Source organism: Aotus nancymaae, unplaced genomic scaffold (genome assembly GCF_030222135.1).
Source record: "Aotus nancymaae isolate 86718 unplaced genomic scaffold, 86718_ANA_hifiasm-v0.15.2.pri h1tg000064l_0, whole genome shotgun sequence".
NCBI lineage: Eukaryota > Metazoa > Chordata > Mammalia > Primates > Aotidae > Aotus > Aotus nancymaae.
The window spans coordinates 889,317-1,177,674 of record NW_026988478.1 but is presented as its reverse complement, the minus strand read 5'-3'; the positions used below and the strand labels follow the sequence as shown (position 1 = coordinate 1,177,674).

At 43.5% G+C, this 288,358-nt stretch overlaps 2 protein-coding genes, 1 long non-coding RNA gene, 1 other non-coding gene and 1 pseudogene across 12 annotated transcripts in view; 4 read left to right on the top strand and 1 right to left on the bottom strand.

Moving 5' to 3' along the window:
• BCL2A1 (BCL2 related protein A1) overlaps positions 1–2,329 on the top strand; it is a 10,344-nt gene extending 8,015 nt beyond the window's left edge. Inside the window, exon 2 of one of the 2 annotated variants that reach the window (XM_012466919.2) lies at positions 2,041–2,329. In XM_012466919.2, coding sequence (XP_012322342.1) covers positions 2,041–2,148 — 108 coding nt within the window. In that variant the 3' untranslated portion in view covers positions 2,149–2,329. Of the gene's footprint in view, positions 1–1,658 lie in introns of both variants that reach the window. The other variant, XM_064366122.1, reaches the window with a different exon arrangement.
• Positions 1–6,360, bottom strand: part of LOC135270559 (uncharacterized) — a 10,196-nt gene extending 3,836 nt beyond the window's left edge. Inside the window, exons 1-3 of one of the 2 annotated variants that reach the window (XR_010338708.1) lie at positions 5,376–6,360; positions 2,669–2,721; positions 1–688 (exon numbers count right to left, since the gene is read on the bottom strand). The exon at positions 1–688 is cut by the window's left edge and continues 3,836 nt beyond it. This is a non-coding gene — a long non-coding RNA (uncharacterized LOC135270559). Of the gene's footprint in view, positions 689–2,668; positions 2,722–3,650; positions 4,366–5,375 lie in introns of those variants that run through there. The other variant, XR_010338709.1, reaches the window with a different exon arrangement.
• Positions 6,361–14,884: 8,524 nt separating this feature from the next.
• MTHFS (methenyltetrahydrofolate synthetase) lies at positions 14,885–55,874 on the top strand. 7 transcript variants are annotated; one of them, XM_012466914.2, is made up of 4 exons: positions 15,253–15,456; positions 16,389–16,517; positions 24,455–24,716; positions 55,460–55,874. In XM_012466914.2, the coding sequence occupies exons 2-4, from the start codon at positions 16,509–16,511 to the stop codon at positions 55,690–55,692; spliced, it is 504 nt and encodes a 167-aa protein (XP_012322337.1). In that variant the 5' UTR covers positions 15,253–15,456; positions 16,389–16,508; the 3' UTR covers positions 55,693–55,874. The 7 variants fall into 7 exon arrangements, with proteins under 7 accessions (XP_012322336.1, XP_012322337.1, XP_012322338.1 ...); XM_012466913.2 differs by lacking the exons at positions 15,253–15,456; positions 16,389–16,517 and adding an exon at positions 14,885–15,001; XM_012466915.2 differs by lacking the exon at positions 16,389–16,517.
• A 13,331-nt stretch (positions 55,875–69,205) lies between these two features.
• On the top strand, positions 69,206–221,503 carry LOC135270548 (large ribosomal subunit protein uL30-like 1; annotated as a pseudogene).
• Positions 79,943–80,046, top strand: LOC135270576 (U6 spliceosomal RNA). The gene has a single exon (XR_010338732.1). It is a non-coding gene; the product is annotated as a U6 spliceosomal RNA (small nuclear RNA).
• Positions 221,504–288,358: the final 66,855 nt, after the last annotated feature.

Genomic DNA, 288,358 nt, shown 5'->3' with positions numbered 1-288,358 from the left:
TCTTTAGTGGTCTTTCCCTTTTAAACTATTAAAGGCCTGAGGATTTTCTCTTACCTTTGAATGAATTCTTTCATGGTATATGTAAATGTTTTCCTAGTCCACTGTTCTTTTTAATTTTAATTTTTCATAGTTTAAAAAAATTTTAATCTTCATCTGGCTGAAGTCATCAATGTTCTTCTTTGTTCACTGTCCTTTCTTGAGACATGGTGTGTATAAGATGACACGTTAACTGTTCAATGACCATAGACAGTGATTGTTGTCGTAAAAATAAAAATCACTTCAGAGGGCCTCATTATACTCACGCAACATGGGCTTTGGAGTGTAATGAAGTGGATACCTTCTGAGAGTGTATGGGAAATCTATGAGCATGTGCTGGCAGGAGGGAAAGAGGAAGAAGACAGGGGGAAGTTTCCTTCTTGGTCAGGGCATGACAGCATGTCTCAGAGCACAACGCACATTTAACATGTAGGCAGAAAATGGCGTTCTTAGGCAATCTGTCAGATGGAAAGTCCCGCTGGCTGGTGGTATACATCTGCTCTGCCAGTGATGCTCACAAATGATTCCAAGGCACCGCAGAGCTCTCGAGTCTCTCCCAACTATGGAGGAGCTGTGCTTGGTGTATGTTTCAGTATTAATCACACTAGGCTCTGAGCTACCCGCAGGCACTCGTAACCCCAGGTTCTGGAACCTGAAAGATGCAGAGGTAAATGTTTGCTAGATGACCATTTGAAAAAAATTTTTTTAACAATTTTCTAATTCCTTTGGCACTTGTCTGGAAATGCATGGAGTGCAAAGAAGTAGGGTGTTTGCATTCTCATCCCGGCCCAGGCACAAGGAGGTGGCTAATCTTAGATAACTTATGTTTTTTTCTGGGCCTCAATTTCCTCATTTGTTAAAATAAGGGAGGGCTTCAGGCTAGATGATCTCAGAGGTGCTTTTCAGTGAGGATTCTATGAATACAGATTGTAAATTAACTAAATAAAATGTCCAGTTAATTGGATTATCCTATATTTTTAAAACTATGTCTGATCACAGAGAGAGTCGATTTTAAAAGAAACTGTAGCAGGAGCGGTCCAGAGAAACAGAGTTCTCAAACACTGAATGGGGGAGGGAGGGGTTTATTACGGCTGGGAGCCAGGCAATGAGTTGTCTAACAAAGGAAGGTTCTGCCTTTATATAGGCTTACACTTTAGATATTACACGTGGAAGAATCTTAGGTTTACAGTCTTAGAAATCATGAGTGGAAGGGTTTTGGGTTTACAGCTTTAGAAATCACATGTGAAAAGGCTCTGGTCTCCGGATGGCGGAGTGGGGTGGGGGTTTGAACTTGTTTTAAGTAAAAACAGTGTCTTCCGTAGAGTTTCCCCAATACCAAGCGTTTTATTGACAGGAAGGTCATTCAGGAGGTGCCAGTTGGCCTGCTTTTTCTTCTATTGAAATGCATTGTGGAAGTCGAGGGGGAGGTGATCCCAGATGCCTGGGTCTCCTTCCTCAAAACCATCAACCTTTTCAGAGGCACTGATTTAATCTGGATTTACTGTGAGTTCTCCTGATTTTCGATACAATGCAGTTTACAATATAAAATAATTTATATTACAAATGTAAGTGCATTTAAATCAACGCTGGACAACTGAACAAGGAGGCTTTCTATCCTCTAGAGCTGCGCTTGGTGTCCACTATGGTAGTTAAATGTGGCGAGGCTGAATTGAGATGCGCTGTAAGTACTGAATACTCATTGGATTTCAGAAGGTTATGAAAAAAGAATATCTCATTAATGATTTTATACTGATTGCATATTAAAATAACACTAAATGTATCTTAAAAGTTTTACCTATTTTTCTACTTTTTAAAACATGGCTACGAAAAATTTAAAATTACAGTTGTAGATCACACTGTTTCTGTTACACAGTGTTGCTTAAGAGGGTTAGAGGGGGTAGAAGATTAACTATTTGCATTATTTAAATGAAAACATTTTTGCTTTTTATTCCAACATACTTAATCTCCAATGATTTTTAAAACGTTAAATTTTTTCTCTCCTAGGAAAATGGCTTTGTAAAGAAGTTTGAACCTAAATCTGGCTGGATGACTTTTCTAGAAGTTACAGGAAAGATCTGCGAAATGCTATCTCTCTTGAAGCAATACTATTGACCAGAAAGGACACTCCATATTGTGAAACCAGCCTCATTTTCCTGACTCTTATGAAAACTACTGTCAACACATACTTCTACTTTTAAAGTAGAAGTTTAACAGCTTTGATGATATAACTTGACTTTCCCAAGTTACAGAAATTTTGTCCCTATGTAACGAATAAATTGTATCTTTCTCTATATGCCATTTTGACTTAATTTCTTGGGTCTGCTTGGACATTCAGCCAAAGGGTAAAGCTCAACACAGGAGACAGGCAATGAATTACGGGATGACAAGCAGGAAGGAGTGTCTTTTCTGCCCCATGGCCGACTCCTTAAGGTGTGCTCATTACCCAGAAGTCCTTCTCTGTGTCCCTAGACTAGGCTGCGCGGGAAGCAGACACAGGCTAGAGGCAGACTCAGGTCGCTTCCCTCTTCCCTCCTTCCTTCCTTCTTCCTCATGCTTTCTGCAGGTCCCGGAGCCCCTGGCTGCTTACAGTTTCCACTGACGCCTCCTCCCCAGCCTTCTCTCTCTGGCTTACCATTTGGGGTTCGTGGATACGGCAACCTGATATGCAGGATCCTCTGGGATATTCTGAACAAAGAAAATGAGGTAAATGATTCAATGTGGAGCTACTGTTAAAAAATACGAACAGATTAGAAAATTATGTAGTTTGTTAGACCTTGTTTTCTAGTTTTTAGGTCAGCAAATCTGATTGCAATAGAAGAACTCTACACCTTGTTCTAGATCTTTCTGTCCTTCCCTTCCTCTTACAAAACAATCCCCCTGGGGCTTGTGTAACCCTTTCCTGGAAGCTGTTGATAGATCCCATAAAGAAGCCAGAGCTTGGGCCATGTACATTCTTGCTGGGCACTTCAGTTAATTAATAATTTACCTAGGAGGTATGATTTTTTTTTTTTTGAGATGGAGTTTTGCTCTTGTTGCCTAGGCTGGAGTGCAGTGGCACGATCTCGGCTCACTGCAGCCTCCATCTACCTGGTTCAAGCGATTCTCCTGCCTCAGCCTCCCAAGTAACTAGGATAACAGGCACCCGCCACCACGCCCAACTAATTTTTTGTATTTTTAGTAGAGACTAGGTTTCACTATGTTGGCCAGTCTGGTGTCGAACTCCTGACCTCAGGTGATCTACCCGTCTCAGCCTCCCAAAGTGCTGGGATTACAGGTGTGAGCCACGGCGCCTGGCCAGGAGGTATAATTCTTAACAGTTGGTATTAGGACACAGGGGCTATCTATCAGTGGAGAAGCATTTTTGGCAGAGGCAGCTCTGATTTGCTCAGGGAGTCACATCTGAGAGGCAACTATCTATGCCGTCTGAGACTCATGTCTACTGGGAGCAGGGTAAGACATCACAGTTTCCTTTTTTCTTCTCTTCCTCCAAGTGCCTCACCCACCCCCCAACTGCTTTTAATTTTAATTCATTTTGTGTGTTAATCAGAGCTGAGTGATGGGAATGAACAGTCACTGATGGTTATAACAGGAAGTATGTACATGGGCACTATTACCTGGAATTCACATGAGAAACCACGAAATCTGGTTTTTGAACTGCAGTTACTTCTTTAGTGATGTAACATTGGGAAATCAGTAACTATTTCTGATTTGGTCTGTGACCTGGTTTTTTAAACTGCACCTTGCTGTTTGTTTTATTAATTTACTTTAAAAAAAAGGTTTTTATGGCCTGCGATGATGGCTCATGCCTGTAATCGCAGCACTTTGGGAAACTGAGATGGATGGATCACCTGAGGTCAGGAGTTCCAGACCAGCCTGGCCAACATAGTGAAACCTCACCTCTACTAAAAATACAAAAGCTAGCCGGGCGTGGTGGTGTGCGTCTATAGTCCAGCTACTTGGGAGGCAGAGGCAGGAGAATCACTTGAACTCAGGAGGTGGAGGTTACAGTGAGCTGAGATCGCACCATCGCATTCCAGTCAGGTGGCAAAAGTAAAACTCCATCTCAAAAAGAAAAAAAAAAGAAAAGTTTTTATAAACCTCAACTCTTTACTTCAGTCAGCACACAAAAATTAAATGGAAACAGACCACAGGCCTAAATTTATGTGAAAACTATATAACGTCTAGAAGAAAATATAAGAGAAAATCTTTACAACCTTGGTGTAAGCAGATTTCTTAGGCAGAACAGAAAAACCTCAAGCAGAAAAGAAAATATTGATAATCTAAACATGAAAAACAATTTTAATTTTTACTTTTAAGAAGACACTTTTCTTTTTTTTGAGACAGAGTCTCACTCTTGTCACCCAGGCTGGAGTGCAGTGGTGTGATCTTGGCTCACTGCAACCTCCGCCTCCCGGGTTCAAGCGATTCTCCTGCCTCAGCCTTCTGAGTAGCTGGAATTACAGGCATGTGCCATCATATCAGCTAATTTTTGTATTTTTAGTAGAGATGGGGTTTTACCATGTTGGTCAGGTTGGTCTCGAACTCCTGACCTCATGATCCGCCTGCCTCGGCCTCCCAAAGTGTTGGGATTACAGGCGTGAGCCACCGAGCCCGGCCAAAAAAGACACTTTTAAGAACTTAAACAGAAGGTATTTGAATTATACCTCAATAAAGCTATTTTTAAAACGCTCTCAAAAAGGCAACTCACACAGTGGGAGACAACATATACCACAGTAATATCTGATAAAGGACTTGTATCCAGAATAGATATGATACTCTTGTAACTCAACAACAAGATCGTCATCAACCTGACATTAAGCATGAGTGAAAGATCTGGACACTTCACAAAAGCAGATAGGCCAATGGACATGGGAAAGATGTTCAACATCATTAGTCATCACAGAAATGCAAATTAAAACCACAGCAAGAGACCACGACACGCCCTCCAGAAGAGCTGAAATGAGAATGGTGGAAAATGCGGAGCAACTGGAACTCTTAAACAACACTGACGATAATGTAAAATTGTAGGACTACTTTGGAAAACAGCTTGGAAATTTCTTATAAAGTTAAACATATGTTTATGCGGGACCCAGAATTCCTCTCCCAGATATTTACTCCAAAGAAATAAAAGCACATGCCCCTATTATTCGTAGTCGCCCAAACTGGAACCAAAATGTTCACCAACAGGGGAGTGAATCGACATATTTTGGAATATCCATAAGACAGAATGTCACTCAGCAATAAAAAGGAATGAACTACTGGTACATGCAACAGAATAGACAAATCTCAAAACCATGTTGAGTGAAAAAAGCCAGTCACAAGAGTACATAGTGTCTTACCTCCTTTGTACGAATCTCAAGAAAGAACAACATATAGTGTCAGAAAACAGGTCAGTTGTTGCCTGGGGCTGGGGTGTATTGACTGAGAAAGAACTTCCTGGCGTGATACAAATATTCTTCATCTTGATTGTGGTGGCAGTTACATGGGTGTGTAAATTTGTCAATACTCATAGAGATGTACACTTAAAACTGGCGCATTTTACTTTCGATAAATAATGTCTCAATCAAGTTGACTTAGAAGAAAGCGTTATTGTGAAAAATGATTAACATGCATCAGAAGCAATGTAAACAATAAGAAAAAATACAAAATGAGAGAAATAAAAATCACTCCAGCTGGGTGTGGTGGCTCACGCCTGTAACCCCAGCACTTCAGGAGGCTGAGTTGCATGGATCACAAGGTCAGAAGTTCGAGACCGGCCTGGCCAACGTAGTGAAACCCTATCTCTACTAAAAATACAAAAATTAGCCAGGCATGATGGTGCACACCTGTAATCTCAGCTACTCAAGAGGCTGAGGCAGGAGAATTGCTTGAACCTGGGAGGTGGAGGTTGCAGTGAGCCGAGATCCTGCTATTGCACTCCAGCCTGGGCAACAACATCTCAAATAAAAAATCACTCCAAATACGAATTTAAAGTAGAAGGTTATTAATGCCATGAATAAGGTCCTGAAGCACCATTATTTTGTTTTCCTTGTCATTTAAGAGGACTCTGTCATCGTAAATTAGAGCCTCACTGACACTCTGCCAGGCCCCCCACGTGGTTTGGTCTCTACCGTGATTGTCCCACTTCATTTCAGTTGTGTCCTCCTCGGGGATCTGTCTCTCCTGCAGCTTTGCTGAGCTGTTTTCAGGACCTTCTGCCACAGATGTTTGCCCCTGCTGTTCCCCCTGCCTCCACTGCTGGTTAATGCTTACTTGCTTTTCAGGTTTCAGCTCAAAGTTCACTTCTTCAGGGATACCTTCCCTGACTAGGTTAAATTCTGCAATTATAGTCTTGTAAAACACCACTGTCTCAATTACGGGGTTACATTTGTACGATTTTTATTTTTTTGGAGAACTACTCTCGTTCTGTTGCCCAGGCTGGAATGCAGTGGTGCGATCTCGGCTCACTGCAACCTCTGCCTCCAGGGTTCAAGTGATTTTCCGGCCTCAGTCTCCCAAGTAGCTGGGACTAATGCTTGTGCCAGCATGCCCTGCTAATTTTTTGTATTTTTAGTGGAGACAGGGTTTCACTGTGTTAGCCAGGATGGTCTCAATCTCCTGATCTCGTAATCCGACCGCCTTGGCCTCCCAAAGTGCTGGGATTACAGGTGTGAGCACCGCGCCCAGCCTTTATATGATTTTTAAATCAATATATCTGTTTCCCCAACAGATACTAAGTTCTGTGTGGGCAGGAACCATGGCTGCTTTTGTTTACCATTTTATTTCAGAGCCCAGTTCAGAGCCTGGTAAGAGCCCAAAAAATATTTGTTTAAAAAGAAATGGGGGCCAGGCACGGTGACTCATACCTGTAATCCCAGCTCTTTGGGAGGCCGAGGCAGGAGGATCACTTGAAGTCAGGAGTTCAAGACCAGCCTGGCCAACATGGTGAAACCCCATCTCTACTAAAAATACAAAATTGAGCTGGGCGTGGTGGTGTGAGCCTGCAATCCCAGTTACTCAGGAGGCTGAGGCAGGAGAATTGCCTGAACCCAGAAGATGGAGGCTGCAGTGAACCAACACTGTGCCACTGCACTCCAGCCTGGGCAACAGAGCAAGTCTCTGTCTCAACAACAACAACAAAACCACAGCAACAAACGGGAATGAACATTAATTGGTTTTGGTTATGTCATTTGGTAGCAAATGAGGCTGGGGTGAGGCTGAACATCATATTCTCAGTAACAACATGTGCTGTGGTTTGACTGCTCCAAAACTCATGTCAAAACTTCATCCCCAATGCAACGGTGTTGAGAGGTTTGGCCTTTAAGAGCTAATTGGATCATGAGGGCTCTGAATTAATCCATTTATGGATTAATAAATTAATGGGCTAATGGATTAATGGGTTATCATGGGAGGGGAACTGGTGGCTTTATAAGGAGAGGAAGAGAGACCTGAGCTAAGATGCTCAGCCCCCTTGCCACGTGATGCCCTGCACTGCCTTAGGATTCCACAGTCTGCACCAGCAAGAAGGCCCTCACCAGACGCACCTCCTCAACCCTGGACTTCCTGACTTCCATAGCTGTACAAAAGGAAATTTCTTTCCTCTACAAATAAACCATTTTAGGTATTCTGTTATAAACAACAGAAAATGGACTAACACAGTATGGGAGAGCGTAATGGCTGTTTAATGGTTGTTTTCCATGTGCGAAGAACTTTAGATACATAATTTTTAATCTTCATGATGACCCTCTGAACCAGATATTTTCCCTATTTTACTGTTGAAGAAACAGTCTTAAAACCAGTAAGAAACGTGTCCAGTGTCACGGAGTAGGGGACATCTGACCTCCCACTAGTCCTCACTGGCCCTCAGTCACAGGGCGTCCGCCTCTTACACAACTTCCTCCTGATCTCATGGGGCCACTCAGACCCTCTGCTTCCTTCCCTGTCCTTTTCACAAGCTGAAACTCTGCATGAAGGCCAACTGGGTGAAACTGGTTTCCCCACTGATGCTGAGGACCTTTGGTGGCCGGGTGGCCATCCCAATATACTACCTCATCTTCCCCTTTTACCCTTTTATATGTGTTCTCCCAGTCGTACTGTCCTCGACTTAAACTGGTTGCTATTATTTTGGATCTGGACACCTTTTGCATAGTGTGCAAAGTTGCTGACAGGGAAATATTGCTTTGTAACATCCCACGGGACATGAAAACACAAGAAATCCTTTATTTATAATTGGGAGCTCTGTGTGATTATTTCCACTTGAAGATGCTGTTAGGATCCCATCATCAGGACAGGGCAACACTAAATGGTTTTTCTGCAGTTTGGGTTTTTGTGGATTCATCTGCCTTATGACTGGAGGCAGCATTTTCAAGACAGCTGACTGAGCCCACGGCTATGATTTTTTGCCTTAAAAGCTAAGCCTAACCAGCTCACATGATATCCAAACCTGTGACCAATGTTTCCTTGCCCCGTTTTAAAGTAGGAGGTAGATGACTATGGTATTTGTGCAACAGAAGAATGTCAATGTAGAGTTTAGTATTATAAACACTTGCAACACAATTATTTTGACATAATCTAATTTCCATCGACCTTGCTTCCTATTTCAGAGAATTTCTACATCCTCTCTCCGCCATCTCTACCTCCCCTCTGCACCTACACTGGGTTATTTTCCCTGCCTGCTGTTACGGTGAATCAGTTATCCTAAGGCCGGCCCCTACACTTGTGTGTTAGACCTTGTTTCTTATTTCCTCTGCAGGAGGAAGCTATTCTGCATCGTACAGTTTACCCTCTCTAATGGACCAGTCCTATTAGCACATGAACCTGCCACAGTTTCTCCCATGGTAGGAACAAACAAGCAAAAAACAAGACACACGGCCTCGCAGTGACTACCGTATTTTTTCTGCTTCCCGTCATAGAAAGCGTCCTCAAAAGAGCTGTCTGTAATACATGCTGTCTCCAATTCCTCTCCTCTCAATGCCTCTTGAACATGTATCAATCAGACTCTTATCCCCACGACTAAGCTCAGGGATGAATTCTCAGTCCTCAACTTCCTTGATGTGACATTTGACACAGTGAATGACTTTCTACAGATTTTAATTTGACTTCTGGGACACTACTCTGTCTTGGCGCTCCTCACATGTCACTGATTACTCTGTCTCCCTTGATGAATCTTCCTCATCTCCTCAAGCTAAGCTCTCTAACTCTAAATATTGGAGTGCCTTGGCTAGTTTTTGGCTTTCTTCTCTTCCTTACCTGCCTTCACGTGCTAGCTGTCTTTTTCAGTAATATGGCTTTAAGGGTCAACCACGTGCTGATGACTCCCAATATCGTAACTCCAGCGGAGACCTCTCCCTTGAAATCCAGACTCAAATATCCAACTGCTGACCTGATGTCTCTCTATTCGGATGTTTAACAAGCACTTCAGACTTACTGTCTAAATCTGAACCTCAGAAGCTCTAACCCCTGAACCCTTCATTATCTGAGTTAATGGCATTTCCTTCTTTTTACCCATGTAGGGTAGAAATCCTTTGGACTCATTGACTCTTTTCTTTCACATACACATTCAATCCACCAGGTAAAAAACTGTGTGGTTCTTTCATCAATGTATTATATAGGGTCTAGATATATTATCTAGGGTCAGGCGTGGTGGCCCATGCCTGTAATCCCAGCACTTTTGGAGGCTGAGGCAGGCGGATCACGAGGTCAGGAAATTGACACCATGGCCAATATGGTGAAACCCCGTCTCTACTAAAAATAGAAAAATTAGCTGGGCACGGTGGTGTACGCCTATAGTCCTAGCTACTCAGGAGTCTGAGGCAGGAGAATCTCTCAAACCTGGGAGGCAGAGGTTGCAGTGAGCCGAGATCCCGCCACTACACTCCAGCCTGGCAACAGAGCGAGACTCCATCTTAAAAAAAAAACAAAAAGCAAAACATCTAGTATTACATGACTAAACTACTGTTAGCCTGACTCTAGCCACTCAAAGTCCCTTGTATAGATTTTGCAGTGACCTCCTAGCTGGTCGTCTGGTTTATTTCCTTGCTCCTCTACAATTTGTCCCCAACCTGCAGTCAGAAGGATCCTTTAAAATGTACGATCACAAGTGTGTTTCCTCTCCATTCACAACTCAATGGTTTCTGCTGTACACAGAAAAATAGTCCAAGTTCTTAAACTAAGCTCCAAGGCCTTTCACAATTTACCTCCTTGTGAACATCTTGACTTCATCTTTCCCTTGCTCAAGAAGCTTCCCTGCAGTGTCAACCACACTCTCTCTTCCCCATATATGATGTTACTGAGTCTTTCTTAAGGATCTTGATCTCTGCCTTGGTAATATGGCAATGAAGCTTAAACAAAATTGGGTGAAATGTCCACAGAGCTCTCTGAGGATTCAGAACCGTAATGAACTTCACACCTAGTGTTGTGTGTACGAGTGCTGGTGCTTTGAAAGTACAATCCTTGGCCAGGCGCGGTTGCTCATGCCTGTAATCCCAGAACTTTGGGAGGCCGAGGTAGGTGGATCATGAGGTCAGAAGTTCAAGACCAGCCTGACCAAGATGGTGAAACCCCATCTCTTCTAAAAATACAAAAATTAGCTGGGCACAGTGGCAGGCGCCTGTAATCCCAGCTACTCGGGAGGCTGAGGCAGGAGAATCGCTTGAACCTAGGCAGCAGAAGTTGCAGTGGGCCGAGGTCACACCATTGTACTCCAGCCTGGGCGACAGAGTGAGACTCCGTCTCAAAAAAGAAAGTTCAATCCTTGATGGAAATGCAGAGTATGAATACTACATTGTTGTTACTCTCAAGGATTTACCTACCTGGACAAGGCTGTTTTATTTTTAAAGGGTTCTGCCCTGGGTGCAGAGTCATTCAGAGTACATATGGATACATGGAAAATCAATGCCTTTGAAATTCTGCAGGGGCACTTGACCCACAGCATTCTTCCTCCATGTGCTGGGGTCGCCGTCATCGGCGAGTCCTCAGGCTGCTCTGCCTGCTGCTTCACTGTGTCCTTTCAGTTTCACTCTTGTTGATAGCCAATCAGCTCCTCAACCAGTAACTTGGTTCCCGGCAGTCATCCTCAAACCTTCCTCCATTCCTTTCATTCAACTAAAAATGAACAAATCCTGCCAATCTTACTTCTTCATTATCTCTTAATCTACCCACTTTTCTCATTCTTAACTTTTATGCCAGCCCAACCACTGATAGAACTTTTTTTTTTTTTTTGAGATGGAGTTTCGCTCTTGTTGCCCAGGCTGGAGTGCAATGGTGTGATCTTGGTTCACTGCAACCTCCAACTCCTGGATTCAAGTGATTCTCCTGCCTCAGCCTCCCAAGTAGCTGGGATTACAGGCATGTGCCACCACGCCCCGCTAATTTTGTATTTTTAGTAGAGGCAGGGTTTCTCCATGTTGGTCAGGCTGGTCTCAAACTCCCAACCTCAGGTGATCCACCCACCTCGGCCTTCCAAAGTGCTGGGATTAGAGGCGTGAGCCACCGCGGCGGGTCAAAACCTTTTTACTGATGTATCTGTATCTACTCCTGGCTCCATTTGCTACATTCGATACAGCAAGCATATTAATCTTAAAATGGAAATCTGATGTCAGATACTGCTTAAAATCATTCAATTGTTCTCCACTATTTTTAGGGACTCACATTCTTCTATAAAATACCTTCCGACTTGAGCATGAGCTGGACTTAGTGACTCACTTCTACAGAATATAGAAAGGGTAAACAAAGGAATTCTACAATGGAGAAACCTGGAAACACTACTTTGGCCAGGTGATCAAGGTTAAGGTGGTAAGTTGTGTTGACAGCACCTTGTTATCATGTGATGAAAAGGCATTTAATCTTTGAGGTATTGTTTCCCCAAAACCCATAATCTCAGGAAAACATCAAACATAAATTTGGGGACATTCTACAAAATACCCAACCAGTATTTCTCAAAACTGTCAGGTCATCAAAACAAAATGAGGAAATTTTCACATTGAAGAGGAGCCTATAGACTGCGTGCAGTGGCTCACACCTGTAATCCCAGCACTTTAGGAGGTCGAGGCAGATGGATCACCTGAGGTCAGGAGTTCGAGATCAGCCCGGCCAACATGGTGAAACCCCATTTCTACTAACAATACAAAAATTAGCTGGGCATGGTGGCACATGCCTGTAATCCCAGCTATTTGGGAGGATGAGGCAGGACAATTGCTTGAACCTGGGAGGCAGAGGTTGCAGTGAGCTTAGATTGCACCACTGCACTCTAGACTGGGTGACAGAGTGAGACTCCAACTCAAAAAAAAGAAAAAAACAAGAAGAGAAGCCTATAGAGACACAATGTGGTATCCTGGATTGATCCTAGAACAGAAAATAGACATCACTGGAAAAAACAGTGAAAAAACTTTGGAGCCTAGTTAATAGTAATCTATCAGTGTTTCTTAGTTCTGTCAAATGTGCCATGGCAATGTAAGATTGGGGGAACTGGATAAAGGATAGGTAGGAACTGTTTGTATTGTCTTTGTAACTTTTATGTGAATTTCAAATTATTCCAAATGTTCATTAAAAAAAAAAAGACACTGGCCAGGCGCAGTGGCCTGTAATCCCAGCACTTTGGGAGGCTGAGGCAGGCAGATCACCTGAAGCCAGGAGTTTGAGACCAGCCTGGCCAACATGGTAAAACCCCATCACTACTAAAAATATAAAAAATTAGTTGGGCATGGTGTCAGGTGCCTGTAATCCCAGCTACTTAGGAGCCTGAGGCAGGAGAATTGCCTGAACCTGTGAGGCAAAGGTTGCAGTGGGCTGAGATCACATTACTGCACTCACTCCAGGCTGGGCGACAAAGGGAGACTGCATCTCAAAAAAAAAAAATTAATCTTCATCTGGTGGAATTCATCAATATTTTCTTTGTTCACCGTCTTTTCTTTAGACGTTGATGTGTATAGAATGACATGTTAACTGCTCAATGATAATAGACAATGATTACTGTCATAATAATAAAAATCATTTCAGAGGGCCTCATTTTACTTGCAAAACATGGGCTTTCGGAAGGAGCACAATGAAGTGGATACCTCCCTAGAGTGTAATCTATGAGTATGTACTGGCAGGAGAAAAAGGAAGAAGAGAGGGACAGTTTCCTTCCTCTGTCAAGGCATGACAGCTGTCTCAGAGCACAACCCACACTTAACGTGGACGCAGAAAATGGCTTTCTTAGGCTATCTTTCAAAGGAAATGCCCCAGCTGGTGGTATTCATCTGCTCTGCCAGTGAAGCTCATAAAATGATTCCAAGGCACTACATTGCTCTCAAGTCTCTGCCAACTACCACAGAGTTATATTTGGTTTATGTTTCAGTATTAGTCACACTAGGCTCTGAGCTACTCACAGGCATTGTAACCCCAGGTTCTGCAACCTGTAACATGCAGATGCAAATACTTGCTTGATGAACATTTGGAAAAAATATGTTTTAACAGTTTTCGAATATTTTGGCACTTGTTTTGAAATGTATGGAGTGGAAAGAAGTAGGGTGTTTGCATTCTAATCCAGGTCCAAGCACCAAGGGGTTGACTAATCTTAGAGAACTGATTTTTTGTGTGCCTCAGTTTCCTCATTGTTAAAATAAAAGAGGGCATTAGGCTAAATGATCTCAGAGGTACTTTTCAGTGAGAATTCTATGATTATAGATTGTAAATTGAATAAAATGTCCAGTTAACTGGGTTATCCTGCATTTTTAAAACTGATTATAAAGAGAATAGATTATAAAAGAAACAATCAACCTTTTTATAGCTTCAAAGGTATTGCTTTAATTTGGATTTACTGTTCTCATGATTTTCAATACAATGCACTTTACAGTATAATAGAATTCACATTACAAACATAAGTACATTGAAATCAATGTTGGACGATTAAGAACGAGAAGAAAAAACAGGCTTTCTATCCTCTAGAGCTGTGCTTCCTGTCCACTATGGTAGTGAAATGTGGCCAGTCTGAATTAAGATGAGCTATAAATACTAAATACTAATTGGATTTTGAAGGTTATGGAAAAAAATCTTAGTGATTTGATATTGATTTACATATTGAAATAATTATTTTTAAATCTTAAAAATTAATTTTTCCTGCTTTTTTTTAAAATGTGGCTACCAAAAATTACAATTACAGATGTAGGTCATACTGTGTTTCTTACACAATGCTGCTATGCATCATCTATACATTCCTCACATAAGGAGACACTTCCATCAACCACTGTGGTCTCTTAAGATAACGGAGCTGAAAAATTCCTAATACCCACTGATGTGGTAGCCAACCAACACATGGCCTTTTCTGCGTCTAGATACACACGCATCGTGATGCTACAACTGCCTACAGTGTTCAGTAGAAAACACGCTGTGTCAGGTGTGTAGCACACGTGTGTAACTTTGTGTAACTGCTCTGATGTTTGCACAGGAAGGAAATCGTGATAGTTTCGCTGCCTGTACTGCCTTCCCCTGCCTTGTCCTTCTTTTCTGGCCCCTGCGGCCCCAGTACTGTACAGTACAAGGGATTCCAGGCACCGGGGATACTGCCAGATGCTTTTACCATCCCCGCAGTCCCGCTGAGGGCCCGGGCCCAGGGAGGTCAGGCGGCAGGGCAGCCACGGCGTCCCACCACGAATCCCGCTAGCCGGGGAGGGCGGGCCGGACCACCGGGGCCGTACGAGGAATGGGTCCCAAGGGCCGGGGGCGAGGGAAGCGCGCGGCCCGCACTTGGCCCGCGACCCGGAAGCGGGCTAGGGGGCGCTTCCCAGAGACCAGAACCTCCCCTAGGCCGCGTATCCACCTGGGAGCGGCCAGGGGCGGGGACCGAACCCGAGGGCGCCGAGGGCGGGATCGGACTCGGCTTGGGCGCGAGATGGCAGCGGCAGCGGTGAGCGGCGCCAAGCGGAGCCTGCGGAACGAGCTGAAGCAGCGTCTGCGGGCGATGAGCGCCGAGGAGCGGCTACGCCAGTCCCGCGTACTTACCCAGAAGGTGCGAGACCGCCTGTAGCGGAAGCCGAGGCAGTCAGACCTACTGAAGGCCTAGCGGCCGGCGCTTGCGGACCCATGCAGGTTCCGCGCAGGCGCTGGGCTAGGCGCCCCGGCGCGCGCACGTCCCCCTCCAGGCGCGCGCACGTCCCCCTCCAGGCGCGCACGTCCCCCTCCTGGCGCGCGCACGTCCCACCCCGGCGCCCGCGCGTGCCCTCGTTCTGGTCCAGATGCTCTCGGGAACTATGGCGGGTAGAGGGGCCGGAGATGAGATTTGCGGGGCTGAAGAGGGAGAGGGCGGCGGTGGTTGACAGATTTCTCTCTGGGAGGACAGTTCGTTTGCATGAGTGGCATCTGTGTTGCTTGAAAACTCCTCAGTAGGGATGACGGTACTGTGGTGAGAGCAGGGTGAGAACAGAGATTTGTGGTAGAGGAGATGGGTGAACACCTGAGCGCCAGGTGAGTCCTAAGGATAAAGCGCTACGAGTAAGACTCCGCTTATGTCAGTAAATGACCAGAGAAAGATGCAGGTGCTTCAAACGGGGAGCACCAAAACAGGTGTGGAGATGCCAAAGGGCGGAACTCAGATGTGGACTGCACTCCACTAAGTATATGGAGGGCTAAGGCTGTGTCTCCCGAGCTCCAGGGCCTCAGCATTAAATACTGTTTTTTGAGTGAAAGAAAGGAAGACGTGGCTATCATACCCAGGCTTCCCAAGAACGTAGGAAGCAGAAGAGAGAAGTTTGAGGAATAAGTGAGGGTCCCTGTTTGTTGGTTAGCAGACCTCGGTTTTATGACTTTCACCGACTCCACTGCTATGTATTTTCAGTCTGTCTATGTAATGGCAGGTTGTTTTTTTTTTTTGGTCAATAAAATGGCAGTCATATGCTGTCGTGAAGGCGTGTTCTAAAGAGTTTTTGGGGACTCATTTTTGTTAGACATGAGGGGAAGAAAAATTTAATGTCCCCTGAATAAGTACATATTTGTAATTCTTTTGTAAGTCAGACTGATGATCTGTCTTCCCAACATCATGTCTCAGAGATACTAGCGGATATTTGTAGACTTGATGTTACTTGGAATTAGTTTTACCATCAGGCTTTCTTAATTATCCTTAGCTGTTCTATTATCCATTATTTACTTAAATTCAAGGTACCCATGGGTTAAAGCAGTAAAGCAAATATGCTCGTTTCACCCGTCTCTTCATGTATGTAGGTGTGCACGAGGGAATCTATACGGATGTTAATTTGTTCTTTCAAACAGAATTATTTTAGCTATTATGAGGAAGCACTGCTGGGTGTTTTAGTAGATTTAAAGGATATAGACTCTTGTCCTTACTATGTAGTTGTTTAAAATTTAGCTGATTCATTCACATATGTTGAACACCTGTGTAGTGCACACTTGGCCATGCACTGCGTTGTGGAGATGAAAAAGATAGGATTGTTGCTCTAAAGGAGCAGAGAGCCTAGAAGAGGAAACAGACATGAATAAAGAATTGCACTGAAGCCAGATATATGATAAAGGTAAACACCAATGTTGTAATATTGTGGAAACATAGCCTTGGGGAGGGGGAATTGGAAAGCTTTCTTTTTTTTTTTTTTTGAGATGGAGTCTTGCTCTTGTTGCCCAGGCTGGAGTGCAGTGGCATGATCTTGGCTTACTGCAGCCTCCTCCCCCCTCGGATTCAAGGGATTCTCCTGCCTCAGCCTCCCGAGTAGCTGGGATTACAGATGCACCCCCACCCCCCCCACCATGCCCAGCTAATTTTTTTTTTGTCTCTTTAGTAGAGATGGAGTTTGGCTATGTTGGCCAGTCTGGTCTCGAACTCCTGACCTAGTGATCTGCCTGCCTTGGCCTCCCAAAGTGCTGGGATTACAGGCATGAGCCACTGCACCCGGCCTGGAAAGCTTTCTTTTTTTTTTTTTTTTTTTTTTTTTGGTTTTATTTATTTTTTTTATTTATTTATTTTTTTTTAGAAAGAATAGGAAGGAGGAAAAAGGAAGAGAAAGAGAGAGAGAGAATGGGGAGGAGGGAGAAGGAAAAGAAAGAGGGAGAGAGAATGGGAGTATTGCTTTCTTGCCCAGGCTAGAATGCAATTTAGTAATGGGTATTGAAAAGCTCTTTTATACTGATAATTATACTTAATGATGTAGTCAGGAAGGAATAAGGGAAGAAGATAACAAACAAACAGCCAACCAATATTTAATTTAAACCTATTAAATGCTATGCGATTACTGAGAAGTGATTTACTTCCAATTATATAGTCACCTTTGGAATAGGTGTGAGGTGGTAATGTATGTTTTGTGTATTTGAAGTGGAGAGTTCTATAAATGTTTATTAAGTTTACTTGCTCCGGGTCTGAGTTCAAGTTCTGAATATCCTTGTTAATTTTCTATCTCGTTGATCTATAGAATCGTTAGCTCTTCTTGTTACATTGATCCTTTTGCCATTATGTAATGTCCTTCTTTGCCTCTTTTGTTCTTTGTTGCTTTAAAGTCTACTTTATCAGAGGCGAGAATTGCATCTCCTGCTTTTTGTTTATTAGTTTATTTTTACTCTCTGTTTGATTGGTAAATCTTCCTCCTTCTCTCTGAGTCTTTGTGTATTGTTGCATGTAAGATGGGCCCGGATGCAGCATACCGATGGGTTTTGGCTTTTTATCCAATTAAAATATATGTAGGTTTAATACCGGCGTTTGATGCTAGCTGGCTGTTTTGCCCATTAGTTGATGTAAATTTTTTATTGTGTTAAAGTTCTTTGCTTTTTGATATATTTTTGGAAAGGCTGATATTGGTTGTTCCTTTATATGTATAGTGCTTCTTTCAGAAGCTCTTGTAAAGCAGGTCTGGTGGTGGTGAACTCTCTAAGTACTTGTTTGTTCGCAAAAGATTTAATTTTTCCTTCGCTCATAAAGTTTAGTTTGGCTGGATAGGAAATTCTGGGTTGAAAGTTCTTTTCTTTAAGGATGTTAAATATTGGTCCCCACTCTTTTCTGGCTTGTAGGGTTTCTGCTGAGAGATCTGCTGTAAGTCTGATAGGTTTCCCTTTATGGGTAACCTGACTTTTCTCTCTGGCTGCCCTTAGTATTTTCTCCTTCATTTCAACCCTAATAAATCTGGCGATTATGTGCCTTGGGGTTGGTCTTCTTGAAGAATATCTTTGTGGTGTTCTCTGTATTACCTGGAGTTGAATATTACCCTGCCTTGCCAGGTTGGGAAAATTTTCCTGAATGATATCCTGAAGAGTATTTTCCAACTTGGATTCATTCTCTTCATCACATTCAGGTACACCTATCAAACGTAAATTAGGTCTTTTCACATAGTCCCATATTTCCTGGAGACTTTGCTCATTCCTTTTCATCCTTTTTTCTGCATTCTTGTCTTCTCGTTTCATTTCACTGAGCTGATCCTCGACTTCTGATATCCTTCCTTCTGCTTGATCAATTCGACTGTTTAAACTTGTGCATGCTTCGCGAAGTTCTCGTGTTGTGTTTTTCAGCTCCATCAATTCACTTATATTCTTCTCTAAATTGTCCATTCTCGTTAACAGTTCGTCAAACCTTTTTTCAAGGTTCTTAGTTTCTTTGCATTGGGTTAGAACAAGTTCTTTTAATTCACAGAAGTTTCTTATCACCCACGTTTTGAAACCTGCTTCTGTTATTGGAACACACGTGTAATCTATTAAGCCTTGTTCCGTTACTGATGAGGAATTGCAATCCCCTGTAGAGGGAGAGGCATTCTGATTTTGAGTATTCTCTACCTTTTTACGCTGGTTTCTTCCCTTCATTATATATTTGTCCGTCTATCGTCTTTATAATTACCGGCTTTCTAACTGGGTCTCTGACGTCCAACTTGTTGATTCCCTGCGCCGAGATCTGAGCAATCCACTGAGCCGGCCAAAACAGTGGTGTTAAGATTGATGGTGCTTTTCTGCCCGGGAATCTCCGGACTCTGCACCAAGAACTGGTGTGCTAAGGCACCAGCAAAACCACCACGCCGGCCACAAGAGTCGCCCTGGCGACCCGTGGGGCTCCTCCACTGGGAATCTCCTGGTCCGTGAGCAACAAATATTTGTCTGAAAGTGTGGCGTCCTCTCGTTCTTTGCGCTTTCACTGGGAGGTACGTGGCCGAGCTGCTAATCATCAGCCATCTTCGCCTGGAAAGCTTTCTATAGGAAAATGTTTGAGATGAATTTTGGAGAACAAGAGATGAATTTTGTCAGGTGAAGGGAAAGATGGGATAGGGGAATGTGAGTAGGGATACTTAGGCAAGAGATGACAGAATAGAGTTTAGCCTGGACTTTGGAACTACACAGATCTGGGCTTAATCTGACACCATTGTTTTTTAACTGTATGGTCTTGGACAAATTTCTCAGAACCTTTGGTTCCTTGTCTATAAAATGGATAGTATCACTCTTGTAGGTGTATTGTGAGAGTTAAAGAGGTGTGTAAAGGGATGTACTCAGTGCTTTACTTATTTTTTGATGTGTCCTTTAGGAAGAGTGTACTGGCGGCATTTGGATAATGGGTTGAGGAAAGAAGAAAGGAAAAAAAATACGGAGACCAGTAAGGGGCTATTGTGCCAGTTCAAGTGAAAGATGAAAAAGATGCAAACGAGAGCATGGGCAGTGAAGAAGGCGGGCGGGAGGCGGGGGGAAGGAGGCAAATGGGAGACTGTTCAATGAGGAACAGCAGGACTTGGCAACTGATTGGAAGAGGTTAGAGAATACTGGAAGGGGAGGGGAGTGACCTATGATTCCAAAATTTAGAGCTTCGATATAATGGTGTTTAACCTTGGGCATAAGGAATGTAGGAATTGGAACAAATTTTGGAGGGGCATGGGGTAAATAAAGGTGAATTCAATTTCTAATCTTCTGTGGTGTCTTTGTCCATAGAAGATTAGAATTCATAAACTATAGATGGGAATAGTAGCTACATAGATACAGAATTACTGACAGCAATAGAATGACAACTGAGACATGGCATTAGAGGAGGAGAGAGAAAAATTAAAAAGCAGACCCATGACCCTCAGTAATAAATACATTATTGTTTTACAGCTCTTACCACATACAAGGAACTTTAATATTCTTTTTTTTTTTTCCTGAGATGGAGAAAGGCTGTCACCCAGGCTGGAGTGCAGTGATGCAGTCTCGGCTCACTGCAACCTTTGCCTCCCAGGTTCAAGTGATTCTCCTGCCTCAGCCTCCCAAGTGGCTGGGACTACAGGCACATACCATCACATCCTGCTAATCTTTGTATTCTTTGTAGAGTTGCGGTTTCACCATGTTGGCTAGGCTGGTCTTGAACCCTTGACCTCATGGTCTGCCTGCCTTGGCCTCCCAAAGTGCAGGAATTACAGATATGAGCTACTGCGTCCAACTTGAACTTTAATATTTTCTATTCTATTTCATTTAAAAATTCTGATTGTAGCCCATTGTTGATTTCATGACTAACCAATGGATCATTGCTGGAAACATCAGTGTACTGTGTAGTGTTTTGCCATAGTGAATGCTCAATAAAAGTGTTAAATTATGTTTTTCATTTAGAAAAGCGTATTTATTCTTACTGGCACTGCACCTTTTTATAATTTAGAAATTTGTCAAGAGAAGTAATTTATATGGTAAAGAAATTCAGCTTTATGTCGTATCTTGAGTCCCTAACTAAGATGAGGAAGTTGGTGCCCTTTTACTCACTGTATTTTCTACTCCCTGTGTCGGTTTCTGACATCTGTATTGTTATGTTGTCAAGTTCTGTAATATTTCAACTTTGTTCTGTAACTATGAGTCTACTGAGGAGTATTTGTGACCGATTTCCAAACTTGAGATTTCAGGAAATAGTATTTACAGTAAACAGTATTTACAAAAATATGTAAAGCACTGAATTATTCCTTGTATTTTTGTTCTATAGATGGTATTGATCACAGAACCAAGTTGTATGATTAAACATGTAAGAAAAGACCTCTAACTTTATGTCACTAGATATGTGTAGCTCGTAAGGTAACGTTCCAAGTGTCAGCACCAAAGCTTTCTCTTTTCCCCATAATTGCTCAAAACCATGCTCTATTTTGCTTTGTTCTCATTTGGAGCATGTGTCTAATTTAGTTGTGTATTTCTCCAGGAGCTTCTGATTGCCTTTATTTTTCCTTTTTTTTTTTGACAAATCGAGAATATGGGTTTATCTTATCAATAGATTCTTTTTCATTGTCTGTTAAAGTAAATCCACTCTCTTTTTGAAAACACTCCAGCCTCTTGCTTTTTGTGGTCTGGTTGCCCCTGGCCCATTGCACAGCCATTGCCCTGGGGTTCCTCGTTACTCCACTTCTGAGTTAGGGCTGCTTTTGAGTCCAGCATCCTTGTCTTTCTTGGATTCTTTTCCCTTCATCTTGTTAGAGTATATCTTCAGATAATTTTTTTTGAGGACGTATCTATGAGGGTGGTAAACTTTTAAATATACATTAGGAAATGGTTTACCCTTATACTTGATTGATAGTTTGAATTTCAAATTTAAAATTATTTTCCTTGTTCTGCTCAGCCCCCATGGCCCCTTGGCCCCCATTCAGTATGAAGACTAGTATTTATCTTCTTCTTCTTCTTTTTTTTTTTTTTTTTTTTTTTATGAGATGGAGTTTCGCTCTTGTTGCCCAGGTTGGAGTGCAGTGGCGTAATCTCAGCTCGTCTGCCTCCTGGGTTCAAGTGGTTCTGCTTCAGCCTCTCAAGTAGCTGGGACTATAGGCATGTGCCACCGTACCTGGCTAATTTTGTATTTTTACTAGAGATGGGGTTTCACCATGTTGGTCAGGCTGGTCTCAAACTCCTGACCTCAGGTGATCTACCCGCCTTGGCCTTCCAAAGTGCTGGGATTACAGGCGTGAGCCAAGTGTATCTCTTTTGATTATTTCTTTTCCTTTGGGTCTTTCTGGAACTCTTGTTAATCACATAATAAAAATCATAGATTGATCTTCTGAACTTTTTTTCATTTTTTCTATTTTTGCCTTTTCCTCTACTCCAGGGCTTTCTCCTAAGTTGTTTTAATTTTGCTAATCACAATTTTAGTTCCCAGTGATTATTTCATAAATCTCTGATTGCTTCCTCTCTGGAGCAGTCTGTTGTTTTAGAAATGCCTGTAATCCCAGCACTTTGGGAGGCCGAGGAGGGTGGATCACCTGAGGTCAGGAGTTTGAAACCAGCCTGACCAACATGGAGAAACCCTGTCTTTACTAAAAATACAAAATTAGCCAGGTGTTGTGGTGCATGCCTGTAATCCCAGCTATTCAGGAGGCTGAGGCAGGAGAATCGCTTGAACCCGGGAGGCAGAGGTTGCAGTGAGCTGAGATCATCCTGGGCAACAAGAGCAAAACTCCATATAAAAAAAAAAAAAAAATTAAAGAAATGCAATTATCTTCTTGAGTTTGTCTGAGAAAACGAATTAGAATTTCAAAAAATTATCTGTCATCTCTGTCCATTTTTTCTTCCCTTCTTGTTTTTTTTTTTTCCCATCTGTCTATTTTGTATTTTTGCTTTTCAGAACGTGTGATGATCTTTTATTGTCGGTACATATTTGTGACTGAAGGTGTCATAGCTAATGGGGATTTCCTCTGCCTTTATGGTTTGCTTTGGGATTCCAAGGGAGGAATAGATTCTGCCTGACCTGTATCCTTCTTGCTGAGTGTTGTGATCTACTGCTGTTTTGTCAGTAAAATACTGTCCCATCCACTCTTTGTCTTACAGAAAGTAGTCAGGTCTCTGTTCTCTTATTCTCAGTACTGTAATGGTTTTTCTTTTTTGTGTTTCTTTACCATCATATAAATGGAATTTGAGGGAGGAAGATAAGTGTGTGCACAGTCTCACACTAAGTGTTAACTGATGTTTATTACTGCTTATTCAACTCTTGATCTTCTATATTCTGCTGTCAAGAGAGTAAAAAGGATACCTAAATTTCTCATATAGTACTTGGATGCCAATAACCCCAGGCCTGCCCAAGTCTGGGTTTCACATTTCCTTTCTTTGCCTGTTTCAGGCCTCAAAACAATTTTGTAACTTTTCAGAGTGTGAGAGTTAACTTTCTTCCTTGGACTAGTTTGATGTGCTCTATCTACTTAATTTCTGTGTTTCCTTTTTTATTAGTGATAACTTGACTTTCTGTTCCTGTATCTTTCTGCCATTCATATTTATAAGCTACTTTTATGGCTTACAAATATGTAATAATAACAAAATTTCTAAGAAGTCTTATAAAGAATAAAAGTATTTTTTTCTTTTCAGTTTGGAGAACAGGGAAGAGCAGAAAAGGAAAGGAAAAAAAGAGAGCTGGCCAGGCACAGTGGCTCACACCTGTAATCCCAGTACTTTGGGAGGCCCAGGTGGGTGGATCACTTGAGCTCGGGAGTTCGAGACCAGCCTGAGTTACATGGTGAAACACTGTCTCCACAAAAAATACAAAAAATCAACCAGACATGGTGGCATGTGCCTGTGGTCCCAGCTACTCCAGAGGCTGAGATGGGAGGATCACCTGAGCCCAAGAGACAGAAGTTGCAGATTGCGCCACTGCACTCCAGCTTGGGCAAAAGAGGGATACCCTGTCTTTAAAAAGAAAAAAGAAAAAAAAAATGAAAAAAAGAGAAAAAGAGAGCTAAGGGCTAACTTCTGAGTCTGGATAAGTTCCTGAGAATGTTGACATTTCTATGATGAGCAAAGCTCAGTTCCCTTCTCCTGCCTGATAAATGATTCAGCTGAATATGGTTTCTTTCATCAGGATCTGCCCCCACCTCATAATTGTGAATATTTTAATATTCAGTTGAACAGATGAATTTTAGGAAATGGGTTGGGGTTGGTAGAGCTAAGAGAGAATTGTAAGACATGTTCTCTGCCTCAGAGAGCTCAGTGCATAGACCGGTTAGGGATACCACATTTAGGGCACATGAAACAATTCGTGATCCATTCATGACTACATCATTATTAAGTTACATATTAACTCTAAATGTAGTAAGCGTTCTGCAGAAGTTAGGAAAAGTTAGGACCAGCATTGGGCTTTAAATGGGTTGAATTTGGGAGGAGAGAGAAGCCTGACAATCCAAGGAGTAGAGGAGCTTGTGGGAGCCAAGTTTCAGAGATAAAGCAGACTCCAGGGGAAGCGTGTGAAATGACCAAAGACTACTCAAGTGGGTAGGTGGGAATCAAGCCTGGAATTCTCTAGAAAGACAGCTTGTCTCCATAGTGACCTTTTAATGAGTTTTCACACCTACCAGAGTGGGCGTGCCAGGAAGGGATAAAGGAGCAGGTAAGTGCTGGGTCCCAAACTAAAAGTCAGGCTTCAGGATGCAACACTGACCCGCTGTATCACTCTGCCCTTTCTTTTTCTTTATAATATTTAAAGAAATTGGAGAAGGCTGAGAGAGAAAGGAGAAACGTTAAGGGGAGTTGCTAAATTTAGTCTTGGAAAATATAATTGCCATAATTTCCCATTTAGGTGATTGCCCACAGTCAGTATCAAAAGTCCAAAAGAATTTCCATCTTTCTGAGCATGCAAGATGAAATTGAGACGGAAGAGATCATCAAGGACATTTTCCGGCAAGGCAAAATCTGCTTCATCCCTCGGTACCAGTTCCAGAGCAATCACATGGATATGGTGAGAATAGAATCACCAGAGGAAATTTCTTCACTTCCCAAAACGTCCTGGAATATTCCTCAACCTGGTGAGGGCGACATTCGGGAGGAGGCCTTGTCCACAGGTGAGTATTATGGTGTTAGGATATTGTTAGATTCTGACCGGTCGTTAGAGCTGAGATCCACCTGTCATGTGTGGGTCAGAAGTCACTTTTCCTGTAGGGATTAATTTGTATTTTGCCTGTGTTCCAAGACACCTGTATTACCTGGTTTAGGATGTGATGCCTTTTGAAAACTGTGAAGTGTAAATGAATAATATAGTTGACTTCTCACATATTGTTGCTCTAACCTTGTGGGTTGGATTATATATTTTCCCTTAATAATTATTTCCTGCGGTTTCAGTTATGGTTGGCTTGCTAATGAGCATATTATTATTAATGCTAATGAGCACTTATATCTCCAGCTTAGACCTAAAAACTACTTTCTGGACATCTCTATTGGATGTCACATGCACATCCCAAACATGAGATGTTCCAAACTGAGTCCTTGTCCCCTCAACCTCGACTACCTAACGTGTGTTTATCTCAGTAGATGGCACCACCAACCACCCAGCTGACCCTGCTAGAAATGTCCAGGTCGCCGGGCACGGTGGCTTATGCCTGTAATCCCAGCACTTTGGGAGGCCAAGGCGGGTGGATCATGAGGTCAAGAGATCGAGACCATCCTGGTCAACACGGTGAAACCCCATCTCTACTAAAAATACAAAAAATTAGCTGGGCATGGTGGCGCGTGCCTGTAATCCCAGCTACTCAGGGGGCTGAGGCAGGAGAATTGCCTGAAACCAGGAGGCGGAGGTTGCGGTGAGCCGAGATCGCGCCATTGCACTCCAGCCTGGGTAACAAGAGTGAAACTCCATCTCAAAAAAAAAAAAAAGAAATGTCCAGGTCATCCCTGACCCCCTCTTTCTCTTATGCCTCACATCGGGTCTATTGCTAAGTCCTGATGATTTTACTTGCTGCATATTTCTTGAATCTGTCCATTTCTCTCCAACTCACTGCTACTGCTGCGGTGTAAGCTGACATCTTCTCCTGCCTGTGTTCCCGGAAAGGCCTCATCTCTGTTCTTTCTCTCCATGTCTTGCATCCTCTCTTCCCTCTCTATTGGTTATTTAAAAGTAATTGAAACAAGATTTTGAAAACACAAACTTGCTGCTTCTTTCCCGTCCTTAAAGTCTTTCTGTGACTTACTATTGCCCTTAGGTTGAAGTAAACACTCCTTAATGAGGTTCTTCCTGATCGTGGCCCCGCTTTTCTTTCTATTTTCACAACTTTTTACTCCTTACTTCATAGTCTGAGTTCCAACCACTCTGAGTATCTCTGTTTCTCAACCCCACTTTGCCTTCTCTACTGCTGGGTCTTAATACATGCTGTTCTCTGGCCAACAGCTGCTTGGGAAGTTTTATCATTATGAAACAGGCAAAGAGCTGAAAGCAAAACAAGCTAAGGGCATTTTTTTTTTTAATATAATGCCTGAAACCCATCTTAGAGATGTATATTTTTTACTAAGACTTAAATGGCTACAAAGAAGCCCCAGCACAACTTTATGCAGTCTTTGCTCAGTTTCTGCCCCTTCCAACATAACACCATGGCCTATAAAGTCAGTATGACGGAGCGGGAGGGGAGAGGGTCAAGGACTCATGACAGTAGGGATTATGTACATTGCTAGTTTCACTTTCCCTGTATCATCCAATCTTGGGCTTTGCTAGATGTTTAGGCACCAAAAATACGTTCAGATCTACCTCCGTCATGTTCTGCATCAGTAGGCCAGATGAATGCCAGCATTTTAAAACTCTTCATATTTTCAAGGGGAAAGACTGCAAGCATTTTAAGGCAATGAAATGATAAGGGATACAGAGTGTTGGAGAGCAGTCTAGGCTTACAGATAAGGAAAGACAGGAGATTATAGCCACTGACTTTGTTCAAACTCAATGCAGCTACTCGCAGGCTTAAGGGTGGAACCCAGGATACTGTCCCAATCCCAGCTGACCCTGTTAACAGCTCCTCCAATGCTTGCATCATCTCTAATGTGCCTGCTGATTGAAATTTTACTTGGTTTTCTCCAGTAACCAATTCCTCTAGAGGCAGCTCATTCCTTTTAGAACAGCTCTGCTTCTTCTAGAACATCTTCCTTGGGTTGAGCTAAAGTGTATCACTTTGAACTTCCCTGCATTTTTTTCTAGCTCTATTCAAGTACAGCAGTGAAAAGACGAAGGAAGAAGCATGATTTTTCCTTTTAACTTATTTGCACTTCCTGGTTAGGATAACCTCAATCCAAATAACTCAGTCAATCATTTATGTATGGGTTGATTTTTTTTTTTTTTTTTTTTTTTGAGACGGAGTCTCCCTCTGTCGCCAGGCTGTAGTGTAATGGCGTGATCTCAGCTCACTATAACCTCTGCCTCCTGGGTTCAAGCTATTCTCCTGCCTCAGCCTCCCGAGTAGCTGGGATTATAGGCTTGTACCATGACCCCTGGCTAATTTTGTATTTTTACTAGAGACAGAGTTTCACCATGCTGGTGAGGCTGGTCTTGAACTCCTCAGATGATCTGCCCACCTTGGCCTCCCAAAGTGCTGGGATTACAGGCGTGGGCCACTGCACCCAGCCTATGGTTTTTAGCATGTCATTTGGCACATACGAGCTATCGAATAAATGGTAATTTATTAATTTTAAGCAAGTAAGTCAGAATTATTTATAAGATAAACTCATTACTAGCCAAGTGGTTAACATTTTGATAATTTTCAGCAGGTATTTTCCACATCTGCTTTGTGTCACACACTATTTTAGGCACGGAAAGATAAGGTCCTGATTTGAAGGGACTCACACTGTAGCTGGTGAGACAGAAAATGAATGTAAACAGAATATTCTAACCTGTAGTATATGTCAACTGTAAGTGTCAAATGAAAAGATACTGAACATTAAAAACATAGAAATTTAGAATATGGTCCTGAATAGAAAAAGGTCCTCCAAAAAAAAACCCCACAACTGGTCGTTCGTTTGTTTTCTCCTCCATAGTATTTATCCCTGCTGTAGCTTTGGTAACAGTGGCTTTCTTCCCCTCATGTGTTTTTCTTTTTAGATATTTGCACTCTGGGTTGGAAAGGGATAGGGGATTATACCAGTAGTTTCTCAAAACTGCAGTCTGGGGTCAAAGCTCACTGCTGTTGTTTATGGAAATGTTTGAGTAGGCAGTCTCGGCTGTTTGTTGTCTCCTAATATCACACTCTGTGCTGCAGATTTCTACTTGTATCAGCAACTTAAAATGTGGCAACTTCAGTGCTTAAGCATAAATCTGGCTTCACTGTGTTTGTGACAAGCTGATCAGAGACAGACTGTCCTTGGTGTAGCCTTTGTTGTCTGTTTATCTTTCTTGTTTGCTCACATTATCAGAGCTTAGAAGAGTGAGCCTTTGTGTCTTCAGTTGCAATTATAAGTTCCTAAGCAAAGATTTCCCATGGGCTATTCTTGTATTATATAAATAGCAAAAGAAATAGATTGCTAAATGAAACAGAGGGTCTGATTCTTTCCCAAGTTTATATTTAAGATAAGGGCTGCTTGGGCAATTAGATTAGCCAGGAATTTTTCCAGTGCAAGTGTATAGTCTGATTCAACCTGACTTAAGCAAAAATGAGATTTTATTCGCCCAGAGACTGAAAGGTTCACAGAAGGGCTGGCTAGATCAGTGGCATTAGGAGCCAGTCTATCTCTGCCTTTTGGCTTTGCTTCCATCTATGTTAGTTTCATTTTCTGGTGCCACGTGGTGGCCCATGGCAGCTCTAGTTCCATGGCATCCTTACTGTCAGCAATAAATAACAACTTTGTTTTTATTGTTCTGCTCCTAACTCTCCTTGACCCAAGCGAGCATCTTGAAATTAATCACTATGGCCAGAGATATGGGATAGGCTGACTGGCTTAGGCCTGGGTCTTATGTGCCCCTCCCTGACCCATTCTCTGTGATCAGGAAGAAAAGAAGTGCCAATTGACTTAGACCAGGTCATATACCCATCTCAGCAGCCCTACTTAAATCACTGAGCTGAGAGTAGGGTGAGTGTTGTGTTTCCAGAACAAGAGCAGTGGATACTGGCGAGTCAAAAACCAAACTCACCTATGCTGTCAATCATTTCTGAAATTCTGCAGAACATAATAAGCTTTTGCAGTCATAGCTTTGCCAGTGCTAATTTTTTTTTTTTGAGATGAAGTCTCGCTCTGTTGCCCTGGCTGGAGTGCATGGCGTGATCTCAGCTCACTGCAATCTCTGCCTCCGGGGTTCAAGCAAGTCTCCTGCCTCAGCTATTAGCTGGGACTGCTGGTGCATACTGCCATGCCTGGCTAATTTTCTGTATTTTAGTAGAGATGGGGTTTCACCATGTTGCCCAGGCTAGTCTCAAACTCCTGAGCCCAGGCAATCTGCCTGCCTCGGCCTCCCAAAGTACTGGGATTACAGGCGTGAGTCACTGTGCCCAGATGCTGATTTTTAATTTATGATCTTCCTGTAGTCTTTGTGGGAATCAATATCTATGTTTGGGTACCTGAGCCATAACTTAATGATCATAATGAAGACTTTCTTGTCCTCAAATAAAACATTTTAAAGTAATTGAGTGGGACGTCATCAAGGACAGAGTCTTTGAACAGCCCTTCTAGGTTGTTCACCATCAGTACTTTTGGGAGGGTTATGATTGGTTCACCGTGAGTAACTCACGTTGACTTCATTTCTTTGTTCGTTAGGGGTGCATGGCACCTGCAAGAATGTAATAAAAGATGGCGGGTATGGATTTCATCAAGGCATTTAATAGAGTCATGATATCCGCAGGAGGCTGGAGAAATTTGAATTGGGTCATAATACTTTGTTCAGAAAAGATGTGTAGAGCACCTGCTCTGTGGGAGGTGATGGGGGCATAGCAGGGAACAGCATGGAACTGGTCCCCGCTGTTGTGGAGTTGACTAGTCCGTTGACCTCACAGAACAGGTCTGTGCTGGCATGTAACAGGGCCCTCTCCTTTGTGCCGTCCTGTTCAACTTTTTGTTGAACTTCTAGCTTTTCTCTACTTCTGTTGAACACTTAGATATCTCACTGTTCCTTATTTTCGGCATGTCTAAATTCATTCTTATTATTCTTTTTGTGTTTTTCATGTTTCTTTTAGAAGCTCCTTTGTAGACGTGCAATTATCCTTGCCTCCTTCCCACCATCCAGTTATTACCAGATTTTTCTTTGTCATGTTTTTATCACCTGTCTTTCTCTAATTCCAGTTTTGGGGGAATTCTTTGTCTACAGTTTTCATTCTTCATATCTGTTCAATTGGCTTCCTGGCCATATTAATTTTCTCAAAGTACCTTTTTGTACAGGTCTTCTACCCTATTCAAGCCTTTCTGTATGCTGGATAGCTCTGTATAGCTGAGCAAACGATGGTTCCTGCTGGTTGTTGCCAGAAGAAGGGACATTGGATGAAATCCAAACGTTCAGGCCACTTTCTGGGCCTTACCTGCCTTTCTTTTTTCGTTTTTTTATTTTTTTTTGAGACGGAGTCTCACTCTGTCACCAGACTGGAGTGTGGTGGTGCGATCTCGGCTCACTGCAACCTCTGGCTCCTGGGTTCAAGTGATTCTCCTGCCTCAACCTCCAGAGTAGCTGGGACTACAGGCATGCGCCATCATGCCCGGATAATTTTTGTATTTTTAGTAGAGACGGGGTGTCACCATGTTGACCAGGATGCTCTTGATCTCTAGACCTCATGATCCACCCACCTCGACCTCCCAAAGTGCTGGGGTTACAGGCGTGAGTCACTGCGCCCGGCTTCTTACCTGCCTTTCTACCTTTAATACTTGTAAGCCTCCTTGGTACAGTTTTTATTTCAGCCAGAGTGTTCTGCTGGAAGACAGTATTTCCTAGTAATAGAGAATATGGATTTGAGAATCAGACCAGCCTGGATTTGAATTCTAGTTTTGCTCCTTTCTAATTGTGTTACCTTGGGAAGATCACTTAACTTCTTAGAGTTTCAGTCTTCTTATCTGTAAGTGGATTCAGACCTACCTTATGTATCTGTTATAGAGCTTAAGTGAGATAATATGTGAATACTGTTTGACACATAGTAGGTGCTCAGTGAAAATGCCCTTGTTGCTGCTGTGGCTGCCGTTGTTTTTGCTGCTGATGAGTGGTCAAGCATAGCATAATGTTAGACCATTTTGCAGGCTAGAATGTATTGTGTTTCTTCAAGATAGTCTCTTCTAGTCTGGTGCTTAAGATCACTAGCTTTGGAGTCAGACTGATCTGAGTTTGAATCTGGCCTTTACCACTTGGGCAGAATTAGTTAACATCTCAAAGTACAAATTTCCCCATGTGAAAATTGGAGATAATTACAGTGCTGACTGTGTTGTTGAGAGGATAAAGTAAGATGATGTATGTAAAGTGTCTAGTACAGTTTGCCAAGTAGTCACGGATCAATACATGGCAGTTATTAACAATAAGCAGAATTTTTTTCCCCCAAACCTTCCTTGGCTACCTGCGATGTACTAGTCCCTTTCTTCTCTAATTCTTACGTACTTGGCACTTTACATATATTACCATATATGTTTTGTTAATTCTTTTTGGAAGTATATTCCTTTTCTTTTATTTCTTTTTTTCTTTTTGAGACGAAGTCTCACTCTGTTGTGCAGGCTGGGGTGCAGTGGCACGATCTCGGCTCACTGCAACCTCCGCCTTCTGGGTTTAAGCGATTCTCTTGCCTCAGTCTCCTGAGTAGCTGGGATTACAGGCACACGCCACCATGCCCAGCTAAATTTTGTATTTTTAGTAGAGATGGGGTTTCACCATGTTGGTCAGGCTGGTCTTGAACTCCTGACCTCATGATCCGCTTGTCTCGGCCTCCCAAAGTGCTGGGATTACAGGCACGAGCCACTGCGTCCTTCAGTATATCCCTTTTCTTTGCTGATAGACTTAGACTCTTTAGGAGCAGAGGCCTTCTTCTAAATCATTTGTATCCCTGGTACCTAGTCATGTGGTTTATGTTGTAGACTTTTAGTAAAAGTTTCCTGAGGTGAAGCTAACAGTTTCGAATTCAAACAATGCCTGTATAAATGAGTAGATGATCAACACTTCATAGCTATGAGAGAAAAGCTGGATATAAAAAACTATATGCATATTCCCAGGGACACTTTAAGAAGTATACCAGGGTTAGTTGTTTTATAACGCACTGAAACTTGTTTTTAGAGACAAGGTCTCACTCTGTCGCCCAGACTGGAGTGCAGGGGTGTCATCCTAGCTCACTGTAACCTTGAACTCCTGGCTCAAGTGGTTCTCCAACCTCAGCCTCTTGAGTAGCCAGGACTACACATGCACACCACCATGCCTGACTAATTTTTAAGTTTTCGGTAGAGACAGGTCTACTCTGTTGCCCAGGCTAATTTTGAACTCCTGCCCTCAAGCAGTCCTCCTGCCTTGGCCTCCCAGAGTGCTGGGATTATAGGTGTGAGCCACTGCACCCAAGCAACATTTTTTATATTTGTGAGTAAAGAGTTAGCATCAGTCCCAGACTAAGCTGGGCCCGCCTGGGGGAGTAAACTTGAAACTTATCTTCTCTCAGCACTAGTTTTGGGGAAGCCATAGAGTTGTGATAACGTGGGATGTACCTGTACCTGCCTGTTACTGTGTGCTACTACACCTGAATTGGGAGCTGTGAGTTGGCATGGAAGCCTTGGGTCTGCAGAGCTAGATCTGTATAAAAGATGGGCAGGAAATGGAGGTTGCAGCTTCTCTGTGACCTCTGTGCACCTTCGTTCTTGCTGCACCCTGTGTGAGTGAGGAGGCAAAAGAAGTGGTGTAGCGAGGCAGGTGCTGGGCCCTGGGTGAGATAAAGATGCTGAACCTGCCGTATCTCCTCTTCTGTGTCCTTCTGTAAGGCTAAGTACATGGAGTAATACTTACATTGTTTCCTGAGCCCGAGTGCCAGGTCAAACCTATAACAGCTGCTGGGTCAATACATATTCTCAATCCAGTTTCTGGGTTTGTTTTTTATTTTTTGTTGGGGGTGGGCAGTGCAGCTTAAATAACATTTATTTTCTGGCAGTCTGGGTAATTTTAGTAATATTCTGTAGAGACTCTAACACCACTGGTCCCACCAGTGACTGTCAACATGTCTATGAGAATGTTTAACTTTTATTAAGACAAGAAATAAGAGCTTATAAGATCTTATATGATATGATATATATATTTTATTATTATTATTATACTTGAAGTTCTGGGGTACATGTGCAGATCATGCAGGATTGTTACATAGGTATACACATGCCTTGGTGGTTTGCTACATCCATCCCCTACCATCTACATTAGGTATTTCTCCTAATATTATCCCTCCCCAATCTCCCCACCCCCTGCTATTCCTCTCCTAGCCCCTCAACCCCCAACAGGCCCCGGTGTGTGATGTTCCCCTCCCTGTGTCCATGTGTTCTCATTGTTCAATACCCACTTATGAGTGAGACCATGTGGTGTTTGGTTTTCTGTTCTTGTGTCAGTTTGCTGAGAATGATGGTTTCCAGCTTCATCCATGTCCCTGCAAAGGACATGAACTCATCGATTTTTATGGCTGGATAGTATTCTGTGGTGTATATGTGCCACATTTTCTTTATCCAGGCTATCATTGATGGGCATTTGGGTTGGTTCCAAGGCTTTGCTATTGTGAACAGTACCTCAGTGAACATACATGTGCATGTGTCTTTATAATAGGACGATTTATAATCCTTTGGGTATATACCCAATAATGAGATTGCTGGGTCAAATGGTATTTCTATTTCTAGATCCTTGAGGAATCGTCACACTGTCTTCCACAATGGTGGAACTAATTTACACTCCCACCAACAGTGTAAGAGTGTTCCTATTTCTCCACATCATCTCCAGCATCTGTTGTCTCCAGATTTTTTAATGATCGCCATTCTAACTGGCATGAGATGGTATCTCAATGTAGTTTTGATTTGCATTTCTCTAATGACCAGTGATGGTGAGCTTTTTTTCATGTTTGTTGGCTGCATAAATGTCTTCTTTTGAAAAGTATCTGTTCATATCATTAGCCCACATTTTGATGGGGTTGTTTGTTTTTTTCTTGTAAATTTGTTTAAGTTCTTTGTAGATTCTGGATTTTAGTCCTTCATCAGATGGGTAGATTGCCAAAATTTTATCCCATTCTGCTGGTTGCCATTTCACTCTAATGATTGTTTCTTTTGCTGTGCAGAAGCTCCTAAAGTTTAATTAGGTCCCATTTGTCTATTTTGGCTCTTGTTGCTATTGCTTTTGGTGTTTCAGTCATGAAGTCCTTGCCTATGCCTATGTCCTCTATGGTACTGCCTAGGTTTCCTTCTAGGGTTTTTATGGTGTTAGGTCTTATGTTTAAATCTTTAATCTATCTAGAGTTAATTTTTGTATAATGTGGAAGGAAGGGGTCCAGTTTCAGCTTTCTTCACATGGCTAGCCAGTTTTCCCAACACCATTTATTAAACAGGGAATCCTTTCCCCATTGCTTGTTTTTGTCAGTTTGTCAAAGATCAGATGGTTGAAGATGTGTGGCATTGCCTCCGAGACCTCTGTTCTGTTCCATTGGTCTATATCTCTGTTTTGGTACCAGCACCATGTGTTTTGTATACTGTAGCCTTGAAGTATAGTTTGAAGTTAGGTAGCATGATGCCTCCAGCTTTGTTCTTTTTGCTTAGGATTGTCTTGGCCATGCAGGCTCTCTTTTGGTTCTATGTGAAGTTTAAGGTGGTTTTTTCCAGTTCTGTGAAGAAGGTCACTGGTAGCTTGATGGGGATAGCATTGAATTTATAAATTACTTTGGGCAGTATGACCATTTTCATGATATTGATTCTTGCTAACCATGAGCATGGAATGTTTCTCCATCTGTTTGTGTCCTCTCTGATTTCCTTGTGCAGTGGTTTATAGTTCTCCTTGAAGAGGTCCTTCACATCCCTTGTTAGTTGTATTCCTAGGTATTTTATTCTTTTTGTAGCAGTTGTGAATAGGAGTTCGCTCATGATTTGGCTGTTTATTTGTTATTGGTGTATAGGAATGCTTGCGATTTTTGCACATTGATTTTGTATCCTGAGACTTTGCTGAAATTGCTTATCATCTTATGAAGATTTTGGGCTGAGATGATGGGGTCTTCTAAATATACAATCATGTCATCTGCAAATAGAGACGGTTTGACTTCCTCTTTTCCTAATTGAATATGCTTTATTTCTTTTTCTTACCTGATTGCTCTGGCCAGAACTTCCAATACTATATTGAATAGGAGTGGTGAGAGAGGGCATCCTTGTCTAGTGCCAGATTTCAAAGGGAATGCTTCCAGTTTTTGCCCATTCAGTATGATACTGACTGTGGGTTTGTCGTAAATAGCTTTTATTATTTTGAGATATGTTCTGTCAATACCTAGTTTATTGAGAGTTTTTAGCATAAGGGGCTGTTGAATTTTTTTGAAGGCCTTCTTTGCATCTATTGAGATAATCATGTGTTTTTTGTCTTTGGTTCTGTTTATGTGATGGATTACGTTTATAGATTTGCATATGTTGAGCCAGCCTTGCATCCCTGGGATGAAGCCGACTGGATTGTGATGGATAAGCTTTTTGATGTGCTGTTGGATTCAGTTTGCCAGTATTTTATTGAAGATTTTCGCATCAGTGTTCATCATGGATATTGGCCTGAAATTTTCTTTTTTAGTTGTGTCTCTGCCACATTTTGGTATCAGGATGATGTTGATCTCATAAAATGAGTTAGGGAGGATTCCCTCTTTTTGTATTGTTTGGAATAGTTTCAGAAGGAATGGTACCAGCTCCTCTCTGTATGTTTGGTAGAATTCAGCTGTGAACCCGTCTGGTCCTGGACTTTTTTTTTGATTGGTAGGTTATTAATTGCTGCCTCAATTTCAGATCTTGTTAATGGTCTATTTAGGGATTGAACTTCTTCCTGGTTTAGTCTTGGGAGAGTGTAAGTGTCCAGGGATTTATCCATTTCTTCTAGATTTACTGATTTATGTGCATAGAGGTGTTTGTAGTAATCTCCGATGGTAGTTTGTATTTCTGTGGAATTATTGGTATTATCCCCTTTATCATTTTTTATTGCATCTATTTGATTCTTCTCCTTTTCTTTTTTATTATTCTGTCTAGTGGTCTATCTATTCTGTTGATCTTTTCAAAAAACCAGCTCCTGGATTCATTGATTTATTGAAGGTTTTTTTTGTGTCTCTATCTCCTTCAGTTCTGCTCTGATCTTAGTTATTTCTTGTCTTCTGCTAGCTTTTGCATTTGTTTGCTCTTGTTCCTCTAGTTCTTTTAATTTTAACATTAGGATGTTGATTTTAGATCTTTCCTCACTTCTCAAGTGGGCATTTAGTGCTATAACTTTCCCTGTAGACACGCTTTAAATGTGTCCCAGAGATTCTGGTATGTTGTGTCTTTGTTCTCATTGGTTTCGAAGAACATCTTTATTTCTGCCTTCATTTCATTATTTATCCAGTAGTCATTCAGGAGCAGATTGTTCAGTTTCCATGTAGCTGTGTGGTTTTGAGTGAGTTTCTTAATCCTGAGTTCTAATTTGATTGCCCTGTGGTCTGAGAGACTATTACCCACGTTTTGCATTTGCTCAGGAGTGATTTACTTCCAATTACGTGGTCAATTTTAGAGTAAGTGTGATGTGGTGCTGAGAAGAATATATATTCTGTGGATTTGGGGTGGAGAGTTCTGTAGATGTCTATTAGGTCTGCTTGGTCCAGATCTGAGTTCAAGTCATAGATATCCTTGTTAATTTTCTGTCTCATTGATGTGTCTAATGACAATGGAGTGTTAAAGTCTCCCACTATTACTGTGTGGGAGTCTAAGTCTCTCTGTAGGTCATGAAGAACTTGCTTTATGTATCTGGGTGCTCCTGTATTGGGTGCATATATATTTAGGATCATTAGCTCTTCTTGTTGCATTGATCCTTTTATCATTATGTAATGCCCTTCTTTGTCTCTTTTGATCTTTGTTGGTTTAAAGTTTGTTTTATCAGAGACTAGGATTGCAACCTCAGCTTTTCTTTACTCTCCATTTGCTTGGTAAATCTTCCCCCATCCCTTTATTTTAAGCTTATGTGTGTCTTTGCACGTGAGATGGGTCTCCTGAATACAGCACACCAGTGGGTCTTGACTTTTTATCCAATTTGCCATTCTTTTGATTGGGACATTTAGGCCATTTACATTTAAGGTTAATATTGTTATGTGTGAGTTTGATCCTGCCATTGTGATACTAGCAGGTGGTTTTGCCTCTTAGTTGAAGCAGTTTCTTCATTGTGTTGATGGTCTTTACCATTTGGTATGTTTTTGCAGTGGCTGATAATGGTTGTTCCTTTCCCTGTTTAGTGCTTCCTTCTGGAGCTTATATAAGGCAGACCTGGTGGTGACAAAATCTCTCAGCATTTGCTTGTCTGTAAAGGATTTTATTTTTCCTTCACTTATGAAGATTAGTTTGGCTGGATATGAAATTCTAGGTTGAAAGTTCTTTGCTTTAAGGATGTTGAATATTGGCCCCCACTCTCTTCTGGCTTATAGGGTTTCTGCCGAGAGATCTGCTGTGAGTTTGATGGGCTTCCATTTGTGGATAACCTGACCTTTCTCTCTGGCTGCCCTTAGCATTTTTTTCTTCATTTCAACCCTGGGGAATCTGATGGTTATGTGCCTTGGGGTTGCTCTTCCTGAGGAATATCTTTGTGGTGTTCTCTGTATTTCCTGAAATTGCATGTTGGCCTGCCTTGCTAGGTTGGGAATGTTCTACTGGATAATATCCTGAAGAGTGTTTTCCAACTTGGTTTCATTCTCCCCGTCACATTCAGGTACACTGATCAAATGTAGATTTGGTCTTTTCACATAATCCCATATTTCTTGGAGGCTTTGTTCATTTCTTTTCACTCTTTTTTTCTCTATTCTTGCCTTCTCATTTTATTTCATTGAGTTGATCTTCAATCTCTGATATCCTTTCTTCTGCTTGACGAATTCAGCTGTTGAAACTTGTGTATGCTTCGCGAAGTTCTTGTGCTGTGTTTCTCAGCTCCATAAAGTCATTTATGTTCTTCTCTAAGCTGGTTATTCTAGTTAGCATTTTGTCTAACCTTTTTTTTTAAGGTTTTTAGTTTCTTTTCATTAGGTTAGAACATACTTCTTTAGCTCAGAGAAGTTTGTTATTACCCACCTTCTGAAGCCTGTTTATGTCAGTTCATCAAACTCATTCTTCATTCAGTTTTGTTCCCTTGCTGGTGAGGGGTTGTGATCCCTTGGAGGAGAAGAGATGTTCTGGTTTTTGGTGTTTTCAGCCTTTTTGTGTTGGTTTCTCTCATCTGCATGGATTTATCTACCTCTGGTCTTTGAAGTTGGTGACTTTTGGATGGGGTCTCTGAGTGGACGTCGTTTTTGTTGATGCTGAAGTTACTTCTTTTTGTTTTTAAGTTTTCCTTCTAACAGTTAGGCCCCTTTGCTACAGGACTGCTTGCCTGGGAATCACCTGTGGGGGCTGCATAACAGAAAGGATTGCTCCCTATTCCTTTTTTTTTAACTTCGTCCCAAAAGGGTACCCACCAGATGTCAGCCAGAGCTCTCCTGTATGAAGTGTGTCTTAGGATAAATGGGGGTCAGGGAGCCACTTGAGGAGGCAGTCTGTCCCTTATCAGAGGTCAAGTGCTGTGCTGGGAGCTCCGTTGCTCCCTTCAGAGCTGCTGGGCAGGGACATTTAAGTCTGCTGAAGTGGAACTCACAACTGCCCTTTTTCCCAGGTGCTCTGTCCTGGGAAGGAGGGGCTTTATTTACAAGTTTCTGATGGGCTGCTGCCTTTTTTCAGTGATGCCCTTCCCAGCAAGGAGGGAATCTAGTCACAGTCTGCCTGTAAAGGCCTTGCTGAGCTGCTGTGGGCTCCGCTCATCTGCTGTGTAAACTTCCTCGCAGTTTTGCTTACACAGGCACGGTTAGAACGGCCTCAGTAATGGCGACTGCCTCGGTAATGGCAGACGTCTTTCCCCCCACCAAGCTGGACTGTTGCAGGTCAGGCTCAAACTGCTGTGCTGGCAGCGAAAATCTCGAGCCAGTGGGTTTCAGCTTGCTGGTCTTTGTGGGGGTGGGACCCGCTGAGCCAGATCACTGCTCCCTGCCTTCAGCCCACCTTTTTTCAGGGAAATGGAAAATCTGTCTTGCAGGTGTTCCAGTTGTGAGGTAAAATGGTGGCCCAGTTTTGTGCTGGAAACCCGCACGGCACTGGAGGGAATCTCCTGATCTGTGTGGACTGTAAAGCGCACTATATGATCTGGAGTGCCGGAGTGTCCAGCGAAGTCCCCGATGGCCTCCCTTGGGTAGGTTAGGGAGTCTTTCGGTCCCTTGCACTTCCTAGGTGAGGCAACACCCCACCCTGCCTCGGTTTGCCCTCCTTGGGCTACACTCACTGTCCAGCGAGTCCCACTGAGATGAACCTGGTACCTCAGTTGGAAATGTGGAGATCACTCGCCTTTGCGTTGCTCTCACTGGGAACTGTGCTCCAGAGCTGATCCTATTTGGCCGTCTTATTTTGATATGAGTTACAGCTTACCTTCTCACTGAAAGTGTCTAAACCTTTAACATATGTTTCTTTAGCTTAACAAAAATCCTTCTCACTAATTGTACTTGAACTTTTGAAATAAGTTATTAGGACTAAAAGTAAATGAAAACAGTTGTAATTTTGGAATGTGCTTTTCACCTTGCACATGCCATTGTAGGCGTTTTGGGTGATGTCCCTCTCTGGACAATTGAGAACATTGCCTCCTGAGTTCGGCACTGTGGAGAGAGAGTGAACCCTTACTGACCTTGGTTGTCTTTGCTTTCAGATGGGATAACTGCAATCCAGGGAGGTTAAGTGACTTCCCCAAGGGCACACAGTTAATGATAATGGGAGGTCACCCAGTTCTGGTTTCCACTCCAGTGCCCTTTGAAGTGCCATTTTTCTTCACACTTCATTCATTCAGATTGCTGTACTACCTAGATTTTCTTCTCTCTCCTGACAGCATACTGCATTAAAACCATTATTCATGAAACAGGTACCCTTGGTAATTGTATGCATGGGAACATTATCCCGTTTTCCCAAGGAAGAACTTGCACTGAGTCACATGTATCTAAAAGTACACTGGTCTCGAAGTTAAGCTTTTTCTTCAGTAATTTTGTGTTCAATTAAATACACAAGAAGAACCAGCTACAGCTTTGATTTATAACAGGGCCTTTCATTTGAATGATAAGTACACCCATGATAGGCTTCCTTGGACCTGTTCCAGAATTGTCTATTTTATCTTTTACAGCAGCTTTAGAATATATCCTCATTTCAGAGAATGGTAATTTACTTCTTGTTAACTCCCAGCCCATTAAGATTAAAAGATACTTCCTTAGGGGTTATGGCCTTTATTCTTGCCAAGGTGGGTTAGCCTGCTAAGTGTTCTACTCAAGCATATTTTTCCCAGCCTATTCCCCAGACGTGACCAGTGTTAACATACTTATGTATCCTAGACATATATATTTGTATCCTTTTAAAAACCATATACAGATAGGATTGGACTTTACGTTTTGTTCTGCATCCTGCTTTTTCACTTGTTAATAAACCATAGGATTCTTTTCATAGCAACACATAGACTTAGCGCAGTGTTTTAAATGGTTACGTAGCATTGATGTGCTCTAAGTTATTTAACCGATCTTCTGTTGATAGCTATTTAGGTTGCTTCTGTTTTTTAGATACTACAAATAGGAATAATGATAATAAAGACCATCCTGATAGAGATGTTTTTACATAGTTATGCAAGTAAGTCCATGGATCAACTTCTATCCATGAAATGGCTGTGAATTCTAATTTTTTGTAGATGTTTCTGTATTGCTTACCAAAAAAGGTTATGCTACCCCCACGTACTCATCACCAGCATGTGAGAGTATGTTGACCTTTCCCTGAGTGAATGGCTGACATAACAAATGAACATGCAGTAATGACTACCAGTTGTGTGGCAGCCCCCATGTGATGCCCTGGAAACAAAAAGATAAGTAAGGGGCAGTGGTGTCTGGCCATAGGAGCTCACACTTTGTTGGGGAAGACAGGTGTGTGGAGGAGAATGGATAAGCAGTGGTTAGGCTGAGGTTTTGGTCTCAGGTGGAGTTGAGTTTGCTGACTCTGCTGCATACTAGCTGAGTGAACATGAGTAAACCCCTTCACCAAAGCCTCTGATCATTTGAAAATGAGGATAATAATATCTGCTTCACTGGATTGTTTTGAAGATAGGATATTTACATAAAGCTTTTAGTACAATGCCACTGCATATAAGTGCTTAATGATGATGATGATGACGATGATGATGACGATGACTCTTCCTGGTGCTAAGGATCCCATTGGGATGTGCCCAGAGTGCTCTGGGGACCCAGGATGGAGAGTTTTCTTTGCCTGAAGTGCGTGAGAAGGCTTTAGAAGGGCAGTTGTATCTGAGTCAAGTCTTTAGTATTGAATGGTAGTTTGCCATAAGGTTTTATCAGAAGGAAATATACTCCTTTTAATAAGTCTCTCAAAAAAGTACACTGTAAAGGAAACATCATTAATGTATTGAAAAAATTATTCTCAGAAGAAATTCATTTTGGGCATCTTATAACCCTGCTGTGTGAATTTTCAACCTTAGAAGTAACTTAATTTTGTTCTTATCAGTGTTTCTGGTTTTGTTTTGAATAACTAATCAAAAGGATAATTCTTAAATTTTAATTTCTCCTTGCTTCTTTTCAAAGTTATAATGGTTAAAATACACTCATTATGAAAATTTCAAAATATATACTAAGCTTTTAAAAATGTTTTTTAACCCTTCTAATTCATCTTTAGTAAAGTGCTGTTCTTTGCCCCATTTCTTGCTAGGAATTTATCTCTCTTTTGGTATTCATTTATTTTCTTCCAGGCTGGTAACAATTCTTTATATATTAAAATATTAACCATTAGTCTGCCATGTATACTGCAAATAATTTGTATCCATTTTTACCTTTTCTTATTTTTTTGTATTTTTGGGGGGAGCATGCAGATGTCTTAAAACATTATTAGTAAAGTCTTTTAGGATTTTTGCCTTTGGCTTTATTTTTAGGAGGTTTTACTTCACTTCAGTCTGTATAAATCTTCATTTCATCTTAGTATTTTGTGTTGTTAAATATTAAAGTCTTAATCCTTTTTGAATTTATATTTGAATCTCTATATATACAGGGAGAAAATATAAATTTTATAAATAAATGCTAGCCAGGTGTCTAAACACATTTAGTGAATAATCCACCCTTTCCTTGCTGGCTGGGGATGCACCGTTTTCGTGAACAAAATGCTTATATATGTTTGGGTCTGTATCTGGATGTTTTTGGCTTTTCCATGTATCTGTTTGCCTATTTTGGCACCAGTGTCATAGGCTTTTGATTAGTGTAGCTGTATATTGGCTGTTCAATGGATTTTAATACCTGGTAGCATGAGTTCTGCCCATTATTCTAATTTGAAAAATTCAGGTAACTATTCTAAATTTATTTTTTACGATTAACTTTAAAAGAGTTTTGTTAGTTTCACCTCCAAAATCCCCTTGAGAGCTTGATTGGAATTGTGTTAAATTTGTAGGTTAATTTGGGGGAAATGGATATCTGTACAATATTCAGTTCTTCAGGAATATGGTGTGCCGCCCCAGTTATTCCAGGACTTTGCTGTGTTCCTTTGTAAGTGCTTTTGCTTCTAGTCATGTTGTTACCGCACAGCTCCTGTTCAGGTGTATTGTTAAGTCTATTCCAGATCAGTTTATATTTGTTATTCTTGCTAATAGAAATTTGTCCATTGTGTTGTTAAGCTGGTTATTTTTGTCATATGGGAAAGCGTAGGAGCACAGGTCCAAATTTACAAATGGATACAGAAATTTCTGAAGGAATTTTGAAGTTATTCAAAATTTTCTTAAGTTTGATAAAATAAAGTATTAGAAGATTTAATTTCAAAAGAAACTTGCATCCTTGATAACATGTTTTCAAAACAAAGTATTCAAGAGTAGGTTTTTAAAGGCTATTTCTTAGATGGATTGAGAATGGATTCTCAATTTCCAGCAGATGTCAGTGTTTTACGAATTTATTGTTAGTCCACAGAGATGAATTTGTCTGCAGCCTCCCAATTTGTATATCCTTTAGTCATTTAATTGGCACATTGGGGATTATCTGAATTGGAAAGGATTTGAAGATCATCTAAGCCAATTTTTCATTTTGTATATAAGAGAACAGGCCTAGGTGAGAAACGATTTGTCTGAAGTCACACAGTCAAAAAGAGGAGGGCTAAAACCCAGGTGTTCTTGTTTCCAAAAGACTTTTCCTCTCGAAAAGACATCCTTCCATGGCTGATACAATAGACCACCTCCCTAGTGAGGTTTTCCTGTGCTTAACTCCCTTCTCAAAGAAATACAACTTTCTTACTTTGTACCCGTTACCTTGGAACTTATGTCACTCTACCCCTCATTACAATTATTTATTAATCTCTTTATAGACAACTGATGAGGTGAATTTTTAGCTGACCAGGTTGTCAGTCCTAGAGGGCACGGACAGTATTTTATCTCTATGTTCTCTGTAGTTCCTTGGACAGGGCCTTCCATAAAGTGAGTTATTAGTAATGACTGTTTATTGATTTGATTCCATTAAGTTTTGATTGAGGTACCAATCTTTAGAAACGTTTTTCTGCTTTTTTCCTGTCAAGTTGTTTTAGAAGGTTTTAGGGAGGATTATGGTTTTTCTGTTTGTTTTTGAGATGGAGTCTTGTTCTGTCACCCAGGCTGGAGTGCAGTGGTGTGATCTTGGCTCACTGCAACCTTTGCCTCCCAGGTTCAAGCAATTGTCCTGCCTCAGCCTCCTGAGAGTAGCTGGGATTACAGGTGGGTGCCATCACGCCAGGCTGATTTTTGTATTTCACCATGTTGATCAGTCTGGTCTTGATCTCCTGACCGTGTGATCTACCTGCCTTGGCCTCCCAAAGTGCTGGGATTATGCGTGGCTAGATTATGGGTTTTAAGAGCAAGTTTCTCCTCCACCAGAAGTTTCTCCTCCACCAGAAAAAGACGACAAGGCTAGTTGCAGTGAAAGAGGCACTTGGAACTCACTGGAAAGGACTTTATACAAAATCCAGGTACTGTTATTCCAAAGTAATAGATTACTTTGTCATAGACTTGCTGTAATAGAATTTGTTCTAGATGGCACAAGGCTCTTATTAGCTGGGCTATGAGTCCTCTTAGGTGTGCAAGAAGAGAGCAAGCAGGAGAAATACAATGCACCATGTAATTTTATTTTAGTTAAATGTACTGAACCAGAGAGGTTGCAGGACTTTCAAGTGGTCATTTAACAGCTCAGTAAAAAAATGGTGAAAGGCAGGCAGAAGTTTCCTTTTTACTAAACTCTTAAGGCTCAGAAATCATGCGGTGCAATAATTAATTAAGAATAGTGACTTTGAGAGCTCATCTTTTTTTTTTTTGAGATGGAGTCTCACTCTGTCACCCAGGCTGGAGTACAGTGGCACAGTCTCAGCTCACTGCAACCTCCGCCTCCTTGGTTCAAGCAATTCTCCTGCCTCGGCCTCCTGAGTAGCTGGGATTACAGGCGTATGCCACCACGCCTAGCCAATTTTTGTATTTTTAGTAGAGACGGGGTTTCACCATGTTGGTCAGGCTGGTCTAAAACTCCTGACCTCGTGATCTGCCTACCTTGGCCCCCCAAAGTGCTGGGATTACAGGCGTGAGCCACCTCACTTGACCAAGAGCTCATCTTCTAAAAAGTGAGAAAAATAGAAATAGCTCCAAAACACCCTTATATTTCTGTATCTGAAGAAATTGTTCTTCACTGCTTTCAAGAGTAAGCCAGACTTTTCTTTCCTGAGTACACCCTCACATGAACGTGAGCATAGATAGGATGGACTGCCCTCTAGACTCTTCCCTCAATGCCTTTCTTTTTCTTCCTTTTTTTTTCTTTTTGTGGTAAACATGTAACAAAATTTACTATCTTAACCGTTTTAAAGGTACAGTTCAGGAGTGTTAAGTATATTCACATTGCTGTTCAACAGATCTCCAGAATTTTTCATATTGCATATCTGAAATTCTATACCCAGTAAACAATTCCTCTTTCCCCCGTTTCTTCAGCCTCTGGTAACCACCATTCTACTTTCTGATTCTGTGAGTTTGATTACTTTCAAGACCTCATTTAATTAGGGTCGTATAGTGCTTGTCTTTTTGTGATTGGCTTAATTTATTTCTTGATTGAATTATACAGATAAAGAATTGTACTTAAATTCTCAGAGTCACTAAGCTTTGATTCTAAAGCTTTGATTTCATCGTTAGAGAAATACAAGTCAAAACCACAGTCAGCTTTCACCTCACACCAGTCAGAATGGCTATTGTTAAAAAGCCAAAAAATAACAGATGCTGGTGAGGTTGTGGAGAAAAGGGAATGCTTATGCACTGCTGGTGGGAATGTAAATTAGTTCGGCCATTGTGGGAAGCAATGTGGCAATTCCACAAAGAACTACAAACAGAATTACCATTCATCCTGGCAATCCCAGTATTGAGTCTATACCCAAAGGAATATAGATCATTCAACCATAAAGACACATACACACATGTTCATTGCAGCACTATTCGTAATAGCAAAGACATGGAATCAGCCGAAATGCCCATCAATAGAGGACTGAGTAAAGAAAATGGGTACATATATCCCATAGACTATTATGCATGTCCTTTGCAGCCACATGGATGGAGCTGGAGGCTATTATCTTAAGCAAACTAACACAAGAACAGAAAACCAAATACCGCGTGTTCTCACTTATAAGTGGGAGCTAAACGATGAGATCACATGAAACAAAGAGGAACAACAGACACTGAGGCCTCCTTGAGGATGAGGGCGGTGGGAGAAGGGAGAGGACCAGAAAAAGTACCTACTGGGTAATGAAATAATCTGTACACCAAAGCCCCGTGACGTGAGTTTACTTGTGTAACAAAACTGCATATGTACCCCTGAACCTAAAATGAAAGTTAATAAAAAAGATACTGAAAACTTCATCCATTTTACAGATGAGTAAAGTCAGACAACAAGAGGTTGCCTACACTTAGTGAAAAATCCTAGGAAGTTCTGTCGTTTCTTATCCATTTCATTTTTAGGTCCATCTGATTACTAACAACTCAGATGCCAAATAAACATAATATTTAGAAATGCCACTTAGATTAAGCTACTGCTGATGTGGATCCTATTTTCTGCAGACCATTTTTACATATCTGTAGTAAAGAGAGTTTAAATTATATTTTTTTCCAGTAAGATTTATTTTTGTCAATGTCTGCTAAGATAGGATAAGCTGATGTATAGAGTTTTTGTTGAAAACCTTATAGCAGAAGCTTTCAAGTTGGGATTGGCAGGGCATTTTTTCTGCAGAGGGCCAGATAATAAATATCTGGGGCTTTGTGGTCCATACAGTGTCTGTTGCAGTGATTGAGCTCTGCTGCTTTAGTGTGAAAACAGAGCATGGCTGTGTCCCATTGAAACTTTATTTACAAAGTCAGGCAGTGGACCAGATTTGACTTGTAAGCTATAGTTTGCAACCCCCGGTAGTAAAGTATTGGATCACCATTCCCAGTTTTCAGTCCGTATCAACCTAGCTTGCCTTCTTTCATATACAATTGTAGTTGTTTATGATGATGGTGAAGGTCACTAAGAACATAAGGTAAATCAAATTATCTGTTGACATAATTTTAGAGTTATTTTCTAGACAGCAAAGAAGGCTTAAGATATAAAAAACACTTAAGAAAATAGCATGTTTGAAGTACATCTTCAAAAAGAAGGCTGAACATTTTTCTGAGTATGGACAATTTTTTTCTAAAGGAAAATAGCTTTGTTCTTATTATAAAGATAAGACATAAAGAAGAAATTAAAAATAAGCCTAAATCTCCAAGCCAGGAGTAACCACTGATAATAACTATATTTCAATCTTTTGCTGGGTGATTTCGGTTGGCCTCCTCTAGATCCACTGTCTATCTTTTCTACTTGCTCAGTGGAGGGAAAACCATCCTCTGTGCACTACATCAGCAGGCACCAATGAAGACCAGAGGGTGCAGGAGAGTGAGGTGGGGTGTTACACCCCCCGCCGCCCCGGTGCACATCCACACTCCAGTCAGGCAGCCTTCTCATCACAGCTCTGCAGGTTCTCATAACCATGCCCTCCCCAGCCCTGCGCCTTGTGCCTTCAGGCCAAGTTGATGGTACCGTCAGCTACCCCAGGGACTGTACCATCCATCTGTCTTGCTTTCTCTAAGCATCTCTATCTCTTTATCAATCTTTTCTCATTTCCCTAGCTTGAGTGCGCCATCTGTCCCTCACCGTCATCCTGACCTGACCAGTAAAGATGCTGCATCCAGTTTGACTGATTCCACCACCAAGGCAGATAAGCAGAGCTTTCCCTGTCTGCTTTAACTTCCTAGGCAAGGAATGTTTCCACACTTCACTAGAGCTACACAACCATTCACATTCCCGTGCGTGTATTTCCTAGCTGTATGACTTTGGGCAAATTGCATTATCTTGGTTTTCCCATTTGACAAAAGGGGATAACAATATAGACCTCATAGAATTGTTGGGAAGATAAAATGAAGTCATGTTTGCAAAGAGCTTAGCACGATGTCTAGCATGCGGCTGAAGTGCTGATAGGGATTGTGAAAGAGTAACTTCATTTTTCTTGGTTTGCAAACAGATACGCCTCAAAGGATCCTTTTAAAGAGAAAGGCTGTTTCTAACAGAGGAATGCTTTCCTATCACCCTGTATCAGAGACTGTGTGTTTCAGTGAGCCGTCATGGCTCCTGCTCCGCCTAAGGCTTGAGCAGTTTCTTATGGACGGCTCTCACCTGCACGTTTCTAGTCGACAGGAGGTGGCAGTAGAGAGCTAGGCCCACCCTTGCCCATGGTTTGGGCAGATAGGAAATCTACATGGTAGCTCTTGGAGTGTTAGTATTATGACTCAAGAAATAACTTTCATAGTCAACAGAAATAGGATAGGCATTATTCGTATCCCCAAGCATAATGTTGCTAGCACTTATTGAACACTTACTAGAGTTGTATCTCCTGTAAAATAGCATTATTTTTATCTGAAAGAGAAGAAATTGGGTTTCAAAGAGAGTTTCAGTAACTACTGATGTTTCTTAGTGGCAGCAGTTATGGAATTTAAACCCAGGCAGTCTCTGTAGAAGCCCACATAGATACCTGCTGTGCAGGACTGTCTAATACAGAGACTGCCTAGGTTTGTCCTTGATGTGCTAGAAGGATGATATTTTAAAAAATTTCGTTCCATATGCACATGATAAAAATTTAAATCGTACAGAAGAGTAGCGTGAAAGTGTAAAATATCCTTCTTATCCAAATATCCTGTTCTTTAATACCTTGTTCCAGAGGCAGCTGGTCTTCTTTCTTATCCACCCTGAGGTAGCCTTGTAGGGGTAAACCTGTCTTATGGGTAGAAGGATTGGTTTTTATAACCCATTTGAGCTTGACTTCTGGCCTGTTGTCCGTGATATTTTTCTAGACTCTTTGGATTAGGTAGGAGGAGAGTGCTGTTGGTGAGATCTTCAGCAGCCAAGTCACTAAATGTTATTCACATTTCTTATTTGCTTTCAACTTTACTTAGAAGAGTCTAAATTCCTGTCACCTCTTACTTCCTTCATTTAAACACATAGTCAGAGTTCATAAAGTTGAGTGAAAGCCTTGAACCCATAATACACTTAAGTTTTAAATATGAGACACACACAGATTGTCTTATATTTTGAATACCTCATTAACTGATTAGTAGAATGACCTGTGTCACCCAGGGATACTAGGAGAAGGGCTGCCTTACATGGTGTTGGTACTTATTTCCAGTGCTTTTATGATAAATACGGTCCCTATATTCTGGTGCAAATGTTAGTATCTGTTTTAAAAGAAAGAATTTTATAGTAACAGTGCAGATGTAGTCAGTTATGATAATCATGTCTTTAATGATGGTTCTTACTACAGTGTGTTTGATTCAGTGTGAATATTCCCAGATGGGCAAAATATGTTGTGACTATTCATAGCAGAAAGAGTGAAGGTGTGTTTACAATGTAATTTCTAAAAATTAGCAGTCTATATTGGGTGGCTCAGTTAACTCCTCCTTAAGTATGTTATAGATTTGCAGGGAAGCGTATTTTTTAAAAACTCAGTTTATATATATAATCAGAAGTTGAATACATTTTATTATTGCAGTCATGTAAGTGGTTTTGTTTATTGCCTTGTGTGTGCTGTATTGTTTGATGTGGAGAGTGATTCAAGGAGGCTGTGCTTCAATCTGTTCTTTCTAAGGCTATCGTAATGAGTTCGAAGCATATGGTATTGATTTTTGACAGTTCTGCCTCAAGAGCTATCATGAATTATTGGTTTTGTATTTTATTTTAGGATTTCAACCCTTCATGTTATAGAAGCGTGTTTGATGGAAGTGCCTGTGTCTCTCTGTAATCAGCCACGTGGCCTAAGGAGTAGGCGTGCAGCAGTTGATTAAGTTGACATTTGGTATTAATAGCTTAGAGACGCTTTACATCATAGTGTGTTTATCCATTCTAGATTTTAGGTGAAGGCAATTTTGACTGATGTTTCATAGCTAATAAGTGTTAGTGTTGGATTCAGAACCAGGCAGCCTGGCTAGAATCCTGCACACGTAACCCCTCTCCTCTGCTGCTTCCAAGATGCTTGGCCTTGTTGTGTTTCCTCCATCCCTTTGCTGAATCTCATTTGCATCTTTTGACAGTAGGAGCCCTGTATGTTGTGGAGTCATTGTCCATCTGGAACAGCAAGCCCTCAGCTTCATCTCTTATGAGCTGAGTCTCTTATAAGTTGAATGACTTTAGGGAGTAATTTGAGCTTTCTGAGCATCAGTTTATTCTTCTATGAAATAGGGATAATAGTTCCCACCCTCCTGCCTCCCTAGGTAGATGCATTGACCAGCTGGTTTTATTCATCCTTCTCTTTCCAGGACATGGCATCTTGCCTGACACATTGTAGGCACTTTACAAATGTTAGTTTCTCTGCTCTTCTTCTCTTCTAGAAGCAGGACTTTGGTTGAGAGTTAGGTGTCTCATGGGACACCTAAGTTCTGTTCCCAGAAGGAAGAGAGAAGGATTCCTACTACTTAATGGACAACACGTATTCCTGCAGTATAGAATAAGAGCTGGTCACACCAAACTGCATGGACTGGGAGGACTTGATGGAAGTTTAAGATTTGTGATATTATGATGATTGTTATGATTAGATAAGTTAACCAAAAGAGTAGAAGGCCCTTACAGGAATGAAGAACAGCATAGCGGGAGCAAAGGTGTGCAGGTAGGAAGGAGCCCACATACCTCGTGGACTCCAACACTTATTTTTCAGCCTTCTCCTCAGTATTACAATAAAGACGGTCCACTGACTGAACTGATTATATTCTGAAAAGCTCAGGACATCCTAGGAGGTGTCAGGGGCCCAGGGCTGCCTCGATGCCAGATTTAATAAGAATGTTTTGTGAAGGTGAACTGAATTCTCAGGGCCTAATACTTCAGTCTCAGGAAGTGGAGGCATTTATAGAATCTTATTTCATTTTCTTTCGAGGCCTACCATCTAGGCTTTTTCCCCAGTCAACGAAGATTCTGCAGCTCAGCGTCTGTCCCCATCTCCCCACTTACATTATCCTCGTCCCAGTGACTCCCTAGTTGCTAAATCTGATAGATATTTCTGTGTCCTTACCTCACATGCCCATTCTGCCACATTCGACACCGCATCTGCTTCTCTCTCCTTGAAGCTCTCTTTCCTTGTGTTCTCTGACAGGGGTTATCACACTGCAGCCCCACGGGCCAATTCTGGCCCTCCACCTGTTTTTGTAAATAAAAGTATATCAGAACACAGACACAGTCATTCATTTATGTTTTGTCTTTGGCTGCTTTCATACTACACAGCAGAGTTATGTTGTTCTAACAGAGACCCCAAGGGCTGCAAAGCCTAAATTATTTACTCTCTGGTCCTTTGTAGGAAAAATTTGCTAATCTGCATTCTATAACTTCACTCTCCCCTGGTTTTCTCCCCCGCTATTTGGCTCTGCTGAACCCTGTTGCTGAGGGAACATGTAAGAGCCAGTTCTAAGGTAAGGTTGTGAAAGCTCTGGTCAAAAAAACACTTGAAGTATTGGAGAAACGATACCCCTTTCTCTGCTACCTGATTGAAGAAATAGTGCCTGAGTTTTCTTTAAAAAGAAAAAGTTGAAAGTTACCCTAATAAATAGAACTGTTGTGAACAGATGCGCTGCATTATCTAATACAGTTTTCATGACCAGCTCCAGTTTACAGATGAGAAAGCAAATGGAAGCGCAGAGATTGCAGTAGCTCGCCCATGATCACACAATGGAGAAATGGCCCGATCACCACCCCAGACTGCCTCCAGGGGGCACTGCTGTTTCAGAGCCAAAACCAAATGAAAAGACAGAAGGTGTTTTTGAGCATATAAATGCAGTGCGTGGGGCTGGGTGAGTTTTCCAGAGGTTAGCTTTGCAGTTTTGGAATGCAAGATCACATTAGAAAGCTAGCGAAGCCTGGAGAAAAACACCCAACAAACCGTGACTCTGCAGAACAACCTTCTGACATCCAGAGAGCTCTTTCTGAACACCATGTTGCAATCCTGATGCAGCCAGGGCTCTTTGGCTCCGCTGGTCACATTCTGGGCTAGTGGGCGCCTGTGAAGCAGGTGCATACAGAATTAAACAGAATCAGAGCAGGTTGGCTCTAGCACGTTGCGCTGTCAGTGGACACTATTAATGAGCCCTTGGTGGTTTGAAAATAGAGTCATGCCAGAGGCATATGAGGAACTGTGCATGGACTCAGGCTTTTCTTCTGTCTCCCCTACTGAATTCTGACCTTGTGGTGTGTGAAGGTGGTTCTGGCGTCTACCTCTATTAGTGGGACCAGCGTGTGCGAGGGAAGCTTGTTGGACCTGTGCGTGATTTTCAAGCCCCACTGAGCCATCACCTTTGAGGGAGAAAAGCGTCCAGCATAGTGTTCCCAAAGTGTGAGGAGCCCCGGGGGTGTGTGTGGGGTGGGTGATGCCTGTGGGTTTGGCGGTAAGGCACAGGAAGAGCTTCAAGGGTGACAATAAATAAAGTCAAGCAAAGAGTACACGATGTGTAAGTTTTAAACACTTGGATTCACCAAGTAGCAGAAGTGGGAGCAGACCAGGAAGAGTATTTTAAGGACCTGAGGCCAGGAACAAGCTGCGATCCCCGTGGTTGAAGGGAGCAGCAGGAACAATGCTGTGGGCAGGGCTCCAACAGCAATACCCCATGTACCACGTAAGGACCTCCACGTGGGAAGGGCCATTTCGGAGACTTGGTTACCTGGGAATCCAAAAACATTCTCCTCTTGCTTCACAAGTGTAGAACTCATTTTGAATAAGCATTCATACAAAGTTGTGTTTTATTATTTTATTTTATTTTTTGCCTCTTTGAGCCAAACTTATGTACTTTGGAATTATTAAAATAGGGGATGTCATTTTGGGATTGATCCATTCTGTAGGCAAAATACTCATTTTTCAGGGTTTCTTTGGCTTAAAATTCTATTAAAAGCCAAGCATGAAAGATGACTTGGACAAAGTTATGGCTCCCAAAGAAATTTTCTGTCTGGTGGGGCAGACAGAGCCATGTACCATCAATTGTGGCACAAGGTAGACTTCAGTGAGAGCTGTGATCAAAGTACAGGGAGTAACAAGGAAAGAGGGAGAAAGATTAACTCTCGCTCAGGGGATTTGAGAATGTTGTTTTCTTATCTCTGTTTCATTTCTTCGTTCTTTTCCTGCAGCTGCCTAAATGTGGCTGTTCCAAAATTCTGCCTTTACTTTCTTGTGTATTGACTCTGGTGGAAATCCTAACAATTCTCCTGGCTTCTCTTTTGGTCTCTGCCTTTTTATTTTTTACTGTGGTAAATACATATAACGTGAGATCTACTGTCTTAAAAATTGTAAGTGTCTGGGAAAGTATGGTTAACTGTAAGCATAGTTGTGCAGCAGATCTCTGGAACTTTTTCATCTTGTACAAATGAAACCGTACCCATTGAACGGTGACTCCCTGTCTCCCCCTTTCTCCTGCCCCTGGCAACCATCATTCTGCTTTCTGTTTCTAAGAGTTGGACTACTCTAGATACCTCACGTAAGTGGCATCATATACCGTTTGTCTTTTTGTGAGGACTTATTTCACTTGGCATAATGTCCTCATGTTAGTGGCATCACACAGTGTTTGTCTCTTTGTCACTGACTTATTTCACTTGGTGTAATATCCTCAAGCCTCATCCAGTTGTTGCATATTGCAGAATTTTCTTCTTTGATATGGCTGAATAATATTCCATTGAATGTATGTACCACGTTTTGTTTGTTCATTCATTCATCGATGCATACCTAGGTTGTTTCCATATCTTGGCTGTTGTGAATAATGCTGCAATGAATCCGGGAGTGCAAATATCTCTTCAGGACCCCGACTTCAATCCTTTTGGATAAATACCCAGAAGTGGGATTGCTGGGCCATGTGGTAGTTCTATGTTTAATTTTTTGAGGAACCTGTATACTCTTTTCTGTGATGGCTGAACTATTTTACATCCCTACCAGTAGCGTACAAGAGTTCTAGTTTCTCCACATCCTTGCCAACATTTGTGGTTTTCTATGTTTTGGAAATTGGACATCCTTGCGCGTGTGCAGTAATATTTCACTGAAGTTTTGATCTGTGTTTCCCTGATGATTAGTGATGCTGAGTATATTTTCATATGCCTGTTGGCCATTTGTATGTCTTCTTTAGAGAAATGTCTGTTTAAGTCTTTTGCCCAGTTTTTAATTGGGTTATTTGGATTTTTGCTGTTATGTTCTAGGGAGTCTTTGAGACTTTGACCTCAAATCTCCGTGCCCCTACCTAGTGAACTCTACCCTCATGTCTTCTGCTACTCCTCAGTTTGATCCTTCTGTCCCAGCAAGTAGACTTCTCCCCACTCCCCTACTCCCTCGCTCAGCTCTTGCCACCCTTCTTTTGGTTTCTGAAAGATATTTAGACCCAACTCTGACACATCTTAAAAATCCAGGTCAAGTTGAGTTTTCTGTGAATTCTTTCCTGACCACCCAGCGTTTACTCTCCCTCTGCTGAGGTCTCTAGTATTTGTCTCTGTTGCTTTTGGGGCATTTGGCAGAGACTGCTGCCATGCATTGAAATGGATATTCCATGTGGGTATATTTTGTATTAACTGAACTACCACCTCGTGAAGGGAAGAGATTGTGTGTCCTCCAGAGGACCTTACAGAGCCCCTTGCCATACTGTAAAGAGGCAGGAATCCTTAGAAAGGTGTGTGCATGTGTGTTCTAGGTATAGAAGACAGAACTGAACTTCAAGCCTGATGGTGCTCTGGCAACAGAAAGAGGACACGAGGGAGTAAAGTCCAAATGGACAGGCCACTGTCAATCCCAAGAGGGACAAATGGACTGGACAGGGACAGGGAAGAAAGACAAAGGTCAGTGACCAAGACCTTTTTAGCAAGTTGGGATTGGAATAGACAAGCAGGTTTACAGGGGAAGGTCATTACTATAATCTGAGGCATGCTATTCTGGATTTTGGCAGGAAGGGGTGACCAGGTGTATGCTGGGAGCCAGAGAGAAGCTGAGTCCACCTCACAGTTCTGCAGGTAGTCAGAACATCTGCTGATAGCAGAGGCCAGCTGAGCTGGCAGTCTGATCTTCTCTACCCTGAACACCATGTTCCAGAGAATTCATGGCTTCCAGCCCTGGTGTATCTTGCCAGTAATGCTATGTGTATGATGAGTCCACGACTAAGCTGTAGGTCACCCAGAAGCCCCCAGGACAGCTGTCAGGAGGCCAGGGCTCAGTACAAGGCCACAGGGCAGACCACTGGGTTGGACGTGTGATGTGGCTCTTGTGCTGACACTGGTACCCCATGCTCCTTGCCAGAGGCTGGAGGACCATTCCCTCGTGGAGGTCCTTCACCTAGCGACCTTTATTGCTGTCTTCCTGGGAGTCCCCACACACCCTTACTGTAGTTGGGTTTCTGTAGCCTCCAGGACCCTGCCTCCCACCTTGAGCGCCAGCATTCTGTCCTTAGAATGTCATAGCCAGTTCTGGTCTTTGTGTTACTTGAGAGGGTTCTAGCCAGAGGACTGGATGTGGGTCCCCATCTTGTACCTTTGGAATGTCCCTGAGTAGGTCAAAGCCTGCTCTCACAGTCTTGGGAAGCCCGGCAGCCTGGCCTTGCCTCTCCAATGGGAGGGGAAAGGAGGAGGGAGTAGGCTGTCTGAACTGCTTAGTACACCTAACAGCAGTCTCTTTCTGCTCACTGACCCTGAGAACAGCTCTGTCCTTTATGGCTCCTCCTTGATCTTCTCCCGCCCTCCAACTGTCATTATCCTGGGGCATTGATTTCCAAACCTGACAGGTGTGGGGAATCACCAGGATGCTAGAAAAAAGGTCCTATCTCTGGAGATTCTCTTTATGTAACTAATTATGAATGGGGTCTGGGAATCTGGCACTTTTGTACAGATGTATGTGAAAAATCTGTTGAAAGGATGAATAAGAGACTTACTGAGTTGCTGAGTAAGTTTTATTTCCTTTTTTGCTTTTTGGATATGAATGGTCATACATTGTTTTTAGAAATCAGAGGAAGAATAGATGTCATTGGAAAACAAAGAACACATCCTGAAATGATCTTTCAGAAACGTTAATCCTCTAAATTTGTTCCTCTTTTCTGCAGGGGGACTGGATCTCATCTTCATGCCAGGCCTTGGGTTTGACAAACATGGCAACCGACTGGGGAGGGGCAAGGGCTACTATGATGCCTACCTGAAGCGCTGTTTGCAGCATCAGGAAGTGAAGCCCTACACCCTGGCGCTGGCTTTCAAAGAACAGATTTGCCTCCAGGTCCCAGTGAATGAAAATGACATGAAGGTAGATGAAGTCCTTTATGAAGACTCCTCAACATCTTAAATCTGGATAATTACAACGAAATAATTAGTGTTTTATACGAGAGTAAAGCAAATTATGTCTATTTTTCCCTTGTCAAAAATTAAAATTGTAATTATAAAATACCTTATATAAAACTGTCTTTAAAAACAAATAGAAGTGTAAATAGTAGAATATTAATTAAAATGGAGGCTGTCATCCTGTGATTTTCAACTTAATTTCCTTGTGTTAAATGTGACAAGTTGATCTGTCTGCTTTGCAATTTAAGTTAAATATTTATGAGGAACTATGCGCCGACTGAGTGCAAGAGGAAGGTAAACTCGCTGGGAGTGGACACTATTTCATTATGTCCTGTCGTGACCTGGTCAGTCTCTGGCAGGCACATGGAGACTTGGGGACTATTAATTGATTTGTTGGTATTTGCTTTGGATACAGAATTTCCTAAGAATATCATCTGACTTCATCATGACTTCCTTTACTCACTCTTGAATTTTATGTTGGACACTTTGTAGGTTTTGGTGGTGAGTGGAGGGAAACCTTTTATGATGTAAATACTTCCACTCCACTGATGGGCTACTATCACTGCATGTGTCAGCCCCTGATGAATTTAAGATCTGCTATCTTATTAGTTAGAAATTATTTCTGTTTACTCATGCTTTCTGCTTTGAAAATGAAATTTGCTGTGGGTTGAAAGTTGGCAGATGGCAGCACAGCTAGGGAGCAATCATTTTGTTGTGGGGAGGATTTGGTCATCCCCAGAAACCCAGGAGTCTTAATAGTCATGGCTCTCTTACACCCCGTGTCCATCCTGTCACCAGGTCTTGATTTTGCCTCTGAAATGCCTCTTAAATCTATATTATCCTTTAGACTGTCCTGTCGCTCCTTTTATCCAGCCTTTTAGCATGTCTGAGCTGGACTAGGCAGGAGTGTCACACCTGCTTCCTTTGCCTTCCATCTTGCCTCTTCCAGTTTGTTTCTCAAGCTGCAGTCAAACTGATCTTAGAACACATGAATCTAATCGTGCAGCACCCCCGACTAAGATCTTTCAGTGGCTGTTCAGAGCCTCCTGGGTAACAAACAGCTGGCTTCTGTTGTATACGAAGCCCCTTAAGAGAGGTCTCCTCACCTACTTTTTCTAGCCTCTTCTCTCCCCACTCTCATATTCTCCTGTAATGCGGACTGAGCACTGCAGGCCTCTTCTGCCCTTTGCACGTTGTAAGCATGCATTTCTTTCAGTCTGAAATGCTCTTTCTTCTTTTGTTCATCTGGAAGACTGTTTACCCTTGAAGGCTCAGCACTAGCATCACCTCGTCTGTGAAGTCCTCTGCTAGGATGAGTGTCTTTCCCAGGTAGGGTGAGTGTTCCTTCTCTTGTCTGAATGGCCCTGGCCATTGATCTGCTTATCATGTTGTCTTATGTATCAAATTAATTTGTTGTCATATCTGTCCCCTTCACCATACTGTGAGCTCCAAAGAAGAGAAGTGATCTTTATGCTTCTTAAACGTGGTAGACAGCTAGACATATAGTATGTGTGTGTAATAATTTTTTAATGAATTAATTGACTACATTGGAAGTGTGTCATTCAAAACACTTATCCATTATTCTTTGGATAATAGCATAGATTTGATATTTTATGTGCAAAAGTAAAAGCATTTGAAAAATATCAGTTAGGCTAAATGTGAATTTGTACAGTAAAATATGTGCAATGAGAAATGGGAAGGAAACCTAATTCCTAAAAGCTATGAAGTCACATTATTGCACTGGTTAGATATAGTGTTAAGTATTGTTTCGACTATAAGGCTAAAGTGAATGTTGATGTAGCTGACATGACTTGGTCTGAAATGGTTGAGCAGTAAAATTCCTGACCTGCCACAGGTCTAGAAAGTTTAGCACTGTTGAACTCAGTCTGTGTTATCCTCTTATCAAACGAGAGCATTTAAAAACCACCCTACCAGCTCCTCAAGTTCAGAAAGAATGAAGAATTAATTGGCCAGAAAATGCAGGTGCTGAGATTCAGGAAAGTCAGAGGGCCACAGTCTTTGGCTTGAAAAGGCAAGCACTCGCTAGTGGTCAGTAATGCGCCGTAGCCTTTGTGCAGAGGGTACCGGATGGGAGAAGATGCCCCTGTGATGTGGGTGATGACAACACTGTAACTCTGATTAGGGCATAAACAGAGGCAGAGGACGGCCTTGGACTCAGGAGGAAAGCACTTCAGCACAGGCCAACATGAAGCGAGAATGATGAGCGTCTCACATGAGGGGACAATCTGGGTAGAAAAGAAATAGCAACTAGATCTGTACAAAAACAATTTCAAGTATTGGGAAATTGGAAATATATCAGGGCCTCAACATGGGTCAGTGTTTGCTGTATGTACTATGGAACTCTGCTTAATTTAATTAGAAAGTAAACTCTATAAAAGTTCTAGTCATGAGCATTACACATTTAACCACAAAGTCTTACTGACTAGGAGAGTGGTAAATGTGTCTAGGTGTGAGTGTCTTGCTGCAGAAGCTCAGTTCCTGGTCCTGGGTTTTTTTTTTTTTTTTTTTTTTTCCTGCAGAGATCATTGAAATTCAGTTGATCACACTGCTCTTTAATCATGTGTTTACATGCTTAATTTCTTCACTATCTTACGATCTCCTCAAATGCGAATTCTCTGCCAAGTTCATGGTTTATTCCAGTATCTACCACAGACACACAAAGAGCCAGTAAATTCTTGATGAAGGAATGAACCAGTTGGAATATCGCCCTGCCTGTGCTGAGCACTTGCTCGTTTTTATGTTGGCTGCTGTTTGCTGCTAGGATTCTGTCCCCTCAGCGTTGTCTCAGGCTTGGATTATTCCAGAACAAGGTTCCTGTTACTGCATTGCGTTGTGTTGGGCTGTCCATATGTGTGTGTCGTGTTGTCTGTGCTGCTTTTCCTTCTTGGTGCTCTCTTTTTTGCTTTTCTTAGTTGTCTTCTTCCCTGTTCCTGGGAGGTCATAGACCTCTTGCCCTTCAATGGTAGTTTCCAATCCCGATAAGCACCCACCCCAAATATGTTTATTTATATGCTTAAAGTAATAATACATTTTTCTGAGTAATAACATACATTATGAAATATACACACAAGAAAGATGAGGTAATGTTGAAATAGAATATATGGTATATAATTTATAATATACTTATTTATATATCTTATACATATATAATGTATACTTATTTGTATATATTTATACATATATAAATATAAATATTCTATATATAAGTATTCTATATATAAATAGAATATATGATATATAATTTCTAATATACTTATTTCTACCAATGTAAATATATATAAATTTATATATAAAGTATATATATAAAATATACTTATTTATACATGTATATTTATATAGAAATTTATATACTTATATGTATATATAGAAATTTATACATTAAATATAAATAAAAAATAAATTTATATAAATATATATAAATATATAAAATATAAATAAATTTATATTTATATAAAATTTATATATATACATATAAATATATAAATTTCATATAAATATACATGTATAAATAAGTATACATTTACATATGTATAAATATATGTATGTATTTTATACATATATAAATAAGTATAAATACTCATTTTTAAATAGAGCAGTATGATTACCAGAGCAGCATGAGATTATGTTGAAGTAGAATATATTATATAATTTATAATATACTTTTTAAAAAGCAGTATTTTTAGATGAATTTTTTTGACATTTACTATTTTTGAAAATCTTATTTTAACACCTTTTGAATGATTCAGAATTCTGGTTCTAATTTCACTTTATTTCAGTATTTGGTTTTAAGGGCTGTTAGAGCTGAAAAAGATACCTTCTGGAGAAGCAGATTCAGATGGAAGGAAAACTATACCTACTAAAATTTTCAGTTCTGTTTACCAATTTTGCAAAGATAATTTTTAATTTAAATCCAGCTAGTAAATACCCATTTTCCTGATGTGAATCTGCCATTTTTGCGTGTCAGCCAGAGGTGCTGCACATTTCACTTTGTTATCAAGTGGGGCAGGAGTTTGAGGTCACAGTGAGCTGTGATTGCAGCACTGATCTCCAGCCGGGGCGACAGAGCGAGACCCCGTCTCTAACAACAGCAGCAGCACATAAAAAACAAATAGGTTCAAAGCTTATTGAAGTTCTTTCAGATTTTAAATCTAGTTGGGAAAATTCTGCTTACAAGTGTTTTGGTTGTGTAGATGTGAAAGTGTAGGTGTCACACTATTAATAGTTTTTGGCAACGTAGTCATATAATGATGAAAGTATTTCCAAATAACCATTTTTATATGCACGCACCATACAAGTCTCTGAAAGTAGTTCCTTTCTGTCTCAGTGATGAAATATAACTTTCACTCTGAAAAGTCAAATGAGATGTATTTATTTCTTTGGAGTTTACCAGCAGCCATTTACAACCTCAGAAAGGTCAGAAAATTTGGAATACTTGCCCTTTGTGCAAAAAATACACGTAAAACTCATCTTTAAGTTTACAGCTCTTATTTATTTATTCATTTTTAGACAAGAGTCTTGCTGTGTCTCCCAGGCTGGAGAGCAATGGTGCAATCTTGGCTCACTGCAACCTCTGCCTCTTGGGTTCAAGCGATTCTCCTGCCTCAGCCCCCCAAGTAGCTGGGACTACAGGCCCCTGCCACCATGCCTGGCTAATTTTTGTACTTTTAGTAAAGACGTGTTTCACTGTGTTGGCCAGGCTGGTCTTGAACTCCTGACCTTGTGATCTGCCCGCATCAGGCTTCCAAAGTGCTGGGATTATAGGCATGAGCTACAGCGCCCGGCCAGTTTACAGCTCTTTTAAAAGTATTTTACCTTGAGATGATCAGAGAAATTTAAGTGAATCGAAGTATTGTTCATGGGTACTTCCTATTGCATCCCAAAGAGTTATAACTATTCTACTATAAAGGTCTTAATTTTATAAAATTTGTATCAGTGATATCTCTAGCACATGGGATGTTTTGCCTGTAAATTATTTAGTAATGCTATTGCTGAATTCTTAATGTGGAATCCACCATCATTTGTATATATATATACACACACAGCGTCTCTGTCTGTTGCCCAGGCTGGAGTGCAGTGGTGCCATCTTGACTCCCTGCAACCTCTGCCTCCAGGGTTCAAGCGATTCTCCTGCCTCAGCCACCTGAGTGGCTGGGATTACAGGAGTGTGCTACCACACCCAGCTAATTTTTGTATTTTTAGTGAAGATGGGGTTTTGCCATATTTCTCAGGCTGGTCTTGAGCTCCTGGCCTCAAGTGATCCGCCCACCTCGGCCTTCCAGAGCGCTGGGATTCCAAGGGTGAGCCAATGTGCCTGGCCCCATCTCACCTTTAAAAAAACATTTCAGTCAAAGTAGCCATTCCATCAGGGATTAAACTTAGTCTACTCGTAAAACAAACTTGTTTTTTTTAAGGTGGATTAATTTTGAGAAATATCCTCACTACTTCATCTCTACTTTATTTTTTATTTTTTTTGAGACGGAGTTTCACTGTTGTTACCCAGGCTGGAGTGCAATGGCACGATCTCGGCTCATCGCAAACTCCACCTCCTGGGTGCAGGCAATTCTCCTGCCTCAGCCTCCTGAGTAGCTGGGATTACAGGCACGCGCCACCATGCCTAGATAGTTTTTTGTATTTTTAGTAGAGACGGGGTTTCACAATGTTGACCAGGATGGTCTCGATCTCTTGACCTCGTGATCCACCCGCTTCGGCCTCCCAAAGTGCTGGGATCACAGGCGTGAGCCACCGTCATCTCTACTTTAATGTCTTCCTTCCTGCAGTGATACTATAAGAGAAGACATGTCAGAAACATCTCTCCTTCTGCTCAACCTCATGCCCTGAAAAACTTGTTCCTGTACTTACCTCTTCAGATTGTCAGCAGTGTTTTCTACTTCTCATCCAGCGTATTTCCTGACAAATGATGCGTCAGGGCTTTTTTCTCCCTAAATTTTTTTTTACCAGTATTTCATCTGTATTTCATGGCATGAAGCACAAGTATTTTTTCAATGGTATGTTACTTTTTGTCTTTTGCTATGAAGTGAGGAAACTTTTGAAAGGTTTATAAACATTTATATTTAGTGAGCATTGCTTAGCAGTTATTGGAGTTAGTATCTCATGGTGTTAAGTGTGGCTGAGCACACTGTGGAGGCTCGTCTCAGCTTCCGGCTCTGCAGCTTCTGCTAATTGTGATGGCTTCACACTTTTTATCGTGTGTATCTGAAGAGTGAGGTCCATTGTTAACTATGGTGAACACAGATACCTACTTAAAAAAGTCTTTGTGCTAATAATTCAAATTTTTTGCTTGACTTCTTGGCAAAACTTAATGTTTTTTCCTGGCTGTTGAATAGCTTGCACCAGGAACAGAAGTATCAGCTGGTGTTGTCATTTTCCTTGCATTACAGGCTGAATATCTCCTGTCCGGAATCGTGGGACCAAAAATGTTTTGAATTTTGGAATATTTGCATTATATACTTACTGGGTAAGCATCCCTAACTGAAAATCTGAAATCTGAATTGCTCCCATGGACATTTCCTTTGGGCCTTTTGTTGGCACTCAAAAAGTTTCAGATTCTGGAGCATTTCAGATTTTGGCTTTTTGATTTGGGATGTTCAACCTGTATCAGAATTATCCTTGGTCTGCTGTTTCTTTGCAAAAATCTTTTAAAGCTACTTGTACAGTGGCTTGATTTGGTAAAAACTACATAATAGGGAAGCCCTTGTGTCTGGGCACATCCTAGCAACTTCAATACATCTCAACATGCTGAAGTCAACTAAACACCCCTTCCACATTATCCAACTCCTGCACCCCCCCACCTCCCACCACAGCTTGTAAACTGTACCTGACATAGGACCTTCTGACATGCAGATGGAGGCAGGGGCTGATGTCAATCTAAATTTTTACTTTTAGGAAAATGCAATTTCTTGTCTTTTGAAGATGAAAAGTAAATACCCGTAGAGGTTCTAATGTCTTCTTCCCAAACCCCAATGGGTTAGGTTCACTGGTCACTCCACTTAGCGGCTCTGCTTGAGCTACCGGGTCACGGACTGCATCAGTCCCTCCTCTGCTGTGTGTGCTGACTGTGTGTATGTGTGTAGTCTCTTGTTGGGTCTGGCCTCCTCACGATTTCTTCATCTTTCTGGTCCCCCGCAAGCCTCCCTGTCTTCTGTCTGAGTGCTCTGGTTGGGGCTGTTATTTTGCCCACAGTGTTTGGGTGGAATACCTTCTTTAAATTATTCTTTTAAGAACAGAGTGCCTTCAGAGTCCTGTCACCTATGAAACAACAGATCCCTTTCTTTTGGGTCTTTTCCTTTCAGACTTCCCCTGGCTGCCAGGATCCGTGTGTGAGTAAATCAAAGGATTTCCAAGACTAGATGAAAAATTAGAAATACTTTTTATGTCGCCTGCTGTCCAGTCCACTCTCCCCTTTCCATTTTCTCCCCCTTCCCACCGCCAGTTGCAGTGGTTTTTCATTTTAATATTGAGGCTTATTATGACAACAGACCGCATCATTGCCAATGAAAAATACATCTGAAGGAAAATCTATTGTATTTTATTGCTTTGATTATTGTGTGTTTGTGAATGTCTTATTTATCCTTTTTGTCTTAAAACAGTATGTTTAAAAAGTACACTTTCGATGCAAATTGTTGTTTCAATGGTGAGTCAGACCCCAGGGTTGACTACTATAAATGGCAAGCATTTGGTTTATCACTGAGAAATAATCTCTACAGGACTGAAAGGCAAAAAGTGTTTTCTATTTCCTCCCAAGCTTAGAGATAAAGAATACTATATTCTTCTGAAGATCTGGTTGGCATACTGTGGATGTTGAGCATGTAGAAGGGAGACATTGCTCTAAGTCCTAAGTACTTGCTGTCCCTCAAATCTAGGGTAGGATAAGATAGCAAGTCCTACTCCCTGTAGGTATGCTTAATATAAGAACCAGAGGATGGTAGAGATTAGTCATCTGTGTGGCCATCTCCTCCAGGCCATCCTCTGTACTTCCATGATTATCTTCCTAAAACATAACTCTGCTCAAGCCACCTACCTGCTTAACAGCTTTTGATGGTTCTCTATTGCCCAAGGAATAAAGTCCAAACCCTTAGCTTGCAGATAGGGCCCTTTCCAACCTGGCTACAACCTTGCCTTCTCTCTCTCTCTCTCCATCTCCATCCCCATCTGTCTCCTCTGCACCTACATGTGTGCGTGCTCTCTCTCTCTCTCTTTCTCTCTCTCTCTCTCTCTCTCTCTTTCTGCCCTCCAGACTAATAATGCTAGGTACCAACAATGCTGGGTGAAAACTAGATTTATACAATTGAATATGAGAATTAGTCTATAACAGGGAAAGTGTGTTAACAGTGGATGGTTCAGGAATAGAAGACTCAGTGACCCACCAAAATATTCTAAAGAGTATTAACCTTTATTGGCATGTGGATCACCTGGGGATCTTGATGAAACGCAGATGCTGATTCAGTAGGTCTAGAGTGGGCTTGGGTGGGGCCTGAAATTCTGCATTTCTGACAAATCCTGGCTGCTGCTGTTGCTGCCTGTGATCTGCTGCCCACTTCGAGTAACAAGATTCTAGGCTGCACTGTTGAGTGTGGAAGCCCTAGTCACATGGGACACTTTAAACTGAAACTGATTAAAATTAAATAAGATTTAAAACTTCCTTGGTAAGCAGTTAAGATGTGGCAACCATCTTAACTGCTACGTAGGCTCATTTGGCTAGTGCCTACTCTGCTGAATAGTGCTGTGTTTCTGTCATTGCAGAAGGTTCTATTGGATAGCACTGTTTTCTAGAGCACTATTTTTCAAACTGTTCTCTGCAGACTGCCTATTAAGTCAGAATCTCTGGGGCAGGGGTTGGAAATTTGCATTTTACATAAACACCCCAGTGCCTTCTGCATGTTAAAATTAGAGGAATACTTCTATAAGGGATCCAAAGTCTGCTGTCCAGAGGTAAATTTAATGTGAGAATAAGCAAATATCACAGACAGACATGGGGCAGCTCAGCATGAGAATCATAGCCAGTTTTTACAGGTGCGGCAGGTTTTTCCTGGCAGAGCTGGCTTCTGATACCAAAGCTACCTAGGCAGCCTGGGCAACGTAGTGAGATCCCATCGCTACAAATTTAAGAAATTAATTGGTCATGGTGGCATGTGCCTGTAGTCCCAGCTACTTAGGATGCTGAGGTGGGAGGATCGCTTGAGCCCAGAAGGTTGAGGCTGCAGTGAACCGGGATTGTATCACTGCACTCCAGCCTGGGCATCAGAACGAGACCCCATCTCACTCAAAAAAAAAAAGGCTCCATAGAGTGGAGGAAGTATAGTCCTCAAGCCAGCAGCATTCTGCAGGTTTGCAGCTGTCCCAGGTGTGTTCTCTGGTCTCAGATGCCTTCTGGTCCTCCAGGTGCTAACATCTGGTGAGGACCAGAGCCTGCGTCTGGTTTTAAGGGTGACTCCCAATCCTGGAAAGTACAATCAAATTCTTCTTCTTTGGTCCTTAAAGGACCAAATCCTTTAAGGATGACTTCAGTCTATTAATAGTTCCATTCGAGGTGACCACTTGGCTAAATAGGTGATTGGCTGCATGCTTGCCCCACCAGACTGCAAGTGTTACCCACACCCATGCTACTCTTGAGGGCCACTCCAGACAGTCCACCACTTTGAGAGTTCTGCTGCCTCCCCAAGTGCTGGAAGTGACATGTCACATTCTCCAGGAACTGCTGCTGCCATCCTCCCAGGCCTGTAGTAGCACCAGGGTGCCTGATTCTGCCAGGAGGGAGGTTCCTCTCTTGGTGAACAATTCCATGCTCTGAAGCAGCCTTTACTTGGCTTGGAACGGTGGCAGGGAATCGTGGGGAGGGGAGGGAAAATGTCACAGCACTCTTACAAGTCCTGTTCCTTCAAAGAATCTGCTTGACCACTTATCTTTTCTAATACAGCCTGGAGAAGGATGGCGACGGTGACTGAGGAGCCATTCTGGCTCCCTGTTGGCGAATCCTGCATGGATGTGTGTTGGACACCCCTTGTCCGGCACCTATGTCCTTCCAGACCACATTTTCCCTCCAGCCATTGGGTACAGCAAACTGGCTGCTTACAGGCGAAGCCAGACAGCACTTCTCACCTGCATGACTTTCAACCCTGGAATGTCACACGTGAGTGAGACCCTTGCAAGGACCTTCTCAGTCATTCTGGTGCACGTGCAAACCTGGAAGTGTGTGGTGGTTAACACCTCAAGGAATAATGCTTGACCAGTGCAGACCAGAAGCCAGTGGATCAATTATCTCCTTTTCCAACCTTGGAAAAGGAGGGTGTATTCTCCATGGTGCCTGAGAGGATTGCCAGGCCAGTAGCAGCGAACTTCTGTGCCCATGGTGGCAACCAGGTGGATAATTCACCCTTGAATTGGCCTTCCATCTTTTTCCCTCTTCCCAGTCCCTGCTCCTGTTTTTTGGGGATCGTTTCCTAAAATATACTTTCTGTGTGAAATTCCGTGTCCCAGGCACTGCTTTCTTTGGGACCCAGTCTAAGACAACATGTTCATTAGCTCTCTTTAGAATATGGGGATACTTGTCCTTTATCATCCTTGCTTTGCATAAAACTCTAGAGAAAAGAAGTCCCATCTAATATCCTTCTGCACATCGTTACTGGAAATGGAAAGCCGACGGTCATAGACTGATTGCCACGCAGAACCCCACACTGCTTAACAGCTTGCACAGCGTTCCTGTTGATGTGAGTTCGTGTTCTTGTTCTGGTTTTTGAAGGAGGGGAGGTAATGTGAAGTGGACAGATAAACCTTGATTTAGATGTTGAAGAGGGTCTCTAAGAGCAGGAGGTAAACTGGAGTCTATAGTCTGAGATTACTTTGTATACATCAGTTATGGTTCTTTGCTTCAAGCAAAGACCAGAGTAAGAGAAAGGAGAGCTATTGGAAGGAGTAGTGGACGCTGTGACATGCCTCCTGATTCCTCGTTAGGAGGGAGGTATGCTCTCCTCCAGCTGGCAGCGTGCTGGCTGCAGGCACCTCTGAGCTGAGGTCTCCCCTGCAATCGTGCTTGGCTAAACACGGTCACCTGCCCACAGTTACAGTCCCTTCTTGGTGGCTGCCTACACCCAATATCTGGTCATTTTGGAGGTGCAAAGCGTCCGTTACTTCAAGACAGGACAGTTCTGAAGGACCAACCTAGCTCTGGCTCCCCAGCAACTGGCTGAGGCCTATGTGCAGTGCACGGTTTCATTTCAGGTCCTAGTCTCTGCTCAGTCCTGCTTCCCTCCCTCCCTCACAGGTGTTATTCCTGAGAGCGCTTTCCGGTCATCTTTCTGCACACAGATCTCCAGCTCCATCTGTTGCCTGGGGAACTTGAACCACAGCAGAGTGATATGCGGAGTTTGCAGAATCAAACTAAACACAGGCGGCAGGAAGGACACAAAGCAGGGCAGCCCCAGAGATCTCGCTGGTAGAAACTTTTAAACCTCTTAGGTTTAAACCCTCTTAGGTTTAAACCTCTTCGGGTACCACCAGGGTATCTCTGCTCAATGTTTAAATCCCTGAAAGGGAGCCTCTGATTGGCCTCGTTTGAGTTGGGAATCAGGGCCCTGTGATCAGAACTACCTGGGGTACTAATGAGTACTCCTATGTACCAGAAAGCCACCAAATATCACTCTTCCTCCTCTGAGTTCAGAACCACCTGACAGACAGACACAGGGGTCATATGGGGCTAGGTCAGAAGATCGGCTTGATTGATGATGGATTGGTGGAAATAACCTGGATATACGGCTTCCTGGTACTAGACTCCTGCATCAGACACATCCATCCTCCAGCCAGTCGTGAGCAGAACTGGCCGGACACCTGTAGACTTTCTCAGCAGGACGGGAGCTCAGCACATGGCACGGAGCACTGTTCCTGTGGGGAGTCAGATCCAACAGAAAGAGACCAGATGGGGCTGATTCCAACATGCTCAGCTGCTTCTGTAAAACTCACCAGCCAGAGTGAGGAGCAATGAAGGGAGGAGAAGTGAAAGGCCAGGTGGTTACTATGGCCAAAGTCTTTCCATGTGTGCACATGGAACCAGGGAAGTGGAAGTGTGGAACAGCTACTTTGCATATATTTACATGTATTAGCATATCTAGTTCTCACAATACCATGGAGTATCACTGTCCCCATTTTATAGAAGAGGAAACTGAGGCCAAGGCCATCTTCCAAGGAAGTGCTGGCTTGGGATTTAGGAACCAAGTGTCCTCTGATCTGAAAGCCCATCCCATGTTCTTTTCAGTGCCATGTACCTGCTTCTCATTTGGAATGCGGGGGAAGGGGAGGACTCCTGGCTGTCTTCTCCAGCGCTCACAGGGAGCACTTCTGGGTCCTGAAGCCACCAGCTCCTTGGGCCTGGTTGCTTGAGTTACCCCATGTACCTGAGTCCACAAATGCTTCTATGGGAATGTGACAGATTTGAAGGGGCAGTCACTGGGCCCATAATGGGAAGGCTGGGAGTAGGCCTCCTTTCCTGTGGTGCTTAGCCTTGGTGTCCCCTGCGGGACCTATGCCTGCTTGCTAGACCAGGCTGTCTCACGTGGCCACAGAGGTTGCCACAGAGGCCTCACCTTGGCTCCCACCAGGATGTCCTGGGCCAGAGCAAGAGCAGCTGCTTTAGCTCAGCCTTTCAGGTCAGGTCTGCAGTAATCAGCTTCTTCCAACCAAGGGCGGGGCCCACCGGGGTCTCTGTTAGCTTAGGCATGCCTTTTAGACTTGGTTCTCTCTGTTTATGAAGCCCTAAGACTCAGCCCATCCCCAGCTGGCCAGTCTATTCTGTTGGACTCATTTCTTGCTTTTCAGTCTCTGCAGATGTTCCAACCACTACACATCCCCCTTCTTCCCCTCCATACCCGTCTACCTCTTCCTCTCTCCCTTTATCCTTCTGTCTCTTCTTATTGCTCATCCCCGACCTTCCTCTCTGCCTTCCCCTCTCCTCCTCCCTAACCCTTCCCCTTGAACCCCAGGGAGATAGGCCTGTCTGCAAAGGAAAGATCTTTGTCATGTGATTATTAGATCCCCAACATGTTACCTAGTAGAAGGCAGCACAGTAGGAGTTTTCTTCAAGGGGCCGAGGGGTTATAAAGGATTTCCGAATATCATACAAAACCATCCGAGGATGCTGGGCTGAGGGCAGCTGCAACAGGGGTGTGAAGGTGGGTCACAGCCCCCATCCCAGGGAGAGGAAAGGTGACGAGAGGAGAGGAGAGGGTTCCATACCTCCAGAATTAGTCCTGTCTGTATTATTATCACTTGTAAAAGCATTTTTTCATGCCATTTAATCTAACAGCCTTTTATTAAAGCTTAGATAAAAGTGGGGAAAAAAAAATCTCATCAACGTCAGCCACCAGAAGGGAAATTTCAGAGACTGAGATGATCAGATTTCTAAGTTTATTGAAAAATCTATAGATAACTGCACGGCTGCTCATGCTATAAAACAAGTGCAGCCAGGCGAGCCGTTTAGTAACGTGGGAATGGTCGGCCGTGCGGACAGCGGACAGAGGATGAGCTCATCTCGGGAAGACACAGGCTCTGGCGGAAATGAACTCTGCGGCACGCCGCGGGCCAGCAGCATAGCGTCACCCTGCAGACTGAGCCTCGCAGCTTCTCGGGAGCTGTCCACGGCGCAGCCAGCCGCCAAGGGACAGGGTGCCTCGGTCTTCCCAAGAGCAGTGGAACCCACACTAATCCCCTCCCATGTTAGCCACACTCTGGAGCTCACATCTGGAGTAGTGACAGGCTTTCAAAGGTGTTTAATCTCACCACAATCCTGAGACAGGTATTAATACCCCTCTTTTCCAAATGAAGAAATTGGCCACCACTGGAGGGAAGGAACTTTGGTAAATCCCCAGAGTGAAGTGGCGGTGCTGGGGTGATTACCCAGGGTTTCCAGCTCTGGTCCTGTGGTCCTTTTGCTCCATCGGGCTAGTGCATCACCAGACTCAGTCTAGAGGGGGGATGTTAAAGAAGCCACCCTTTGGCCTTCCGGACAAGTGTGTGAGAATCGGTGAGTGGGTGGGGATAGGGGAGTCAGGTTTGGGCAGTAGAACGTAGGAGTAATATGTACTCTAAATAGGTTCATTTCCTGACTCCCCCCTTATCTGTGTGACCTTGTATAAGTCACTTAACTTCTCATGCCTCTATACAATGAGGAATGATAGTTTAAAAGAGATAATGGATCAAGCATTTAATGTAGTATAGTAATAAATGGTATAGAGTTTAGCCCACTTTTGAAATCAAAAGAAATTGGTAAAAGTGCCTCAACATCTGTCCTGTAGAGGTGAACAAGTATTTTCAGTCCCTTCCTGACCTCTTTCCTGTGGCTTCCAGTCCTTCCAGGCACCTGGGGCACCTGCTTTCCCTGCTGTGGACTAGGATGCCTGTAGCTACCAGGTTAGAAGAGCTGCTGCTTGGAACTGCCCTGTGGCTGTACAGTGTGCCATCTGCGGCCTTGCCGTTGACTCACGGTATAACCTTGAGCTGACCTCGGTCTTACCTGGCCGGGCCTCTGTTTCCTTAGTTATAAAGGGGTAAGGGAAGGACAGAGACAGGTTTGAGGAATTGTAGTTTGTGAACTTCTGCATCAGAATCAACTCCGTGGTTGATTGTTGAAAATGTCAATTCGTGGGCCTGGCCCCAAGCTGTCTCAATCACAGTCTTTAATAGTGCTCTAGAATGTATGTTTGTAAAAAGCCTCCCCCCTTGCCCCATGCCCCATCCTAACTCTCAGAGATTCTGATATAACTGGCTGTTAATGCAAAATGAAAGTAAATAATGAATTAATAAATTAAATACTGATTTACTTTTGGTTGTTTTTAAGACTTTCCTGTTTGTTTTTGTTTTTTAGCAGTTTTGCTACACGTGCCTAAATGTGGTTTTCTTTGAACTCCTCTAGGGTTCATAACACTTCTAGAATCTGATTTGATATCTTTTGTCAGTGTTGGAAAATTCTCAGTCATCATCTCCGTAAAAATTGTTTCTGACCCATTTGTCGTTTTTCTCTCCAGGACTCCAGTTACTTGTGTGTTGGACCTGTTGCCATGTCCCGTTATGTCCCATACAACCTGTGCCACCACCTGTATTTTCCATTCATTTTTTCCTCTCATTCTTTCAGCGTGGATATTCTCTATTGACCTGTCTCTAAATTCACTAATCTTTTTTTTTTTTTTTTTTTTTTTTGAGACGGAGTCTCGCTCTTGTTACCCAGGCTGGAGTGCAATGGCGCGATCTCGGCTCACCGCAACCTCCGCCTCCTGGGTTCAGGCAATTCTCCTGCCTCAGCCTCCTGAGTAGCTGGGATTACAGGCACGCGCCACCGTGCCCAGCTAATTTTTTTGTATTAATAGAGACGGGGTTTCACAATGTTGACCAGGATGGTCTCGATCTTTCGACCTCGTGATCCACCCGCCTCGGCCTCCCAAAGTGCTGGGATTACAGGCTTGAGCCACCGCGCCCGGCCTAAATTCACTAATCTTTTCATCAGATGCGCCTAGTTTGCTATTAAACCCATCTATTCAGTTCTTAGTTTTAATTACTGTAATTTTCAGTTCTAGAATTTTCATTTGATTTTTTAAAATCGATTTTAATTCTTTGGTAAAATTAATTTTCTTGGACATATTAATCAGTTATTTTGAAAGTCTTTGAGTGATCATTTCAACATCAATCTCCTTAGATCTTTTTCTTTCTATGTCTGTTTTTTCTCTTGGTTTCTGGCCTTTCATGTTTCCCGATATTCTTTATAATTCACTTATTAAAAATTTTTTTTTTAGTTTTTGAGCCTCTGGATGATGCTATTTTCCCCTTAGAGCATTTAGTTTTGCTTTTGGAAGTTAGGATGGGGCAGATTGTTATAATCCAGTCTGGGATGGAGCAGGTTTGAAGCCAGGTTTTAATCTTTGTGAATACTGGCTTATTTGGGGTTAGTCCTTATTCCCAGGCTTCAGGGGTTCCTTCTGAAAGCTTGCGTGCATACCAGGGCCACTCCCTCTTGGTGATGGCTGGTCTATTTTTGTTCCTCCTGGATGGTGGGGCAGCAAAGCTCTGCTTAGCTTTTAGCCTCCTGGGTGCCAGTTTTGACTTCATTTCTCCTCTTGGCTTCTTCACTGATCAGTTTCTACAAAGCAGAACTTCTCAGCTTTTAAGTTTTTCTTAAGAATCAACAAATGCTTTGAAGCAAAAAGCTGTGCTAAATATTAGGTTCAGTTCTGTGCTTTCTTTCTGAGATCTTGGTACCTTAAGACCTCACCACATTTGATAGTTCTCTGATGTGTTCCAACAGGGCATTTCTATTTGTTCTTGGTAATAGAGTTGATATGGATATGTTAGCCTATCAAAGGCAGAAATGGAACTCCCTGATAGTGGTTTTTAATCTCCTCAGGTGATTTGAGTATAAGATGCACTGGACAAAATCAACTTCTTGCCACAGCATAAGAACCACCTTGGGCTGTTGTTTCAAAATGTTGATTTTCTGGTCCTATTCTAGATAACTGAACCAATTTCCAGAAAAAGAAGACTGGTTTGTCATATGGCAAGTGTTTCTAACAAAGGCACACTTGAGACGCACGGAGTAAGTGGCTCTTTAGAGTCCTTCTTGCTCTGGTTGCCTGAGCGTATTCTGGTGACCCTAGTGTCCCCACCCACCCAATGAACCCTGTATATGTATTTGCAGGAAAGCGCGTGGTTATTCTGATATGCAGAGGGGCAGCATGCTGTCTTTACCACCACCTTTGACTGTTTTGCATTCTGTAACTCCATGAGAAGTAGGTTTCTTTGCTGAATTATTTCTAATTTTCTTCATGGACATTTTAATCAGAGATGAAAAATGACTGGTCTTTTGCTAGCAGTTCAATCTAAGAGGAAGTTATTTGCCTCTTAGAGGTACATTAATTCGCAATGGCTTTTGTAAGGCAGAGGGATGTGGAAAGGGACTTGGATTCTGGGGGTCAGGGATAAGCCCAGGGTACTGGCTCAGGAACTGTAGGAGTCACTTGCCCCCTCCCTTCTTCTCTCCACTAATGTAAGTTCCCTTTGCCTGCTTGAGTGTACCTCCGAATTAGGTTCTTTTCCAGCTAACAGAAGTAGGACTCTAGTGCAGTTCTGAACCTCATCCCTGGAACCCTTTCTCACCCTGCTGGCTCCTCTCCAGCGGATTCCTTACTGTCCACACCAACTCCCTCCCCTTCGTCTCTTGCCCACCTCCTTTTTTTCTCTTGTCCTTCCCTTCTTTTCTCACCCCCACCCACCGCCACCCCAATCTTCTTCCCCACTTTCCAGAATCATAACGAGCCTGTAGTGTCCTCTTGTGGACCCTCCCTCGACCGCTTCAGCCTTTGCCAGGACCTGCTGCCCACGTGGGGCTTATGCAGGAGGGCAAAATGGTCCAATTCCTTTTCTCAGGGCCATCTAGCAAGACCAGTTCCCGTGGTTCTCTGTGGCTCACGTGAGGACGCTTCCCACTTTGGAGGTCTGTGATTGCCCTAGTCCATGGCTGCCCAGTAAATGCTACTCAAATCAGTAAGAAAACAATTACGTGTGCCCAGTGGTCAAGGGACAAAGGACATAAACAGGTAATTCACACAAGAGGAGACACAGCCACAAATAGAAGAACTATTTAATTTCACGTTTCATCAAAGAAATGCAAGTTCAAACCACGTGAGTAGTAAAAAATAATCAGAACAAGTCGAGTGTTGCCTATGATGCAGGGAAATGGACACACATACTGCTCGGAGAGTGAATGTTCTTCAGTCATTCTGGAGAGAAAATTGGTAAAATAGAACAAAAGTCTTATAATTTTCCATAACTTTTGACCCTGTCATTCTGCTTTCAGGAATTCATCCCAGTGAAATAATGAATGCGATTTGCAAAGAGTTATATGCAAGTGTATTCAGTGTGAGGCTGTTCTATTATAATAGTGATGACTGCTGCCACCCAGTGAAATACAACCATACAACAGTAAGGGGTTGCTACATTCATGCTGGTTGTACACTCTGTTGTCATTGAAAACACACAAATATTTAAAGAGGAGGCATGTTCAAGCTCGGATTTTTTAAAAAAATAAAGACAGTATATCACAATAATTGCATTTTGTTGAGGAGGAACCAGTGTAGGAAAAAACTCAATGGACGCAAAATGTTACCATGTCTGTCTGGTGTGTTTTATCATATACAAAAATCTACGAAATGTGATTAAAAGAGAGAAGAAGAAAACAAAAATACTGCTGCCCCGTGGAAAGACTGGCCTTCATTCTAGTCCTGCCTCTTGTTCTCTGTGAGGCTCTGGACAGGTCACCTTGGCTTTTTCTGTTTTTTTTTTTTTTTTTTTTTTTTTTTTTGAGGCAGAGTTTCCCTCTTGTCCAGGCTGGAGTGCAATGGCACAATTTCGGCTCCATCTCCTGGGTTCAAGAGATTCTCCTGCTTCAGCCTCCTGAGTAGCTGGGATTACAGGCGCCCGCCACCACGCCTGGCTAATTTTTTGTATTTTTAGTAGATACGGGGTTTCGCCATATTGGTCATTCTGGTCTTGAACTCCTGACATCAAGTGATATACCTGCCTTGGCCTCCCAAAGTGCAGGATTACAGGCTTGAGCCACCGCGCCTAGCCCACCTTGGCTCTTTTGACAGGCAGTTTCCTCATCTGTAAAGCAGAGCTGGCCCCGTGTAGCAGCTTTCATGTGTGTTCAGTGCTTTACCAGTCCCTTTGCTAACCATTGTTTTCGTTCAATCCCACATGTGTGCCTTGTAGATCAGCACTTTGTGGGCTGTTGGCTATTTTACCATCACTTGATAATTGAGAAACTCACCTTATTTTCAGGTACTGTGATACAAAGAAAAGCTTCTTAAGGGTCATTGGAGGGCAAGCATTTGAAGGAACTAGAGTAGGCTGGCTAATGACCTGGTGCAGAGGCTGAATTACAGCTGTTCTGGAGGGCAGATGATCCACAAGGTTGGGTCTGGGGTCAGTTACTCGTTGAGGATGGGGAGGTTGGGAGCAGATCAAGGCCAGGACCAGAACAGGCCTAGGAGAAGTGTTGGAGAAGCCGGAAAGCAGGGATTGAGAGAACTGCTCCGGGTTGAGGGGAGGTTCCAGGAGTGGTAGCTTTGCTGGAGGTTCAGTTAGGGGTCCTGGGGGTCAGATACCAGGACTTGGAGGCCTCAAGAAAAGAGTGGGAGCCAACCCAGCAGGACTTAGCTGGGCAAGGGAGAGACGTTTTCAAGACTGGGAGCAGGCATGACAGGCATTACTGGAGATCCCAGAAACAAGGATTTGACACATGCAGGCTTATGTGCAAATGGCAAGTCTGCATTTATATAAAACAGGCAGCAATGGAGAATGTGTAATAGATGGACCAATCTAGAGATAGCCTGGAAAAATGAACTCACTTAAGTAAAAATCGAGCCGTTTACTTCCTGCTCACTAGCAGGAAGTAAATCTTTAAAACTGATGCCTAATCTTTAAAATGGATGTCCTTATCTCAAAGCTCCCCAGGTGATAATATTAGCACTCCCTGACATGGTCTGTCTTCTCCATAAACACCTTTCCCTTTACTATAACAACACAAAAACACAAGAACCACCACCACCACAACACAACCACAACACAACCACAACAACAACAACACAAGGTAGCTTTCTAGCCCACAGGGCTGTTTTTTGTTTCCTAGTATGCCCTGAGCTGAACCCCTTGGTTTATGGAAGAGGCTCAATGTGAAACTGCAGATCGACTCTTTCATCACAGTCCTTTTAATTACTGCACGTACCCAATTTTATTATCCAATTATGGGTAAGATTAAAGTTCATCAAACTACTTGTTTTATGTGAAGTTCCTTCATTTCCAAAAGATCAGTGGAACATTAAAGAACAAATGAAACAGCCAGTTGCAGACTATCCGGATGATTTATCATTGATCTTCCATAAACAGCAAGACTGGCTCTGGTATTTTCCCTGGCGTAATAGGCCTATGTATACAGTACACTGTATATCTTTTCATTTCAGCCTTGAAAAAAATATGATATACCCCCAGTGGGAGTCATAATTTCGCTGAATGTATAGTGCTTAAGGCTCCACAGCGCCCAGCCAGTTTGTTACAGCAGATGGATGAGAGCCCACTGTTTCATGAAATTGCTTTTGAATATTTGCAGGATGACCTTTTCCCACACTATCCCACCAAAACGTATTAACTCCTTCTGCACAAGATGGAAACACGCTGTGCTGAACCATGCTTCTGCAAGGCACAGTTGAGATGTGACAGCCTTTAATATAAAACCTTTCCTGACATGTTCCCCTCCGTCAAAAACAATCTCTGTTTGCCAGAAGTTCCCTTTCAGAGAGAGGAAGGCAGAAGGAACTGACAACTCCTGGGTGACATTTACCAAGGTCACGCAGCTGGTGGTGGGTGGTGCCAGGATTATAATTCAGGCCTGGCTATCTCCAAAGCATTTGCTTCTTCCATGCCTCTGGAGCACGTTGTTTATGTCTGTATTGTAGCCTTTATCCTTTTTTTCTCTTTTATTTGAGCAGTTTGAGCCCATTTTCCTTCCATCATAATGTGAACTTATGGTTTTATGTCTGTTCTTCTTCACCACCACTTCAAGTGGACCTTGCATTTACTGGGTACTTGCTGTGGCAGTCAGGGTTCAATCAGAGAAACAGAAGCACCGGGAGGTCCTACATGTGTTAGTATGTATCAGGTTTTGTTTTAGGGTTTGTTAGAGGAATTTGGCTTTTGCATCTCGTGCTAGAGCTGGAAGTCCACGTACCAGGTTGTTGGGTAGAGAAGATAGATGTGAAGTAGAGGAGGGCAGGAGCGTGCTGGGACCCCCAAGTGCAAGCTGGAGACCAGGGGATGGGCTGGACTCTGGGTTGCTTCTTTTGCCTCTGACCTTGATGGTATAGGTGTTCTACAAAGCCAGGGCCCCTTATCCTGCAGCCAATCATACGTTCCTGGCCTGGGAGTTGGAGAAGCTGACGCAGGATGCAGGGGAAGATGGAGCAGCTGCAGGCCTGGCTGCGAGTTGGATCAGTGGCAGCGTGCGGGAGCAAAATGCTGCTGCTTCTCTTCTTTCCAAATCTCCCATAAGGATCTCCCTTGGGCCCTGCCCTAATGGGAAACCTACAGGAGAGGGAGTTCTGGGAAACGTAGTTCATCTTAACCAGGTTGTCACATTAGAAAGTTACTGTGGTCCACTTCCATCAACCTGACACCCACGTGTATCACCTTCAACCATACTTACTCTCCAAATAAAGACAGAGCAAAGTCATGCTTCTGCACAACATGACACAACCAGTGCACACACGGCCAAACGTGCTCACCCTTTCCCAGAAGAGGACAGAAAACCCCGCTTTGCCTCGGAGTAACATCTGCCCTGCTCTTAGCTACTTCACACTCCTCCTTTGACGCATGTAACTTAAATCCTGAGATATATGTGCAATTGCTGCTAAGCCCACTCTGTAGATGATTAAGGGATGGCAGAGGTGGAAACACGTATGTGGTTCATATATATGAACATGTATATCAAAGTGAGAAAGACATACAAATATTATAATCCTTATTTCTGAAACTGGTCACATGGTCATAGCTGGTATTTACAACCACCTTTGTTCTATTCATTCAACATTTCCTTTGCCTTCAGCAAGAATGGCAGGTTGTAGGTCTAGGCCAAGGATCAGCAATCTTTTTTTAATAAAGGGTCATATATTAAAATGTAGGCTTCGAGGACCATTCAGTCTCTGTCTCAGCTGTATTACAACAATAACGTTATCTGCAAAAGCAGCCGGAGGGCTGGATTTGGCCTGTGGGCTGTAGTTTGCTGATCACTGGCCGAGGCCATGAGCAGTCCTGCCTGAATTGGGTTGTATTGTAGTTTTCCGTTAACTTCAATCATAGAACGTGGGAGTATTAAAAGGCACCGCAGAGGACGTCCTGAATTCCGGAGATGCTCCTCCTTTTCCTTTTATGTAGAAGCACCGCATGTTACTCGTGGGAGTCAGGATCAGTCACTCCCACCAGCGCAGTGACCGCTGTTGCCTGATGACTCGGTGGCAGGAGGGGCTCAGAGTGGCTGGGTGGCAGACTCAGCATCCAGGTCAGTGGAACCGCTGGTGTGTCCCCTGGTGGAAGCATTCTTCTCTGTGGGTGTGACGCCTCTAGGCACAGAGCCTAGGGTCACTGGGACGAGAAGCATAACTTTTGTTAGTAGATATCTAAGAACAACAGGGAGAGAAGGCACTTTGTCCCCGGTTAGAAGCTGCTGGCTCCTGACGGAAATAGGAGAATGTAGCAGTCTCCATCTTTTCACTCAGTTAGCAAATGCTTATTGAGCACCTACTGTGTGCCAGGCACTGGCTGGAATGCACAGGTCACCGAGACAAATACTGCTCCTCTTTCAGCAGGTGTGAGGTGAGCTTGAACCATCGTGGAAGGTTTTCATTGTAGCCACTGAGGTTACTGCTTTCAGAAGCTCTGTCATTCAGTCCTGCATTCCCTGTCTGCGGGTTGGTGGGGCCAGCAGCGCCCGTTGCCCTTTCCTGTTTTAAGTGGGTAGAGGACAGCTTTTCCATGGGGTTCCATATTAAGCCTTGCTAAAGCCTCTTCCTGGAATGGAGTCAGCAAAATTGTTGGGTCCAAAAGAGGGGTGCTTATGCAAATTGGGATGATTTAGTTGGATCTGTGAGTGTCGTGATATACGGAACTGTATGTCATTTAGGCCTTGCCTGGGTTGCATGTGACAGAATACTCATCTAACTATGGTGTAATCACACAAGAGCTGGTTTTCACATGTAACACGAATCCTAAAGAAGTCTGTTCAGGACGGTTCAGTTGCTTAAAGGGTAAAGCGAAAGTCCAGTTGTCCCGGTTTCTTTTGGCTGTCTGCTTTGCTGTTCTTCATGTGTGAGTTTTATCTTCGTGGTTGCACAGTGACTGCTCTTCTTCCGGCCCTCACTTTCACATTCCAGGCAGGAAGACTGAAGGCACAGACCATGCCAGCTGAGGCCGTTTCGTTTTCCTAAGTTCTCACACAGTAGATGTCGGCTTGCATCCCATTGGCTGGACGGGTTCACCTAGTCTAGCTGCAGTGGAACTGGAGAGGCGTTTTTAATTCGAGATATTGCCATGCCGAACAAAATCAGAGTCCTGTTGTTGGAATGGAATATGGAGCGAAGGAGAGAATGGGCATTAGCCAAGCCACTAGCTGTGTCCACTGCAGCTGGGAAGAAAGAGTGATGGGTTGGCGTTCGGGAGAGGAGGAGGCAGAGCATGAGAAAGAGAACGAGGGCCAGTCGCGGTGGCTCATGCCTGTAATTCCAGCACTTTGGGAGAGCGAGGTAAGTGGATCACCTGAGGTTAGGAGTTCAAGACCAGCCTGGCCAACATTGTGAAAACCTGTCTAGAGTAAAAATTAAAAAAATTAGCTGGGCACGGTGGCACACGCTTGTAGTCTCAGCTACTTTAGAGGCTGAGGCAGGAGAATCACTTGAACCTGAGAGGCGGAGGTTGCGGTGAGCTGAGATCGCACCACTGCACTGCAGCCTGGGTGACAGAATGAGATTCTTTCTTAAAAAAGAGAGAGAGAAAGAGGGCAAGGCCACTGATGCCTCAGTAGGGCTCATTATAAAGCTGAAATGTCATGTCAGCAGTTTTTAAAAGGTGCTTGAACTATTTTCACCTCTTTCTAAATGGGTCTTTCTTGACTCAGCAAATATCCAAAATGTTTCCTGTTACTCTAATTTGTACCCTCATTTGAATCTCCTTCTTTGTAAATGCCCAACTCATGAGACCATAACATTTTTCTTTCTTTATAAACCATTCTTTCTGGTTGTTTAGGAAAAGAAAAAGATGGATAATTAAAAAACACATAATTACCCCAGAACTACATTAATTCTACCCTGGTGTCACAGCAGGGAACTCCATCCTGGAGAATTCATGAATGCCTGACCTGGAGAATTGTAATGAAAAAAATGTCACAGGAGACCAACATTTTGAATTATTGATTAGAAGGGGTTTTTCCAGGCTCTTCTGGCTTAATCGTACACTGTGAAAGAGGCGGCGCAGACAGGGAGAGGCCGAAGACGCAGAGGTTTAGGCTACTGGAGAGATGGGAAGCTGCTGTATTGCATTCACCTCTTTTTATGAAGCTGTAGCTGTGGAGTTCATGGGCAGTGGCTCAAAACAAGGCGCCTTGGAGAAGAACCTAAGGATTAAATAATAAGAGCCCCATGCTCGCTTCGGCAGCACAGATACTAAAATTGGACCCATAGAGAGGTGAGCATGGCCCCTGTGCAAGGATGACATGCAAATTTGTGAAGCATTCCATGAAAAAAAAAAAAAAAGATCCCTGCTGGTCTTTTGACAAAGAGATTTCTACATATGAATACTGTGCTTACTCCACCGAGTGAGCAGGTGGGCCAGGAGCCTCCCTTCACTGCACAGTTAACTGAGAATCTTGGCATTTGAACACAGGCTTCTCAAAACCCCATTTTCCTGAGAATCATGTGCTGGACTTCCCGGGAGAAATAGAAGAAAGGCTTCCTGGGACTAAGTCCTGATTTGAGGGCAAAGGGATCAAGATTTTGGAGCTAAGGCAGTAGATGAGGGCTGCTCTGTGCTCTCAAAAGAACATCTAAATAACCTAGAAACCATCCAGGGGCGTGTCAGTTGCTGGGCCTGGCTTCTGGCTGGGATGCTCTTTTGTGGGTAATGCTGGGTGCTGCCATTCTGGTGGCTGCTAAGCCAGCCCGGGGATGCTCGTCACAACATCCTGTGAGGTTGGCAGTGCCCTTTGGGACCCCACCCCTGCCTGCTGCTTTCTGCCCTGCTGGCATTCTGTAGGCCTTCTCTCATCCCAGTCCATCCAGAAGCTGTTGCATGAGTCCCTTGCTCTCCCAGAATGCTCCCCGGCCCCTTCGCCCTCAGACAGAGGGGGTACCCCCCTCCTTCTATCAGAACTCTGCTCACTTGCCACCTCCTCCAGGAAGACCTCTGGCACCTCCTTTTCCTATACTAGGTCAAGGCCTCCTGTTAAACACCTTTCAGCCTCTGGTGCTTTTATTCCTACAGTTGATTGCAGTTTGTGATGAAGTGTTTATTTGTGGGATGAGTTGCTTAACATCCACCTTGGTCATTAGGCCGTACACCCACCGGTGCAGGCGTCATGCCCAGTGTTGCTTACAGCGATGTCTCCAGAGCCTTCCTCAGCACTGGGGACGAAGTCGGCTCTTGGACCAAACACCTCTTCCTCTCCACCCCCTGAGGCTGATTTATAATTCCCATTGTATGAACGTGGAGGCTCAGAGGAGTTCATTGACTGACCTGAGTCCACACAGTAAAGGTTACCAGCAAGGGTTGAGCTGGGATTCGCACCTTGTCTCCCAGTTATGAGCCCTGCTCTTTCCAGTAACGTTCCCAGCAGCAGCTGCACCCAGGGAGTGGCCCCCCGCGAGCCTGAAGCAGAGCAGATGGCAGCAGCCTCGTCCTAACGCCAGGGGCCTTGCTGCAGTGGGCAGTGCCCTGGCCTCCCAGCCCCTGCATTCATTGTTGGTGGGCCCTCTCCTTGTCTGGATGATGTCCCCTGTGTCTCCTTGTACTAGAGGGCCTGTGAGCCTGTCCCCAGAGGGCACATGAAGACCCACTGTTAGGCCATTTTCTCCAGCCAGACTCCTGACGTTGCCATGCCTGGAATCCTTCCTTAATTTGACTCTCTGGATTCGGGGCACACCTTTGCCAGCAGGATACCATCCTTTGTTGCTATGTGAAACTTTTGAATTTAGGCCAGATTCACCCAGAGCTGGATGTTCTACCACTGTGCCACCCACAGACACTTCCATCTCACCCCCCTCATCCTCCACGAGACTCAGCAGCTGGCACTGTGTCCCTGACCCAGATCATGTGTCTGGCACCTGCTTGCCTTCTGTGGGTGCTGGTGCCATGGTGGCCGAGGAACCCTTGCTGCCAGCAGGGCCCCTCAGCCAGGGCCTGGCATGCTGTGCCCAAGCAGATGGTGCTGGAATGTGGTGAGACTCCCCTTCAGGGCAGGGAGCGGAGAGAGGAGGGTTGGACACAGTGCCTGGGTATTATTTGGAGTCACTTTGTCACTGGAGATGTACCAGGTGCATCCTTAGAGCTCAGAGCAGAATCCCCTCACTGCAGCCAGATGGGCTCTGAAGCTCCCAGCATGGATCTGCATCTCCCGGCTGGGGAAGGAGGCAGGCTGAGGGGTGGAGAGGCCTAGAGGGTGGATGAAGGAGAGCCAGTGGGAGCGTCTGGCCTTGTTCTCTCTCCCTTCACTGTTGCTGTTCTTCTAGTCCCTTCCTTCTTGTACTGTTACTTCAAACCCCTTTCTGTAAAATCTTGCAGCTAATGTTACTGAGTGCCGATTCTGTTTCAGATCAGCTGCGCTGGGCTCTGGGGCTCCATGGCTCTGCCTTGTTGGAATTTCAGTCTCACAGGGGAGATGCTCTAGAGAGGGGCAGATCATCACCAGAGAAGTGTGAACTTCCCTGTGACACGCACTCGGAAGGAGCAGGACATGGTGTGACCAAGGTCCGTTATGGGGGGAGTGGACTAGTCGGGGACATGGAAGCAGGCTTCCTGGGGAGATGATGCCGATGCAGTGGTCTCAAGGATGAGCGGGAGTTACCTGGGAGACGGGGAGGAAGGGGGTGCAGGCTGGGAACAGATGGTGCAGGGTCCCATGGGATGGAGAAAGGCAAATTGGAGGGAGTCAGGGAAGGCCAAGGTGGCGGAAGTGGAGAGGTCCAGGGGCCATGGTGAGAGGGACTCTGCTGGCTTCTAGGATAAAATGCAGGGTGTGCAGGGCCTGGGACACTCCTTCCTACTATGGGCTGAGGGGACGCAGGTTTCCCAGCATGCACGGGAGGAAAGGGCGTGTTGGTGATGATGCCAGCTATCACCATCAACATACCAGTAGCTGACACCTCCTGGTGCCTGCTGTGTGCCGGGCCCTGCTCTGAAGGCTTCAAGAATTCTCAGGAAAGAAGGGAAAAGGGTAAGGGGCAGGGAAGACTTCCAAAGCCTTTCAGGGCTTTATTTGGAGTCAGCACAAAGGGAATGCCAGCAACTTCACACACACACACACACACACACACACACACAGATATACAGTTCCTCCATGTGAATTAACATGAGCATTTTGTAAGTCAGTTTGGGTTGTCAAATGCCAGACATAAAGCTGAAATGATTCAAGAGATTGGAAAGCCAAGATGATTAGAATGCCTTTTACCTATAAGTTTTTAATACATTAGAAACCTAAAAACGATATTCACCCTTTACAAGCAAATTAAATGTTATTTGTTTGTGTTTTAAAGAGGTAAGTCACACAGTGGGTTTAGAGCAGATGTCTTCAGAGATCAGAGTCATCGCTTCCTTTGTTAGGAAGCGGAGGAGCCAGAGGCATACCGTTTAATGCTGCGCCGTACCAGGGCACTTTTCTTTCTCTGGAGTGGACTGCGTGCGTCTTCCTGATATCTGTGGCAGTCGTCTGATAATAGACTGCATTAGAAAATGTTATACTTTTATTTCAGAGCGAATGATTTGAAGGGCTTTACAGGAAAGAAGTGGGTTCTTCTCTGCCACATGACCTCGAGGACGGGTAAAAATCTCTTTCCTGCTAAGAGTTGATGCATGATTTAGAATTCTAGGAGCAAAAAGTCCTTCTGCACATAGGAGTCTAGCTGACGTCCCACTGTGGAAACCATTCGGACATGCAGTTTCCTCATCTGTAAGTGGGGTCGACAACAGTCTCCTCTGTTACAGTGGGGATTAAACAGAGGGATTCAAGTGAGAACACAGAGCATGTGGCTAGCTCAGTGAATGTGAGCTGCTGTCATTTACATGCACGTTGACATGGGAGCACATTCACAGACCTCTCCAGATGCAGTCACAATGACTATGTGAATATATATTCGTATGTGAATACATCACACACACACACACACACACACACACTCACTCTCTTAGAGGTTTGCTGAAATTCTCCAACAGAAAACTAGTTGTAGCCGTTTTTTTGCTTGTTGCGTTGGGTTTGACTGGGGCCAGGGTGAAGGTAAATGAATCCACCACTCAGCCTCCCCAGCCAATGGCCGACTATGCCTGCGGGCGGCTTCCCGCTGACTCTCAGGTATCTTGGATCTCCAGCCCAGCCTGAGTGACCACATTGCCCCACAGGCATCAGAGCAGCCATTGCAGGTGCTTAAGCCATCACGGGGACCTGCACTGGCAGCTAAGAAACTGAACATGGTGGCAAAGTGAGGAGAGGAGCTGTGCCCCCTCGGATTACCTCCTGCCTGGGCCCCAGCGCCGATGCAGCCGTCTGAAGGACATGCGGGAGTTAACTGGGAGAAGAAGGGAGGAAGGGTGTGTCGGCTGGGAACAGAGGGCGCAGGGTCTGCTGTGCCTGGTCGGCTTCACCTTTATGTGCTCTGGCTCCTCTGCCTGGAATACCCTCTCCACGCAAACACTCAGGCTCAGCGTCACTCACACTCCCTGCCTGGCTCAGATGCCATCTGCCCCTGCGGGCTCTCTGGATCTCCCTCCTCACTCCTCTGAGCCTTTTTCTTTGGACCTCTCATAGAATTCAGCATGTCTACCTCGTGCTGTGGCCATCAGAGCTCCCGGAGAGTGGTCACCCCCAACACTCCACATGACGCTGGGCTCAGAGAGCATTTGACTATCAGAGCTGCTCCAGGTATCCTGTTTCCAAGAAGCAGCTCTCCTGAACTGGAGTTTGATCAGATCACTCCCATGCTGTAAATGCTTCATTGGCCCCCTCAGCACTTAGGGTAAAATCCAGTCTTTCTCATGCCCCGAGACTGCCTGGTTTGACCCCTCCCCACTTCTCCCTACAGCCTCATTTCCCCTCCCTCCCTCTCACCAGGCTCCGGTTCCCTTTGCCAGTGCAGGGAGAGCGCCAAGCTCACTCTGGCCTCCGGGCCCTTGCACATGCTAAGCCATCTGCTCGGAATTTCCCTCCCCTTCACCCGGCCACCCCTACTCATCCTTCAGGTCAGAGCTCAAATGTCACTCAGAGATCTCTTCCCTGACATCCCCTCACTCTACTTGTAATTGCTTTTTTGCTTTTGTGCTGGTTTAAGGCAGGCACCCCACTAGAACTCCAGGAGAGCAGGGCAGAGTCTGTCTTGGTCAGCACCGTATCTGCAGCGCTTAGTACAAGGTTTACATAGAGCAGAAAAATAACTATTTTTGTGAAGAGAGGCACAAATGCAGTGAGGCTGAAAGATCTCCCTTTTCGGTTCCTCTTCCTCCTGAAACTGCCCTTTTTACACTCCTTGTTTTGGAATCCAAGCCTGGCCTGAGTTTAGTTCCTTGCTCGTGAAACGCGTCTCTGCAGTGTCACCGATCCAACTTCAAGCAGCAGCTGCCAAGCCCATGCTCCTGGCTCTCGGGTCTGGGGTTCAGCAGGAGCTGGCCACATTCCAAATACTGGGGTCCGCCGCTCTCGGCCCTAGCGGGCTGCAAATGCCCACCAGCTGCTGGCAGGGGCAGACGGTATTGCTGGGCAACTCCACCAGTCCCCAGCCACGGGTAATGTTGAGGAGTGTGTTCTATGCCACTGACCACAGTGTTCCTGTGGGGTAAGCTCCTGTCACCCATAACGGTGGCTGGTTTGACAAGCCACCCTTCGTAGGCTGATTTCTCTTCCCTGTCTCCTTCCCACTCCCCACCCCAAACAAACTGCTTGACCTTCAATCCTTATCACAGAGTCTACTTGTGGGAGAATGCGAACTAAGACAAGCACCGTTGCAGCATGACACTATACTGTTCCGTTATTATCATGACTACATGATAAGCACGCTGACCGCACGCTTCGGCACGTGTTTGCTCATCAGATCCTCCCATGAATACCCTCTACCACGTGATGTGGCCATCAGAGTGGATGAGAGTGTGGAGACAGAGGCCCAGGCTGTGAAGCGTGTCCTTATGCCCTGAGACCGTCGACACTTAGAGAAGAGCATTCGCATGATCGGTCATGGACGGCCACACACGTGTCCCTGGAGACTCACGCACTCTCACAAATGCCAGTGTGCGCACACTTGGACCCACATGTGCAGAAACCTCTTAGCGGCAATTTCAATTTCCTAAATAAAGACAAATGAGGAAGGCATGTTCTACCCAGCGTCCCACACTCCAGCTCACGGAATCCAGGGGCTTCCTCAGGCCGTCTGGCCCAGCCGCCTGCATCTAACCTAAACTGACACGGAATGAGGGCTTGTCAGCCAAGAAGCAGCGCTTAGCCAGCCATGCAGTGAGCTGTTAGGGACCCTGGGATAAGAAGGTGAAGAGGGTTGTGTGTGTGTGTGTGTGTGTGTGTGTGTGTGTATTTTTTTTTTGACAGTTTGAGGTTTACAATTACGTAGTAGAACTAATAGGCCCTTTCTGTCTCATAATTATGTTTGTCGTGATACAAACCCTTAAACATTTGGCTGCTGGTCTTGGATGAAACTCCCAGCATCAGATGGAATTGTAACGCCGTGACGAGCCATTATGCTGTGGCCGGGGGTTGTCCCTGTGTGACTCGCTGCCCGGGAGTGCTGCTGTTCTCGGCATGTACAACGAGGGCTCGTAATTGGAAGGAGGTCGTGTTTTCCATGGAGCTGTCACTTGGGACCCAAGGACTTGGAGGCAGGAGCTACTGGCTCAGGTGCCCTTGGGAGTTAGACGGGACCTGGGGCTCTGCCATTTCCCCCTTTGCTGGAAACACAGAGCTTTGCCAATGCTGTAGTCCAAGCAAGGGCGGCACTGGGCTGCCTTCATCTACATGGAGATTGCTATTCCTTCAACAGAGCAGTTGCAGCTAATTGAACTTTAAATTGTTCCATCCCTAAGAATGATGAACGTTGAGACCATTCCGCCAGGATGATGAGTTTAGTCCTGGAATAGATGTCGTGCAAGTCGGGCGGTGAACTGCCCCGAACACGCCTGGAGTGATGTTAGGAAGACAGCGAGCTGGAAATTAGCATTCCAGAAGGGATAAAGCCATCGGCATACAATATTAGAAGGTTTTTATGACATTATGTTTCTAGGTAGTTTGGACTTCCTGAGTTAGTTAAGAAACTTAATTTCCTTCCCATCAGAAGTATCTTAGGGCTGTTTCGGTTACAAGTAAGAGAAATCAATGCACTTGTTAAAGTGAAGGGAGATGTTTTATCAGTGAGGCACGGTGACCTGGTAAGAGCTTAGGTGTTTTCCCTTTTCTTTCTCTCAAAGGGCTAGTGAAAGACTAGCTCCTTATTTTGGAGGCCTGATGTATTCTTTGCTTTGAAGGAGAAGAGAATTTTTTTTTTTTTTTTTTTTTTTGAGACGGAGTTTCGCTCTTGTTACCCAGGCTGGAGTGCAATGGCGCGATCTCGGCTCACCACAATCTCCGCCTCCTTGGGTTCAGGCAATTCTCCTGCCTCAGCCTCCTGAGTAGCTGGGATTACAGGCACGCGCCACCGTGCCCAGCTAATTTTTGTATTTTTTTTTTTAGTAGAGAGGGGGTTTCACCATGTTGACCAGGATGGTCTCGATCTCTTGACCTCGTGATCCACCCGCCTCGGCCTCCCAAAATGCTAGGATTATAGGTGTGAGCCACTGCGCCTGGCCTCAGTATCTATTCTTAGTAGTCACACCTCCCTCTTGACTAAAATATGGTACTTTTTCACTTTTAATTCCTAGTGACCAAACGCAGGATCTGGATATCTGAGCGTGCAGGTGGCTGTGGGTAAAGCTGGATTAAAGGGTTGAACCACATCTCTCTCTATCCTTAGCCAGGCTTTCTCCATGTTGCAGCCCAGAATTCCCGTTCCGTTGTTCTTTCAGGGACGTCTGGAATCTAGAGGTTCAAGGGTACTCTGTGTGTCTCTCTTGCTCTCTCCCTTTCTTATTTTTTTTTCTTTCTATTTACCCCGTACCCTACAGTCAAGCCTTCTTAACATGACTGTCATAGTCACTGGCAGCCAGCAAAACCTGCAGTCTATGTTAGCCGGAATAATGGTCTCCAAAAGATGTCCATGTCCTAATCTTGGAATCTGTGAATATGTTCCCTCACCTGGCAAAATAAACTTTGCAGATGTGATTAAGGATATTGAGATGGAAATATCCTGGATCATCAACTGAGTGGGTCCAATGTGGTTATAAAGGTCCTTGGAAGAGGTAGGTAAGACAGTTGGCTGGGCACAGTGGCTCATGCCTGTAATCCTAGCACTTTGGGAGGCCAAGGCATGTCGTTTGCCTGAGCTCAGGAGTTCGAGACCAGACTGGGCAACACGGTGAAACCCCATCTCTACTAAAATACAAAAAAATTTAGCCAGGCATGGTGGCGTGCACCTGTAATCCCAGCTACTCAGGAGGCTGAGACAGGAGAATCGCTTGAACCTGGGAGGCGGAGGTTGCAGTGAGCCAAGATTGCGCCACTGCACGCCAGCCTGGGTGACAGAGTGAGACTCCGTCTCAAAAAAAAAGAAAGTTGAAGGTGGAAGGAGAGGGAACAATGAAGCAGGACTTGGAGTGATGCCCTTTGAAGATGGAATAAGGGGCCACAAGCCAAAGAATGTAGGAAGGCTCTAAAAGCTAGGAAAAGTGAGGAAAAAGCTCCTCCCCAGAGCCTTTAGAAGAAACCAGCCCTGCTGACACCTTAAATTTAGCCTGCTGAAACGGATTTCAGATTTCTGGCCTCTGGAACTGTAAGAGAATAAATTCAAGTTGTTTCAAGCCATGAAGTTTGTTGGAATTTGTCATAGCAGCAATGGGAAATTGATACACAACCCAAAAGGAAGAGAGACCTTTTTTTCCCCGACATTGATGTGCTAAATCTGACAGAGGTTTTCTGACTTGCCTTACTTGGACCATACACCCACTTCTGGGGCCAGACACACTGGACAGAAGCATGAGGTAGCGTGAGTGGCCACCTTGAACTCAGGACTCAGAAGACGCACTTGTGGTAGGCTGGGGAGAGCCTGTTCCACCACAGACAGAGGGTGGCTGGCCAGATGGCTCTGTGGCACACTCTGACCTCCCACTCCCATGCCAGCCAGCCTATGTTCCAAATGACTGTTGAAAATCAACTCCATTCTTCAAAGACAAAGTCTCGACTTCAATGAGAACATTCAGAAGATTGTGCTTCAGGTTTGCAAAGCTGTTCCTAGGAAGACTGTTTTGTGGTCTTCAGAGCACATATATGAATGGAGCAAGCTTCATCTGCATATGCAAGATTGGATATTTCTGTTGTAAATATTTTTTTTTGGTCCAAAGGAAGATCTGGGTTTATATTCAGAGCCTGCAATGTGACAGCTTGGTAAACTCTGAATTTCAGTTTTCTCATCTGTAAAATGGAGATAATTATACTTTCATATGGGTTGTTGAAAGGATTAGAAAAGGCAATTTATGTAAAACCTGGCACTATTTAAATAACATATGCAAAGCTTAGCACAGTTGTTCAATAAATGATCGCTATATTTGTCTTGTTCTATATATACGGTAACATGAAATTAGTTCGTGAAAGTCAGACTGGATTGTGAGTGGGCTTGAGTTGTTAAAGCTGTGTATCTCAGTACGTAGATCACTGGGAATAGCCATGTAATTTATTGTACCTTCTATATGTATATATAGTGATGTTTTTAAAAGCAAAAAATCCTAACTTTGTTTGTTTTCCTGTTGTTGTACCTGCCCAATTCTCTGCTGAATTTTCAGTGTTCTATGCATTTCACAGAATCTGAGTGCCGCTCGGCATTTGTGTGTGTGGTTACTTGAGGAATGTATGATTTTCCTGCTAGGGTGTAGATTCCGTAAGGGTTAGAATCATGTCTGCTTTTCCTTACTACTGTGTTTCCAGTGCCTAGGCCAGTGCCTGGCCCATGGTACATGCTCAATAAATATTTGTTGGAGGAACGATGTGCGTGGATTAAAGAAGAAGGCTTGAGAGAAAACCGGTAAGGAGGCAGATGGGAGTGGTCAGCGCTGCCAGGTGCTGCCAGGAGGGCAAGTATCATGAGGCCCGGACACGTGCGCTTTGGATTTGGCAGCCTGGAGGTTACTGGTGACCTTGATGAGAACAAATTCAGGGAGTTATGGAGGCTGGAGCTGGCCCATAGCAGGCTGAGGGCCGAGTGGTGGGAAATCGGAGGAGTGTGGATGAATCTTCCTAGAATGGCAGTTGGCCAAGAGCAAGCCCCCAGGACAAAGTTTACTCTTCTCCTATGGAGACAAGTTTTCACTGTGAACAGGGATCTCCTCCTTACCTGCCATTTTCCCTCAAGCACAGCCCCAGGAAGCTAGCGAGTCTTCTCAGTTCCCAGTGGAGATGGGATGCTAGCCTTTTGTGGTTGCACGTGCCTGGGATCACCACGCTGCCCTGGTGTATTCCTGCTCCTGGCTTTGTGACAACCCTCTGCTGATGCAAGGAAGTGTCAGCCTTATCCTCAAGCACAGGCGGCACTCGTGGGGCATGAGCAGTCAAGGGCTCTAGAGGTAGCTCAGTGCTTCTCATCAAGGAGGCTGGTGTCGGGTCCCACACCCACCGAGGGTGCCAATGCCCTGGGAAGGGTGGCACTGGTGTCTAGCTGGCCACCTGGAGTTCCTTTCAAGGTCTAGAACAGGAGCAAGTAAGAGTTGATGTCCACTGGTCGCTTTTATATAAATACATTTGTCATTTATGTAAATGTCATTTAGAGGCAGGAACTCAGGATTATTTCAACTGTAAGATACTGGAAGTATCCGGACCCGTGTTTGAATTGAATCGAATGACTTCTACAGTCACAGACCTCACAGATGTATCAAGTTCTGCACCCTCTGCGTACCATGCAATGAAATCCTTGCAAAATAGCCTCAATCCTCAGACTCAGCACTTTCAGTAACAGGGACCTCCCTGCTTCCTATGACAGTCAGTGCAGTCTTCGGATTACTCTTCAACTAATGTTTCTGTCAAGCTCTGTGTTTCAAAAATAGTTCTTCCTTAAAACTAAAAAAGCCCTTTCTTCCCTCTTGCCTTTTCTAGACCTATCCCCTCTTTGGCAATGGAAACGTAGAGCTGCCCACTGTGGTTCTCAGGGGGCCTGAGTCCATACCGTCCGCACCACGTGATTCACATGAAGTTGACCTGTGTCCGCTATGAACAGGCCTCTTTCTTTGCGTGAGGAATGTCTGTACTGAGTGAAGGATTGTGGAAAGAAAAGGTAGGTAGAAGCCTTCTAGGCTGCTATGCAGTCTAAGGAAAATTTGGCAAAGCTGTTGGGGAGTCCTAGAGCTACAATTAGCCATTGGAGGGCTCACCTTAGTAGCCCTGCTGCACTTAGTCAGTGGCTGGAAGCAGCTTTGGGGAGGTTTACCTGGGCACAAACATGATAACATATTTCAAAGGCAGCCAGAGTTGGCCGGGCGCGGTGGCCCACACCTGTAATTTCAAAGGCAGCCAGAGTCGGCCGGGCATGGTGGCTCACACCTGTAATCCCAGCACTTTGGGAGGCCGAAGCAGGCAGATCACCTGAGGTTAGGCGTTCAAGACCAGCCTGGCCAACATGGCGAAACCCCGTCTCTGCTTAAAATACAAAAATTAGCTGGGCCTGCTGATGCACATCTGTAATCCCAGCTACTTGGGAGCTGAGGCAGGAGAATCACTTGAGCTGGGAGGTGGAGGCTGTAGTGAGCTGAGAATGCACCACTGCACTCCAGCCTGGGCAACGGAGCGAGACTCTGTCACTCACACACACAAAAGGCAGCCAGAGTCCCAGGTCAGTTATTCTCCTTGCAGTTGGAGATCTGTGAGATGAATACCCATGGCCACCATGTCACAGTCTCCCCTTCGGTGTCTGGGACAGTCAACAGCCTTGCAATAGGGAGAAGAAAATGTTGGCCTTGTTCTTTCTGTAAAAGGGTGTTGGTGACAACAGATATGCTCCTATTTAGAGCTAGAGTTCAGCTTTACCTGTACCTTATGGCGAGATGTTGCCTCTACCCAACTGTCCTCACGGGGAGAGAAAATTGCCACTTGCAGTGATTATTTTTCTGGTGGCAACAGCTATGTGCTTATTAGCTCAAACTAGTGAGGAATGTAGAAAAATCACCACGTGCATGGTACATGTTGGTTCAAAGGCGTTTTCCATCCATTATGTCATTGGATTCTCACCAAGACCTTATGAAGTTGGTAGTTCAGGTACACATTTAGAGACCAAGACTTAGAAAAGTCAGAAGGGTCCCAGTAATCCCAGCACTTTGGGAGACCAAGGTGGGTGGATCACAAGATCAGGAGTTTGATCATGCTGGCCAACATAGTGAAGTCCTGTCTCTACTAAAAATACAAAAATTAGCCGGGTGTGGTGGCAGCTGCCTGTAATCCCAGCTACTTGGGAGACTGAGGCAGGAGAATCACTTGCACCTGGGAGGCAGAGGTTGCAGTGAGCCAATCTCATGCATTGCATTGCAGCCTGGGCAACAGAGTGAGGCTCCTACTCAATCAAAGTCACACAGTCTCTAAGTGGGAGAACTGGGACTTAAATTCGGGTGCCTCATTCTAGATCCTGGAATATGTCCGTGATAACCTGCCTTGGTGGAAGAGGACTTGGGAACAAGTAGAAAGAGCTAGACTCCTCTTCCTGTCTTTCTGTATCTGGTGGGATTGTGAACAAGGAACATAGTTTTATGTGGCCTGAATGACTTTTATGTGGCCACCGAGTTTTATATGGCCTTAATGACTCGAATGGGCTGTGCACTCACGGCAGCCTCAGTTGGCCAAGAGAACACCTTTCCTTCCATCTTCTCAGCAGCTGCACGGAGACAACTCGCGTCGAGCAGCCTAGGAAACTGAGCATGGGAATCCACTGTACAGTCAGATGCATGTAGTGTTCTTCCCTGACTCCAAACTGAGGCTGTTTAGCACTATTCACTCATCATCTTACTGTACGTCTTGCATCAGAAATCCTAGTTTGCTGCGTAAGGTAGCAGGGACTGTCTTCTCCGCTTTCTCCGCGTGGGTTTCCGCACACCTGCCATTAATGAACTGTATTCCCAAAGCTCATGTTCTTTGTGTGTGGGCCCAGCTTTTCTGACTGCAGTGGGTAGAGCGTGGCGGGGCAGGAGGGGAAAGAGGATGAAAAGACAGAGAACCTCAGAGTTTGGAGTCAAGCTCCAAAGACTCATCCCAGTGTGAGAAGCCTGTGGTCTTCAACTCAGAAAAGAGAGAGCCTCTTTCAGTCCCCTCTTGCAGGATAGATATCCTGCTCTGTACCACATACACCATGAAATACTGTGCAGCCATAGAAAGAAATGAGATCATGTCCTTTGCAGGGACATGGCTAGAGCTGGAAGCTGTTATTAGCAAACTAACACAGGAACAGAAAACCAAACACTGCATGTTCTCACTTATAAGTGGGAGGTGGATATTGAGAACACATGGACACATCAGGGGGAGCGACACCCACTGGGGCCTGTCGGGGGTGGGTGGGGAAAGAGCGTCAGGAAGAATAGCTAATGGATGCTGGACTTAACACCCCGGCGATGGGTTGATCTGTGCAGCAGACCACCATGGCACACACTTCCCTATGTTACAGACCTGCGCATCCTGCACATGGACCCTGGAGCATAAAAGTTGAAAAAAAAAAGTAAAAATAGAAGTCCTGCTGTGCTCACTGGGTACCATGAGACAAAAATCCCAGCTTCCATCGCATCTGGCCAAGGACCTCCAAGCATCAGAAAACTAACAAAGACATAACTGAGCCAGAGAGTAGAATCAAGGCCTCCTGATTTCGACTCTGATAATACTAATCATCACGATCCTAGTAATAACTAACCTTTTCCTCATACGACGGCCTAGGAAACATCATTTGTGTAAATTGCTGTTCTTTCATTTACTTTCCGGCTTCTAGGTTCTCTGCTCTCCAGCACCACAAGGGGCCCTGTAAAGATAACAGTCTGCAAGCTCAGCAATGTACGATTAATTTTACCTGATTACTACGTATGGAATATGCAAAGCATAGGTCTGGTCCCCAAAGGACGAGTTCACAAAGAATGTATTTAGTATGTGGTGGAACCTGAATTTCAGCTCTGCTTTCTGATTCATAGAGTCAGCCTCCACTTAAAGTCCATGAAGGGGAAAAAATAAATATTCAAAGCAACGTTAGTCCACTTTGAGAACACAGAGCTGAAAACGGTTTTCTATCTGACATAATTGGATATACTAGCTATTTTTTATTTTTGTTTTTTTATAAAGATTGTCTTACTGTGTTGGCCAGGCTGGTCTTGAACTCCCTGGCTCAAGCAATCCTCCTGCCTCAGCCTCCCAGAGTGCTGGGATTACAGGCATGAGGCACCACATCTGGCCCAATGTACTAGCTATTCACACACCAAGAGACAGCTGAGGTCTATGTGAATATTTAAATGTAATCAGACTAAGGCATCCTCTACTATGTTTTTGGTGGGGAGAGAAGTTAAGCTTTGCTAGTCTAATTTGAATATGCAAATTTGGTTTATATACTATTATTCTGGCCAGGTGTGGTGGCTCATGCCTGTAGTTTCAGCACTTTGGGAGGCCAAGGCAGGAGGATCCCTTCAGCCCAGGAGTCTGAGATCAGCCTGGGCAAGATGTGGAGACCTCATCTCTACAAAAAAAATATTTTTTTTTGAATTAGCTAGGCATGGTGGCATGCGCCTGTAGTCTCAGCTCCCCAGATGGCTGAGGCAGGACGCTCCCTTGAGCCCAGGAGTTGAGGTGTCAGTGAGCTATGAATGTGTCACTGCACTCCAGCCTGAGCAACAAAGTGAGAAGCTGTCTTTAAAAAAATAATAAAGTATATATATTATATATATTCCTTGTTCATTATCATGTATGTACTATTAGAAGCCAATTTTTTCTTTTAAAAGAAACCCCATAGCTGAGCATTCAGCTTTGCTAGGCCTCTCATGAAAACTATTACAAAGGAAAGAAAAAACACTTTTCTTGATATGATTGAACGTATCTAAAAGTTAAAAATCTGTGCAAGACAAACTGGAAACTCCTCTGTGTGTGTGTGTGTGTGTGTGTGTGTGTGACAGAGAGATGCGCAGCACATCCAAGCAGATACAGTTGAATGGAAGGGATGATTTATGTCCATGCCTGGCCCCGGAACATTGCTTACAATCACCATGAGGTTTCTGGTTTATAAAAATATTTGGAATGGAGGCAAGAAGAGGATTTTTTTTTTTTGTCACTGCTTCAGACCTCTCGCCCTCAGGAGCTCTAGCCTGTGACACAGGGAAGCACAGGCTGGTGTGGCTCATTGGCTCTCAGAGCACTTTATAGACTTGCAGGTATCAGCTGACATCACAGAAACAAACAACATAACGTCTCTGGTTCATGGAGTGCATTTGACCAAGGTGTCCGTGAATCAAAATCCTGTCATTGAAACCAAATGTAGCAAAACAAGGATATGCAGAGAGCACAAAAGAGCAGTCCTCATGAAGATTGCGGCACCATTTTTGCAGAAAGTGGATCCTAAAATTCATACGGAAATGCAAAGAACCCAGAATAACCAAAACATTTATTGAAGAACTCAGCCTTCTCAACTTCAAAATTTATCACAAGGCTGGGTGCAGTGTCTCACGCTTGTAATCCCAACACTTTGGGAGGCCGAGGTGGGAGGATTGCCTGAGCACAGGGGTTTGAGACCAGCCTGGGCAACATAGCAAGACTTCATCTCTACTGAAAAAATAAAAAATAACTATTAAAGAAACTCACCACAGAGCTGTAGTAATCAAAATAGTGTGGTATTAGCACAAGGATAAACATGTAATCAATGGTGTAGAATTGAGACTTCAGAAATAAACCTTCACATTTATGGTCAATTGATTTTTGACAAGGGTACTAAGTGTGGAAAAAAATAGTCTTTTTCAACAAACTATGCTGGGACAACTGAATATCCATATGCAGAAGAGTGAAGCTGGACCCCTGCCTCACAGCATGTGCAAAAATTAACTTGAAAGGAATCAAAGACCTAAATGTCAAAGCTAGAATTACAAAACTCTTACAGAAAAATGTAGGAGAAAATCTTCATGGTCTTGGGTTAGGAAATGCTTTCTTCAATATTAAAAGCAAATGTGGGGGCCAGGCGTGGTGGCTCATGCCTATAATCCCAGCACTTTGGGAGGCCGACATGAGTGGATCACCTGAGGTCAGGAGTTCAAGATCAGCCTGACCAACATGGTGAAACCCCATCTCTACTAAATACAAAAAATTAGCCAAGTGTGGTGTATGCCTGTAATCCCAGCCACTTGGGAGGCTGAGGCAGGAGAATCACTTGAACCCGGGAGGCAGAGGTTGCAGTGAGACGAGATCGTGCCATGGCACTCCAGCCGCCTGGGCAACAAGAGTGAAACTCTGTCTAAAAAAACCAAATGTGGCAAAAGAAAAAAATAAATATATTGAACTTTGTCAACATTAAAAATTTTTGTGTTTTGGAGGATGTCATCAAGAAAGTGAATGAAGAACCCATAGAAGGAAGAAAATATTTGCAAGCCATGTGTCTGATAAGGGGCTGGTATTCAGAACACTTACAACCCAATCGTAAAAAGACCAATAACCCAATTAAAATGAGCAAAGGATCTAAACAGACATTTCTCCAAATAAGATGCAACAATGGGCCGGGCATGGTGGCTCACACCTGTAATCCCAGCACTTTGGGAGGCGAGGTGGGCAGATCACTTGAGGTCAGGAGTTCGAGACCAGCCTGGCCAACATGGTGACACCCTGTATCCACTAAAAATACAAACATTAACTGGGCAGGGCGGCACATCCCTGTAGTCACAGCTACTTGGGAGGCTGAGATGGAAGAATCACTTGAACCTGAGAGGCAGAGGTTGCAGTGAGCCGAGATTGTGCCACTACACTCTAGCCTGGGTGATGGGAGTGAAATCCTGTCTCAAACAAAACAAAACATAAATGCCCAAAAAGCACATGAAAACATGCTCAACCCACTAATCATTAGCGAAATGCAGATAAAAACTACGGTGAGATACCACTTCACAACGACTAGTATGGCTAAAACAAAAAACACAGGTGATAACGAGTGTTGTGAGGCTGTGGCTGAAACTGGAGGCCTCATACATTGCTGGTGGTGATGGAATGTCATGTAGCCACTTTACAAAAACAGTTTGGGGATTCCTCAAAATGTTAAAACAGAATTATCACTTGATCCAGCAAATAAGAGATATGAAAATACACATCCACAGAAAAACTTGAACATACAGCCAAATATGTAGAATGCAAATAGCCAAAATTTAGAAACAGTCAAAATGTCCATTAACTGATGAATGAAGACAAAATGATGTATATCCATACAATTACATAGCCATAAACAGAATTAAAGTACTGGTGTGTGCTACGGCATGGATGAACCCTGAAGGCAGTATCCCAAGTGAAAGAAACAGACACGCAAGGTCATACTGCGTGATTCAGTGATAGGAAACCCTGGGAACAGGCACATCTATGGACAGAGAACGTGCAGTGTCTTTTTGGGGCAGGTGGACGGGGGAAAATGGGGATGGAAAACGCTAATCGGCATGGTGTTTCTTTTTGGAATGGTGAAAGTGTTCTAAAATTTCTTGTGGTGTTAGTTGCACAACTCTGTGAATAGACTAAAGCCATTGAACCGTATGATTTAAATTAATTAATTATATGGTATGTGAATTACATAGTAATAAAGGTGTTAAATTCCCTCCCCGAGTCAGCTCTCCTTTCAGAAACAGCGCTGTCAACAGCATCAAGCCCAGATTTTAAGTAACTTTATACAACTCATGAGCTGTGATTATCAGGCCCCTGTGACTCCTTTGGTCTGGAGAGACACGTTTATTCACAGGGCCACAGGCAGGGCTGCCCTTAGGGGAAGGTGCAGCTGCTCTGGGGAGAGAAAAGATCAGGACCGTAGTAAGGAGCAGGTGTAGATTCCAAGATGCGTCTTCTAACCAGTCAGGCTCAAAGTTAAGATTTCAGGAATTTGGTCTTGAGATGGTCCTAATTCTTACATTCAGGCAGCTTGACTTCCCTGGCATAGCTTTGAGTCAGGGGCAGCCCAGATGAATTCAGTGAAACTGAAAGACCCAGTGCTTTTTTTTTTTTTTTTGGCAGAGAACCTTGGGAAAGGGAAATGGGTAAATGGTGGCCAAACTATCCTACAGGTGGGGCTTCCATTCGTCTCAAGTTGCACCTGCCCCAAATGCTATCCTCGGATTGACCAAAATTGGCTGCAAGAATGAGAGGTAGCTCACCAAATAGAAAACGGGGGGAAGGCCATTTCAAGCAGAATGAACCAGCTGTTCAAAAACAGTGAAAGAACCAGACACAGTGAACCCGTTCCCTGCCAACCTCGCTCTCAGCGCTACAGGTCAGTCATTTAGTCAGCCTCGTCCCTCCCAGGACTTGGTTTTCTACCGATTCCACCACTGTTGAGAAATGTTACGTTTATGAATATTGGTGAATGCTGAGTGTATTATAGAATATATTGTTTGCTAGGAAGAACGATGGCAAGGAAAACCTAGCCGCCCCCACCCACCCGCCAAGTAGAAAACTACCTGGGGCATTCCAAAGTGGCAGGACAACGTGTAAATATCACACACCGGTTAAAACAATTCTTTAAGGTAGCTGACCCCATGGCTCAGCTCCCTCGTGCCCCCGTGGCTCCCTCGTGGAGAATACTTTTTAGGTTGTTTGTGATCAGTGGTAAGTGGCACCAGCTGCCTACTTGGCGTGTTTCGTGTTATGAGAAAACACAGAACACCTGTTTGTTAATAGTGAGCACCTGTTCAGGGAGAATAAATGCATGGGTCAGCGTCTCCTCGGGGCCTTCAGCCCAGAATGTCGTCAGCTCCTGAGGTTCTCCGTTCAGAAGGCTGCTGTCCCCTGACAGAGCCGCTTTGCTGTTCTATCTGGGTGTCTGCCTCTCAGTTCGTCAGCGTCGCCTGGGTGGGAGTCTCTACGGCTGAGCTGGTTCTCCGTACGCCACAAGTGAGTTCTTTATCCAGAGCTCTCAGGAGAGCTGGTATCTTCTCTTCCTTGTTTTTCTACCTCCATGTTTAACCAGGGTAGGTGCTTAGTAGGTCCTTAGTTTGTTTGTTTATTAGCGATTATGACATAGTGCGTAATGGTCTTTAGTCTTCTTGAGAAGGCTAAGGACGGTTTAATCATAAGAAACACTAAGGGGCCGGGCCCGGTGGCCCAGGCCTGTAATCCCAACACTTGTGGAGGATGAGTCGGGCGGATCACAGGGTCGGGAGATTGAGACCATCCTGGCTAACGTGGTGAAACCCTGTGTCTACTAAAAACACAAAAATTAGCTCGGTATGGTGGCACATGCCTGTAATTCCAGAAACTTGAAAGTCTTTTTTTTTTAAACAATGAGTGTTTGCTGTGTTTGCTCCAATTACCCCAGAGACGGTAAGGTAAAGGGAGGAATAAGAGTGAGACACCATATTTGACCCATCTTTATAGAGAAGCTATAAGACAGGTACGTTAGGGATGTGTCTCCTGATTGGTTGGAAGATGTGACAAGCACAGATAAGGAAGGCCAGCAGTTTGGGACAGAGCAAGCTGATTTAAAGCAGGCTCCCGATTCGGCCTGTTTTGGTGGAATAAATACAGGTGTCATCCCCGGAGGCTGTTCCCAGCAATATGAAGTCAAGGTAGAGGGACTTCCACCTGCGGGCGTGGAGCGCGGCCCGGGGCAGTTCAGCCACAAGTCGATGGAAACTTTAGTTCTTTTCTTCTAAAAAATTCTTTTTTTTTTTAACTTTTAGGCTCAGGGGTACATGTGCACGTTTGTTACATAGGTAAATTCGTGTCAGGGGTGTTTGCAGTACAGATTATTTTATCACCCAGGTACTAAGCCTAGTTATTTTTTTGGAGCCTCCCCCTCCCACCCTCCCGCCTCAAACAGACCCAGTGTCTTTCGTTTCCCTCTCTGCGCCCTGTGGAATCCTCAGGTCTTATTTCCATGGCTGCAAACAGAGGTCTAACTCAGTGCCCCACTCTCATCTCTAAGGAGTGATTCGGCAGATGGTTAGAATGGAACCCGAGCACCAGGCCCTCCAGATGGCCCCGAGGGGTATGTCGGGAGCTGGCTGCTCGGCCTCATTCATCTGCTGGCAGCGAGCACATTCAATTGTGAATACAAATGAGAGGAAGTGCTTCAGACCCTAAGACAAAGAAAATGATAAATAGCCTCATTTCATCTATCCAATTTCTTTTTACTGTTATCTAATTTTAAATTATTTTGTGATTTATTTAATAAATCACTGTTTTGGACGTGACAGAAAATGGAGTTTGGCGAAGGGAGCTTGCCTCTCATCTGCGATCAGCTTTGGAGCTTAGTGGCTGCCGTCCAGGGCTCCTTGTATGTGAGCATTTTGAGGTGGCACCCATGTCTCGCCGTCTTTCTAGTCTCCCTCCCCTTCTAGTCTTCCCCAGGAACCCAGTGCGATGCTCGATGCCATGTGAGAAGTTAGAAGCTTAAGAGCATAAGAATCCCTGCATCATCAGAGGTTAGCTGGCTGACCTTGGGTGCTTCACCCACCCGTCTAAAGCTGTTCTGGCTGTTCCAGTACAGGACACTGTATTATAGAATATGGCGGACTTTTATTTCCATCAAATGTTACCAGGGTTGGGACTAAGGTGAGGCAAATAACCCTGTACCTGTGTGAGTCTGAGAGTGAATTCCTCATTTTGGACTCCAGGCCCCCCACTTGCCTCACCCCAGTTGTGACCCTGGCTATTATTACACAAACACAGTGAGTGAATGCACTCTCCTCAAAGAGCTCTTGGGGGATCTGTCCATAGGTCAGCAGTTCAAGTGAAGTAGGAAGCACCAAAGTCCACAGAGTGATTCGGGTCCTGCCGTGGTTCACAGAAAGGAGACTTCGTTTCCTGCTAAGGCCATCCTGGAAAGCTTCATGGAGGAGGTGACATCTGATTGGCAGCCCTGAAGGATGGCTGGGATGAGGCAGCTGAATGATAGAAATAGTGGCACAACCTTGGAAATAAGAGCAAGGTGAAGATTTAACTTGCCATTAACTAGATATATGACCTTAAACAAGTCACTTGGCAAATAAGGGCTCTAATTTCCTGATGATTTATAAGGCGCTCTAGTGATTGCTCCTATAAATAGCGGCGCAGGAGCATCAGCAAAACCTGGGACTCGCCTAGAGATGGTGAGTCCATCTCCTGACGTTTCCTGTGGACCAGTGGCCCCCTGAGGAAGATGCTAATTGGGTTGATAGAAATTGGTTAAAGTGTTTAGCTGGGATTGGCATGGGATATGTTTGGGCACTAATTTTAATTTTAGAAACAAAGGGTTCATAGCATTTTCTCTCCTCCTCCTCCTCCTTTTTCTGAGACAGGGTCTCACTCTGTCTCCCATGCTGGAGTGCAATGATATGATCACAGCTCACTGTAACCTCGAACTTGTGGGTTCAAGGGATCCTCCCACCTCAACTTCTCAAAGCTCTAGGATAACAGGTGTGAGTCGGTGCATCTTAGCTCATAGTATTTTCTTATTATGAAGTTTTTTGGAGCCAGGCATGATGGCACATGCCTTTAGTCCTAGCTACTCAGGGGGCTGAGGCAGGAGGATTCTTTGCCCAGGAGTTTGAGACCAGGCTGAGCAACAGAGCAAGATTTCATCTCAGAACAAATTTTTTTTAACTTCTTCATAAACTTGCAATTGATATGTAACTTCTTGGATAATGATGAATTCCTATTTGTAATATACAGCTTTAAAAAGATGGAACTGTATTATTATTATGGTTCTAAAATATATTTCCCCTATGCTTCATAGTATAGCCTGGGCAGCTTTCCAAATCAACACAGTAGTTCTACCTGACTTCCTTTTTAAGGCTGCATAGTTTTCCATTGTCTGCTGGTAACAGTGTTTTCTATCTAGTCCCTGGTTGATGGTCGTTTCAGGTGTTTTCTGTGCACATAATTCTGCAGTGAGCCCACATGTACACATACCATTAAATACAGGGGCCAATGTATTTGTAGGGTAAATTCTTGGATGTGGAATTGAGATGGCATTGATAGCATCTTGAAAGGTGAATTTGTTTTATTATTAGTGAAATTACATTGAATGTCTGAATGTAAAATACGAACTGGAAGGAGGTGAGACGGAGCAGAGGGAGCTTAGGGGCTGCTTCGGAGGAAGGTACTGATGGGACATTCCTATAAGTTCCAGCTCAGGGCATCATTTTTTGGGTCACTGACAGGACTCGAGGCCTACTTTAGTTGTATTTCTAGATGTACTGTCATTATTGGGGTTTTCTAGAAATTCTGCAATATCGGTTTGCATTTCCCTTGACCTGTTTAATAAAGAGTTTTAAAACATTTCCAGGTAAAAAGACATTATTTCAAACAGTTCGTCAGTAATTTATAGTTTTATAGTATTGTGGTTAGAAGTTTTTGACATTTCCATTTTTGCAATTAATTTAGATTTTCTTTGTAGCTTAAAATATGGTCTATTGTCATAACTGTTTTATACGCGCCTGAGAAGGAGATTATCAGGAGGTAGGCTTGAATATGTAGCTGTTAGATACATTTTTTGATTAATTTAGATTTTCTATATACTTGCTAAATATTTCCCCTTTAATTTGTCTAAGTCTGAGGGTGGTATTTTAAATTCTCTTATTGTGAGTTTGTCTATTTTTCCTTTTGTCTTCTATAATTTCTACTTTGTGAAAGTTGTTGCTATATTATTTTGTGCATACAGATTAACAAAATCTCATGCATTATAGATTTTAACATTATAAACTATCCTTCTTTGTCTTGTCTAGTGCTTTTAGTTCTAAATTATAGCCTATTTGACCATGACACCTGTTTTCATTTTATCTTTGCCATTTGAAATTAATTTACTTTTTGATTTGATCTTTCTGATTACTTAGTTTTGTATTTGTTTCTTGAAAAAACATAGGGTTGTATTTAAGTTTTTTTGAGTGGGTGCATTTAGCCTGTGTACACATTGGTATTAGTGGTAGGTGTAATTTCAATAGTCTTATTTTTTGCATTGCACTTACTATAAACACGTGAAATCCTTTACTCTTTGGCTTCCTGGTGTGAAAATCTAACACAAACCAGTTTAAACAAAAATGCAGGACTTTTTGGACGGTCCCTGGGTTGGCTCATGGAAGATAAGGGCACCAGACGGAAGAAACGTTCATAGCCAGGTTGACAGAAGCTTGGGGTGAAGCAGAGAAGAGATGGTTGGGGGAGACTGTGGTTGGAAGAGGACCCATGGAAAACTACCAGGGAAGCTTTCAGGCTGTTAGTGCCCAGTGAGGTTTAAGAAGACTGTCTTATGTGTAATTTTAAAAAATATTTTAAAATTTGACACAGAAAGGAATATTCAATGATGTTACATCAGTTTTTTGAATAGCTTTTTTTATTGTGGCAAAATATGCATTACATAAAAGTTGCCATCTTAACTTTTTTTTTTTTTTTTTTTTTTTTTTTTTTTGCAGGGTCTCACTCTGTGTCGCCCAGTCTGAGTGCAGTGACACCATCATGGTTCACTGCAGCCTTGACTTCTGGGCTCAAGTGATTCTCCTATCTCAGCTTCCCGTGTGGCTGGGACTATAGGCATGCGCCACCTGCCTGGCTAATTTGTTTTTAATTTTTGTAGAGATGAGGGTCTTGCTCTGTTGCCCAGGCTGGTCTTGAACTCCTGGACTCGAGTAGTCCTCCCTCCTTAGCCTGCCAAAGTGCTGGGGTTACAGGCATGAGACACCACACCTGGCTTCATCACAACCATTTTTAAGTGCACTGTTCAGTGGCATTTAGTACATTCACACTGTTGTGTAACCATCTCCGCCATATATCCTAGAACTCTTATTATCAACCCAAACCTAAACACTAAACACTAACCCCCTATTCCTGGCCTCCTCCTGGCCCCTGCAATCACTATTTGACATTCTGTCTCTATGAATTTCACTGTTCTGGGTACCAGGATGCAAGTGGAATCCTACAATAGTTATCCTTTAGTGACTGGGTTATTTCCCTTAGCATAATGTCCTCAACGTTCACCCATGCTGTAGCATGTGTCAGAATTTCATTCCTCTTCAAAGCGGAACGATATTCCATCGTATGTATGTACAACATCTAGTTTATCCATTCATCCATTCAACTGTCAGTGGACGTTGGGGTTGCTTTCTGCTTTTGGCTATTCTCAATAACGCTACTACGAACGTGGGTGTATAAAATCTATTCGCATTCCTGCTTTCAGTACTTTGGGGTCTATACCCAGAAGTGAAATTGCTGGATCACATGATGATTCTGTCTGATATTTTAAGGAAACACCATTGTCATGCACAACTTTAAGTTGTTGGGTCTATTGGACTTTCCACATTTCCAAACTTTCAAAGTCTGCTAAACACACTAACGCCTATGTTACCTGTAACGGCGCTGGCTCTCTCAAGCTCCGCATCCAGTCCTTCACTATTGGTTTTACCTTAGAAATAGCTACCTCTGGCCGGGCGCAGTGGCTCACACCTGTAATCCCAGCACTTTGGGAGGCTGAGGTGGGTGGATCACCTGAGGTCAGGAGTTCGAGACCAGCCTGACCAACACGGTGAACCTCCATCTCTACCAAAAAATATAAAAAAATTAGCTGGGCATGGTGGTGGGCACCTGTAATCTCACCTACTCGGGAGGCTGAGGCAAGAGAATCGCTTGAACCCGGGAGGCGGAGGTCGCAGTGAGCTGAGACTCTTGCACTCCAGCCTGGGTGACAAGAGCAAACCTCCGAATCTCAACAAAACAAAACAAAAAAACCTCCCTCCTGAATCCATGCACTTCTTTCCATGTTCACTGTCACCACGATTGTCTGGTGATACGGTCTTATCTCTCTGGGCCACCTCACATCTGTGGTTTCTCTACAATCTGCCGTTCACACCGCAGGCATGGTGTATGAAACAGTATATGCCATATGATTCCACTGTAGTCAAAGGACAGGCAAAACTATGGTGAGAAAAATAAAAACAGTGGTAGTCGTGGGCGGGGGGTGTTGGAGGTTGACTAAAAAGGCTTGACGGAGAACTTCTTGAGGAGCTGCACTATTCTGTATCTTATTTGGGTATTTGGTTATACTGGTAATTACATTTGCAATACTCATTGATCTACCCATGCCTCTTTTTTTCTTGTAAACTGTAGCTACGCCTTTCATCACTCCTTACCCCACCCTGGACTCTCCCACCTATACCTGAGATTCCTCAGTGCCTTTGCTCTGCTCTCAGGTGAAAGACCCCATGTTAGCCTTGACCTGTATGCCGTAGCCCACCTGAACCTCCTCCCCGCCTCTCATGGCACTCGCCCTCTTTCTGCGTGCTGCTCACGTGGCACTCTGGTTTCCTTGGCTTACTCCTGCCGCGGGGCCTTAGGATGTGTGATTCCCTCTCCTGGTATTCTCTTCTGGCTTTTCTTTGCTGAGTCAATTCCTATCTATCCCTTAGAATTCAAGGATATGTCATTGAGCCAGGGCAGTCTTCTCTGACCCACCAGGCTGTGAGGTGCTCTCCAGCCCTATGGACAGCCCTTTTGTTTTTATGACTCTATGATTCTGTATCGAGTTGTATCATTATATGACTCAAGTCCATCTTTTCTACTGTAAGCTGTATGACGGCACGTCTGAGCTCACTCATCAGTCAGTCTATCCTCAGGCCCTAGCATAGCTGCCGAGTACACGGTACATGCCCAGCAAATGTTTGTTTGGGGAAGACTGAAAGACGAGTGGAAAGAAGGGAGAGAAGAAAGGAAGGCAAAAGAAAGAGTGATAAATAAAATTTGGGGAAGTCAAAGACTGTGCTTCATGTTTGAAGGAAAAACGAGTGGAGTGGGATGTGAGCGAAACCCAGAAGGCACAGGGCATTTCAGCAAAGCTGTTCCCATGAGAATCTAAGGCTGGAGGAATTCACAGACATCTTAGAGGGGGATTGACTTCACCACACGTTCCCAAAGAGGAAGTTTGAATCCATTCTCTCTGAATTCAAAGGACAAGGTGACCCTTGCAGGACAGTCCTCTGGGTGGCCTTAGGCTGGCTGACTTTCTCCCCTGCACCCATCTCATTCATAGTTGGTAGAATGTGCTGTCAATGCCACATCCCGAGATAAGGGGGAATTGGCTGGAACAGCCTAGGCTCTATTAAGCTCCCCATGGAGAACGGGATGGTCTTCAACACCTTAGCCCAGTGTGGACAGGCAGCCATTTGGGGTTCCTCAGCTGTGGTGCAAGTGTGCTATGTGAAGATAAGACTCCTGCCCCAGGCAGCTTTTCTAAGCCTGGGAGGGACCAGGTCGCAGTAGATGCGAGGCTTCCGTCATCCCTTGCTGTCTATCTGTAAGTGATGGTCCTGCTTCTTGTTGCTTGTGTATGACTGTTCTGTCTCGCTGGCTCGGACAAGTTGGGAACTGGTGCATAGTGAACCTGCTCCAATGAGGTACACACGCCGGTGAAGTTCTCAGGAGGGAGCAACCTCAAAATGAATGTTAATACCCTTCCCCCTTCTTTCCCCATTGGGTGAAGGCCTGAAGCTGCACTGCGGTACCCTCGCTCTTCATCTTTTTCTTCCCCATCAAAAACAGAGAGGAAAAGAGAACATATTACCTGGCTGTTCTTTTAACTTTCAAGATGGGGGTATGTGTACAGGATATGCCGGTTTGTTACATAGATAAACGTGTCATGGGGGTCTGCTGTAGAGATTATTTCATCACCAGGTATTAAGCCTAATACCCATTACTTATTTTTCCTGATGCTCTCCCTCCTCCCAACCTCTCCCCTCTGGTAAGTCACAGTGTATATGGTTCCCCTCTCTGTGTCCATGTGTTCTCATCATTTAGCTCCCACTTATAAGTGGGAACATGTGGTATTTGGTTTTCTGTTACTGCATTAGTTTGCTAAGGATATTGGCCTCCAGCTCCATCCACGTCCCTGCAAAGGACGTGATCTTGTTCCTTTTTATGGCTGCATAGTTTTTCATGATGTATATATACCACATTTTCTTCAACCAGTCTATCACTGATGGGCATTTAGGTTAATTCCATGTCTTTACTATCGTGAATAGTGCTGCAATGAACATATGTGTGCATCTGTCTTTATAACAGAATGATTTATATTCCTTTGGGCATATACCCAGTAAATGGGATTGCGGGGTCAAATGGTATTTCTGCCCTAGGTCTTTGAGGAAGCACCACGGTCTTCCACAATGGTTGAACTAATTTACACTCCTACCAACAGTATAAAGGCATTCCTTTTTCTCCACAACCTTGCCAGCATCTATTGTTTTTTGACTTTTTAGTAATAGCCATTCTGACTGGTGTGAGATGGTATCTCATTGTGGTTTTGATTTGCATTTCTCTAATGATCAGTGATGTTGAGCTTTTTTTCATATGATTGTTAGCTGCATGTATGTCTTTTGAGAAGTGCTTGTTCATGTCCTTTGCTCACTTTTTTAATGTTTTTTTTCTTATAAATTTGTTTCTTATAGACGCTGGATATTGGACCTTTGTCAGATGCACAGTTTGCAGAATTTTTTTTACCGTTCCATAGGTTGTCTGTTGACTCTGTTGATCGTCTCATTTGCTGTGCAGAAGCTCTTTAGTTTAATTAGATCCCATTTGTCAAATGTTGCTTTCGTTGAAATTGCTTTTGGTGATTTTATTATAAAATCTTTGCCCATGCCTATGTCCTTAATGGTATTACCTAGGTTTTCTTCTAGGGTTTTTATAGTTTTGGGTTTTTAACTTAAGTTTTTAATCCATCTTGAGTTTATTTTTGTGTGTGGTGTAAGGAAGGGGTCCATTTTCAATTTTCTGCAAATGACTAGTCGGTTCTCCAAGCACCATTTATTAAATGGGAAATCTTTCCCTATGGCTTGTTTTTGTCAGGTTTGTCGAAGATTAGATGGTTGTAGGTGTGCAGTCTTATTTCTGAGTTTTCTATTCTGTTCCATTGATCTATGTGTCTGTTCTACCAGTACCATGCTGTTTTGGTTACTGTACTCCTGTAGTATAGTTTGAAGTCAGGTAGTGTGATGCCTCCAGCTTTGTTCTTTTTGCTTAGGATTGATTTGGCTATTTGAGCTCTTTTTTGGTTTCACAAGAATTTTTAAATAGTTTTTTTTCTGGTTCTGTGAAGAATGTCAATGGTAGATTAATGGGAATAGCATTGAATCTACAAATCGCTTTGGGCAATAAGGCCGTTTTCATGATACTGATTCTTTCTGTACATGAGCATGGAAAGTTTTTCCATTTGTTTGTGTCATCTTTGATTTCTTTGAGCAGTGGTTTGTGGCTCTTTTTGTAGAGGTCCTTCACTTGTCTTGTTAGCTGTATTCCTGGGTATTCATTCTTTCTGTGGCAATTGTAAATGGGAGTTCATTCATGATTTGGCTCTCGGCTTGCCTGTTGTTGGTGTATAGGATTGCTAGTGATTTTTACACATGGATTTTGTATCCTGAGATTTTGCTGAAGTTGCTTATCAGCTTAAGAAGCTTTTGGATTAGTACGATGGGATTTTCTAGATACAGGATCATGTTGCCTGCAAACAAAAATAGTTTGACTTCCTCTCTTCCTATTTGAATGTGCTTTATTTCTTTATCTTGCCTGATCGCCCTGTCTACAACTTCCAATCTATGTTGAATAGGAGTGGTGAGAGAGGGCATTCTTCTTTTGTGCCAGTTTTCAAAAGGAATGCTTCCAGCTTTTGTGCATTCAGTATGATATTGGCTGTGGGTTTGTCATAAATAGCTCTTATTATTCTGAGCTATGTTCCTTCAATATCTAGTTTACTCAGAATTTTTAACATGAAGAGATGGTGAATTTTATCAAAAGCCTTTTCTACATCTATTGAGATAATTTTTTTTTTTTTAACACAGAATTTTGCTCTTGTTGCCCAGACTGGAATGCAGTGGCATGATCTTGGCTCACTGCAACCTACACCTCCTAAGTTCAAGTGATTCTCCTTCCTCAGCCTCCCAAGGAGCTGGGACAATGGGTGCCTGCCACCGTGCCTGGCTAATTTTTACATTTTTAGTAGAGACGAGGTTTCACTGTGTTGGCCAGGCTAGTCTCAAACTCCGGACCTCAGGTTATCTGCCCAACTTGGCCTCCCAAAGTGCTGGGATTTTACAGGCATGAGCCACCATGCCTGGCCATCATGGTTTTTGTGTCTTTACTTCTGATTATTTGATGAATCACATTTATTGATTTGCATATGTTAAATCAGCCTTGCATCCTGGGGATGAAATCCACTTGATCGTGGTGGATAAGCTTTTTGATGTGCTGGTGAATTCAGTATTTTGTTGTGGATTTTTGTATCGGTGTTCATCAAGGATATTGGCCTGAAGTTTTCTTTTTTTGTTGTATCTCTGCTAGTTTTTGGTATCAGAATAATGGTGGCCTCATAGAATGAGTTAGGGAGGAGTCCCTTTATTTTCAGTTTTTTGGAATAGTTTCAGTAGAAATGGTACCAGCTCCTCTTGTACATGGGGTAGAGTTCAGCTGTGAAGCCCCTTGATCTTTGGCTTTTTTTGGTTGGTAGGCTATTTATTTTTCAGAACTCCTTATTAATCTGTTCAGGGATTCAGTTTCTTCTTGGTTCAGTCTTGAGAAGGTGTATGTGTCCAGAAAGTTATCCATTTCTTCTAGATCTTCTAGTTCATGCATATAGAGATGTTCATAATATTCTCTGATGGCTATTTGTATTTCTGTGGGGTCAGTGGTAATATCCCCCTTATCATTTCTGATTATGCTTATTTGCATCCTCTTTTTTCTTATTAGTCAAGCTAGTAGTCTATTAATTTTTTTCCAAAAAGCAAATCTTGGATTTGTTGGTATTTTGAAGGATTTTTCATGTGTCTGTTTCCTTCAGTTCAACTCTGATCTTGGTTCTTTCTTTCTGCTAGCTTTGGGGTTTGTTTGCTCCTGGTTCTCTAGTTCTTTTAGTTATGATGTTAGGTTATTAATTTGAGATCTTTTTAGCTTTTTGATGCGAGTATTTTGTGCTGTAAATTTCCCCTCAACACTGCCTTAGCTGTGTCCCAGAGATTCTGGTATGTTTCATCTTTGTTCTCATTAGTTTCAAAGAACTTCTGGATTTCTGCTTTACTTTTATTATTTACCCAAAAGTCATTCGGGAGCAGGTTCTTCAATTTCCATGTGGTTGTGTGGTTTTGAGTGAATTTCTTAGTTTTGAGTTCTAATTTGATTGTGCTATGGTCCAAGAGACTTATGATTTCAGTACTTTCGTGTTTGCTGAAGAGTCTTAGTTTTGAGTATGTGATGAATTTTAGAGTAAGTGCCACGTGGTGACAAGAAGAATGTATATTCTGTTGTTTTTGGGTGGAGAGTTCTGTAGATATGGTCCATTTGATACAGTGCTGAGTTTAGGTCCTGAATATCTTCGTTAATTTTCTGTCTTGATGCTCTATCTAATACCATCAGTGGGGTGTTAAAGTCTCCTACTATTACTGTGTGGGACTCTAAGTCTCTTTGAAGGTCTCCAAGAACATATTTTATGAATCTGGGTACTCCTGTATTGAGTGCATATATATTTAGGATAGTTAGCTCTTCTTGTTAAATTGAACCCTTTATCATTAGATAATGCCCTTCATATTTTTTTGATCTTTGTTGCTTGAAAGTCTGTTTTATATTAATTAGGACTGGAAAAAAACAAAACACCCTGCTCTTTTTCTGTTTTCCATTTGCTTGGTAAATTTTTTTCCATACCTTTATTTTCAGCCTATGTGTCTCTTTGCATGTGAGATGTGTCTCTTGAAGATAGCATACTAGTGGGTCTTGATTCTTTATCCAGCTTGCCACTCTGTGTCTTTTAATTGGAGTATTTATCCCATTTGCATTTAAGGTTAGTATTGCTATGTGTGGATTTGATCCTGCCATCATGATGCTAGCTGGTTATTTTGCAGACTTTCTGTGGTTGCTTCATAGCGTCGCTGGTTTGTGTGCCTCAGTGTGTTTTTGTAGTGGGTGGTGCTGATTTTTCCTTGCTACGTTTAGTGCTTCCTTCAGGAGCTCTTTTAAGGCAGGTCTAGAGGTAACTAATTCCCTCAGCATTTGCTTGTCTGAAAAGGATCTTATTTCTCCTTTGCTTATGAAGCTCACGTTGGCCAGATATGAAATTCTGGGTTGGAATTTGTTTTCTTTAAGAATATTGAACATCGGAGGGTCTGGCTGGGAGGTCCCACCCAGTGCAGTGGAATGGATTGAGGTCCTGGTTAAAGCAGCAGCCTGGCCACACCTCCGCAAAGCAGCTGTGGTGTGCTGGGGTATCATTTCCACCTTCAGTTGGTTGAGGCTCTCCAAAGCCCGCAATCTGGAATGGCTGAGTTGCCCAAACGGCAAAAGTGGTGGCCCGCCCTCTCTGCAGGCACACTCTATCACACAGAGAAATCGGAACTCTTGGCTGGTCCTTGGATATGGGCGGGAGGGCTGGAAGCTCTGCCTGGGAGGTCCTGCCCAGTGATGAGAAATGGATCTCAGTCCTGCTTTAAAGGAGTCTGGCTATGTTTTGGTAAAGCAGCTGTGCTCTGATGGGGGATCCCTTTCTCCTCTGGTCCATTTGGACTCTCCAAAGCCCACAGGCTAGAAAGGCTGAGTTGTCCAAACAGCAAAGAGGATGGCATCCCCCTCCCCCTGGAACTCCTCCCATCTCAGGTAGGCATTACCCTGTTGCCAGTGGCTGGTTGGAATTCCAAGCCAGTCGGTCTTTTTTTGTGAGGTGAGGTGGAGGTGGAGGTGGGGCCTGCAGACTGATGCCGCTTGGCCCCCTGGATTCGGCCCCCTTCCTAGGGGTATCTACAGACCTTTTGCCTGCCTGAGTTGCAGTCACCTTTGCCGGGGATCCTGGGGCTGAGGTTATAAAGCTTCTGGGTCTCTGCACACCTGAGCAGTTGCTCTGCCGAGACTCCACACAGCTGTGTGTGTCAGACCCAAGGCCCTGGTGGAGTGGGTTCATGAGAGGGGACCTCCTGGTCCCGTGGTTGCAGAGAAGTGTGGTTTCCTGGGGTTGCACATTTACTCACCACTTCCCTTGGCTGGGAATGGGGGTTCCCCTGGCTCCCTGTCACTCTCACGTGGGTCATTGCCCTGTCCTGCTTTTCTCCATTCTCCATGGGTGGAGCTGTTTTCCTGATTAATTTCAGTACAAGTACCTGGGTGTTTCACTTGAAGTTGCTATATTTACTCGTCCCTTCACTCCTCTCTGTGAGCGCTGCGCACTATAGCTGCTTCTAACCTGCAACTTGGCCTTCAATCTGGCTGTTCTTCTGCACAAAAACTTGACACATGCATAGAATGTGTAATGACCACATGTACCACATAAATATGTACAAATATAGATCAAAAAATTAAAAAACACTTGCCACTTTCTGCTCATCCAGGAAAAGAACCACATTAGTGGTCTTAAAAACTTGTGGGAAGCAGACAGGGATGTACATCAGTATCAATCAACCAACCTTTGTTAAACTATTAATTATTTTAAATCCTCTTCTTTTAAAAAAAAAATCAATAACCAGTCAGGCGCAATGGCTTATGTCTGTAATCCCAGCACTTTGGGAGGCTGAGGTGGGTGGATCACTTGAGTTGAGGAGTTAGACCAGCACAGACAACATGGCAAGACCCTGTGCCTACAAAATATGATTTAAAAAACTAGCTGGGTGTCGTGGCTCATGGCTGTGGTCCCAGCTACTTGGGAGGCTGAGGTGGGAGGATTGCTTGAGCCCAGGGGGTCAGGGCTACAGTAAGACATGTTCATGCCACTGCCCTCCAGCCTGGGCAACAGAGCAAGACCCTGTCACTTAAAAGCAATTAATGACCACTTTACGTTGAAGACTTGCTTGCTTTCTTCAGTTGTTTTATATTTGACTGTGTCAGATATTTCTTAACAGGGAAGGACATTTTTCTGAACAGTTTAATCACAATGGACTAAACAGGGTAGCTCTGAAACTGGTTTGGTGGTTTTCTTGTGCTGGTTCCTTAGGTTATTAGCTGACAGTACTGGCACCCAGACTTGGGGTCCATTTTAGAGTTCAAGGCAAATGTGTATAAGCCCATTTCTTGAGTTAGGCCCTTGACTCCCCATTTACCTTGAAAAAGTGAAGGGCTTCCGTGCAGGCCTAGATCGTCTAGGCCAGTCGTGCTCGCTCGGGGGCGGTGCTGCCCTCTATGGGACCTTTGGCAGTGTTTGGAGACACTTTTGGTTGCCACAACTCGAGGGAGGCATACTGCAGGCTCCTGCTGCCAAAACCCTTACAATGCGCAGGACAGCCTCTCACAACAAAGAACTGTCTAGCCCGAGATCTCAAGAATGCCACGGTTGGAAGTCCTGCTCCGGACCTGTGTGCGTGTGTGCTGCGAGGGGTCAAGGCCGGGAGTCTTGGCTCCTTGTGTTCTCGGGGGCTTCCACATGAGAAGGCGGGTAGTACCCATAAACGCTGACTTCGTGACAAGACACACGAAGATATTAAAGAGGGAATATGAACCTCTCAGGTCAACATGAAAGAACTTTCTATTCTTAATTGAAAACAAAACATTAAAACTGTGAAAACCACCACTGTGGGGCTTCAAGGCAGGTCCACACCGAAAAACAAAATCAATATAAAAGTGGGCCCAATTCCGTCACCCATCTCCCTATGCAACTAGGCTACCCTTTGTTTGAGGGAGTGTCTAGACAGTTATGTATGCAGTTATTTATCCACTGTGTGGGACGTTTTGGTTCTAAAGTAATGATGTTTAATTACTCTCAAGGCACTATGCTAATCTCTAAGTGAGGTGTATTGAAAATGTGACTGTTTACTCTTGGCAAACATGATTTGCAAGCATTCTCAGTGATGTTATTTCAGACAGAGCTCATTAAATTCTGGCTGAGAAGCAGAGCTGTCAGTGCTGTGGGGCCACCTTCTCAATGCTTTGGTGTCCTCAGATGCTTTGCTTAATGAAAAACACGTCTGTCTGTATTTGACTTTCCCTTTACAAGTGTGGCCAGGTCCCTAGATTTAGAGATTGCCTCTGGCAAGGGTAGTTATTTTTATGTTAGCATTTGACCCTTAGTGCCCACCCAGCTAAGGCACAGATCTCCAGATACACTCATGCCCTTTGGGCGAGTGTCTAGGTATGTGTGTTGATGTAGTTTGGATATTTGTTGATCATGGAGGCAGATCCCTCATGGTTAGGTGCTGCCTTTGTGATTGTGAGATCTGGTCATTTAAAAGTACGTGGCATGTGGCATGCTCCCTTCCCCCCATGGCCACCTGCGTTCCTTCTCTCACTCCTGCTTTTGCCATGTGATATGCCTGCTCCCCCTTCACTTTTTGCCACGATTGGAAGCTTCCTGAGGCCCTCACCAGAAGCAGACGCTGCTGTGCTTCCTGTACAGCCTACAGAACTGTGAGTCAATTAAACCTCTTTTCTTATAAATTAGGCAGTCTCAGGTATTTCTTTATAGCAGTGCAGGAACTGCCTAATACAGGAGTGCAGAGTACAGGGTGGAGAACAGGCAGTGCCAGGCCTTTGTTTTCCCGTGGGACCCTCCCGATATTCCCACTGCTGTTGGCTTTGCCACCTCTTCTTGGCATTTGATGACCCAGTTGATTGACTGTTTCGTATCCCATTTCCTCCGTCTTCAAAGAAAAACCAGGACGAGGACCACTGCTGTTGATGTGACGTGGCCTCTGCTCTTCCCACTGTAGCTGCCTTTATCACTCCTTTCTCTCACACTCCAAGTCAGAAATCCTGAAAGCCAGGAAAGGATTCCTCTCTCAACGTGAACACAGCTTTGCAAGTCAAACTGATGGCTTGACTTCAGCCAGCACATTTGGTTACTGGGCTTCAACTTCCAGCTTGCTCAGGCTGCCACGGGTACTTAACTGAGTCTGGTGGAATCTCAGGCCAGCTGGAGGCTCTGCCATTTTCGGAGTTGATCCTAGGTCAGCAGACATTTCAGCTGCACACTGTCTCAGGCATGTCTAGCCCTCTCTATTCAACAGTCACTTCGCTTACTAGCTTTCTGGCACCTCAATCCTCACAGATCGTTGCCTTCATCAGTCAACCTTCCTGTAGTTTTCTCCAGTTACGATTTGTTTCTTCCCTCACCTCCTGGTCCAGTTCTCACTATTCTCACAATTTCCCCAGCAGGCATTCCATTGGCAGCAAGAATATGCTCAGCCTATATTTTCAGCGAGGCTCAAAACTACATTTTCAGCGAGTCCCATCCCCCATATCTTCTGCCTCCATCCTTCTGCCTTTACCAGGATTCCTACAGAATGCATGATTTTATGAATCTCTATAAATAGGTATTCTAGATAAGAGCTCACCCTCCAAGCAGTGCAGCATAAGTCAATGTTGCATGTAGCAAAATAGATCCAGCAGCCAAGAGCAGTTTTAGAGTTGCTATCACCCTCTCCTTACTGTATATTAACAGAGAGCCAGTTAGTAGCCCACAGAAATAGTTCCTACAAGTTACCCTTCCTGGAGATGATGAGTAGTTACTGGGATCTGGAGAGGGGAGAAGGGTGCAGAGGGCCACGTGGCACACCTGGGAGTGGTGATGGCCTCTGGCTCTTCCAAGTGTTGTGTTTAATTTTTGCTTCACCTTCGTAGATAGTCACTTTCTTAGTCTCTCTTCAAATGAACACTTTTGAGTGTATCATATGGGTCCTACCGGGACCCTGCTTGATACAGAGTTAATCACAGTCTCATCCATGCCCCCTGACATGGTTGGCTCTCTGTCCCCACCCAAATCCCATGTCGAATTGTAATCCCCAAGTGTTGAATGAAGGGCCTGGCGGGAGGTGATTGAATCTGGGGAAGACTTCCTCCTTGCTGTTCTCATGAGAGAATTCTTCCAGGATCTGGTCGTTTGAAAGTGTGTAGTGTAGCACTTTCCACGTCGCTCCCTCTCTCCTGCTCTGCTTCCCTTTCACCTTCTGCCACGATTGTAAGTTTCCTGAGGCTCCCTAGGAAGGAAACTTATGATCAGGCCTCCATGCTTCCTGTATAGCCTGCAGAACTGTGAGTCAATTAAACCTCTTTTCTTCATAAATTACCCAGTCTCAGGTAGTTCTTTAGAGCAGCATGAGAATGGACTAATACACCCCACAGCAGCTTGTACACATCCTGCTTCAGCAATACCACATTGTTTTGTAATCCATTTACAGGTCAGTCTTTCTGAGAAGGTTGTGGATTTCAGAGGGCAGGGACAGTGTCTTACTTACTAAAATCTACCTAAAATCCAAGGGAATATCTGGTGGTATCATTGTGAATATAGGAGATGAGGAGGTGAGTCTCTTCCTGGACAGGTGAGAGAGTTCCCAAACAATCCTACCAGGCCTGTGACATCCCTGAGCAGGGACCTCCCACAAGCCAAGATTAGGGAGAGGAGTAATTGACACAAGGGGCCTGTGTTCCAGGCGCAGGCACCTGCTGGATGGCAGGCATACCGTGTGTACACGCTGCCCTGAGAGAGATGAGTTATTTAACCTTTCTATACCTGTAACATGGATATGATAACAGTCCTCTTCTTATGGGATTCTTGTAGAAATTAAATTTAATACCACATACTTGGCATATGGTGAGCGTTTAGTAGTTGGTAGCTTAAAAATACACGAATAAGCCTGTGTGGTCTCAGGGCAGAGTGCACACTGCGGGGCCAGGAGGTCTGAGGTCTCAGGAGGGCTTTCTTGTATGACTGTGAGCAAGTCAGTTAGCTTCCCTGGGGACTTAAGATCCCTCAGACCAACTTTCCACTGACTTCTGAAGAGTTTTGGCAAAGCCAATTCTTCATATGTTTCTGCAAAGGAGCCGTCCTTTCCCTCTCCCTGCACTGGAAACTTGCACTCTGAGAACCCTGGGAGATGGCTTCAGCCTTCTCCTCCACCCCTTCTTTCTTTCTCCCTTGGAGGCAGGGCCAGGACACCAGTTTCATGGGTGACGTTTGGAAAAAGTGCCATCACACAGGTGTGTCCACACAGGTGTCTTTACCTGACTTTTTTTTTTTTTTTGAGACAGAGTCTCACTCCGTCACTCAGGCTGGAGTGCAGTAGCATGATGTCAGCTTACTGTGGCCTTAACCTCCCATCTCGGCCTCACCGGTAGCTGGGACTATAGGCCTGTGCCACTGCATATAGCTAATTTTTTGTATTTTTTTTTTTTTGAGACGGAGTTTCACTCTGTCGCTCAGGCTGGAGTGCAGTGATGCGATCTCGGCTCACTGCAACCTCCGCCTCCTGGGTTCAAGCTATTCTCCTCCCTCAGACTCTGGAGTAGTTGGGATTACAGGTGCCCACCACCATGCCTGGCTAATTTTTATGATTTTTAGTAGAGACGGGGTTTTGCCATGTTGGTCAGGCTGGTCTCAAACTCCTGACCTCAGGTGATCCGCCCACCTCGGCCTCCCAGAGTGCTGGGACTACAGGCTTGAGCCACCATGCCAAGCCATTTTTTTGTATTTTTTTGCAGAGATGCGTTTTTGCCACATTGCCCAGGCTGATCTTGAACTCCTGGCCTCGGGCAATCCACCCACCTCGGCCCCCTGGAGTATTGGGATCACAGGTGTGAGTCACCGTGCCCGGCCTAATTTGGAATCTTACTAGCACCTGCCCCCTCTCCTTTTCTCTGCCTCCTGCACACAATGAGCGATGTGGGGCAGGCCCTGTCCCTGCAGGGGCACAGTGAGGGGGCCCGAGGGGCAGCCTGACGTTGTCTAGATCCTCTGCAATCAGATGGGGGAAAAAGCACTTTGCCCTTGGGTATAATTTCCATTTTCTAATCTCATCCAACTTTGCCAGCGATAGATACTTTGATTTCTATGAGATGCGTGTGTTCCAATATGAAATGGAGAGGAGTGCAATTAACCACGGCCCTGAATCCTGAACATGTGATGTACTGACTGGAAAACCGTAGAGAGGAACGGTAATGGCACGGTAAGCAAAACCCTGCATGGCGAGATTTGATTGGCACAGCTTGGAAGGTTTAATTAGACCACTTCGTGTTTGTAGTCTGCAATCGTTTTTAGTGTGACTGATGTTTTTAGGTGAGTGGTAGGTTGAAACAGGTGCTGGCTGAACAGGCGTCTTTCATATGAATGGACCTCATTGGTCAGTTGGTTACCCAAGCAAGGCTTTGCCTTGTTTATCTTAGGTCAAGATGGACGTGTTTGAGAGCTTAGCATGCAGAAGTCTCGTCTCAGGCTGAAGTAGGTATTTCCTCTCTGGGTCTCAGGACAATCTTTCTTACGGAGCTGATACTGAGGAAGCAGCTTTACTCCTTGGGGACTTCAGAGTCCCACATGAAGAGGGCAAGGCCTTTGCCATGGCCTAGACTGTAGGGGAGGAGGCAGACCCTTCATGGCGTTTTGCCCAAGCCCTGTGGCACAAGGTTCAAGTGCCCATGCCTCGATTCCTAGCACTTACAGTTCGGGCACTGCGGAGGATTGGGGGTAAAAGGCAAATACATTTTTTTTTTTGCTTGTTTCTGCCTTCATCCTTTTTTTTTTTTTTTTCAGCCCTGGTTTAAGGGATTGGCATCCAGGATAAATCAAATCTTGCTGAAACAGGAAAAGAGTGGGTGCAAAGGGTTTTTATACTCCCGTCAGAGCTGAGAAGGTTAACTAAGGCATGAGAAATTAAAAGCTGAAAAGGCAGCATTCGGGAGAAGAGCACGTGGTGGAGGACATTGCCTCTCTTCGGGTTTCCGGAGGAAGCCCAGGGCTGAGCGAGCTTCTGTCTTGTGCCTGGTTAGGGAGGAGGAGGGCTTGGGAGGACAACTGCGCCCTTGATGAGAGGTTTCTTCCACTTGAGTGAACGCTCGCTGGTCATGAACTCCAGATGACCAGCATGGACGGGCCAGCATCCTGGCACAACTGAAACAAAGAAGCTTTTACTTTCAGGATTTTTGTTTGCCCAAGAGGCCACTAAATCTTACTGGATTGTTTGCCCATAATAGCAATGTGGGTCTTGGTGACATTGGGCACAGAGGCCAATGAACTGGCCTCTGAAATCAGAATCTCATCGCATAAACCCTCTGCTATTGAAATATGAATGTCCCCTGGGCCAGCTGCTCTGGTATCTAAGGATGATGGTGGCTGAGGCTGGTGCTCTGATACCTTCTGTAGCCTATGGACATTTAGGGTCTAAAATACTGGGCCTGAAAGAGTGTAAGCCACTCCAGAAAAAGAGCCCAGATGGTGAGCTGCTGACAGAAGCTTCTCTCTACTCAGGCTGTAACCTTAACGGCTGAGATTGACACATTGAATTGAAGGGTCAGCAAGCAAAAGAAACAGTGAGAATTTGCACGAACTTTAAGTTACAAGGGAAGAGAACTTATGTCTTTGGGCTTGAGCTTTTCTTGGGAAATTAGACATGAGGCCCAGCTTAGAGCACCGTGTATGTGACTGGCATTGTAATTGTTGGAGAAATTGTGTGTTGCCATTTGTATTTGTCGCTTACTCCTGTGTGGGCTATCTAGACAATGTGGCCGTGCATAATTTAAAGTTAGAAATAGAGTAGTGGCTGCCTTTGTGGCCTAGGGTTCAGTATGGCCTTCAGTTAATATGCGTTTGACCATTCCAGAGTTCTGGAATGGTGGCAGAGACGGAACTGCCCGTCACTCCCGAAGGAGAGGTTGCTGCGTGCAGAGGAGCCATGCAGGAAGGAGGAGCAGGCCTGTCTTGATGAAATTCTGGTCTCCCTCTTCTGTGGCAATGCTCAGAGGACACCAGTGCTCCTGGTTGACCATGTGTTTCATTGTGAAGGCTGTGGATCCGTCACCTTGAGTAAGAGAAACCATGTTTCCCTGACCAGCCTGGCTCCTGGGAACTTCCAGAGTTACCGAGGGGTTGAGGAGAAGGCACCGCTCTTCTCACCCCCAGTGTGATTGGAACGGCCCACTTGATGATGGGGTTAGAATACGGCATTGCCGCTGCAGAGCCTAATTTCCCCTCTCATTTGGCCCTTTTTGGGCATTTTTCATGCATTCTTGCATGGGGCAGGCCTAGCTTCTTGGTGAAGAGAGACGCAGGTGTCCAGCTGTTCTTTCTGTAACTAAGAGTTCCCCCATAGGGAAGGAGAAAGACTATTTTATCCTTGGAGCTAACTAGCAGCCATCAGACGGACACACTGATCGCCATCTGAATTCTGTGCCATCTGTCAATTGGTTTAAGCCATTGAAAGAAGAGGAATGCTTTATGAGCACTCTAAGTTCCAGCACTTTATTCTCTTTCTGGCGGCCACAGGTGTCCCACAGAGCATGATCACAGACATGGTGTGCATTCATCCCCAGCCCCTTCTTTGCACAGATCGCTCCTCTGCTGAGGGCCAAGGGCTCTGATGACAGGGAAAGCCTGTCTTGTGGATGGGACATCCTCAGCAGCTGGTACAGTACCTGGTGCACCGTCAGCCCTCGGTAACTGCAGAGTCCAGTTGTTCCTTGAGATTGCCAGAGAGGGAAATGCACTTACTCTTCCCTGGCACTGCAGGGTACTGCACTTCTTCCAAATGCCTAACCTGCAGTTTCTAATTATTAGACTATTTTTTTTTTCACATTTTGCTAAGTCTTAAAATTTTTTTTGAGAACTCACTGGTTAATTAGAGAAAACTTCCCAGGTGCAAAAATGGAGCAGGCTCCCTCGCTGTCCAGAATGGTAGCCTCAGGGACTGCATGCAGCTGCTCCCGGCGGCGATGTGCTGAAATAGAGAAGGCACACTGGGGTTTGAAAACTTCGTAAAGAATGTAGAAGGTTTAGTTAATAGTTTTTTCTATTGATTACATGTTGAAATGATAATATTTTGGATATGCTGAGATAAATATATATTATTTATGCATTCGTGGCTTGCGTTGTGTTTTCACTGAACAGAGCCGCTCTAGGTTCTCTGATCTTAATTCTCATCTTGAACCAGAAGGGAAACGGGGAAGGCAGGGGCTTATTGTGCATCTTTAAGGAAGTCCTTGCTTTCCTTTGGCCTCCGTTTTCACTGCTGTGAAGTGGATCCCATGCCCCATAAGGTCACTTCCAAATTCCCGTTTCATCGCTTGCATAGAAGAAGGGCCAGTTTCCCCAGAGGCTCTGCCAGACAAGTGTTCAAATATTTATTGACTGGTAGCGCGTGGCCACCTACTGATCTTGGTATATCTGGGCCATCAGCAACAGAATGGCTGTGACTGTGTGTCCTGACTGAACGTGTGTTGTGATGCCACCAACCAACAGGAAAGTCTCATAAACAATAGAAGTAAAATCGACTTAAATAGATTAACAAAATGAGAAGGAGCACGGATGTTGATTTCTCTGCTGACTTAGACGTTGTTTTTTTGACCTCTGTGACTGAACTACATCTTGACAACAATTGGAGGATGAACCAATTCTTCATGTTCAGACAAATGGCCAGTAGAGGTGCTTAATACAACACAGGAGAGAGACGCTGCATTTGGAATGATGACCACCCCCCTCCCCGTGCCCTAATCACTGTCCCTACAAATTTAAATACGATACTCAGTGCTGGTTATGGAAACAGCAATCTAAATGGCTCAATTTTTCTTCATCAGACTTTGCTTAATACAGACTTATTGAAGTGGAAATCTAGTTTGTACAGAATTATTTCCAGTTTGTTGGATTTTCTAAAAGGACCTGTTTATAAGGAGACACATAATGGGCTCCACTGAGCTGGCCTCTGAAATCAGAATCTCATCTCATAAACCCTCTGCTAATGTGCTCTGATCTCTTTACCTCGTTCCTCTCGTTGGCCCTGCCTGCTGGCCTGATTTCTGAGGTTATGTCCTCACAATGGGCATTCTTTTATTTTCTCAGCCTGGCATCTGATGTGGGAGAGGATGTGTACACCCTACTACAGAAACCAAAATGGCCAGATGTTTGCCATCCCATGACCAGGGAGCGGGGATGCAGTCATGTGATCCAGGCTTGTCCAAGCAGACGCTTCTACCTGAGACCATAAAGCTGGAGTTAGCGATGCTGAGAAGCAGATGAGAGAGAATTCATTCCTCTGTGGATGATATCCACAGTCTCGGGGTAGAAGTGATACTCACGGTCCCAGGTGGGCAGCAGGCAGGTGCCAGAAGTAGGGAGTGACCCGTGTGTGGCAGTGATGTCTCAGCTAGATGAAATCGGACCCGTCTTTCCCTATCCCCTCTCAGCATCCTTGAGGCTCTCACAGAGAGATGTTCAAATATTTAGTGTCCAGTACAGCATGGCTACCTACTAAGGGGGGATAATTCTCTCCCTTATCTTCCTCTACTTTTTACAAAGGCTGCATTTGCCATTTTCTAATATACCATGTGACTTACTTCCTACAATGTCTATTGTTCATGGTTTTCTCCACTGGAATGCAAGCTTCATGAGGATGAGTGCTCTGTCTGTCTTGTTTGCTAGTGTATCCCAAGGGCCTCACACATGGTAGGCACCCAATCCATCGTTGTTAAATTAAATATTTGCTGGAGGAATGAACGAAGTCTTCCAGTGGTATGATCTGGTCCCTCTCTGTTCCCTCCTCTTTTTTTCTGAATCTTATTCTACAGCATCCCCATGGATCTGAGGAGTCATCCAATACCATTTCCAATGCATCCCTTTTTTCTTCCTTTAGGTGAACCGGAATCAGTTTGTTATTTGCAAGCCGGATCTGAGACTGGAATAGGGTCAAATCCTTCAATTTGTGAACATCTAGGGGGATTTTGCCACCAGGGGTTATTTGGCAATTTTTATTTTTCGTTTTCCTAACTGGGAGATACTTTTTTGTTGTCACAACTGGGAGGTGCTACTGGCATTTAATGGGCAGAGGCCAGGGAATCTGCTAAACATCTTGCCGTGCCCAGCACAGCCCCTGTACAGCAGAGTTATCTAGTCCGAAGTGTCAACTGTGCCACGGTTGAGAAACTCTGCTTCACCTCCTAGGAATGTCTGCAGTGGAATCAGGTGGCCCTGAGGGATGGAGGTACAGGCTCCAGGGCCTGGGACCTGGCATTGGATCCCGGCTCTGTGTCAGATTAGCTGTGCAATGAGCCATGAGTCCCTGTTGCTGCTGACCTGTGTTTTCCTGATCTGTTCAATGAGGACGATAATGCCTACTTTTGAGAGGAGTTTAGAGGCTTACAAGAGGAGACGTGTATGACGGTAGCTCATAGACTCTGATGGGACACGCTAGGTGCCAGCCTTGCCTTCCACTCCTCAGGGTCACTATTCTAACGTGGAGCGTTTCTGGGAATTCTGAACTTCAGGTTAAATATACAATGTGATGTTCCTCAGAGTGAAGAGAAAGGGAATGGGAGCTGTCCTGTCCTGCAGATGGAGCCCAGGGAACAGGACAGCAGGCAAGCAAGGAAGGGCCCGACCGGGAGCTGGGCCTGGCTGGGGCAGCAGAACGCCAGCTGCCGCATAGGCTGTCACCTCAAGGGGCTACGTTGGCAAGGCCAGCTCTCCCCTGCAGCCGCTTTATTGCTCTTTGTATGTCAAGACTCCACCCATGTGGTTTCAAGGTCAGGCTCACATAGTCGGCGACAGGAGAATCTGGGAACAAGTAGTCTTCCTTGTCCAATTAGGACTTTCGTTCTTATGAAAGTGAGGTTTATTAATTTGATATTTCTGAGGGCCTGATGTGGGTCACGGATGATGTTGAGATGGAGAAACAGGAGAATACTTATCAGAGTTCTCAGATTCTCAAAGGGAAGAATTATTGTTCAGTAATCATTAAAATAACTTGGGATAAATGGCAAGAGATTTATACATAATGTGCCTTAAGGATAAAGGAGCAAGAAGCTGTGCCGAGGGGGTCTGGGGAATGAGTCACAGACGAGATGACACTGGGGCGGAACCTTGTAGGATGAGAAATGATGGGAGACATTTTCTACTCCCAGAGAATAGCATGGGGAAAGGCCCCGAGGTAGAATAAGCGTGCCTCATGTGGGAGAGCCCCCAAGAATCTCTGTAAGGTTAGAGCAGAGCACTTGGAAGGCAGGTCAGAGATGAGCTCTAAAGCCGTTGCTCTCAGCCTTGGCTGCACACTGAAATCCCTGGGGCTTTCCTCTAGACCACCCCCACCCCCAGCAGCTCATAAACAGTTTCCCAGGTGATTCCAATATGCAGCCAAGGTTGGGAACCCCCGCTCAAAGACAGAGGTTCCACATCAGGAAGGAAAGCAGCAAAGTGTGGTGGTGGGATCAGCTGGGCCTTGGAAACTGGGGTTCAGGTTTAAAACTTAGATTTAGAATTGGGTTCAAATCCCACATCTATGCTTCTAGCTATGTGCTGTAGGTAACTACTTAATCTGTGGCTTTCTTTAGTTAAAAAATTGGAATAATGACTTAACCTCTCAAGGGGGTTATAAGATTCAGATAACCCTTGTAAAGCGGTTGGCACACTGTAGACTTTCAGCGAATGTTAGCTCCTCGTGCCTCTTCCCTTACAGTAGTTCCCATTAAGGAATTGAGCATCGTCCTCTTGGTGATGGGGAGCAGATGACATTATCGCATTATTGAACGTGGTTTCTCTCTGAAATGCAGAAGACATACCAGAGAGGGGAAGCTTGTGTGAAGGAATGTGAATAAACATGGTTTTCCAAAAGCAATGGCAACAAAAGCCAAAATAGACAAATGGGCTCTAATTAAACTAAAGAGCTTCTGCACAGCAAAAGAAAGTATCGTTAGAATGAACTGGCAACCAACAGAATGGGAAACATTTTTTTGCAATCTACCGTCTGAGAAAAAGCTAATATCCAGAATCTATAAGGAACTTAAACAAATTTACAAGAAACAACCCCATGAAAAAGTGGGCGAAGGATATGAACAGACAGTTCTCAAAAGAAGACATTTATGCAGCCAACGAACATGAAAAAAAGCTCACCATCACTGGTCGTTAGAGAAATGCAAATCAAAACTACATTGAGATGCCATCTCACACCAGTTAGAATGGTGATCATTAAAAAATCCAGAGAAAACAGATGCTGGAGAGGATGTGGAGAAACAGAAACACTTTTACACTGCTGGTGGGAGTGTAAATTAGTTCAACCATTGTGGAAGACAGTGTGGCTCAAAGATCTAGAACTAGAAATACCATTTGACCCATCAGTCCCATTACTGGGTATATACCCAAAGGATTGTAAATCATTCTATTATAAAGACACATGCACACACATGTTTATTGAGGCACTGTTTACAATGGCAAAGACTTGGAACCAACCTAAATGCCCATCAGTGATAGACTGGATAAGGAAAATGTGGCACATATACACCATGGAATACTATGCAGGCATAAAAAGGATGAGTTCATGCCCTTTGCAGGGACATGGATGAAGCTGGAAGCCATCCTTCTCAGCATACTGACACCAGGACAGAAAATCAAACACTGCATGTTCTTGTAAGTGGGTGTTGAACAATGAGAACACATGGACACAGGGAGGGGAACTTCACACACTGAGGCCTGATTGGGGACTATGGGAGGGATAGTAGGGAAGTAGGGGGCTAGGACAAGGATAGCATTAGGAGAAATATCGAATGTAGATGATGGGGTGGTGGATGCAGCAAACCACCATGGCACATGTGTACTAACCTGCATGTTCTGCACATGTACCCCAGAACTTATAAACCCATGTCTTTCTGTGTTGTCTAGAATTGCCATCAATGCCTTAAAGTTGAAAACAAATACTAAATATTCCACATTGAGAGAGGTGCCAGAGCCATCCCCTGTGTCATGGAGAGTACCTTTCTGAAAAACTCATTCCCTGCTGCCTCTAACCTCTGCCAAGAACCGGCACTTGAGTGCCTGCTAGCTATATGTAGGGCATGGATGGTCAGTCGGTATACCTAAGAGAACACTTGGGAGAAGAGATAGGGTAAGAAGTTCAAGTTTTAAATGCAACTGGACTTTAAAAAGAATTACCTAAAAGTGACCAGAGAGCTATGTAGTTTTGCCCTAAGTGTCATCAAGGTGGTGATAAGAGAAACGGACAAGGCAGAGTTAAAGACTCTGAAAGAAATTTGTGTCCCACTGCATTCAGACCATCAACAAGCCAGTTCCATATCTTCAAATATTTTATATAACTTTGAGAATAAGATTTTAAAACGTATATTTCAGAGAGATTTTGAAATTTATTATAGAGTTGAACTCAGCATCCTCTTATAATTTTTATAGAAAGAGTCCCTATTCGGGGCTTCTGGCTTCTGCTTGGGATGTAGAGAGCATGGAGGAAAACAGTTTTCATTTTTGCAACAAAGACAGTATTGGAAACTGCAAATACACAGCTCTTCTTGAATTCCTCAGGGAGCTAAGGCTGCAGGACAACTGACTGAAATAACACCTAGGGAAAGGCAGCATCACCAGGGAGCGACGGGTCACGAGCATTCACTTTCCCAGGGTAGATGGCAGTGGATGCTGGCAAGAAGAATTCGGCGAAAACCTTAACAAAATGTTAAAGGCGCAGTGTGGGCTAGTGAGACATGAGGCAGTACCTGGGACCACAGACACAAAGGGAATTCCCACCCACCTGAGACTCTTCTCCAAGGATTTCAACAGGTACTCAGAAGAAACATTAGGGGCAGGGCGAGAGTCCTAAGAAAGTGTCCCTTCTGGTGCAGGACTGGGGGAGTGGAACAGCACATCTTCAATCTGGGTCTAAGTCCCAAGTCCTGTGGGATAGGGAAAACCACTTTGCCTATAGGGCGCTGGTGAAAACTCATTGCAGCGGGGGGAAGGAAACAGAAAAAACCCTCTGCCCCTAAGAGAGGGGTAAGGATATGTGCCTAGTCCAGACCCACACCGGGGGGCAGGGAGGACCACTGAAAACATCCTGCCCTTAAGATTCATGGATGCAGTGCCTGTCCATGTCTGAGGCTTAGCTAGAACATTGAAAATGCTTCCCCCATTTTTCATCCACCTCATCAGGCTAATAAATGTCAAGTAACATTGGTATATTCTAGGAGAGGGGCAACAGCATGGGAAGAAACCGCCTCTGGAATTCAGTGCAAAGGGAAGCCCCAAAGTTGTGGGCAGAGCATGTTAAGAAACCCTCTCTGGGCTGGGCATGGTGGCTCACGCCTGTAATCCCAGCACTTTGGGAGGCTGAGGTGGGTGGATCACGAGGTCAGGAGTTTGAGACCAGCCTGACCAACATGGTGAAACCTCGTCTCTACTTAAAAAAAAAAAAAAAAAAAAAAATACATATATATAAATAAATTATCTGGGTGTGGTGGCAAGTGCCTGTAATCCCAGCTACTCAGGAGGCTGAGGCAGGAGAATTGCCTGAACCTGGGAGGTGGAGGTTGCAGTGGGCCAAGATCATGCCACTGCACTCCAGCCTGGGCCACAAAGTGAGACTTCGTCTCAAAAAAAACAAAAACAAAAACAAAAAAAATCCCTCTCTGGCATACCAGCCCCTCCTATGAACAAAAAGCAACACCAGAGAATTTTGAAGACTGTAGAACACTGAGATTAACCATAACAACAACAAATTCCAAAACTTGTTTAACTCCCAACTATGTTTATTCAAACCTCACATAAAGGTCCTGGCAGAAGGAAAGGAATTTCCAGCCATAATACTTAATACACTCTCTAATGTCCTATCAGCTTTCAACATGTATTTATGAAGCATACAAGGAAGCAAGAAACCAACACAGCGAGAGAAACCATAACAGACTCGGATCCGACACAGAAGTTGGAACTGTCACACGGGAAATGTAAGACAACGATTAATACGTTAAGTATAATGGAAAAGGTGGGCATGAGCAGGTGGGAGTTTTATTAGATGGAAACTATGAAATCATTGGATGAAAACGCTAGGACTGAGAAACATAGTAACTCCGAAGAATTCTTTCTGTGGGCTCGTTAGTAGACGCGACAGAGCCGAGGAAATGGTCAGTGGACCTGAAGATAAGTGAATCAAAATGAGCTAAATGAAATTTAAAAAGGAAAAAGTTTGTTTTAAAAAAGTAACAACCCACAAGAAACCCAGAACAGAGCGTTCAGAATCTGTGCCACAATGCCAGTGGGGTAGAAGAGCTGGCTTTCACTAGCTTATGAGAGCCAGTTATGCACGTATATTTCCAACTCGTTGTTCAGTGACAAAGAACTGAACTGAAACCAACCTTAGTGGAATTATTTATCGTGGAAATCAGCAAATGCCACAGATCAGGAACCATTCTCCACTCCCTGGAAAGCTTATTGTTGCATGTTAACCATTGGACGATATCAGACAGAGGCCAAGTGTATGAGCGAATTGAATCTGAGTGACAAGAGAAAGAGAATGGCTGAAGAATGGTTCTACTCGGGATACAACCCGCTTGCTGCCTGCAAGAGCTTTTACTTTAGATGCTGTCAACTAGGAGATGAGCAGAAATTTCTCCAGCCAGTTTCCATCCACATGAATGCTATAAAATTTCTTGCCTTTGATGGCACTCTCCATTGCACTGATACAGATTTTTCTGTTTTTAGACATTTTATTAGAAAATTGGGAGATGAGGAAGATGATTGCATGGGTTTCATTCTCCATCTGGTAACAGGCTAGAGAAGCTCTTGAACAGAAGAATAACATTGTTTAAATGGGGGTTGTGGAGCGACCTTTTTGTACTCTTCTTCCGCATACAGATTTTCCGCTTACCGTGTCAGCAAACCTTGGACTGACAATCCTTGCAACTCGTTCCTTCCCAGACAGCTCCCAGGCTGAGGCAAAGCACCATTTCCTTGAGGTCCATGCTCAGATGATGGTTTAAGCTCCCACCTTTGCTGTCCAGATCCCTCGCTTGTATCCCCTTTGGTTACAAAACTTCTCCTTTGTTAGACCTTGTATGGTGTCAGAGATCATTCATTCATGCACGATATTTTTTGACTGCTCCTTGCCTACTTTGATTGAATTCTGGATATTCCAGTTGAGGACACTGGCTCTTGTTTCAATGGGAGTTTCAGCTCTACACATTAAAAGGTGATATGGCAGAAACTTCTATTTTTCTACCCAGTAGCTATTCTTCTCCTTTTTCTTACCAAAACAAAACAAAATGAAACAAACAAAAACCCCTTTATTGAGAACTGCATTGTGCTCAGATGAAAACTATTATTCTACACCATCTTTGAAACCAGTGGTTGTAAACAAAAACCTTCTAGGGATTATTGAGAAGGTTTCGCTTTCTGAAACACTATCCCTTCCTCCTCCTGGTCCTTCCCCATTATTGGAACTCGGATACGATGACTGGAGCTGAAGCATCTTTCTTCCAAATATGAGGAAAAAGCAAGATAGTTTTAGAGCTCTCGTCCCTGACATCCTTGAGCCAACAAAGCAGTGCCAGAAATGATCTATCTCTAGGCTTACTATTACAGGGCAGAAATAGTCTCCTTTGTTTCTTAGGCTTCTCTCTCCCTCTCTCCTCCTCTCTTTTTGAGATGGGGTCTTGCTATGTTGCCCAGGCTGGTCTCAGTCTCCTGGGCTCAAGTGATCCTCCTCCCTCAGCCTCCTGAGTAGCTTTGCTTACAGAGGTGACCCACCATGCCTGGTTCAGCTTCTCTTGAGTTTTCTGTAACAGTTCACCAAAGTCACTGACTGGCTGATGTTGTAATGTATTGTTTACAGTGTGTTCAAATGCAAGAAAACTCAAAATGGCTTCATGGACCCAGGAATTTATCATCTCGCATAGGAAGGAAGCCCATGGGTCAGACACACTGGAAGTGTGACACTTCAGAGCTCCGGCTGTTCTTCCCTGTGTGTGTGTTGGCTCTGGCCTTCCCTGACCATTGCTTTCATCTCCAGATTGTCTGCAGTAGTTCCACACATCACATCCAAACCTGGCCACACTCACTTGAAGAAAGGTCACCTCTTCCTGTGCCTCTTCTTTATCTTTCACAGGTGGTCCCCAGCAGACTTCTTACATCTCTGAACCAGCATCATAGGACACGCTCATTCCTAAAGCAGTAGCCCGTGCCTGGGTGGGGAGGTTGTGGTCCCTGGGTAACATCAGGTTTTCTTAGGAAGAGGAGGTTGGCCCTTGAGTAGACAGCCAACAGTGTCTGCTACAGATAGGGGTGTCAGTGCCAGGTTGCTGACCTCTGGTATTTACTATTGAACTTCAATTTTCTGGGTTTAAACCCATCAGTGATTCCAGAGTACAGCACACTGTATTAAATTCAGAGGCAGGCATCTGGGCACCAGCTCACCTGCTGCTGCCTCTATGATTGACAAAGCAATCGTATATGTTTTATGGCAATCTAGGTTTCTGAGACAGTATTTGCACATGCTGGGCTGAGGCAGGGCTGAGGATGAGAGAACTGACATTCCTCATATACCTCACCAGGCAGTGAAATCTCTTAACAATTCTTCAAAGAACAAAGGGAAAATGTTGCTATATCAGAAGGGCAGTTATTACCTAGGTCACTCTGACCACATACATCTGAGAGAGAATCAGTTGAGACATCATTACTGAGAATGATTCTCAAATGATTCTCAAACTGAGAATTGGTTAAGAGACATCCTGTGCGGTACAAGGTACGCGTGCTTAGCCAGACCACCCTAACAATTGAAAATCCGAGTGTCAAAGTTTTCTTTGGTAAAACCAGAATACTAACTATATTACCAGAGTTTACCCACTCAGAGAACAGTTTTATACAAAGATACGCTGAGTGAGCGCAGATGAAAACTGAAATCAAATCAAATAAACTAAACATCATAGAATTTCATTTATTTTCTCAAAAATTGATTTGGCAAACATTCATGACTAGCCATTCTGTTCCAGTAGCTAGGCATGCAGAGTGCTAACAGTGACCCAGTACCTCCCCTCAGGAGATGTAAACCGGTAGGAAAGATGGACACGTGAGTACACGTGTTGTATGATAACAAAGCAAGAGCAGCCATGGACTTTTGTTCCAGGACAGCTTAAAAGGGAGTATTAAACTATATGGGAGAGACTGGAAGGGTGTGCTAGTTATCATAATACTATCTGTAGCATCGCAGCAGCAGCAGCAAAATTCCAAGCTTCAGTCGCTTGACTTTATGGAAGTTGTTATCCATTTAATAGTTTATTGCAGGTGGTTTTGGTGGGTGGGGATTGGGTTGTGGGCGAGGGAGCAGGGAGATGGAGAAGTTCTGCTCTATGTCTCTGGAGATTCAGTCTAATAGAGGCCATGCGTCTCCAATGTGCTGTGGCTTCTGGGGTCTCTATGAGAGTTGAACTCCAGCCAGCTGATAGGAGAAGAGAGAGATTGAAGAAGATACATGCAGTGTTTAATTATCTTAGCCTGGAAGTGACACTCATCCCTTTCCTTACATTTTATTGGCTACAGCCAATCAAATGGCCCCATCTAGGCTTTAGAGGGTTGGAAATGTATCCCCTGGCTGCATAGCCTTTTTCCAAAATCAGCTCTGACCTACAGAAAGGAAGTATAAGTCTTTGGTGGTCAGCAAGCCAAGCCCCATAAGACTTCCTGGAAGAGGTAGACTTAAGGTAGAGTTTTGAAGGACAAATGGTGGTTAGCCAGAAACTCTGGATATTGACAAACATTCCAGCCAGAGTGAAAATGTTTGCAAGGGCATTCATCATGTGAAGATTTGGAGAGGTTTAGAGTCATCTTTGTCCATTAAAAAGCTTTCAGAAGTTTCATATTTGATAGTGTTCAATAGAGCAATTTATTATCCATCTGCGTGGGACAAAGATCTGTAATGCAATTTCTGGGTTAAGAGAGATGACTTCAATTTTCTTGCTAAGAAAGCTGTCTGGATGTGGGATTCGATCATGAGTTCATCTGAGGATTAGATGAGTCAGATGGATAGCTGGCATGTCCTCCATTCAGGGCCAGATACTGAGTGGGTCAAGCGTGAGGCGGGGGCAAGGAGAGATGCAGCGAAGTTGAAGAGCAGGACAGGCTTTGAGTTGCAGGGACAGCGCCTGGGGGAGGCTTAACATGGAGGAGGGTCAACCTAACGGCCTTTCTGAATTTTCATTTCTTCATCTGCAAAACCATGCTTCCAGTGAGTGCCCAGTCCTGCCTGCATAAGCCACATGGTTGTTGGAAAATAATAAATAGCAAATGGGGGAAGGTCTAAACAAGTAAGTAGAGACATTTGTGAATGATTAAGTGTTATGCAAATTGATGAATGAATTTGCTTTTCTATTCAACAACATCTGATGAATAGTTATTCTGGGACAGATGCAGAGCTAGAAGTTGATGAAGGACCGTGAATGTGGGTAGCAAACTTTAGGGTATATTCTGCAAGGTGTGGGAAAACGCTGACAGTCTTTGTTCAGCCGAATGGCCTAGTAAACAGTGTTCTTCTGGGAAGATAAGCTGGTGGCCGTGTGAGGACTGTGACCCTGTCAGTTCTGTTTTCTGAATTGCTCCTGAATTTGATCCCTCCTCTCCAGTCCTGCGGACACGGCTATGGTCCACACCTTAACGCTTCTCCTGTGCAGGAGCCTCCTAAATGGGCTTCTTTCTTCTAGCTTGATTGCTTTAATTCATTCTTCTTATGCACCTAGAGAGTTTTATCCAATTATTTCTTGGCTTATGCACTCATTTATTTGTTCAATTCACCCAGCATTTATTTTATTTTCTTCATTTCTTTATTTTTTATTGTACTTTAGGTTCTGGGGTACATGTGCAGATCATGCAGGATTGTTGCATGGGTACTTACACGGCAAGGTGGTTTGCTGCCTCCAACCCCTCATCACCTTTATCTGGCATTTCTCCCCATGTTATCCCTCCCCAATCTCCCCACCCCCTGCTGTTCCCCATCCCCCGCCTACAGGCCCCAGTATGTGATGCTCCCCTCCATGTGTCCATGTGTTCTCATTGTTCAATACCCACCTATGAGTGAGAACATCACCCAGCATTTATTGAGCTCTATCATGCATGAGGCCTTGGGAACATGGCAGTAATATTTGCTCACGGGTAGGTCTTAGCATATGGCTGCTCCTTATCCCCAATACAGCAAAGTGAAAACCTCTTAGCCTGGCCCACAACACCGCTCACTAGCCTGTTACCATTCTCATGGCTCAGCATTCCTTTCTGGGCCTTAAAATCTTTTTGCATTCTGTATGCTGTTCGCTATTAAAGTGGCGAGAAGGACTCTAGGATAATGATCAAGTAAAATTATGCTTTGGAGTTTTAATAGTGAGGTGACCTTGGGTAAATCACTTAGCTCTCAGTTTTTCTATTTGTAAAGTGAGAATTATAAAGCAAACCTTAAACATCCACCATAAAAATCAATGAAATAAGGCATGTAAATTGATTAGCATGATCTCCTATATCATTTATGTGTGTGTTTAGTTATAAGTAACAGAAAATCTGACCATTGATGTTTAAACAAATATGTAACAAGAGACTGAAAGTAGTTTTTGATATTGATTTGGTGGTTCAGAAATGACAGAGCTGAATTTCTTGACCTTTCCCTCATGCTGGTCACCTCATGGTTATAAGATGGCTGCCACAGCTCCAGACTTCACATCTACATCCAAAGGGAAAGAAAGAGGAAGGGACACTGCCTGCCATATTCCCCTTTTATCAGGAAAGCAGAGCTCTACTAGACCTCGAATGGGAAGTAGCAGACTTCCTATTAGATTATTTTGTACTGAAGCAGATCATAGAGCCTTCTCCAGCTGCAAGGGAGGTTGGAAATTTAGAGAAAAAAAATTTCCAGATTGGTGGAGACAAATCTCTCTCTTTCTCTCTCTCTCTCTCTCTCTCTATATATATATATATATAGATATACATGTACCCCAGAACCTAAAGTACAACCTCCACCTCTCTCTCTCTCTCTCTCTCTCTATATATATATATATAGAGAGAGAGAGAGAGAGAGAGAGAGAGAGAGACGGAGTCTTGCTCTGTCTCCCAGGCTGCAGTGCAATGGCACAATCTTGGCTCACTGCAACCTCCGGCTCCAGCTCCCGGGTTCAAGTAATTCTCTGCCTCAGTCTCCTGAGTAGCTGGGATTAAAGGCACCTGCCACCACACCTGCTAATTTTTGTATTTTTAGTAGAGATGGGGTTTCACCATCTTGGTCAGGCTGGTCTTGAACTCATGACCTCATGATCCACCTGCCTCGGGCTCCCAAAGTGCTGGGATTACAGATGTGAGCCACCGTGCCTGGCCCAGTATCATAATTTTTAAAGGATACACAGGAGTCCATTAACTGGTTGCAGCATGGTTTATTTAACCTTTTGTTTTTTTTGAGATGGAGTCTAGCTCTGTCTCCCAGGGTGGAATACAGGGTTGTGATCTTCGCACACCGCAACCTCCACCTCCCAGGTTCAAGCAATTCTCTGCCTCAGCCTCCTGAGTAGCTGGGATTACAGTGCCTGCCACCATGCCTGGCTAATTCTTTTTTTTTTTTTTTTGTATTTTTAGTAGAGATGAGGTTTCACCGTCTTGGCCAGGCTGGTTGCGCTCCTGACCTCGTGATCCACCCGCCTTGGCCACCCAAAGTGCTGGGATTACAGGTGTGAGACACCGGGCCCGGCCTATTTAACCATTTTTCAGTAGTTAGATGTTTATGTTGTTTCAATTTATTATTATGTAAGAGGATATTTAGTTTTGTTAACTTCATGTTCTCGGCCATATACATCACACAGATTATCTCATTCAAACCTTGAAACATTTCTGTGTGGTAGGCATTATTTTCATTCAGCAGCCATGGATCTCTAGGTGCAGAGACGTTAGTTTGCCCTAAGTCCTACAGCTAGTGAGTGGTAGAGTAAGGATTCACACAGAAGATGATTTAACTGCCAAGCCTGGGGCTTCTTCACTGGAACCCACACTGAGACGGACACAGTGACACACCTCAGCGTGGCTGTGATTTTTATCGGACCTCTCAGGACCTCGCAGGCTCTGCATCTCTGTGGCTTTTGGGCATCTATTCCTGAACTGCCACTCTGGATAGACCCCGTCCAACTTCACAGAGGCACAGCTTATTGCCCTTCAACTCCTGCTCCCGGGTTCCTTGTTGAATCTGGGCTGTGAGACACGGTGGGGACCCCCTCAGCATCCACACGTGTGTAAACCTGGAAGTATGAAGGAATTAATGCCTCGTGGGGCAAAACATTGACCAACGGCAGATGGAAGCCGTGGAATAAAGTCTTCACCTCACACCCCCACCCACCCGTGGACACCCTGAGTCACAGTCATGCTAGGCCTTGGAGAGGCTGTCAAGTGAGATCAAGCAATCCGTCTCACTTAATAAGGCACCCCATGTTCTTCCTCCTTTCTGCTTCCTCCCCTTTTCCTCTTACCCGTTTCCCTGACATTACACCTTTAATAAAGTAATTGCACATAAATGTTCATAACTTCAGCCCAGTTTTCTGGGAAACCCAGGCTAAGACAGCGCATAAAGTTCTTTCATTATTTAGGATGATTTCCTTTTGTCTAAAACAGTTTCTCCTGTTGGATTACTGAGTTTAAGAGTATGAATAGCCCCATGCCTTTGAGAGCATTACGAGAGCCTTCGAATCTACGCAGCCCCAGCCTTTGGGTCACCCCCACAGATGACTATGGGGTCAGACCAGCCCCATTCATTACTGAGCCGAGGGCCAAGCTAAGGTCCTACTGGCAACGGCTCACAGAAAACACTGTAAATAGGAACATTTATGGCCACATTTATTTAACAAAGCTGGTTCAATGATAATGTATGGAAAAATAAAATCTTTGCTGAAAAGAAATTGTAACCTCATTTGGGTATGTGTTCCCAAGAGAAAGAAACCTGGGCACACGGCCTTAAAGAGCATGCTGGAGCCTGGTCACTGCTGCGGCTGTTGGACAGCTTCTCGCGGGAACTGCTTCTGAGTTTGCTCAGTCACAATCATACACTTCCCAGGACAATCCAAATATCAGATACCTCCGTGGGTAAGAAGTGGTGATAGCCGAGGCCCGAATAAGACCCAGGGGAAGGATTTCAATTGTTCAGGTGGGACCTGCTAAGGTGTGTGCAGTATAAATTATAACAGTCTTCAAATTTACCAGCCCTGGCCCTTGGGTCAACCCATGGATGACTGTGACTCAGAGACAGGCCCCACCCCAACAACTGAAAGCCTTCTCCTGCACTCTAACTAGGACCCGGGCAATGAGAATTTCTTATTCACGGAGGTGTCTGGTATTTGGTTTCTCCTGGAAAGTCTGTGGTTATGACTCAGCAAACTCAAAAGCAGTCCCTGCAAAAGCTGTCCAAATTATCGGTCTGTCTTCAAATACGTGTTTCTGGGGCTAGACAGACTCCAGACTCGTCTGTCTGCCCCAGAAGCCCGCTACCTCTTCCTGGCTTCTTTGGGCCGTGCCTAACGGACTTCTGATTATAGCAGTCCCAGAGTGAGCCCAGTTTACATATGAGGAAAAGAAATCGGCAGAGAACGCTCACCTTATGATGCATAGCGAATGAGCTGCTTGCTGGAAATGCAAATTTTGAAGGATGAAAATCTCACTTCTGAATACATAATGGGTCTCTAATTAACTCACAGGTAATTAGAGCAATTGCCGGGGGCCAGTGCACTCCCTAAGGCTATGTGCCCAGGTGTTTTTTTTTTTTCTGCTTGGGAACATATACCCAAATGGGGTTAAAATTCCTCTTCAGCAAAGATTATATTTTTCCATACATTATCATTGAACCAACTTTGGCTGTATAAATACGGTCATAAATGTTCCTATTTTTAGCCTTTTCTGTGAGTCATTGCCAGTGAGTAGGACCTTGGCTTTGCCCTTAGCTCAGTAATGAGTGGGGCCAGCCTGTCGTTGGTATGCGTGTACCAATAAGCATGGTGGGCTGTGGAGCTCCACGTGGTCTGTGAGCTGCTTGCTTCCTCTGCTTCTCCACTGACGTCCACCTTGTGCGTCCTGATGAGTTGAAGTCCAGTTCTCGGTCTTCTCACTTCATCCAAGAGTTACGGCTTATTCCCAACTTCCTGGGAGGAGGGAAAGGGGAAGGAAGAGATGGCGCCTCCCGCTGGCCGGTTCTGAGCAGAGTGGGTTGCAGGGATATAAGCTCCTCAGTGTAGATCTGTCTCCAGAGAGACGTCAGTGCACATGATATGAGCCGTGGGCTTCTGCCGGGGCCTGGGGGAGCCTTGAGGTACGAATGAGAACAGGATTAATATTTTAGTTCTGCTGAGGTTAGTAAACTCTGCACTGTGCAAAGAAAATTAGATTTGTGTGCTAGGAGGCTTTGATTCCTAGTTCTAGTCTTGACTGACTATGCAATCTTGCCCCTTCCCTGGAACTATTGTTCCAAAACGAGGAGGCCAGACTAGAGTAGGAACGGCAGGTGTTTGTCAAGCACGCCGTCATCGCCATGGCCTCTGCTCATGGCGGGTATTGCTCATCGATTACAGATTTATTTTACCCTGACCCCAGGCTTGGCCTCACAATTCTTCTTAACAGCCCATACCTGGTAATCACACCAATTTATCAGAGTTGGCTTAAAATGCAGCCTGTTTACCCAGGGTCAAATGATCTCCAAAGTCCCTTCTACCAACATCCTGGAAACTGGTTAGTTCTAAGCAGGTGAACATCGGAATTGAAGGCTGGCTTACTCTAATCATATGCTTAGCAAAGCTCCCCACCCCTCCGCAAATAACTCTGTGTATTAGTGTTCTTAGCTGCATAGCAAATTATCGCAAACTTACAACTTAATTTTTTTCTCACCCCAAAACTTCCGTTTATTATTTTATAGTGTTGTAGGTCAGAAGTGGAGGCAGGCATGACTAGGTACTCTGGTTAGAATCTCACAAGACTGAAATCAAGGTGTCAGTTGGCTGGAGCTCTGGGAGGTTCTGGGAGTAAATGTGTTTCCAAGTCATTCACGTTGTTGGCAGAATTCAGGGCTGTGTGGCTGTAGGACTGAGGTCCCCAGGTCCTTGCTGGCTGCCGGCCAGGGCTTGCTCTCACTTTTGAGAGGCTGCCTGCACTTCCTAGCTCGTGCCCTCTGTTCCACAAGAGGGCATCAAATCTTCCTCAAATCTCTCTAACTTTCCCTTCTGCCTTCCTCTTATGGACCCAGCCATAGAAAGTTCTCTACTTTTAAAGGCTCACGCAATGTTACATTAGGTTTCTGGTTAACTCACCCTTTTGAGGTCAATTATGCCACGTGACGTAACCACAGAGTGATAGTCCATTATAATCACAGATTCCAGGGGATTAGGGTGAAACATTTTTGGGAGGTCATTTTAGAAATTCTGTCTACTATCCTCAATTAGAAATATCACAGATTCTATGTGAACAAAGTTGGAATTAATGGGTTTGACAAAGATGTTGTTTCATTTAACAGTCAAGCGTCTATTAACATCAGGCATTCTTTCTTTAAGAAGTGCAAAGTCTAGTGGGAGCCAATAGTTATGCAATAATATAGGGGCTGTTTCTAATAGAGGTGGGCATGAAATATATTGGTGGTGATGAAGAAGAAATAACCAATTCTGCTTGGGGTAGTGCAGAACAGGGTGATCACTGACGTTTTCGCTGTATTAAAGGATCTAGTTCTGCCTCTGAATTGCATTTGGTAAGTACCCTTTTTTCTCCCCAGCAGATGAGCTCTATAGGCCATTTCATTTCTATGGTCATTGGAACTTAAATTCCAGGCACATGAGTGTACAGGAGATGGTAGCAAAAATGAGTGAGCATAAAGAGGGTGAGAAGATCCTAGAGATGGCCTTCTGTCTGCCTGCCTCCTTTTAGTGTCAGCTGCATTCCTCTGTCCTGCTCAGGAGGGAGAGGAGAGATGTGGTCTAACATCCACTGGGATGCAAAAGAAAGATGAAATTCAAACTGGCATCAACATGAAGGGCCTCAAGACTCGAAACCCAGAGGTGGGGAGGTGTGGAGCTGACCGCATCTAGCGGCACACCTTCTATCGTCCCGCATTCCTCGTGGTTCTGCTCTTCGCAGGCTGGCGGCAGAATAGGTGCTGATGCTCTGCACCACACACGAGGTGCAGCGGTATCCGAAGAAGCCCCCCAGCAACCTGTTCTAGAGTCTCACTGGCTCCAGTTGAATCAATCCTGAGGACACGGGAAAACCTTATGCTGAAAAATGTCATCCTGGGGTCTTTTTTTTTTTTTTTTTTTTTTCTGAGACAGGATCTCTTTTTGTCATCAGGTGCCAGGCTGGAGTGCAGTGGCACGATCTCGGCTCACCGCAACCTCCGCCTCCTGGGTTCAAGCAATTCTCCTGCCTCAGCCTCCCGAGTAGCTGCGATTACAGGCATGTGCCACCACGCCCAGCTAATTTTTGTATTTTTAGTAGAGATGGGGTTTCCCCATGTTGGCTAGGATGGTCTTGATCTCTTGACCTCGTGATCCACCCGCTTCAGCCTCCCAAAGTGCTGGGATTACAGGCGTGAGCCACCGCGCCCGGCCCCATCCTGGGGTCTTGAGCTATTCATCGGTAAGGAGGATGGGAGCGCTGCGACTGACTTAGACCGATTGGGATGCACCTCTAAACTGTTACACACTGGGGGAGTTGGGGAGCCAATCAGAATGTCCGCTTGCTGGTTCTGGGTCCTGGCCTCTCATCTCGGCACTTAGGGCTCTGCCTGGGGTCCAGGGATGGACCCAGCTTTGCCAGAGCACGGATGATGGACCCGTTAGTAGGATGTGACTCCTTCGGGATTCAGAGAAGCATATGCAAAAGGGCCTTGTAGGGAGGCCTGGGCTGTTCCTGCGGGGCGTTGTGTCGGTAGGTCGGCGTCTCCAGCAAGACCCTATGGCAGTGATCACGTGGCATGAATCTCGGAGACTACTTGTGAGAGCTTTTGTAAATAGGCCATATTCTTAGAATAAAATATAGATAAATTACACCCGGATAAAATGCCCTTCCTCTTTAAATCAAGCCTTCCTTTTATTCAGGCAAAAAATTTAAAACTTCAAAGGCCGAGGCTCGTTGCTTTTCCACGCTGCCGCTCTGCACCGTTGGCTCTGTCTCATTTTAGAGGTGCAGGAATTTATAATTGGGTTTTCAATTGTCACCGAGGCACCTTAATGGCTTCTTACAAATTATTTGTTGTATGACAACACTAATGGAAACCAAACTGCAAAAAAGGAAAAAAAGAAAAATTAACCCGTGCTCTGACCGTTGCCACACAGATCAAGCTGTTTAAATTCATTCGTGCTTTGTTCAAGTGATTGCCCGTGTGCACACAAAATTTAATCACAGAACAGCCATCATTTATATTGGCATATTCTGAGCATATTCTGTGTTTACTGTGTAATTGTCATCATTATACTTTTAATGGCGGTGTGGTCTATCGGGGGTTTCTGGAAATGAAAAGCGACTGTCTTTGGTACGGCCACTCCTTTGGCTCCCCGTATATCCCAGCCAGATTTGGAGTTGGTTTAGGGTCAGTTTTTCCTCCATGCCCATTTAATTTTTGCAGAAAGAGAGTTATTGCTCTCAGGTGAAAGAAGATGAGCGTGAGTTGTATGTTTCTAAAGGAATATCTCCTACTTCTGCAGGAAAATTTTAAAAAATAATTTTGCTATTTTAATTGCATATATATTTTTCTTGACTCTATTATTTAAGAATTACACCTTGAATAATTCCTAAAGGCATTTTGTGGGTTAGCAACACAGAGACAGTGTGAAGCCTAATTAGGAGTTTGTCTTAAAATAAGGCTGAGTCCTGACCCGGGGAAAGGAAGTGTGAATAACACAGTACAGGGATTGCAAAGTCCCAGCATAGGTCCACAGCCCTTCCTTTGGAGGACGTCACTGTGACGCTCTTCCACACCAACTTAGATGCAACCTCAAAGGCATTTAAAGACTGATTTGTGAAGAGCTTGGAGTGGGTATCTGTTGGGCTCATCTAGCTTTTCCATGGATTGGACTCCCACTGAATTCTGGAGGGTGTTTAGCTGACTTTTTTTTTTTTTTTTTTTTTTTCCTCAAGATGGAGTTTCTCTCTTGTTGCCCAGGCTGGAGTGCAATGGCACAATCTTGGCTCACTGCAACCTCCACCTCCTGGGTTCAGGCGATTCTCCTGCCTCAGCCTCCCAACTAGCTGGGATTACAGGCAACTGCCACCACACCTGGTGAATATTTTATATATTTTTAAATAGAGGTAGGCTTCACCTTGTTGGCCAGGCTGGTCTTGAACTCCTAACCTCAGGTGATCCACCTGTGTTGGCCTCCGGAAGTGCTGGGATTACAGTCACCATGCCCAGCCTAGGTGACTTGTTTTACAGAGTATTCCAATAAGCATCCTGCAGCAGTAACTCATTAGAGTTTCTTCTTAACTTTTATTTTAGATTTGGGGGTACACGTGCGGGTTTGTTATATAGGTAAACTAGTGTCACGGGGTTTATTGTACAGATTATTTCATCCCCCAGGTACTAATTCTAGTACCCAATAATTCTTTTTTTCTGCTCCTGTCCCTCCCTCCACCCTCAGGTAGGCCCCAGTGTCTGTTGTTCCCTTCTTTGTGTTCATGTGTTCTCACCATTTAGCTTCCACTTATGAGGAAGAATACGTGGTATTGGATTTTCTGTTTTTGCACAAGTTTACCAAGAATAACGGCCTCCAGTTTCATTCATGTTCCTGCAGTAGACATCATCTCATTCTTTTTGATGGCTGCATAGTATTCCATGGTGTATATGTACCACATTTTCTTTATCCAGTCTGTCATCGGTGGGCGTTTAGGTTGAGTCATGTATTTGCTACTGTGAATAGTGCTGCAATGAACATTCACATGCATGTGTCTTTATGGTAGAATGATTTATATTTCTCCGGGTATATACCAGTAATGGGATTGCTACATCAAATAGTAGCTCTGTTTTTTGCTCTTTGAAGAATTGCCATACTGCTTTCCACAACATTTGAACTAATTTTCCTACCAACAGTGTATAAGCATTCCCTTTTTTCTGCAACCTCACCAGCATGTTATTAATATTTTTTGACTTTGTAATAATAGTCATTTGCTGTGAGATGGTATCTCGTTGTGGTTTTGATTTGCATTTCCACCTTAGAGAGTGTTTTTTTTTTTTTTTTTTTGAGACGGAGTTTCGCTCTTGTTACCCAGGCTGGAGTGCAATGGCACGATCTTGGCTCAGCGCAACCTCTGCCTCCTGGGTTCAGGCAATTCTCCTGCCTCAGCCTCCTAAGTAGCTGGGACTACAGGCACGCACCACCATGTCCAGCTAATTTTTTGTATTTTTAGTAGAGACGGGGTTTCACCATGTTGACCAGAATGGTCTCGATCTCTTGACCTCGTGATCCACCCGCCTCGGCCTCCCAAAGTGCTGGGATTACAGGCTTGAGCCACCGCGCCCGGCCCACATTAGAGAGTTTTTATGGACGCCTCTTTGCCTTGTACTATTCATGGGATAAAAAGGGGAACTAGACATTATGATTTAGAACTTCAGAGGGTGTCCTGCGTGGACACTTGCACATTTTATTAACCGAAGCTCGCTGGTCCCCTTCCTGTTTCTCCCACGGTCCTCTTCATAAGAGCGCCACCATCTGATGACGTATCCTTCCTCAGAACACATTACTCCACTCCGCCTCGGAGCAGTGATTCTTCCATGTTTTGCAGTTCTTTTTGCCCGAAGTTTTTGCTGGCTCCAAAGCAGGGACTGATGAGCTGTGGACCTGTGGGTTGGGGTGGTTGATGGGGTGGGTCCATGTGTGACTGAGCTTCTCACAACCTAGAATACCCAGGGCATTTTCATTATATGAGGGTCAATATTTTTGTTTGTAAAAATGAAGGAAAGCTGACATAGGGTTGCAAACGATCATATGTTGAAGTTTATGTTTTATAAATGAACAATTCCAAAACAGAAGTGTCCCATAACAAATCTGCTCTGAAGAATTAATTCACACTGTACTCTGGGTTTGATGATGGGCTACACATTTTATGCTCCACGCTGAAAACATCTCTCGGTTCTGTCACTGTAGCTCAGTGACTCTGTGTTTGCCCTCATCTGGAGATGACATCAAAACATGGGCCTGGGTCAGGCGCGGTGGCTCACGCCTGTAATCCCAGCACTTTGGGAGGCTGAGGCGGGTGGATCACGAGGTCAGGAGATCGAGACCATCCTGGTCAACATGGTGAAACCCCGTCTCTACTAAAAATACAAAAAATTAGCTGGGCGTGGTGGCACGTGCCTGTAATCCCAGCTACTCAGGAGGCTGAGGCAGGAGAATTGCCTGAACCCAGGAGGTGGAGGTTTCGGTGAGCCGAGATCGCGCCATTGCACTCCAGCCTGGGTAACAAGAGTGAAACTCCGTCTCAAAAAAAAAAAAAAAAACAAAAACACGTCGGCCTTTGGGATCTCTGGGAATATAAGGCTGTGCCTAATGGTCCCTTGGGCTTCTCCTGTTTGGACCTATACTCTGGTCTTGCTTCTTGCAAAGCGATGGCCTCTGATTGCTTCTTGAAATGGCCAAGATGAAATACTTCATCATCTCAAGTGTTAATTTTTTTCTAAAGACTAGCCTAGTCTCCTGTAAGGAACTTGCATTTCTTATTAACAGTACTATGGCCTTGCTTCTTATGAAACGTTCATCCTGATCTCCTTTCTGGGTCTGCCCTCAATCCAAGGAGCCTTCATATTAATTGATAAAGCCTTGTCTGAACCATCTGGGATGGGTGGTGCATCCTCAGATAATTTCTATGTAACTTCAAATTTCTTCTGAAGAGTAGAGGGATGTTTCAGTTTATCTCACTACAAGTGACCATCTTAACAGTAGTGACTTTTTCATTCATCACAGTGTATTCAGTGTTCTTCAGTTAGCTCTGAACAATATCGTGGTGTCAGACAGGGTGGCTTGGGCATGTCCAATACCCCCATCTTCTCTTATAATGTCATGACCTTATCATCACCACATACACTGTGGTTGGTATGATGGATCTGTCACTTGAACAAATAGAAGTCTGATTTATGTTTCTCAAACTCTACGAGGGCAGATTCTATGTACTGTAGAGTGTCATGGGCTGCATAGTGTTTCTATGTACATGTAGTGTGTGTGGGACTGTTAATTTGTTCTTTTTCTTTTTCTAAAATTAATTTTCTTTCTCCCCTGCCCCTTCCCCTTCCCCTTTTTTGAGATGCGGGGTCTCACTTTGTTGCCTAGGCTGGTCTCAAGCTCTGGCCTCAAGCAGTCCTCCTCCCTTGGCCTCCCGAAGTGCTGGGATTACAGACGTGAACCACTGTACCTGGCTTGACTTGTTTTATCAATGACACTTTGGGACAACATACTGAGTTTGGAGGTTGTGTCAGTCAGATTTGTTGGCACTCTGCTGCAGTCATAAATAACACCTAAGTCTCACCTGTTTAAATCAGTAAAGGATTATTTTTGCTTTTGCTACAAATTCATTCCCACTTTGGCAGGGGGACCTTTTCCACATCTCATGCAGATATGGAGGCTGACAGGGACCTCACCCTTTGTCTGTTACTGGTCTCCATGTCAGGAAGAAGGAAGGGAATGTGATAAGTTGTATGTGGAATTTTTGTTTCATTTTGTTTTGCTTGTATTCAACTTTGTTGAGGTGTAATTGAAGTATCATAAACTGCATATATTTAAAGTGTACCTTTTGATGCATTTTCAGACATACAGATATCCTTACCATGATGAAGAGAATGAACATTTTCATCACCCCCAAAAGGTTCCTTGTTTCACATGCCTCTCTCCACTCCTGTCCTCATGCAATCAGGGACCTGCTGCCTGTCAATGCAGGTTGATCTGTGTCTTCCAGAATTTTTTTTATAAATGAAAGCACACAATACTTCTTCTACTGGCTTCTTTCATGCAGCTCAGTGATTTGTGGAATCACTCGTGTTGTATATGCGTCAACGGTTCATTCAGCTTTAGTGCTGAGTAGTATTCCATTGTATGGCTCTACCACAATTTGTTTCTCGATTCACCTGCACATGGAAAATTGGTTTGTGATGATCACAAATCAAGCCGATAAGAACATGTGGACACAAGTCTTTGTGTAGACTTGTGCTTTTATTTATCTTAGATGAATACATAGGAGTGAAGGTTTTCCAAAGTGGTTGTACCATTCCACATTCCCTTCGCAGTTTGTGAGCATTCCAGTTGCTCCACATCCTCACCAGCACATGGTATGGTCAGTTAAAAAACTTTTCATCCTTCTAATAGGTGAATAGTGGTATGCCAACATGGTTTTAATTTGCATTTTCCTAATGACTAATGATATTGAGCATTTTTCATGTGTTTATTGGCCATATTGTGGAGTATCCTTGGGTGCTATATTCCGGGCTTTGCTCTGGTGTGTCAGTTTGGTAGAATGACTTGTATCCAGTTTTTTCTAGTGAAGCTTCTAGTTAGTACAATATCTGTGTACTGTAGCACTAGTTAGCATCCCTGTTCCTACTTCGTTTTTTATCTGAACCACTTTAGCCCTTTCATTTCTCCCCTGACCTGTGGCTAGTTTATGGGCTCCCTATAAAAAGTCCCCTCCCATTTTCTCAATACTCGTGTCCTCAGGGCATTCTGTTTCTCCAGGCTCCGCCTCCTATTCCTGTCTGTCTGGTTGACTTGAGTGGCAGATCCCTTTGCTTTAAACCTGACTTTTCCATCTTCACCTGTTTCCCTTTGCCCTCGTTTGAGCTACCTTGACCCTGATACTCTTTTGACTCAGATTTACACCATGTCCCAGAGTTGAATGTGAGCCCCTGCCTGTTCGGGCATCATCCGGTTCCTGGGGATTCTATCCCTAGCCAGAAACCTGAAGAGCCTTCTCTCCTAGGGTCACCCGGACAGCCTTGCAAAGAAAGTGCTATTAAGCAGGACAGTTTGTAGACTGTAAAGAATTCATGAGAAAAGTAAGATGACATAAAATCCATTCTGTTCCTCTAAAAAAAATTAGCTAGCCAGTCCCAGTTGTAGTTCCTCTCGAATCTCCTGCCAAGAGTGTCTTCTCCTCTAGCATCAGTCAGTCTCGGACTGAAAATCAGTGCAGGGTTTCCAAGGTTATGGCAGACTCTGGTTGTTACTTGCAAACAACTGACAAGATGAATCAGTATGTGTCCTAGCAGGAGGCTAAAGGTGGACGGTTAAGTGTCTGGCAGACCCAGCCACGATAATGAAAGCTGCCTGTCAAGGAAGGTCAGGCTCCAGGAGAGGGGTTGGATACCGCAAGAACAGAACTAAAACTCGGGGATGGGGCCTCAAGCCAGAAGTACAAGCTGAAGCAAGTAAACTGGGTCTGAGGATCTAAGAAGCTACCTGTGAAGTCTGGCCTTGCATCCATGTCGGGCACACAGGACTGCTGAGGACACTGAGGTCTCAGGCAAGGGTTCGAGCTTCCACAGTTTGCACGGGTCCTGCGAGCTGCGGCGGGTGGGGGTTCAGGCTGCTCCAGCTGTGGGTGCTGATGAGAGTGAGGGGGCAGGCACCAGGCAGGGTGTGACGAAGGATGGCATGTGTTTGGCTTATTTATAGGAGACTAAAAATGAAAATCCCTTCTAGATGCAAACACTCACACTCGTGCTAGAGAACCCAAGAAAAGAAGCCCACAAATCCAGTTTATGGAGAGAGATTCTTCCTAATGGTCTTAGCATGTTATCTCATTTGTAGGAGTCACAGGTGGAAACTGTGATAATTCTGGCTCTTTCCTGTCATGGCCACCCTGCAGTGGACAGGGCCACTTGGAAGCACTTGAGCAGGGGAAGAAGACCTGCCTCAGTTAAGTGGTGGGGCAGGGAGGGTGGAGAACGGGTCACGGAGGAAGTCCAGTAAGCAAGTGAAACACAGCAGCCCTGCTCAAACTGTGTGTGTGTACGCCTGGGGAGCTTGTTAAAATATGGATTTTGATCCAGTAGGTCGGGGGTGGAGTACAAAATGATGCATTTCTAAGTTCTGAGGTGATGTCTGGTGCCGGTCTGTGAAGCACATTTTGAGTAGCCAGGAAATACGATATTCAGAGGGTGGCAGTGGATATGAGGACATCAAGGTGAAAAATTGTTGTCAGAGTAAAAGGGTGATAGGAATATTTGTGTGGGTGGTGAAAATTAGTAACAGGGACAAGGAACAAGTGACGTTTAGATGAGAGCCACAGTGTGCTGTGCCTGCACGTGACGCTCTTAGTGGGAGCTGATGTGGTGTGGAAAGAACATAGGTATTGAAGCCAGATGGACTTGGGTTTGATACCTGGTCAGCTCTTCACTGACTGTTTGACCTTGATCGATTTAGCAAGGGTTTCTGGGGTGAGTTTCCATATTGGTGCAAACTTTACTGGATCGTTGTGAATATTAAATATTGTAAGCTGTGTGACGAATTGACATTGTGCACCTCGTGATATGAAACCCTGAGACAAACAGAATCATATCTGTTATTTTTGCAAAAAAGGAGCCCATAACAAAAATCTAACTGTGCAGAAACCTGAAGCAAACCGAAATGTGATGTCCTACAATGGAGCTGGATTAAACTCTCCTAACATATTACGGTTGTGCAGTGAGCAGAGCAGAGAGCCTGGGAGTAAAACCACACCTACAGTCATCTGATCTCTGACAAAGTCAATAAAAATGAGCAACGAGGAGAAGATTCCCTGCTTAACAAACGGTGCTGGGATAACTGACCTGTCATATGCAGAAGAATGGAACAATCACTGTCTTTCACCATAAACAAAAATTAACTCAAGATGGATCAAAGATTTAAATGTAAGACTTAAAACTGTTAGAATCCTAGAAGAAAATCTAGGAAATACCATTCTGGACATCGGCCTTGGCAAAGAATTTTCTGGCTAAGATCGCAAAAGCAATTGCAACAAACTCAAAAACTGACAAGTGGGACTTAATTAAACTAAAGAGCTTCTGCACAACAAAAGAAAATATCAACAGAATAAACAGACACACTATGGTGTGGGAGAAAATGGTCACACGCTATATATCCAAAAAAAGTCTAATATCCAGGATCTATGAGGAGCTTAATTTAACAAACGAAAAACAAATGATGCTATTAAAAGGTGGGCAAAGGACCTGAACAGACGCTTCTCAATAGAAGACATACGCACAGCCAACAAATATATGAAAAAATGCTCAGCATCACTAATGATCAGAGAAATGCCAATTAAAACCACGAGACACCATCTCACACCAGTTAGAATGGCTGTTACTAAAAAGCAAAAAAGTAACAAATGCTGGCGAGGCTGCAGAGAAAAGGGAATACATATATACTGTTGGTGGGAATGTGAATTAGTTCAGCCACTGTGGAAAGCAGTTTGGAGATTTCTCCAACTTAAAACGGGACTACCATTTGACCCAGTAATCTTATCTCTACGAAAATACGCTCACATTCACTTTGTATGTTCGTCACAGCACTATTGGCAATAAATCAACCTAGGTACCCATCCATGGTGGGCTGGATAAAGACAATGTGGTACGTATACTCCATGGAATACGGTGGAGCCTTAAAGAAGAATGAAATCATGTCCTTTCCAGCAACACGAAGGAGTCGGAGGCCATTTTCTTCAGTGAATTAACACAGGGACAGAAAGCCGAATACCGCATGTTCTCACTTATAAGTGGGAGCTAAACGTTGGGTACGCATAGACACAGACTGGAATGACAGACACTGGGGGAGGGGGAGGGAGGTGTGCAGGGGCTGACAAACTATCTGTTGGGTACTATGCTCACTCCCTGAGTGGCGGGATCATCCTTACTCCAAACCTCAGCATCACACAATATACCCATGTCACAAACCTGCGCAGGAACCACTAGAATCTAAAATAAAACTTCAAATTAAAAAATTATTATGGCCATGAAATACGAATAGTTCAGAGGAGACTATCTACATATATACACATAGGTGTGCACACACACACATGCTTGCATACACACACAGAGGAGAGAGATTGAGAGTGATAAGACGTGGTAAAATGTTAAACATGGCTACCCCTCATTTTGCAAAGAATCTGAGAGAGAAGAGAGATTGAGGCAGGGAACAGGCCAGCCCGTCTCCGAAGCAGCCTGTCGGTAGGAAGTCCACTCGACAGGGCCTCTGGACTGTGCCAAGGACCAGCCTTTCTGCTCTTTCCCAGCAATGTGGATAATGGGAGCTACTTCTTAACTTTGGCCTCACTATTAATCACTTGGAAACTATAACTCATGCAATTAATTTCAAGTGATAGACTTCTAAGGTCATTGAAAAGCTGTGCGTGCTTTCTCTCTCTCTGCTTCCCTTTTCATCCGCTCTTGAACACACTGCATTAAAATCTTCTCCGTTTGAATCCTCCCTGGAAAAACTTTCTAACTGTCCAATCCAATAGACACTTTTCAGTATTTGTATTATTTGGCCTCTTGAAAGCCACTCAAATTTATTGACTAATCCCTCCAACCCAAAACTATTCTGCCCTGGCTTCCTTGTGACCTTTTCCTGGTCTCAGAAATGAAGGGGCATCAGCTTCATCCACCTTCACTGTGGGAAACTTGATCCCAGCCATTTACACAGTTACTTTTTTGTCCAGCTTTTCCTTAAATGTTGGGGTTCTCCGGTTCATTATCTTTTTTTCTTCTTTCTCCACAATATGCTTCATTCTTTTTCTCCTTCTCCAAGTCAGGACACTTTTAATTGCATGTGACAAAAACTACTCAATTCTTGTCTCAAAATTTTTAATTGTGACAAAATACATGTAACGTAAAACTTACCATCCTAATCAGGTTTAACTGTGCAGTTCGGTGGTGCTGAGTGCATTTACATTGTTGTGCAACTAATCGGTGTGTTTTCATCTTGTAAAATGGGATCTCTGTTCCATTAAACAGCTCCCCGTTCTTCCTCATCCCAGCCCTGGAAACCACCATTCTCCTTTCTGTCTCTGTGAACTTGACCACTCTGGGTACCTCATGTAGGTAGAATTCTACAGTATTTGTCCTTTTTAAATGGCTTCTTTCACTTAGAGTACTGTCTTCAAATTCATCCATATTGTAGCATGTATCAGAATGTTCTTCCTTTTTAAGGCTGAAAGATATTCCATCATATGTACATACTTCATTTTGTTCATTTATCTGTCAATGGACACTTGGGTTGCCTGTATCTTTTGCCTATTTTGAATAGTGCCGCTGTGAACATGGGTGTACAAATATCTCTTCAAGACCCTGCTTTCAATTCTTTTGGATATCTGTCCAGAAGTGGCATTCCTGAACCACTCCATTTCTAAACTCCTCCACACACCCAAAAAAAGAGAAATAGGAGAAGAAAGGAAAAAAAGGGAGAGCTGTGGGCACAGTAACTAGGGCACGCGGAGGTGGCTTCAGGCCGCTTGGACGTAGGAGCTCGGGTGGTGCTGCCGTGGTGCAGTTCCTCTTTTTGAGTCTCGACTCTCTCCTGTCTGCTGACCTGGCCTTGCAGAAACTCTCTTTCCATGTGGTGAGAGAATTTTCTCCAAAGGCCTCAGATTCACATCTTGTCAGCAGAGAGAGACTATCTCTCCTAAGACTCTACATATCAATCCTATACAACTACGGACAAGAAGCTCCTCTACTGAGAATGCCAGAGCAGACAGGTAGAAAGGGCTTTGCTCTTGATCATACCCTGGAACTACTTGCGAAAACTAGCACTAATTTCCTGCAGACATCTCTCTATGTGAGGCAATTAAATGTGTTCATTGGTTAAGCCTCTGTTAGGCATTGCTACTTGAAGGAAACACGTAACTTTTATACTGTATGACCACCATAAAGCCCCCTCTTGTAGAAAAAGAGAGGAGAAATAACATGCTGTGGTCACATGTTCTGCTGTAGTGGAAAAGCTACGGTCCCCTTCTCTAGCAGTGGAGTGACTCATCATCAGTCAATTTGGCTACCCTTCATTTTGCGCTTTAAGAAAATTTCTCTTGTCCGTTTGAGAAACAGATTCAGCTGATACCCTTTTCCTTTTTCCTTGGGATACAGATGTGGTAGCTGGAGTTGAGCAGTTTGCGGGAGGAATAGGAGGGAACGGCCAAGAAAATCTCAGAGACTGTAGCCCTAAATCTTCTGGATTGATGTCAGTAACCACCTACTTCCAGCCTTCTTGTTGCACAGAAAAATTTTAAGTGCTTTTTGAATCTAGGCTTCAGCTTTTTTATTTCTGTGTCTTAGCTACAGGCCTAGATGTTTTGCTTTGTACTTTTCTTCAGACGTGGCTTTGCGGCAACATGAAACAACAGAACTGGGAGGTAAGGCCCTTGCCCAGATAGCATCACCATGGATGGGTTTGACTCCAGAGGCAGGGCTCAGACACTGGACCAAATTGAGGACTAGCTAAAAGAAGGATAGAGTGGAAGTTCTTTTTCCTAAGACATGTCCACCAGTGTGCCCTGTCAGGTCACCATTGCCATGGCAACACCTAGAAGTTACCATCCCTTTCCATGTCAATGACTGATGACCCAGAAGTTACCACCCTTTTCCTAGACATTTCTGCAGTCTACCCCTTAATTTGCATATAATTAAAAGTGGGTATAAACATGACTGCAGAACTGGCTCTGAGCTGCTACCCTGAGCACACTGCCTGTGGGGCAGCCCTGCTCTGTAAGGGGCGGCACCTCTGCTGCTGTACACTGCTCCTTCAATCAAAGTTGCTGTCTAACACCACTGGCTTGCCCTTGAATTCTTTCCTGGGAGAAGCCAAGAACCCTCCCAGGCTAAGTCCCAGTTTTGGGGCATGCTTACCCTGCATCAGGTTCTCCTGCTGGCTCCTGTATCTGCCAGCAGGAGCAGTTGAGAGGAGCCCCACCTGGTTCTTAGTCTTATTCCCAACCACGTGTCCTGCTTTGTAGTTTTCTACAAAGCATTCTCTTCCTCATCAAACTTTCACTTACTAATTTTTGCATCTACTAATAATTCATGCCTTAGTCAGTTATTACTGTAGTGTTGGCCATATGGTGATTTTCCTAATTCCATTATTTCTTCTACATTTATTAGTTGTTACTCTACTATGAGGTAGAACTTCCCCTTTGTGTATTTATCCATTTATTTATTTAAATGAAGCTGTGCTACATTTATCTTGGGTGGAGAATTTGGCTTGTGTACTTCCAAAAACAAACGGTTATCTGATGAATAGTGGTCTTCCGTTACTGACCACAGGTAGAAAGCATCTCTCAGGGAAAAGCTGTGAGTCCTTATGCTTCCACTCTCAGACAAGGCAGATGGAACCGAAGCTTGTCCTTTCCTTGACTCTCTGGAGAAGGAGTTAGCACGTTACAACCAAATACTATCCTGAGGAGTGTGTGTGTATAGATGCCATTTTGTTAAATTAACTTTTTAGTTTGAAATTAATAGAAAATTTGCAAGAATAGAAGGGAGAATACCCATATACTCCCTTCTTCTAGATCCCTCATTATTAATATTTTATCTCATTGGTCTTATCACTGTCTCTCCCTGAATCTCTCTCTCTCCCCATATATGTAATGTATGTATGTAGGTAATATGTGTGTGCATGCATGTATACGTGTATACGTAGGTGATTTTTTTCTGAACTATTCATATTTCATGACCTTGATATTTTAGAAGAGTATATCCTACTTATTTAGCAGGATGTCCACAATTTGGTTTATTTGAAGTTTCATTGTGATTAGATTTGGGTTATGTGCTCTATTTTTTTTTTTTTTTTTACAAGAAATAGTAGTTATAATTCTGTATTAATCTCAGTGTCACAGTGTCAATTTGTCTCATGGCTTATGAAGTTAACTTTTACTACTTTGTTAAGATGACATCTAGTTTCTTCACTGCAAAGTTAATAAATAGGTACTTTGCGCTTGGTGATTGAAATGTGTACTATGATGAGATTCTTTGAGAATATGTAAACATTCTCTTCCTCATCAAACTTTCACTTAACAATTATTACATCTGCTAATAATTCTTGCCTTAGTCGATTATGACTGTAGTGTTGGCCATATGATTTTTCTAATTCCGTTATTTCTTGTACATTTATTAGTTGGTATTCTACTGTGAGGTAGAACTTCTCCTTTGTGTATCCATTTATTTAAATCAAACCAGATTCATGGATTCTTATTTTATTCAGTGGGTTACAATCCACTATTATCATTATTTATTTGATGGCCAAACCTTTCTGTATTTGGTCAGTGGGAGACCTTCAAAGCTGGCTCTTGTGTCCTGTGTCCATGTTTCTATTAATCTTTGAGTATTTTCTTTCCTTTTGGCATATCAAGGTATTCCAGATTTATCTTGCATTTTCCCTGCACTCAGGCATTTCTTCATGGAGTCCTGCTCCCTTTAATGAAGAGTAAGATCTAAAAGCCAAAATTCAAAATGTTTCTGGGAGGTCATAACTTCTCAGCCCTCCTAGTGGAAAGAGTCAGGAAATATGTATCTACATACATTTATGTACATACATACATTCACATGCCTCTCTCTTTCTATATCTATCTCCCTTTATTAAAAACCATAAATCCACATTGATATTTCCAGTTCCAATCCACCACTCCAGGTTCACATCTTTCCACTTTTCACGTGCTACCTCTCTTTGGTGACGGTGAGAAATCTGGCTCCAATTACCTGCAATATGATGACTTGTAACTCAGTCTCTTTTATGTAACCCATTTCTCAGTTCCGGACCTGCTGCACATGGTAGCTGCACTAGCCAAGTTCTATTGTCCCCTCCCCTAGATGCATATTTTCTAATTAAGTTCGCTAAGATTCCAGGCTTAGTGGGCAGATGACCTGAGTCCTGAGATAGATGAGGATTCAGCTACTTACTTTGCTACTGTACAACATGCATCACCAGCTTCTCAGTCAGAAAGCAGAGGGATTTCCTTCACTCTCCATTTTGCCTTGACTCAGCTAATTCTGTTCTTTAGGCTGGTTTTTTTTTTTTTTTTTTTTTTTTTTAGGCAGCACCTCACTTCTGGTTCCAATTTCTGTGTTGGTGAAGACTATTTGATTTGCAAGAAACTCGAATCAAATTCACATAGACAATAACAGTAATAAAAGGTAATTTTTTGGCTCACAATTGGCAAGTCCAGGGGAGAACCCAGCTTCAGGCTTAGCTAAATTAGGGTGCAAGGGTTGTTGTCTGGACTTTTTCTTTTCATCTCTTGTACTCTCTCCCTCTGCGTGAGGGCTTTAGTCTGCAGTTAGGCTCCCTCAGTTCCATGTTTCTACCTCAGAAGATTCTTCCTTGGTCTTTCTTGGCTTAAGTGCTCATCCCTGGAATAATGACTGTGCAAGGGCCTTGGCTGCTATGATTGGCCATGTTTGGCCTGGAGGATGTGGCAGCTTTATGACTGACATCCCCAATAGTTACATGTGATACTTCCACATCAGATCAAGCAGTATGTCCTCCATACAGGCGATCTCATCTGGATTTATCACTTTAACTATTAGCAATAGAGTGCCAATAATTCCCAAATTGAATTCCTTTGTCTCGACATCTATCTTGAATTCAGGACCAGGGCATCCAAATGCCTGCTGGAGATCTATCCCCATCTGTGCATCCTCAGACACATTTCCAAGGCTCAACATATTAGTGATCGCCAATCGTGCAAAAACCTTGCAAAGTGCCAGAAGAAATTGGGAAAATCCTGCTCTTCTGCTTGGATTTATGACTTCAATCAATACCAGCACCCTCCACTTAGTGTTCCCAAGCAGTCACCTAGGAGTCATTCTAGATTTCTTTCTCTCTTTCATCCCACCCCACCTCTGCCAACTCTTTCTAAAAACTTATGAGTATCTTTCCTCCTTTTCTTTCTTCTGCTTCTGCTCCAGATTAGGCTTCTCTGACATTCCCACTTCCTGCACATTACAACAGCCTCCTAGTGTGTTACCCTGCTCCCAGTTTCTTAGTGCACCACCACTGGGAAAGGATAACACATTAGAAGGCTGTTGTAGTGTGCAGGAAGTGGGAATGTCAGAATAGCCTAAACTGGAGCAGAAGCAAAAGAGAGCTCAGATCTGCCCACGTCATTCTTCTGTGAGAAAGCCTCTGGAAGCTCCTCACCCTGACCTGCTAAAGCCCACGCTGCTTATAAGGGCACACTGGGCTCTTTCGGGTTTGCTCTTGCCAAATGATAGCCGTGACAATGGTGAGGACCTCAAGCCCCCCGTCCTACTCCCAGGGTCCTTTGGGGTCTGCAACTCTTAGACAACCCCCACCCATCCTGAATTATCCTTATTTGGAAAGTAACTTTGAAATAGTGCTTTAAATTTTCCCAAGAATATACATATTTTTTTTTATTTTAACTTTTGAGCATCATAACAATACCGTGAGGTTTGGTTAGAGATCAAGCAACTGGGACTGATTTTGAACTGTGTTGGCAGGACCGTGGTGTAGAGTTCAGCCGAGGATCATGCTGACCAGGTTATTCTGTGTCTGGGTATGATGTCAACATGTATTACACTAACATTCCAGAGGCTCAGAAAAGATACTGTAGGACCCTGGGATGCTGGTCACGGGTGCACTTGACAGGTTCTTCAGTGCATCCATCCATTCGCGTGTCTCCTGCCATGTGTGAAATACATTTTCTGGAGTTATCCTTCGTCATCCGCTAAGCATACGTATTCGTGATTTGTGCAGAATGGGCTACGGATGTCAAGTTCTCTCTTTAGAATGAACTGGAGATTTTCCATTTAAAGTCGGGTCTTTCATTTCTAAATGCTGAATAGGATGGCACTTTAGAAAGAATTCCAGATGGTTAAATTAGGAGGCTGAGAATAAAAAAAAGACCAGCCCAAGATTACTCACAGAGCCTGAAGCCTTTTAATTTGGTTATGAATGAAATGCATTTTTATTTGAGTGCGCAACTCTTTATATTTTGTTCTGAAGCTGTCACCAAACCCATACCTGTAAGGCTTTGGGCATTTTAGGTGTGCCCAGCTGTGCCTGACTTCCCTTACCAATCTATTTTGTTTGCCAATTCAAGACGAAGATGCTCTGCTTAAAATAAGATGAGCTATGCTAAGATGTTTTCCTATATGGTTTGTGTTTTTGAGGGAGATGGGTCTGTGTGGATCAGAGAAAGGCCATGGAGGCTGTTAAGATGGTCCTTTTTGGGCTTTGTGGGGAGGGATCCCCCACAGAGGACTTTCCCTAGGTTTCCTCTCCGGGAGCAGGTGGCATCTTCCAGCGTTGGTGGACAGAGGCCGACAGGCTGAGACTGGAGGTGATGCCTGGTGATTTCTCCTGGGAGATGAAGCGCTCCCAGTGCGTCATCAGAAATCATCCTCTTATCTGAGATTCTCAGAGGACAGGTTTCTTTTCTCTGGGTGCTCTGAGTGTGTATGTGGGGAAGGTGAAAAACTGAAGAGGAGGAGGAGTAGAAAGGCGACTCCCTCCTGTGGTTTGAGTTGCCACGGACTCACATCCGTGAACCCAGAAGCCACAAGAGATGACGGATCCCATGGAAACCTCTGCAGCTTGAGCAGCAGCTGGTTAGAATCCAAATCCTGATACTTAGGGGAGCTGTAACTTCCCTGGGCCGGGTATCCCCCTGGAAAAGCTGAAAAGCCCCCAGGCTTCCTAGAAAGCCTTTCTATAACATGGAATGTCCCCCAAGTGAGGTGCACACAGCTGTCTTCTTCAAAGTAGCAGCCAAAGGCTGGTCTAAAACAGTACAGTCATCTGTACTCGTCCTACCTGGCATGTGTCCGTCTGTTAATCTGTTTATTTTCTGCCTCCTGCACTCGCCTGTTCACTCTCTCAGGGCAGGAGGTTTGCCCCTTGTTTTCACTGCTGTGACCTCCACTCTCTGAATCTGTGCCTGCCTCGAAGGGAAGCCTTCGGTAAATATGTAGTAAATGAGTGAATGAATAAATGAATGAAAATAACTTTTGGAAGGATGAGAATCTTTATTTACAAGATCAAGCTAAATAAAATGGTGGATAACAAAATCTTTGCGAGGCAAATATATTTATATCTGTTGGGTCACTCTGGGGTCAAAGGCTGAAAGGAATAACTAGAGAGACTGGACTCAGGAGGAAGGTAATAATAATAAAATATAGCATTTATGTATTTATTTTTGTTATGTGTCAGGTAATGTTTCAAGTGCTTTTTATGTATTGTTTTATGTATTTCTTGCAGAAACTTTGTTATTGCGTCCATTTTGCTTTAAAAAAATTGAGGCACAGAAGGGAGAGGTAATTTGTCTAAGCGCTCATGGTTAGTCAAAGGTTGAACTCATTTCTGTCCCGAGCGTTCTGGCTCCCAGGTTAGACCAGCACGGTTACGACAAGCACAGGCTTGCTCCTTACGCCTCTAGGTTGAAGTTCCGAACCTCTTTCACCCATCACGTGCTTTCTTTGAAGTAAGTGAGTCACTGAATTTATCACAGTTCACATTTTGATTTGAAATAATCAAAACTGACACTGATATTGGTTAAACATGAACTGTTCTCAAAACGCATGTCGCTGGCCCACAGTACTTGTTTATTGGAACAATTGATTTCAAAGCGTCCCTGACTCAAAGGCTCTCAGAACTGGGACCCTCAGAGACCTCTGGGTCCAACTCCATCATTCTACCGATGGGAAACTGAAGGAGGAGAACTCTGCACCTCCCAGACCTCTTTTATGGCATGGTAGGATCAATACAGCATGGAGATTAGGAGTCTTGTATTTGCTCCGTCATTGACCATGTAAGTGATATTATCCATTTCTTCCAGGTTTACTGGTTTATGTGCATAGAGTTGTTTATGGTAATCTCTGATGGTGGTCTGTATTTTACCAAGCCAGCTGTCTCAGCTCTCTGCCTATGGTGACCTGGTTGAATGAGGGTGGTAAAGAGTCTTTATCTTTTTCCCTTCCCCAAACTGGGTTAACAGGAAAAAAAGTATATGAACTAGTTTACTATGGAATGAATAAATGGGCTTTATTTCAAAGAAAATGCTTTAACGAACTATCATCTTAAACAGCTGTCTCATTGGTACCTATACAAAGATACAGAAAGAATATGGCCTGAGAAACCCTATTGGCAAAATTCTTCTTTAAAAGTAGAAATCAGATTTAAAACAAAGATCCTTTGTGTGCTCAAACTGCCTGCTTTGGGTCTCCTGTGGGATTTATAACAAAGCCCTCCACCTTGTAGTCTAACAGTTAAGATTCCATGCTTTCATCATCACAGCCTAGGTTCAACTCTTGGTCAGGGAACCAGCTGCTTGGAAATGTAACTCCCTTAACTAAGGAGAAGGAAGAAAGAAGGTCATATATAATGATAAAAGGGTAGATTCAGCAAGAAGATATAACAACAAGTCTAAAAACGTATGTACCCAGCAATAGAGTACCCAAATTAGATCTAAAGGGAGATATAAACTCCAGTACAATAATAGTAGGACTTCAACACTCCACTCTCAGCATTGGGCAGATTAGACGAAAAATAAAAAAAATGGATTTAAATAGAACTTTAGGCCAAATGGACCTAACAGACAATTACAGATCATTTTATCCAACAGCTGCAGAACACACATTCTTCTCATCAGCACGTGAAGCATTCTCCAGGATTGAGTATGTGTTAGGCCACAAAACAAATCTCAACGAAGTTTTAAAAACCAAAATTATATCAAATATCTTCCCAGACTCATGGAATAAAACTAGAAATCACTAGCAAGAGAAACTCTGGAAACTGTACAAATACATGGAAATTAAACAACAGGCTCCTGAATGACCACTGGGTCAGTAAATAAGAAAAAAATAAAAATATTTATTGAAGCAAAAATAAAAAAAAGAAACACAACATACCAAAACCTATGGGATACAGCAAACACAGTTCAAAGAGGGAAGTTTGTGGCAATAATACCTACATCAAAATTGTAGAAAGATTTCAAATAAACAACCTAAAAATGTATCTCAAGGAAGTAGAAGAGCAAGAACAATCCAAACCCAAAACTGGTAGAAAAAAAGAAATAATGAAGATCAGAGAAGAACTAAATTAAATAGAGATAAAAAGCAATGAAGAGAATGAAATAAAAAGTTGGCTTTTTAGGAAAAAAAATTTAAACTACTGGCTAGACCAACCAAGAAAAAGAGAAGGCACAAATCAGAAATGAAAAAGGTGACATTACGACTGATAGCACAGAAACTCTTTAGAGATTATTATGAGCAACTATATGCTAACAAATTGAAAGACTTAGAGGAAATAGGTAAATTCCTGGGCATTCACAACCTCCCAGGAGTGAGCCAGGAAGAAACGGAAAACCTGAACAGACCAAGAAGCAGTAAAAATGATGAGTTCACGTCCTTCGTAGGGACATGGATGAACCTGGAAACCATCATTCTCAGCAAATTGATACAAGAACACAAAATCAAACACCACATGTTCTCACTCATAGGCGGGCGTTGAACAACGAGAGCACATGGACACAGGGAGGGGAGCACTACACACTGGGGTCTGTTGGCGGGAAACAGGGGAGGGACAGCCGGGGGTGGGGAGTTGGGGAGAGATAGCATGGGGAGAAATGCCAGATATAGGTGAAGGGGAGGAAGGCAGCAAATCACACTGCCACGTATGCACCTATGCAACAATCTTGCATGTTCTTCACATGTACCCCAAAACCTAAAATGCAATAAAAATAATAAAACAAGATTGAATTAGTAATAAGTCTCCCAATAAAGAAATGCCATCTAGTCTCATGACTAGATGGCTTTACTGCTGAATTCTATCAAACTTACAAAAAACTCATATCAATTCTTCTCAAACTATTCCAAAAAATTGAAGAGAGAATTCTTCCTCACTCATTCTGTAATGCTGTTACAACTCTGATACTAAAACCAGATTAAAAAAAGAAAACAACAACAACAAAAAAGAAAACTATGGGCCAGTATCCCTGATGAATATAGATGCAAAAATCCTCAACAAAATACTATCATACTGAATCCAACACACATCAAAAAGATAATAACACTGTGACCAAGTGGAATTCATCCCAGGGATGCAAGGATGGTTCAACACATGCAAATCAATAAATGTGATATCACATCATCAGAATGAAGGACAAAAACCATATGATCAACTCAATAGATGCAGAAAAATAATATAAAATTCAACATCTTTTCATGATAAAAAAATCTCAACAAATTAGGCATAGAAGGAACATACCTCAACATTATGAAAACCATGTATGAAAAGTCCACAGCTAGAATCATACTGAGTGAGGCAGAGCTGAAAGCCTTATTTATTTTTTTTGAGACAGAGTCTCACTCTGTCACCAGGCTGAAGTGCAGTGGCACAATCTGGACTCACTGCAACCTCTGCCTCCTGGGTTCAAGCAATTATCCTGCCTTGGCCTCCTAAGTAGCTGGGACCACAGGTGTGCGCCACTACACCCAGCTAATTTTTGTATTTTTAGTAGAGATAGGGTTTCACTGTGTCGGCCAGGATGGTCTCGATTTCCTGACCTCCTGATTCACCGGCCTCGGCCTCCCAAAGTGCTGGGATTACAGGCATGAGCCACCATGCCCAGCCTGAAAGCCTTTTTTCTAAGAGCTTTATCTAAGAGCTTGTCTTTTTTCTAAGACAAGAATGCTCACTTTTTACTACTTCTACTCAACATAGTACTGGAAGGCCTAACCGGAGCAATCAGACAAGAGAAAGAAATAAAAGGCATCCATTGGAAAAGAGGAAGTCAAATTATCTCTCTTTGCAGATTACATGATCTTATGTATAGTAAACCTAAAGACTCCACCAAAAAAAATCTAAGAAATGATAAATTCAGAAAAGTTACTTACAGGATACAAAAATCAACCTTCAAAAATCATTATCATTTCTGTATACCAATAATGAACCAGCTGAAAAAGAAATCAAGAAAGAAGTTCAATTTATAATAGCTACAAAAGTTAAAATACCTAGAAATAAATGTAAGCAAGGAGGTAAAAGACCTCTACGAGGAACACTACAGAACACTGATGAAAGAAATGGAAGAAAGTGCAAACAAATGGAAAAACTAGATGCTTATGGACCAGAAGAATTAACATTGTTCAGATGACCATACAACTAAAGCAATCTACAAATTCAATGCAATCTCTATCAAAATAACAATGACATTCTTCACAGAAACAGAAAAAAAAAAAAAAACCAGTCCTGAAACAAAAATCTCTGAATAGCCAAAGCAATAGTGAGCAAAAAGAATCAAAACTAGGAGCATCACATTATCTGACTTCAAAATATACTACAAAGCAATAGTAACCAAAACAGTATGATATTGGTATAAAAAGACACATAGACCAATAGAATAGAATAAATAACTCGGTAATAAATCCATGTATTTACAGAAAACTGTTATTTGACAAAGGCACCAAGAACATACATTGCGGAAAGGATGTATTCTTCCATAAATGGTGCTGGAAAAAACCCACATGCAGAAGAATAAAACTAGACCACACCAAAAAGCAAATCAAAATGGATTAAAAGCTTAAATCTAAGATCTGAAACAATAAAAATACTAAAAAGATTGGGTAAATACTCCCAGACATGGGTCTCGGTAGAGATTTTTTTCTGTAGGACTGCAAAAGCATAGGCAATCATAACAAAAATAGACAAATGAGATTACATCAAGCTAAAAATCTTCTGCAAAGCAAAGAAAACAATAAAAAAATGAAGAGACAACCTGTCAGATGGGAAAAAATATTTGCAAACTATTCATTCAACACAGGACTCATATCCAGACTATCTAAGGAATGGAAACAACTCAACAGCAAAAAGTGAATAAATAACCCAACAAATAATTTCATTAAAAACTGGGCAAAGGATCTGAATACACATTTCTCAAAAGAAGGTATACAAATGGCCAATAAGTATATGAAAAAATGCTCGACATCACTAATCACCAGGAAAATGCAAATTGAAACCACAGTGAGATATCATCTCGCCTCAGTTACAATGACTACTGTCCAAAGATAAAAAAATAACAAATGGTGGTGAGGAGGCAGAGAAAAGGAAATTCTTGTACACTGCTGGTGGGAATGTAAATTAGTACAGCCATTGTGGATACCAGTATGGAGGTTTCTCAGAAAACTAAAAATAGAACTACCCTATTATCTAGAAATCCCACTACTGGGTATTTATCAAAAGGAAAGGAAATTAGTATACTGAAGGGATACTTGGCACCCCCATATTTACTGCAGGGCTATTCACAATAGGCAAAATATAAAATCAATTGTCTATCAATGTATGAATAGATAAAAAAATATGGTATACATTCACAATGGAATATTATGCATTCACTAAAGGAATGAAAGTCTGTCACTTGCAGCAACATGGATGGAACTGGGGGTCATTATGTTAAATGAAACAAGCCAGGCACAGAAAGACAAATACCACATGTTCTCACTCATATGTGAGAGCTAGAAAAGTGGATCTCGTGGAGGCAGAGAGTAGAATGATAGTTACCAGAGACTGGGAAGCCGGGAGGTGAAGAGAGGTTGGTTAAGAGGTACAAATATATAGGTGAATAGAGGGAATAAGTTCTAGTATTTGATAGCACAGTTGGGTGACTACGGTTAACAATAATTTATTGTTTATTTAAAAATAGCTAGAAAAGATTTGAAATGTTCCCAAGATAAATAATGTTTGAAAATCCCAATTACCCTGATTTGATCATTACACATTGTCTGCATGTATCAAAATAATCACATGTACCCCATAAACATGTACAACTATTATGTATCAATAAAAAAGAAAAGACATAAAGCAAAGAATAGTAAATGTAAAAAGACACTGGGGATTGGGAGATGTAGGGAAGATACTGTTTTAAATGAACAGTTCCTGTGAGGTTAGTAGAAAAAATCATTCTCCGTAGGTATTTCTCATGGATTTCACAGAGATGGAGCCACAGGACCATGTAAAAATGAGATTTTAAATCAGACCAGGACACCAGTGCTGGTTTTACCACTTGGAAGTTCTATGGCCTTGAACAAAATACTTAACTTTCCAGAACTTTAGTTTCTCATTTATAAAGTAAAGATAATCTACTTTGTGTTGTAAGAAGTATATGAGCTGATGATTTATATATGAAAAATAATGCTTCATTATAAACCACCCGAAACAACAATTTCAATTTTGGGGTTTGGCAATCTGGTCAATTTTTCTTCAGGTCTTGCCTGGCATCCTTCATGTGACTGCATCTTCTGATGGCTCAACAGGGGCTGGAGAGTCCACGATGACCCCACCTGCATGTCTGGTCGCAGGTGCTGGCTGATGGTTGGGACTCCTCAGTTCTCCACGTGGTCTCTCATCCTCCAACAGACTAGATTATATGTCTTCACAGCACAGTGGTCCCAGGTTCCCAAGAGCAAAAACAGAAGCTGTAAGGTTCCTTTGGGGCAAGGTTCCAGAATTTGCACGACATTATTTCTGCCACAATCTGTGACCCAAAGAAATCACAAGTCCAGCCCAGATGCAAAGACAGGCATGTCCTATTGCAGTGGGGCTGGAAACAAGGAAGGGGATTATTGGGGCTATTAATGTAGTCATCTCTCATGCCCATTAACATGTGGATATTCTCAGCCTTTCTCCTTCCTGCCACTTTCTCTCATCCCAACCCAGTAAAGATAATTGTCTTTCCATTGTCACCCATTGCCCATCTTCCAAGATGGCTACTGATCTGCTCATCTGACTCTATGGATGTTTGTGACTTAGAATTAGAAAAATGATTAGAGAGGACCAGAAAAAAAAAAAGGAAGATGGCGGGTAAGAAAAAGGAGTTCAGAGTCTATCCCAGTGGTGGTGGTAGAGTTTCAGTGCATTCTGGGTAAAAGAGAGGGCAAAGCGTGGGTGAGAGGCTCTAGAGCTGCAGAAGGTACATGAAAATAAGAAGTTTAAAGAGGCTTATTTCAAAATGAAAGTAGAGAACAATGTTTTAATTTCTTCTGTATTTCTTTGAATGTGACTTTGCCTGGAGATCAGGTTATACTGAATCTTAGAATTTATTTGGGTAAAATATGCAAAATGCCTCTCCAGTATGTAAGGCATAGTGGGTATTCAATAAATGATACATACTATAATGGTTATAATTACTGCTGGCTGCTGATTTCCAGTTTTTTAGGCTAAATATGGTGGGTCTATTTTCAGGCACTCAGGTAGTTTTTGCCTTCATTCTTATCCAGCCCTTATGATGAGATACTACTTTTGCAAAGCCCAAAGTAAAAATCTGGGGCATGGCTGCTAGACATTAAATGCAGGCATGACAGAAAGAAGTAATTCCATTTTCCTGCTTCTCCATGCGTCATTTAAGGCCATAGATCCTGAGGAAACTGTCAAAAACACGAACAGCACTGGCAGGGAGAAAATTCACTGGCCTAGGTTTCTGGGACTGCAGAACCACACAGGTCCTTCTCTCCCCATGAGGAGTACATAAATTTCCAAATGCTCTCATCTCATATTGCTCTGCATTCTTTTGAGAGGGACCTTCCCTTTCATTTTCCTATTTGGACAATGATATTTCGAGTTATTTTGGGGCCACGTAAGATATACTTTAAAGTCTCCCAGAGGTGACAATCTTCTCTTACTTGCAAATGAACATTCTAATAGGAGTTTTCCTAATTTTACATATTGTGTTTTCTCTTTATTACTATATGAAATTATTTTATATAGCTATTTCCTCATTTGTTTTCTGGTCTTTCAGCTAGAGTATAAATTACATGAAGTTTGGAACTTTATCTGTTTTGTTTACCACTGAATTGAGAGCACTAAGAAGAGTACCTGTATATATACGTGTATATATACCCGATATATATACATTGTGTATATATATACAATTAGGATTTGTTGAATAAATGAGTGAATAAATGTTCCTTCTAAATTCTTTTTTATGTGGAAGACTAAAGTGCTGTCAGAACATAATGGGGTAGGTACATCTCCGGACCTTCAGAAACTTGAAAAACAGGGAAGTAAAACTTAAATATTAAGGTCAACTTATAATGGACCAGAGCAAAACAGTGCAAAATCATTTGAAAAAGAAAGACTGCTTTTTTTTTCTTTTTCTTTTTTTTTAAATACTTGAAGTTCTGGGGTACATGTGCAGATCGTGCAGGATTGTTACACGTGACATGGCGGTTTGCTGCATCCATCCCCACGTCACCTACAGTAGGTATTTCTCCTAATGTTATCCTTCCCCAATCCCCCTCCCCTGCTATCCCTCCCCTAGCCCCCACACCCCCCAACAGGCCCCAGTGTATGATGTCCCCCTCCCTGTGTCCATGTGTTCTCACCTGCTTATGAGTGAGAACGTGCAGTGTTTGGTTTTCTGTTCTTTTGTCAGTTTGCTGGGAATGGTGGTTTCCAGCTTCATCCATGTCCCTGCAAAGGGCAAGAACTCATCCTTTTTATGGCTGCATAGTATTCCACGGTGTATAGGTGCCACATTCTCTTTATCCAGTCTATCATTGATGGGCATTTGGGTTGGTTCCAAGTCTTTGCTATTGTAAATAGTGCTGCAGTGAACATACGTGTGCATGTGAGAAAGACTGGTTTTAAGGCTTGAAAGACTCTATATAACATGATTGAATGTATTAACATAGATAAAGAGTATGTCAGTTAGAAAAGAGGTTGGTCAGTCATGGAAATACAAATGAAAAGACAGGCAGAGAGGCTATTTCTGCCTCAAAACAGGAGAGAAGGGAGAATCCTGGCTTCTGGACTTTGCTGCTTTCACACTGAAGGGCTCTCCCTATGGTGAGAAGTCTTTAGGCTGTCCCAGCTGGATGCCATTGAGGCCTTAACTCATCCACCTGATCTTGAGTTCCTGCTTAGCAAGCTGTCTTCTGATGGTGATTCAGTTTCTCGCCTAGGTTTGCTTTCTGGGAGAAAGTGTGCTGGTCATAACTGCCAGAGGCCTCTGGGCCCTACTCTGGTTATACTTCTTGTAATATAACTACTTGGCATTCCAGTGTTGTACATCATTCTCATAATCTCGGCTAATGGGAGTCGAGCCTTGAGAGTCAGAACCATTCTCAGCCCGCTGGCAGTTGTGGTTTGCACAGCCACAAGTCAGACCTACATTTTGGCAGTTCACTGTAATGGATGTCTTCCTATGATGACACCAAAGACATCACCGTCATCTTCTTTTAGAGCCATCGTGACTTTGCCATAGGTCACTCCCTTTTGACTCGAACATCTTTAGAAAAAAATGGAAATGACCTTTGTAACAAACATATCGCATGAACACTGCCCATCTGGGAAGGCGTGCCCTTACTCCAGGGGGGCCATCATTGCTCCAGCCATTTCTCATCTCTTCTTTGGTAATGACTTTCAAGACCATGTGTAGTAATCTGTTATATTATTAATACTTGATTTAAATTCAAGAACTAGTTTGTGCCTCATGCCAGGCAGAATGCCAGTTCCTTAGGGGCTTTGCTATTTGGCAGGACCCGCTCAGAGACACTGGGCCTAACCCCACAATGAGAGCACCCACTTGGTTAACTACCAACTTACCTGACATGCTTTAAAGTGGTATGTTATTGATTCTGGAGGTTAAATCGTCAACCAAAGTTAAAACTTTTGACCACTCGAGGCATTTTAATGAATCTACCTCAGACACAAATGGCAATTTATCGCTAATAATTTTTCCACAATGACAACATCATTAAAATAGGTTTACAGCTTATCTTCATGAAATAACAACTTTTAAAGGACATAATAATTCAAATATATAACTCCTAGGATTTTTGTTTATGACAGCTTTTCTCAGAAGCTCATTTTTGTATATTCATTCTTAATTCACTTGTTGGACAGTTTTATTATGAATGTTAGCATTTTCCATTCCTAAGCATATTCTATTTTTGCTAACACATGTGAAAAGAGAGTGTTTTATATTCTTAAATCTTCCTTTTAATATTCAAAAGCCATTTAAAAGTTTCTGAAGGGTGAATGTGGAGACAATACTGTTGAAAAGAATGTGCACAGTGGTTCTCAACCCTGGCTACACATTAAAATCACCTAGAGATGTTTCTAAAATACCTACTCAGGTCCCACTGGAGAACAATTAAGTCCATCTCTGGAGGTGGTTCCCTAGGGGATTGCAATGTACAGCCGTGGATGTACACCATTGAATTATAAAACTCAGAGGGGTATTAGCTCGTCTAGGTATTAGAGGGGATGATCAAAAAGCTCTGAAAACCCAGTAGCCATTGCTTTCTTCTTTTTAAAAAATTTTGATTAATTCAAAAAGTTGACAGATAAAAACTATACATATTTATTGTACACAATGTGATGTTTTGAAATGCGTTTACGCTGTGGAATGGCTAAATCAAACTATTAACATACACATTACTTCACATGCTTGTCATTTATTTGTGGTGAGAACACTCAAATTCACTTCCTTAGCGATTTTCAAGAATACAACACCTTGTGATTAACAGAGTCAGCATGTTGTAAATGGGGCTCTTGAATTGATTTCCCCGGTCTCACTGAAGCTTCGTACCCTGTTACCAGCATCTCCGCTTCCTCCGAATCTCCCCAACCCCAGCCTGTGGGAACCAGCATTCTACTCTCTGCTTCTGTGAGATCTTTTGTGGATTCCACATATGAATGAAATTACGTAGTATCTCTTTTTCTGTGCCTGGTTTATTTCACCTGACATAAGGTCCTCCAGGTTTGTCCGTGTTATCACAAATGACAGGGTTTTCTTCTTCCTAGAGGCTGAACCATTTAATCGTGTATATATACCACGTTTTCTTGATCCATGGATCTGCTGCTGAACACGAGGTCGATTCCATCTTGACTATTGTGATACTGCTTCATTAAACAGGGCGGTGCAGACGTATCTTTGACATACTATATCCTTTGGATATATGCCCAGAAATGGGATTGCTGGATTACATGGTGGTGGTATTTTTAATTTTTTGGAGAACCTTCACACAGTTTTCCCTGGTGGTTGCACTGATTTACATTCCCACCAGCAGTGTTCACAGCTTCTGTTTCTCTCCATATCCTCACCATTGGTTTCTCATCAGAGAGAAGCTGCCCATGGACGTTCACCAACCAGCTGCTTCACTGTCTTGTGTGGGGTCACCAATCATCCTAGTTTTCCCAGGACTGAGGAGTTTTCTGGACGTGGGATTTTTAGTACTAAAACCAGGAGAGTTCCAGTGAACTAGGGTGAATTGGTTACCCTATTTGTGGATGAGCTCAAGCTGGTTTGGGTCCTGTAGATTGAAATGGGACTGTTACGACTCTGCCTTCTGAACTTCAGCTGTTGACTTATGTTCACCTGAAATTCTGAGCTCACCTGGGACCCCTCCACTTGATGTTACGGATACACAGACTGTCAGCTCACTCAGATTCTTCTGCTGAAACCATCTAATTTTCATGAGAAAGAATTTTCTCATGCTCTTTTATAAAGATTTTTAGCATGGCTTTGAGCCTTTAAAATCTGGAGATGTCTCCTGTTTATCTACACTTGAATTTGGGTGCCTTTCTTTGGGCCTGACCTTACTAAATCCCCAGTATATGGGGCTGGGGGTGGGTGCGGGGAAAGAAGTCAGGCACCAATATTTATTGAGTGCTAAGTGCTTTACATATGTAATAATCCTCTAGATCAACTTCATGAAGTTGATATATTGTATTTATTTTCAGATAAGTAAATTGTAACGCTCACACTCTGGTCTATGCTATTGTAATTCCGTGTTCTCTGCATAGTGTTTCTTCCTTCAGTGCTTAAGCTGAAGAGGAAAACTGTACATTTCCAGAGATTTTGATGAGGTAGTGGAACGATAAATCAGTAATCACCGACTGATTTTAAAATAACTTTTCTGACTGCTCCTGGCTAGGAGGAAAGCATCGAGAGGTGTTGTCGTGAATGGTCGATTGTCCATTTATACTGTCGGGTATAAAAAGAGGTGGCCATGTGTATGCTTTTTAAGTGTTAGCCTCAGTTCAGGTGAATCACATTAGGAAAATGTGATTTTGCTGGTTAGTATGTCAAAGAAAACAGCTGGGATATAAAGAAATGTGATGCTGTGTGTTGCATCTAAAAAAAATCTAAACAAACAAAAGAGGAATTGAGTCCCTCTGTTCTGAAGCTACTTTTTTACTCATCCCTGTTGCCTCTGGCCCAGTGATTGCAGCAAGATAGCCTAGATCCCCTAAAAACACAGAGGGGCTCCTGGGCTCTGTGGGTGAGGAAAATGGGGAGTAGGAAGAGTTGTAGATAAAGTTACACTGGAAATGTTCATCTATTACGTAGTGGGAGGTGAAATGCACCTCCAAGTGCCCACTGATATATTTTTAAAAGACAAATTTTGCTATAAATGGCCTCTCATCTATTATAATTTTTACATATAATTTATTTATTAAATGCTCATAGTGTTTTTTCCCCATAAATCATATTAATTATATGTTCCTCTTAACCTTGACAGACTGTCTAGTTGGGATACTGTGATGGTTAATACTGTGTCAACTTGATTGGATTGAAGGATGCAGAGTAGTGTTCCTGGGTGTGTCTGTGAGGGTGTTGCCAAAGGAAATTAAAATTTGAGTCAGTGGGCTGGGGAAGGCAGACCCACCCTCAATCTGGTGGACACAATCTAATCAGCGGCCAGCAAATATAAAGCAGGCAGAAAAACGTGAGAAGGTGAGACTGGCCCAGCCTCCCTGGCTACATCTTTCTTCTGTGCTGGATGCTTCCTGCCCTCGAACATGGACTCCAAGTTCTTCAGTTTTGGGACTTGGATTGGCTCTCCTTGCTTTTCAGGCTTGCAGACAGCCTGTCGTGAGACCTTGTGATCATGTAAGTGAAAACTTAATAAACTCCCATATATATCTACACACACGCGTGTGCACGCACGCACACATATATATCCCATTCTGTTCCTCTAGGGGACCCTGACTAATACAGATACCATGGTTGTAGTAGTATTTTCTGATACGGTAGTGAGTATCATAAAAACAGGTCTCATTCACTCATCAAAAATGATTTTTGAGTATCTGCTCTGATCCAACATCGTGCAAAGTCGTGGAAAATAGTAGAAAAAGCCCCAGTTCCTGTGCTCACAAACCGTTTAAGGGGATATACAGATAACCAGTACTTGTCACTTACTATGGTAGAGTAAGTCCTGATAAAGGTTGGTCTAGGTTGCTACAGGAGCTCATAAGAGAGGGTCTAGGAATGGCTTCCCAGGGGAAGTGAGTTACACACTGAAATCTGAAGTATGAGCTGGGTAGAAGGTGGCTGGGGACCTGGTGGGGCTGGATAGAGAATATTCCAGACAGAGAGAACACCAAGTGTACAGGTCAAAGGAGCATTTGGAGAAACAAAACATGTTCAGTATAGGATGTGGTGTGTGTGTGTGTGTGTGTGTGTTTGAAGAGAAGGGAGTGGGGATGGTGGGAAATAACGCTGCAGAGAAATGCTGGGGCAAGATCATGCGAGGTCACATCCATATCAAAAACTCTGAATTTAATTAGAAACAAGCAAACATTGGTGGGTGTCCACAAAGACATAAAAAGATCAGATCTGAGATTTTAAAGGTTTTCCTGATTGCAGCATCAGACTGGACAGGAAAGAGGAAAGCATGGTGGTGAGGAGACCAATCAGAAGGTGGCTGCAGAAATCCAGTTGAGATGTGATGGTTGTTTAGCCAGGATGGTGCCTGTGGGGTTGAAGAGAAGTGGATTGATTCAAGAGCATCAATCACGTGGACATCACTTGTGATGAGGGAAACAGTAGAGAGAAAGATGACGTGGGTATTGGGTCATTTTCAAAGATGATGAGGGCAGAGGTTAAGATGATAATCCAGTTTAATTGGGTTACATTGTGTTTAAGGAGCTTAAGGTGGGTGGTCAGATGGAACTGTTCGGAAGTTGGCTAACAATGGATTTGTGTTTTGGAAGTCAACAGCACATGCATGTTAACTGGAGCACTCAAGGAATGCATGTAAAGAAAAAGGGAAGAGGACCTAGCCCAGGACACTGAAGATATACAAGGTATGGGCAGAAAACAGGCTCAGGAAGAAGACTAGGAGGAAGTGAACAGAGTGGTTGGAGGAAAAATAAAAAATTATGTTTCTTGAAATCCAAGGAAAGAGGGTATTTCAAGAAGGAAGACGCAGTCAGAAGTGTCTGGACCGCCAAGAGATCGAGCCAGATAAGGACTGAGGAGTTCTCATTGGTTTTAGTACAGGGAGGTTCTTGCTAATTTTGTGAAGCAGATTTGGAGAGGGGGCAGTAGCCAGATCACAGTAGGCTGAGATTTCCAGGGAGGAGAGGAAGTGGACATGGCAAGGGTGCATCTCCTTTATTAAGAAGGTTGGCTGTCGAGGGAAGGAAAGAAGGCAAAAGCTGGAGGGCCATGTGGAGTGCAGGGAGGATCTGGTGGTGGTGGTGGTGTTGAACGTGAGGCATGCTTTGGGTCTTTTTTCAAATAAATGCAGCCAACATAGGAAGACGCTGAAGAGATAGGGATACAGGGATGCAGTCAGGTTAGGGGTACAGTGTGGGAGGGACAGGTGGGAAGGAGAATGGAGTGAGGGTAGGCACGGGCGGTAGCTGGTAGCAGGCAGCTGAGAAAAGTCGAGTTTTACTCTCTCCAGTGTTGGAGGTGAGGTGAGGTGAGTTGTCGATGGTGGCAGTGGAACAGAAAGACTGAGAAAGGACAAGACCCGAGGTAAGCAACTGTGGAGAATGAATATAGGACAACAGTAGAGAGATAATTGGCCTTTCAACAACTTCTATCTTTTCAGAGTGTTTTGGAGTGTTTTTAAGACCATAAAAATAAATAAAAGAAATTGAATTCTCTTCATGCTTTCAGGAAATAAAAAATTACCTTTACAGCTACTTCTGGAAGTCTTTCCCTGGAAGCCAGGGACCAACTGAGAATATAGTGCAACGTCCCATGAAAGTAAATGTTCTCAAATAATAATAGTCACTGGACCATCTATGGAGGTTTGGGTATAAGGATAGGGCAGTCTTTCGGGGACGCCTCAGTTCTTTAGCAGCAAATGGAAAATCAGACCTTCTGTATTGACGCACCTGCTGAGCAGCAGGCGTACCATCACCTTTACAGGTGAGGAAGGTGGTAGAGAATTTATTTCAGACCAACTGTTGTTCAGGGGCAGGGCCAGGATCTGAACTGAGTCTAAAATGTTTCCATTATGAATTATTTGTTCAATGCATTTGTCATGGGGAAAAATCCCTGGTTTCTCGCCTTGTTTTCTCCATCCTGTAAACTAGACTTTTCCTGTATGTTTAATGAGCCCCTTTGTATTTATATTTCTCTACGGTTAAGTATGGGTAGATTTTAATGTGTTCACGTAAGCTGTTTTGAAATCTTAAAAGATTTTCTTGGGAAATATTTTCTCAACCAAAAAAAGAAAAAGCCTATTCAGAAATGATGTTGGGACAGTTGGCTATCCACAGGGAAGACAATCAAATTATATGTCTAACGAGCGCCATACATCAAAATAAACTCGAGGGACCCAAGTGCAAAATGAATAAAGTCAAACCATAAAAGTTATAGAAAAAAATGAAGAGGGATTATTTATAACCTAGGGCTCGAGAGGCCTTCCCACACAAGACACAAACTCAGAAGCTGTGAACAAGAAGATTGATAGACTTGGTTCCATGGATGAGGTTGCTAATTACAGCATTGTTCATAATGGTGAAAAATGAGAAGCAATCTAAAGTTTCTTTAACAGGGAACTATTTAGATGCACTATTGAACATTTACATCGCAAAGGAGTAATGAAGCTTAGCAGTTAAAAGCAGGCATTCTGATGTCAGACTATCTGGGATTGGATCTCACCTCCACCAGTAATTTGCTGTGTTTTGGAGAAAATTACCAATATTACCAAGTTTCCTTAATTTCTTCCTCAATAAAATAGACACAATAGTTTTATTAACCTCATAGGGTTATTGGAGAATTAAGTGATTTAATAACGTAAATCACTTAGCATACTTACCTCCACAAAAATATTAGCTGCTGTAACAGTGTAGCACTTGAAAAAGAGGTAGGCTAACGTGAAATGATTCAGTGCAATTTCAGACATACTATTAAGAAGACAGGTTTCAGGACTAGAGTCTTGATTCCATTTTTCTGAAAATTTGTTTGTATTTACATATGCATGCATGAAAATGAAGACTATAGAACAGGAAACCCAGCAAACTGTGAATGGTTGCTATTTCTGGGGGACAGTAGGAGTGTTTGGAAGGGAATATTACAGTTTACACTAGATACAGTAATTTTGTATTGCTTCAGTCTTTTATAAAGAGAATGAAGTTACACACTCTTTGTGTTAAGAACAAAAGGAAGGGAGGAGGAAGGAAGGAAGAAAAGGAAGGACAAAAGAAAGGGAAGAAGGAAACAGGGAATAAGGGAGAAGGGAGGGAAAGAAGGAAAATGTTTCTTATATCCTCTGCTGTCCATATAGGGTAAGATTCTTAGCACAAAACACAAACACCCACTGTGGCAGGGGTACTGCCCCTCCCTTTCTGACATTCCAGCCCTAATCTTAGAAATACATCATGGGGCACAGCATCCGGAGGGAAGAAGGAAAGAAATAGAAACGCGTAGTCCGAAACGTGTGGCCCAAATACTCTTTATGATGAATGAGAAAATCAAGTCTAGGCGGCTGACACACAATCCAGGCATCAACTTAAATGGAATATTGAGTTTTGTTTCGAATCAAGAATCAATTCTCTTTTCTCAATGAGACCATTAGTGCTTTTCTTAACTCTTCATTCCACATTTGTGCATGTTTTAAACCAGAAGAGGAGTTTTCTCATAAATTTCCAGGCTAGTTAAAGAAAAACACTGACATATGTATGTGTGCGTCTGTGTGTGTGTGTGCACGTGCATGTGTGTTTTCAGCATTTCTCTTCATGTCTCCATGGAAGAGACACAATTTAGAGAGGAAAACTCATCAAATGGAAAGAACCCGGGATTATGAGGTAGGAAACCTGACTAGACTAGTCTTCTTTCCAGTTGCAATAGTTGTGTGTCTTTCAGCAAATTGCATAATTCTTTAGCTGTAAATAGCAGAGATTATCTATCTGATAACTTTTGGTCCCTTCTACTTTCCAAAATTACACAATTTGCTGCATAATTTTTATTAAATGATTACTTTTGAATAATTGCAATGAGAAACCACCTGCTTTTTATTAGGTTGTGTATTAGGCTTAGCTAATGGGAGGTGAGTAGTCTTTTTCTTCATTGGCTAAGTGTTGGAAATAGTCTGTTCAGTTTCAGGCACTGTCCTATGACAGGGACAAATGAAAACTGAAATGTTCTGCTCATGCCTGGGTGTGGCGTGGGGTGGGGAGGACAATTCACTCATAAGAAGTTGAAATCCAAGCCAATAACTTGTATGGGTATTGAATCTAAATACATGTATACCACATATGGTGCAGAAAACATAAGGGGAGAAATTATCATACAAACTGATGTGGAGATAGTCAAACTCCTGCGGCCCTGGCAGAAGCAAATATGAAGCCGCTTTCTAAGAAAACTTTTTACAGTAGTCCCATAGGAGTTAAGCTCACAATTAAAATATCACAGGCCTGCATAAGAAAATGAATCATCACAGGACAATATCAACAGATAAAACTGATCGTAGAATAAACATCTAATAAGTGGAAATGTAATAAGCTATCTGAAAGAGATTATAAAATGAATATGGTTAAAGCACTTAATAAATAAAAATTACTGAAGAACATGACAGTATGTGATAGTTAATTAATACTGAGTGTCAACTTGATTGGATTGAAGGATAGAAAGTATCGATCCTGGGGTGTCTGTGAGGGTGTTGCCAAAAGAGATAAACATTTGAGTCAGTGGGCTGGGGAAGGCAGACCCACCCTTAATCTGATGGGCACAATCTAATCAGCTGCCAGCAGATATAAAGGAGGCAGAAAAATGTGAAAAGGAGAGACAGTCCTAGCCTCACAGTCTACATCTTTCTCCCATGCTGGATGCTTCCTGCCCTTGAACTTTGGACTCCAAGTTCTTTGGTTTTGGGACTCAGACTGGCTCTCCTTGCTCCTCAGCTAGCAGACAGCATATTTTGGGACTTCGTGATTGTGTAAGTTAATACTTAATAAGCTCCCCTTTATATCTAATCTATATCTATATATGTATCTCCTATTAGCTCTGTCCCTCTAAGAGAACCTGACTAATACAGATTTTGATTCCAAGAGTGGTTCTAGAGGAACAGAATATTAAGGATGGAATTCTTTTGTTGGTTTTGGAGTATCTGGAGTTGGCTGCTTAATATGATTAGACCCCAAAATGCCAAGGACTGTACTTCTAATAGCACGGAGAACACCGATAGTCCTTGGTGTGAAGTGTTTAGAGAGTTATGCAAAATAAATGCATTTGTCACCCCTGATTCACTGCTTGTGAGAGGCAAGGAGTTTAGTGACTCTATTATGTATAAATTATACTTTTGACTGTATGTGGAGAACCAAGGAACATAGTGAAACTGGTTGGTTGCTTCTAAGTTCAGTTGGACAAAGTGATGAAAGAAAATGATGAACTCAGGGATTATGACTCCCAGCTTCAGAAGCAGATACTGTGCCTCAAATCTGCTAAGGTTGCCCTGAGAGAGAGTCTTATCCCTTGTAGAGAAAGTGCTGAAATTGTGGAAGAACGGATATAAGCTCTTATCATGAGAGTGGCCGACCTGCAATGAAAGATGCACGCACAGCTCGCCTGGTGCCTGCCGCTAAAGTGAGGGCATTGACTGGAAGAAAATGGGACCCTGCAACTTGGAATGAGGATGTGTGGGAGGACCCTGGTGAAACTGGGGACACTGAGTTTGTAAATTCTGATGAAACTTTTTTGCCAGAAGGAACAGCTTCCCCTTCCCCAGTAGTGACAACATCCCTTCCCCAACTCATGCTGCCATCAGCCTTTCCACCTGTGTCTCAGGAGATAAACCCTACACTTCCTGAGGCAATAGCCAGGCAAAACAATGTTGATTCTCCTCAGAAGCCACCCCAACACCTCTGTTTGCTTCTAGAACTGTAAGTAGACTAAAGTACTGGCAGGCCCTTGAGGTGAGGTTGACAACATGACCCATGAAGAGGTGTGCTACACTCAAAATAAGGGCTTGAGTTCTCTAGTTTCTATAAACAGAAATCTGGAGAAGAGGCATGAGAATGGATATTAAGGGCACGGAATAATGGTGGAAGGAACATAGAGTTGAATCAGGCTGAATTTGTTGACTTGGACTCTGCATTTGGACTCTCTAAGTAGGGACTCTGCATTTAATATTGCAGTTCAGGGGGTTAAAAATGGTTCTAATACTTAATTTGCTTGGTGAGCTGAAATATGGATTCAAAGATGGCCCACTGTGAGTGAGGTGGAAATGCCTGATCTCCCTTGGTTTAATGTAGAGGAAGGGATCCAGAGGCTTAGGGAGATTGGGTTGGGGAGTGGATGAGTCACTTTAGACCTACTCGTCCCATCTGGGAGGGTCCAGAAGACACACCCTTGACCAATGCCTTGCAAAAGAGATTTATGAGGGTGGCACCTGCATCTTTAAAGAGTTCTGTAATTGCTTTTCTCTGTATGTCAGCTCTAACAGTGGGAACCACAGTCACTCAACCATAAGATTTAAATACAAGGAGAATAATTGGATCCCAAGGTGGTAGGGGGCAAGTGGTAGCACTAAACCGTCAAAGGCAAGGTTCATGTAGCTACTGCAATGGACGGCAGAGACAAAGGGACAATCGGAATAGTCTGACTTGTGTAGAGCTCTGGCACTGGCTGATTAATCACGGTGTTCCTAGAGGTGAAACTGGTAGGAAGCCTACTGCATTCCTACTTAATTTATATAAGGAGAAAACAATTCTAGGTCGAATGGACAAGATGAATTGGAATTATAAAAACAGAGAATCACAGCCCCTCAATCAATTTCCAGACCCGAGTCGGTTTACAGACCCAGAACCCCTTGAATGAAGGGAGGCCGGGTCCTCTTGAGGAAAGACCCCTTTACATTACCAACAATTTATGCAGTGACTCTTCCTCCCATCCTTTCCCATGGAGACTGCCAGCCTTTTACCAGGGTAACTGTGCACTGGGGAAAGGGAAGTGATCAGACATTTTGGGGACTGCTGGACACTGGCTCTGACCTGATGCTGATTCCAGGGGACCCAAAACGTTGTTGTGGTTCTCCAGTTAAAGTAGGGGCTTAGGGAGGTCAGGTAATTAATATTAATGGAGTTTTAGCTCAGGTCTGACTTACAGTGGGTCCAGTGGGTACGCAGATTCATCCTGTGGTTATTTCCCCAGTGCCAGAGTGCGTAATTGGCACAGATATACTTAGCAACTGGCAGAACCCTCATATTGGCTTCCTGACTGGTAGGGTCAGGGCATTATGGTGGGAAAGGCCAAATGGAAGCCATTAGAGCTGCCTCTACCTAGAAAAGTAGTAAATCAAAAACAAAATTGCATCCCTTGAGGGTGCAGAGATTAGTGCCACCATGAAGGACTTCAAAGACACAGGTGTTGAGTCCCATTACATCCCTGTTCAGCTCTTCCGCTTGGCCTGTGCAGAAGACAGATGGATCGTGGAGAATGACAGTGGATATTCCAGGTTATTGACAATTCCAAAAGACATTTAGAATGAGCTTATCAATTTCTATTACAAAGTCAGCTAGGATTCTGATGGGAGTTGCCTTGAATCTAGAGATCAATTTGACAGTGTTATATTGGATGCCTTTTCATTTCTTTGTTTTCTTTAATGTTTTTCAATAATGTATTATAGTTTAGAATGTAAGGTTTTCACTTTTGTTAAATTTATCCCTAAGTATTTTGTTATTTTTGATGCTATTGTAAATAGGAGTTGCTTTCTTAATTTTTGCATTTTTTTAAATTGCAAAAACACTTCTTTGCATTGTCTATTGAAAGTATAGGGGAAACAATTTTTGTATATTGCTCTTGTATCCTACAACTTCACTAAATTCATTTGTTGTTTTTTTTTTTGTATGAATTCTCTAGGATTTTTAATATATAATTTGTCATATGCAAATAGTGATAGTTTTACTTCTTCTTTTTCGGTCTGGATGACTTTGGTTTCTTTCTCTTGCTTATTTGTTCTGGGTGGAACCTGCAGTACAATGTAGAATAGCAGTGATGTGGAGTGGACATCCTTACCCTCTTCCTGCTCTTAGGACGGAAAGCACCCAGTCTGTTATACAATGTAGAATAGCAGTGATGAGGAGTGGACATCCTTACCTTCTTCCTGTTCTTAGGACGGAGAGCACCCAGTCTGTTATACAGTGTAGAATAGCAGTGATGTGGAGTGGACATCCTTACCTTCTTCCTGTCTTAGGACGGAGAGCACCCAGTCTGTTATACAGTGTAGAATAGCAGTGATGTGGAGTGGACATCCTTACCTTCTTCCTGTCTTAGGACGGAGAGCACCCAGCCTGTTATACAGTGTAGAATAGCAGTGATGTGGAGTGGACATCCTTACCTTCTTCCTGTCTTAGGACGGAAAGCACCCAGTCTGTTATACAGTGTAGAATAGCAGTGATGTGGAGTGGACATCCTTACCTTCTTCCTGTCTTAGGATGGAAAGCACCCAGTCTGTTATACAATGTAGAATAGCAGTGATATGGAGTGGACATCCTTACCTTCTTCCTGCTCTTAGGACGGAAAGCACCCAGTCTGTTGTACCAAGTAGAATAGCAGTGATGTGGAGTGGACATCCTTACCTTCTTCCTTCTCTTAGGACGGAAAGCACCCAGTCTGTTATACAGTGTAGAATAGCAGTGATGTGGAGTGGACATCCTTACCTTCTTCCTGTCTTAGGACGGAAAGCACCCAGTCTGTTGTACCAAGTAGAATAGCAGTGATGTGGAGTGGACATCCTTGCCTTCTTCCTGCTCTTAGGACGGAAAGCACCCAGTCTGTTATACAGTGTAGAATAGCAGTGATGTGGAGTGGACATCCTTACCTTCTTCCTGCTCTTAGGACGGAGAGCACCCAGTCTGTTATACAATGTAGAATAGCAGTGATGTGGAGTGTACATCCTTACCTTCTTCCTGCTCTTAGGACGGAAAGCACCCAGTCTGTTACACAGTGTAGAATAGCAGTGATGTGGAGTGGACATCCTTACCGTCTTCCTGTCTTAGGATGGAAAGCACCCAGTCTGTTATACAGTGTAGAATAGCAGTGATGTGGAGTGGACATCCTTACCTTCTTCCTGTCTTAGGACGGAAAGCACCCAGTCTGTTATACAATGTAGAATAGCAGTGATGTGGAGTGGACATACTCAAGTTCTTCCTTCTCTTAGGACGGAAAGCACCCAGCCTATTATACAGTGTAGAATAGCAGTGATGTGGAGTGGACATCCTTACCTTCTTCCTGTCTTAGGACGGAAAGCACCCAGTCTGTTATACAGTGTAGAATAGGAGTGATGTGGAGTGGACATCCTTACCTTCTCCCTGCTCTTAGGACGGAAAGCACCCAGTCTGTTATACAGTGTAGAATAGCAGTGATGTGGAGTGGACATCCTTAGCCTCTTCCTGCTCTTAAGACGGAAAGCACCCAGTCTGTTATACAGTGTAGAATAGCAGTGATGTGGAGTGGACATCCTTACCTTCTTCCTGCTCTTAGGACGGAAAGAACCCAGTCTGTTATACAGTGTAGAATAGCAGTGATGTGGAGTGGACATCCTTACCTTCTTCCTGCTCTTAGGACGGAAAGCACCCAGTCTGTTATACAGTGTAGAATAGCAGTGATGTGGAGTGGACATCCTTACCTTCTTCCTCCTCTTAGGACGGAGAGCACCCAGCCTGTTATACAGTGTAGAATAGTAGTGATGTGGAGTGGACATACTCACCTTCTTCCTTCTCTTAGGACGGAAAGCACCCAGTCTGTTATACAGTGTAGAATAGCAGTGATGTGGAGTGGACATCCTTACCTTCTTCCTGTCTTAGGACGGAAAGCACCCAGTCTGTTATACAGTGTAGAATAGCAGTGATGTGGAGTGGACATCCTTACCTTCTTCCTGCTCTTAGGACGGAAAGCACCCAGTCTGTTATACAGTGTAGAATAGCAGTGATGTGGAGTGGACATCCTTACCTTCTTCCTGCTCTTAGGACGGAAAGCACCCAGTCTGTTATACAAGGTAGAATAGCAGTGATGTGGAGTGGACATCCTTACCTTCTTCCTTCTCTTAGGACGGAAAGCACCCAGTCTGTTATACAGTGTAGAATAGCAGTGATGTGGAGTGGACATACTCACCTTCTTACTTCTCTTAGGACGAAAAGCACCCAGCCTGTTATACAGTGTAGAATAGCAGTGATATGGAGTGGACATCCTTACCTTCTTCCTGTCTTAGGACGGAAAGCACCCAGTCTGTTGTACCAAGTAGAATAGCAGTGATGTGGAGTGGACATCCTTACCTTCTTCCTGCTCTTAGGACGGAAAGCACCCAGTCTGTTATACAGTGTAGAATAGCAGTGATGTGGAGTGGACATACTCACCTTCTTCCTTCTCTTAGGACGGAAAGCACCCAGTCTGTTATACAGTGTAGAATAGCAGTGATGTGGAGTGGACATCCTTACCTTCTTCCTGCTCTTAGGACGGAGAGCACCCAGTCTGTTATACAATGTAGAATAGCAGTGATGTGGAGTGGACATCCTTACCTTCTTCCTGCTCTTAGGACGGAAAGCACCCAGTCTGTTATACAGTGTAGAATAGCAGTGATGTGGAGTGGACATACTCACCTTCTTCCTTCTCTTAGGACGAAAAGCACCCAGCCTGTTATACAGTGTAGAATAGCAGTGATATGGAGTGGACATCCTTACCTTCTTCCTGTCTTAGGACGGAAAGCACCCAGTCTGTTGTACCAAGTAGAATAGCAGTGATGGGGAGTGGACATCCTTACCTTCTTCCTGCTCTTAGGACGGAAAGCATCCAGTCTGTTATACAGTGTAGAATAGCAGTGATGTGGAGTGGACATACTCACCTTCTTCCTTCTCTTAGGACGGAAAGCACCCAGTCTGTTATACAGTGTAGAATAGCAGTGATGTGGAGTGGACATCCTTACCTTCTTCCTGCTCTTAGGACGGAGAGCACCCAGTCTGTTATACAGTGTAGAATAGCAGTGATGTGGAGTGGACATCCTTACCTTCTTCCTGCTTTTAGGACGGAAAGCACCCAGTCTGTTATACAGTGTAGAATAGCAGTGATGTGGAGTGGACATCCTTAGCCTCTTCCTGCTCTTAAGACGGAAAGCACCCAGTCTGTTATACAGTGTAGAATAGCAGTGATGTGGAGTGGACATCCTTACCTTCATCCTGCTCTTAGGACGGAAAGCACCCAGTCTGTTATACAGTGTAGAATAGCAGTGATGTGGAGTGGACATCCTTACCTTCTTCCTGTCTTAGGACGGAAAGCACCCAGTCTGTTACACAGTGTAGAATAGCAGTGATGTGGAGTGGACATCTTTACCTTCTTCCTGTCTTAGGATGGAAAGCACCCAGTCTGTTGTACCAAGTAGAATAGCAGTGATGTGGAGTGGACATCCTTACCTTCTTCCTGCGCTTAGGATGGAAAGCACCCAGTCTGTTATACAGTGTAGAATAGCAGTGATGTGGAGTGGACATCCTTACCTTCTTCCTGCTCTTAGGACAGAGAGCACCCAGTCTGTTATACAATGTAGAATAGCAGTGATGTGGAGTGTACATCCTTACCTTCTTCCTGCTCTTAGGACGGAAAGCACCCAGTCTGTTATACAGTGTAGAATAGCAGTGATGTGGAGTGGACATACTCACCTTCTTCCTTCTCTTAGGACGGAAAGCACCCAGTCTGTTATACAGTGTAGAATAGCAGTGATGTGGAGTGGACATCCTTACCTTCTTCCTGCTCTTAGAACGGAGAGCACCCAGTCTGTTATACAGTGTAGAATAACAGTGATGGGGAGGGGACATCCTTACCTTCTTCCTGCTCGTAGGACGGAGAGCACCCAGTCTGTTATACAGTGTAGAATAGCAGTGATATGGAGTGGACATCCTTACCTTCTTCCTGTCTTAGGACAGAAAGCACCCAGTCTGTTACACAGTGTAGAATAGCAGTGATGTGGAGTGGACATCCTTACCTTCTTCCTTCTCTTAGGACGGAAAGCACCCAGTCTGTTATACAGTGTAGAATAGCAGTGATGTGGAGTGGACATCCTTACCTTCTTCCTATCTTAGGACGGAAAGCACCCAGTCTGTTATACAGTGTAGAATAGCAGTGATGTGGAGTGGACATCCTTACCTTCTTCCTGTCTTAGGACGGAGAACACCCAGTCTGTTATTCCGTGTAGAATAGCAGTGATGTGGAGTGGACATCCTTACCTTCTTCCTGTCTTAGGACGGAAAGCACCCAGTCTGTTATACAGTGCAGAATAGCAGTGATGTGGAATGGACATCCTTACCTTCTTCCTGTCTTAGGACGGAAAGCACCCAGTCTGTTATACAATGTAGAATAGCAGTGATGTGGAGTGGACATCCTTACTTTCTTCCTGTCTTAGGACGGAAAGCACCCAGTCTTTTATACAGTGTAGAATAGCAGTGATGTGGAGTGGACATCCTTACCTTCTTCCTGTCTTAGGACGGAAAGCACCCAGTCTGTTGTACCAAGTAGAATAGCAGTGATGTGGAGTGGACATCCTTACCTTCTTCCTGCTCTTAGGATGGAAAGCACCCAGTCTGTTATACAATGTAGAATAGCAGTGATGTGGAGTGGACATCCTTACCTTCTTCCTGCTCTTAGGACGGAGAGCACCCTGTCTGTTATACAATGTAGAATAGCAGTGATGTGTAGTGGACATCCTTACCTTCTTCCTGCTCTTAGGACGGAAAGCACCCATTCTGTTATACAGTGTAGAATAGCAGTGATGTGGAGTGGACATCCTTACCTTCTTCCTGCTCTTAGGACGGAGAGCACCCAGTCTGTTATACAGTGAAGAATAGCAGTGATGTGGAGTGGACATCCTTACCTTCTTCCTGCTCTTAGGACGGAGAGCACCCCGTCTGTTATACAGTGTAGAATAGCAGTGATGTGGAGTGGACATCCTTACCTTCTTCCTGTCTTAGGACGGAGAACACCCAGTCTGTTATACAGTGTAGAATAGCAGTGATGTGGAGTGGACATCCTTACCTTCTTCCTGTATTAGGACGGAAAGCACCCAGTCTGTTATACATTGTGGAATAGCAGTGATGTGGAGTGGACATCCTTACCTTCTTCCTGTCTTAGGACGGAAAGCACCCAGTCTGTTACACAGTGTAGAATAGCAGTGATGTGGAGTGGACATCTTTACCTTCTTCCTGTCTTAGGATGGAAAGCACCCAGTCTGTTGTACCAAGTAGAATAGCAGTGATGTGGAGTGGACATCCTTACCTTCTTCCTGCGCTTAGGATGGAAAGCACCCAGTCTGTTATACAGTGTAGAATAGCAGTGATGTGGAGTGGACATCCTTACCTTCTTCCTGCTCTTAGGACGGAGAGCACCCAGTCTGTTATACAATGTAGAATAGCAGTGATGTGGAGTGGACATCCTTACCTTCTTCCTGCTCTTAGGACGGAAAGCACCCAGTCTGTTATACAGTGTAGAATAGCAGTGATGTGGAGTGGACATCCTTACCTTCTTCCTGTCTTAGGACGGAAAGAACCCAGTCTGTTATACAGTGTAGAATAGCAGTGATGTGGTGTGGACATACTTACCTTCTTCCTGCTCTTAGGACGGAGAGCACCCAGTCTGTTATACAGTGTAGAATAGCAGTGATGTGGAGTGGACATCCTTACCTTCTTCCTGTCTTAGGACGGAAAGCACCCAGTCTGTTATACAATGTAGAATAGCAGTGATATGGAGTGGACATCCTTACCTTCTTCCTGTCTTAGGACGGAAAGCACCCAGTCTGTTATACAATGTAGAATAGCAGTGATATGGAGTGGACATCCTTACCTTCTTCCTGTCTTAGGACGGAAAGCACCCAGTCTGTTACACAGTGTAGAATAGCAGTGATGTGGAGTGGACATCCTTACCTTCTTCCTGTCTTAGGACGGAAAGCACCCAGTCTGTTGTACCAAGTAGAATAGCAGTGATGTGGAGTGGACATCCTTACCTTCTTCCTGCTCTTAGGATGGAAAGCACCCAGTCTGTTATACAATGTAGAATAGCAGTGATGTGGAGTGGACATCCTTACCTTCTTCCTGCTCTTAGGACGGAGAGCACCCTGTCTGTTATACAATGTAGAATAGTAGTGATGTGTAGTGGACATCCTTACCTTCTTCCTGCTCTTAGGACGGAAAGCACCCATTCTGTTATACAGTGTAGAATAGCAGTGATGTGGAGTGGACATCCTTACCTTCTTCCTGCTCTTAGGACGGAGAGCACCCAGTCTGTTATACAGTGAAGAATAGCAGTGATGTGGAGTGGACATCCTTACCTTCTTCCTGCTCTTAGGACGGAGAGCACCCAGTCTGTTATACAGTGTAGAATAGCAGTGATGTGGAGTGGACATCCTTACCTTCTTCCTGTCTTAGGACGGAGAACACCCAGTCTGTTATACAGTGTAGAATAGCAGTGATGTGGAGTGGACATCCTTACCTTCTTCCTGTATTAGGACGGAAAGCACCCAGTCTGTTATACATTGTGGAATAGCAGTGATGTGGAGTGGACATCCTTACCTTCTTCCTTCTCTTAGGACGGAAAGCACCCAGTCTGTTATACAGTGTAGAATAGCAGTGATGTGGAATGGACATTCTTACCTTCTTCCTGTCTTAGGACGGAAAGCACACAGTCTGTTATACAGTGTAGAATAGCAGTGATGTGGAGTGGACATCCTTACCTTCTTCCTGCTCTTAGAACGGAAAGCACCCAGTCTGTTATACAGTGTAGAATAGCAGTGATGTGGAATGGACATTCTTACCTTCTTCCTGTCTTAGGACGGAAAGCACACAGTCTGTTATACAGTGTAGAATAGCAGTGATGTGGAGTGGACATCCTTACCTTCTTCCTTCTCTTAGGACGGAAAGCACCCAGTCTGTTATACAGTGTAGAATAGCAGTGATGTGGAGTGGACATCCTTACCTTCTTCCTTCTCTTAGGACGGAAAGCACCCAGTCTGTTATACAGTGTAGAATAGCAGTGATGTGGAATGGACATTCTTACCTTCTTCCTGTCTTAGGACGGAAAGCACACAGTCTGTTATACAGTGTAGAATAGCAGTGATGTGGAGTGGACATCCTTACCTTCTTCCTTCTCTTAGGACGGAAAGCACCCAGTCTGTTATACAGTGTAGAATAGCAGTGATGTGGAGTGGACATCCTTACCTTCTTCCTTCTCTTAGGACGGAAAGCACCCAGTCTGTTATACAGTGTAGAATAGCAGTGATGTGGAGTGGACATTCTTACCTTCTTCCTGTCTTAGGACGGAAAGCACACAGTCTGTTATACAGTGTAGAATAGCAGTGATGTGGAGTGGACATCCTTACCTTCTTCCTGCTCTTAGAACGGAAAGCACCCAGTCTGTTATACAGTGTAGAATAGCAGTGATGTGGAATGGACATTCTTACCTTCTTCCTGTCTTAGGACGGAAAGCACACAGTCTGTTATACAGTGTAGAATAGCAGTGATGTGGAGTGGACATCCTTACCTTCTTCCTTCTCTTAGGACGGAAAGCACCCAGTCTGTTATACAGTGTAGAATAGCAGTGATGTGGAGTGGACATCCTTACCTTCTTCCTTCTCTTAGGACGGAAAGCACCCAGTCTGTTATACAGTGTAGAATAGCAGTGATGTGGAATGGACATTCTTACCTTCTTCCTGTCTTAGGACGGAAAGCACACAGTCTGTTATACAGTGTAGAATAGCAGTGATGTGGAGTGGACATCCTTACCTTCTTCCTGCTCTTAGAACGGAGAGCACCCAGTCTGTTATACAGTGTAGAATAGCAGTGATGTGGAGTGGACATACTCACCTTCTTCCTTCTCTTAGGACGGAAAGCACCCAGTCTGTTATACAATGTAGAATAGCAGTGATGTGGAGTGGACATCCTTACCTTCTTCCTGCTCTTAGGACGGAAAGCACCCAGTCTGTTATACAGTGTAGAATAGCAGTGATGTGGAGTGGACATACTCACCTTCTTCCTTCTCTTAGGACGGAAAGCACCCAGTCTGTTATACAGTGTAGAATAGCAGTGATGTGGAGTGGACATCCTTACCTTCTTCCTGCTCTTAGAACGGAGAGCACCCAGTCTGTTATACAGTGTAGAATAACAGTGATGGGGAGGGGACATCCTTACCTTCTTCCTGCTCGTAGGACGGAGAGCACCCAGTCTGTTATACAGTGTAGAATAGCAGTGATGTGGAGTGGACATCGTTACCTTCTTCCTGTCTTACGACGGAAAGTAGCCAGTCTGTTATACAGTGTAGAATAGCAGTGATATGGAGTGGACATCCTTACCTTCTTCCTGCTCTTAGGACGGAGAGCACCCAGTCTGTTATACAGTGTAGAATAGCAGTGATGTGGAGTGGACATCCTTACCTTCTTACTGTCTTAGGACGGAAAGCACCCAGTCTGTTATACAGTGTAGAATAGCAGTGATGTGGAGTGGACATCCTTACTTTCTTCCTGCTCTTAGGACGGAGAACACCCAGTCTGTTATACAGTGTAGAATAGCAGTGATGTGGAGTGGACATCCTTACCTTCTTCCTGTCTTAGGACGGAAAGAACCCAGTCTGTTATACAGTGTAGAATAGCAGTGATGTGGTGTGGACATACTTACCTTCTTCCTGCTCTTAGGACGGAGAGCACCCAGTCTGTTATACAGTGTAGAATAGCAGTGATGTGGAGTGGACATCCTTACCTTCTTCCTGTCTTAGGACGGAAAGCACCCAGTCTGTTATACAGTGCAGAATAGCAGTGATGTGGAATGGACATCCTTACCTTCTTCCTGTCTTAGAACGGAAAGCACCCAGTCTGTTGTACCAAGTAGAATAGCAGTGATGTGGAGTGGACATCCTTACCTTCTTCCTGCTCTTAGGATGGAAAGCACCCAGTCTGTTATACAATGTAGAATAGCAGTGATGTGGAGTGGACATCCTTACCTTCTTCCTGCTCTTAGGACGGAGAGCACCCTGTCTGTTATACAATGTAGAATAGCAGTGATGTGTAGTGGACATCCTTACCTTCTTCCTGCTCTTAGGACGGAAAGCACCCATTCTGTTATACAGTGTAGAATAGCAGTGATGTGGAGTGGACATCCTTACCTTCTTCCTGCTCTTAGGACGGAGAGCACCCAGTCTGTTATACAGTGAAGAATAGCAGTGATGTGGAGTGGACATCCTTACCTTCTTCCTGCTCTTAGGACGGAGAGCACCCAGTCTGTTATACAGTGTAGAATAGCAGTGATGTGGAGTGGACATCCTTACCTTCTTCCTGTCTTAGGACGGAGAACACCCAGTCTGTTATACAGTGTAGAATAGCAGTGATGTGGAGTGGATATCCTTACCTTCTTCCTGTATTAGGACGGAAAGCACCCAGTCTGTTATACATTGTGGAATAGCAGTGATGTGGAGTGGACATCCTTACCTTCTTCCTTCTCTTAGGACGGAAAGCACCCAGTCTGTTATACAGTGTAGAATAGCAGTGATGTGGAATGGACATTCTTACCTTCTTCCTGTCTTAGGACGGAAAGCACACAGTCTGTTATACAATGTAGAATAGCAGTGATATGGAGTGGACATCCTTACCTTCTTCCTGCTCTTAGGACGGAAAGCACCCAGTCTGTTATACAGTGTAGAATAGCAGTGATGTGGAGTGGACATCCTTACCTTCTTCCTGCTCTTAGGACGGAGAGAACCCAGCCTGTTATACAGTGTAGAATAGCAGTGATGTGGAGTGGACATCCTTACCTTCTTCCTGCTCTTAGGACGGAAAGCACCCAGTCTGTTATACAGTGTAGAATAGCAGTGATGTGGAGTGGACATACTCACCTTCTTCCTTCTCTTAGGACGGAAAGCACCCAGTCTGTTATACAGTGTAGAATAGCAGTGATGTGGAGTGGACATCCTTACCTTCTTCCTGCTCTTAGGACGGAAAGCACCCAGTCTGTTATACAAGGTAGAATAGCAGTGATGTGGAGTGGACATCCTTACCTTCTTCCTGCTCTTAGGACGGAAAGAACCCAGTCTGTTATACAGTGTAGAATAGCAGTGATATGGAATGGACATCCTTACCTTCTTCCTGTCTTAGGACGGAAAGCACCCAGTCTGTTGTACCAAGTAGAATAGCAGTGATGTGGAGTGGACATCCTTACCTTCTTCCTGCTCTTAGGACGGAAAGCACCCAGTCTGTTATACAGTGTAGAATAGCAGTGATGTGGAGTGGACATACTCACCTTCTTCCTTCTCTTAGGACGGAAAGCACCCAGTCTGTTATACAGTGTAGAATAGCAGTGATGTGGAGTGGACATCCTTACCTTCTTCCTGCTCTTAGGACGGAGAGCACCCAGTCTGTTATACAATGTAGAATAGCAGTGATGTGGAGTGCACATCCTTACCTTCTTCCTGCTCTTAGGACGGAAAGCACCCAGTCTGTTATACAGTGTAGAATAGCAGTGATGTGGAGTGGACATACTCACCTTCTTCCTTCTCTTAGGACGAAAAGCACCCAGCCTGTTATACAGTGTAGAATAGCAGTGATACGGAGTGGACATCCTTACCTTCTTCCTGTTTTAGGACGGAAAGCACCCAGTCTGTTGTACCAAGTAGAACAGCAGTGATGTGGAGTGGACATACTCACCTTCTTCCTTCTCTTAGGACGGAAAGCACCCAGTCTGTTATACAGTGTAGAATAGCAGTGATGTGGAGTGGACATCCTTACCTTCTTCCTGCTCTTAGGACGGAGAGCACCCAGTCTGTTATACAGTGTAGAATAGCAGTGATGTGGAGTGGACATCCTTACCTTCTTCCTGCTTTTAGGACGGAAAGCACCCAGTCTGTTATACAGTGTAGAATAGCAGTGATGTGGAGTGGACATCCTTAGCCTCTTCCTGCTCTTAAGACGGAAAGCACCCAGTCTGTTATACAGTGTAGAATAGCAGTGATGTGGAGTGGACATCCTTACCTTCATCCTGCTCTTAGGACGGAAAGCACCCAGTCTGTTATACAGTGTAGAATAGCAGTGATGTGGAGTGGACATCCTTACCTTCTTCCTGTCTTAGGACGGAAAGCACCCAGTCTGATATACAGTGTAGAATAGCAGTGATGTGGAGTGGACATCCTTACCTTCTTCCTGTCTTAGGACGGAAAGCACCCAGTCTGATATACAGTGTAGAATAGCAGTGATGTGGAGTGGACATCCTTACCTTCTTCCTGTCTTAGGACGGAAAGCACCCAGTCTGTTGTACCAAGTAGAATAGCAGTGATGTGGAGTGGACATCCTTACCTTCTTCCTGCGCTTAGGATGGAAAGCACCCAGTCTGTTATACAGTGTAGAATAGCAGTGATGTGGAGTGGACATCCTTACCTTCTTCCTGCTCTTAGGACGGAGAGCACCCAGTCTGTTATACAATGTAGAATAGCAGTGATGTGGAGTTGACATACTTACCTTCTTCCTGCTCTTAGGACGGAAAGCACCCAGTCTGTTATACAGTGTAGAATAGCAGTGATGTGGAGTGGACATACTCATCTTCTTCCTTCTCTTAGGACGGAAAGCACCCAGTCTGTTATACAGTGTAGAATAGCAGTGATGTGGAGTGGACATCCTTACCTTCTTCCTGCTCTTAGAACGGAGAGCACCCAGTCTGTTATACAGTGTATAATAACAGTGATGTGGAGGGGACATCCTTACCTTCTTCCTGCTCGTAGGACGGAGAGCACCCAGTCTGTTATACAGTGTAGAATAGCAGTGATGTGGAGTGGACATCGTTACCTTCTTCCTGTCTTAGGACGGAAAGTACCCAGTCTGTTATACAGTGTAGAATAGCAGTGATATGGAGTGGACATCCTTACCTTCTTCCTGCTCTTAGGACGGAGAGCACCCAGTCTGTTATACAGTGTAGAATAGCAGTGATGTGGAGTGGACATCCTTACCTTCTTACTGTCTTAGGACGGAAAGCACCCAGTCTGTTATACAGTGTAGAATAGCAGTGATGTGGAGTGGACATCCTTACCTTCTTCCTGCTCTTAGGACGGAGAACACCCAGTCTGTTATACAGTGTAGAATAGCAGTGATGTGGAGTGGACATCCTTACCTTCTTCCTGTCTTAGGACGGAAAGCACCCAGTCTGTTATACAGTGTAGAATAGCAGTGATGTGGTGTGGACATACTTACCTTCTTCCTGCTCTTAGGACGGAGAGCACCCAGTCAGTTATACAGTGTAGAATAGCAGTGATGTGGAGTGGACATCCTTACCTTCTTCCTGTCTTAGGACGGAAAGCACCCAGTCTGTTATACAATGTAGAATAGCAGTGATGTGGAGTGGACATCCTTACCTTCTTCCTGTCTTAGGACGGAAAGCACCCAGTCTGTTATACAATGTAGAATAGCAGTGATATGGAGTGGACATCCTTACCTTCTTCGTGTCTTAGGACGGAAAGCACCCAGTCTGTTACACAGTGTAGAATAGCAGTGATGTGGAGTGGACATCCTTACCTTCTTCCTTCTCTTAGGACGGAAAGCACCCAGTCTGTTATACAATGTAGAATAGCAGTGATGTGGAGTGGACATCCTTACTTTCTTCCTGTCTTAGGACGGAAAGCACCCAGTCTTTTATACAGTGTAGAATAGCAGTGATGTGGAGTGGACATCCTTACCTTCTTCCTGTCTTAGGACGGAAAGCACCCAGTCTGTTGTACCAAGTAGAATAGCAGTGATGTGGAGTGGACATCCTTACCTTCTTCCTGCTCTTAGGATGGAAAGCACCCAGTCTGTTATACAGTGTAGAATAGCAGTGATGTGGAGTGGACATCCTTACCTTCTTCCTGCTCTTAGGACGGAGAGCACCCTGTCTGTTATACAATGTAGAATAGCAGTGATGTGTAGTGGACATCCTTACCTTCTTCCTGCTCTTAGGACGGAAAGCACCCATTCTGTTATACAGTGTAGAATAGCAGTGATGTGGAGTGGACATCCTTACCTTCTTCCTGCTCTTAGGACGGAGAGCACCCAGTCTGTTATACAGTGAAGAATAGCAGTGATGTGGAGTGGACATCCTTACCTTCTTCCTGCTCTTAGGACGGAGAGCACCCAGTCTGTTATACAGTGTAGAATAGCAGTGATGTGCAGTGGACATCCTTACCTTCTTCCTGTCTTAGGACGGAGAACACCCAGTCTGTTATACAGTGTAGAATAGCAGTGATGTGGAGTGGACATCCTTACCTTCTTCCTGTCTTAGGACGGAAAGCACCCAGTCTGTTATACAGTGTAGAATAGCAGTGATGTGGAATGGACATTCTTACCTTCTTCCTGTCTTAGGACGGAAAGCACACAGTCTGTTATACAATGTAGAATAGCAGTGATATGGAGTGGACATCCTTACCTTCTTCCTGCTCTTAGGACGGAAAGCACCCAGTCTGTTATACAGTGTAGAATAGCAGTGATGTGGAGTGGACATCCTTACCTTCTTCCTGCTCTTAGGACGGAGAGAACCCAGCCTGTTATACAGTGTAGAATAGCAGTGATGTGGAGTGGACATCCTTACCTTCTTCCTGCTCTTAGGACGGAAAGCACCCAGTCTGTTATACAGTGTAGAATAGCAGTGATGTGGAGTGGACATACTCACCTTCTTCCTTCTCTTAGGACGGAAAGCACCCAGTCTGTTATACAGTGTAGAATAGCAGTGATGTGGAGTGGACATCCTTACCTTCTTCCTGCTCTTAGGACGGAAAGCACCCAGTCTGTTATACAGTGTAGAATAGCAGTGATGTGGAGTGGACATACTCACCTTCTTCCTTCTGTTAGGACGGAAAGCATCCAGTCTGTTATACAGTGTAGAATAGCAGTGATGTGGAGTGGACATCCTTACCTTTTTCCTGCTCTTAGGACGGAGAGCACCCAGTCTGTTATACAGTGTAGAATAGCAGTGATGTGGAGGGGACATCCTTACCTTCTTCCTGCTCTTAGGACGGAGAGCACCCAGTCTGTTATACAGTGTAGAATAGCAGTGATGTGGAGTGGACATCCTTACCTTTTCCTGTCTTAGGACGGAGAACACCCAGTCTGTTATACAGTGTAGAATAGCAGTGATGTGGAGTGGACATCCTTACCTTCTTCCTGCTCTTAGGACGGAAAGCACCAGTCTGTTATACAGTGTAGAATAGCAGTGATGTGGAGTGGACATACTCACCTTCTTCCTTCTCTTAGGACTGAAAGCACCCAGTCTGCTATACAGTGTAGAATAGCAGTGATGTGGAGTGGACATCCTTACCTTCTTCCTGATCTTAGGACGGAGAGCACCCAGTCTGTTATACAGTGTAGAATAGCAGTGATGTGGAGTGGACATCCTTACCTTCTTCCTGTCTTAGGACGGAAAGCACCCAGTCTGTTATACAATGTAGAATAGCATTGAAATGGAGTGGACATCCTTACCTTCTTCTGTCTTAGGACGGAAAGCACCCAGTCTGTTATACAGTGTAGAATAGCAGTGATGTGGAGTGGACATCCTTACCTTCTTCCTGCTCTTAGGACGGAAAGCACCCAGTCTGTTATACAGTGTAGAATAGCAGTGATGTGGAGTGGACATCCTTACCTTCTTCCCGCTCTTAGGACGGAGAGCACCCAGTCTGTTATACAGTGTAGAATAGCAGTGATGTGGAGTGGACATCCTTACCTTCTTCCTGCTCTTAGGACGGAGAGCACCCAGCCTGTTATACAATGTAGAATAGCAGTGATATGGATGGACATCCTTACCTTCTTCCTGTCTTAGGACGGAAAGCACCCAGTCTGTTATACAGTGTAAAATAGCAGTGATGTGGAGTGGACATCCTTACCTTCTTCCTGCTCTTAGGACGGAAAGCACCCAGTCTGTTATACAGTGTAGAATAGCAGTGATGTGGAGTGGACATCCTTACCTTCTTCCTGCTCTTAGGACGGAGAGCACCCAGCCTGTTATACAGTGTAGAATAGCAGTGATGTGGAGTGGACATCGTTACCTTCTTCCTGTCTTAGGACGGAAAGCACCCAGTCTGTTATACAATGTAGAATAGCAGTGATATGGAATGGACATCCTTACCTTCTTCCTGTCTTAGGACGGAAAGCACCCAGTCTGTTATACAGTGTAGAATAGCAGTGATGTGGAGTGGACATCCTTACCTTCTTCCTGCTCTTAGGACGGAAAGCACCCAGTCTGTTATACAATGTAGAATAGCAGTGATGTGGAGTGGACATCCTTACGTTCTTCCTGTCTTAGGACGGAGAACACCCAGTCTGTTATACAGTGTAGAATAGCAGTGATGTGGAGTGGACATCCTTACGTTGTTCCTGTCTTAGGACGGAAAGCACCCAGTCTGTTATACAGTGTAGAATAGCAGTGATGTGGAGTGGACATCCTTACCTTCTTCCTGCTCTTAGGACGGAGAGCACCCAGTCTGTTATACAGTGTAGAATAGCAGTGATGTGGAGTGTACATCCTTACCTTCTTCCTGTCTTAGGACGGAGAACACCCAGTCTGTTATACAGTGTAGAATAGCAGTGATGTGGAGTGGACATCCTTACCTTCTTCCTGCCTTAGGACGGAAAGCACCCAGTCTGTTATACAGTGTAGAATAGCAGTGATGTGGAGTGGACATCCTTACCTTCTTCCTGCTCTTAGGACGGAAGCACCCAGTCTGTTATACAGTGTAGAATAGCAGTGATGTGGAGTGGACATCCTTACCTTCTTCCTGTCTTAGGACGGAAAGCACCCAGTCTGTTATACAGTGTAGAATAGCAGTGATGTGGAGTGCACATCCTTACCTTCTTCCTGTCTTAGGACGGAGAACACCCAGTCTGTTATACAGTGTAGAATAGCAGTGATGTGGAGTGGGCATCCTTACCTTCTTCCTGTCTTAGGACGCAAAGCACCCAGTCTGTTATACAGTGTAGAATAGCAGTGATGTGGAGTGGACATCCTTACCTTCTTCCTTCTCTTAGGACGGAAAGCACCCAGTCTGTTATACAGTGTAGAATAGCAGTGATGTGGAGTGGACATCCTTACCTTCTTCCTTCTCTTAGGACGGAAAGCACCCAGTCTGTTATACAGTGTAGAATAGCAGTGATGTGGAGTGGACATCCTTACCTTCTTCCTGCTCTTAGGACGGAGAGCACCCAGTCTGTTATACAGTGTAGAATAGCAGTGATGTGGAGGGGACATCCTTACCTTCTTCCTGCTCTTAGGACGGAGAGCACCCAGTCTGTTATAAAGTGTAGAATAGCAGTGATGTGGAGTGGACATCCTTACCTTCTTCCTGTCTTAGGACGGAAAGCACCCAGTCTGTTATACAGTGTAGAATAGCAGTGATGTGGAGTGGACATCCTTAACTTCTTCCTGTCTTAGGACGGAAAGCACCCAGTCTGTTATACAGTGTAGAATAGCAGTGATGTGGAGTGGACATCCTTAACTTCTTCCTGTCTTAGGACGGAAAGCACCCAGTCTGTTATACAGTGTAGAATAGCAGTGATGTGGAGTGGACATCCTTAACTTCTTCCTGTCTTAGGACGGAAAGCACCCAGTCTGTTATGCAGTGTAGAATAGCAGTGATGTGGAGTGGACATCCTTACCTTCTTCCTGTCTTAGGACGGAAAGCACCCAGTCTGTTATACAGTGTAGAATAGCAGTGATGTGGAGTGGACATCCTTACCTTCTTCCTGCTCTTAGGACGGAGAGCACCCAGTCTGTTATACAGTGTAGAATAGCAGTGATGTGGAGGGGACATCCTTACCTTCTTCCTGCTCTTAGGACGGAGAGCACCCAGTCTGTTATACAGTGTAGAATAGCAGTGATGTGGAGTGGACATCCTTACCTTCTTCCTGTCTTAGGACGGAGAACACCCAGTCTGTTATACAGTGTAGAATAGCAGTGATGTGGAGTGGACATCCTTACCTTCTTCCTGTCTTAGGACGGAGAGCACCCAGTCTGTTATACAGTGTAGAATAGCAGTGATGTGGAGTGGACATCCTTACCTTCTTCCTTCTCTTAGGACGGAAAGCACCCAGTCTGTTATACAGTGTAGAATAGCAGTGATGTGGAGTGGACATCCTTACCTTCTTCCTGCTCTTAGGACGGAGAGCACCCAGTCTGTTATACAGTGTAGAATAGCAGTGATGTGGAGGGGACATCCTTACCTTCTTCCTGCTCTTAGGACGGAGAGCACCCAGTCTGTTATACAGTGTAGAATAGCAGTGATGTGGAGTGGACATCCTTACCTTCTTCCTGTCTTAGGACGGAGAACACCCAGTCTGTTATACAGTGTAGAATAGCAGTGATGTGGAGTGGACATCCTTACCTTCTTCCTGTCTTAGGACGGAAAGCACCCAGTCTGTTATACAGTGTAGAATAGCAGTGATGTGGAGTGGACATCCTTACCTTCTTCCTGTCTTTGGACGGAAAGCACCCAGTCTGTTATACAATGTAGAATAGCAGTGATATGGAGTGGACATCCTTACCTTCTTCTTGCTCTTAGGACGGAAAGCACCCAGTCTGTTATACAGTGTAGAATAGCAGTGATGTGGAGTGGACATCCTTACCTTCTTCCTGCTCTTAGGACGGAGAGCACCCAGCCTGTTATACAGTGTAGAATAGCAGTGATGTGGAGTGGACATCCTTATCTTCTTCCTGCTCTTAGGACGGAAAGCACCCAGTCTGTTATACAGTGTAGAATAGCAGTGATGTGGAGTGGACATACTCACCTTCTTCCTTCTCTTAGGATGGAAAGCACCCAGTCTGTTATACAGTGTAGAATAGCAGTGATGTGGAGTGGACATCCTTACCTTCTTCCTGCTCTTAGGACGGAAAGCACCCAGTCTGTTATACAGTGTAGAATAGCAGTGATGTGGAGTGGACATACTCACCTTCTTCCTTCTCTTAGGACGGAAAGCACCCAGTCTGTTATACAGTGTAGAATAGCAGTGATGTGGAGTGGACATCCTTACCTTCTTCCTGCTCTTAGGACGGAAAGCACCCAGTCTGTTATACAGTGTAGAATAGCAGTGATGTGGAGTGGACATCCTTACCTTCTTCCTGCTCTTAGGACGGAAAGCACCCAGTCTGTTATACAGTGTAGAATAGCAGTGATGTGGAGTGGACATCCTTACCTTCTTCCTGCTCTTAGGACGGAAAGCACCCAGTCTGTTATACAGTGTAGAATAGCAGTGATGTGGAGTGGACATACTCACCTTCTTCCTTCTCTTAGGACGGAAAGCACCCAGTCTGTTATACAGTGTAGAATAGCAGTGATGTGGAGTGGACATCCTTACCTTCTTCCTGCTCTTAGGACGGAGAGCACCCAGTCTGTTATACGGTGTAGAATAGCAGTGATGTGTAGGGGACATCCTTACCTTCTTCCTGCTTTTAGGACGGAACGCACCCAGCCTGTTATACAGTGTAGAATAGCAGTGATGTGGAGTGGACATCCTTACCTTCTTCCTGCTCTTAGGATGGAAAGCACCCAGTCTGTTATACTAGCAGTGATGTGGAGTGGACATCTTTACCTTCTTCCTGCTCTTAGGACGGAAAGCACCTAGTCTGTTACCATTATGATGTTAACGTGGGTTTTTTGCGGATGCCTTTTATACCTAAGTTTTTGTGTGTGTGCTTTTTCTTGATGCTAACATACATGCTACTATGTTTTAAATTTCAAATTCCAATAGTGTTTTACTGATATATGGGAAAGCGATTGACTCTTTTATGCTTACCTTATATCCTGTAAACTTCTTATTGCTTGTTAGTTTTAGGAGGATTTTTTTTTCTGTCAATTCTTTGGCATTTTCTCCATGGCCATGTCATATGTGATACACAGTTTTGTTTTTTCTTTTCCAACGTTCATATAGTTTCTTGTCTTTTCTTGCCTTATTTTATTAGCTAGGATTTCCAGTACGATCTTGAATAGGAGGAAGGGAGGGCTGCTTGTTCTATTCCTGCACTTAGGGGAAAAACATTTGGTTTCTCTTTATTGAATATGTTAGCTATAAATCTTCTGTAGATTTTTAAATAAAGTTGAGAAAGTTCCCCTTTATTCTGAGTTTGCTGGGAGTTTTAAATCCTAAATGGCTGTTGGATTGTGTCAGTTTTTTTTTTCTGCATGCATTGATTTGATCATGTGATTTTTCTTCCTTGGATTTTTCTTTTCCCCATCCATTGATGTGATGGCTTGCAGTAATAGATTTTTGAATGTTGAACTAGCCTTGCATATTTCAAGTAAATCTTGGTCACGGCATATAATTACTTTTATACATTGTTGTTTCAATTTGCTAATATTTTGTTGAGGGTTTTGTATCTATGTTCATGAGAGATAACCGATTGCATTATTTCTTCTTGTAATGTTTTTGTCTGGTTTTGATATTAAGGTAACACTGGTCTCATAAAAAGAGTTATAAAGTGTTCCCTCTGCTTCTGGAAGTGATTGTAGAGAAATAGTACTATTTCTTCCCTAAATGCTTGGTAACACTCAGCAGTGAAACTGTATTGGCCTGGTACTTTCTATTTTGGAAGATTAATTATTTATTATCTTTTAAAAATAGATATAAGCTCATTACAATCATATATTTCTTTTTGTATGTTTGTCTGTTTGTATGTTTCAAAGATTTGTTGCATTTTATCTTTGCTATTAAATGTGTGAGTATAGCGTTGCTCATAATATTCCTTTATTATCCTTTTAATATCCCTGGCATAAGCAGCGATGACTTCTCTTTCATTTTTGATATTAATGATTTATGTGTTCTCTCATTTTATGTTGGTTTTCCTAGCTAGAGGTTTGTTAATTTTTTTGATCTTTTGAAGAACCAGACTTGGTTTTATTAATTTTTCTATTGCCATTTTCTACATGATCATTGATCATGGTTTTTAATTTCATTGATTCCTGCTCTGATTTTTATCATTTACTTTCTTCTGCTTGTTTTAGGCTCACATTGCTCTTCTTTCTCCAGTTTTAAAGTGGAAGCTCAGATTACTGATTTTAGATTTTTTCTTCCTTTCCAGTGTATGCATTCAGTGCTATAAATGGTCCTGCAAGCACCAATTTCACTGCGTGACGCACATTGTGGTAAGTTGTATTTTGATCTTCATTTAGCAAAACATATTTTAAAATTTATTTTGAGACGTCTTGATTCATGTTTTATTTAAAAGTGTGTTTTAAAAAGCTGCGGTTTCAGGCTGTTGGTTTTCAAGGGTACTATGGGACTGGGATTGTGGGGTGATGGCTCGATAGAAGGCAGGTTAAATACCACAAATTCACTGTTTTTACTGAGATCCATCTCTTTTTTTATATAATAAAATAAATACTCTTCAGATTGCCGCAAGTCTCTAGTTAATAACCAGAGTCCTAACATTTTGATGTAGACAAATTTTTCCAGTGGTCTTGTGGCTTTTAGGGAGAAGAGAATTTTCAGAGGTCCTCACTCCGCCATTTTCACTGATATCCTGAACATTGTTTGACGTACTTGTCATCCATAGCTTTTCTTTGCTGAAGCGTCCATTCAGGTTTTATGTCTATTTTTAAAATTTGATAGTTTATTTTTGTTGAGCTTTTAAATAAATTTTATTTTGGAACAATTTTACATTTATAGGAAAGTTGCAGAAATAGTCCAGAGAGTTGCCATGTAACTCTCACCATTTCTGTTGGTAACATATTTCATCACTTTGGCATATCTGTTAAAACTTAAGAAACCAACATTAGTTCATTATGATTAACTAAACTGCAGACTTACTCTTGGTTTCTTAGTGCTGTGTTTTGAGGGTTATTTCTGTATTGTGGGTGGAAGTCTCTTGTCAGATGTGTGATTTGCAAGTCTTTTCTCCCAGTCTGTACTTTGTCTTCCTTCTCTTATCTATATCACTTTTGTTTTTAAAATGTCAGCAAAAGTTATTCGGGTGCTGTCATTTTTTGTTTCAGTCTTTATAGTTCACTTTAATGAATATGAATGTTTTAAATAAAATAGCAGCAATGTATTATTCTACAATATGCTTGGTTTGACTGATTAAATAGCTTATGAAAAAGTTTTATTTTTATGTTGTTTTTGACTTAAAAATACCAAGTGTATTAATCTCTTTTATGATTTAAGACTTAAGCCTTAAAATTCAGGATACAATTGTCGGATGCTATTAATACCTGAGGGCAGCATAATTTTTATGGTGACAAATTAACTTAGTTTTTCACCTGAGATTCTAAAGTTGAGTTTAATAATGACTGAAACATCAGACTTGGCTATCAATGCATGTAATTTCTACCCCTTTGCAAGTTTAAAGCCATTGATCTCTAATTATTCAGGCTTGGACATTTTCTCCTCCCCCCGATCTTTGTGGTCCCAAGTGTCATTCTCCAGTAATGCTTCCATGCCTGTTCCTGAACCCAAAGAACTGGTATTGAGTGTGACAGAGACTGAATGACTAAGGAAACTCTAGCTGCCTCCAGCCGCACACTTGGCTAAGCTGTAATCATCTCTGGGTGAGGCTGGGCGTGGAGCAGGTATAGTCAACGTCCTCCTCTCTGTCTCATCTCTGTTGTGTCTTCATTTGGTGCCTCCCTCATGGGCACCTGTTTTCTTCCTTCTGCCTGTTCCTGTTGTCTTTCCAGGCTCCTGGCTGTCCTTTCTGTCATAGCAGCCCCAGGGATTTTGATCATGTCAGCAAGAGCCGAAAGCTGTCGCCCCTCTGTGAGAGTTGGATAGGGAGCTGCATGAAATGCTGAGGGAAAGGAAAAGGGAGTGGGGCAGTCACGTGTGCAAGGGTGGGATTTGCCATAGGTGCTGACTACTTGTGAGAATATCTGTCGCTCTTGAGCATAGTGTAGGAATGAGTGTTGGAGGGGAGATCAAACCTGGAATTTTCAGCCGACACTGGATTTGACCAGCTGCGTGCCTTGGAGTTGCAGGAGCGAGAGGCTCACTCTGTTTCTCCCTGGGCTCAGTTTTCTCATCTGTAAAATGGTGCTGGGGGTAATGTGCTGGGGCTGCATTGATTGATCTTAAGGTCTTTCAAATTCTAATGTTCTAGGTAGGACAGTGTTCTTCAAACATTTTTTTGTTCATGTACCTCTAAACAACTTTTTGAAAAGCTATGATTCTATGCACATGTTAAAGTTGATATCTAACATTTTGCATCTTCTATTTAAATAGTTGCAAAAGATATGATTTCCAATTTGTCATAAAATTTGCCAGTTTTAAAGAGAGAATTTTAAATGTAAGAAGTATCCAGTGAAATTTAAATGCCATACTCATATGAGAACCCCCTTCATCTAAGAAATCTACAAACTCTGATTTTTCAACATTTTAAAATTTTATATTTCTTTTTATCCACGATTTCATATTCTACTTTCCCACAGGATTTTATATTAATGCACATATATTTTATTGATTGATTGATTGATTAAGATGGAGTCTTGCTCTATAACCCAGGCTGGAGTGCAGTGGTGCGGTCTCGGCTCACTGCAACGTCTTCCTCCCAGGTCCCAGTTTAAGCAATTCTCCTGCCTCAGCCTCCTGAGTAGCTGGGATTACAGGTGCACACCATCATGCCTAGCTAATTTTTAAAAAAATTTATTTTAATTTATTTTTTGAATTTTTTTTGTAGAGACAGGGTCTCACCATGTTGGCCAGTCTGGTCTTGAACTCCCGACCTCAAATGATCCACCTGCCTCGGCCTCTCAAAGTGCTGAGATTACAGGTGTGAGCCACCATGCCCAGCTCAATTTTATTTTATTTATTTATTTATTTTTTTAGTAGAGTCAAGATTTCATCATGTTGGCCAGGCTGGTCTTGAACTCCTGACCTCGTGATTCGCCCACCTTGGCCTCCCAAAGCACTGGGATTACAGATGTAAGCCACCACATCTGACCATGCACATGTATTTTATGCTTGAAAACTTTTTATTGATTATCGTACTTATCACAATGAGATTATGCCTTATAAATTCACATTTTGAGATTTGTTTTCTTTTCTGTGACTGTAAGGCTTTAAGGGCTAAAAACGTCTTCTGTTATGATTATTATTGGTACATAATTGATCAAAAAGAAATCATATATTGAATTTTTAGAAACATGCGTTGCATAACGACATTTTAGTCATCGATGGACTGCATATACAGCTGTGGTCTCATAGGATTATAATGGAGCTGAAAAGTTCCTATCGCCTAGTGAGCAGCCATCCTGATGTTGCAGTGCAATGCATACTCACATGTTTGTGATGATGCTGGCTTCAATAATCCGCTGCACTGCCAGATGTATAAAAATAAAGTGCATACAGTTATGTACAGTACATAATACTTGATAATGGTAATGAACAACTATGTTACTGGTTTATGTATGTCTTATACTATACAGTTTATTGCTATTTGGAGTGCAGTCTTTCTACTTATTAAAAAAAAAAGTTAACTGTAAAACAGCCTCAGGCAGGTGCTTCATAAGAGATTCCAGAAAGAATCATTGTTATCACAGGAGATGACAGCCCCATGCGTGTTACTGCCCCTGAAGACCTTCCAGTGGGACAAATCGTAGAGGTGGGAGACAGCGTTATTGACGATCCTGACCTGGTGCAGGGCTAAGCTAATCTGTGCTTGTGTCTTAGTTTCTAACAAAAAAAGTTTAAAAAGTAAAAAAAATTACACATAAAGAATTGAAAGAAAAAGCTTATAGAATAAGAATATAAAGAAAGAAAATGTTTTGGCCAGGCGTTGTGGCTCACACCTATAATCCCAGCACTTCTGAAGGCCGAGGCAAGTGGATCATGAGGTCAGGGGTTTGAGACGAGCCTGGACAACTTGGCAAAACCCCATCTCTACTATAAATACAAAAATTAGCTGGGGGTGATACCTGTAATCTCAGCTACTCAGGAGGCTGAGGCAGGAGAATTTCTTGAACCTGGAAGGCGGAGGTTGCAGTGAGGTGATCATTCCACTGCATTCTCCAGCCTGGGTGACAGGGTGAGACTCTGTCTTAAAAAAAAAAAAAAACAATAAAATATATATATTAAAATAAATAAAAAAGAGCATTAAGAAACAAAATAAAATGTTTTCTACAGCTGTACAATGCATGTTTTAAGCTAAGTGTTATTACGAAAGAGTCAAAGTTGAAAAAATTTAAAAGTTCATAAAGTAAAAAAGTTAGTGTGCTAAGGTTAACTTATTTTTGAAGATAAAACATATTTTAAAATAAATTTAGTGAAGCCTAAGTGTACAATGCTTATAAATTCTGCAGTGATGTACAGAAATGTCCTAGGCAGGGTGGGCGTGGTGGCTTATGCCTGTAATTCCAACACTTTGGGAGGCCGAAGCAGGTGGATCACAAGGTCAAGAGTTCAAGGCCAGCCTGCCCAATATAGTGAAACCCCATCTCTACTAAAAAAAAAAAAAAAAAAAAAAATACAAAAAATTAGCCAGGCGTGGTGGCGCATGCCTGTAATTCCAGGTACTTGGGAAACTGAGGCAGGAGAATTGCTTGAACCCAGGAGGCAGAGGTTGCAGTGAGCCAAGATAGCACCACTGCACTCCAGCTTGGGCAACGAAAAAAAAAGAAATGTCCTAGGCCTTCACATTCACTAACTAATCATTGAATCACCCAGAGCAACTTCTAGTCCTGCAAATGCCATTCATGGGAAGTGCCCTAGAGAGGTGAACTATTTAAAAACCTTTCATACCATATTTTTACCATACCTTTTCAATGTTTAAATATACGAAAATTTACCATTATGTTGCAATAGCCTGCAGTATTCAGTACACTGCCACGCGGTGCAGGTTTGTAGCCTAGGAGTAATAGGCTATACCATATAGCCTAGGTGTGTAGTAGCCTATACATCGACGTTTGTGTAACTACAATCCGTGATGTCTGCACAATAACAAAATCCCCCAACGATGCCGTTCTCGGAACACATCTTTGGCATTAAGTGATACGTGACTGTATTAAATATAAGTATTTTTTTTTTTTGAGACGGAGTTTCGCTCTTGTTACCCAGGCTGGAGTGCAATGGTGTGATCTCGGCTCACCACAACCTCCGCTTCCTGGGTTCAAGCAATTCTCCTGCCTCAGCCTCCCAAGTAGCTGGGATTACAGGTGCGTGCCACTATGTCCAGCTAATTTTTGTATTTTCAGTAGAGATGAGGTTTCACACTGTTGACCAGGATGGTCTCGATCTTTTGACCTCGTGTTCCATCCGCCTCGGCCTCCCAAAGTGTTGGGAATATAGGCGTGAACCACCGCGCCCGGCCTAAATATAAGTAATTTTTATTGGAAATACATTTGTTAATGAGATGATGAGGTATTTTCCTAATGATTTCCTATGTCTCTGTAGGAATATGACATTTATGCAATGAAGCAGAGCCCAACATCTGTGTTATCACTACTCTCCTTTTTCTGGATGTGAGCACTGAGAAAATGCGTTCACATAAAAAGTACACAGAAATGGAAATATTCGCTATGTCACTGTCACTTGATTGTTTGACTACCTTTTGAGTTATTTGTTAAAAATTATACACTGATTTATAATCAAGATTATTTTTAATTTTGTTAAGAGCAAAGAGTTGGGAACCACCTGACTTGGAAAAGGATCTGTTGTTCATTCGTTAGAGCCTGATTCACTATTTTAGTTCCTGGGAGGTTTACAAAAAAGGGTTTTACAAAAAAAGCTTTTATAAGACTGTCAATTAACTTAATTCCAGCTATTCTTTCACTTAGAGGCACCTTGTTTAACTGGGCGTATTTTTTAAATTGTTGGAAAAGATCAATGTGTTATTAATTTCTTTCTGCTTTTGCTGAGACAGTATTTTTCATATAGTGCTTTTCTGTCATGTGCTTGGAATATATTCTTATCAAAATGTTGGAGCTATAGGTTTGGCTTATTGAATATGCAAAAAATAACTTCCGTATAATCTATTTGGCAAAGTCAATCCTCACTGTAAAACCAATCAGCCAAATAATTCTTACTTTCTCTTAAGATAAAAATCTGACGTTGTTTTTCAGTTCAACCAAACATGTTAATACGCATTTTCAAGGGCTATTATAAATACTACTGGCAAAATATTATGGAACCCATCTTGTAGGACAGATAATGAAATCAATCAAGTCGAGATTAAAATAATGCAGCACTGATGTGATTTATTCATTTCGTAGTGTTAGTAAGAACAAGATCATAAATCCATATGCTGCTCCTCTGTTCTGAATATGTAATAGGGCACTGTTATGCTTATGTCAAAGAACTTTTGTAAACTAGATCTTGTAAATATGGGTGCGTGCATGTATCAAACATTGTTTTGCTCCTCTGGAGCATAATTAAACAAGAGTCAAATACAAAGATGAGAAATAACTCCATCAATTTTATGAAACAGCATGATTAGACTTTCCTTATATGGTGAATGAAAGAGAATGATATCCAATTGCTAAAAAATGAATCAGTCTGGAAGTTACGCTATAAGTTTCTCTTTGGCTAATGGGGTGAAAAATACTAAACATTTGAATATCTGGGGTTCCCCTGATTTTTAGTGTAATGCCTTCCTTGGGTGAAGGTGACGGGAACTGGAACCGAGCCCCAGTGCCCCATGTCTGAATGGGACTCAGAGCAGGGCAGAGGGACCCTCGGTACCTGATGAGGGTGGTGCCAGGTGCTGTCCACAATATCTGTGAGCAGCTCTGAGCAAGGTGGGTGTAGAGGATGGACCTTGACCTCTACGGAAAGGTGGGTCCACCCCTCTAGAAGCTCCTCACCCAATTCTCTGCATGATTTCCTCCTGCTCCTTGAATATCTTCTGAATATTTTATTTCCTCAACAATTGCTTTAATTTTCCAGTCCCATCTAACTCTATTCACTTTATTTTGAACTTTCTGAGTCTGGTTTGGGACTCAGTGGCTGGCCAACTCCCCGCAAACTTGGCTGAAAGCCTAGAATCCATTCTTCCTCCCTTCCACTCTTCCATTCCAGAAAGGGATTCATCTAGCTTGGCAGGCTGTCTTCCAGAGGACTCAGCATCTCGGAGGTCTCTTTGCTCCTGGACACCTAGTTCCAGAAGGCATGGGTGTCCCCCAGCCCTCCTGGGATCAGTCCAACCATGTGCTCTGCAGCAGGGCCCTGGGTCACTCCTCCTTATTGCCTGCCTGCCTGCATATTTACCTGACTCTTTGGATGCAAACTCATATCGGCATCCAGCCATTCCTCCTGTGGTGGTGGTTTGACTGAGGGACAGGGAACCCTGAGTTTTTAGGTGTTGTCACGTCCCTATCTATACCAGACCTCCCCAAACTCCTGGGTGATTTATAAGGTGTTAGACTGCTGCAACCCTGCTAGCAATCTCAGAGGGGATTCCTAGAGACTCATCACCCACAGTGGGGTGGGAGGACATTGGTGCCTTCGGACAGACCACGCAGCCCCCAGACACCATTCCTTTAGTGCTGGATGACTTCCCCTCCAGGGCTGTGTTGACCTTTAGACATGAAAGCCACCTAATCACTAATTCTTCCAATGTCATGCTCCATTCAAAGTGGTCCAGCCAAGCCTGACTGCTGGCCACCCAGTGGCATCTTTTACTCCATGGAGCACAGGTCCCATCCCTGGAGTAGCCTACTTTGCCTTTTCTGCTCTTTGCAAAAGGCCATAACCTCAGCATGCAGGATTTCTCTCTGCAGTATTCACCTGTAAGGGATTGTTGGGTCCCTTAGGGGCCACCACTTCCAGTGTAACAGGGCTCTAAACAAATTCCACAGTGTCTCATGGTATGGGTTTATGAGCGTTATTGGGAAGGAGAAATCTGGAATGAGCAAAGAAACAGAAAGGGATGTTCCCTGTTCCTGCTATTTAGTCCCTGGGGAGGTAATGGGGATTGGTGGCTTCCTTCCCTGGTAGGCAAAGCTGGACTTTCCCGAGGCCCCAGGTGCCAGCCAGCTTGCAGGCCAGAGAACCCCAGTAAACAGCTGGCATAACAGAGCCAAATGCTGAGCCCTAAACAACCTGTCCCCCATGGGCAAGGCTGCTTTCCTATTCCTATGGATGTGCTATAAAATGACCGAGTCCCAGGCACAGCTCCTCCCCTGGAGGGTAGACATGGGCTGCGTGAGCAGTGAATGCCCAGGCGTCGGCCCACAGGAGTCTGAGAGCCTGGCCCCTCTCCCCTTCCTGACTCAGGCCTTGTGAATATTCTGTCCACGAAAGCTGATGCCTTAATCAGTACCCAGTAACGCTGTGGAGCTCATGAAAGCATGGTGGCTGGCAGGTGGAGTTGTAGCTGCAAAGCATCCACCTTGCCGGGGGATTGCCTGCGTTTAAATACGTGGAGGAGGCGGGTGGTAGAATCCCTCTGTCTGCTTTGTCTATTTTGCTCTAACAAGATTCTCCCTTAAGAGCAATGAGTTCTTTGACAATAGCCTGGGGACAGGAGAGGCAAAGTCTTTAAACAAAAATTGTTATTACTCCCGCTACTGCTCTCTACCCTTACCTAATTCAAAACATCCCACGGAGGCTGCTTGCTTAATGCTCCTGCACCCCGACAGGAAAGTAAATAAGCAGGAAAGCCGGGAGCCCCAAGGATCTGATGCTGCAGTGACTCACTGAGGGGTGTTCCTCTGCTGGACTCTCTGAGGGCTTTTACATCCTCGGCAATGCCTCGTGGTGAGAATGAGGAGGGATGTGCTTTTACCTTTCTTTGGTCAAATGGACAAAGGGTGAGCGAGGGGGTCATTCTTTGGCAGATAACCTTTAATACAGATTACATAGAGGCTGAGTGCTTGGGCGATGATTCCCTTAAGGTCATCCGTGTTCAGGTATCCCTTAGAAAGTCTCCACCAACCCCTAGAGATGTGGCTTCCCTAGTTTGAAGACCAATGATTGGTCTGGTAATCTAGGATTCTGAGGTGTCAGACTCAGGCTAGAGTGCCCTGGAGCCTGCCTGAAAGCTGATAGCCTCCTTGGAACAGTAGCTGGAGACAGCATCTTTACAGAGAGGCTTTTGTGGGTGCTGGAGGTTTTCTTCTTCCCGCTGATACATGCACAGCTGCAGGAGTTAACCGATGCTATCTTTCCTGCTTTCCACTGTTACCGCTGCTATTACCGCCCTCCCCGTTTATCCTCTAGTAGGTCTTTCAACACACCAGGCACACTCGGTCCCCAGGGCCTTTGCACTGGCTGTTCCCTCTGCTGTAATGCTGATCCATATATCTGCGTGCCCAGCTCCCTCATCTGCAAGTCTGTTCCCCAGGAGGCCCGCCCTGACTTGTCTATTTAAAGTTGCAGCTACATGTTCCTCTCCACCTCCTCTGTATCCCTCACACACTCCCTTATTCCGCCTATGGAACCTGTCATCTCCTAAAACACTGATTTATGTATTTATGTTTAATGTTTTTGTCTTCCTCCACCACCTCTCACTCTCCGGAACAGAAATTCTTTGAGGGCAAGGATCGTTGCCTGTTTTGTTCACCGATACACACTGAATGCCTAGAAGGGAGCTGGCACACGGTTGGTGTACGGTAAATATTTGCTAATGAAGGAATGAATGGACAGACTCATTTGGTTAAAAAAAAGAAGTTCAACTTTCACAGCTCGAGCTGATCCACGTGACTTCTCCCTTAAAAATACGCAGTGCACCATAGCATCAACTTACCCCTGAGCTCCGAGACGTGGCCAGCTTCCCTTTTCCTTTTCTCCCTCTCTGGTCTTCTTCCTCTTCCTCCTCCTCCTTCCTCTTCCGGTTCTTTTTGTTTATCAGCCACTACACATAACCCTGACTGACCCCTTTAGTCTCATCTCTGGCCCTTTTTGAATGAGCCCAGAGGCTGTAAACCAGAGACCAGGGGCCAAAGTTGGCATGCAGACATGTTTTTTAAGACCTACAATATTTACCTTCACAGTGGTTAAAATGAACAAAAATGTGTAACCATTCTTTGAAAAAATATGTGTGTGTATATATATGTATATACGTGTCTGTATATTTTATATATATAAATATATATAATTTTTTTTGAGACAGAGTCTCATTCTGTCACCCAGACTGGAGTGCAATGGCATGATCATAGCTCACTGCAGCCTCAAAACTCCTGAGCTCAAGTGATCCTCCCACTTAATTCTCCTAACTATTTGGGACTACAGGCAAGTGCTAATAGGGAATATTTCAAAGATATTTAAACTTTAACTATCAAAGATATCAGCATCTTCTTCTGTCTTCCGAAAAATCAGATTTGCTAACATTGAGCCACATCCCAGCAGGCAGAAGCTAAGCACCAGCTGCCCCTTAGGGCATGGTCTCCATCACCGCCTACTGTGTCCCGGCCACTGGCACCAAGATTAGCAGTGTTCTTGCTGAGCTGGGGCTCCCTCCATAGCCTGCTTTATGCACTCTGTCATTTGTACCCACCCGGCCTCTATAGAAATTTGAGTTTATAGCCCTTGATTCTAAAGATAATGAAGAGCTCTGCAGTTCCCAGGATTTGTCCTGTGGTCTTTTTTGTTTCCAGGCCTTTGCCAATGCTCTCTTTCAACCTGGAATACTTGCCTTCCCCTCTTCACCCGGCCAGCTTCTGCCCGTTACCTTAGATGGCACTTCCTGCAGGGAGCGCATGCTTAGGGTTAAGCGCCCTTCCTCTCATTCTGCTCCAAAGTCATCTCTATGGCTCTGTATTATAATTTTTTTTATCATCTTCCCTATTAGATTTAGAGCATTTTTAAGGTAGCGACATTTCTTGTTCACCTTAAGTCCAGGAGTTGGCAAATTATAGCCCACAGGTGAAACCTAATCTGCAGCCTGTTTGTATACAGCCCTTACACTAAGAGCTGTTTCTACATTTTCAGAGTATGGTAAGAACAAAACAGTATGTGAGAGAGAGCCTACGTGGCCGGCAGTGCCTAAAATATTCACTCTCGGGAGCTTTACAGATAAAGTTAGTTCATCCCTATTCTAGCCTTAGAGTCCATCTTGCATAAATAACTATGAATAAATGTGAAATGAATAAACACCTCTTGTCTTATACATGGCATTCCAAGTAATGCACATGTACTGGAGATTCTAAATTGAGTGGAGAGATAAAGACATTGTATAGCTTATCCATGTGTGGTTACTTAACCTCATCGTTTTACCCGCTACAGGGGAACACCCCTCTGCACCTCTCCCTGCATGATGCTGTTCACACATTACATGTATGTAATAATATGTTTATGTCACAATAACAAATTTATGACAATATATTATATATTAATAGGACATAATATATTTATTTACTTACATAATAACACATAATATATTTATGTAATTATAATTTGTTCTTATTATTTTCTATTTCACAAACACTCAGATCTTCCAAGTTTGTTCCAGCCACAGGACCTTTGCACTTTCCATTCTGTGTTTTTCCTCCAGATTTCTGCACAGCTGGCTTCTCTTCAACATTCACGTCACAGTTCAAATATCACATCTTCAGAGACACTTCCTTCTCTTTACCATATCACTCTGTTTTTTCTTCTTCTTAGCACAATTCGCCATCTGAAGTTATCGTATTTCTTTGCCTACTTATTTATGGTCTTTCTCCACAAAGGCTGTCAGCTTTATGAAGGCAGGCACATGGTCTGTTTGCTTACTTCTGTATCCTCGCCATTTAGAACCATGCCTGGCATTTGACAGGTTCTCAAACACATACTTTAAAGAAATGCAATTAGAGAGAAACCAAGTGCATGATATTCACATCAGCCTCTTTCTGGCGCAGCGATTCAATTCAAGGGCTAAATATGAGAGTTGAACCTGTGATTCAAGAAAAATGAAAACTTTACGAGATTAAAGTTGTTTGGGCTACAGTTGGGCTGACTGAGGTGTGACGTCACTGGGAAAAACAGGCTTCTCCAAGAAGCCTGCAGGTGCAGGGACAAGGCTGTGTCCCACTTGACAGGAAATCCTGGGAGCCCCTGCTACAGAAAAGCAAGAATGAGTCTCTGCAGGGAAGCTCTGAATTAATGAACGTCACTGGCTGGCAGGCTTTTGGTTCACTCTCGGCACAAACATCAAACCCATCAGTAGATAAACGGCTTTAAATCAAAGGAAGAGGGGCGGTCATGTTTGCTCACTAGCTAGTGCGTGAAACATTTTCAGGGCCTTAAAGGCATCAGGGACTACTTTGTTTATTGACGTAGTTCCCTCTAGGACTGACTCCAGTTTAAACTCTGGGTCTCTTTGTTAAAATATGAAAATGCTTCTGCATAATTGAAAGCTCTATTATTCTCATTGTTCTCCAGAAACACATCTCTGAGAAAAACTTCTTTTTCCAACAGAAAATCTGTAAAGATGAGTAAGAATATACAAAATCTGATTTCAAGAAATAGTTACAGTCAATTGATACCAATTTAACTGCCTTTTGACTATTTAGTGCCAAAGAGAGTATGTCTCGGTCAGGAAAGCCCCCATCACTTGATTTCCCTTTCAGCTGATTTTGTGTCATTAATGCTTCTGTCTCATTCCATCCTTAATAAATCAGTAACTGTTCTTTCGAACTGTTCTGTTGCCTACTCAGGGTGAACCCAGCAGTAGAAATAAACAGCAGACAATAAACCTTTCTGGATAGAGTCATGGGATTTGATATAATGACTCAGCACCCTCAGACACAGAGATATCCAGGAGCATTTTGTGAGTGAAAATTGAACAAGAATTCATAGGTAGCTGTAGGCAGATCTTTTATGCAGGGCGGACACTTAACTGGCATCCAGCCCTTTCAGAACTGGATGAAGTGTGGGAGGGAATGCCTGTGAACAGCTGAGATCAGTGTTACCAAGACGAAGCCTGAGGAACATGGCCTGAAACCAGCCATAGGAGAGGCCTCCATCAGAACTGATCAGTTTCCTTTTGGCTTACAAGAAACATTCATTCATTCCATTAATTTTTATGGTGGTTATTATATTCCAAGCACTAGACCAGGCTCTGGGATAGATGAATCCGATGCAGTGTCTGTACTCCGGGAGCTCACTAAAGGGACAGGTGTGTGAAGTACTGTGCTGAGCTGCAGGTGATGGGCACAAGAACTGAGGGCTGGTTTCTGGCTTCTTTGGTTTCTTTCTTCCTTCAGGAAGGATATTGATCTCCTGGCCCTTCTGACTTGCATTACGGACCTCCTGAAAGCCACTCCTTCATTCCTGTACTCAACAGGGGAGGAGGCTAAACCCACAGACACAGAGATGACTGAGCGGTGACTGCCCTCTGGGAACGGCAGCCTAGCGGTGAAGGCAGGCACATAATTACGATACAAAGTCAGCCCTAATACCAGTTTCTGCTGGGCTATGTCTGTAACTCTTAAGGTGCCTCAAAAATCCATATTTGTGGCCTCATCCACAGGCCCTGATTCAGTAGGTTGAGAAGTTGAGAAATGTGTATTGTTAACAGTGTATCCTAGTGACTCCAGCGTGTGGCCATGTCTAGGAAAGGGACAGTAAGACAAGGGACACTAGCAGAGGGGCTGCGTGGGTGAGAGCTATTGGTCCTCTAAGACTTCAGAGGCGTTGGGTTTATACCAGGCACAGTTTGGATGAAGGAAGACTATTCCCGGAATATAGGATCACATGGTACAGCCCATGGGGCGATGAATGTCTGGGGAATTGAGGGAACCAGGAAAGGCAGGAGTGAAAAAAGGAGTGACAAAAGCTGAAGTTGGGCAAGAGAGAAGGGGGTTGGCAAAGAAGGATATCTAGCAAAGGGTTAAGGAGCTTGGCATGGATTCTGTAGCAAAGACGGTGGCGTGGTCCGAGCAGATTTCAGGAACACAGTGCTGGTGGCAAGATGGCAAGGGCCTAGAGTGGTAGGACTAGAGACAGAGGCACTGTCTTAGCTATCAATCGCTGTGTAACAAATTACCCCAGAATGTAGTGGCTTCATACAACAACGTTTTATTTGCTCCTCACCTGCCATGGGTGAGGGATCCAGGCAGGGTAGGGCTGGGAAGGTCTACATGGTTGGGCTGGATTGGAAGGTCTGAGAAAGCTCCATCCTTCTGCCTGACACCCCAGTGCTCTTCCACACGGCCTCTCTCTCTCCAATGGGAAGGGAGTTGCTTAGGATTCTTCATGGAGTGGTGGTTTGAGGCAGCTGAACTTCCTATATGGGGGCTGGCTTCCAAGAGGGAGCATTCCAAGTGGGAAAGGCAAAAATCTCTTCAGGCCAGCCTTGGAAACTACTTTTACAACCGTGCTGCTTTCATGGGTTGAAATAGGTCACGGGGCCAGCTCAGACTCAAGCAGGGAAACAGACTCCACTTCTTGATGGGGAGGAGGCAAGGCCATATCACATAAGACATGGGGGATGGAGACACTGGCACAGCTACCTTGGTAAACATCATCTACCATAGGACTAACTGGAATACTGTGATCTTTTAGACAAGAGATAAAGAGGCCTGAAGCATGGCAGTAGCAGCAGTGATAGAAAGGGATGCTCTGGGAGATGTTTTAGAAGTCGAATTACGTAACCTGTTTCCTGACTGGACTTGCGGAAGAGGAAAGAAGGGACAGGACTGATTCCTGTGTTTCTGGTGGGCATAGGTGATGCCACCCCCTGAGAGAAAGAGAGATCTGCGGTAGTCTGATGAGTGTGAGTGTGGCCAAAGTTGAAGTTGGTTTGTGACATGCTGAGTTTGAGACCCCTCTGCGTGGGGAGGTTGAATAGGCATTGGAGCTCGGGAGAGAGATGTGGCTTAAAGACGCACCAAGTCCCTGTCATGGAAGCCTTGGGAATGGATAAGCCGACATACCTGGATGCTGTGGTTTGACTCCATCCCTGCTCACATTCAGGTGTTTCTAATGTGGCAGTGTTAAAAGATGAGGCCTTTAGGAGGTGACCAGCCCATGAGTGTTTCTTCCTCATAAATGAGATTATCCGATGCCCTTGACAAATGGAGTTAACCCCCTTCCCCCTTCTGCTTTCTGCCATGTGAGGATGCAGTAAGAAAGCCTACACCAGATGCCAGCCCTTGATCTTGAACTTCCCAACCTCCAGAACTCTGAGAAAATAAATTTCTGTTCTTTATAAGTTATTCAGTCTCAGGTGTTCTGCTATGGAAGTGCAAATAATTCAAGACAGGCACATCCTCTTATTTTCATTTACAGGTGAGCAATGCAAGGTTTAGACGCTCAGGACATTGCCCAAGGTGAGGATTGGCAAGTACTGAGTCAGGATTTGAACCAGCCTGTCTTATGCCCCAGCTCATTCTCTTAAGGATTACCTTAGTTTATTCTCAGCAGGCAGTCCCTTAGCCCTTGTGATCTTGCTCTAAGAGGGGAAGTCAAGGCCCTGAAAACATTAACTTATGACAGCAGCTCCAGATGGGACTCTGGTCATAATCACAGACTGGGCTCCAACCATGGACACACACTGAGCCCTGACCCTGATCCATACTGAGCCCCAGTCCTGATCACATGCTGAACCCTGACCTTGCTCTATACTGAGCCCCAGTCCTGATCACACTGAGCCCTGATCCTGGTCCATACTGAGTCCCAGTCGTGGTCACACGCTGAGCCCTGACCTGGGTCCATACTGAGCCCCAGTCCTGATCCCACGCTGAGCCCTGATCCTGGTCCATACTGAGCCCCAGTCCTGATCACATGCTGAGCCCTAACCCTGGTCCATACTGAACTCCAGTCCTGATCACACACTCAGACCTGACCCTGTCCATACTGAGCCCCAGTCCTGATCACATGCTGAGCCCTGATCCTGGTAATACAGTGTGCCCTGTGCTGTTATTATAGCACAAAACTAAGACACTAGATTTTTCTTTTTTATCTTCATCAGCTTTACTAATGTCAAGAGCAGCTTAAACCTTTTGATTGGATATATCTTTTCTAAACATAAAATGAATGTAAAAACACATCTGGGTTGGGGGCCAAATGACAGACACAAGGCAAAAATAGAAGCCAAAGAAGGAAGACGAGCAAATCTCCTCCTCAAAGTGAATCAGAAGGCATCTGCTTTTTCCGTCCCCCTGCTGTGGCTTCGCGGAAGTAGTTCTTTTATAATTACTCATCGTTTCTACTCCCCCTTCTCCCATCCCAAAGAGCAAAATCAGAAGCATGAATCAGGCCTCAACTTAGCAATTGGGAAGAACACTGTAGAAGCTATGTTTTAAAATATTTAAAAAATATCTCCTCAGAGGTGACTTTTGAGGGGAGAAACTCACTTAAAACATACATATTGGGAACATTTTCTTTTGAGTTTTTTTTTTGTATATTCATTCTATACAAAAATGTAAAAGTTAAAGTTCCTGTGTGTGATTTTTAAAAAATTTTATTTCTCTTTATAAGTCTGATTTTAAAGGATCAACTTCTATTCTTAGATTGTAGGGAGACTACGTCCAGAAACTATTTTATGACTAAAGTATCTTTGCCAATGTAACCATACAAAAAGGAGGAAAATTCTAGACGTCCCCTAGTCTGAAACTGCCAACAGCTTCTGAAGACAGGTGATGCTCAGTCCCTAGAATAGACATATAAAAAATGGAACAAACCATACGACTTGTCTTATAGTTGAATCTCAGTAGTTTGATACCATACATGTGCAAGGCTTTTATGATGAAATGAAAATATTCTATTCTGGGGGAAAAGCAAACACTGGTTACAAGATACATTTATTTAAGATCATAAAGTACTAGTCAAGCTTTGGTAAAGATAGCAGGATGAATCCAGGTCATAGAAATTTCCTAGTACCTAATCACATAAATAAAAAGCAGTAAAATAACAAAAAAGGAAAGCAGGAAGGGATACCATTTCACGTCCCAACTTCAAAATGGGATCCTAAGAAGGAAATCAACCTTACTGGAAAGATTCCATGTGGGACTTGACATAGCCTCTGCCCCGCCTCAAAGCTTTTTTGGGGAAAGAAGAGGGACTTGTTAACCCATCTTGAGAATTTCCCCTTAGATCCCAGATTTCAGGAGAAATACACTAAGGAGGTGAATGAGCTACTCGGAGGAAACATAAAGGAAAATCCTTAAGAGAAAGAGCTTCAGTCTCGGTCATTGCAGCAGCCTAGGATGGCATCTAATGCACAGGCAAAAAAATAGGAATATTCGTTTTTTCAGGGCTCTTTGCTGAACTTGGAGATCTAATAGAGCATTCTAAATTACGGGTGACAAACACAGGACATTTTATATATTCTTTGAAGGAAGAGCTCTGTCTTTCTCCTCCTTTTTCCAAATTCTATGGTTATAGAAATAATAGGACATGTTACTCTGAGTCCTCAAACTATAGCTGGAAAGGGAAGATAAACAGGTGTAATATTAAGGTGAACATGGTGCCAAAGAGAACTCATCTGTCCTAGACTACAGCAAGGAAAAGGTGTGGATGAAAGTGCCCACGTAAGCCTGAGCAAAATGCAAAGAAACGTCATAGTAATTATTCAGATGTACAGTTTTATCATCTTTAAAATGGAGCAAATAATTGCATCTGCTTAATAGAGTTGTATTATAAGAATTAGAGGATTAATATATGGAAATTGCAGAGAACAGGGTCTGGCACACAAAGAACCATTCAGTAACTGTTAACGATAAAAATAATGGTTTTATTAAAACAGTACAGGAAAAGGTAAGATCAATCTAGCACACTGAAGACTGATAAACAGTCTGCAAAAGAGGACCACCTATGGGAAAGATTACCTGACAGCATTTTACTCTAAAGAGCTTAATAAAACTATGAGTTTTATGAAATAAGTGTTTGACAACAGATTTAAAAAGAAAAACAGAATACGATGTAAAACAGGAATGCAGAGAAACAAAAACCCAACTGTATTACATAATTTATAACTAAATTAGAATTTTCAAGGATTAGAACGGCTATAGCCGAACATTGAATTGCTAACATAGAAGAAAGGCTTGATTGGATGCAGAAAATAATCAAGGGAGAAAAGCAGTTCAGGAAGGACTATAATAGATATAAATGATTAATAAAGAGGATCCAACATGAGCAAAATAAATTATGTGCAAGAAACTATGAATAAATGACATAGAAACAAGTGACACCAAAAAGTGTAGCCAAAGTTGTGATAGAAGAAAATTTTCCTTGAAATTAGTAAAAATCTAACACGTATATTGTAGGAACCCACCATGTTTCAGGAAATGTGAACAAAATGATATGGAATGCTGACACAGAACATTAGAATTTACTGAACACAGGTTGTTAAATAATTGATTTAATTTTTGATTTTTATTTTAAGTTCGGGGTACATGTACAGTTTGTCACTGAGGTAAACTTGTGTCATGGGGGTTTGTTGTACAGATTATTTCACCATCCAGGTATTAAGCCTAGTACCCATTAGTTATTTCCTGATCCTCTCCCTCCTCCCGCCCTCCACCCTCCAATAGGCCCCAGCGTGTGTTGTTCCCCTGTATGTGTCCATGTGTTCTCATAATTTAGCTCCCACTTATAAGTGAAAACATTCAGCATTTGGTTTTCTGTTTCTGTGTTAGTTTGCTGAGGATAATGGCCTCTAGCTCCATTCATGTCTTGGCGAAAGGCATGACCTCATTCTTTTTTTATGACTGCATAGTATTCCATGGTGTATATGTACCACATTTTCTTTATCCAGTCTATCATTGATGAACATTTAGGTTGATTCTATGTCTCTGCTATGTGAATAGTGTTGCAGTGAACATTTGCATCCATATGTCTTTATAATAGAACACTCCCACCAACAGTGTGTGAGCATTCCTTTTTCTCCCTAACCTCACCAGTGTCTGTTATTTTTTGACTTTTTAATAATAGCCATTCTGACTGGTGTAAGGTGGAATCTCATTGTGGTTTTGAGTTGCATTTCTTTCTTTCTTTTTGTGGCATTTTAGGTTTTGGGGTACATGTGAAAAACATGCAAGATTGTTGCATAGGTGCATACGTGGCAGTGTGATTTACTGCCTTCCTCCCCTTCACCTATATGTGGCATTTCTCCCCATGCTATCTCTCCCCAACTCCCCACCCCCCGCTCTCCCCCCCACTCCCCCGCAACAGACCCCAGTGTATAGTGCTCCCCTCCCTGTGTCCATGTGTTCCCATTGTTCAACACCTGTCTATGAGTGAGAACATGCGATGTTTGATTTTGTGTTCTTGTGTCAGTTTGCTGAGAATGATGGTTTCCAGGTTCATCCACGTCCCTACAAAGGACGCGAACTCATCGTTTTTGATGGATGCATAATATTCCATGGTGTATATGTGCCACATTTTTCCTGTCCAGTCTATCATCGATGGGCATTTGGGTTGGTTCCAGGTCTTTGCTATTGTAAACTGTGCTGCAGTGAACATTCGTGTGCATGTGTCCTTATAGTAGAACGATTTATAATCCTTTGGATATATACCCAGTAATGGGATTGCTGGGTCAAATGGAATTTCTATTTCTAGGTCCTTGAGGAATTGCCACACTGTCTTCCACAATGGTTAAACTAATTTACACTCCCACCAACAGTGTAAAAGTGTTCCTATTTCTCCACATCCTCTCCAGCATCTGTTGTCTCCAGATTTTTTAACGATCGCCGTTCTAACTGGCGTGAGATGATATCTCAATGTAGTTTTGATTTGCATTTCTCTAATGACCAGTGATGATGAGCATTTTTTCATATGTTTGTTGGCCTCATGTATGTCTTCTTTTGTAAAGTATCTCTTCATAACCTTCACCCATTTTTGAATGGGCTTGTTTGTTTTTTTCTTGTAAATCTGTTTTAGTTCGTTGTAAATTCTGGATATCAGCCCTTTGTCAGACGGGTAGGCTGCAAAAATTTTTTCCCATTCTGTTGGTTGCCGATTCACTCTATTGACTGTTTCTTTTGCCATGCAGAAGCTGTGGAGTTTGATTAGGTCCCATTTGTCTATTTTGGCTTTTGTTGCCAATGCTTTTGGTGTTTTGGTCATGAAGTCCTTGCCTACGACTATGTCCTGAATGGTTTTGCCTAGGTTTTCTTCTAGGGTTTTTATGGTGTTAGGTCTTATGTTTAAGTCTTTAATCCATCTGGAGTTAATTTTAGTGTAAGGTGTCAGGAAGGGGTCCAGTTTCTGCTTTCTGCATATGGCTAGCCAGTTTTCCCAACACCACTTATTAAACAGGGAATCCTTTCCCCATTGCTTGTTTTTGTCAGGTTTGTCAAAGATCGGATGGTTGTAGATATGTTGTGTTGCCTCTGACGCCTCTGTTCTGTTCCATTGGTCTATATCTCTGTTTTGGTACCAGTACCATGCTGTTTTGATTACTGTAGCCTTGTAGTATAGTTTGATGTCTGGTAGTGTGATGCCTCCCACTTTGTTCTTTTTGCTTAGAATTGACTTGGCTATGAGTTGCATTTCTTTAATGATCAGTGATGTTGAACTTTTTTGCATGAGATTTTTGGTGGCATGTATGTGTTATAAACTTTCTCAAAAAGAAGAAATACCTCTTCAAGTACCTAGGCAGAAAAATCAAGATACCTACAATTGAACAAAATCTTGCTGACCTAGTACTTTTCTGTAGCAACATTCAATGCCAGAACACAATGGAACAACACCTAAAGGTCAAGGGAAAAGAGGGTTTGACCCGATAATTTTCTACCAATTTAATCATCTCTCACATATGAAGACCATATGTGGGAAATACCCCAATGAGAATTACAGCACACATGAGCTTTACTTGGGAGAAGACAAGAATGTGAACACCCACTGCGCAGATGTGAAATCAAGGCGGTCATTGATGATCCAGTTCACAAAAGGAGAGTCCACTGCACAAGGACTGGAGGGTCATTTAGAGTTGGGAGCCAATGGAGCAGTAGCTATAAGATGTTAAGCAGAAGAAAATGTGACATGTGAGTTGTATATGCGGTTAAGATGTCTTTTGAGTGTCTGAGCACAGGTCTTTCTCAGACATATGTGAGTAAAGCATATGTGAGCAAAACAACCTGACAGTGAAATCTAACTAACCAAGAAATTAAACACCCTTCTTTCCCAAGGAATTAAAAAGTTTATTAAAAAATTGCCAACCCTGGTAGTCCTTTTATGGTGGGAGTTATACTTATAGAACCAAATACAAGATTTGTAAACCTTGGGAAGTAGAAATTATTTAACAAAATCTAAATTTTGTTAGAAGTGAAGAAGGATGAGAATACTAATTCCTCATGTAGCAGCGTGTTAATATGGGACTCTTCCTGTCTGGGTATCTGGAGAGGTTTCTAAGGCTAAGGATAAAACACTAGGTGCCACTTTCCCCATGTTTCAAAGTTTGGTGCTGGACTTGATGTGCAAAACTTTTGGAAGGAATGGCCAAAAACATTCTTACATTAAGAATATAGCCGGGCGCAGTGGCTCACGCCTGTAATCCCAGCACTTTGGGAGGCCGAGGCGGGTGGATCACGAGGTCAAGAGATTGAGACCATCCTGGTCAACATGGTGAAACCCTGTCTCTACTAAAAATACAAAAAATTAGCTGGGCGTGGTGGCGCGTGCCTGTAATCCCAGCTACTCAGGAGGCTGAGGCAGGAGAATTGCCTGAACCCAGGAGGCGGAGGTTGCGGTGAGCCGAGATCGCGCCATTGCACTCCAGCCTGGGTAACAAGAGCGAAACTGTGTCTCCAAAAAAAAAAAAAAAAAAAAAAAAAAGATATAAAAGGCTGGGTGTGGTGGCTCAGGCCTGTAATCCCCGCACTTTGGGAGGCTAAGGCAGGTGGAACACCTGAGGTCAGGAATTCAAGACCAGCCTGACCAATATGGTGAAACTCTGTTTCTACTAAAAATACAAAGATTAGCTGGGCTTGGTGGTGCATGCCTGTAGTCCCAGCTACTCTGGAGGCTGAGACAGGAGAATGGCTTGAACCCAGGAGGCGGAGGTTGCAGTGAGCTGAGATTGTGCCACTGCACTACAGCCTGGGTGACAGAATGAGACTCTGTCTTAAAAAAAAAAAAAAAAAAAAAAGCAGTAGCTGCAACACTAGAAAGATGGTGGGGCAAGAGCAAGAAAAATCCCTTTGGTTCTAGAAAATCTCCTGAAAAATAGGAAGTCTTATCAAGCCCTCAAAGCCACCCTGGCAAAGCAGGCACTTTTGGCAAAGAAGAAGCAGAGGAAAGGAAAAGGGCTGAGGTTTGAGCGACTGGAATCATTTCTGCTTGACTCCTGGTGGCAGAAACGTGACAGGGTGTGTCTCAGATGACTGGAAGTGAAACCTCACGCCTTGGAATTGCCAGATAAACATTCCTTGGCCTTTGTCGTATGCATCAAAAGGATTGATGGTGTGAGTTTACTGGTGCAGAGAATCATTGCAAGACTTCGCCGAAAGAAAATTTTCAGTGGTGTCTTTGGAAAAGTCATCCCCAGAACCTAAAAATGCTGTGTATAGTGGAAGCTTACGTGACCTGGAGGTTTCCAAGTCTGAAATCTGTCTGGGAACTCATTCTGAAACATGGACAAGCCAAGGTCAAGAATGAGACCATTCTTCTGACAGACAACAGGGTGATCGAGGAGCACCTGGGGGAGTTTGGTGTCAATTGCTTGGAAGACCTAATTCATGGAATTGCCTTCCCAGGGAAGCGTTTCCAGGAGACCTCATGGTTGTTCTGCCCTTCCACCTCTCAGTGGCCTGTCATGCTACCAAAAATAGAGCAGGCTTCCTCTAGGAGGTGGGCACACCTGGCTATCGTGGCAAATGCATCAATCAGCTCATCTGCCAGCTGAAGCAGACCCAGGTGCCTAGATTTTTATCAATGAAGTGGAAGGATGTGTTTTTGTTTTTTGGGAGAATTTTTATCAAGTATCTTCAGAGAAGATTATTTCCTGCTGAATCTTCAAAAACTAGAGAGGAAGGGTCAAAGAAAAGATAGTAGCTTATGTTCATGGCAAGCACCTCTCATCACAGTCCAGCTCCAAGGAAACTTTCTAGTGTTTTCTACATTGGCTGCCGCCTCGTCTGAAATCAGCACATTCCATGGAGGAAGGAGGCCTGCTGAGCTGCAGCTTCTATCCTGGGGTTTAATGTTGGTAAATGAGTAACTCTAGCATTTGTACAAGGCTCCCTAGGACTCCTGCAGCGATCGGCCAAACCCAGGGACATAATTGAATCTGGAGGTTTCTGGGGCCTTGTTTTGAAAAAGACTTGAAATACACATAGGAAGAAAGGCCTCAAAATAAATGTTCACTTGTCTCTGGAAAAAAAGGAAAATAAAGAGTACCAGAACATTAAGGGATTACATTTTGATCCCTTAGTCCATCACTCTCCTGGAGAATTGAGTGATCACTGAAGGAGAAAGAGGAAAGTATCTCTGGAGAAAGAGGCTGCAGTGCTGTGGCGGTTTTCCCTCCCCTGGGCTGTAGAGTTGCTGCGAGGGATGATGCTTTGAGATCACTTGAGGCTTGGTGTGAAGGTCCTCACTTTTAGAACTTGATGTGTGTTCTGAGGGTTGAAGGGACGCAGTGGACTGGCAGTGGACTCAGGACTATGAAATCTGAAGGCAGGAGGTCGCAGCAGGCTTTCGATCCCAGGAAGCAGAACAAAGAGGAAGATGATTGCTTTGGGGGTAGGGGCCACTTCCCCCACGGGCAGGGGCGAGCTTTCAGGAATGTTTGCGATACAGCAGATGTGGGCATTGGGAAAACCAGCATAGAATGCAGACTTTGCCTAAGGGACTTTGTCCAAGAGGGCCTCTGGAAGGGCAGTGGGGTTCTAACAGGAGTGTATGTATACAAGGCCTGTCTCTGGATGCCAGGTTTCAGGAGTTGGTGTCATATATGGCCAGGCCAGGGGAAAGGCGTTACTCACATCACAAAAATTTCCACTGGAGTTTCCGAGTTTCCCAAACTGCAAGAAAGCCCTGAAAGAGTCTACAGATGTCACAAAAGTACCTGCAAAGTAAGGCTTTCCCTAAATTCCTTTTCCTCCTATGCTCAGCTATGAACAGGTCATCTGGGAAAATGAGTGAGCAGGGGAGAAGGGTAGAAGAGAAGAAGAAATCCCCTATTAACCTGACACCCCAATGTTACAGGACCTAGCAAAGGGGCAGGTGTCCTTGATTTTTTCATTGCTCTATGTGACCGTCACTTCTTCCTTCTCCCTAAAACCTTCCCGCTCCCTTAGCAAATATCATCAGTTACACTACCTGTTTACCCTTTTTGTGGCGCTTATGCCCAGTCTTGGTGGCCATTCTCTTCTGATCATGTATTCATCAAATGCTAACGACTGGTTTACTGCCTATCTCTATAATCATCGTGCTTGGTGAATTCAACACCATGTCGACTGCTCATCCAAAGCCTGACCTCTCCGTTTCTTGCTTCCCTTTTTCCTGTCTTTCCGTCTGTCACGGTTCAACCACCAGTTATCAGTGATGGCACCACCTCCAAATCTTGACTCAAGTTTTCCATTCTATGACCTCTCATCTTTCTGCCACACTTGTTCTAGTTTAAATTCTACCAATTATTTGAGCCTATAAGGACCTCCAGTCATCAATCAAGTCTACTGCATTTCTTTACTGTCATTTTCACTTATCATGAATTCCATGGTTTATCCCGTTGTAACCGCTCATTTGCTTAACCGCTCAGCTCTCTCCGCCCGTCTCCCTCTGTTATGCTCGCCTAATGTGGCTAAAGGCAGCACTCTGTTTACTTGTCACCTGTAACTACGCAGTTAAATGCGACTAGAAAACACCATAACCATATGGTCTTGCTCTAAATTTAGGACCATCCAGCTCAGCAAGCCTTATCCATTTTTCGAGTCAGTTCCTTTGTCCATTCTCCTGAGTAACCACTTCAGCCTTCTTCCCAACCTCCCACCTCACCCTCATCCCTTTTTAAGTCTAAGCTAATGACCTAACTTTTTTTTTAAATAAGAAAACAAGTAATCAGAATATAACCTCTTCATTCTCCGTAACTAGGCCTGCATACCTACCAATATCTGCAGCACTCCATCCTTTTTCTTCCCTTCTCGTATAAAGGATGCACGCTCCTGCTTCTGCCTAAGGCCAAGTTTCATTCTTGTGCCCTGGATTCCAGTTCCTCTGTCCTGCTCATACTTTGCTTCATTAATGATGATTTCTCTCCTTTAAGAACAATTTTCCCTTCAACCAAATCATTCCCATCACCAATGAAACGTACCCCGATATCTCCCATATAAAAAATAACTATCCCTGGAATCCACGTGCCCCTCCAGTTATAGCCTTATTTATTTCCTCCCCTAAAGGCAAAACCGTCTTTAAAGTGTTTTCTACGCTTACCTTCTTCGCATCCCATGTTCTTGAAACAGATCCAATCACCACCACTCAACTGGAACTTTTGTCAAAGTCACCAGTGACTTCCGTGTTAAGTCTGGTGGTCAATTCCACGTTCATCTTGGGAGATCCCTCAGCTCATTTAATGCGTCAGGTTACTCCCCCTTTCTTTAAATAACTTTATTTGGTTTCTGAGACTCTCTTCTCTTCTGGCTTTCTTCCTATCTCGCTGCCAGCTCTGACACAGTCTTCTTATTCTTAGTTCAATCCTTCTTTTATTCACGCCTCTAAATGTTGGCTGTCTCAAGGTGCAACTCTTAGGTCATTTTTTTCTGCCTGCGTTTGCTTCCTAGGCAGTCTCATCCAGCTTCATGGTGTCAAAAGCCCTAATGCACTAATGATTTCCAAATGTACCCAGACCATTTCCCTCTTGTGACCTCCAAATTTGGAAATACAACTGGCGTCTCTATTCTCCATACAGTTGTCTCATAGATATCTCAAAAGTAGCATTTTTAAAGCAATTCTTTATTTACTTCTTCCCACAAGTCTGGTCACACCTCTCCCATTCATTCTTCCCCATTCCCGTGTAGGGCACTACCATTCACTCCACTGCTTAGACTGAAAGCCAAGACATCTTTCTCACCTTTTCTCTTTCTTTCACACCCCGTTATGGATTGAAATTTGCGCCCCCCCCCCCAACAAACACCAACAAACAAACAAAACAATATATGTCGAAGTCCTGGCAACGAGCACCTCGCAATGTGACCTTATTTGGAAATGGTATAATTAGTCAAGATGAGGCCATAGTGGAATAGCATGGGCCCCTAGCCCAGCATGATGGATGTCCTTGTAAGAAGACGGCCATGTGAAGACAGACGTACAGGAAATGCCCTGTGTGACAACGAAGGCAAAGGCTGAATTTACAGCAGCTGCACACTAAGGAATGACAAAGACTGACAGCAAACCACCAGAAGCTAGGAAGAGGCAAGGAACGGTTCCCCTGAAGGTTTTGGAAGAAGCAAGATCCTGCCAATGCCTTGATTTCAGACGTCTAGCCTCCAGAACTGTGAGACGATATTGTTTTTTTGTTTTGTTTTGTTTTGTTTTTGTTTTTTTTGAGACGGAGTTTCGCTCCTGTTACCCAGGCTGGAGTGCAATGGCGCGATCTCGGCTCACCGCAACCTCCGCCTCCTGGGTTCAGGCAATTCTCCTGCCTCAGCCTCCTGAGTAGCTGGGATTACAGGCACGCGCCACCGTGCCCAGCTAATTTTTTGTATTTTTAGTAGAGACGGGGTTTCACCATGTTGACCAGGATGGTCTCGATCTCTTGACCTCGTGATTCACCCGCCTCGGCCTCCCAGAGTGCTGGGATTACAGAGACAATATTGTTTTAAGCCACTCAGCTTCCTTCCTTGGGTACAGCAGCCCTAGGAAGCCAGTGTATGCCCCATGTTCCACCCCCAGAGGGTCTTCCTGGCTCTGCCTTTGGAAAGACAGCCATAACGTGTCAATTTGTCTCCCTGCTCCTACTCTTGCCCAAGCCCACCAGAGCTATTTTCTATCGCTCAGTTCAAGCGATCGTTTCAAAATGTAAACCAGGTCATGCCATTTCCTTGCTCAAGACCTTCCAATGGCTTCTCATTACAAACAGAATAAACCTGGAATGTCTCACCCAGGCTTATCAGGCTCTGCGTAACCTGGCCTCCAGCCTCCTCTCATCGCCCGTCTTTTTACCTGTTGCTCACTCAGGTCTCACTACACTGACCTTCTTGCTGTTGCTGTGACGCTCTGAGCTGGTCCAGCTGATACGGTTTAGATATTTGTCCTCCCAAAATCTCATGTTGAAATCTGATCCTCAGTCTTGGGGGCTAGTGGGAGGCGTTTGGGTCATGGGGGTGGATCTCATGAATGGCTTGTTGCAGTCCCTACGTTAATGAGTGAGTTCTCGCTCTGTTAGTTCCTCCAGAACTGATCGTTGAAAAGAGCCTGGCACCTCCTCCTCCTCTCTTGCTTCCACTCTTGTGTGATCTGCACACACCCATTCGCCTTCGCCTTCTGCCGTGAGTGGAGACTTCCTGAGGCCCTCGCCAGAAGCAGATGCTGGCATCGTACTTCTTGTACAGGTTATAGAACCTGAGCTGAATAAGCCTCTTTTCTTTGTAAATGACACTGCCTCAAGTATTCCTTTATAACAATATAAAAATGGACTACGACACCAGTCACAGGGCATCCGCGTTTGCAATTCTCTCTGTCTAGAATGCTCTTCCCGCGTGTATTCATGCCTCAGTTCTCCATCTCATTCAGGCTCCTTCTCTTATCCCGAGAGAAGCTCTCTGTGCCTGTCTGATCTTAATTGGCCCTTCTAACACTTTACTCTGCATTATTTCTCTTCCTAGCACATATCCCCATCTGAAAATTTCATGTTATCGATTGCACTATTAAATTGCCAGTGCCTTTGCAGAGTCATGCATGTGGTAGGTAGTGAATGAATGAATGAATTCCAGCATTTGTCCAAAATTCAAATATAAAGCTAAAAAATACGACTTTGACCCCTTTCATTTTTAATTAAAGTTTTCCTGGTTTTGACAGAACTTTTAGTAATGAATATCTCTGTGGTGAAGGGACATTTTCTGGAGTTTAGCAATTTCTTCAGTTTCTTGGCAATTCTTGCTTCTGTTAAATACAGTTAATTTAAATTAAACATCTTTTATTTAAATAACATGAGAAATATAGTCCCAGTTGCTGTATAAATGCAAAGAGCCATGTGTGCAGTGATAATTCCCCAACAGGAATGATGATTTATGAGGAGAAGTTGGATTTGGGAGGAGATTTTTGTTTTTTTTTTCTTTTTTGTACTTTTAGGGATCACTTGAATGTATATAGCTAGTGAAGAAATATAGCTAGCTAAAAATATACTACCATTATTCTTTAAAAAAAATCTCTCAAATAAGGTTTAAATGGCAGAATATAGCAAAATTAAAATATAAAAAGGCAAGGTTTATGCTTGACACAAGCTGATGTAAATCTTAGCAGAAAACGTAAGTTATGTCTTATTTTCACAGGGTGTAGGAGAGTCAGAAATTACTTTTTATTCATTCAGACCAATATTTCACAGCAAAGCAAACTGAAGTAGTTTGGCTATTTGGTGCATAGGACTATAACATTAAGAAGTAGGAACAAGTATCCTAGAACTCTGTGAATTCAAACCTCATGTATTTCCAAAGACATTTTAAATCTGCCTTTTAGAATTCCACTCTCAGAGATGGACCAGATTTGGCTTTCTCTCAAACATAGTCTCCTTGGAGAGAGATCACCTGAAGGACACGGGTGTGCTCGTGAATGGAGAGGAAAGGAAAGTGACCGTTTCTGCTTGGTGGTTGCTTGGGAAGCTTCAGCAGGAGCTGGGTATTGAAGAATGGGGAGAGGAGAGGGAAGGGAAGAGAATCCCAGAAATAACTGTGGGGATGAAGGAAAGTCATACAAGCTAATGGTCTATCCCAGGAATGCCACATAATCTCCATGCGGCTGGACAATTTGGGGAATGGGAGAAAGCAGAAGGAGAGGAAGCAGGAAAGATGGAGGGACCAAACTAGGAGGGGTCCTGAATGCCAAAGCAAAGAGTTTAGGTTTGATTCTGGAGGCCAGGAGCACAACCCAAAGAGAGAAGTAAGAGCACACAGATGTAAGATCCCAAACACAGATGTAAGATCCCAAACACAGATGTAAGATCCCAAACACAGATGTAAGATCCCAAATACAGATGTAAAAGCTATTTCTGATCTGTGCTTTTGAAAGATAACTCTGTAATCCCAGCACTTTGGGAGGCCAAGGCGGGTGGATCACCTGAGGTCAGGAGTTTGAGACCAGCCTGGCCAACATGGCGAAACTCCATCTCTACTAAAAATACAAAAAAAAAAATTAGCCTGGCATGGTGGCATGTGCCTATAGTCCCAGCGACTGGGGAGGCTGAGGCAGGAGAATCACTTGAACCCGGGAGGCAGAGGTTGCAGTGAGCCGAGATTGCACCACTGCACTCTAGCCTGGGCAACAAGAGTGAAACTCCATCTTAAAAAAAAAAAGTTAACTCCAGTCATGGCATGGAGGAGGGATAAGGCCAGGGTGAGACCAGATGAGAGGCAAACTTGTTGACAGGCTGTTGTGATGATGGAGGGAAGAGAGAATGGGGACCAGCGAGAAAGATATGAAGGCACACGGATGCAAGATTGATTGGGTTTGATGACTGATTTGATATGGCAGGAACTGGGAGGAGATCGGAGAGGAATGAATCAAAAGATGGCCCTCAGATTTACAGCTTGAATAGCAGGTCATTGGGGCTGAACTAAGAATGTTATAAAATGAACCACATTACCATATGGAGAATGAGTTTCTGGTTTATAAAATCTGTACATGCTCTTGTTCTGCATGAAGTTTCACCTTTTGGTGATTTACTCACATGCAGATGCGATGCCAGGCTAGGGAGCATGCCCGAGCTGAACAATGCAGTCTTGTGTCAGGTATCGCCCCACAGCCGCAACTAGGAGAGATGCTTTAGGAAACGCCTGCAGAACATCAGGGCAGGTGTAACAATCTTTCTGAACATTTCAAAGAAACTTGCAGTGTGCAGGTTTCCTTGGCAAACTTTTCTAGTGACACCATTGAGACTCAGCTAAGCCGGTAAGTACCCGTAAGGATTTTTAAGCCAAATTGTGAAATGTGAGTTGTCAGTCTTTATTCCCCAGGAAGAAACAGTTATCAGTAAAAACAGATGTGGTGGTTGCGACATTTAGATGAAATATTGATGACTTGTAAAAGGCCAGCTGGTAATCACTGTTCCCTTTGATTCTGGAGCCAATGATTGCGGTGATTCAGCTCTGCTGTCATTTCGTAGGGAACATGGTATGGGGGAGTGTGTGTTCCATGTTGAAACTTTCAGAACTTCTCAGTTCCTGGAGTCCCTAAGTCTTCAGAGCATCCTTCCAAGGTGAGAAATCAACCAAGGCCCTGCACCAAAATTTATCATGCTTAAGTCTCATCTTGCCAGTCTTTATCTGTTTTTTAGCAAAATGTCAAAATGCTTATCAATGAAGCACATGCTTGAGTTTTATTTAGATGAATATTGGCTTTTCTGACTCGATTTCCAAGGACCCCAGTGCTTCAGACAGTCAGTCCTGGCTGCCTCTGCTCTTTGCTCCTGTGATTTCCCTCATCTGACATGTTGCCTTTGCCATTTCACTGTTTATTTAGATCTTTTTGATGCTCAAACCCAGCTTGTAAGCTCCATGTTTTTGAGAAAACTTCTCCACTTGAAATTTATTCATTCTTTGCATTTGTTAGAACTTTGTGTATATGCTCAAAATAGCATTTGCTAATTCGCCCTGTGATCAAAAATTCCCCTTACTGGACTTTAAGTGTTTGAAGGAGGGACTGTGGATTGACCTATGCTTACGAATTTCTGCCCTCCCCTCTCCCCAGTGCCCAACACAGTGTCTTCAAAAGCAGCAGCTATTTTATTGAGGCTTTTTGTGTGATTTTAGATGCAAATACTCATGTAATCTTCAAAACAACTCAAGAAAATAGATGCCATTTTTATGCTCTTTGACCTGGCAATTCTATTTATAAGAATTTATCCTATAAATACATTTGCACATATGAAATTGGCCCATCTACAAGGGTATACAAGGTTGCTCACTTCAGCACTGACTATGACAATGAGTGGAAACTTAACTAGAGGCCTGGCTAAACAAACTATAGTGAACCTATGAAATGAAATGTGATTGGTATGGAAAGGTCTCTAAGGCACATTTTTAATTGGAAAAAAAAAAAAACCCACCAAGTTGTACAGATGGTATGTATAATATATTCCTCTATTCCTATTTATATAAAATAATATATTTGTACCTATATTTGCATCTTGGTGCATAGATTATCTTTGGAAGGATATATACTATAACAAGTTGACAACACTTGTTACCTCTGGGGAGAGTAACTCAGAGTCAGGTTACCCTGGTCATCACCTGGTGATCTGACAGGGCCCCTACTCTCATCTTGGGGATCGTCCATCCCCCGTATAGTTCAGCCACTTAAACTGGAACCACATTACCACTAATGGTGGCTTTAAGTGCTTAATGTTTAAATCTAGTAGAGGTTGAACGAGAGAAATAAGTGTAAAAGAATCCTTCTGTAATTTAGCAAGATGCTAGAATTCTTTCTTTTTAATTAAAAACCAAAACACGGAGGCCATGCAGCAGCACATTAATCACAAGAGCAGTGGCATTGTTCCGTAGTAATGGAAATTTCAGAAGACAGTCGTATTAAAACGTTCAGTTACGATCCACAAAGGCATGAACCTCTTGGATGTCCGTGGAGACTGAAAGGAGACCCTTTGTGTGCCCACTGGGACGCTTCCTTCTGCCACCACGTTTCCTCGTTTCGCTTCAGGGTGGTGTCCGTGAAGTTTCCTCTAAGGGCGCTCCAGCTGAGCTGTCGGCTTCCCGGGCTTTAGTGCACAGCGACTGCTGCTATTTCTGTTATTTCCCATCTCTCTGATGCTGCTCCATTGTCCCTCCTGCGGTTGCCCTTTTCTGTTCTTTAGTATTTTAATTAATGTTGTTTAATTACACTGGGCCCCCTGAGGATTTTTGAGGGGTGAATTCAATGGGAAGGACTCAATGAATAAATTCTCCAGTCTTTCGCACACTTGTTATGAAGAGCTTCCCACCCAGGGGCACACCCAATTATTTCTGACACATCAGTAATGCCAAAGGAAGGGATGATGGGGTGTTTAGGAAGAAGAGGCCTGGCAAATGACTACTTTTTATCTCATGGACCCAGTCTATCAGACGAGGTCATTATGTGATTGGTATTATACGGGAAGCAACATTTTACCTATACCCTCTTATTATTGTTTTCTCGACTGGGTCTGAGAATTAAGTTGACATAAGACAAACCAACAAGAGAAAAACATACAAATTTATTTAATACAAGTTTTATGTAGCAAGGGAGGCTTCATAGGGAAATGAAGATGCAAAGATGCGGTTAGACTTGAACACTTGTGTGTTGAATTGGATAAAGATCAGTAAGCTGTGAAAGTGTGGGAAGCAGAGGGGCTAGCTAGGGCAGTTAACCGAGTGGGCAAGTGACCCGGAGGGTAAGGGTTGGTTTCACTAGTGCTATAGTTTGGTTTGTTTGACCGCTGTGCACTTCACGTGGAAATGTGGTTTCTGATGTTGGGAATAGAGCCTGATGGGAGGTGTCTGGGTCATAGTGACACATCCCCTATCAATTTCTTGGTGCTGTCTTCATGATAATGAGTGAGTTCTTATTCTGTTAGTTCCCATGAAAGCTGGGTGTTGAAAAGAGCCTGGCACCACCTCCTCTTTTTCTTTCTCTCTCGCCATGTGATCTGCACATACCAGCTCCCCTTACCCTTCCTCCATGAGTGGAAGCAGCCTGAGGCCTCACCAGAAGCAGATACCGCTGCCATGCTTCTAATACAGCTTGCAGAACTGTGAGCCAAATAAACCCCCTTTCTTTATAAACTACCCAGCCTCAGGTGCTCCTTTATAGCATCACAAAAGGGCTAAGACAGCCGGGTCTGTTTGCACAGACGTCCCTCAGCCTCTCCTCTCCTTACGATTTCCTTCTGGTATAGGGAGGACGTCTTTCACATTGGAATTTCATGTCTTGTTTTAAAGAAGAAGGAAGGTGAGAGTATTCATTTTGTACTTGCTGTTTTCTAAGTGCTTTTAAATCAAAATAGTTAATACTCCAGAATGGCATATTTGGAGTATTATGCCAATGAGAGTAATACTTCTGAACTCCTCTGAATTAAACTTAATTCAGTTTATCTCATTAGTGATGCCCATGGGACATAGTTAACAAAATGCAGTGCAGAAGTGGATGAATCCTTCCAGGGAGGGTTGCATTCAGCTCTATCAATCAGCGGCCCACTGTCTCTCTCCTTTGTCCCTTTAAAGGTGACACATTGACATAGAGTGTCACCGACCCTGCCCTTCTGTTCACCTTCAGCCCTCCCCTCATGGTGAGGAGGATGTTCTTTCACCATCTGTGCCTCAGGCTTCCTCTCCAGACGCTGCATCTTGTTCTGACTTCTCGTGGTTATAGTTTGGTCTCGTCAGAGTCCCTGACCTAACAGGCTCAACACCGTAGGCTCGCTGGGGCTTCTCTCCTATCCTCAGCCTGACTGGCTTTTTCTTCTGTTTTGAGTCTGCCTCACATTTGCCATTTCTTTCTTGAGACTGTGCCAGTCCGTCCTTCCTTTCTCTCGCCACAGCTATCTTCTCAGTGCTCGTCCAAGGGTCTTGCTGCTAGGCTGTTGCAGTCATGAGACTGTGCCCAAGTCCATCCTTCCTTTCCCAAGTCCATCTTTCCTTTCCCAAGTCCACCCATCCTTTCCCAAGTCCACCCTTCCTTTCCCAAGTCCATCCTTCCTTTCCCAAGTCCATCCTTCCTTTCTCTCTCCACAGCTATCTTCTCAGTGCATGTCCAAGGGTCTTGCTGCTAGGCTGTTGCAGTCATGAGACTGTGCCCAAGTCCACCCTTGCTTTCCCAAGTCCATCCTTCCTTTCCCAAGTCCATCCTTCCTTTCCCAAGTCCGTCCTTCCTTTCCCAAGTCCATCCTTCCTTTCCCAAGTCCATCCTTCCTTTCCCAAGTCCGTCCTTCCTTTCCCAAGTCCATCCTTCCTTTCCCCAGTCCGTCCTTCCTTTCCCAAGTGCATCCTTCCTTTCCCAAGTCCATCCTTCCTTTCCCAAGTCCATCCTTCCTTTCTCTCTCCACAGCTATCTTGTCAGTGCTCGTCCAAGTGTCTTGCTGCTAGGCTGTTGCAGTCACGAGACTGTGCCCAAGTCCATCCTTCCTTTCCCAAGTCCGTCCTTCCTTTCCCAAGTCCATCCTTCCTTTCTCTCTCCACAGCTATCTTCTCAGTGCTCGTCCAAGGGTCTTGCTGCTAGGCTGTTGCAGTCATGAGACTGTGCCCAAGTCCACCCTTGCTTTCCCAAGTCCATCCTTCCTTTCCCAAGTCCATCCTTCCTTTCCCAAGTCCGTCCTTCCTTTCCCAAGTCCATCCTTCCTTTCCCAAGTCCGTCCTTCCTTTCCCAAGTCCGTCCTTCCTTTCCCAAGTCCATCCTTCCTTTCCCCAGTCCGTCCTTCCTTTCCCAAGTCCATCCTTCCTTTCCCAAGTCCGTCCTTCCTTTCCCAAGTCCATCCTTCCTTTCCCAAGTCCGTCCTTCCTTTCCCAAGTCCGTCCTTCCTTTCCCAAGTCCATCCTTCCTTTCCCCAGTCCGTCCGTCCTTTCCCAAGTCCATCCTTCCTTTCTCTCTCCACAGCTATCTTCTCAGTGCTTGTCCAAGGGCCTTGCTGCTAGGCTGTTGCAGTCAGTGGTTTCCTTATCAAGCCCCTCCCTTTGAATATCCCCAACCTGATATCCTACGTGATTTCTACTACCCAGACGGTAGCTGCTGAATGCTACCGTGTGAAAGACCACCTTGTGAAATCGCTGGTTCTGCAAAAATAAACACAAATGACCCAAATGAGAACAAGTGAAGGCTATTTGTTCTGGGCAAGCAAAGGGGTCGACCTGCATCACTTGCATTTGGCAGAGACTCAAAGTGGAAAACTTTATAGAGGACGAAAGGAAGACTGCAGGTGTGCCCTGACTGGAGGCTGTTGGAAGTAGGGAAGTTACAAGCAGGCTAACCAGAAGTGGGGCGTCTTCTGTTATGGATTAGGGGAGCATATTTGGCTTTCTTTGATTGCCCCTAAGTTGCAAATGGGGGCAAGAATAGGGAAGCTGACAGTTATTAATGAGTCCTGATGATTTGGAGCTGCTTGTTACAGAGGTTGAGGGCTGGTTTCCCAGCCTGGTAGCTGTAAGTCATTGATCAGAGCTGGTTTAGTAAATGGTCTGGCCATTGTCTGTTTGTATATTCAGTCTGTCAATTCTGAAAGGCATGTTTCCCACCCCTCATATTTTAACAATTTAATCTGAAATTGATAATCTTATATTCTTCAACATGTCATCATTTAGTTGACAAAAGTTTTTTCCTTTGTAGTTCAAAAAATAAATGGTGCACTTAACACTTAATGGCATCTTAGATTTGATGAAATATAATATTGTAGGGAAATAACTCTATTTTCCCTTCTCAAGATTTCATAGTATAGTGAGGGAGAGAAGACATCCAGAAAAAATGTGGTATTTCAATATGCATTTTAGGCACCTTTATATGGTTCATTACTAAATCATTGGTCTGGATAATATGGCTGGAATTGTGGAGGTTAAGAGAGCTTTGGTCTGAGTCTTAAGGATATTAAGCTGCAGAAGCAGCAATAGAAATGGCTTGTAGAGAGCCTACTGTGGCTCAGATGTTACTCTGGGTGTAATATATAAATCCTCTTTTATATAACAAGGAAGATTTGGAAGGCCAGAGAAAAGGTGAGAAGAAGGTAGAATTCTCTTAGGGCCAAACCCAGAAAAACCGATAGTACCTTAAACAATAAAGATTTTTAATTCTTCCACATTATAAGGAGTCCAAAGAGAGGCTGTTGAAGGACAGTGCCAGGACTCAGTGATCTACTAGGACTTGATTTCCCTTTCTGTTCTTGCTGTCTGGTTACCTTGATATCTTTAGGATGGTGGCTTGTCTGCTTATGGCCATCAGATGTGTCCTGTAGCTCCAGGCTTCATGGCTGTGTTCAAGGCAGGAAGACACGCAAAGGAATGGTGCCAGCTGCATCTGCCCAGTTAATCAAAAAAACCAAAGCTTCCCCAGGCACTTCTAGCAGACACCCATTAAGCATCATTGTCTGGAGCTGGGAGACATGGCAACTTCAACCTATAAGCATGCTGGGAAGTCATGTGCTGGGCAAAATGGGTGAGAGTGAAGTGATGGGATGGGACCAAATCACCATTCACAGGGTGGGAACACGGCCACTGCAAACAAAATTGGGATTCTCGGTTTGAGGGCCAGGAAAGGGAGAAATGCCTATTGTGCAGGTAACTAAGAGTGATTTCTGTTGCATGCAGAACAGGGACCCTGCATGAGGGGGAACACCAGGTTTCTGCAGGAGACTAATTTAACTGCAGAGAAAAATGGATACGTGAGTGGCAGCAAGGGGAAAGGAAGCAGGTTTAGAAAGCAGCCTGTGACTGGGCCCTGAGGGTCCAGAACTTGGAATTTGAACTTTGTAGTAATTGTTGGGAAACCTCTCAATGCTGTTGATGGGGGATTGCGAAAAGGGCACATTTTCTAACTGGAAGGGACCTGATAGTTCATCAAATCCAGCCACTGCTCTTAGACAAAAGGGAGATTTAGTTTTAGACATATATTGGCACAAAGTGAATTAGAAGAGGAAAGTTCTCCTGGTTTTTAGGCCTGCGCTTTTCCCTCCACATTCCTGCTGCTCTGCTTCCATAGCAGAATAGGGTGTGTGGTCGTTTTCAATTCAGTTCACTTATTGGGTGTATATGATAGATCAGGTGCCTTGATAGGAGGGGGAAGGAGGAGACAAGAAATGAAAGCGTTAATGCAGAAGTCAGAAATAAATACACTTCTGAGGGACAGCCAGTCAAATAAGTGAGTACATAGGGCATAGGATCCTAAACTTTCTGTGACCCTTAGCTTCAGGGTTGCAGAGACTGTCGGAAAGTGTGGGGACTGGGGCAAACTGGGGAGTACACACCCTTTTGAAAGAGTCCATCAGCCATTCAGATCTATCTGATTGGTGACATGTAAAAAATGTGGCTTACACTTGTAGAATGTTTTATTTATTTAGAAAGAAATCAAGAGTCCAGCTTTTTATGTGAGGTTTCCAGACTTCACACTGTTAGCAGGAAAAAAAAAGGTCTCTGGGTCAGATGCTGCCAGTCTGTTCCTCTGGCATAAAGAAGCAAGTCATTCAGGAGTCCTGCTCTCCACTGGCTCACAGCCTGGCCACTATCCCCAGGGAAAGTCCCTGACCCTACCTGGGTTAGGCATCTTCTTTCTGCCCGCCTTGATCACACTCCATTGTAATGATCTGTTCTATGGCTCTCACTGATCCTGAGATCTGTACTTGGTCCCACTCATCAGGACAGACAGAATTGACTGAGTGCCTGGGCTCTGTGTCCCATGCCAGCCTGAGTGCTCTCCAGCCTCCTAATGGCAAGCCAGGAAGAGGGCTGCTCTCTCTATCATGGCAGTGAGAGGAGAGCTGGATTGCAGGTCCCTGAGGGTTGTCTCTTCCTCATCCCACACCCCAAGCTTAGGGCTTAAAGCCTCTGGCTGAACTTCCCATGGAGACCAAAAGCAACACTTTTGTCACACACAGACTCTCATACCCAAGACCCCCCAGCCCCCAATCTATATGTGGTCAAGGGTTTACACCTTCTTAGGACTCTTTGTCTCTCGAGTGTGGTGGCTCCTCCGTATTATCCCAGCCCCCACTTCCTTCTGGCTTGACCCTCAGGTTTCTCTCTTATGGGTGATGATGAGGGGCACAGTTTCTTTTTGGGCCTGCCACTGACCATTAAGGAATCTAACTCTGCTAAAGGGAGATTTGCTTTTCCAAGATGAATGATGTTTGTAAATGGTTCTTGGGTCCTTGAGTAGAATCAGGTAGCCCGTATTACATGAAAGACAGAGCTTATTCTGTGTGGCTTGTCTTCCTATGGAAGGAGGAAAGCATGACCACAAAGAGGAGGGAGTGCAGATGTGTATGACACGTCCAGGCGTGGACGGGTTTACTGCATTCAGACATGTGAACCTGGAAGAGGGTGCAGCCTGAGCTTCATTCAACACAGCACCAAGGTGGGGAGACTGGCAACAGCGTGACCGATGAAAATCATACAGGTAATGGAGTAGGAGGCAGCTGTAGAACCAAGAAAGGGGTCCAGCTTCCATATGGTGCACCAGATGAGCTTGCTGACCAGGGAGCAAGGCAGAAGCTCAGCTCCCTGAACACGGCCCCCTAAGCAGATGTGGAGCAAAGGGACACAGTGCTCAGTCACTGGAGAGCACACCTGGGGCTCCTTTAATCTTAGGGCAGGCTGGGTCCTACAACCTAGGACGTGGCTGAGTCTATAGGCCTTCTGTGGATGTGAATGGGGAATGATATGAGCCAAGTAATCCAGGATTTTGTTTCTAGTTTTATTTGATCAAGAAATTCCTGTTACTCAACTAATTATCAGATTCATACTCTTGGCATTCCTTCTTATTTGTTTTTTTAGGAAACACAAGAATTTTTGTGGTTGGTGGTGCCTTTAATTCATGAGGATGGGAGGGAGGAGTCTATCTTACCTCTTCCCTATCATCCAAAGACCCAGGGCTCTTTGACCAAACTCCCTTTTTCAATAACGTCCTTTCCTGAGACTCTCTTCTCTTATCCTGGCACTTCCCTGAACCTCTTTACTTTCTGTTCTTTCAGCATCCTTCCTTCTTCCATGCCAGCTCAGTTGTGAGGTAGTTCATAAGACAATGTGGCAGAGTGGCAGTAGAAGGTGATGGAGCAGGGGCCAGCAAACTATGGTGTGTGGGCCAAGTCTGTCCCTCTGTCTGTTTTTGTCAATAAAGTTTTATTGAAACACAGCTATGCCTTTTTTTTTTTTTTAATATCTTGTCTGTGGCTGCTTTTGTCCGACAAGGACAGAGTTTAATAGTTCTAACCAAGACCCTATGCCTGGTAAAACTTAAAATAGTTACCATCTATATGACCTTTTACAGACAAAGTTTGCTTATTTATGTAGTAGAGGAATCTGGAGTTGAAGCCAGCACATTGGGCTTCAAATCCCGTCTCTGGCACTCTGGACTTCAGTTTCTTCATCTATGGAGCAGGGATAATAACACCCCTGCACATGGCTTATGGAGACTGCAGTGGATAATAAACAGGAAAGCCCTTTATAAACTGCAGACTGCTGCATAAATTTTAGAAATTGCCATTTCTTCCTTTCCTTTGAGCCTTTTGGATTGCTCCAGTTCCTTAATTTGATTCTCTCTGGTTATTTCTGTGACTGTGACTAGAGCTATTAAAACCTGCAATTTGTAGGTAGAGCTAACGCTAATTTTCTAGTCAACCTACCTTTCTGTAGGCTGTCAAATGACAAGGATATTTAAAATAATCATGTATTACGTAAAAGAATTGGTTCGTGAATGAAGCCCACAATCATATATTTTACTCCAAGAGTTAGAAACATTTCAGTTTATATATTCTCTGTTCAGTGAAGAAATTGCACCTGACTAGGAACTATATTTATACTCTCCATGCCACTTTCTTTGGTCAAATGCTCCATTTCATTATAGCAGTAATTTTGTGCATGCATTTAGGAAGAGGGGCTCTGAGGATTCACAGGAGGAGGGTATGTTGACATGGGTCAGTACTCAGACACTAGGCATGCTGGCTGCTCAGTAGCTGAGCTGGTGAGTATAGGAAACAGAAAATCTCAGATGGCAGTGGGCAGCCTCCGTGCTTCCCCAGGGGTTGGGTGGAACAAATAGTCCAGATTATGGGGTACAAAGAATGTCATGTCCACAGGCTTAATTTAGGGTACGTCTTCTTTCCACAAGACTGAGTAATTTGTAGAGGAACTGTTGGAGGTTGTAAGCTGGTGGCCCTTGGGGCCAAATGAAGGCTGTAGACTTGCTTTCTTTGGCTTACTTCATGGTGTGTATGTATTTTTATATATACCTTGAATGTCTTTAGGTGCTTCATTGCAAGGCACCAGAAATGGCATTGTTTGGTGTCAGTGACCTGTTTCATGCAGTGAGCAAAGAGAGAGGCATTTTTACTTAATTCGATTATTCTACGGTAACTTAGATGTCCCTGCATTCTATTATGGCTAAAGCATTACCCCAGAAGCACATGCAAACTAAATTATTATTAAGTGAAAGTTAAGTGAAACATGATGGCATATAATAGGGATCACAGAGTTAGTGCTAAACAAAGAGCCTCAGCTTCCACTGATACCCCTCCCTGCTGCCCAGATTCCGAGGCAGAAAGTCCCCTCCTTATCTGTGGTACGGGGATGCCACTGGTGCCTGAAGAGGAGGATTGCTAATGCTTCCTGATAAGGCTCTGGGCGTGGGGAACATGCCCAGACGTGGACACTAAGAGGAGCATTGCTAATGCTTCCTGATAAGGCTCTGTGGGTGGAGAATATCCCCAGACATGCACACTCATTTGGTGGGCCTCCCGTCCGTGGAAACTGTCTCCTGCACCTTCTCAAAAGGTGATCTTCTGTTTCATGGGGTCAGCTCAAGATCACTTTTTACCGGGGGCCCGCATGCCCCTCCTCAGGGCTCCCAGGGTCCTCTGAGCTTTATTCCATTACATCATCTGACACAGGGTATTGTGATTACCCAGTCCTGTGATTCTTTTTCAAGTTTCCTAGCTTCTTGAGGACAAGGCCCATGTCTTATTTGTCACCTTATCCTCTAGAGTGTCACTTCTTAAACTATAATGAGCAATGGAACCACCGGAGGATCGTGTTGAAATTCAGTCTGCTTCAGCAGGTCTGGGGTGGGGAAGATGCTGTTTCCCTAATGAGCTCTCAGGTGATGCCAAAGCTGTTGGACCAGGGACCACTCTGGGTAGCAAGCAAAGCCTTAATGTCTAACGGTACCCACGCTAAAGTAGGTGTCAGAAGCACAAATGTTCTGAGCTCAGCCAGAGTATCACACATCAAAGTACTTTGAGAACTGTAAAACATTAATGAGCATGTTCGCAGCAGATGTAGCTACTTTCTTTTAAATAGGCCTGCTACCATTTTTCAGCCACCAGACTAGCCAGTTGAAAAGTAGAAGTCACAGATCACTTATCTGCATGGATTTAAAAAAAAATAATATACAGGAAACAAAGTCCGTTTGGCTGATTTTTCTTTTTTCTTTCCACTAGCTGATTGAATTGACTTTGTATTTTTGCACTGGGGACTGGTATTTGGATATATTGGTATCTGTTTGGAGACAGATAGATGATTCAGTTCTGTTCAATTTTTAAAATGCAGTCTCCTCTAAAATTGATTCAAAGCTAATTCACTTCAAGAAATAAGGGAGACAGAGGTGAGCCTTTTACAGTGATTGGAACATGTTTACTTATCGTTCAAATTCCCTACCTCTCTTCTGCTCCTTCATGTAGGTGAATTTGAAATCTGTAGCTGGGTCCTGAATTGCAGCTGAGGTTACTGAGTTACTGACATACCATCTACATGGGATGAGGATCTGAAAAGAAAAGATCACCAATTGCTCCTTCCCCAGCCCCTCCCTCCTCCAGTGTCCAAGGACTAGACAGGGCATACTCAGGCTCCATGGGACTGACTTGAACCCCCACCCATGCCTTCCAGGCCCACTGATGTTTTTCTAATGGGAAGCTGCATTTTCTCTCTTTTGGAATGGATTAGCACTGAGGTTGGCGAAGTTCAGTAAATTGTCCTGGATGGTAAAATCCTGTTGATGAAATTCAGTCCCACCCTTCTCGGAAAAGTAATGGTTTGAACACCAGTGGGCTTCAATAGGCAGCGACTCAGTTTGGCTCAGTGGTTAATAGGGTAAGCGCTGAAGTCAGATTCCTTGGATCCACATCCTGGCTTTGCCACTAACTTTGCAGGGGATTGTTACTTAAAAGCTCTCTTCCTCAGTTTCCATACCTGTAAATGAGGACATCCTGTAACTACTTGCCTGACAGGATTGTTAGGTATCGAAGGGAAGGCAAGGGTTAAAGAAAGACGCACACAGAAAGAGGGGGACTCAACAGCAGATGCAGGCTTTATGTCCACCGCTGCTTACAGGCTGGGGGACTTAGGTATGGGTTGGAGGGGTCTGGGTAGCATGGCTTGCTGTCCGGCAGGATATTGATGAGATGTTCCCATGATGAGGCGGCTCTGGCTCTTGTTCTGGTGGGATGTCATCATGGTGCTCCTTGGACCTCTGTCCAGCAAGATACAAGAGATGTTTCTTTAGTTTGCCTTTGTCTGCCTTTTGGTCAGGTGGTTGGGCAGGATGGTTCTCATGGCCTGAACCCCCATGAAATGTTTCACTTTGACCAAGGTCTGCAAAATAGCGGGAGCTTACAAAATGGGGCAGTTCGTACGAACCGACAAGGATGGCTATGAAGGATAATGAAACAGTCAGCACAAGCCCTCGGCACGGTGCCCGGCGTGGCAAACACTCAGTGAGCATTAACTCTTTTGATTGCTGTTTGGATTTTGCCTGCGTAGGTGGACACGTAGATGTGCTGCCTGCCGGGAGCTGGATGAACCAGGATGACTTCAGCAAGTAACAGGAAACTTGGCTCACAGTGTCTCACGCACGAAGCGCATTGGTTATTTCACGTGATGAGAGTTAACTTAGGAGAAGCTCCAGGGTGGGTTGACTCTGTCCCGTTGTCCTCAAGGACACAGCTCTCTCTCTCTCCCCTCTCCACGAACCTCAGCGGGTGGCTTGATCTGCAGGCTGCTGCCCCTCATGAGTACAAGGTTGTGGCAGTAGCATTATGGACAATATAAATTCTTCTTTGTTCATACTCAGCTGAGGAGTTTGAGAGAAAACCTTTCCCTGGACTATGGAACATTCCTTCCTATTTCCCTTCAGTCTAATGAGACCAGCCAGGGCTAGGTGCTTCCCTGAGCCAGTGACAACGGCTGAGGGGCTGATGCATTACTTAGCTTAGACCAGGAACCCTAAAGTTGACCAAATATAAAAGCTACTTGCAGAGCTTATAAAATAGTTTCCCAGGGCCCGGTAAGTCTGATTGCTAAGGACGGGGCCGGTAGCAAGGGACATAGGCATTTCAGCGTGCATGCTAGATGGTTCTGATGCAAAGGAAATATGGAGCTTGGACTAATCGGGAGCCGCCTCTGGAGCTGGGTATGAGGTTGACCCCCAAGCACAGAACAGTGTGGGAGAGGGAAATGCCAGAATAAAATCAGGTTCGGCCAAGAAGAAGGGAATGGCAAAAACAGTACCCTCTGTAGGAGTGTGGAAAAGGTCAACCATCAAGGACCCAGATACTGAAATCCACTGGCCAGTAGAACAAGTTAGCAGTGCCAAAAACCATTCATTCATTCATTCATTCATTCATTCAGTGTCTTCTTTCAAATACTTCCTAAGGCCAGGTACTGTGCTAACTGCAGTAAATAAGCTCCCTCAAGCTGCAAACAGTATGGTGACGTAGGCAGACAAATGAAAACAAGAAAGGGGGAATGGCCCTGGCGTTTTTAAGATGCAAGGATGACCAAGTTTGTGGTGTGGGAGGAAGGAAGAAGGCACCAGCAGGCATTTTATTCTCTGACCGCTAAAGCACCCTCCGAAGCACCAAGATTTGATGAACTTGCCCACTCTCCACCACTCTCTCTTTTGCTTTCCAAAGATGGGTCACCTCAGAGCAACCAAGAGAGCAGAGTCCCTGTGTCAGCGAGGCGGAAGCGGAGAGGCTGACGATTCTGTCGTTGCCCTTGGGGAGAGGACCCTGAAGCTCATGCCGTCTTGGCTGGGCTGCCCCTGGGTCTGGTCCTTCTCAACGCTGACTCCCTTGCTGTGGGGTGATGGTGGACGATGGGAGTGAAGATGCTTTGCAGACTATGAATCACCGTGTACCCCTGATGGATAGCGATCATCACTATAGAGCATCCGTCTTGCTCAGTCTCCCGGTCTGACTCATGTGCTGGGCATGACAAATAGAAAAGAGATCAACTGTGTATTAAAGGCATTTGTCATTCACCTCTGGTCTGAAAGTGTCCTCTCAAAGACGGACACCAGCACCACCGATTAAGTAACAATAGTAGCAACACTTATGACACCTTAAGTCTCTTGAACGCTTTATATCTTCAAAGGGCTGATACACGAATGATCTCATTTGATGTCTGGAGTCTGGTGATGTCTGCTGGTCTGAAGCTCAGAATTCTTCGGTGTGGGCTGTCTGCCACCTCCTTGTGACGCGCTTGCTCCCTGCTGCTAGGAAATGTCATACCGCCTCCTCTGTCTCCCCTGCCTCGCACGCAGCTGCCCATCTCCTCTTTATGGCTGCTGTTTCGCTTTAAAATAACTTCTTCAAGTCTTCAGCTCAGACAATCTGTTTCTAACATTGTCTCCTCAACTGATTTCCCTTGACAATTTCAATACCATGTCGAAATCATCCCAGGCTGTAAATATAAGAACCAGGGATGTATTTAATAAAAAAAAGAGACTTTGGGTATAAAACACTTGCTTTTGCTAAAAATCAGAGTTTAGCAAATGATGTTTGACAAGAGGGAAAGAGAAAAACGGGGGCCTCACACCCTTTAAACATTCTCCTTTCCTAGAAGGCTCTTGGGTCTGTCTTCTTTATAGTTTCAAGTCTCCTGGGAGAAAACCTGACACTGGCTCATTACGAGTCTCCCTGTGTGTTGACTTTCAGGACATATTGCGTCCCATCCCCAACACATCTGGCTTCGTTTCACTGCAGGAACCAGGGCACAGACTCCAGAGACGTCTGGAATGAGACTTCCCTCCACACCTGCTGGTACCCGCAAAATGCCAAATGGATCTGCCTTGTCAGGCGATGGGGCAGGAGTGGTACATGGAGGTCAGGAAGCTGGGGGATTTGGAAGAGCAGAGGTTAGGCAGTCAGGGGTTGAAATCCCAGCCCTCTACTAATGAGCTGTGTGACGTCAGTGGCTTACCCCTCTGAGCTTCTGTGTACCATTCTGATAATTGTGGACTCTCTTGCTGGATCATAGGCCTCAAATTCCTGGATGCGTGTAAGGGTCAGAAGAGCAACCCAGGCAACAAGGCTGCACAGACTGACTACGCCTGGGACGCTCACACAGGCCACAGAGGAAGTGAAGCTGAGCTGTTTTCTGTCTGCCGTCAAGGTGCTGCTTAGTGAACGGGAAGGCACTGGGGCTCTGTACTTGTCATTTATTACCCCCAGTGACCCTGCAATTTCCAGGAGTTCTAAGCGAGTCAGATTAGATTGGCGTTTATACGCCAGAAGACACATCCTCTTTCCTTTATTCTATTACAGGGTCCCCCCGTAGTGTCTTTCTGGGGGTCCCACAGTGCTGCTGACCCAGGTCCTGAGCCCCACACCTCCATTTCCTATCACCATCCTGTGTGGGGGCTATCATGTCCTCAACAACACTTTGTGGCCTTCCCTGTCTTTCCTTGATGGTAACTACACCATGCCCTGCTATGAAAACAATGCCAGATATTTACATCCTGTTAGTCCTGGAAGAAGTGTGTGTGTGTGTGTGCGCGTGCGCACCTATGTGCCTTCTAAGCGGTGTGTGTGTGTGCACACCTGTGTGCCTGTGTGCCTTCTGAGCTGTGCGCGTGCCTGAGTGCCTGTGTTCCTTCTGAGCTGTGTGTGTGTGTGCGTACCTGTGTCTTCTGAGCTGTGTGTGTGTGCACGCCTGTGTGCCTTCTGAGCTGTGTGTGTGTGTGCCTGTGTGCCTTCTGGGCTGTGTGTGTGTGCGCCTCTGTGCCTTCTGAGCTGTGTGTGTGTGTGAACATGCCTGTGTGCCTTCTGAGCTGTGTGTGCGCGCCTGTGTGCTTTCTGAGCTGTGTGTGTGTGTGTGCGCATGCCTGTGTGCCTTCTGAGCTGTGTGTGTGTGCGCCTGTGTGCCTTCTGAGCTGTGTGTTTGTATGTGTGCGTGTCTGTGCCTTCTGAACTGTGTGTGTGCGCACCTGTGTGCTTTCTAAGCTGTGTGTGTGTGCGCGCGCATGTGTGCCTGTGTGCCTTCTGAGCTGTGTGTGTGTGCCTGCATGCCTTCTGAGCTGTGTGTGTGTGTGCCTGTGTGCGTTCTGAGCTGTGTGTGTGCCTGTGTACCTTCTGAGCTGTGTGTGTGTGCCTGTGTGCCTTCTGAGCTCTGTGTGTGTGCGTGCCTGTGTGCCTTCTGAGCTGTGTGTGTGCGTGTGCCTGTGTGCCTTCTGAGCTGTGTGTGTGTGTGCCTGTGTGCCTTCTGAGCTGTGTGTGTGTGCGTGCCTGTGTGCCTTCTGAGCTGTGTGTGTGCGTGTGCCTGTGTGCCTTCTGAGCTGTATGTGTGTGTGTGCCTGTGTGCCTTCTGAGCTGTATGTGTGTGTGTGCCTGTGTGCCTCCTGAGCTGTGTGTGTGTGCCTGTGTGCCTTCTGAGCTGTATGTGTGTGTGTGCCTTCTGAGCTGTGTGTGTGTGCCTGTGTGCCTCCTGAGCTGTGTGTGTGTGCCTGTGTGCCTCCTGAGCTGTGTGTGTGCCTGCCTGTGTGCCTTCAGAGCTCTGTGTGTGTGCGCGCCTGTGTGACTTCTGAGCTGTGTGTGTGCGTGTGCCTGTGTGCGTTCTGAGCTGTGTGTGTGTGCCTGTGTGCCTTCTGAGCTGTATGTGTGTGTGCCTGTGTGCCTTCTGAGCTGTGTGTGTGTGTGTGCCTGTGTGCCTTCTGAGCTCTGTGTGTGTGCGTGCCTGTGTGCCTTCTGAGCTGTATATGTGCCTGTGTGCCTTCTGAGCTGTGTGTGTGTGCCTGTGTGCCTTCTGAGCTGTATGTGTGTGTGTGCCTGTGTGCCTCCTGAGCTCTGTGTGTGTGTGTGTGCCTGTGTGCCTCCTGAGCTGTGTGTGTGTGTGTGTGCCTGTGTGCCTTCTGAGCTGTGTGTGTGCGTGTGCCTGTGTGCCTCCTGAGCTGTGTGTGGGTGTGCCTGTGTGCCTTCTGAGCTGTTTGTGTGTGTGTGCCTGTGTGCCTTCTGAGCTGTGTGTGTGTGCCTGTATGCCTTCTGAGCTGTGTGTGTGTGTGCCTGTGTGCCTCCTGAGCTGTGTGAGTGTGTGCCTGTGTGCCTTCTGAGCTGTGTGTTTGCGCCTGTGTGCCTGTGTGCCTCCTGAGCTGTGTGTGTGTGTGTGCGCCTGTGTGCCTCCTGAGCTGTGTGTGTGTGCCTGTGTGCCTCCTGAGCTGTGTGTGTGTGTGCCTGTGTGCCTTCTGAGCTGTGTGTGTGTGCCTGTGTGCCTTCTGAGCTGTGTGTGTGCCTGTGTGCCTTCTGAGCTGTTTGTGTGCCTGTGTGCCTCCTGAGCTGTGTGTGTGTGTGTGTGCCTGTGTGCCTCCTGAGCTGTGTGTGTGTGTGCCTGTGTGCCTCCTGAGCTGTGTGTGGGTGTGCCTGTGTGCCTTCTGAGCTGTTTCTGTGTGTGTGCCTGTGTGCCTTCTGAGCTGTTTGTGTGCCTGTGTGCCTCCTGAGCTGTGTGTGTGTGTGCCTGTGTGCCTTCTGAGCTGTGTGTGTATGTGCCTGTGTGCCTCTTGAGCTGTGTGTGTGTGTGTGCCTGTGTGCCTTCTGAGCTGTGTGTGTGTGCCTGTGTGCCTTCTGAGCTCTGTGTGTGTGCGTGCCTGTGTGCCTTCTGAGCTGTGTGTTTGCGTGTGCCTGTGTGCCTTCTGAGCTGTGTGTGTGTGCCTGTGTGCCTTCTGAGCTGTGTGTTTGCACCTGTGTGCCTGTGTGCCTTCTGAGCTGTGTGTTTGCGCCTGTGCGCCTGTGTGCCTCCTGAGCTGTGTGTGTGTGCCTGTGTGCCTCCTGAGCTGTGTGTGTGTGTGCCTGTGTGCCTTCTGAGCTGTGTGTGTGTGCCTGTGTGCCTTCTGAGCTGTTTGTGTGCCTGTGTGCCTCCTGAGCTGTGTGTGTGTGTGCCTGTGTGCCTCCTGAGCTGTGTGTGGGTGTGCCTGTGTACCTTCTGAGCTGTTTGTGTGTGTGTGCCTGTGTGCCTTCTGAGCTGTGTATGTGTGCCTGTATGCCTTCTGAGCTGTGTGTGTGTGTGTGCCTGTGTGCCTCCTGAGCTGTGTGTGTGTGTGCCTCTGTGCCTTCTGACCTGTTTGTGTGTGTTCCTGTGTGCCTTCTGAGCTGTGTGTGTGTGCCTGTGTTCCTTCTGAGCTCTGTGTGTGTGTGCCTGTGTGCCTTCTGAGCTGTCTGTGTGTGCCTGTGTGCCTTCCTTGCTGTGTGTGTGTGCCTGTGTGCCTTCTGAGCTGTGTGTATGTGTGTGTGCCTGTGTGCCTCCTGAGCTGTGTGTGTGTGCCTGTGTACCTTCTGAGCTGTGTCTGTGTGCCTGTATGCCCTCTGAACTGTGTGTGTGTGTGTGTGCCTTCTGAGCTGTGTGTGTGTGTGTGCCTGTGTGCCTTCTGAGCTGTGTGTGTGTGTGCCTGTATGCCTTCTGAGCTGTGTGTGTGTGTGCCTGTATGCTTTCTGAGCTATGTGTGTGTGTGCGCCTGTGTGCCTCCTGAGCTGTGTGTGTGTGTGCCTGTGTGCCTTCCGAGCTGTGTGTGTGTGCCTGTGTGCCTTCTGAGCTGTGTGTGTGTGTGCCTGTGTGCCTTCTGAGCTGTGTGTGTGTGTGCGTGTGCCTTCTGAGCTGTGTGTGTGTGTGCCTGTGTGCCTCCTGAGCTGTGTGTGTGTGTGTGCCTGTGTGCCTTCTGACCTGTGTGTGTGTGTGCCTGTGTGCCTGTGTTCCTCCTGACCTGTGTGTGTGTGTGCCTGTGTGCCTTCTGACCTGTGTGTGTGTGTGCCTGTGTGCCTCCTGACCTGTGTGTGTGTGTGCCTGCGTGCCTTCTGAGCTGTGTGTGTGTGTGCCTGTGTGCCTCCTGAGCTGTGTGTGTGTGTGTGCCTGTGTGCCCCCTGAGCTGTGTTTTCGTGTACCCTTATTTCTGCAGTTCAATCCACACAGTTCTAAAATATAAATTGACCTTGAACATGCGAATAGCTTTTTTCTTTTTTTTGAGACAGTGTCTAGCTCTGTCACCCCGGCTGGAGTGCAGTGGCATGATTTCGGCTCACTGCAGCCTCCGCCTCCTGGGTTCAAGCAATTGTCCTGTCTCAGCCTCCGAGTAGCTGAGACAATAGGCGCATGCCGCCATGCCTGGCTAACTTTTGTATTTTGTGTAGAGACAGGGTTTCACCATGTTGGCCAGGCTGCTCTCAGACTCCTTACCTCCAGCGGTCCGCCCACCTTGGCCTCCCAGAATGCTGGGATTATGGACATGAGCCACCGGGCCTGGCTGGACAGGCTAATAGTTTTTATTGTTTATTTTACTCTTTGTAAATAGTCACGGTACTTAAATCCTGTTTGGAATGCGTGAGTTTAAATGAGATAATGCATGTAAGTCATTTAGCACAGAGCCTGGAATACAGACCATGCTGCTGTCCGGGGAGGGACATCAACAGTGTCAGAATCATCAGAGACATCAGGATGATTGTCCCCAGCTTTGTATGTCCCCAGCAAGGCGAGGGGGTTAGTGTTGGATTTTTAGAACAATGCAAAGATATTTTCTGGGCAAATATCTTCAATTGCTGACTGGGAGATTTTACCATTTTATTTCCCACTGAGCATGTCCAAAATTGAATTCATACTGTTTTCTCTAAAACCAAATGTCTCCAGCTTAGCGTTCTGCAGAGCTTTATATTCCTAAGCATTAGAATTTGCTAACAGGTGGCCTGTGGGCTGCATCTGGCTCACTGAAATGGCCCAAATAGTATTCTTTAAAAAGTGGAATATTATCTTGTGTTAAAGTCAATAGAGTTTACATTTAAAAATCCATATTTCTGGATTCTCTTGGAAAAGGAGCAGATCTGGCAACATCAGGTCCCGGTGGCAGCTGTTGCCTGGTCTGACGGGTACTTCAGATGGGAACGTGCCCTCCGATTTTCCACAGTGTCTTCCAGTCCACATCAGATCCTCGGTGTTGAAGCCTAGGTACTAGATGTGTTTAACCACCATGTAAGTCTGTGACACAAGCTGGGAAGCTGAGGTGATAAGAGGACAGGGAACGGAGATGTGAAAGGAGCTGGCAAAGCTAGGGAAAGAATGCAAAATAAAAGCACTGCTATAAAGATGAAACGAGATGGAACAATGAGCAGATAATAGGAAACCAAGTTTGTAATGCGAAGGGAAAGCTTGAGGAGTATTTCTCAAAGGTAGCAGAAAAGACACTTACAAGTAACCAGAAAAAAATAATGACAAGGGAACACAGACAACAGCTATCAATATAGAAAGAGTCGACAGTTTTGAAAGACAGCAGGTGGGACAGAATATTCAAAGACATCATATTGAAAGGGTCCTCTAAGTTCCAGACAACACTAATAAAAAGAGGCCAATGCGTAGACATATCCTGGTTAAATCCTGAATTGCAGTCATGGCAAAAAAATCTGATCTGCCGGCAGGTAGAAAAAAAATCAATATGCTGCCGTGGGATTTTTTAAAAAAGAAAAACATAGGTTTCCAAAAAGCAAAAAAGAATGAGGCTTGCCGAGTAGAAACTTTCCCTCCATGTGTCTTCGTTCAACAGAAATTTATTTATTACAGTTTTGGAGGCCGAGAAGTCCAAGATCAGAGTGCTGGCCAGTCGGTTCCTGCTGAAGGCGCTCTTCTGGTCTGCAGGTGGCCACCTTGCTGCGTGCTCACATGACAGAGAGAGATACCATCTTTCTCATGCCTGTCCTTATAAGGGCACTAATTCCATTCATGAGGGCTCCACCCTCATGACCTCATTTAACTCCCAAAGCCCCTCCCCCAGATGCTATTACATAGGGGATTGGGGTTCAGCATGTGAATTTGGAGGGGGCCAACACGCACATTCCGTCTACAGCACCACTTCAGGCAAGGCAACAAACATAATTCGTAGGAAGAGAATTCCATAATGGCTGAGTTGACATTTATATATGGAGGTGCAGTAAGATTATTTGAGAAAGGCAAGATCTGAGATAGCTTACTAATCCGCGTTTAAGTAACTTTGGGAAATTGGGGGTTAACAAAGTTGAACATATTTCTTTGCTCAAGCATTACTCTGAAACTTTAATGTGATCATATACATTGTAAATTTTAAATGTGGCCACAGACAGCATTTCCTAAACTTTTTTGACAAGATAATCCTTTTTTTTAAAGCCTACATCTATTAATGTCTGCCAAAAGAGTATTCTATGGATTATAATTACAGACATGATGATTTAGACAGGTGCTGGGAAGACGTTTAATACAATTCAAGATTCATTCCTAAAAAGCTTTTTGGATAATTTTAAAGCACAAAAAGATGTTTTATTAATGTGAAAAAGCCTATTCCAAACATAGAACCAATTTTACAAATAATAGTAAAGGACCATGAAAATCAGGAATAAGGATGCCTGTTATTATTAATTTAGTAATTTTCTAGTCATTTTAGATAAAACAATAAGTACAGAACAAATGAGAGGTAAAACTATCAGAAAGTAAGAGATAAAATTATCACTATTTCTACACGTTTTGTTTGTCTACCTAAGAATGCCAATCTAAACAACTAGAGAACTGTCAGACCTTAGCGAGGTTGCTATAAATAAACATGTGAAATATTTTCCCCCTAAGCTATCACCAACTAATTAAACAAATAGAATATACAACCATTCAATTTTCCTTAGGAAAAAGAGCAAAACAACACACAAGCTACAGATACATTTAATACAAAATGTTTAGGACCTGTGTAAAGAGAATGGCAAAATATCACTAGGGAACATAAGATTTAAACAGAGATGTAGACATGCCATATTCCTAGAGGATAGAACTTTATTAAAAGATACTAATTCTCACTAAATTGATTTAGAAATTGAATGTGTTTCCAGCATAAATCCCAAAGAGTTTGGGAAGGGGAAAAATTTGATTCTAAAATTCGTTTGAAAGAATAGACCAATGAGAACAGTCAAGAGTTTTTAAAATAAGAAAAAAACAAGTCTAGGGCTCTTGCATTAGCAAATGTTAAAATTTCCAGTCAAAAATTGTAGATAATCTGAGAATTTGTTGTCAGGATTGCAGATTAATCTGCCAAAGTTTCTGGATGCTGGCAGAAGTCACCGATCCTTTTTTTTTTTTCCAATATATTTTATTGCATTTTAGGTTTTGGGGTACATGTGAAGAACATGCAGGATTGTTGCACAGGTACATACATGGCAGTGTGATGTGCTGCCTTCCTGCCCATCACCTATATCTGGCATTTCTCCCCATGTTATCCTTCCCCAACTCCTCACCCTCTGCTGTCCCTCCCCTAGTTCCCCCCAACAGACCCCAGTGTGTAGTGCTCCCTTCCCTGTGTCCATGTGTTCTCATTGTTCAACACCCACCTATGAGTAAGAACATGCGGTGTTTGATTTTCTGTTCTTGTGTTAGTTTGCCGAGAATGATGGTTTCCAGCTTCATCCATGTCCCTACAAAGGACATGAACTCATCGTTTTTTATGGCTGCATAGTATTCCATGGTGTATATGTGCCACATTTTCCCTGTCCAGTCTATCATCGATGGGCATTTTGGTTGGTTCCAAGTCTTTGCTATTGTAAACAGTGCCGCAATGAACATTCGTGAGAAGTCACAGATTCTGAGGCTGAGACGTGAAGTTGGTTACTCATGGCGTAGCCGCAGCATGAACATCATGCTTATGTTGGTCCCTGGTCTTCCAAGTGCCATCAGGGCAATGCAGAGGGGTCCAGGAAGATGCTGGGCACTTAGGTGGCTTTCATCACAACTGAGGAACCCTGAGGTTAGAGAGCCAGAATCTTTTATAGTGGACAGTAAGCAGACCTGCCCAAGATTTGCCCTGAGGGAGATTTAATCTTTATTATATTGGAGTGCAGCAAACCTGCCCCTTGCCCTGGAGGGAGACACTGTCTCTTCAGAGGCCGTTTGCTACCTTCACATCCTTGAATAGGTAGCCAATGCCTCTGCTCACAGACATGCAGAAACACAAGAGACCCGTGCAGAAGTGTCTCCCACAGAATCTGCCCCTTGTTTCTATACTGTCTTGGGTTTCTGGTGAATTTTCCAATGAATATGCCATTCCTTCCACCACTCTGATTAATATGAACAGCTGAGCCTGGGACCAAGCCCAGTCAATTTGTCGCAGATAGCATTTAATTAAGGATACCATCAATAGGACTCCAAGCCTCAGGATGAGGCCGACCTGCAAGACTGACCTTAACCGTGTCCCCCAGGTCCCTAGACCCAACCAACTGAATAAATCCCACAGACCAGCAGCATAGACCTTACAAAATTACTCTACTTTCCCCTTAAATTTCTGTATTGATCTTTCCATTTGGCCTAAGACATTAATCCAGCTATGGGAAGATATATTGGTGATTGCAGAGATTCTGTCTTGGCACACAAAAAGGAAGTCTAGGGAAATTCTGTCATCCATAACAACCCTAGCAAGTGAATGGAGGTTATTCTGATTGATCATGTCAGTGCAGGAGGAGAATCCAAGGGACTGAGACAGAATTAACTTGGAATTCTCCAGAACCCCTATTGGCTATGTTGCCACTTTGGGGCTGGCCTGAGATTGCTGCGAGGAGAAGACAGACGAATCATACCCAGGAATGGTCAGGGTAGAATCCTGAATTTTCAAAATAGGTCTCTATTCTCCCCACCCTTTTTGTCCTAACCATTACCCAGGAAGTGGCTGAGAGAGGCTTATCTCTTTCAGGAGGCAATTGCATTTGGTGACCAGACTTATGAAGGGATATGTACCAGGAAGAGATGAGGGTGTTGGAGTCAGAAACCTTTTTGAGTTGACTTTTGAGGAGGTTAGTTCACTGCACAGCAATCTCAGATGCCTGTGGATGGTAGGAGCGTGGAAAGCCTTGATTCTCAGTCCCATTTTTTAGTAGCTTTTGCAATGAAAAGGGTACCACTGTCCGATTGTAAATGATCTCAAAAGCTGAATACATAATACAGATTAATTTCAAAGGGCGGAAAGGTGTGACTGGAGTCAGCTGATTGGACATGAACAGCACCAAAACCTGGAGAAGTGTGGACAGCGGTGAGGCACCACTGACAGATCCAGGAGGAAGTCAAAGGTCCTCCGCCGTCAATCTTCCAGGAACATGCAGGGCCGCGCTCCATGCGACGTGGCTTCCCTCACTGAAAGATGAAGAGATCAAACCTAGGAGCCACAGTCTGGCGTGCAGCCCCGAGTCTGCATCAGGACCACCGAGTCCTTGGTTGTGTGGCCTGCCTGTGGTCTGTGTGGGGGCTGTGCGGCCATTTCCCGTGCAATGATAGATCCAGGCAGCTCTTGTGGCAATCTGAGCAACGCAGGCTCCATCAGCAGCCCCCTTCCAGCTGGTCTCATCAGAGAATGAGCCTTTGCCATGGGATCTACATAAATGACTCAGTTCAATCAGCAGCTGTGATCTGTTCCCACTGTTGGTGCAAGGTGTCTTCATCTGCCAGTTTGTAGTTTTCCAAGTGGCAGACCAAACAGCTAGGCCATTGGCAACTGTCCAGGAGTTAGTGAAAATATGGCAAAGTTCATCTAGAAGAGCGTTTTCCACGAGAACAGGCTTGAATTTTGCCCATGAGCAGTGACTACAGCATCTTCAGTTCTATGTAGCAGATGCTGAGGCCAAACAGCCCCGTGGACACCGCTGGGTTTCAGCTTAGCTGAACCATATGTGAACAAGGCCCAGGCATTTAGGAAAATCTGTGAACTGAGGGCCTTGTTGAGCTAGCAGCTTTGCTTCAGGCAGTGGAGAGGAAGATAAAGTCTCCCCAAAGAGAGAGGTGCCTCTTTCTAAGTTATAAACTTAGCTGTTGCTGAAGCCAAGCTGGCTGCATTCTGGAATATTCTATTTCCTTTGTTAGTCATTGAATCTGAGTTGACCCATTCAAAGTGGACTGTCAAGTCAGAGATTCAGGAAGCCTCTATGGGCCAAGCACTCACTTTGACCAAGAACCCATTAGCAAGCTAACAGCTGCTTTGAAAAAGGGGGTTTATGATGTGGTTATTGTGCTCTGGGTTTGCAGCTATTACCAAAGGGAAAACTAGGTAAAGGGTACGTTTGATCTCTCTCTACTCTTTCTTATAACTGTGATGAATTTAAAATTATCTAAAAATTAAAAGTTTTAAAAAGTTGATCTCATGGAGGTAGAAAGTAGAATGAATGATAGCTACCAGAGACGCCGGGAAGGGTGGGGTGGTGGGGGCAGGCAGTGACATAAAGAGGTTAATTAATGGGTACAAACATACAGTTAGAAGGAATAAGTTCTAGCGTTTTAATAGCAGAGTAGGGTGACTACAGTTACCAATAATTTATTGTATATTTTAAAATAGCTCTAAGATTTCAAATGTTCCCAATACAAAGACATGACAAATGCTTGAGTGATGGATATCCTAATTGCTCTGATTTGATCATTATACATTGTATGCATGTATCAAAATATCACATACCCCCCATAAATACTTACAATTATTATCAATTAATAAAAATTATTTTTAAAAATTAACATTTTAAAAAAAGTTTAATTTCTTCCTGAACCCCAAAGGGCATTTCCAGGTGGAGGTTGCCTTCCTTTGGCAGAAACTCTAATTGATGAAACTATTAGGGCAGAAACTCTAATTGATGAAACTATTAGTCGCCGAGGCATCTCGCTCAAAGGCATCATGTTAGGATTGTGGGGACCTGCAGGTACTAGCACTTTTCTGTATCTGGCTCTTCCCAGTCCAGATAATCATCTGGCATTTATGAGCATGTGTAGTACAGGCACGGGAAACATCAATCCAGTTTCGTTCTGTGGTGGAAACTACAACAGCAGTCCAGCAAATCGTCCCAAAGGATCCCATCCACAAGGTCACAAGCCCTGCCCAAACCTTGTCAGATGAATCTGGTAGCTCCTGTCACTCACATGACAAGGTAAGATGATGACCAAGGTGCTTGTGTCCCACAGAGCCATGCAAGTTTCAGTCCCTCAGAGTTCTGTAGTGTACTCAGATGGGTGCATGTGGCCTTCTGCCCTCCTTGGGGACAGGGAGACCTTGGCCCCACTCCCAATCATCTTTTTCCTTGAAATGGCTGAGGCCAGGGTAGAGGGTAACAGAGGCATGAGGGGGTGCAGAGGGAGAGAGCAGCCTTGTGCCCGTAAACATGGCACATTTCTTTCAGTTTTTAAGTGTTGTGGTGGCTGTAACTGTATGAACCAACAAACTTCCAATGTTTTTGGTGCACACAAACCTCTCTCTCCTTATTGCTCACACCATCTATTTCATCTTTGGAGACTCCCTGATTCCCTGCTACAGCCATTTTGCCTTTTTGCTGAGGTCTGGGGTTTGCTGCCCCGTCGTCATGAAAACATTCCTTCTTCCTTTTGTCCAAAGGAGAGTAAGAAACAATCAAGGTATCATGCAGATAGCTTGTTTCCGTTTTACCTCTTGTCACTCAGCCTGTATCATCCATCGACAGGTAGGACAGAGATCTTTATTCCTCATTCCTTTCTTGTCCACCACTTGGGTACTAGCAATTACATCTTTATCTCAGGATGTCTTTTTATGTCCTCTAACCTGGCCCAGGAGCCCCTCATCTCTTCTCCTGTAGAAAGCCATGTCTCTATCTGCATCTCATCCACACTGCCAAAACCTGTCCACGATCTGAGATTTTAACTTACTTGCAAGCCAGCAAGTGAGCCTGACACAGTTTCAGAAAAGGGGTAGAAGACACGAGACTCCTGGGTCAGAGACAAATGATTTTTTACTTCATGGCACGGTGAACAGTGTGAACTTTATGTTGTCAAGTCCCTCGTGGGCAATGTGAGGGAGTGCACAGGCTCACTATGCATATAGTGAGCTGGGTTCCCTAAGTACAAACACAGATGAGAAGACCTGAACTTAGGGACCCCAGCTCTTGTATTGTACACAGTACATAAACCTGAACTTTTACCCTAGAGAAAGAGAGACATTGTATTATACCGGCAGTAACAAACTCGTTCTTTCCTCTGGGGAAAGATTTCCTTTCTATCTTCCAAAGATGTTAACTATACAGACATCCTTGAAAAAATAGTCTGGAACAAAAGGAGTCTATCATAAGACGTTTATAGAAAATAAAGTTTAAAAATCCAGAATAAATCATGTTGTATTTGGGTATTTAGAAAATAAACTATTAGGAATCATTTTATTAAAAAGTTTAACAGTAAGAGGAACAAGTGAATTATTCACCGTAACACCTCAGGACAATTTGAACTTGTATAGTCTTTCTTTCTCCTTCCTTCCTTCCCTCTTTTCCCTTTTCTTCCCTCCCTTCCCTCTCCTTCCTTCCTTCTTTTTAATATTTTAAATAAAATATTAAATTTATTGACATAGAAATATTCTTTTTATTCAAAAAATATTGTTTCTAAGTCCATGACAGTTGGCTTAAAGCATCTATTGAAGATGCTGTAGAAATGTATTCATATTAAAATGCATTCCCCGCTCTAACTTTTAAGCTTTATGGCAGGCAGTTAGAAGCTGATCGCTGTACTTAAAAGAGAGATTCAGATATCTTATTTTATTTACCCAGAGTCAAGAGAGGTTTCTATTTCCTTCTTGGATATTATTTTTAAGGCTGCAACCATTAACATAGTGTAATGATATAGAACCAAGTAGAGATATAAGCTAATTATACAAAGTTTTACAAATGACAAAAATAGAATTTCAAATTGGCAAGATAAAAATTGAAAATTCAATAATTTTTTTAATATACATGGTTAATTTAGGAGAAAATCCAGTTTGAATCATAATGAATTCTATGATGAGTCATATAAATGGATTAACTAACATTTTAAGATAAAGTAAGTATTAGCTTCTCCTTTTCTCTGCTCTTTGAACCACCTGTAGAATATGCTGGATATGCCATGAAATTGCTTTATAAAGCACTTCACTGACAGCAGATTTTCTTGCCCTGTTACAAATTATCCTACAGACCCAAGTGCTCAGTTCAGGGTTCCTGCTCTTTAGCTCTGGTAGCCAAGGTTGCCAGTGCCTAACAATTTCATCAGGTCCATGTGGGGCTGTGGATCAAACCGGAATGTGCAATTGCAGTTTGCTTCCTCTGCGTGTGTACTCATGCTTCCTCCAGCACATGATGACATTTACGACGTGCTATTGATTCAAAGTAGAAGTTTGATTTTACACCATGGGGGACTGCAAGGTTTTCATCTGGGCTATTCTTACGTGAGAAGTGATTTGCCCATTGATTCCCTCATGCTACCAGCATTTGCCAGACCTCCTGCCTCTTCCCGCTGCATGGCAGTCTTTGTTCTCATTCTTTATTTTCCATCTTGATTGTCTACCATACCTATGTACTCCTCAGCCCTGCTGGTCTCTTGACCCTATCCTCACTGTCTAACTCACCGTCTCTACTCATCTAACTGCGGCCACATTCTTTAACTACTGCCACCAACCCTCTTTCTAATGCGTGTCCCTAAGTCCGGCTTCTTCTCTCTAATTAATCCTCCATATCATCAGTCAAAGTTTCATTTATCATAGATCTGATCATTTTATTTTTCATGTTCAAACATTCTGATGGTTCCTCAGGGGACACAGAGTAAAGCTGAACCCCCTTCTCGTGGCTTTCAAAGCTTTACCTTTCCTTTGCCTCTTTGGATCTTCTTAGCGCCTACTGGGAAATTAACAATTAACAGCCCTTTTATGATAGGTTGTAGGGTCAGGAGTTGGGGGAAGAGGATTTTTCTGTTTTTAAACTAATAGAAATGCTAAGGATTCATATAAAATCATGATTATTTTAGAATGTGTCAGTTCCAGATAAAGATCTAGTTTTAACTGCTGTTTTATTTGAAACAAATTCTACTTGCAAGCAATAGTTTATTGAATGCTTACTCAACACCAGACACTAACCCAGACATACTCAACATATAAACCATCCTTGGGAGTGTCCACAGTGTGTCAGGTAAACCAGAACAGCCGTGTAAAAAGACATATGTGCATGTGGGCACTCGCATACCCAAGCTTGTGAGTTCTGTCTTTTCATTTTGTTTGTTGATTTGCTTTTTTTCCCTTTATTCCTGTTTGTCATTTTTCTTGCTGCTTTGGTGCAGGGGGCTGACTGCAACCATATACAAGGCCTTGAAGGGAAAGGATATCATCAGCTTGCTCTCAAATGCCTTGATTGAATACAGGTAGCAAGTGAGAAGCCAAGGATAAGTGAAAATAACTTAGGCTTGAGTAATTTGGATGCCTTGTCAGCGGGCAGTAAATGTATTTTTCATAGCCTTCACCCAACCTCTTTCAGTCGGATTTTCTATAAGAACTTTAAAAAACCCTCTGAGCTGAAGTAACTGATGTTCTGATTAAAAATAAATGATAGTAAGTAAATGGACAGAGAGAAGCCAAGATGGATGGATTGATGGGAACGGGGTTTATGAATTCTCACTTGCTCACGGCCAGTGAGCTCTTCAGCTTGTGTCAAATGCTTTACAAATGCTTGTTTAGTACTTACTCTTCACAGTGTTTCTAGGAGGCTGGGAGATAGCCTTGTTTCCATTTGAAGATGAAAAATAAAAGTTGGCAAATGTCTCTTGCCAGGCTAATGCAGAATTTGATCAGTTTCCTGAGACTTTTGGGGGGTGCATGAGTCCCATCTATAAATTCCAGATTGGCTATTCAAATAGCTTAGTGGCAATGAGACATTATCAGAGGAATTGTTTAATACTTTGGATGGGCACATTTGGAGGTTGAGCTTTATTGAACCAAGAGAATATGCCACTTTAGATTTTGGTGCCTGACCATTAGCCACCTGATAAAGTCAGTTAACTAAATCAAGTGTTTATTTGCTGGGTGTTTAGTACTGGGTATTTGCTACAATTAATATAAAAGCAGCAAAATACATGAGGTTCATGATCAAATTCATGAAATCTAATTCAGAGCTGGCAACTCCAAAGCACATGTGCTATAATTTCCCACTCTCATGGCTCAAAAAGACTTCACTGATAAATCACAGTCCTTTTCCTAGCTTTGTCTGGTTGCAGCCTCAGAAATAGTCTGAACCTGGCTCTGCAGGCAGGCTTTATCAATAAAATAGAGTTGAAATTGTCCACAAAACACAAAATAACATAGCTCTGCACACAGGAAAAGGGGAGGTGATAGAATAAAAGTGTCAGTAAGCTTTCAGGATATCATCTATGAAAACTTCCCCAACCTTCCTAAAGAAGCCAACATTCAAATTCAGGAAATGCAGAGAACCCCAGCAAGATACTACACAAGAAGACCATCCCCAAGACACATAGTCATCAGATTCGCCAAGGTCAAAAATGAAAGAAAAATACTACAGGAAGCTAGAGAAAAGGAAGAGGTCACCTACACAGGGAACTCCATCAGGCTAACAGCAGACCTTTCAGCAGAAAGCCTACAAACCAGAAGAGAATGGGGGCCTGAGTTCAACATTCTTAAAGAAAATAATTTCCAACCAAGAATTTTATATTTAGCCAAACCAAGCTTCTTAAGTGAGGGAGAAGTAAAATCCTTTTCAGACAAGCAAGTGCTGAGAAAATTTATTACCACCAGACCTGCCTTACAAGGGGTCCTAAAAGGAGCACTAAATATGTTAGGGAAAGACCATTACCAGCCACTACAAAAACATACTGAAGTACAGAGACCAGTGATACTATAAAGCAAGTACAAACAAGTCTGCTTAATAACCAGCTAATGACAGGATGGCAAGATCAAATTCACACATAGCAATATTAACCTTGAACGTTAATGGGCCAAATGCCCAATTAAAAGGCACAGATTGGCAAGCTAAACAAAGAAGCAAGACTCAGTGGTATGCTGTCTTCGACAGACCCCTCTCACATAGGCTCTATGACACAAATAGGCTCAAAATAAAAGGACGGAGAAAAACATACCAAGCAAATGGAAAATAGAAAAAAAAGAAAAGGTTGCTATTAAAAAAAAACAAAACAAAACAGACTTTAAACCAACAAAGATCAAAAAAGACAAACAAGGGTGTTACATAATGGTAAAAGATTCAATTCAACAAGAAGACCTAACTATCCTAAATATATGTGCACCCAATACAAGAACACTCAGATTCATAAAGCAAGTTCTTAGAGACCTTCAAAGAGACTTAGAGTCCCACACAATAATAGTGGAAGACTTTAACACTCCACTGACAGTATTAGATCATTGAGGCAGAAAATTAACAAAGATACTCAGGACCTGAATTCAGCACTGGATCAAAGGAACCTGCTAGACATCTACAGAACTTTTCCATCCCTGACAACAGGCTATACATTCTTCTAATTGCCACATGGCACATATTCTAAAATTGACCACATAATCAGACATAAAACAATCCTCAGCAAATAAAAAAGAATAGAAATCATAGCAGCCACCCTCTTGGACCACAGTACAATACAATTAGAAAGCAAGACTAAGAATATCACTCAAATCCAAACAATTGCATAGAAATTAAATAACCTCCCAAATGACCTTTGGGTAAATAATATAATTAAAGTAGAATCAAGAAGTTCTTTGAAACTAATGAGAACAAAGATACAACATATCAGGATCTCAAGGACACAGTTAAGGCAGTGTTAAGAGGGAAATTTGTAGCACTGCACACCCACGTCAGAAAGTTACAAAGATCTCAATTTAACAAGCTTACATCACCTGTAGAGGAATTAGAGAAACAAGAGCAAACCAACCCCGAAGCTGGCAGAAGACAAGAAATAAGCAAAATCAGAAGTGAACAGAAGGAAGTGGAGTCACATAAAATCTTACGAAAGATCACTGAATTCAGGAATTGGCTTTTTGAAAAAATTAGTAAAATAGACTACTAGCTAGACTAATAAAATCCAACTAAACACAATCAGAAATGACAAAGGGGATATTACCACCTGCCACACAGAAATACAAAAAACTCTCAGATGCTACTATGAACACCTCTATATACACAAACTAGAAAACCTAGAAGAAATGAATGAATTCCTGGACACACACACCCTCCCAAGACTAAACCAGGAAGAAATTGGATCACTAAACAGATCAATGAGTTCCAGAATTAAATCCGTAATAAAAAGCTTATCAACCAAAAAAAGCCGAGGACCAGATAGATTCATTGTTGAATTCTACCAGATATATAAGAAAGAACTGATACTAATTCTACTGAAACTATTCCAAAAAACTGAGGAGGAGAGATTCCTCTCTCACTCATTCTGTGAGGCCAGCATTATCCTGATACTGAAACCTGGCAGAAGCATACAAAACCAGAAAACTTCAGGCCAATGTCGTTGATGAACATAGATGCAAAATATCTCTCCCATGCTGAGGGACAGGTTTTTGTACTTCACTCCCCCTACCACCAAGAAGAGACACAGAATTGGTGGGTCTCAGATTTTGGAGGCAGCATATACCACACTTGGGAATGTGATGATGATCTATTTGTCAGGTGACTCTGAAGCCTGCCAGCTTCTACTAGGACTAAGAAGAAGAAAGGGATCTGCAGTAGATACAGGCTGCGGGGAAGTTGCCTTTCTGCCTGAACCACATGGCCCAGCAGATCCAGATCCAGTGGCATTTGAGGGATGTAGGGCAGACACGGTGGCGAATGTGTAGTCTTTGATAAGCTTCAGCTGAGACTAGTGAGAATCCGTAACCACTGAAGCCAAGAGCTGTTTTGATCCTATCCATAATCTCTCTTCTATGTCTTGCATTTTTCTTGCCCCCTACAATGTAATTCATGCAAGTACACCTTCTTTCTTTAAGCATCTTGTCTTATGCACTATTCACCATGATAGGCCAATTGCTGTAGTAGATGACCTTAGAATTTCAATGATTTAACAAAATACACATTGACGATTCTTCATCCAACAGTCTGATGTAGGTGTTTTCTTGTTAGAGCCTCTCCTCCAAGAAGTGACTCAGGAACCCAGGGTCCTTCTTCCATTTTGTGGTTCCACCCTGCATCAATGCCTCAGCTCCTCTCCATTCCACCCATGGAAAGGGAAAGAGGGTAGAGCATTATGCATGGGAAGGACCTCACTTCTGCTCATCTGGCTAGAACCCAGCCACATGGCCCCACCAAAGTGTAAAGGAGGCTAGGAAATGTGGGCTGGCTGAATAATCAGGAGGAAAAGGAATCTTGGTTTGCTGAGGTAGTAGCATCTGCTGCGTGTCCTTACTCAAAGACCCACTACTATGTAACCTGCAGGATCTGTACATGTACCCCAGAACTTAAAGTATAATACATAAATAAATTTAAAAAAGAAAAAACAAAGACACACCTTGAGGGAAAAGGTTACTCAGTTGAGATGAATGAAGGTTTTGCTTCCTTCCCACAGGTGGCAGATGTTGGTCACGGCTGAGCTGTCAGAGCCCAGGATCCCTTGTGGGTCTCTGGGTTCTCCATTGTGGCTGCGTTCTCTGCACCACATTGCCATAGGGCGATGAGTGAGGGTTTCAGAACTCCTTTATGTAAAAGGAACCATTGTATGCTTTGAGCGGGAGCTTTGTTTTAGAGAAACAAAGCCGAGACATGATTATTCTGTCTGTGTACCACTCTTCAGCACCTACAAGGGGACAGCAGCTCAGGAGAAGCCATTTAATCATGTCATGCTTCAGAGTTATTAAACTGAGAAAAACAAATGTGCATCTGTGCTCTGGCCAGGCGAGTGATATGAAATAGGGAAAGCAAGCCAGGCGTGAGAGGTAGGAGGTGGTGCCTGGGTGAGCAATTTGTAAATGATGCCAATTAATTTTAAAAGATGCTGTGAGAGCCAAACAAAATGTATCTGCAAACCACACACTTCCCAGTGGGTGACCTCTGCTTTTCAAAACTACAGCCTCTCTTGGTTCCCAGGTTCCCTAAAACTCAGGCCCTCTATTTTAGGCTCGTGAGAGACAAGCGTTTTCTAAGACTGAGAAGTAGTTTCTCAGCAAGCAGTCTCCTGTGAACACCACTCCAGACAAGATCATCTTCAGCCAATGAAGATCATCAGCCAAACATCTGGTTCTGGCAGCCCCAGCAGCTGCATGCACTTTCAGTTCAAGCATCATCCATATGGGTGCCATTAGCCTCCCAATTGACCTCAGGATCTGGATGTGGAAGAGGGCAGCCAAGCAGTGTGGAGGCATCCATGGGGCTAAACTGAGAGAAGCTCCCATCTGTATGTCGACTCAGCTCTGTGCAGCTGGCTCTGGGCATGACACAGGAAGACCGGCTTGACTCGGAAGTCTCCATGTGGCATCCACAGACCCAGTCAATGGGACTGCAATCCCCAGCACAGGAGCAGGAGGCTGAGGGCAGGTGAAGGGCTATTGTGGGTGATCTCTAAACAGAAACAACACATGCAGAGTCTCTTACTTGCTTGAAATGTTCTGAGAATCTGCTACCTTTCTTACTGTTTTTTTCAAAATTGTGGTGAAATACACATAACAGAAAATGTGCCATTATAACCATTTTAAAGTATACACTTGAGTAGCATTAATGATAGTCACAGTGTGTGCAACCATCCCCACCATCCCCAGAGCTTTGTCATCACTCCAAGCAGAAACTCCGTGCCCACTGAGCCATTCCCTCTTCTCCCCAGCCCCTTGAAATCTACTTTCTGCCTCTATGGACTTATCTATTCTGACTATCTTGTGTGAATGAAATCATTCAGTATGTGGCCTCTTCTGATTTGTGAGACTCCTGCCTTTAGACAAGTATGTAGTTCTTGCCTGAGAGTGGACCCAACCCAATGGGAATTGGGGTGAGTCTGATGGAAGCCAGCGTAGGTGCCTTAGCCTGGGTCTCCTGGAGACACACTTTGAGACAGGAATGAGAACACAAGTGGTTTATTTGGGAGATGATCCCAGAAATAGTGGTAGGAAATTGAGGAAGTGAGACGGGGAGGGAAGGAAGCATGGCCCTGAGCAGTCACCAGCTGTGGGCGGCTCAGGCTCATCCTGCCAAAGAGATGGCAAAGACCACACCTCAGAATTGTCTCTACTGAGGGGTGGGAAAGTTGGGGCACTCATCTGCCAACTCCCACCAATAACTGATAATGGCTACTTCTGGGGGTTCTGTCTCCCCCAGATTTAAAGCCAACCCTGGAAGAAGGAAGCCGTGAGGTTGGGTTGGGGTTGGGTTGTCAGGTGCTGAGAAAGGTGGATGAAGCACTGACAGCCTCTTCTGCAGGTGGAGAGTCTCCAGGGCCAGGTGCAAGGAGGAAGGTACTTCACAGTTGAGCTGGGTCAGAGGCTCGGCCTCATCAGGAAGAAGATGGAGGAGAAAGCAGCAGATGGCAGTGAGGCTAGAGGGCTAGAGCAGGGGTGATCTGGGAAAGGAGCCAGCAAGTGTGAAGCTGGGGGTGGAGGGGGACGCTCAAGAGCAGGACAGGGAAGGTGTGAAGAATTGTGGGGAGTGGTTTGAAGCTCATGAATGAACAGAGTTTAAATCCTGTAGGGCCCCTCTTGTGTGGGTTCTGCGTGGGCTGCTCAGAGGAGGCAGCTCTGGCTGGAAGCGCACACCCTCCCTGGACAGAAGGCAGCCCGAAGTTGGCGTGCCACTCAGTATCACATCTCTACCCAGTGCACTCTGAACAACTCAGCAACAGGGACCAGCAGGCTTTGCTATAAAAGTCCAGACGGTGAATATTTCCGACTTTACAGGCTATTCCGTCTCTGCCACAACTACTCACTGCTGCTGCTGTAGCAAAAACAGCCGTAAAAAATACAGAAACAAATAAGCATAGCTGTGTTCCAATAAAACTTTATTTGCAAAAATAGGCAGCAGGCCCAGTTTGGCCCATGGGCCGTCATGCGACACTCCTCTCTAAAATGGTGCCTTTCCCAGTATTTTGAACCGTGACACTGTTACTGTGAACCGTGCGCCTCCCCTTCGCTCCCTTACCTAAGCAGCATTCTACCGGCTGCTGAGGGACCCCAGAGACTTTCAAAACCCAGTTTAGAATCACTGCTCTGGGTATAACTGGGAACTTTTCCACACTGCCTGCTCTCAGCAATAATGGGGAAGAAAAGGGGAAAACAGCAAGAATAGTAATATTCTCAATAATAATGAGTTCCCATTATTTTAGGTGTTTTGTGTGTTTTCTTAATGTTAGCTAAATTCCTCAAGGTAACTAGAAATAGCCCATTTTATGTGTCCGAAACCTGAGGCTAAAAGAGGTTGGTTTTCCCAAGTCACACATCTAGTAAGTGGTAGAGCAGGAGCTGAAACCTGGGTGAATTTGATCCCAGAATCTACACACTTTGCACTACATCTCTTTGTTAGCTGAGCTCTGAGAAAACAATGAAGCAATTAGGCAAAACAAAACAATAACAACAAAATAAAATCCCCAAATCGAAATACTGCTCTGAGTTTCCTGACACCCGCACTTTCTCAGTTAGCTGTATTTGGTTGCTGGCAACAGATATTAGCTCGGCCTAATGTAAACAAGACAAGAGATCGTTGCTGGAATAACGATGGGGACCACAAAGCTGATGGAAATCTGCAGATGCCGACATGGGAATGGGCGGGGGCTAGGCAGCTCCTGAATTGAAGAGGCAGACAACAGCAGACACAGGGCCGGGAGGGTCTGCGAAGGACCCGCTTTGGGGATGGAAGGGAATTCCAGCCATTCTCAGTCTCTTTGTCTTTCCTTTCAGAATTCAAATTACAGAGAGGGAGCATCTAACGCTTCCCTGCCCGCACACACATGTGTGTGTGATGATTACACTCCCACCAGTTGGGGAAAGTAATCATTCAAAAGGTATTTATTTGGATGTTTGGAAGGGGAAGTGGATACCAGGTGCTCACAACCTAACAAACGATCTCATGCATACGGCAACAAGGAATCGGACGGCTTCAAGGGCGACCACTCCCTGAATAAAGGAGGAATTCGCCATTCATTTTTTCAGAAGCTTTTTCTAGTTCTGGACTTCAAGAAATTATATGGTTCTTTATATAAGGAGCATCAAACAACAGAGGAGATGATGTCTCCAAAGCAGTTTTACAAAAGAGGTCTTCTGTCGCTGGGTCATGATAAAAACCGAAGTTAGATAATTAAACCACAGTTAAGCCCAAACATTTTTACAAGGAGTCATAGTAACAGAACTTAGCATACAGATTCCTGCTGATTTGATTTCAGGCAAGATCAAACTTAGGAAAAGGATATCGACTCATTCCTTGACTCCCTTTCCTCATCAGGAATGGACAGTCAGTCTTGGCTTGAGATTACTGGAGCCTGGTACAAGGTGGTATGAAATGGAAATGCCATCTCTGAGAGATGCACTTGCTCCAAGGGCCAGTGACAGCTGCTGTTTAGTACTGTTAGCCACCTCACATCTACTTTGCCTTCCTAATAACACCCCAATTCCTTGGAGTAAATCAGGGTGTCCTGCTTTCCCAGAAGCTAAAGGGATCGCTGGATGTTCCTGCTGCCAGATCCTCCCTCTCACTGCCCTGGTCCAGCGTTCATCTAAGGGAGGGCGCTCATCTAAGCCTGCCCTCCAGATTCCTTGTCCTGGGTTGTCGGGGCTAAAGCAAAATTATATAGAGTCGATGTCACTAGCCCATTCCTGAGGGTTCACTTGTTTTTGATCTGGTTTTCATCCTGTCTCAAAATCTGGTTGTCCAGCCTTCCAATTAATTAATCATGTGAGTTCCTTAATACCTTTTGAATAAGTATGTTAAGTTAGCCAGGTGTATTTCTACTGTGCGTGACCAGGAACAGTGCCTGATACAGTAAGCGGGGGTAGGTGTCGCTAACAGTAGCAAATAACTTCAACCACAGAAACAAAAGCTCAAATTCCTGGATGCTAAATTCAAAGAATTGAAGGAAACCCGGGGATGCTTTGTGGCAGTGCCAAAATAATCTCATAATTCTTCTAATTTCGGAACAGAAATAGCCAAAGACCAAAGTCAGAGTTTGAGCCCGTGAATTGCTGAATGATGGTATCTGTGGAATACTCAGCTCCTGTGGAAGTTGGAGAAAGAGTGGGGCCCTGACAATTGAAACAGGGCATTCTGGGTGGTTTATAAAAGGCAAAGCACTTATAACCTCCAAACTTCTCTGAAGGAACAGCCGGCTGTCCAGCCCTGTCAGTATGGAAGAGAGGGATCTATGGAGATAATTATACCCAACACAGGGTCGCAGCTGAGGGCTGAGCAAATGACCTGAGTTAGGCTAATTGCACTGTGTCTCAGAACTTTGATTTTTCAATGGAGGGACACAAAAAGGAGAGGATAATTAGGAGTTCATTAATTCCAGGCCCCAACAGTCAAGTGGTTTCTGTCCTGTAAGGCCGGTCTTCCTGTCAGTTTTGTGAGCATGCAGGTATCTTTCCAATCAATTCCCTCGTATGCTTACACCAGCTAGTGATGGTTACTGTTGCTTACAGTCTAAGAACCTGACAGCTAACCTCCACACTGCACCCTTCTAGGACTGCCTTTACATTGCTTCAGATAAGCTACATGATCTTCTCCAGCACTGGGGCTTACTTATAGTGGAAGTATCCCTAGGCCAGGGATCTTTTATTCTGCTTTTCCCTCTTCCCATGAATCAAGAACAGTGTCTTAAAATTTTTTTTTTTTTTGACATTCACTGAGCTGTTGCCATGTGCCAGATGCTTTGAGGTGCTTTGGGGAATAGGCATTAAACCCTGAACTAGCCCTCAAGATGCCCTACAGCTGGTGGAAAGGTGACTCCTACACAGAACTAGTTATAGGCAAGTTTGAACATGATAATGTCACGGGGAACACAGACAAATATGTGTGGGTCAGAAGAGAGATCTTAATTCAGGTTGCCAGAGGTCGGGAACACGTACTAAATAATGTTGGAGAAATAGACTACACAGGTTGCAGGAGCCTTGAGAGCCAGATTAGGAACTTGGACTTTATTTTGTATCTCGAAGGGGGCACCAGTGTAATTTTCTGAGCATTGGAGTGGCAGAATTAGTTATATGAGTCTCATTAGGTGTGAATTGAGGGAAGTCACTGAGCCGTAGACCAATCTGGTGCTGTTTCTGAAACCTAAGCTCTCTTCCTGGAAGATTGAAGTTAGTGACAGATGGAATTTCTGAGCACTGGAAGGGAGGTAGTATATGCAAATGCACAATACCTGGCACATAGTAGGTCTTTAGTGGCAGTTCACATCTCCACGTTTCTTTCTAGTTATCACAAGGAAACTTTCAAGGAAAAATAAATGTGTGTTATATAGCGAGGCAGCATGGTATAGTGATTAGGAGCACCTCTTGGGTTTCCAACAGATTCCTGGGTTTAAATGCTGCTGTGCAGCTGTTCACTGCTATGTGACCTTCAGCAAGTTGTTTTTCTAGTCTGATTCTGCATCCTCCTTTCTAACATGGGAACAATACCTTCATTACTGGAGTATTTGAGTGTTAAATACACTAATGTATATAAAATGCTTAGCACAGCACCTGTCACACACTAGGCATTCAACACATATTATCTGTTATTAAAAATAAACATTGGTTTCCCCAGTAGATTCTTTCCTGGCTTTGGTCAGTAGGCCAGTCAAAAGAGAGGGAAGACTTAGTTAAGATTTTGGCTTCCTTAGAACTTTTTTCAAATCTGGATACAAAAGAAACAAGTTTTTGCCATTGGAATATACTCTAAGCCAATATTCTCCATTCTTGCTGCCACTGTAAAGAGGCAGTCACCATTCTCAGAAATCAGAAAACCTGCCTATCATGGCTCTTCTCTCAACAAATATCCACCCCTCTATGGACCTTAGAAACCCCCTCTGTCCTTGGTCAGTGGTTTTCAGTCTTCATTATTATTGTTCAAAGCAGTAGAGGTTGCTTCCATCCTAATCATACGTGGCAGCCCAACCTATACATCAGATGACAGTGGAGATGCTCTCGGGGAGATGGTGGCTCCAGAGCCTGAGACTGAGCTGGCCCTGGGAGCAGGTGCACAGCTCCTCCTCCTCACTGTCTCTCTTCACTCATCTCCAACCACCTTCTCCTCTCTAGCCTCTGGTGGAATCTTAATCAAGTCTATGGCTTGAACATGGGTTCTATGATTAATAATTCATTTATCCTTCCTATTCTTGTTTATGGTATAAACTCTAGTGATTCTGTTGAACTCACAATCCCATTCTTACCAATATTGCCTCCATTGGGAATTTCAAGAGTCTAATTTGAAAGTCAAAAGCTGAGAATTGACTTTTTTCTCTCTGTTGCTCAGCTTCTTGACACAGCAAGGGCAGACTGATTAGCTCTGCCTGGAATTAGAGGGAGGGTCATGGGGCAAAAGAGAATCATAAGAAATGACAAACATGTAGGTTACTATCAGAATGCTACTCCAGCACACGCCTACAGGCCAGGGGCTAGGAAGACAGTGACAAAGAAACAGCTGTTGCCCTTGGAATGAAATCAGTTCTCTGTCTATCACCATCTGTCCCAATTGCAGCCACTGATTTCCCTGAAAAGTAAAGATACCATCTGTTGTGGATTGAATTGTGTCCCTCTCCCCCTACAAAAAAATAGATGTTGAAATCCTAACCCTTGATACCTTCGAATGTGACGTCATTTGGAAATAGGATTATTGCAGATGTAATTAACTAAATGAAAATGAGGTCACGCAGGAGTACGGTGGGCCCTTCATCCAATATCACTGGTGTCCTTACACAAAGGAGAGATGGAACGCAGACACGGGAGGAGAGAAGCCCATGCAGTAATGGAGGTGGACATTCGAGAGAGGCAATGACAAGCCACCAAGGATTGGCAGTGACACCAGAGGCCGAGAAAAAAGCATGGCACAGAGTCTCCTCTGCAGCCTTAGGAGGGCATGGCCCTGCTGACACCATGATTTCTGGCCTCCAGAACAGTGAGACAATAAATCTCTACTGTTTGAAGCTACCCAATTTGTGACACTTTATTACAGCAGCCGTAGGAAATGGATACACCATCCCCCTCTCCTTCCCTTCCAGCCTCAGTGCCCTTCCTCTTTCTCAGGGTCTCACCTGAGCTCCGGATTCCATCCATCCTGCCTTCTCTGAGGCCTCACTCCCTAACACCTGCCATGTTTTCAACTGAACCTTTCTCTTCACTCTTCCTCCTTAGCACAATATGCTCCCACCCCCCTCCTCTGGAAGGTTTTCCTTTGCTCTCTTTCCTTTATCTGGGGCCTTCTTTTACCCTTTATTTCAGCATGGTTCTTCTAGAAAAAGACGTTTACACGTGGCTCCTTTAGTTCATGCATTTGCTTCTTGAGCCACTTGAATGGAGCTTTTGTTCTCATCACGTCTTCCGGAAGATGGTGATGTCCTGTATGGCCAGATCCTGTGGCTGGCCTCCTGGATCTCACGAGACACTGGGTCTTGTTGATAAATCTCCTTGAAGTGCTTTTCTTTTTGACTTATATGGACTCTTGGTTTTCTTCTTATCTCTCACAGTACTTATTTTTTTTTTTGGCAGGGGGCAGGTTTTTGCATTTCTTTTCTTCCACTCACAACATAAATACATTTTACCATCTGTCTAAAAGTCCTCCAACAGCTAGGCAGAGCAACTCAGACTTAAATTCTGGGGCTCTGAATCAGGATTGAGGTCCTAAGCAAGATGACCAGGAGAGGGAAAAGACAAGTGAAACAAGCCCGCATCATGAGTCCTTTGAAGCCCATCCGAAGGGCAGGCGTGAGGCAGAAGAGAGACCAGGACTGGAGCCAGGTGGAGCTGTCCAACTCCAAGGTTCTGAACACAATGATTTTTTGTTTGTTTGTTTGAGACAGAGTCTCGCTCTGTCGCCAGGCTGGAGTGCAGCGGTGCAATCCCGGCTCACTGCAACTTCCGTTTTCCGGTTTCAAACAATTCTCCTGCCTCAGTCTCTCGAGTAGCTGGGAGTACAGGCACGCTCCACCACGCCCGGCTAATTTTTTGTACTTTTAGTAGAGACGGGGTTTCACCATGTTGGCCAGGATGGTCTCGATCTCTTGACTTTGTTATCCACCCACTGTGGCCTCCCAAAGGCCAATGATTTCTTTGTCTCTCTGTAGCTGCAGTGCTATTCACTAAGTAATTGTTCAGTTAATGCATCTTGCTTGTTAAACAAGGTCAAGAAGAAAGTGCAGCAGGTCCTTAATAATGACCAAAAATGAGGCATAAAGGTTACACTCTGCTTTGGTGGCTGTCAGCATTACAGTATAAGGATAGGTTCAGGTGGCTTAAAGAGATATCAAGAGTGGGTATCACCAGAGTTTTCTCCTTGACTGCCCTCTTTTCAGTGCACACACCTGGACCAATCCAGTATCTTACCCTTGTGGCTTCACCCACCATCTATGACTAGCGTTCCCAAAATGTGGCTCCCAATGTCAGTGTCTATTGGGCCATTAGTAAAAGTGTTCCCTGGTTGAATACATTTGGGCAGCATGAGCTTTAAACAGATGTCTTGCTAGCAGGATTTCTTGGAGTCTTTTATATACTACAGTGCATTGGGCTCTCCAGGACGAAGCAGTGGTTTAAATGACAGAATATGGTATTTCTCAAACTCATTTGATCAGAGGCTTCCTTTTTTCAGGCACGAGAGAGTATAGTTTGTGAAAAACTGTAATTCCTAAATATATTTTGTCAGAAACAATTTTTTTCCTGAAGTTCTTAGGTCAGCCCAGACATCTCTTCTGTGATTCTTTTTAATTTCTCCCCTAGAGTGTTTTGCAGGAATTTCAAAGTCCACATATCGAAAACCAAGCTTGTCTTTTAGTGCTTCCAAGCTCAGCACATGGGCTTGCCATCCTCCTAGGTTTCAGGAATCCAGAACCTTTTTCCCTGACCCCTTCTTCCACTTCCCCTCTGTGTCTAATCTAATCACCAGCTTCACTAATTTAATCTCAAGAATAGTTTTCAATTTTCTGTCCTCTCTCCTGGGTTAATGCATTAGCCCAGCTCTTTTTTGGGGTGGGGAGGAGGGAGAGGGTTGGCAGGAATCTCACCTGAACAAATATGGTGGCTTTCTAAGTGGTTGTCCTGACTCTAAACTCACCCTTTTCAAATCTATTTGCCATACCTGTGTCATGCAGAGGAAGTCCCCATTGCCTGAGACCCTTCCACAACTCCTTGCTGCCTCTGGGCTATGCTGATGCTCACACTCTTTGGCATGGTGTCTGAGGGTACCATGTCACAGCCTATGGACCCCTCCAGCCTATCCTCTCTTCACATAGACCCTGCAACTATTCTGAACTCCAAGCGGTTTCCTCCCACACGCGGTCTTGCTGGCTCTTCATTCATCCTTTGGCTCTTTATTCATCCAGATAATTCCTTCCTGTCTCTTAAAATGCAGCTTAAGACTCTAGTAAGTCCTTGCTGGTGGCTGTCCAGCCCTGGTTGGGTCTAGCTGCTGTCCTTCCTCTGTAGTTGTTCTTGTGGCTAACTCTACACTACATAGAAACGTGTGCACAGTAATGACCTAACTCTACACATAACGTGTGCACAGTAATGACCTAACTCTACACAGAAACGTGTGCACAGTAATGACCTAACTCTACACATAACGAGTGCACAGTAATGACCTAACTCTACACAGTAACGTGCGCACAGGAATGACCTAACTCTACACAGTAACGTGCGCACAGGAATGACCTAACTCTACACAGTAACGTGCGCACAGGAATGACCTAACTCTACACAGTAACGTGCGCACAGGAATGACCTGACTCTACACAGTAACGTGCGCACAGGAATGACCTGACACTACACAGTAACGTGCGCACAGGAATGACCTGACACTACACAGTAACGTGCGCACAGGAATGACCTGACACTACACAGTAACGTGCGCACAGGAATGACCTAACTCTACACAGTAACGTGCGCACAGGAATGACCTAACTCTACACAGTAACGTGCGCACAGGAATGACCTAACTCTACACAGTAACGTGCGCACAGGAATGACCTAACTCTACACAGTAACGTGCGCACAGGAATGACCTAACTCTACACAGTAACGTGCGCACAGGAATGACCTAACTCTACACAGTAACGTGCGCACAGGAATGACCTAACTCTACACAGTAACGTGCGCACAGGAATGACCTAACTCTACACAGTAACGTGCGCACAGGAATGACCTAACTCTACACAGTAACGTGCACACAGGAATGACCTGACACTACATAGTAATGACCACATAGCTTTCTTTCTTTATTTTAGAGATAGTATCGCACCATGTTTCCCAAGCTGGTGTGCAGTGACTATTTATAGGTGTTATTATAGCACACTGCAGCTTTGAACTCCTGACCTCAAGTGATTTTCCCACATTTTTGTCCCCAGCTAGATTTTGAGCCCCTGGGAGATCAGGAACCATGTCTTAATTAATTTTGTAGACTTCATGCTGACTCACCAGGGCCTCACCTTACCAGACTGTGAGCTTGTGGGGTCTGGGAATCATGTTCCTTTGGGACTGGATGCTGGGCACAGGTCTTGGCTTGTGGTAGGGCTGAGTATCTGTTTGATGAGTGTCTTTGGTCATCTTGACACCTAGGCAGATGCACACCTCAGCAGCCAAAGCTAACAATCGAAAGGGATAATGAGTGAGGGTCAGGCTGGACTGTGGCCTGGGAGTATGGTGCCTGCTGCAAGAGACCCTGGGAGGGAGATCAAGGCTTATTACATAACAATTAGGGCTTGATTTAGACTTAGACCTGGCTGGCACTGGAGGGCTGCTCTGATGAGTGGAGCATAAGGACAGAAGGTACAGTTTGATCATGAAAACGTTGTTTCTGGGTGAGAGCCACTCAGAGCAGGACCTAGCAGTTGCAACTACTGGGCTCAAGGTCCAGGATCCTCCCCCGGTCCCCAGCCTAACAGATACAAGCCAAGAATGAAAGGAAAGGGAATTGAGGCATCAACTTTGTTGAATGCAGAAAAGAAGGGGAAGGTCAGGGAAAGACTGTGACCTGATGGACATAGGAGTGTCTGATGCTCTTCTCGGGTACAGAAGTCTAGATCCTACCCACAGGTGAAGCTGTGGTTCCCGATCATAACACTCCAGCCTCTAGGGGGAGCTCAAGAACCTCACAGGGTGGACCAGGGGCTCCTACCCACAGGTGGTGGTGTTCCTTCATAACATACTGCAGCCTCTAGGGGGAGCTCAAGAACCTCACAGGGTGGACCAGGCAGAGTAAAGCTGATGGGGCAGAGAGAAGGTCATATGATTGGATCACACTCTTGGGAGGCGGATTGTGCACAGGAAAGAGATTTAAACTGTGAATTCTTGGCTTATTTGTTTTTAGATCGTTTTACTCTCATTTGCCAGTGTCTCACATTCTTTCTTCATCATCAGAGACAAAAAGGAGGCAAATGTCCTTGTCCTAGAAAAGATGCCTGTGGTAGGGAGTTAGCGTCTCCAGCTGAGCAGGGAAGACAGATGCTGATGAAAGTGACAACTCTTGTGACAGAGTCTTGCCCTACGTAGCAAGTCTGAAGCCCAAGACATTTTAAAAGCAGATATTTTCAACAGCAGCCTGTAAATGCACATTTTAAATAACAGATTGTGCACATGACCTAACACTGAATCCATTAAAATGGGAACGGTGGCTTATTTTTAAAGCCTCCACTAATGCTGCTTTGGCTTAAAAAAAAAAAAAAAAGCTTCATATTGCTATCCACAGTACAGAATTCCAGTCCCATAGTGTCCCATATCAATAACATCTGCTGATTCTGCCTTTTGAACAAAGTAATCAATCCTCCCCTGGAGGCTGCAGTGGAGAAAAGGAAGCACGCTGTCTGGGAGGCCATTTGTGCAATTCTCAACCTGGCCGGTGTCACCTCAAACATTACAGAATGCACTTGACTCCTCCCAGAAAGCCACAAAGGGGCCTTCAAGGAGACCCCTCGTCCTGCCATTTTGCAACCTGACTGCACTGCTTCTAATGATTGCATTTCTCAATGTGTTTATATGCGTCATAGCTTCTGAGGTGAGGCACCTACCAACTCTGACACCGCTCCTGGCTGTGGGAACAGCTGTCATGGATGCCGCCTGTCCAGGTGTCTGGAAGATGATTTATAGTGTGTATCTGACCAGACTGGTGATATTTTATTAATCCAAATGTCAGAAAACTTAATGATAATGTGTTTGCCACAGGGTTCAACATTTTCTTTTTTTTAAATAAACATTTTAGATGCTGACTTTGGGTTTCTGTATAAAGGATAGTATTAGGGAATACTACTAGGGTAACCTTAATGTCAGCATTAAAGTTAGGGGATAATATTCAAGAATTTATTTTGCTTTTTTTTTTTTAAAAAAAAATAGATTACAGTTTTACTCTATGCACATTTAAGAAATCCCAAGCAGATCTCATTCTACAGACACAGGATCTATTATTCTTGTTTTGTATCTGGGAAAAATGAATATTTCAAAGGGCATATTCATAAGTAATCAATGAGTAAGATTTTTGATGATTTGTTTTTCACATTTTTAAAATGTCTTCTGCATGCCTTGACTTGCAAAGTTCTTTCACAACTGCTGTCTTTTTAAACTTCATTTTCAAAACATTTTTGTCTAATAGATATTATTATCTCCACTTTACAGATAAGGAAGTCAGGCTTATGTAACTTGCCTACATCACGCAACCAGTGAGTTTCAGAAATGGGCTTCAAACTCAACTCTCTGGCAGACCTTTCCCTCTCTTAGACCAGTACACTGTCTCATTCACTTATTTGTCTATTACTTTGATCAGCAAGCATCTGAGTGTGTCTGTATCCTGTGTTCCCAGACTTGAGCAAAACACCAGGAATATAGAGGCAAAAGCACAAACTTTATCCTTGAGGAGTTCCCAGTCAGATGGGCAGTTGAGAATATTAACTAAATATGCTAAGATACTTGAGAATATTTTAAAGTTTAAAATGGTTATTTAATATACATCCATTGAGCACTTATATGTACCTAATATTATGAGAAACACCAGAAATATAAAGGAGAATGAGACATAGACTCCTTTGTTAGGTGTCCTAGTCTAGCTGGTGAGCAGCAAAGAATCAATACATCTCACACTGCAAAGTCAGGTGTGCAAGAAATGCACGCTTGTGTTCATGATCCAGCTTGGTTCTATTTTAGCTCATGTGATGTGAGAGCAGAGAAAACTTAACCTCAGTCAATTGTGGTGTCGAGGCTCTTGCACTTATGTAGCCGTTGGGAGGTAGACAAGGTTCTTGATGATGAATCCACACAGGTCAGAGCAAAGGATCTTTATTGTCCTCATGGCCCCTTTCTGTTCTGCCTCCTTGTCATACTTGGGGGATTGGGAACATTTCTACTGCTTCTACTCAACAGGTGGGAAAGGGTACCAGGGCCACCTGAATACTGCTGGCAAAATGGTTCATAGCTGCTCCTTTATGTGTCCCTTGATTCAGAGACCAAGGATGTGCCACCCAGAAAATTGCTTATCTGTTAGCCTGATATGTGAAATTACCTGGCTGTTGTTTTCTCATGCGACACCCACTATTTTTCATTACTGATCACAAACTCCCCCCAAACAGCTCCAAGGTAAGTAGAAAAGGAAGTGACCCTTGAATTCCAGAAGTTTCTGGGTCCCTTGAAAGACCCAGAAACTTCTGAAAGTAGTGTATGCTGGGAACAGTAATTTCAAAGTGCTCACCATTCATGCAAGCAGAGAAATAGACTTGGGATATAAGGTGTCATTAGAATTCCAGTAGGCGGAATTTCTCTGGAATCAGGAAGTACGCTGGGATGTGTGCACGTCAGTTTACCTTCTGCTGTAATCACAGAAAGGCATTTTTTTTTTTTAATTTCAGAAGGAGACAGAAAGGTCAAGAGCAATCTACTCACCTTGACTGTTGACAATCCCCTTCTTTAAACATATCTTGCCTAGTTAAGGAAGAATGAAGAAGAACAGGGGTGGGAAATGTGTTCTAGAAAAATCTTGCAAAATAAAAGATGGAGAACAGCACCAGACAGACAAAGAGGAAAGAAGACTCCTCTGGAAATTATCTACTCTAGGGTCTAGAGAAGAAATTGCAAGATGGCCTCTGGCAAATTCAACACAAGGCAGAACTGCAGCACAGTCAGGGCACCGAGGCAGGAGCCCTGTCCTGCAGCCGGAGCAAATCCCAGCAGGTTAGGGAAGGCGAAAGCTAAGCATTCTGGCCTCTGGCTTCACGTTTCAGGCAGCACCCACTGCTCTGGCCCTCTCTTGACTCTGTTGAACTATTGCAATTTTCCATAAAGGCCTTGCTTCTGTCTCTAGATGATCAACATGCAGCCCCAACCCCACTGCTGACATGCCTGACACAGCTTTTACGTTACAGGTAGATTCACCTGTAACTCTATGTGGGTCACCTTGGCTCCTGGAGCTCCTTTCTGTTTCTATTCTACCACTCATCGTACTGCATGGTAATTGTTTTGGTTTTTTGTTTTTCTGTATTCCCAGTTAGGCTCTGTTCTTACTACTAGTGAAGAATGACTTTTTTTTTTTTTTTTTCTGACCACCATTTATGGCCACTCTCTTTGAGTATGCTAAGCCCTTTATGTGCAGTGTCTCACTTAGGCTCAACCCCATCCCATACCCATCCTGCCCTACAGATAGAGAAGCTGAGGCATAGAGAGGGAGAGCACCTTGCTTGAGTTCACAGTGCTGGCAAGGGATGGAGTCAGGTTTCAAATCCATGTTCTTCGGACTCCAAAGCCTGTTTTCTTTGCCAAGAACCTATACCCCTTCTAGAGGCCCTCAGAAACCACAGAGGGGACATGTTTAGGAGCTAACAGGCACCAAAGTAATGGGTCAGAACTGGAAACCTTGTGGGGTGATGGTGGGGTGGTGTGTACAGAAGAGCTGGAGATACAGAATCTGTGAAGCTGAGATCTGGAAGGAGGTCCTCTCATTCTTCTGGGTTGGGCCAGGGGAGGAAGACCCTCCTTCTACTTCCTAAGTTCCAGCAGTTCTGTGACCAGGAGATTGCTAGTCCAGGGAACATGCCTGGATATCAGCGGCTGGTTCCAGGTCTCGGGGGTCTTGCTAAGGTTGATAACACCACCTCTGATGTTGTTGGGGTCCTGAGGAGGCGTTTAGAAGTTTCCAGGCCTGGACTCGGATCACACAAGAGTTCTGGGTCTCAGGAAGCCCCTCTAGGACTGTTAGTGTGCTTAAAGTTGTAATTTATTGAATTCTCCGTCCACGCAGAGTCATTGCCTGTCCTACTTATTCAACAAGCAATTACCAAGTATCTACTTTATCTTAGGGCCTATGTCAATTCCTTGAATATAGACACAAGCAAGATACAGTGCTTGCCTTAGAGGAGCCCACAGCCCAGTGAGAGAAATAGCGAGGAAAGAATAATACAATAGGCATGATGTGTGAGCTCAGGGTTCTGTGGGGTCCTCAAGGAAGGTATGTGTCCCAATTTGGAAGCCGGCCAGAATGTGGAACATTCCCCGGGTAGGTGACTGAACTGAGTCTTGGAAAAACATGAGTATGAGTTGACCCAGAAAGGAAGTCAGAGAAGCAAAGACACAAAAGTGAGAGGGACCTAGCAGTTCGTCACAGCTGAAATTTGGAGTGTGTTCTGGAGACTGATGGAATTGAGTCCAGGAATTAAGTCCAGGTCCTGATTGAAAGATAGGTAGTGAGCCTGGTTGAGGTCTCGGATGTGACCCTGAAAGGAATGTGGCCCGTTTCTCCCTGCTGAGATGTGGCTGGGCTTGGACAAGTGCCTTCCTCTCTGGCTTGGACCAGATTTCAACCAACACAGCCCCGTCTCTCCGAAGCCTATCTTAACTTGTATAGGTTTTTAAATTTTTCTATGTCATGGGCTCCTCTGTGTGTCTCCTGAATTCTATAGACCTCTTCTTGGAAAGTGGTGTGTGTTTTTAAAACCTCTTACTTTGAAATAAGTTTTGATTTACAAGAGTTGCAAAAATAGTCAAAAAGTTCATGTGTACTGTTCACAGCGTCCCCTACTGTGTTAACACCTTACATAACCATAGCATATTTATCAAAACTAAGAAATTAACATTGTTACATTACTAAGAACTAGACTGCAGACTTTACCAGATCTTATCAGTTTCCCACCAATCCTTTTCCATTTCTGAATGTTCTGATGTGGATCCAATCCAGGGTTCCATATTGCATTTAGTGGGATAAAGTTTTTAAATGCAGAAAACAAAACGAGAAACTACAAAGTGAACCAAATTAAAAGGTAATTACAAAAATACTAAAAATAATATGAAGAATATGTGATTAGTAATTTATAGGTCTATTCATCCATTACAAACAAGAAAATACATGTGAAATAGAGGGGAGTGAAAGTTAAGTTTTATTTTTTAAAGACAATGTAAAATTGGCTGTGGTCTAACTTGAGCAGAGCAATAAACTTGGAGTGGTTTTTACTCATTTCTTTTCTATATTAATCAATGAGCAATGGGAGACAGGGAATACTGGAAGGCTGCAGAGGCATCTGGATCAGCTGTGAGAGTGACCAAGTTACCTGACCTCACTGTTTGGTGGCTGAACTTCTGCCCGGTGTAGAGTTGCTTAATAATTGGTCAGCCATATTGCGCAGCCTTCTCTAGGCAGGCAGATTGAGATCCAGTGGAGGATTTAATAACCACCCTAATTTTGGCAAGTGTAAATTATATTTCTAATATCTGCAACAACTAAACTGCTTTAAAAATATCTGTGATTTCTCCTAGGGGACAAAAGTTAACAGATACTGATAATGTGATTTGTAACCTATATTCATAATGAAATAAAATGCTAAATTTAAGTTGGAGGTTAGTAAAAGTAGAGACATATTTGTTTTTAAACTAAGTTTACAGATCCTTTGAATTCTGTCCACAGAGTTCCAGATTAGAGTCCTGGAACTCCTGAAAGTTTATAAATTAGCCCCTGTCTTGGAATGAATTCAAAATACTTTTTAAGGTACAGTAAAAATAATTAGAGTCAACTGTTTTAAAATGTGAGAGTTTCATATAATTATTCAAATGTCAACTTCTTTGGAAAAACGAGCTCCTGTGTCACTGGGCTTCCGTCACAGCATGGCAGCAGCAGCTGGAGCTGAGTAAAGCCAATTGCATATGCAGATGAGGGGTGGGAAGACCCATGCGTCACAATCCCTGCAACTTCCTTGCACGTCCCTAGCAACGAACCAAAGATCAGTTGTCATGAACCATCCTTCTTTCACTGTGATTATTTTTTAATACTTGCCCCTGTTTACGCACTTATTTTATTTGTCTGGTCCCTATGGGCATGAGAGTTTGTGATCTCTTATTTCTGAGTTGCGAAGAGGAGAAGGAGCCTCCATGTCCTGAAATATCTTCCATATCAGATTCAGCACTGGGTGCTTTACTTATGGTATCTCTTTGAGTTACAAAACCTGCGTCCAACTCTTGGATAAATCACTCATTGTCCTCTTGACTGTGGGCAAGTCACTTCCGGGCCTTAGTTATTTTCCCATTTGAAAAAGAGAAAGCCTGGCTGGGCGTGGTGACTCATGCATGTAATCTCAGCACTTTGGGAGGCTGAGGCAGATCATTTGAGGTCAGGCGTTTGAGACCAGCCTGGTCAACATGTTGAGACCTCATCTCTACTAAAAATAAAAAAAATTAGTTGCGTGTGGTGGCATGTGCCTGTAGTCTCAGCTACTTGGGAGGCTGAGGCAGGAGGATCACTTGAATCTGGGAGTGGGAGGTTGCAGCGAGTTGAGATCACTCCACTGTACACTAGCCTGGGCAACAGAGAAAGACTCTGTCTCCTAAAAATAAAAAATAAAAAGAGAAAGTCTGATTTGATGGTTTCTGAGGTCTTTTCCTCCTCGGACACTCTTCCATTTCATATCCTCTGCTCCTCAGGGGCAGGACCATGACTCACTCAGAGTGCAGCTGGTCACGGCACCACACACACCACCTGAAGCTCACTCAATGAATAACTGATGAATGAATGAGCACATGATAGCATAGCCTGAAAATCTGTGCACAGAACTCAAGGGATCTGTAAACTTAGTTGGAAAATAATTATATCTCTATTTTCACTAAACTCCAAATTAAATTTAGCATTCTATTTTATTATGAATATAGGCTACAAGTCATTGTATTAGAAAAGATGAGAGAAGTTGGGAAGGTATTTGATGAAGAAAGAGAAGAAGAGAACTAAAATTTTTGAGTACCTGCTATTTTCCAGGACCTGTGCTAAGTTACTTAAATGCATTTTCTCGTCTCAGTGGAAGTATTGAAGCTCCAGCCCCAGCAGCTGTACCTGGTTCCCACGACGCCTTGGACACTGTTGCACTCACGTGTCAATTCCTCTTTCTTTTGAAACGGTTGATTCTGTCCCTTTGATACCCCATCTCTTTACACCACACCCCCACCATCACCAAGAGCTGGTCGTGTGACCCAAGTGATACCAATTAGACTCTCACCTGGGAATTGAAGATTGATACAGGAAAGTTAGTCTCCCAGCATCCCTGTAAAAAATGCCTTCACTCTTTTAAGTTTGAATGTGTTTCTGTTACTTGAAGCTAAAGAGCCCTGACAGATAAGTCTGAATAAGTACACAAACCTGTGATGTGGGTTTTATCAAGCTCCATTTCCTAAAGGAGCAAATGGATTTTTCTATGTTCCTTTATCTTAATGCACTGTGGGTAACACAAAAGAAGGCAACTAAAATCTTAGGGCAAAGGTATGTCCCACAACCAGACAGGGAAGCAGCTGCTGCTTATACGAGAGGTGTAATCAATTTCTGCCCTTGCCAATAGGCCAGACCATCCATTCACCTCACTGCAGTTTTAAAAGAACAAACAGAAGCATCCCTGAGAGTCCTCATGAATCAGCTTCTTCTTGAAACTTACTCTCGCATCACTCTCTCTTTCTCCAGGCTATTATTTCCCTTCAGGAGTTTGGCCCTAGGAATAAGAGAAGTGGGGGCTTACAGTCATATATAGGAGGGCTTCTGCGTTTCAGAAAGAAATCACTTTCCTTTGTTTCTTCTGCTGTCTAAGAATGCAGGCAAGTTTCCTCAGGTCTTCTGGAGCAGCAGAACGGTTAAGGAGTGCCTTAATGGTTTTGTTCACAAGAACAACTGCCAGTCAGCAGGTTTCATGCACATCTGGGCTTAGTGTAGAGAGAACAGGAGATCTGAAAGGCCATTTTTGCTTTGGGAAGAAATAACTTGACTAGTATTTTTCCATTTTAGATAGAACTTCCTTTTTCCTTGGCTTGATCAATGCTGTTTCTCTTTATGCTCCTTTCATGGGTAATTCAGATGTTGCTGGGGAAAAGTCCAAGGGAAAGGCTGGCTACCTGGATGTGTACTATCCTTCAAAAAACACACTAGTTTGATTTATAAGGTAGCATTTTCCTGAAATACATAGCCAAACTGAAAAGCACTGAAATCCCTGGGTTATAGGAATAGCACAAAGGTTTTTTTGAACAGATGAAACGGCAGCCCAAAGGGATGTGGAAATAAGCTATAGATGCTAGTGGGTGGCCGTTCCAATACTTAGACGGGGCTAACACCTGTGGTTTGAACGTATGTTAGACAGTGAATTATATGAAGATACGCCCTTTGAAGCATATACCTATGAAAAGAGGCTACAGACGTGCCCCACTAACCCAGAGAAGTGGAGGGCAGCTTGCTCCATGTCTGAGGCTCTAGGAAGACACTGAAGCACCAACCCTATGCCTTATGTGATAGAGGGCATGAGTTTTTACCAGCCACCAAATGTGTAATTTACTAGCCACCAAGTGTGTAAATTGCAGACATAAGGGATCAGTAGAATTCTTGGGACTTCGGGAAAGTATCTCTGTGAGATACTTTCAAAAACTATGGCATGTGGGATTTCTCAGAAAAAAAATCTAATTAATATTCATTCACAATAATAAATTACAAACCACACAAGGAATTGAACCACCATGACATAAAGCAGATATAATAAATAAGACAATTTATACACAGAAATATCAAAACCATTTGGGACCACAGAAAGAATTTATTTAAAATGGTTAAAGTAATAAAAAAAAAAAAAAAAAACCTGGGCAATACACAAAAGAACAAGTAGGCATGAAAAAACAGAAACTATATAGATTTTAAGCAATATTTAAAACGAAGAAGTCGAGCAGTAGATGGGTTAAATAGCGGTTTAAAGACATTTAAAGAGAATTAGTAAAGAAGGTAGAGCTGAGTAACTCACCCACAGTATAGCATGGGATTTAGAGATGGAAAATACGAGACGGGAAAGAAGGAGAAGATTTACGTTTATTGAACAGGAGTTTCAGGAAGGGAGGGCACAGCAGAGGGCATATTTGAAAAACAGTAGGTGAGAAGTTTTCAATATTGTTAAGGTCATAATTCTGTTAATTGAGGAAGTACACTGAGTATACAGCAAGACTAATTTCATAAGTAGACATACCATAATGAGATGATAGAGTAATAATAACAAAAGTAACATCTTTTTAAAAATCATAAAATGAAACAAAGCAAATTAGAATATAATTCTAATTTCACTGATGTAATTAGAATGACTGTTTTTTCCGCAATTTTAGAGACCAAAAGATTAAAGATTAGCTTCAAAGTACTGAGGAAAAATAACTAACAACTTACAATTTCATAGCTAGGTAAATTATTATTTGAGAGAGAGAGAGGATAAGAAAAAACTTTCAGGCACAGCCTAAGAGTTCATTACTTATAGATAATTACTGTAACAACTGCTAAATAATATAACTCAATAAGAAACACACTGGATGGAAAAGAATGTTTAGGATACAGGAAGCTCTAGTGAGCAAATGAGTGGGTCTATAGTAAATCTAAATAAGCATTTATTGTCAAAACAGTCATAACAATAAAGACAAATTTTTGGAAGGCCAAAGACAAGCTGGAGCTAAAATAATATAAAATCGTGGTGTGTAGTGTGTTACCCACTAGCTCCATGTGATTACTGAGCACGTGAAACATGACTAGTACATCTGAGGAACCACATTTTGTATTTTATTTAATTTTGATTAATTTAAACTTAACTTTAAACCAGTATAAAATATTTTTTTATTAAACAAAATTTCATGGTTTAATTTGGCTACACTTCATATTAATGATTGTATTATATAAGACATTATTTTTTATTATAGCGGGCATATCGGGTACATGCCTTGTTTCCAATAGAAACACAAAACACACAAATTGACCTAGTCAGTATCAGTCACTTAAACCCATCATTTATCTAGTCAGTACCAATGAACTGATTCAGTTTGAATAAGTCTTTTTCTCTGCACGGATACAATCTTGTAACATGCTTGACTGTAATGTGCAAATCACATGACTTACAGCATTTGAGTTGATAATTTTGGCCACCTATAGGATGGCTTGGATTCCTGTACAAAAACTAAAGCCACTTTTAGATGGAGAGATGGTGAAATAAATTATTGCTTATTATTGTTATGATAATTTTGGTAGAATAAAAGACTGAAAATGATTTTTTTTTTTTTACAAAAAGTGAGAGATCTTCAATTAAGCCACCAAACAATCTTCTATAGGACATGAGACTTTTATAATAATAGTAAAGGTCGATTGAATCAAAGGTTGAAAAATTGCAAGTAATTTTTTTTTTAGCTTTAGGTGTATCGTGCAATATGAGATATTATTCAACTAATACTTTGTATGAGTTTGATCTCAACTTCCAAATTTATAAAGAAAGGTCAATACATGGCCTACAATATCAAACTTGTGGCATAGATATATTTGGGTATTTTAATTTGTCAAAGAATTTTACATAGACATAAATTGCTCTAGCTACATAAAATAAAAATTGAAATTTCAAAATGAGACCACGTTTTCTGTACTGCTTCATTATAATGTATGATATTGCAAATATCTGTGCTTGGTTTCCTGAAGCAGACTCTATAAAAAGTGTTGTATAGCATAAGCTCAATTTGAGATAAAAAAGAAAAAAAAAAGCTCAAACAGTCTAATGGAAGAGAGAAAAGGAAAATATTAAAAACTAAGGAAAAACCTGACAGAAAATACAAAATAGGAAAGCATAAATAATTCCAAATATATCATTAATTATTAAATATAGAACAGTTACATTTATCTGTTAGAAGATACAAATTCTCAGACTATAGGAAAAATAAATTTTTAAATGCAGCAATGTGCTGTTTACAAGAGACACACCTATAAAGTGTAAGGATATTAATATAATTTTCTAGACAAATATTAGTCAAAAGCCAGTATAGCAATATCCCTATATTAGGATTCTTGACTGTGAGCAATAGAAGGCTTTCTAGTTATTTAGGCAAAAGCATATTCATTAGAGGATATTAGCAGCTCATGGAATCTACAGGAGGCCAGAGAGTTAAGCTTTTACACTAAGCAGTCAGGAACAGCAATCAATTATATCAGGAAGCCATGACAACCCTGTACAGTTCCAGCAATTGAAATTCTGGACCAGAGAGATAAGTCTTCCACTGTTCTACTGCATAATTTCTAGAAAAATGGATATCTAGCTCCACTACTGGTTTACATCCCTCACTTTCTAAGTGAAGTTTAGTGGGCACATTTAATTATCAGAGCATGGGCCTTAAAGGAGGCTGGGCAGGAGTGGTGGGAAGAAACCAAGATGCTACTTAGTAAAAGGTGCTACTTGGTTAGAAAGAGATCAGAAGGTTGACAATTTCTCCAGATAACAGAAGGCTGTTCAGAAGTTTCAGGAGATCCAGAAAACCTGATAATAAATAATCTATTAAAACATAATCTAAAAACTCTGCTGAATAACTATAACACTTACATAGTTATAATTCTTAGGAATAAATATAAAATATTTGCAAGAGATTAATGAAGGAAATTATAAAGTTTTATTGAAGAATGTCAAGGAAAACTCAAATAGAAAGATAAATGAGAAGGCTCAATATTTTAAATTGTCCTTCAACTAACGTATAAATGTATTGAAGTTTCAATGAAATTCTTATGGGCTTTTTTATTGAACTTCAGAAGCTGGTTCAAAAAGTAGATTTAGAGGTCAAGAATAGCTAAGAAAATTTTGTAGCAATATAGGAGGAGTATCTGCTTCTACCGGGTATCAAACCTGTTCTAAAGACATAACAAAACAATTTGATATTGTTTCCAGGAATGCACAAAATAAAGACCCCCACTTGGTATATGATAGAATTGTCATTCAAATCTGAAGGGAAGGAACAGGTTTATTTAATTAATAGTGCTCAAACAATTGGTCATCCCCACAGGGAAAAAAAATTCCTAACTCATGCTATAAACTCCAGATGGACTAAGAAGAGGTGAATTTTAAAAGTTTTACAAGAAAATACATTGTGTCAGGGTAGAGAAAGATTTCTTAAATAATAAACAGAAGTACAAACCATAAAGGAAAAGACTGATGAATTTGAATGTATAAAAAATAGAAAGTTTTATATGATAAAAGAAACTATAAACAAGATGAAGTCACAAATCATAGACTGGGGAAATATTTACAATGCATTTACCTAACAAAAGATCAATATCCGGAATATGTAAGGAATGAACCTATACAAATCAATATATAAGAAGATAAGCCAGTGTAGAAATGAGCAAAGCAGTAGACAGGAAATTTACCCAAATGGCCAATACATGAAAAGATGCACAATCCCGCTAATAATCAGGGAAGTGCAAAATTAAACTGTGAGATACCCATCTGTACCATTTTTAGCCATTAGATTGTTTAAAATTTTAGAAGATTGATGATGGGGAAAGTGGTATAGAATCTAGAACTTTTCCATACCGTTGCTATGATCACAAAATGTTTCGATCACTTCAAAGAACAAATTAACATTATCATTCTGGCCTGGATGAAGTCACAGGGACTGGATTTACCTCTGGCCGGAAATGACTAAAAACAAGAAACAAAATATAAGAAACCATAAGGCACACAGACATTAGGCAGCACAAGACCAAGACCATGGCCTCTGAGAGACAGACAACAAGCAAGTAAGTCCTGCAATCCCTCCAGCTTGCTACCTTGAGAACTGACAGATCCCACTCAGGCCCAGCCCAGTGCACTCCTGAGTCGTGTCAAAGATGGAGTTGGGAGTCTACGGACAGGAAGAGGGCTACAGTTGACAGGAAATAGCATAGGAGGGGACAGCTGCCCAGAGCAAGAGAGCTTGAGGGACCTGGCAAGGGTTCCTCTCGAGTCTCAGCTGAAGGCTGCTCAGTGCATTTACTTAAGGAAACTACCCAAGTATTTCCGCTGGAGAAAACAATGGAAATAATTAGTGGGTGCAATCTCTGGAATTCACGCAAGACTGAGAATGGTTTGTGTCACCAGCCAGAGTGGGAAAATCTCATAATTCACAGGGTATCAGGGAGAGTAATCAGAAGTAATCAATAATGGGAAAAAATTAGCCATGGACTAAAGACTGCTCTGGTTTCCTCTAATAAAGCTTAAAAGTGAGTCTCAAAAGGATAAAATGTTTCCGAGTACCTTAATTGCATCCCAGGACAGAGCTCAAGGATATTTATAGGACATAAAAATATCTACTGAAATCACAGTTGTGAACAACCAGCAGTTCCACTGGCAGGCATCTAATTCTTGCATGTGTACATGGAACTGTGCACTGATGTATTGCAGTAATTGTGAAAAATCAGAAGGAACTCAAGGGTCTATCAATAGAGGGATGCATAATTAAATTGAAGTATATTCTAAAATGAGATATTATACCTCACAATGAACTGAGTCTATATAAGTTAACATACTCAAATCTCAGAACATACTGTTGAGTTTTTTAAAAAAATAAAAGGATATGTGCAGATGATACTATGTATGTATATTTGTAAAATACTTTAAAACAATCATAAATTGTTTATGGGTAAACACATGTTAGAAAATACATAAACATATGTATTATTAATAATAGTTAAAATGTATAAGTGCCTGTTGAAAGTTAATATGAAACATGGTGTTGTTGACAGAGGGGTATTTAAGAGGCAATTCGGTCATGAGGGCTCTACCCTATGAGTGGATCACCATGGTTTCATGGGCTAATGTAATAATGGATTATCACGGGAGTAGGACTGGTAGCTTTATAAGAAGGGGGAGAGTCACCTGAGCTAGGAGGCCCAGCCCCTCACCGTTTGATGCACTGCAGTACCTTGGGACTCTGCAGAGAGTCTCCATCAGCAGGAAGGTCCTCACCAGATGCAACTCCTCAACCTTGGATTCTGCAGCTTCCAGACTGCAAGAAATGACTCTTGTTTCTTTATAAGAAATTTATAATTATCTATAGGAAATAAGAAAATTTATAATTAGAAATTTAGAATAAGAAATTTATAATTATAAGAAAATTATAATTATAATTTATAATTATCTAGTTTTGTGTATTATTTTATAAGCAACAGAAAATGAACTAAGAGTCTCTATGTGCCAAGTGTTATTTAAGGGACTTAAATGCATTATCTCATTTAATCCTCCCAACCTTATCTTACAGACGCTGAAACTGAGGCACAGGGCTCGTAAACTGAGAAGCTGGGATTCAAACATTTATTTTTGGCCCCAGAGTCCTGCTATCAAACTCTATTAAACTCATATATTAGAATGCTACATACCCACTTTAGGATTAAATTGGGGGATAACTTCTGGATATACGGCGAGGGCAGGCTAGGGATAAAGGTAGCTGTAATTTGTATTCCTTTCAGAAACAAAATCAGAGCAAATATGACAATGGATTAATATTGGTTAAATCTGGGTGGTGAATTCTTAAGTATAACTCGTTTTTCTATTCTTTTTATTATGTTTCAATTATTTTACATTGAAATTTCTTAATTAAAAAAATCTTTATAGAGGAGCTGTGAAATTGTGTATTTTGGCCACAGAAGACTCCTGTGGGAAACAGAACAGCAGACCTAACTCCTTTCTCCTTATAAATTAACGATTTCTCTGGTGGATTGTGGGTGTTCATATTAAGGACAACTTGAAGGACACTAGTAAGACCCTTCTCTTTACGTCTCTAACCTCATTCCTGGAGAATATATCAGAAATGGGCAAGAATAGGGCAGAAGAGTTAGAACCAATGCCCCAGACTCGGTGTGCATATCAAGAAGGACACCAGAGGCCCATTTTCATGGCCATAGCTGTGGCCATCACGTTGGAGAGAAAGGTCCTTTCTTCCTTCTCTCAGTGTCCTTGGAGGAACCGCTTCCAGCCCAGGCATGGTAGTTCTCTACCACCCCTCATACCCATGGACACTGCCATTTTCAGCAGGGGCACTGTGAGGCCAGGGCAGCAGCTGGGAGGGCTTGCTGGTGACCAGGCTGCATTCTCTGGGTCTCTGTCTACATGGATGACCTTTAGGCTAAGTCCATAGGGTTTAAGGCTTATTACAGGAAGAAGGGACCCCAGTGAAGCAAGAAGGATATTTTCACATTTGCTGAGCCGAGGCCTTGAAATCTCGCTCTGTTTTTTTTAAGTGACCTGATTTTGCAGCTCCAGCTGATGAAGTGGGATGTCTTGCTTGTTTGTAAGGTCAGGGGAGTCTGTGAAGTAGTGATGTGTGCTAAGGGTCAAGGATTGCCCCTAGCAGTGAGACTGAGGTCTGAATAGAGTAGCTCTGCCCCATCAAGGCCTGCGGATGAAGACCTGACAGTTCACTTGATAACTATTTACTGAGCCTTTACTATGTGTAGTTTTGTATTGATTCTCTACGTTTCTCAGTTCCCAGGAGGCAGGAATGGTTGGGGAAGGGGGCAGGCATGAAGAGGGAAGCAGATGATGCCTGACACACAGCTATGCTTGATAGACTAAGGGGCTTAAGCCTGATGGTTATGGAGAATCGGCCGCACTATTTTCACCTAATATACGCTGACTGATGCTGGAGCGGTTACAGGTGGAGGCAAAGGTCTAACAGGAGAAGGGGAAGAGAACTGGGAGCAGCAGCCTTTTTGCTACTTTTTAGACAAT

Coding starts and splice junctions, on each gene's coding strand:
- MTHFS (XM_012466913.2), top strand. CDS start 14,885: ATGGCAGCGGCAGCGGTGAGCGGCGCCAAGCGGAGCCTGCGGAACGAG. Junction 15,002..24,454: donor CCCGCGTACTTACCCAGAAG/GTGCGAGACCGC, acceptor TTTCCCATTTAG/GTGATTGCCCACAGTCAGTA. Junction 24,717..55,459: donor GGAGGAGGCCTTGTCCACAG/GTGAGTATTATG, acceptor TCTTTTCTGCAG/GGGGACTGGATCTCATCTTC.